At 40.3% G+C, this 288358-nt stretch overlaps 2 protein-coding genes and 1 pseudogene across 2 annotated transcripts in view; 1 reads left to right on the top strand and 2 right to left on the bottom strand.

Annotated features, from left to right (window-relative positions):
• hspb12 (heat shock protein, alpha-crystallin-related, b12) overlaps positions 1-2377 on the top strand; it is a 6493-nt gene extending 4116 nt beyond the window's left edge. Inside the window, exon 3 of the mRNA XM_030745410.1 lies at positions 2105-2377. Coding sequence (XP_030601270.1) covers positions 2105-2296 — 192 coding nt within the window. The 3' untranslated portion in view covers positions 2297-2377. The remainder of the gene's footprint in view (positions 1-2104) is intronic.
• Positions 2378-11589: 9212 nt separating this feature from the next.
• clcn2b (chloride channel, voltage-sensitive 2b) lies at positions 11590-209539 on the bottom strand. The gene is made up of 24 exons (XM_030744507.1): positions 209365-209539; positions 153804-153954; positions 117333-117464; positions 112977-113105; positions 111945-112078; positions 109865-109942; positions 99668-99746; positions 98982-99107; positions 97661-97745; positions 95092-95193; positions 91528-91612; positions 86508-86663; positions 71784-71853; positions 69303-69413; positions 65144-65357; positions 51978-52111; positions 47934-48127; positions 46171-46282; positions 43358-43428; positions 42831-42887; positions 26214-26252; positions 23000-23104; positions 15273-15359; positions 11590-12724 (listed from the first exon to the last, which is right to left on the bottom strand). Exons 1-24 carry the CDS (start codon positions 209413-209415, stop codon positions 12530-12532), a joined length of 2697 nt encoding a protein of 898 aa, XP_030600367.1. The 5' UTR covers positions 209416-209539; the 3' UTR covers positions 11590-12529.
• Positions 209540-287453: 77914 nt separating this feature from the next.
• LOC115790644 (chloride channel protein 2-like) overlaps positions 287454-288358 on the bottom strand; it is a 92934-nt pseudogene continuing 92029 nt past the window's right edge.

Raw genomic sequence — 288358 nt, forward strand, 5'->3', positions numbered from 1 at the left:
TTATTGTTACTGCAAGCGATACTGCGGCGTCTATGATTTCAAAAGGATAAGTCATTTCCACTGATTTCTTATTATATCAGAAACAAATACATCTGCATTTTGAGTCACTGATTAACTAATATTTTTAAATAAGACATTTTAAGTACCTTCTGATTTCCATGAATGACCCAGATAGTTTGTGATTTTTGTGACATGGAGTCCAACAGTTTCTCAAGACTAATCTGACAACACATTCTTTTGTACTTGTTTGGTTATATGATAATATTTTCCTCATCATATTTTAATGCAATTCAGTGTCGTCTTCTGAGGCAAAGGGATACAGCTTTAGCATTGATTTCCAATGTGAGGAACAACAAGAACCTACAAATGTCCATGTCAGACGTCAGAGAGTGGTGAAGGGCAGAGTCATATGACCTTCAACCAGAAGACAATAATAAGTTCTGCTGGGACCGTTTTGTTTGCACTTTTGGCTTTTGCTTACCTTTTCTGATACTGTTTGGTTAGGTAAATGTATTAAATTAGACTTTATATTATGTAGCTCGCTGTAGGTACTACAACTACTTGGTCATAACAAGGGACAAAAAAAATAAATAATCATGGTTTGGGTTAAAATACACTCGTTTACAATGTCAAACACACATTAAAAAGCAAACCTTCTGCAAACAACTCCACAAACATTTCCTTGATTTGCCACAGTTATAACAGCTCCTTGGTTACCAGGACACTTGGTTACCAGCTGACTCATGGCATCTATTTCAGATGCTGAGAGACTCCAATTAAACTCTACTGGATTACCCAAATGTTAAAAAAATTATACTAAAAGGTACTGTGATGGGATCAAGAGTCACTATGTAAAAAGCTGGGATAGAAACATGGTTGATCAGACAGCCCCGTCTCAGAAAGAAATTTACTTTGTGTTGTTTCCTCCCTTGAACAAGTATCAATGAGTAAATGGTTAATGTCAGCTGTTTGGTCTAAACCAATGTTAGGATTTGACAGGGGGAATTCCTTCTGGTGGTAGTATTCCCAGAGTCTGTGTTGCCATAGGTGTATAAAGTGGAACGTGTAGTGGACTCTCAGAACAGTCAAATTTAATGAACCTATATTGTTGGAACGCCAGCCCAAATTCAGAGCATCCCACTGGGAACGCTTCTGAAAATCCCAGTGGTCACCATTACATTGCTAGGAGCATTGCGGTGATAAGCGATATGGAATGTAGGTTAAATTCAGTGAAACTCATCTCAGTAAGTACTTCCACTTATGTCAACTGAATAAGGATAACAGGCTACAACACTTTTTGCCATCTTTAAAATGATGTTAGTTTTGATTTGGTGCTCTCTTTGTGGTATAGGATGTAAAAATGGGAACAACTTTTCTGCTGAAAAGCTTCATTCAGTTACAATATTTCTATCCCAGATCATGAGGGATCATAAGGAGAAAAATTTTGGAAAAAACTGAATTAATCAATAAAACAATATGTTTTATGAGAAAAAAAAGCATCTTCTCATAAGCTAAAAGTGACTGATCTGTTGTACAGTAAATTTATCTGGAATGCTGTCATATCCATCATGTCAGACTCTGGACATGCCCTGTTGAGCAGCAGACAAGCTGCAGCTTGTTGCCTGTTTGGCTTTCTTGCTCTCCGCCTCCCCTCATAGTTTGACGTTAATCATGTTTAAAAGGTGAGAGAGAAGAAGAAGAAGTGGGAAGAGCCTTCACTGCAGTGCAGGAAAATCATTTTAACAGGGGTCAGCAGGTAAATTGGCAAAAATCCACAAGCGTTCAACCTGCCTTGAAGACCTGTAACAGCAAAAAAGCAGCTTCAGAGAGCAGTAGTCAGGGCTGATTTTCCTCTACCTCTGTACCCCCCCCCCCCCCCCCCCCCCCCCTCTCTCTCTCTGTCCACCAGCTGAGCTGTGCAGGACTTCTTGCCTCTGCCTCTTTCACTGTTTCTCACCCATTTCTCACCCTGGCACCTTTCTTGGCCCTGTTGCTCTTCTCACTTTGCTCTTCCTTCCACTCTGTGACCTTTCTTTCATCTGGTTAGAACCTGCCTGTCCCAACAGAATAATCCCTTCTCTGACTTTTCATCTCCGTTCTTCAGGTTTTGGACGATGGAAGCATCAGTGACACGTTCACCCATAAGTCTTTGTTCCCTGAGGATATGGACCCCTTGTCAGTGAGTGGGACCTTTAACCCTGACGGTATCCTGGTAGTGAGTGTTCGCCGGATCGCAACACTCGTTGGGCCAGAGCACCTGGGTATCCCCACCTACCACAGTGAGGCTGACCTTTGACTTGTATGCTCAAAGTGCTTCTTGTGGTATCTCAGCCACCCTGGTTTTATAATTATCTTTCATAATGTATAGTGTTGTTAGTGAGGCACATAACATATCTGAAAAATATGTGGCCAGGTTGCAGTTACATTAAATATTTATATAAATGTCTAATTAATTAATTATTATAGCACCTTGAGATGACTGTTTGTTGTGATTTGGTGCTATATAAATAACATTGAATTGAAACAGAATTGAATTATTTATAATATAAACACAGCTTGTCCTGCCTGGTACCACCACAGAGTTTTCCTGTTATAGGCATTTTGGTTTGAAATAACGTAATTTGCTCCCAGTTGATCTCAGGGTCAACCTCTCTACCAACATGATCATCCAAAAAGCTCAACACGCCACACATATATACCTCCCCAAATCCATCCATCCATCCATTCCTGGGGCTAGGTAACAGGGGCAGCAGCCTAAGCAGAGAAACCCAGACCTCCCTCTCTCCAGCTACTTCATCCAGCTTGTCCTGGATGCCCAGAACACCTGTCCAGGAGGCAGCCAGGATGATTCTTGGCCTCCTTTTGATGTGGAGGAGTAGTGGCTATACTCTGAGCCCCTCTCAAATGACCTCACTCCTCACCCTCTCTCTAAAGGAAGGGCCAGCCACCCTTGGGAGAAGCTCATTTCCATTTCCCAAAGCTCATGACCATAAGTGAAGGCAGGGGTGTCACTAAAATACTTAACATAACTGACAGCTTCGCTCTCACACGACAGACCAGTACATTCTCCGCAACAATGCAGCCGCAGCAACAACCTGTTGGTTAAGCTCCCGCTCCCCTCTTCCTTCAGTTGTGAACAAGAGACAGAGATATTTAAAATCCTCCACTTGGGACAGCAACTCGCCCTTGACTCGAGCGGGCACTCCACTCTTTTCCAGCTGAGAACCATGGCCTCAGACATGGAGGTACTTATTCCCAAATCCACCGGTTCACACTCGGCTGTGAAATGCACCAGTGCAAGCTGGAGGCCACCACCTAATGAAGCCAACAGGACCACATCATCCACAAAAAGCAGAGATGAGATTCTGAGGACACTATGGCAGAAGTCTTTAAATTCTGAACAGAATCAGAACACACACTGGAAACAAGTTTGACTTATTGCCAGTAATATGGACCATGCTCTTGCTGCCGTTGTACAGGAACTGACTGGCTTATAACAATAGACCAGACACCTCATACTTCTGCAGGACCCCCCACAGGATACCATGAGGGACATGGTCAAATGCCTTCTCCAAGTCCACAAAACACATGTAGACTGGATGGGCAAACTCCCACACACGCTTGAATATCATCTGAGCTGGTGCAGCGATCCATGACAAGGAAGAAAACCACATTATTCCTCCTGAATCTGAGGTTCGACTAATGGATGACCTCTGCTTTCCAGCACCCTGGATCCCCCTGCAGTTGGAGCACATGCTCTGGTCACCCTTCTTAAAAAAGGGAACCACCTGTTGCCTCCAAAGTTTCACAGGCTAACCAAGCTCGACAGTACTCCTTCTTCAGCTTGATGGCTCCCTTCACCTCCCGTGCCCACCATCTGGTTCGGTGATTACCCCCACAAGAGGTACCACCCACCTTGCAGCTGTAGCTCTGTGTGGTGACCTCAACAATAGAGGTGTGGACATTTGGACTCAATGTCCTCTGCCTCTCTCAGAATGCTGTTGAAGTTCTGCCAGAGGTGAGAGTTGAAGATCTCATGGACTGGGGCCTTTGCCAGGTGTTCTTAGCACACACTCACTACATGTTTAGGTGTGGCAGGTCTGTCAGGCATCCTCCTACACCACCTGATCCAACTCACCACCAGGTGGTGATCAGTTGACAGCTCAGCTCCACTCTTCACCCAAAAACCAGAACATATGCCTGCAGATCTGATGATACGATTATAAAATTGATCATTGACCTGCAAACCCAGGATGTCCTGGTGCTACGTGCACTTATGGACATTCTTATGTTCAAACATGGTGTTCGTTATGGACAAACTGTGATTTGCACAGAAGTCCAGTAACATCACACCCCTCGGGTTCAGATCAGGTAGGCCACTCCCCCCAGTCACGTCTCTCCAGGTCTCACTGTTATTGCCCATGTGAGCATTGAAGTCTCCCAGTAGGATGACAGCGTCACTGGATGGAGCACCCCACCCAGCCACTCCAAGAAGGCTCAGTAGTCTGAACTGTTGTTCAGCGCATAAACACAAATGACAGAGCCCGTGTTCCCTGGCCTGAAGGCACAGGGAAACAACCTTCTCATCCACTGGTAAACCCCCCAATGTACAGGGAGTAAGCCAAGGGGATAGATTTGTAGGAATTTGTATCTCCACATATTATGTTACTTTGCTTTCCCAACAAAAGTACCCAACACGTTTAGTTTCAGGAACCGAAAGCCCACCGAAGTCCATCATTCTCTGCCCCATGGATATTAGTCAGATAAAGCACAGCCTGTTTTCACCGTGTTATTTTTGATCACAAAAATACTTAACATAAAACACAAAGCTTGTCTTCTGTGCCTCTATGTTGTTTTGTTGAAGCACAGTGAACAAACATGCTGCTAGGAGCAGTGGAAGCTGCAGGGACAGTACTTTCAGACAGAGGTTCAGACACTAGTGATCTGGCTCACACATGTTTGACAGAACACTGAACTCCTCTTCTGATCAGTCCAGCTGTGTACATTTTGCATTTTTACACTTCAGCTTAGTTTCATGGGCATCACTGCAGTGTGTACTGATCTCATAATGCTTCCAAAACACATGTGACCTTCAGCTTAATGCTGAGTCTCTCTGCTCTGCATCCTATGAATACAAAGACAGAGCACTCTGTGCTGCTGCTGCTACTCTGCTAACCTGCTGATCTTACTATGCAGTTTTATAGATATGGTTTAGTCCTCCAGAAGAATTCCTGCAGTGAAAACATGACAAATCTATAGAATTATAATTTGGTTATGTTAAGTTTCAAACTGCTTTGAGTGTCTTTGTTCTAAAAATGATGTACACTGTTAAAAACTTCATGGCTGACTTCAGTAATCCTTGTTTTTGAACAATGTAATTAATATGTTTTTCCATGTTGTGTAAATTAAGAAAAGTATTCAATTTAACTACAGCAAATATTTGTTATCTAAGTCTAGGACATGCAATAAATATGCATTTGTACAAAAATGTCTAATAGTTGTTGGGTTGTGTACAGATCAGAGAGCAAATGGGTGCTTCTGAGTGGAATTAAGCTCACTGTGTTTCTCTTCTTGACTAACAGGGTGACCGTTAGCAGTATCAGCTCTGAGAACATCTGCTTGCTCTTGCTTACCAGGATCCCTGACTCACAAACCTAACCATCACCAGTATTTCTACCTTAATAGTGGGTCTATTTCAGAATCTGTTTATCTTACCCATGATAGTTTCACTGTGGTATAGAGTACAGACAACAGACAATGAGAAGCCAGAAGAATAAGGAACTTCATTTACATGGAACTTTAAACAACAACATATTAACTTGTTCATGGTCATTTAAGGTTTACTTTTGCCTCCACTGAGTGAAATAGGTCGCTCCCACATTTGTCAGTTGTTACTCTGAAGGTAACATATAGTAGGGTCCAAAAGCAAAACCAGAAAGGTAAAAGAAGTTAAATAGTTCAGCAGATCTGAGAGAAACTGAGGGGAACTTCAGAACTTGGTGAGAAAACACATTTTCCAACACCAGTTTCATTCAATTTTAGAACTGCAAAAGCAATAAAATGCTTCTACTGTGCTTTGGATTATATTAATCTTCTTACACACAACATACAGAGTACAGCTGACTGCAAATCATATGATCAATGACATCGATCAGTCTCCAGGTGTGACAAGAATCTCCGACACTGTTGAAATGTGTGGGAACCAGACAGACCTGTTTATGGCAATTTTTCAATTTTGGGGGGGGAGGGGGGAACAAGTGCATTTGATATATGGCACGTTGCCCAAGCAATTCTTACCCAATTGATTGGTGTTTAATGAGAGGAAATATTGCATGCTTTGCTTTTTTCATCTACTGTAACTCCTTCTCAACCTTTTGGTCTCTCCATCATGGCTACAGTTGCAGTCAGTGCCTTACAAATTATTGGGAGCCACACAGGGATTAAAAAAAAATGCATAGCATGATCTCCACAAACACACACACACACGTAAGCAAGCCCAAGTCTCTCTAGAGAACTCAGTAAGAAACAGAGCTGCAGCCTACTTAACCAATGAACTCGCTGAGCTCATTAAGCTTTTAGCACTGTACTCCCCATCCATTACAGTCCAGATGCTCTTCTCTCTTTTCACACCAAAACAACAGAATGAGGAAACAATGTCTGTGTGTTTGCAAATTGTGAATGTGGAAGCACCAGAAGGAGAGGGCAGGAAAGAACAGAAGAAAAGTGCATGTTGTCTGTTCATTTTTGTGCCAACTGTTCCAACAAAGCTGGAAAAGCAAAGCTAGAAAGCTGTTAGTTCAGTTTAGAGCTGCGCTACTAGAACTGACTCACTTGTCCCAGTTTAATATCTTTGGTTATGTCATGTTTACAACTCTTTAGTAGCTGTATTGAGGAGGAAGGCTGAATCATTGGCATTTCCAGATTTTTGGGATTGTTGCTGGACAGAGCCACTTTCCTCTCCTCTATCCATCTCCCAAATCTATTAACAGGAATTAAAAGCAAATGCAATAGGTATAATAAGATTCCAGGAGACTCTAGGAGAGCTGGACAGGGCTGTAGAAGGTCTTTAACCCATCAACAGGACCGGTATCTGCTCCTTGGTTCAAGGAGGAACAGGATGAGCACTGCCAGAGCTACAAAATGACTGCCAGCAGGACACTGGAGGTCATTTTGTGACTGTCTCTGACCAAACAATCAGAAATAGACTTCATGAGGGTGGCCTGAGGGACCAACGTCTTCTAGTGGGCCCTGTGCCCCATTGTGGGGCCTATGGGTCATGTGGAGAGAGTATGCAAATATATATATATATATATATATATATATATATATATATATATATATATATATCATTCAGGAAAAAAACAATACAAAAAAACCCAACAACAATATAGATACACACTGTAAAAAGTTTCTTTCTTCCATGAGAGACAATCCCTTTGCAGTGAGGTAGATTGGTACTGATAGGATTTTGAAGCAGGAACATGGATAGACCGGGAGTGAGGTTTCTTGTAGGACCTCTCCCTTGACCGAAAGAGTTCAGAAAAAGCTCTGTGTGAAGTCTATAACTCTCAGAGCTTTAAAAAGATTTGGGACAGAGAGAACCATTTTAAACATTATAGTGGCATTGCTGTGTGCCTCCCCACTGGGAGTATTAGCCAAAGACAAAAACAACATTCCAGGTGCTTCCCAGCTGTCGCTGAGGGGAGGAAAGAGGGCAGACAGCAAAGAAGTGCAGCTGCAGAAATCCTAGGAGATGAACATTTAGAGACAGAAAGAACTCTCCAACAAAACATGTTTGTTAAAATCTCATTTATTCATAGCTGATATACAAAAACAATGTTTCATTTTTTCGGTGCGAAAAATAGGTCTGGATTTTGTTCAGCTCAGTCTGGTTTGGCCCTCCGGGGTTTGCCATAGTAGAGGCCTCCAGTATGTACAGTCCCTTAGGAGTGGATAAAAGATTACCCTCATCAGCTGATAGGGGAATGTGGTCTTATCAAAGCCTCTCACACTGAAGCAGAGGACAGAGGGGAGCATGATAAAACTGACTTTCCCCTGAGTCTGTTTTATCAGGCTGTGGTTGGGGTAGGTGGTTGTATGACAGCGGCAGCAGGGTTTAGGGTGAAGGTTTCCCAGAAGCCAAATATAGTGTCAAAAACCATTTTCCTTGGAAGACCTAAAGGTGTAAACAGTTACTTAAATATTTCAATGCAGATTCTAGTGAGATTTTATTGTGGGCTCTGGGAAACCTTTGCTTTAAACCATCATTTCTTTTCCAAAGCAAAATCTCCCTTATTCTGATGTATTTCCAGTTCACATGTTGCCTGACATTACAGCGATCACATGACCAGTGCTTTAACCAGGAATAAACATCTACAAGGTCATTTGTGAGCCATCTAGGGATAGGGTTTGGTTAACATCCACCTCATTTTATACTTTTTGCTTGTTTGAAAACACCCAAATGCAAAAGCTTGTAACAAAAAACTCTAGTGCCAAAACGTCATTTGAAATGTAGCATTTTTTTTAGCATGCGGCTAAAACCCAACAAAACCCAACCCTAGCCCTAGACAAGTCCTCAGTGACTCAGTGGATGTTAAGATTTAAACAGCTCCACATCGGCATCATGGAGCAAGAACATGGAAGATTCTGGATGTTTGTGTCAGTTTCAGGACAGCCCTAAATTCCATCATCACTTCATCTCACACAAACAAGAATCCATGTGAGTGAAGCTTGTCCTCCTATACATACATGTTTTTACACTTTTCAGATTTCTTTACAAAAATAAGGTTATCTCTCATTTATGTCATGGATTCAAACGGAGTTAAAAAGTGAGATGAACGACTGTTATTGCACAAATTGATTAACCACAAGTAGATCATCCAGCAAAAAAAAAAAAAAAAGGAGGGGGAAAAAGAAAAGTACAACTTCTACTCTGATTAACGCAGACTAATAAATATGCATGTAGCTCGGCCTGTGTCTGCCTGCTAACAAATGAGATGAAACATAGTGAAAATATCAGCAGAGACGAGGAAGGCTGCGGCGGGAGGCAGAATAATGAAAATCGATGAAAAGCGCAAACAAATGAACAGAACCAAATTAGTGGATCTCGGTCAGTCCCTCGGGCAAGCTGTAACGGGGGCTGGGCAGGGGGCAGGTTTCCATGGTGATAACTGCACACTGCTCTGAAACCTCACCCACTCCCACACTGTATTTACGTGTCTGTGTGTGTACACGACCAGAGAACCTGCACCGTGCACTCACCCGAGTGTAGATCGCTTATTCCCACTGATAAAGAAGAGGAGGCACTTTTGAAACATGTCAACAGCAGACCACATGCTGGTCCCGTCCACATTAACTTCTCATGGCTTCATGATTACATTTCTTTCACCCCCCCCCAATCTGGCAGGCGGCGTGAGCCTTCGCCCAGTTAATGTTATTTGCATTTTACAAACGTCTATAATATCACAAACGTATCAGACATCATGTTAAAATGCGCATAAAAAAGAAATCAACTTTAAAAATCAACATAATGCAACAAATATATAACAAGCCCGAATTTCCTTCCAACAAGTTATGATTGGTTGAGACATTAAATTATGATTTTATATTACAGGAATGACATTAAATATATTAATCTTTAAGTAGAAATGTGCTAAACCAAACATCCAATACTCCGGCTTAAAATCAGGCAATGAATAAAGTTTGCTGGATGAGTGGAAGATGCCATTGAAGATAACAAAATCACAGGCACATGATGGCAAACCTCTTACACTTGATCCATATTCATTTCTGTCAGACTTTTGCTTTTTTGGTGCGTTATGATCAGATAAATCTCACCCCACATGCACTCTCTCTCATGCAAAGGCATGCCGCTATGTCAGTGTGTGCATTTTAAACTCAGACGGGGCGCAGCAAGACAAGATGCCGCCCGACAAAATAAAATCCATGCAATGCATCGCACACAGAAGTGAAGGTTGGTGTGTGTGTTTGTGTGTGTGTGTCTGTCTGTGTGTATGAGTTCATTTTAAGGCATTCTGGCAAATTCAGCAGGAAGTAGTGGGTGTCATTAAAAAAAAAAAAAGAAAAAAAAAAAAAGAAGTGTTTATAAAGGATTTTTGTCAGTAGTCAAAATAAGTAATAAAAATAAGGGAAAGATGGGGGTTGGAGGCAAGGGAAACCAGATCAATGTTTTACTGTTGATGAGCAGCTGAGCCTGGAGCATTATGGCAGACATGAATTATTAAATACAAAGTACTTTACGTTATTTATCGTGTCAGAAATCTAATCCATGCTGCAGTTAAAACATCAGTGCTTCAGGTTTTCGATTTAACACGAGGAATGATCAACGTTCTCAGAACAGGTCCATAAAAGTCCAAATCCTAACCTGTTTTAAATTAGGCAGCTCACATGTCCAAAAACCATCTTCTCGGGTGTCTCCGGACAGTTTCTAGCACAGCTGCTATTTTTGGATCACATCTTGGAAGTCCTGCTCTGTCCACTTGCAATGTGCTCACTGTGATGTCACTATTGACCCCATATTAACACATTAAGCAACTTCTGCTTCAAATTGACTCGAATGCCATGTGGCTCACCAGCTATGACCGATCCGTTTTCAGTGGAAGTCCACAGTTTCCCAGCTGGAAGGCAGTGTGTAAGGGGAGGAGCGAGACTGCAAGAATACAAGTAATTTTATCCAAACATCCAGCGGGTCTGACACTGTGAATGGTGAGGGTGAGGCTAACATTCCTGAGCGTGTGAGGTTAAACATTCATAGTAATCAATCTGAACTGTGGCTTGTGCCAGCGTTCCATCTTGTGTTAGAGTACACCGAGAAAGAGTTTTCTGGCCACATAATGCAACCTTTGCTCAGCACCTGGACCACTCGTCAGATTTTCTTCCCTGTGACTTTGTTCGTATCAGAAAAAAATAAAATAAAATTGAGTTGAAGGACTGCCATTTTGGAGAGCAGTCACTTCAGCAGATCAAGTGCAAGAGGACATAAGGAGACCTCCACTAAAAATGGTGAAAATGGTCCAGTGGTTCCCGAGAAGATAACCTTGAAGGTGAGATCAGCCAAATTTAAATCAGGTAAGGCGAGGTGTACTCAGAACTTTTTGATCCAAACTCGAATGCTGATGAAGTTGGGTAGCAGCTGCAGCGATGACATTGGTAAACTAGCTGAATTTTGAATGAAGAAACCACATCTGTGAATACTCTCTCTTTAGCCGTTTTATACTGTACCTCTTAACTTCACTATATGGTTCATCATTTCCCTCAAAGCACTGGTGGTCATTCTTCCCATTGTGGACCACTGCGCTGTCTATCTGTTGGTGTGTATGTCTCTGATACAAACTTACATGGTGATCAAAGGCAGATGGCTGAGAGGGCACAGAGCAGCTGGTTAGGTAATGATGGCTTCATTCTTTCACCCATCCATTTGCTCCATGCTCTTCCTCCCTCCCTTACTTGCTTCCTGCCCTCTCCATCCGCCCCAACCCTCTCTGGAACGCTTATTAAAAGCTATATTTAGATAAGCAGAAAACCTTGACTCGCCGAGTGCATCGCTGTAACATGTAGATGTGTGTCTCTATGTGTCTGTGAAGGCTGTGGCTACAATATGAGAGGACATTATGAAAAGGGCTACAGGTGACTCTGTCACTGCCAACAGGCATGTCTGCTTGCATAGGCTGTGCTCTCAACCTGACCATTAAGACTCGTAGTGAGGAGGAAAAGAGGGGGAATGGAAAGAAGAAAACACAGAAAGCTAAGGCATCTGTCCCCTTATGAGTCTTCTACTGGACAAACTGTAGTGTAATTTATAAAGAAATGGCAAATTCCAGTCAGACCCAGACCACCTGATCAGACAGAAAATCATTCAAGCAGAAAAACAAAGACCGAAATATGACAATAAAAAAAATCCTATAGGATATAGTCGTTTTGCTACCTCCCTCTTCATGCACACTCACATTTTCTTATTTCATACACACACACTTTCAAAGGACACATGCATACATTACAGTATTCTTCCTTGTCACCACTGTTGAATTTCTCTACTTAACTGGAAGACTCATTCAAAAGATTATTTCTGCAGGTCAAACCTTTGATCCCAAATCAAAAGATACACAAGATAAACAAAGTATGCTAAAAAAAAAAAAAAAAAAAATCCCTTTAAATAATGTTTAACCCAGTCCCAGTAACCCTAATCCACATTTGCTCTGTTGTGGGTTCCCAAGGGTAAATGGAGAGCAGGGCACAGGTTTTGTTTCACTCCTGTGGAGTGTCTCCCTGGGTCAGTGCAAGGCTCCTGGAGAAAACACTCAGTGGTCTGGGAAAAACAGGAGTTGGCAAAGAAGGAAGGAGCAGGCGAGGTGAGAGATGAAGAGGAGGCTGGCCTAGCAGTAGAACTCTTTTCAGAATTAGATATTGATCCTGAGCCCTGAGGATTTTTGCATGTTTGTAGCTTTGGGAGATTAAAGACCGCATTGCTTCATCTTCCTCCTGCTCCTCTTCTTCCTCATTGACTTTCCCCTTACTGGGACTTCTCTTCGGACTCAGAGGGGGTGCTTTCGCGTGGCAGCGACATGCTCTTGTGGCGGTCCCACAGCTTGTGGAGCTCAGTGGTTTCATTCTCGCTGCTGCTCGTGCCGCTGTCTCGGAAACTGGCCAGAGGGGGGCGCACCTTCACACCTTTCACAGTCACTGAGCCCTCAATGGCTTTACGGAGCTGGATGAAGAAAGATAAGATGGTTAGAAAAGAAGGCAGTAAGTGCTTAAATCCAGGTGTGTAACGCTATAGTGAAGTTCACACCACAATTTAATGCTTTTAAGCTCCTAATCCCAATGGTCTGGACAGTAATACTACATATTATAGGTATAACCTAAAAGGTCTTTATCTGGTCAAACAAAATGACACAAAGAAAATTTTGATAAGGCAGAGCAAATGAACTTTGATTTCAGGCTGTGTTATATGCAGACCGTGCTGCTGAAAACACTAAGATGCACACATCACTTTTGTACTATCTGAAAGCCACTGGTGCCCCACCCACTCCACCAGTAGAGATAACACTAGAGGGATGATCTGCATCCTGCTCCAAGCATCACTGTTTCAATGTAAAAACTACTGCTAGCTAAAAAAAAGAGAAACAAAATGGATTCAGTTCTTCTTGATCTCACTGCTGCTTTCTACACTGTTGACTATGACATCCTAATTTAAAGGCTTCATGACTCAATTGGTTTAACAGGTCAAGTTGGTTTTATGTTTCAATTAAGAGTTTTAGATCTGCACAAATAAAAATTCAACCAGAGGTTCCTCAAGGGTCTGTCCTTGGTCCATTACTTTTTAACCTTTACATGATCCCACTTGGTACTGTCATAAAGAATCATAATATATCCTATCTCACACTGACTCTGAGAAACTGGTCCATGTGTTCACATGAAGCAGATTATTTTATTGCCAGATTATCCAAATAATCATTAGAGTGACCCTAGCTCATTCAAACTGCAGAAGCCAGAGTCCTTACAGGTACATGAAAATTTTACTACCCCACAACTGAGATCACTTTATTGGCTCCCAGTGCAATACAGAATTACCTTTAAAATACTTTTATTAGTTTACAAAGCTCTGACTTGCTCACTGTCTACAACCCAGTCAGATCTCTCAGGTCATCAGGTGCGGATCTTTTAAATGTTCCCAGAATCAGACCTAAGTGTGCTGAAGGGGCTTTCAGTTATTGTGGTCTTGTCCTTTGGAACAAACTGACCTGACAACGGTGCATACATTTAAAAACAGACTCAAAAAAACTTTTTTATTCAAACAGGCCTACATTAAATATGTGGGGTTTTTGTTTTGCTTTGTTTTTTTGTCTTGCTTTACTTTGTTTTATTAAACTTTGCTGTTTTCACTGCCCTAAGGCACTGTAAACCTTTGTAAACAGGTTTTTATGGTTTTATTTTCTGTGTTTCTATTTTAAGCACATTGAGTTTACATGTAATGAAATGTGATATATATACATACATATATATATATACACATACATATATACATACATATATATATACATACATATATATATACATACATATATATATACATATATACATATATAAATAAAATAAAATTGCCGTTTCCATTGCCATTACCTGCAAAGGTGAGATCTGCAGCTTCTTATTTCAACTTGTTGAACTGATCATCAATTAGAAGTTCAAACATGTTGTCCATGATGATATAGAACACATTAAGTTTTGAACTTGTTAAGCTGAAGTTCATAATTATTCTATAAACATAACGTACTCTAACAAGCTTCACATCAGAAATAATTAAAATAGTATTTTGCTACATTTTGGTATTTCAACTGTTTATCTGCCAATTTTATCTATTTCAGCAGTGTATCTGAAGCAGACATTTGCTGCTCTTAACTACGTTTCTGTGGTAGATCTCTTACTTGCTATTTCAACTGTTTATTTGCGACTTTAAGATATTTTTCAGCTAATCATTCTTTAAGCTAACTGCTTTGACTTGCTTTCTTGATAGCTAGAGTTTACTCCGTCTTTATGTAAAGGCACAAAGCAACCAATCTTTTGGTGGAGAGAGCAAAGCATAGAATGCAATTTACTGAAACAGGAAAACGTTTTTTTTTTTAAATAATCTGATCATATTATTTATATTATTAAATCTGTTAAACACAGTGCAGTCATGTGAAAGTTTGTTATGGTTCTCCACAGTCTCTTGAGTCTGATCTCTTGCCATCCATATGGACCAGAGGCTGTGATATAACAGTGTCTCTGTGTGACAGACAGGCAGACTGGGAGAGGATGGGCTTTATCTGCCTTGGCTGGGTTTTTATTTTATGTCGCTGGTGGAACGCAGAACAAAAAAGCCTAAATGTCAGGGACAGGCAAGCAGCACTGCACTTAGCAACAATCCTCTCTCCACTTCCTGGCCAATTCACAGAGAGTGAGGGGTTTTCAGTTGTTTGTGAGGCAGGAGAGATGGAAAGAGAGGGAGGGGGGCACAGCACAGACAGAGTGACAATAGATGGAGACAGCAATATTAAGCAGCCTTTAGTCTGTCACAGTACATAACAGGCAGCAGGAGGAGGAATCATTAATGATGACTGAACGTCTGTGTGTGTGTACAGCATGGTGACAGCACTCCTGATGATATTGACAGTGATTTTACAGTTATGAAAGCGGTGAACATGCTGTCTGTGGAAATGTTCATGTTCTAAGTTCATGAGGTATGAAACCATTAACAATTATAAAGAGACCCTTACTTCTTTGAGGGAAACCACGCCGATAAGGCGTCCGATGCTGGTGACGTAGGCGTGGTCGAGGCCCAGCAGGGAGAAGATGGTGTGGGTCTGCAGGAAAACAGTGGAGGAGGATTGTTAGTACAAACCAGAGAAAGTAGTGTGCTGGCTTCTTACCTAAAAGAGAAAATCAAGCTCCGTTTGGGAAATGCACCACTGACTTTAATTATCTAAAAATAACAATTTCATTCACACTGGATTCATTCAACTAGTCAAATTTCAGCTAAATGGGATAGTATTACTTTGGGAAATATGGGAGGGCATGAGATGCTTAAAAACGGAAGTTGTAAAAACCTGCTTACATAATACAAAATAACTGAAGGCGTATGCTGTGTATGCTGATGAAAACAACAGGAGAGAAGATTGTAGATCTACATAAATGTGTCCTACAATTACAGGAAGAGGCCAGATAATTACCACAAACTGTAGAAACAGACATTTTTCTTTTGTCTGGGTTTTTTCTGGCTCAGATTACATTATATTTTAGTCTGTTATGGTCACTGTATCAGATCACGCAGTTATGGAGTGAGAAAGTCTTGCCTTTCCATGAATGAGAGACATGACGGACTACACCTCGCTCCTTAATCAGAGGAGCTAGATAGCAGTTTCCAGGAAATGCGTGTGATACTTTACTCCATTTCCACAGTTCCACTCAGTTACATAAGCAACAACATTCCTCTTTGATTTGCCATGTTTATGGTTGTACACAACTGAGACATATAGAAAACCATCACAGAAGTTTATATATAACCTGTATAATTGTAACCTTTGTGGAGGTGTTCCAGATTCAGCATCACTTTGTCTATTGTGAGAAAGTTGAACACACCTCCCATTTTGGTTCCAGACCCCAGCTAACACCCTACATTGTCAAGGATGGGCCATAATCAGGCCAGTATTGTGTAGTCCTAACACAGTATTACTGAGGATTAAAACTGCTATAATGATTTTTTCTTAGCTATAGCGAATGGCCTACAGAAAGTTATGATCCGACTTTGCAGTTCCCCTGAGATGCTGAAAGCATTTTAACCTGCTTTTGTAAGAGATGTGTTGTTGATAAATATACCAGTAAGATGTGGCAGGCAGCTGTTTTCAATCAAATTACTCTAAAATCCATTCTGTTAATCTGGCAGCTGGACCAATTTTTCCCCCCCTTTGAAAGTTTGTGGAGGCCAATACACATCTGCAAGAAGAGGACTTCATCAGATTTACACAAACATGGCTCCACATAAATGCTCAAGTTTGCTCTAATTATGAGGTTGTTTCTGCCAATGGAAAAACATTTTTCATTTAACATTTTCGTTATTTTCTGAATTTTTAGTTATTTTCATTTGATTTAGTAAGATTCCTGAAACTTTGAATTACGGATGGCAAAAAAAGGTTTGTTTTTTATTTTCAGTGGCAGAAACAAGCTTCCATAACTGATACATAATGGATACTAACTGGTTTGGATTATCTTTTTGTATTATTTGGCTCTTAAAAAAAAAAAAAAAAAAAAAAAAAAGTGTTTCAATAGTAAGATACAAAGGTTTTCATTGTTTTCTCTTAACATCATTATTCTTACATTTCTACTTTGCATATGTTTCTATGATCCTATTTTGCTCTATTTACACTCTCTGCCCTGTTACTGTATTTGTTCAAGCAATGACTTGCTTTCCCCACGGGGATCATTAAAATTTCATTTTATCTTATCTGCAGTACTAGAGTTACAGTGGAGGAGTGTGGCCGTGTGCAGCTAAAAGCAAAGAGTGAGAGGTCAAAAAAAACTTCAGTGAGCGGATGAGAAAGGTTACAGGATTAATGCCAGCTGAACGTTTTGTACTGGACCCTTTTAGTATTTAATGGAACTTTCTCCTAAGCCAGAATGGGATTTTGGGATGTTTGAAATGGATCCCACTGTGCCAAGTAAACAGAAGCTGTGCCAAGGAGAAGATTGTTTAATGTTTTTTAGGCTGCGTCCAGCGTAATGTAACAGCTTCCTCAGGATCAGCTCAATCCCACGTCAGCCCATTCACATCTATTTAAACTGTTATTCACTGATTAAAGGGGCAGCAAATAACATTTTACAATCAATTGATCAGCAGCAAAGTAATTTGATTAGCAGCCTCCAGCATGCCAAGAGAGTCACATCTGGTGTTCATCCTCTTTAATCAGAAGTGTAACCTGCTGCACTGCTGAATGGGAATCATGAGAAATGTAGTCCTAACACAGTGAAGCACAACCGCTACAGGAGTCTAAAACTATGACTCACAACGGTCGGTTTTCAACCACCAAGCTACGCTACGGCTCAGACAGTAGAGCGTGTTGTTCATTAACTGGAATGTCTGTGGTTTCATATCCAGCTTTTCCGGTCAAAATGTACCTAAATTAACCCCAAATTGTCACCAATGCACCCGTGTGAGTGACACATAAAAAGTGCTTAAAGTGCATTGAATAAATTTGTGTGAGTAAAAGTGTAATTGGAGCTCATAGTGTAGTGCTTTGGTACTCAGTAAGAACAGAAAAGTGCAATTTAAATACCAATCTATTTATGATGAGGTAGATCTGAAACTAGTATATTAATTTTTAGTATATTAATTAAGTCATTCATTAATTAACACCACTAATTAATTAGCTGATTGGGAGACACTACACTTCCATTCAAAAATGTAAGATCACTAACAAAGCTTGTTGTCATAATTAATATTATATTTAATTGATTGCAAATGATATGATTTATTTTTTACTGGTCTATCTATGCTGGCGTACACATGTAAAATTTCAATAGCCACCACTCCAGTGTTCTAAAGTCACAGTGTAACACAGAATGCAAGTGGATCCTACATGTGAGCACGTCTAAAAACTGTGACACTGATTGAAGAATGCATTTGGCTTGAAGAATTTGTGAAATGGCTTTTTTTTGTTTAAACTCATGCACTTAAAAAAAAACCAAAAGAAGAAGCCTCATCCATGTGGGAAATTGACAAAAAAAAAATAAAAATACTTCATGCAAATGGGTTTACTACTCCCACAGAGCAGTGCAAAGTGGCTCTGACCAGAACAGAAAGAAAAGTGAGAGACCAACATGCATCTCTGAGCAAGGGGACTTCAGACTCTCTAGTTTGGGAAACAGATTCTTTGCTGATACTCTACTGGCACCACTTCACTGGTACCATTACAAACCAGTACCAGTAGGGAGTCGTCCACGTGGCTGTAGAAAACCTTTGGTGCTTTGATCAAACATACTCTCAAAGTTTGAAAATATTCCTTTGCTTCTTTAATAAACACAGAGAATGTTTCAGATGTTCTAATATGAATGAAGAGCATAAATAAACTTGCATTCAGTCACCCGATGTGCCGCTGTAACATATGACTGATGGCTGCTGAAAATGGGCCATTAAAAATCACAAATGATGTATTACAACAATGGAATTCATCACCAAATATCATTTGCAGCATTTCTGATCAACTTAATGTTTTTTTTTTTTAGATAAGAAAGTAATTTTATTCCAAATAGGACATTTTAGATCACACTGTCAATATTTGACAAGTCGATGCCAAATATTCCCTTGTTCACCTTATCCATTTTTCACCACTCTCTGGAATTTCCTAAAGTTTTGCAGAAACCCTTTTAAATGCTGACACAGACTTCCTCTTTTTTAGTTTACAGCCAAAATACAAACCTTTTCAATTATTGTTAATCTATTCAGCAGGGGGTTTCCCCAAAAACACCTTCTAAAAATGTGTGTTGACAGTAAGGACTGTGAATTCATCAGTCTGGGACATCGTTTTTGAAAGTTAAATTCGGCAGAATTTCTTAAAATGAAAACTTTCAAGTGACAATAAATGCTACAAATAGGCACCCCATAAAAATGTAGAAAGGCATCTGGCTAAGCAGAGTTACAACATGAAGGGTTTGGAACAACGACACAAACTTTGTACAGTACCATGGTCAAACAGTAATCCTAGTGAAAGATCATGCGTCCATTCAACAGCACTCAGGCTTTCCTGGAGGTTCACTGTGGATTTAGCACTTCTTTCAATAGTTCCTTACTAAAACTTTGGAGAGATGGCAGGCTTCACGAGTTATTCCCTTTCAAGAAAATACTGAAAGTGTGGGTTGCTTTGAGCTCTGTTAGCTGATACCTCAAATGAACTGACAGTGGACCAAATCCCAGACCAACGGAGACTTGAAGAACATATTGTCATGCAAATATTCCAAGAAACAGATTTGTCCATTACAAAATGGCCTGCAAACAAACATGCAACAGCAACAATAAACAGCTTGGGATAAACGAAAGCCAGAGAGAGAATAACCACACGCACGCATGCACACACACACACACACTTGTGTACAGCATCAGCAGTGGCGGTGTTTAATATGCTGAAGGAGATTGTGCGTGGTATTAGCTTTTGGCAGTGAACAGTGGAGGGAGGGGAGAGAGATAGATTGGTGCAGGATTCCTCTCTTAAATGTTTAAAGAGTATTCACACAGAGCCCAAAGGGTGAGAGAGAGAGAGAGAGAGAGAGAGAGAGGCAGCATTATGTATGGAGGACATTAGGGACGGCCACAGCTGCTGCCAAGCCACGGTTTGTGTGTATGCATGGTAGAAAGAGAGTGTTTCCATGCTAAAGTGTGGGTTTACTGGGGTGCTAATGCTAGAGTAACATGTGTAAGAGTGTGTGTGTGTGTGTGTGTGTGTGTGTGTGTGTGTGTGTGTGTGTGTGTGTGTGTGTGTGTGTGTTGCAGTATGGAAATTGATGAATTCAGGGTCCAAAGAGCTTTCTTTATGCTGAGTCACTCAGTGGGGAAGAACTTCAGTGTGTGTCAGGTGTGTTTGGTCTCTTGCCTCGTTTGAGACCTTCTACTTGTCATAGTTGAACCAAAAGTAAGTGGAAGTGCTTTTGTGTGTATTAGGAGAATGAAACTGGCCTCACATTGATCCTTAAATCACATTACGACTAATGCAGTTCTTAAAGTTTTGATGACTGAGTGCTTTTGCATATTTCATGAATCAGTGCAAAACAGACATCAATTGAAATTTTAAAGTTTTCTGAAATTATAGTCATTTTCAAAAATGTTCTACAAACTGTCTATTTTGACTTTTCCAAAAGAGTTTTATTGAAAATAAACCCCATATTTCATTAAAACACTATGAAGACAACATATCAGGTGTGAAAATGGGGAAAGATTGCAAAATTAAAAAAAATGCAAATAAAGTTGTATCTACAGTATATGTGTACGACAATTTGTGTAGATGCTTTTCGAGAACATAACAGAACACTGGACTGTTTAAAGGCAGTTTGTTCAGACAGTTGGGTCAAAGGTCTTTACGAGAGGGGAGTTCAGAAATCTCTTGATTACCTATAAATCAGAAAATACTGTGAACAGCTAGGAAAAAAATATGTTGTTTTAACTATTTATTTAGTTAACATGGACTGCCCTGTGGTCTGACTAATGAAAATTTGAAATTTAATTTATATTTTATTTGTAAACAAGGGTGTTCCAAAGAACACGTGCCACCTGCTCAAAGGTTTGTCAGGACGTATATTCATGTATATGAAAGTAAGTGATTAAGTGTTGAGCTTAACAATTTATATTTACAAACAGATTTTTACAATAAATAATTGCTGTTCAATTGGTACTGCATAGAAATATTCATATTTTATTAACATTTTTTTATAAAAAATGAAATATTAAAAGTTAATTAAGTGTTAATATTAAATGAAAATATTTTATAAGTTTATTTCATTCAATACTGATAAAGATATCTGACAGAGGAAATACAGACATGAGACAGCCGAATGATGGAAAGACTGATGACGGTGGTTAAACCTGACATGGTCCCTGGGACTTGGACTCAGGATTTTTGAGTTTTTTTGGGTTTTGGAACATATAGGGGTTCTTTAACCTTGTGCCTTGGTTGTTTATTGGTTAATTTGTTCCCTGTTGTATTCCTTTCCTATCTCTCTGTCTTGTTATCTGTGATGTTTCAGTTGTGTTCACACCTGTTTGCCTGTGGCCTCATTATCCCGTGTGTATATATTGCCTCAGCCTTCCCTTGTGCTTTGTCGCATTCTCCCTCTCGTTGTGTGGTTCCTGTGCGGAGAACATTTATCTCGGCTATTGTCGAGCCCAACTACTTTTCTGTTGATTGTTTTGCTGGAAGATTTCCGCAATAAAAACTGTTTTGAGTTCAAACGCACTTTTCGAGTCCTGCACTGGGGTCCTATCGCTCCCTGCCACACATCGGCAGCCTGACAAAATCAGTATAAGAGGAGGTAAGGCTATGGTTCTTGTGCACTGCAGTTGTACTCTTCAATACAAACCTATCCTCCATGTTTGTAGTCAACACGTTACACGTCAAACTCGTCTGAGATTTTTAGCAGATCTACAGTGTGAATTTGAATCTATCCTCCATGTTTGAAGTCAATATGTTTCACGGTTACTGAGATACTAAAAGCATAACAGACAGATGACAGAAAACTGACCCCTAAGCATCTCCCTGCCTCTCAGCAGGCAACACTAAAACCACATACACTGAAGGTTGCAGAACTGTACACATACACAACATACAGCCAAAGCCAGTTTCTTAATTCATTTCATTTGGAAATTATGCTTGTGGTATCCTTCAGGCACAAGAGGAGAGTAACCATGCTGGTTGCTATTAGCACACAGCTAAAAAGCAGCATCAATATTTATCGGAGGGTCATTAGAGTACATCTGTGAATGCTGCATTAATGCTGGACAATACATACTGGCTTTGGAACAAATTGTGCAGCCTTTCAGTAAACACCTTGCTTATTTCAGCAAGGCGATGCCAAACCACTGTCTGCAAGCATCAGAACAGCAAGAGTTTCAGGTACTAAACTAAACAGCACAGACCGATAAACACAAAAAAAACATTTAGTTCCTCATGAAATTAAAAAATACAACCAAGGAGGCTTGAAACTGTTGAGAAGCTGAAGTCCTGGAACTTCTTTGCTTTGCATAAAGCAAGAATTGATAAATAATTGATTCTTAGAAAATAAAACAACAACAAAAGGAAAATCCAAAAGGATGCAACACAGTGTCCTCACATGCCACCGCTCAACTTTTTTCAAGTTTGCTGCTAGTCTCATATTCAAAATGACCATAAAAACAGTGTTAACATTTGTTATGTGTAACTATGAAACTTTTTCCTTTAATTTGTAACAAATCAGTATCTGCAAGAAAAACGTCTGTTTGAACCAAAGTCTAGCTGTTTTAAATCGAGGTCTAAACTCTATTTGCCATTGCAGAGTGTGCAATTATTCATTTAATTTATATCTTGCACTGTACTGTTTATACATGTTTATTTAACAAGACATTATGTCATTGTCGTTAACTGCTCCAGCGAGAAATGCTTTGTTATTGAACACAACTGTTTTGAAAATCATTTATAATATCAGAAATGATGCAGTTTCAAATGAATATATACGCAGAGCAAATCCAGTGTATTATTTTATTCTTTCAAATTCTATTTATGAATCGTCTCTGCTTTCAGATCAGCCTGTGCTGTTTTAACTTTTCAGTCATATGTAAATCACTCTTTAATTCCTTGTTTTTGGAAGGATCAAATACAAACCAACTGCTATTTTCCCACAACTTAAAAATATTCGAAAAACACATTCCTAGTAGCAGGGATATTAGCTCCACACAGAGGTGGAACACAGTTGTATTTACAAATCAGACCTTATGCAGTGATGTGCGCTCCACCAGCTGGAACGGGGCGGGGTCGATCTTGCAGTTGTTGAAGTTGACCTGCTCATCAAGCTGCCTCTCCTCCCACTCTGCAATCTGCAAGTCACACAGATTTTGAGGAGCGCTGAAAGTTTGCCAACAACAGAGTAACACCTTTGCTGAATTAAATGATTTTTACAGGCCTATGCACTACTGATAAGTTACATAACAGTTAGTGATCTGCATTACAGTGAACCCTCGTTATAACGCGCTTCACCTCTCGCGGCCTCGCTGTTTCACGGATTTTTTTAGTGCAGTTTTTTATGCTTTTTTTTTTTTTTTTCGTTTTTTTTGAACAGTGTATGAACGCGCATCGTGTTCTGCGTCCTGATTGGCTGTCAATCAATCTCCTCTGTCCCTCGTCTCTGTCCAGTACAGAATGTGTTTGGCTTGAAAACAGGTTTTGATCTTTGGTTTCCTTCTATAGTACTGTATAATAATTGTAAAAAATAAAGCTGATTACTTCGCGGATTTCGCCAATCGTGGGTTATTTTTGGAACGTAACCCCCGCGATAAACGAGGGTTCACTGTATATTCAGTTCAGATGACAGAGTTTTTAATAAACAATTCACTTACTGCACCTACAGCCTGCTTTTCTCAGCCTAACACTTCTTTTTTGACCATCTATATGGAGTGACAGGCTGCACAGTAGACACTGCGAACAGATAATGTCTTTATGTGCAGTTTCAGTCACTAATCAGAAGGCAAAGCATAAAATAATCCCACCTGACAAATCACCTCCCTCTGATAGACAATCAATGGAGCAGGCACCACACTGAATGACTCTATAAATCATACAGAGACCTACAACACCAGACGAAGGCAAAGGTGAATGGTGAAAAAAGAAGGGAGACGTAGAAAGAAGCGATGACATGGCAGATGTATGAGAGGTGAACGAAAAGCTGGGGAGGGGCTGGAGAGGCAAAGTGTGAGAAATGTGTGGCTGACAGAGAGGAAATGAGAGGTGCTGTTGATGGATGAATTATGAATGATGTCATATCCAAAAATATAAGACTCCAGGGTAATCGGCCCATCTGGGGATATTGAGAAAAGCTAGAAAGCCAAGTCTGTCAGACTGTGATGTCACCAAAGTGGAAGCTGAGGTTGCAGTTAGAAGAATATAGGTTTCTAAGACCAACGAGACCAAATGCAGCTGACAGCTGAACAGATTCAGTGTTTTCTGGGTATTCAAAGCTAAAGTTATGGCAAAGAGCTCTGCTATTGTTCAAAAACAACTGTTATTCTGTTTCTTCATTAAAAACACATTGTAGTTGGCTGAGTCTTAAATCTCACACGTTACTCACTAAAGAACCAAAGAGAGGTTATTCCTCCCCTGAAAATAGTTCAGAAATGATCAACTGTTGTAGAAAATGGGACCAGTTTCGAAACACCACAGTATGGTGTTAGTTCAGGCAGGCCATGAAGTCAAGCTCAGCTACAATCAAGCTGATCTCAGAGCTAGCTGACATTAGCTGATGGCTCAGATAACGTCCTTCTACATGTCTGATTGGCTAGCTTGCAGGCATACTGAGCTGGATTAGTCTACCCATAGTTGTGCAACTGCAAGGTGCTTTGCAACCCACCTTCACCCTGTCCTCCTTTTCATATTGTTTGTGACTTGATCAATATTATATCTGTTCATTTACACCTGCTCTGTTGTCTAATGGGCCGTGCTGCTGTTCGGCTTTTTATGTATCCACATGGAAGGGTGGCGAGGTCACAGAACAGAGCCAGACCTCCAAATATAATACTACATACTACACTCTAACGTTAATACACTTAATATGTTTTTGTGACCAATTTTCGAGTACTTAAGAACTAACAGTACTGGGCGCAACAGAAAGGGCTGGAAATTTGGAAATTACTGACGGATGGATTTATAGTTTTGGTATTTTAATGGGATTTGGAATGGAATAACAATAAAATGTCTGCCTTATCCTCCAAATAAAAAGAACCCTGTATCATGACTAAAGAAGATTTACAGATGTGGACAAAATTGTTGGTACCCTTCTGTTAAAGAAAGAAAAAACTACAATGGTCACTGAAATAATAATAAATAAAATGTTACTGAAAATTAACTAATGAAAATCAGACATTGCTGTTGAATTGTGGTTCAATAGAATTATTTAAAAAACAAACAAACAAATAAACAACAAACTAATGAAACTGGCTGAAGTTTTGGGGCTGTTTGCTGCATCTGGCACAGGGGGTCTTGAATCTGTTCAGGGTACAATGGGATACAATGAAATCTCACTACTATCAAGGGATTTTGGAGCGAAATGTGCTGCCCAGTGTCCAAAAGCTTTGTCTCATTGGTCCTTCAAAAGGATAATGACCCACACAGCTAAAAACACCCAGGAACAAGAACAAAACATTGGACTATTCTGAAGTGGCCTTCTATGAACCCTGATCTAAATCTTATTGAACATCTGTGGAAGGAGCTGAAACATACAGTCTGGAGAAGTCACTCTTCAAATCTGAGAGAGCTGGAGCAGTTTGCTCATGCGGAACAGGCCAAAATACCTGTCGACAGGTGCAGAAGTCTCACTGAGAGTTACAGAAATGACTTGATTGCCTCAAAGGGTTGTGCAACAAAATATTAAGTTAAGTGTACCATCATTTTTGTCCAGCCCAGTTTCATTAGATTTTTTCATTAAAGCCATAATTCAAAAGCAATGTCCGATAGTTAATTTCTAGTACTTTTTTTAATTTATTATTACTTTTGTCATTTTCAAGTTATTTCAGTGATCTTTGTGGGATTTGCTTTCCTTTACAGAAGCATACCAAAAATTTTGTCCACATCTGTAATGATTTGTTTTTTACAACAGATTTTTGGGTTTATTTTGGAACAGTTTAATTGTCCTGTGGTCACTGGGTCACATGACTGCACTTACAATCACATTCTGTAAAAAAAAAAAAAAAAAATGTCAGTAGCATCAGCTACCTGGCTAAGATCAGCATCTTTAAAGGGGACCTACTATACAATACGGTTGTCCGATACTTCGATTCTACCAGGCCGTGAACTTCCTCTGGCTATATCCCTGCAACACTATGATATAATCAAGGACAATTCTTCTAATTTGACAAACAGCTTGTGCTCTCCTCTCATTGGTTGTACTGAGTGTGTGGGCAATATATCTGTTGTATGAATGGATTTTCTTCTTACCTCTCCAATGGTCATGTCATCTTCCACATCTCCATCATCCTGTAGATGAGACAACAGAACAACAGTCAGTACAGGGAGCAAAGATAATCAGTGCACATGAAAAAATCCAGTGTGTATGCAACAAATACACAGCCACACAAAGGTAAACAAATGGTAGATAAACAATGGCCCTCAGCGGGTTATTACCTCAATAAACATTCACTTGTACTTTTCAAGTGTACCCTCTTCACTACATCTGTGCACAGAAGGCTAAATGACACATAATCGCCCATGCATCACATCATAAGTGTTGTACTGCGCCGCTGTCTCGAGACAGATGGACAGAAGTGGGATGAGTGACTAAAGGAGCGACTACAGTACATTTAATGAGTGCGGGGGATGTGATGTATGAGATGTCAGAGCAGATGATCATTATAATGATGGATTGGCGGCGTGCTCAGAGCTCACGGCTCTGAACTGACAGGCGGATGCTGCAGATGCGGTTTGATGAGCTGGAGTCAAACTAGCAACCCTCTCCTTTGCAGAGATGAACCAAGAATACTACAGAGGTTTCAGTAAGGGAAATTTACAACCAAGTGTGAGGGTGCATTACTGCAGGGTGTGTAACCATCTGTGTGTGTAGGTGATGGGCTGTGAAATACAATTTCAAAGTGTTTAGTCATGTGCTTGAGTACAGGTATTTACTTTCACAGGACTGGATGCAGCACATATGTGTGAGAGAGATAAAGAAAGGCAGGGTGAGTGTGACCCAGGGGCTGATGGGAACTCTGAGCTCATTTATCCTCATCGCCGTGGTGGCCGACCTGTTGTAACCCTAGCAACTGTTGCCGTGGGGTAGAAAGAGATGCCCTACTGTAGCATTATGCAAGCAGAGGCCAGACGTGCCTGGAGTTTATGAGAAAAAACAAACACACAGATGCAACTACAGCACTTTAGCTCTTCTGTCTCACTGATCATTCTGCTTGTCACACAGCACAAGGGCACTCTGAATGTCACCAAGACATTGTTGTTCAATTCAATTTACATAGTGCCAAATCACAACAAACGGTTGCCTTAAGGTGCTTTATACTGTAAGGCAAAAACTATACAATAATACAGAGAAAACCGGACAATCAAAACGATTCCCTATGAGCAAGCATTTGGCAATAGTGGGAAGAAAAAAATCCCTTTTAACAGGAAGAAACCTCTGCAGGATCAGGCTCAGGGGCAGCTATCTGCCACAACCGATTGGAGGTGAGGGGAGGGAAACGGGACAAGATATGCTGTGTAGAGATTAAAATTTTCTAATGATTAATTGTAGAGTGATGCATACACAGAGTGAAAAGAGGTGAGTGAAAAAGAAATCCTCAGTGCATCATGGGAACCCCCCAGTAGCCTAGCCTTATTGCAGTATAACTAAGGAAGGGTTCAGGGTCACCTGATCCAGCCCTTATTATAAGCTTGATGAAATCATCTCTTGTTTGAGGGGTGAAATGTAAAAATCCTGGAAGATGGGAGAGGTTATTTGTTTATTTTTTGAGAATCACAAATAGGTGGGCCTGTGCATGCCAAACAGGAGCTTTTAGAAAGATTAGCTGCTCTATTAAGAGAGCAAATCTTTGCAATTTTGCAGAAGTGCATGTGTGTATGAATGAAGTGGGAGAGTAAAGTTTGTGAGTCTCCGTGATCCTGACAGTAAATTTAGAGAAAGTGCGTGGGCATATTCAAATGAGATTTGAATGGGCATGCGAGTGCGCGTGTGAGTGAGGGTGCAGAGACATGTGAGAGGCACTGAGACTGCTGACAATAGGCTGATGAAACTACATCGCCTGCAGTGCTGCAGATTTGTTCAAACAAAAATTGAAAGGGTCTTTTGTCCTTTCCCTTCCTCCTCCTACAGCAGCCAACTTTACTACCACCGGTCAGTGGAACCATCCACAACAGGAGAGTGAAGAAATGTAACTACATTTACCGAACTGTTGTACAAAAGTTACCAAAAACAGTATCAGGCCCAACACCACAAATACCTATGAGTTGTAACAGCTGAGTCTAGATTCTGCTGACATTGCTGCCATTACTAAAATCATGGTTCTGGCTCACATGGCTATTAAGTAAAACTATTCAGCTCTGATTAATTGGTGTGGCAGAGGAAATCTAACAGTAGCAATGGAGCCCAACTGCTCTATCATCAGGACAATATTATCATCCAGTATTAACCATTTGCTGATTTATCAGCATTGGCATTAAGAACAGTTGATAAATTTGAAAAAAAGAAAGAAAAAACATTAAAGATCAGTCAGGCTCTAACTAGCAATATATCAGAAAATCTTTAACCAAGCAGAAACCTTGTACAGGTGGTGATTACTCACCTATTTAAAATTTCATATTGAGGCTAAAAATATGAAGAATTTAGGGGTGCTTTCTGTGAAAGATAGCTGCAGTTTTGTCGTGTACTTTTGTAAGGTCATGTACTTCTCATCATAGCTGGGATGACAGCTGACAGCTGGGAAAGGCTCCAGCCCCCCCCCCCCCCCCAACAAAATTAAATATGTGTCTGGTGCTGTTTTGTTCTCTTGTGTTCTTGTTGTTGTCACTTAACAATGTTTACATTTTTTGGCCTAAATATGTACCAGATATTTTCTTGCTTGGTTTCAAGAAAAACAAGATGGCCAAAATGCCAAACTCAAGGCTCTGAAATTTACAAACCAGCATGAGTTCATGGTGACTATGGCCATCTTTTACATACAGCCTAAGCCATGTGTTATTATACAGTCATGTTATTACAATTTTTAATCTTTTTATACTTTTACAATTCACTTCTCAATTAGTGGCTATCAGGTAAGATTAAACTCTTGTGCAGCTCTGCTGTGGGTCTCTGGTCTTTGGACTGGGGCTTTCATTAGGGCCCTGCTGCTTTCTGTCCTCTGAATGGCTGTTCCGAGTGGCACACTGATTATAAAAGGTGCTATAAAGTTTTATTGGTTGAGTTTATACTCAATGTAGTGATGTCTGCGGTTTCTCCAACTGGACCACACTGAATAGTGCGATAGGGAAACATTGCAACTATATTTGCTTATCACTCATGTCCACACTGTTGACTTCCTTGCTGCTGATGCCCACTTAGTTTACTGCTTTCAAATTCCATTACTGCCTTATCTGTGTATCTGATTAGATTGCAAAGAGTTTAACCCAATTGTGAAGTAACATCATTAATGATTTTGTTCAAACTACAGTGGAACAATAATGATACTGTGGCATGACACAGTGACACGACCATTGGGAAGTTGTGAAAAGGGAATGAGTAAATCCTAAGGAAGATACAGCTTTTCTATTGAATAAAAACAGCACAGAATTCTCACATTGAATCTCCCTGCTATCAAACATCAAATCAGTTCACCCTCAAAACAAATTACAGCCAGCATGTCACACTCATTTTCGCTAGATAAGTTCACTCTCCCTGCAGTGTTGTCTGAAATTATTCAGGAAATGAAAACTTCATCCTGTCCCCGGAATATTCTTCCTATCAGATACCTGAAGGACAATTTTAATGGAGTCAGTGTCTTTGTAATACAAAGAACTTGCTACTGTTGAACCCATTCTGAAAGGACTAACACTTGACCCTAATGACTTTAATAATTTCTGCCCTGTTTCAAAATTTGAGAAAAGAATGTGTCCCATACTGTAATCTCTGTCCGTTTTATGTCATGACCATTTCAGGCAGACAGAGATTGTTACAACAATAAGAATGTTCATTCTGATTTGTGCACCATTATCAGCCAAACTCATGATTTCTCTTAGTCCTTTAGAGCCAACCTCGTGTTTAATGAAGTTAATCATTATGTCTTTCCAGACTCTTTGGGCCTGGGTTGGTCTGAGTTCAGTTTCTAAAACCAGGTTTTCTGTGACATCTTTGGGGACTACAATTCCTACAGCTACACACCAGTTGCCACTGTTTTAGTATCTAATAACACACTTCTTTCTTGCCACCTCAGTCAGATTGGATTGCATCAGAAATTCATAAATCGATCAAAGGATTTGTTTTAAAGTCCTTTACTAGCTTCTTGTCACAATCAGCTGGTATGAGAAAGTTCAAAACTAGTATCTTACCAAACTACTTGTTTATGTTGGATGGGTCGGTGGTTCGATTCCTGGCTACTCCAGGCTGCATGCCAGTGTATCCTTGGGCAAGATACTTAACCCCAAATTGCTCTCCGACGCAAGTGTTGGAGTGTGAATGTTAGATAATAAAAGCACTTAGTTAATCATGGAAGTGCTTGTGTGAATGGGGTAAATGTGTTGTATAAGCGCTTTGAGTGCTCAGACAGAAAAGTGCTATATAAGAACTAGTCCATTTACCATGTGAACCAAATCTACATTGCTTTGGGTTTGTTTTTGTTGCTTTAGCATTTTTGCTGTTATGGTTTTCAATTAGGCAACCTCTGCCTAATTATCTTCAGCCTTTTAGATGAACAAACTAACAGTAGCCATCTGTCTGTTATATTTGCTTAGGCGCATAAGTCACATCAAACATGTGGCGTTACTTGCTGTGGTGATCCCTTGTGAGTAAGGGAACAGCTGAAAGTACTTTTTAGTTGTGTAATTGCTATTTTTCTATACTTTTACATACTTATCATTGTTATGGACTGGCTTTCCACTCTTGTATTTAGAGTTGAATTAATATTCCATTTCAGTCCAGTCCATTTGATGAAACTCATTGTTTCCTGTCAGCAATGTGAAAATCAAATGCAAGGACATGAACATTGTACGATTAAAACCCATCAAAAATGTGAACAGCAAGTTAAAGAGGTTTTATAAGCTGAAACGTAAAAAAAATAAATAAAAAAACAAAAATACTAGCAAAACTGGAATGATTTTATTTGTTTAAAAAATACATACATGAGAAAATACATTTCTGAGAAGGAGTGGTATTCACACTGTAGAGAATGAGAAATATCCAATGACGCAATCCTAATCGACATTATTTGGTAAATATAGTGTCATTGGTATTCTATAAGGTGTGGTACTTTTTCGGTTAAAAGTAATTCAAAAATGGCCAAAATTTCTAAAGATAATTGATATTTCATATTATCCCCTTCAATTTTCCTGTGTAAATCTCAATGTAGTAGAAAGTTATGTTATAATAACTGGGCTAAATGTGAAGCTACAAACAGCTGGTGCAACCAGCGCCTAAAACCCAAACCATCAGTTACCATTTTAGCTAAGCTATATTTCAATTCAGAGTTCTGAACAATAGGGAGAAAATAACAGCACCATCTTTTATAATGAAATGTCCCCAAGTTTTGTGCAGCTGGATGCCAGAAACACTAAGATGCATGTAATTGGTCTTGGCAGTTGGAGGCTCCAGATGCCACACCAACTTAGATCATTATCTCCTTATATCACTGATAATTGTGAAATTTTGGAGTTATTTTTCATAATAATGTTGGATAAACACGTCAAACCACTTGTGAAATCCTGCTTTTTTCCCCAGCTTGGTAAAACTGCTGACATCAAATTATTCCTCTCAAATCAGTCACACTTTTCTTTGCACCCATCTATATACAGTAGTGCAAATGCAGACATTTTTGCCATTTGGTTTGCTCATCTGTCACAATTATTTTCTCAAATTGTTTTCAAAGTGTGCAGCTGGCATTATGTGCATGCATTACACAACAAAAGTAGGTTCTGACCAGTTTCCTCATGTCTGGCTGTCGCTCGCTGCCTTGTTTTCTCTCATTCTCTGAGACTGAAGCAGTGGAGTGTGAACTGTCAAATAACTAGTCAGAATTCAGTTTAGGTAGAGGACTCGTTACATGCATGCACACACAGAACAGCATTAGGGCAACAGGGAAAGAAGACACAAACACTTTAATGCAACTTGTCTTTTCTCCCAGGACTCTCTCCTGTATAAGCATAAAGAATTAAGGACAGAGACGTGACCTGTTAAAAAATAAAATAAAATAACTACCCTCCAAGCCAACATAAACAAAGCACGATAGCATTACAAAGACACAAGAGTGGGGTGGGGGGGGGCAATAATGAGAAAAACAGCGAGGAGACACTGAGAGACTAGGCAAAATCATTTCTCTGAAACAGACTACTGATGTCATTTACCCTGCATCAATATTTCACCGCCTAGATAGAAGGATGGAGGGGAGAGGGTGATGAGGGGAGGTGTGGACAGATAACAGAGATACAACAATGGGAGGAGGGTTTTGGAGAAGTTGCAGAGATGGACAAAGAGTGTGAAATGGAGGTTGGAAGATAGCCAGAAACAAAGAGTAGAAGAAGTGTGAGAGAAGAGCTGTTGGATGGGGAGAAGTAATAAGCTGATCTCTCTTCTGCCGTGGGGGTATAACTCAGAAGTAATAGGAAAGGGAACAAAAATTGGATAAAGTTGTCTGTCCATATTCCTGCTCAGTTCTGCAGAGCCTTGACAGACTCAGAGAGCAGCGCTGTGATCCACAAAGCCCTCTGCTCTGTGCATGTATACACTGCTGAATGTTAATAACTCCTGATGATGGGGAAAACAAGCCTGCAGGCTTAGTTAAATGCTCACACTCGTGTGTATGCAACAGGAGTTCATAACTAATTGTGTCACTGCAAGACAATAATGACCAATATGCTTCTAGGCCCACTTAACGCATCCAAAACCTCACTGCACTAATAATGCACCATCTGTCTCAGTATTGACCATACAACATGCAACTCATGGGTGCACTCAACAAATCATTATACTTTATTAAGTTACAACAGACAGTGACAGATGAGGACCACTGGAAGATTGACTGGTCTCCAAAGAAAATTAAAATTTTAATTTAAAAGTATAGATAGGACATAAAATTTTACATAAAATTCGATTCAGTTCAATTTTGTTTATATAGCACCAAATCACAACAAACAGGTGCCTCAAGGTGCTTTATATTGTAAGATAAGACCATATAATAATTACAGAGAAAACCCCCAAATCAAAACAATCCTTTATGAGCAGGCACTTGGTGACAGTGGGAAGGAAAAACTCCCCTTTAACAGGAAGAAACCTCCAGCAGAACCAGGCTCAGGGAGGGGCAGTCATCTGCCATGATCGGTTGGGGGTGATGGGAGAGAGACAGGACAAAAGACATGCTGTGATTAACAATAACTAATGATTAAATGCAGAGTGGTGTATAAACACAGAGTGAAAAGAGGTGAGTGAAGAAGAAACACTCTGCAAAAGTACAGACATTCTGTACTTAAGTAGAAGTACAGATACTTGTGTTAAAAATACTCTGGTAAAAGTTGAAGTACTGACTCAATATTTTTACTCAAGTAAAAGTGAAAAAGTACGGACTCTGAAATGTACTCAAAGTGAGAAAGTAAAAGTAGCTCTTTGGAAGATGCTTCTACCAGCTATTTTTGTGCCACGCTAACCAAACCTCATGCTATATTAATGTAATAATAAAACAATATTATTACATGAGAATACAAACTTTATTTCAATCTAAATTATAATTCTAATGAATGCACTCAGTTCAAACACTTATGCTGAACATGAGAGAAAAAGAAAGAGATTTAAAAGAAAAAGTTCCATTTGCTATTACCTACATTGTAGATGGGTGACCCTGCCTCATCAACTAAACAAAAAATGAGTACAGTCAGGGGTTACAGTGGGATTCAGCAGGTGGGAAGACCCTAAGATTGGTTGTAGTGGCTCAGCATGGGGAAAAGAATCACAACTCACAATAATTTCTATTGTGAGCTCCAGTAGATTTTCATTGTGTGCAGGCTGTGATCAGCTGACATGTGCTGCGGTTCTGAGGTTTACTGCCCCTTGTGGATTTACACAATTGAATTCAACAATATGTAACTCAGTATTTCTTGAGCCATCTTATCTGATTTCCATATCCTACACTGACAGTATACTGTTTCAACTGTCTTTATACTAGATACTGTCTAATATCTAGTATCTGATGATTCAAGAGCTTTTAGGTGAGAAGGATTTTAAATTCTATTCTGGATTTAACAGGAAGTCAGTGAAGAGAAGCCAATCTGGGAGAAATCTTCTCTCTCTTTCTAGTCCCTGTCAGTACTCTAGCTGCAGCATTTTGGATCAGCTCAAGGCTTTTCAGGGAGCTTTTAGGACAACCTGGCAGTAATGAATTAGAATAGTCCAGCCTAGAAGTAATAAATGCATGAATTAGTTTTTCAGCATCACTCTGAGACAGGATGTTTCTAATTTTAGAGATATTACGTAAATGCAAGAAAGCAGTCCTAATTTATTTGTTTAATATGTATATTGAAGGATATATCCTAATCAAAAATGACTTCAAGATTCCTCACAGTGTTATTGGAGTCCAAAGTAATACCAACCAAAGTAAATATCTGGTTAGAAACCATGTTTCTAAGGTTTATAGGGCTGAGGAAAATAACTTCACTTTTATCTGAATTTAGAAGCAGGAAATTAGAGGTCATCCAGGCCTTAATGTCTTTAAGACATTCCTGCAGTTTATCTAATTGGTGTGTTTCATCTGGCCTCATGGATAGATAAAGCTGGGTATTATCTGCATAGCAATGAAAATGTATGCAGTGCTTTCTAATTATACTGCCTTAGGGAAGCATGTATAATGTATATAAAATTGGTCCTAGAACAGATCCCTGTGGAACTCCTTCACACACTAAGGTTGATTATGAAGACTTCCCATTTACATGAACAAATTGGAGTCTATTAGATAAATATGATTCAAACCACTGCAGCACAGTATGGCATGCTCTAACCTCTGTAAAATATATGGTAAAATACTATGGTCAACAGTACTGAATGCTACACTGAGGTCTAATAGGACAAGCAGAGATGTGTCCACTGTCGGAATCCACAAGAAGATCATTTGTAGCCTTCACTAATATGGTTTCTGTACTGTGATTAATTCTGAAATCCAACTGAAACTCTTCAAATAAACCATTCCTCCTGGGATGATCAATTACGTGTTTTACAACTACTCTTTCAAGAATTTCTGAGATAAAAGTAAGGTTGGAGATTGGCCTATAATTAGCTAAGACAGCTGGGTCAAGTGATGTTTAATTAACAGTTTAACTACTGCCACCTTAAAAGCCTGTGGTACATAACCAATTAATACAGATCAATTGATCATATTTAAGACTGAAGGATTAATTAATGGTAGGACTTCTTTGAACATTCAATATGGGACCACTAAAAAATCCTTGCACCCAATTTTTCCCCTGAGGTTATAATAATACCCAAATTGGTTATACTTTACAATATATCTGACTTGCCAGATGGCTAAACAGTTTCACATTTAAGCCACAGATTTTTACGTCTCTTCAGAAACTGAAGTGTTACTGCTAAAACCAAGGGCCCATGTTTGGTTTCATATGTGGGTCACATTTTTGTTAACATGACCACAAAAAATACACATTATAGGTGCATCACTACAAAAGCCATAAATGGCAGAGAACACCGAACAACACCTAGGATCATTCGACCTGCTTTAATATGCATATTGGTTCCCAATGTACTTCATGAAAAATGTTTAAAATACATGTTTTTTTCTTTTTCTTTTTAGTGTGAGTGCATTAATGGAAGCGGATATTTTACATTAACAGTATATGGCATGTTTAAAATTGTCTTCAGCTCAAATAAATACAAAAAGCAACACATTATGTGTTTGAGTGCACTATATCTGCAGGGAAAACAACTAAAAAAGGGTAACACTACCAAACTGCAGTTCCTCTAGTGGCCACTTAAGACTCTACAAGTAAGTCAATCCCCAAAGACTGCCAAGTAAAAATGCCCAATGTTAAAGCAGAAATGCATGCTTAAAGCCCACTTGTGGCAGCAACCCGTCCTTAACCCGGAGTGGGCACATCACCCTTTTCTGGCTAAGGATCATGGCCTCAGACTTGGAGGTGCGAATTGTCATACCTGCTGCTTCACACGACTAGAAATTCTGTTCATAAAAATTATGAACACAATTGGTGATAAAAGGCAGCCCTGGTGGAGTCCAACACCCACTGGAAACAAGTCCAACTTATTACCAGTAGTCTATTAGTATCAGCATTTATAATAGCTGACAAATGAACATTTTAAAACTAGAAGCAGGAGAAACAACCTATAACCATGTTATAAGTGTTGATGTTGCATAGTTTCTCCAACAGATATAACTCCAGATCTAACTCACTATTGCCAACACGTGTTTGCAATGCCACAAACACAATAACCAGCTGATCTAAGCACAATCTGGGGGTCATCAAAGTGCTGTTACAATAAAGTCAGTGAACAAGTGTGTGTTGGGTGATGGGTCTGGCTTGCACAGTATGCATCTATGTGTAAGTTTGAACATCCTAGTTGAGATCGTTCTTGGGACATTATGGCCACAAGATTTTCATAAAACTTGACCTCTGACCTTTACCTTCAGGTCAAGGTCGCCGAGATTCGAAATCTTCCAAGAATTTTAGTTGCTGTATCTATGGTGTGAATTTGAACATCCTAGATAACTTTATTACTTATGGCATTAACATGATTTTCAGAAAACTTGAACTTTGACATTTACCTTCAGGTCAAGGGTGCCGAGATTTGAACTCGTCTGAGATTTACAGACACATCTATGGTGTGAATTTGAACATCCTAGGTCACATAGTTCTTGAGTTATGGCCAATGTTTAAAGGTTTTGTAAAACAGATGCCGCTAACACCAAGGCTATGACAATAACTCAACTTTTTTCTTTGAACCAGCTGAGCTAAAATAAGCTTAGGGAATTCAAGTTTAATCAAAACTCAACACCTAATATATGAGCATTACACGCCACCTGATTGGAAATCAAATAAATTATAACTGAACTATTCTGTGATTGTCATACACTGCCTGGTCAAAAAAAATTTCGTCACCTGGATTTAACTAAGCAAATAGGTACGAGCATCCTATTGGAAAATTACTGCATGGGCAATTATCTTTCAGCTGGCAACAAGTTATTTAACCCCAACTGGTGCAATGAGTGTCTTCTCATTTCTTAAACCACCATGTTGAAAGACATCGCGTGGTTGTGGAAAAGATGTCAGTCTGTTTGAGAAGGGTCAAATCATTGGCATGCATCAAGCAGAGAAAACATCTAAGGAGATTGCAGAAACTACTAAAATTGCGTTAAGAACTGTCCAACGCATTATTAAAAACTAGAAAGATTGTGGGGACCAATCGTCTTCGAGGAAGAAATGTGGCCGGAAAAAAATCCTGAATGCTCGTGATCGGCAATCACTTAAACGTTTGGTGAAATCAAATCAAAGAAAAACAACAGTAGCACTCAGGGCTATGTTTAATAGTGAAAGTCAGAGCATTTCCACACACACAGTGCGAAGGAAACTCAAGGGATTGGGACTGAACAGCTGTGTAGCCTTAAGAAAACCACTAATCAATGAGGCTAACTGGAAAAAAAGGCTTCAATTTGCTAGGGAGCATAAAAGATTGGACTCTGGAGCAAGGGAAGAAGGTCATGTGGTCTGATGAGTCCAGATTTACCCTGTTCCAGAGTGATGGGCGCATCAGGGTAAGAAGAGAGGCAGGTGAAGTGATGCACCCATCATGCCTAGTGCCTACTGTACAAGCCTGTGGGGGCAGTGCTATGATCTGGGGTTACTGCAGTTGGTCAGGTCTAGGTTCAGCAACATTATGTGCTCAAAGAATGAGGTCAGCTGACTACCTGAATATACTGAATGACCAGGTTATTCCATCAATTGATTTTTTTCTTCCCTGATGGCACGGGCATATTCCAAGATGACAATGCCAGGATTCATCAGGCTTGAATTGTGAAAGAGTGGTTCGGGGAGCATGAGACATCATTTTCACATATGGATTGGCCACCACAGAGTCCAGACCTCAACCCCATTGAGAATCTTTGAGATATGTTGGAGAAGACTTTGCGTGGTGGTCAGAATCTGCCATCATCACTGCAAGATCTTTGTGAAAAATTAATGCAACACTGGATGGAAATAAATCTTGTGACCTTGCAGAAGCTTATCGAAACAATGCCACAGTGAATGCATGCTGTAATCAAAGCTAAAGGCAGTCCAACGAAAATATTAGTGTGTGACCTTTCTTTTTGGACTTTTTTTTTGGCCAGACAGTGTATAATGGTGCTTGTTGAAACATGCCTGTTAATTTTTTGTTGCCATTTTAAATGTTGCATTTGCACAAGCAACCATAATTAATAAGGATAGACCCCCCCCCACCCACCCACACACACACACTTAATACTACACCCGTACAAACAGGGAATAATTTGTGGGGAGTCTCATAAAACCCGCTGTGTTGTTCTATCGTACTGTCTATGGCTATGATGAGGATTAATAAAAACATATAATTTCTCTGAAATAATGCAACATGCTGTGGTGAATCAATAAGGACATTCAAATTTCCCTAAAATGAGAACAGGGGTGTAGCAGTGATGACTTTAGGAAGTTTTTCTATTTTGTGACCATTAATGGAGCACCGCATAGGGACGATCAATGGAACTTTTAAACAGCCAGAATGCAGGCGTGCTGAGCAGCTCTGTAGCTGTTGCCTCAAAGACAATCACAGCATTTAATGAGCTGTTCTTCTTCTATACACATGTGAAACAGGCACATTTCTGTTTGATTAATCTGTTTCATTATTACACTCGAAGAAATGAGTTTGGTAATTCATCTCAAACTAAAGTTCCTCCTGTGTGTTACAGTTTCTGTGGTTTTTTTTGCCACCATGCAGCTCCACACAAACACTGTGGTGTCATGGTGAGAAATACAAGCCTTGGGGTTCAAATTTTACGCTATCAAATGGGAAAAAAAAACAAAAAAAAACACTCCCAGCATGCCTCCTCTGTTACTAATTTCACACTTTTTGTTAAGTTCCTCAAGGCAAGTCTGATGTCTGCTGTTACTTAAGGAACCAAAGTGTTGCATTTTGGGACCACATTTGTGGTACTTCATAGCCAAGAGAAGTTATTTCATTACAGAGCTATGTGTATTTAAAAAAATATATATATATCACACCCGATATGATGCTGAGAACCATTGGATATATTTGATGGGAAAAGTGCATAATTTAAAAGCACAGTGCTGCCAGTGGGTTTCCTTACTTATCAACAAAACTGTACACAGTGTAATTCATCACCTATACACCATGGGTATGCACATGGTCCCTGAAGCGATAGATGAAAAATGATGTGACACTATTCTGTGCTTTTCAGTGATTGAAAATGTGTACACACTTCAATAATTGTCACTGACATGTGAAACTAATGTAGCTCTTTTGATGCCTCAAGTCTAAATCATTAACAGTGCTAACAGAGTCACACTAACACAATAATGACTGAGACTCAGACGAACAGGACGGTCCTACTCCCAACTCATCATACAGATGCTTGGTCAGGACCCCTTTGTCTTACTTTTGAGTAACCTGGTAGCCCTTTAGGGTCATTCATCAACCTGCAGGGTTGCCTACTATACTGCTATAGAAGCCCCTTAATGTCTAAAATGTGACGGCCAGATCATCTCTGTCTCACGACTGAACACCACTGTAAACCAAGCATGAGGAGAAGTTTGCTTTATAACATGTGGTCAACTTTGGGAAAGAGTATTTTTAACCAAAACAAACCACGAAGTTTTGCTGCCTAAAACAAAGATCGCCAAAGAAACTTTTGGGGCTAAATCTGACTGAACAATCAGTCATTAAAAAGGTGCTCCTTTAAGTCTCATTTTGGTTCAAAAGAAAAAATAAAGACTTCACTTCAACTTAAATTCACCAATTCAGTTTTCACAGAGCAAATTTCTGTTGAGATCTAAAAGTCACTGAGGCCTAAGGAGTTAGATTTGGTTAAAAAAAAAAAAAAGTGTTTTCAAGCTGCAAACATGTATATTTAGTTTTTAAATAACACATTTAATTGAAATTTTGTGTGATCACAACCAGGCAGCCACACATCATCCATGCCACGAACACAGACTATTATTGGTTTGCAATTTCTTTTAAATTTTAAATATAAAAAACATGTTCATGCCAAGACTGGTGACCTGTCCAGCTTTATAACATAAACGTTATAAAGGTTTTTTTTATAAACGTTATAAAGGTTTTTTTTATAAACGTTATAAAGCGTAAGCGGCCATCCATCTGGGATGGATGGACGCTTATGCCATTTATATATTTTAACATGTAAATGCCGTTTCTCATGGGGCTATGTCTGACTGTGTGATTATGAGCTTATTTGTACAAGCCTCTGGGGAGTCAAAACCATCTGTTCCCACATGCTAGTGCAGCACTGTGTTGTAGTGATTTGGTCACTGTCTATTGTAAAATCTGAACTTTGAAGTTTTCATTTATATATAGAAAATCTATGATTTGACTGTTCAATATTGCAATGACCATATGACTTAAATGTTATGTAGTTTCTGTCAGCTCCTGTAAAATGTCATCTTGTGCTTGTCCGACCTCTTTGCTTTCTGCAGTGTGTATCACAGAAGAGGTGCTACAGCTCAGTGTACCAGAACTGTAGTGAATATTCAGCCTTGTTGTTTTTATTGTTCATTTGTCTTAGCTGTTATGAAAAGAAAAGAAAAAACAAAACACATTTAGGTGCTCCACCCAAGTCTTATAATGGTGGGGAAATCAAACTAAATGCTCCAGGACTCCAAATTTGCACACTGAATGGTAACGAACATAAAATGGTTTTTCTTACTCAATGCTTTTTCTTTTTTTAAATAGTGTGTTTGATATGCATGTTCATGTTGTGGCAATAATGAAAGTGTTCAAATAAAAAAGACTAACAAAAATAAAATCTCAATGCTTTTGAATACTACATTGAAACAGATATTAAAACAAAAAACATTTCAAAGCAATGTGGACGACATGCTCACCCCAAAGAAACTCTTTAGGCTGGGTGGTGGCTCCTAGTGAATGAAATCACATACGTGATGAGTGAAAAATAATGTGGCAGTTTGATGCGACAAAGGCTAGATTATGAATAAATCATTGATGCTAATTAATGAACAAATGTGAACTTATTCTGTCAGAATACATGATTAATTGACCTTAACAGTGTTTGATTTTCAGAAATTGATCTCTGCTGATGTCTGATCATTTGTCATGCAACGCTAGCTGATCTTGTATCGTGGAATCATTTTTCTCAATTCACAATCAGATGCTTGCTTCATTGATTGACATGCATTGCTGCTGCAGTAATTGGACGGCTGGGTACACATCCCAGTTTGTAGTGATATTCTCGGGTATTTCATTTGAGTTTGTGTTGGAACGCTGTCATTCAAATACCTGCTTGATGCTAATGAAGAGATACGATGCTCCCATCCTGATATTCAATGCTGCATGCACAGAGGAGTGTGCCACAACATGACTTTCCCCTCCCCCTCCCTATACTGAGTACTTAAGACATGGTGTACCAGAGCTTTTTAAATTGGTTGCAAAAGATAACATGAGATTTTGGGTCACTCCAGCAACAGGGAAGGGCCAGTTCTGGGAGGCGATCACTGATTGGACACCTCGGGTGACACAGCTGATGATAGACAGCACAACATGCGTGATTGAACAGCACTGTCCTTGCAGAATACTTGACCACAATTCCACTACATCTTAATCATAATATGATAGTAGTTGGACCATAATGTCACAGTGGAAAAGACTTTGGCCCACACTGAGAAACACATTTTGCCAAATTAACAATATTACATATATGTTTTATTGAAGTAAACAAAATATGCTCATTTCCAGTTTATTTTGGGACTCCACTAAAGAAACTTTATATGAGTCACAATTCAAAATAATCCTTTTTAATCTTAGAGTGGGCCTTGGTGCAATAGCTTAGTTCATCCACTATCTGAAACAAGTCATGCTAACTTCTTTGCCTCTTTCTTTCGACAAACGTTTTCTGCCTGCCTGCTCCTCATGAACAAGGTTTAAAGTGAAGGTAGGTGGCACTTCCATGCCCTCTCACTGATATCATACAAAGCTAAAAGTAGAAAAAAAAACTGTCTAAAACAGAGTGTTTAGAGCAGTGTGAAGCCTCAGGGATTACTTGTACATACACTGACCTCATTATTTGAAACTCTGGCCATGTTTAATATGAACATCCACCATGACAGAAAATAAGGAAAATAACAGGCTTTTAAATATATTTCAAGTTTTCATTTCAGGCTGAAATACTGTTTTATATTCACATAAAAAAAAAAGGCAGTTCTGATCATAATCTCTTTGAGGTCCCAACAATGCTAATTTTATTTCAATTATAAAAAGTACATGTGGCATCGTTGGCATTAGCACTCAGCAGTAGTGGATTTCAGTGGTCAAGTGTTCTGCACAACCTTAACTGACCATCAGACCAATGGAAACTGGTTAAGCTGAATGGATGACAGCCTTCACCAATAATATCAGCAACTAGAGGCAGTGTGAGGTCAGATGGGGTTACAGGTTGGACAAGAAAGAGGGTGTTCTACACTTTTTGGCACAATGGCACAGATGGGCTTTGGCAGAACCTGGCCCAGATCATAGTCCATTGGCATGTAGGATTAGCCCTGGGATGGAATGGTTGGGTGACAAATCAGTTGATTGACTTATGAACCGGTTGACAGATAGTTTCCAGGCATTTGGGTAGCCAGATCGATAGCTCTTACCACAACTGATATCCGGACTCGTTTGGATGGCCTTGTGATTTCAGGAGATGTTAGGCTCTCCATGTTGTTGTTTTTCTTCCAGGGCGACCAGAGACAAGCATACAATGTTAACAACAACCTCAATGTTAATCTGACTTGGCAAAATATCCTTGCAATACCACTGTGACGTGACAAAACTTCCCTGCAACGCTAAAGAAAAAATAAACTGAAAAGTTATTTCTATGAAACAAGACATTAGCAGGGTGAGGCAGGAGTGAGGAGTCTTTCTTTGAAGTTCTGCAGGATGCAAGGCTGGGACAAACTGAAAGAGGGTTTTATATTGACGCTGTCTGCGATACTGTGTGTGTGTTTGTGTGGGAGGTACTGTACTGTAGAGCGTGAAGGACTGTATGTGAGAGATAGCATAGGACTGTGTGGGTGTACAGAATGTGTGAATGACAGAATGTGAGCCACTGTGTGTGTGTGTGTGTGTGTGTGTGAGATGACGGTGCTGTTGTTGGGTGTATTCGAGGACATGACTCTCTCACCTCTAGGGCTTCTGCGTCTGGACTGGAACAGAAAAGGTTCTTCAATGCAATGCCTGAATTATCTTGAGGGCCTGAGACAGAGACAAAGAAACCAACATTAGGTACTTTTTAGTTGGAACGGTACTTTTAGGTACATTGTCACTATTGTCACTGACTACTCATTTTTGTGCTGGGGTCTTGATGCTGCTCAGCCCACTGCACCTTTTTTTTTTTGACTATAGTGGCTCTGGCTGAACTGTGAAGTGAACCAGATCAACCTCAGAATGAATCATCAGCATTTTGTTAAATAATGTGATATTTTTTATTTTTCCAGAAATAGATAAGCTGAAAATGTAGCTTCTTAATAATGATTCTTATTTTGATTAATAATGATTATGATTTTTTGCTATTTCACTTCGTGGCACCCAGCAGATTATTCAGTCATAAAAATAATATCCACAACCACTCACACTCTTTACTACTGACCAGCACAGCATGTAAAAATGTATAGTATGCTAGATTTTCCCTTTTTAATGCTCTTATTTCAAATCACCTGGGTTGTAAAATAAAGTAGAAAAAAAAAATCTATAAAAGCCTTACAAGTTTCCAGTTATAGGAAACCTCAGGTTGCAGTTTCAACAAGAATACATGGCTTCAACACAACTACACAGAGTCTGGAGCAGTCAGACAATGTAAATCCACTATGGTAAAACATAGCAACTAAGAACTGAGTCAGATTATTTGAGCATTTGAGAGACCAAAAGGATTGAAAACAACACCCAAAAATAAAAACAAACGGATTGAACAGAGTAATTGAAATGGGTGGATATAAGAAACTAAACAAAAGTGACTATTTACTCTGCCAACAAGACATGACAGCACTCAGTGACCATCCGGTTCATAAGTCAAAAAGAAAACTCAAATACTGAGAAGTCAGTGCACTTTAATAACACTGAAAGAAAACAGTGATACAACACACAAAGCTGTACTGAGCTTCTGACTGCTCTTTTTGATGTGTCTTTTAGTCTGTGCTCCTCTTTAGCTCTTCTAATCAGATATATTCTTTTTTTAACAGCTTTTTCCTAACATAAATGATTTATGACATTACTGTAGTGATGTCAGTTCATTGTGTTTTTAGTCATACTCACAGCAAGGATGGGAATGTCGAGTACTGTGCAAAAAGGTAAAACTCTTTGTTTTGTTGAAATCTATCCTGTGTTGCTCCCGATGCATTCATCTGAGCGTGAGTGTGTGTGCAAATGTTAGATAGGAAGCACTTAGATGTAAGAAAAAAGTGCTTCTATCAATGTGTGTGTGAATGGCCATGTTGTATAAAGCACTTTGAGTGCTCAAGTAGAGCAGAAAAGCACTATTTAAGAACCAGTCCATTTACGATTCCATAGGAATTAAGATGGTAAGTAGCTGCCAAGTGCTGCTAATCAAACAAACTTTATTGACTGATCATCAGCAAGTGTGACCACCTCTATTAAAGCAAACATTTTAGCAAACTGCAGGTCTGGAGGATTCAGATCTGTATTAACAATTCCGCAATCCTACCAGGAGCAAATTCACCCCAAAGTCAGATCGTGCAAAGCAAAGCAAACCAAAAAACAAGAGCTCCATCCATCTGACTCTACAAACCTCAATTAGTGTGCTAAATGTTCATGAAAGTACAATTATACAAAGACTGACCAAATATGGCTTGTTTGGGTTGGTTGCCAGGAGATAAAAGAACATGGCAGCACAGCTTAACATTACAAAGCTGGATCTGAACAAACCATAAGACTTCTGGAACAATGTGTTTTGGATAAAGGAGACCAACGTGTACGTCTGGCTATGATGCACAGCAAAAACCAAACACAGCATATCAGCATAATCACCTCATACTAACTGTCAACCACAGTGGTGGAGGGGTGAGGATGTGGGCTTATTTTGCCGCCACAGGACCCGGGCGCCCTGCGGTCACTGAGTTGACCATAAACTCCTCTGTATATCAAAGTATTCTAGAGTCAAATGTGAGGACTTCTGTCTGACAGCTAAAGCTTGACTGAAATTGGGTCATCAAACAGGACAACGATCCGAAGCACAGCAGCAAATCTATAACTGAATGGTTCAAAAAGAAAAGAATCAAGGTGTTGCAAAGATCAAGTCAAAGTGAAGACCTCAACCCAACTGTAATGCTGTGGCAAGGATGCTAAAAAAGCTGTACATAAACAAATGCTTGCAAACCTCAATGAACTGAATAGAATTTGTTAAGAAGAGTGGACCAAAATATCCCCACAACGATGTGAGAGACCGATGAAGTCATACAGAAACCATTACTTCAATTTATTGCTGCTGCAGGTGGCTCTACAAGCTACTGAATCATATGGTGTATTTAGTTTTTCACAGAACTGCATAGAGTCCTGTGAAAACTGTTTTCATGTGACCGTAGGCTGTAATATATTAAAAATGGATATAGCCACTCTTATGTTACCCATTGGCTGTTCTAAACCTTGTACAGTCTGTTAAGATGTCACACAGAATCACACTTTTTGTTTGTTTTTTTAAGTGTTATAGTGTTTTATTACTTAACAATGGCCAAAAACGAGTACACTGTGTTGACACCTAGTGGAGGGATACACAAACAGCGGCAAGAACTTTTCATCATGTAAGGAACAGACAGATAGAGGGGTATTATTAGCATTTTGGGGGTTTAGAGACAAAGAGGCCATTGCCCACACTTCTTCCAGAACTATTAAATATCCTATTGCCTTCCTTTTTGATTGCCTCATCAGTCTACTGTTTAGAAACTCTTGTTTGTGTGTGTTTGTGTACATAAGTGTAGTTCTTACCGATGGGAAGCTCGGTGGGTCGCTCCACCACAGAGGGTCTCTTCAGAGCAGGTTTGAGGGGCTTTTGAAGTATTGGACGAGTGGGACTGAAGGATGACTCCTCGGTAGAGATCTACACACACACACACACACACACACACACACACACACACACACACACACACACACACACACACACACACACACACACACACACACAGATAAGAAACAGCATTCGAAAGGTCCAATTCAATGCTCAAGAGATCACCACCTTTTTCTTCTTTTTCCACACTGAGACAAACTGATGGACTTCTGTGGGCTGACACAATGGAAACAAATCACATGGGCGCAATAGAGAAGAATACAAGGAAACACACAAAGCAAGAAAGCAAAACAGTAGAAGTTAAGAGCTAAAAGAAGAATTTGCGCATTGGCCTTGTAGAATTTCATGACTTCAATGACTTCCCCTGTTGCCATTTCCATGACCTAAAAACATTTTTGTTTGGTTATGTTAATGGATTTTTCAAGAGGAAAACAATTCTGGTTTATGTTCTGAAATAAAAAAAACCCCTCACAGATCAAATGCTTCTGTGAAGCTACTGTAGATGGAAAACAAATCCAATAATGCCCATGTGAAGTTGCCCATATGGAAATACTTTGATTGACTGTGAACTCCTGGGCATTAGAAAGGCTGGATGTAATCTTTCGACACTGTCTCTAACAATTTCTTTAAAGAGGACCCATTATGCTCATTTACAGCTTTATATCTTTAGTCTTGGAGTCTACTACAGTAGGTTTGTATGACTGACTTTTACACCTATGGGCAATATATAAGCACCAATTAACCATCTCGTACAAATACAGGCAGTAACAAAGAGGGGTAAGAATGCGTAAAGTAAAAGAAAAGAGGAGGCAGAAATGAACACTGAACAAAATGCACTGCATAGTGCCTGAGGACATTATGCTTAGCTATTTGGTGCAAATTGAAGAAAGATGTGAAAAAAGAGATAAAGCTCAAGTTTAAGTATCGCAGTGTGGTACCTGCAACCAATGTGGACATCGATCTTTAACCTGGCTGTCCATTTCCATTTCTTTCTTTGAAAAACAAAAACCCACAAATTGCTTCACACATTCGTTCGGTTCAAAACCTTACAATACTGAGAGAAGATTCCTTTGAGCAAACACTCAGCAGTGGAGAAGAGAAAATAATTCCCCTTTAACAGGAAGAAACCTCCAGGCTCATGGAAGGTAGCCTTGACCAGTTAGGGTGAAGGAAGAGGAAAAATAGTGAGCAATGAGAGAAATAAACAACCAATAAAATAATTAAATAAATAAATAAACACAGTCGGATCAAGACGTGCAGCTAAGGACCAGACACCTGATAGAGTGGAGGAAGCAGAAACTACAAAAAAGAAATTATACAGAGTTAGAGACATACAACAGAGTTACAGAGAGGAGAAGTGCTCATGGGATATCCCTCAGTAACCTGAGCCTATAGCAGCATGACTTTAGGATGGTTCAGTCACATGATCCAGCCCTAACTATAACCTTCATCAAAAATTTAAGTTTTAAACGTAATATTTCAGATATAACAGATTGTCTCCTGAACCCAGACTGGAAACAGAAAGAGACTGAAAGGTGTTATTAGGGGCCTGATAGCTGGGAATGGCTCCCCACTAGTAAATCTAATGACTTTGTTACTCAGGTTAAAATTCATGAAGCAATTCTCTCACAAACGTGTTTCCAAAATGCAGCTATCCATCTGTCATCCAGTGACCTCTCACCTGGAAGCGAACTTCCTGGCTGGTCCGCTGGTTGCTGTTGTCATCGCTGGCTGAGTTCGACACAATGGACAGGCGTTTCTTCTCCTCAGCAGCCCGCTCCCTGATGTACTGCAGACGTCTGGCGCGGCCGAGCTGCTGTGAGAGCAGTGACTGGAGCTGGGCACGCTCGATGGAACCCAACAGGATCATTGACTCTGGGAGAGGAGACACAGGAAAGGAGGAAGAGGTAAGAAGAAGTTAAAGGGGGTGGAGGGACAGGTTTTTGGAGGTGAGAAAAGAGAAGAGAGTGTAAACTTGTTTTAGAAACAAGAGGTGAGCTAAATAAAGGAAACTCCAAACATATTGCGGCACTGCAGAGAGCTCAGCTGAGTTACATAACAAGAGCAAAATGCAGTGAATGTGTATTAAGTAGCGTGTGTGTGTGTGCGCATGTGGGTGGCAGCTTACTTGCTTTAAGTAATTGCCTTTGTGACAGTACGTACTGATTATGTATTTGCTTAAATGCCGCAGCTAATTGTTCCAGCATGATGGCATAATTGAAACAGCGCTCTGAATACCAAATCTGCACTTCAGTGAGGCGGCCGGGGTGATCAGCAAGCTGTACCCAGTCAGATTTGTCAATCAATCAATTAAACTAATGAGCACATCACCAAGGGCGCTGGAATTTGTTTTTGGTACACTTACAGCAACATCATCAGCAACATCGAACAATGACATCAGACACGGTGATTAGCACACTGGTCTCACACAGGATTTACTACTGTAATAACTGTTGTTTTTTAATATCACTTTCACACTGGTAGGTGCTTAGAACGTTACACTTTTTTCTCCCTGTTGTAACACATTAAAGGCACAGTTTTAGGTACACAAAAGCTGGCACTCAATCAAATGTTATTCGCTTTAGATATCTGATGGAAACTTCACTGTTGTATTTATATGGTTATAAAATAGCAGGGCATGGGTCATTCTGCATAGGAACTGTAAAGACTGCCTTCTTTCCTTTGTGTGTATTGGAACAACACACACACACACAAAAAAAACCAAAAACAAAAACCAAAAAAAAAAAACAGAAAAAAAAAGGCAAAATTCATATAATTCTAAAATGGGTCGGACAAAATTATTGGCACCCTCAACTTAATATTTGGTTGCACACCCTTTGGAAAAAATAACTGAAATCAATCACTTCCTATAACCATCAACAAGCTTACAAAAAAACTTGAGTGGTGGCCTAGGGGAGAAGAAGAGGGTTCATCACTGAGAGGACCCTGGTTCGAATCCTCGGGCTGGCATCACTGTGGGTCCCTGAGCAAGCCCACCCCCCCAGGTTGCTCCCCGGGCGCCCTTTGGCTGCCCCCTGCTCCATGCTGTGCTGTGTGTACTACATACTCCATGTGTGTGATGGGTTAAATGCAGAGAATGAATTTCACTGCATGTATATGTATGTGACAAATAAAGCTCTTTCTTCTTCTTCTTCTTCTTCTCAACTGGAATTTTGGACCACTCTTCATTTGCAAACTACTCCAGGTCTCTTATATTTGAAGGGTGCCTTCTCCCAACAGCAATTTTAAGACCTCTCCACAAGTGTTCAATGGGATTTAGAGCCGGACCCCTCAGAACTCTCCAGCATTCTGTTTTCATCCATTTATTTGTGCTTTTTGAAGTATGTTTGGGGTCATTGTCCTGCTTGAAGACCCATGACCTGGGACGCAAACCCAGCTTTCTGACACTGGGCCCTACTGTACATTGTGACCCAAAATCCTTTGGTAATCTTCAGATTTCATGATGCCTTGCACACAGTCAAGGAATCCAGTACCAGAGGCAGCAAAACAACCTCCAAACATCTTTGAACCTCCACCATATCTGACTGTAGGTACTGTGTTCTTTTCTCTGTAGGCCTTGTTCTGTTTTCGGTAAACAGTAGAATGATGTGCTTTACCAAAAAGCTCTATTTTGGTCTCATCGGTCCACAAGACATTGTCCCAGAAGGATTTTGGCTTACTCACGTACATTTTGGCAAACTGTAGTCTAGCTTTTGTTTATGTCTCTGTGTCAGCAGTGGGGTCCTCCTGGGTCTCCTGCCATAGTGTTTCCTTTCATTCAAATGTCAACGGATAGTTGAGCTGACACTGATGCACCTTAAGTCTGCAGGACAGCTTGAATTTCTTTGATTGGGGCTGCTTATCCACCATCTGGACTATCCTGCGTTGCAACCTTTCATCAATTTTTCTCTTCCATCCACATCCAGGGAGATTAGCTACAGTGCTGTGGGCTGTAAATTTCTTGATTATGTTGTGCATCGTGGACAAAGGAACATCAAGATCTCTGGAGATGGACTTGTAACCTTGAGATTGTTGATATTTTTCCACAGTTTTGGTTTTCAAGTCCTCCAACAGTTCTCGTCTCCTCTTTCTGTTCTCCATGTTTAGTGTGACACACACAGACACACAATGCAAAGACTGAGTCAACTTCTTTCCTTTTTATCCAGTTTTAGGTGTGATTTTTACATTTCCTGCACCTGTTACTTGCCACAGTTGAGTTTAAATGAGCATCAAATGCTTGGAACAAAGATTTTTTTACCCACAATTTTGAAAATTGTGATATGAAGTAGGCATTTCAGAGCCATTTTGCTGACAACAGCAGCCTGCTGTAGATGAATGGTGTTGTGGACAAAACAAAAAAAATATAATAAGCTTAAGATAACTGAAATTAATACAGCTAATTAAAACAGTGTTGGGTTAAAAAACATTTCTCTGTGGGTTTGTTGTCAGTCATACTACAGTTTGAGTGATATCATGTCGATTACACCCAATAATCTGAGGCACTGGGAAATTAAAAGAAATGTATATATTATTGCAGCTTTACTGTCAATTTAAGGTTAACAATTTGCCAAAATTTGACATTTTTTGGAAGACTAATTTGATTTGAAATGAAGCCAATTTACAGTTTCTTCACACAAGCACAGATGTCAGGTGGAATGGGAGCTATGTTTGAGTTTGTGTTCAGATCAGCCCTTAAGTCAATTCAAAATTGAGCATAAACTCCAAAATGCTAAATAATATACTCTTTATATTTTATATTTTATATTTTATATTTGAGTAACATAAATGGACTACAACTGTGGTTTCATATTACAACTCTATGCTGTAGAGTGATAAATAAATGAACCACTTCACTCTAATCCTGTAAAGCCTGATACATTAAGTCCAAGGCCCAATTCCAGCCCTTCACAAATGTGAATCCAGCCCACCTACCAATATGTGTGCCCAGTGCACACACAAAACAAAATAGTCAAGCACACATCAACTGCACCTGCAGGCTACCCCACCACCACCAAAAAAAAAAAAAAAACACTCACTACCCAAGAATGGCACAAGAAAGCAAAGTGGATGAAAGGCAAAGAACCTAAAGAGATTGTAACTGAGTACTTGTTTACTCAGAGAGTGCTGTGTATCCATTTATCACAAGAAAAATATACCTATATAATTTGTGTTATTTTTACAGATGTTCCAGAAAGTCTCAGAACTCAAAAGAGGCAGCTACACCAAAAGTGTTCTAAGAATCAAATCTTAAAGTGTTGGAGCTTTAAGTTTCTTTGTATCAGACGATATGGTTAAGGCTATTCAGGGGTGATTTTGCAATCAGTCAACAATTAATTAATAAAAAGTTGTGTTTAGCAGTGGTAGACAAAGTGCAGGTTCTAAATTTCAATTTGTAAACATTTATGACCCTTTAAAGTTATTTATTAGATATGCATGAATTTTTAAATGTGTGTCCATGTGCTGCAGAGATGGAAAAAACAGTCTTGTGGCTTCTTATATAGAAAATGTAATCTGCTTTATCTAATAGACAAAGGTCATGTTGGAAATGAGTGTATGTATTGTTGATATACAAACAGGTTTAATTACAAGTATAGTGAGTTACCTACTGACGTGAACACTGAAAGCTAAATGACCAAATGTGTTACTTAGACTTCACTCTTGTCTCTACAAGACTGTGTGTGTATGCATTTGTGTGTGTGTGTGTGTGTGTGTATTAGTATCTGACCAGCTGATTCCACCAGTGCCAGAGTCTTGAGTTGGCCCGTCAGCAGGACGTTATGCAGGTCTCTGTAGCAGCAGTTGAGTGTGATGTACCGCACGTCACGCACCATAATGTCCTCCACACGAATATTATACTTCCTGAAATGAGAAAAGAGGAGAGACATTTATCAAGTGGTCAAAAAGATGAGGGACTGAGTCAAGCAGGAAAAAAGTGAGAGCAAGAAGAAAGATGGATTCATGAAAGCATTAAAAAAAACATTCCTCTGAACTGACATCACTAACTTAAATTTTTAATTTTTTTAACATGCTTTGGCAATTTTTATTTTTTATTTTTCTTCCCTGATGAATGCTTGATTATTGAATGGATCTATAGCAGTGGTAGCCACTCCCCTCCACATACAACACTGACAGCACATCCTTCTTTCAGCTGACCGGTCAATCCAATAATATCTTATACTGTCGACATGTCATCAGGATGTTAGTGCTCTGTGCACAGTAGCAGCAAGTGGGTGACATTGTGGGAGCGGTTCTTGCCTCAGCATAATCTTATGCCCCAGTACACCAGTCATAAACACTCAGATTTCTCTTCCTGCTTGAGTTTGCCAAAAACCTGGAAACATGACAGCAGTCACTCAATGGTTTTCGCTGCCAGGCCCCCACAGCCGTGCCAGGACACAGGCTCCATCCAATCCTCCACTCCTTCTGTGGTGACAAGTCAATACACTGACCTCACTTGAAATACAAAGTTAAATTGATGACCATCCTCTGCAAGCTTCTCTTCAAGACACATAATGCAGAAAGTTAATCCACCATCCTCTTAGGAAAATGAATAGCAGCAACACACTTCTGCAAAAAGATTTTCTACTGATTCTCTTGAGGTGTTGTAACAAACCACTGGCCATTGTACTAAATCTTCTTTAGAAACCAGATTCAAGGTCAATTAACCCACACTGTAAACAGTGATATCTTGATCCTATTGGACAAAAACATTAAAACAGGAAAGTAGTTCTTCCAAAACTGTGCTCACAGCGGAGCAGTTGTGACAGCTACTTTTCCATGATTGGACATGTACAGTTGTGTTCAAAATAACAGCAGTCCAACATGTCTAACCAGATTAATCTTTTTGGTAGAAATCGTATTACTACATGGCAAACAATTTATCAGTAGGTGTAGTAGAGTCATAGAAAACCAACAGACCCAACATTCATGATATGCATGCTCCTGAGTCTGTGTAATTGAATAATTAATTGAAAGGGATGTGTTCAAAATAATAGCAGCGTAGAGTCCAATCAGTGAGGTCATTCATTCTGTGAAAAAACAGGCATCAATCAGGTGGCCCTTATTTAAGGATGAAGCCAACACATGTACATGCATTTCTCACTGAAAACCTGAGAAAAAATGGGCCGTTCCAGACACTGTTCAAAAGAAAAGCGTGAGATTCAACTCATTGTCACTGTGCGCACAAGGCACACAATGAAATGATCATTCCAGATCACTCATCCAGAGATGAGCATCTGCAGTCATGCAGCCAGAGACCGGCGCTACCGTTACGCAATGTGGGTTAAGTGTCTTGCCCAAGGACACAACGTAGCGCAGGGACAGGGGCTCGAACCTGCAACCTTCTGGCTGCAATGCGAGCGCCTACCCACTGCACCACGGCCACTTGAAAGCATTCTTTCAAATGCAGAAAACAATAGGCTGCTCGGCTAAAATGATCTCCAATGCTCTAAAATGGAAAGCAAAGCCAGAGAGAAATGGACGAAAACAGAAGACTACCACACAAATGGATCGAAGAATAGCCAGGATGGCAAAGACTCAGCTCCAGGGTGATCAGAGACAGTCTGATGTTACCTGTGAGTACTGTGACAATTAGAAGACACCTGTGTGAGGCTAATCTGCTGGCAAGAAGCCCCCATAAACTCCGACTGTGGAAAAAAAAAAAAAGGCATGTGCTAAGAGGTTACAGTTTGCCAAAGAACACACTGACTGACCTGTAGAGAAATGTAGAAACATTTTGTGGACTGATGAAATTAAGATTGCTCTTTTTTGGTCCAAGGGTCCCAGACAGTGTTTCAGATGACCCCCAGCACTGAATTCAAGCCACAGTACACAGTGAAGCATGGTGGTGCAAGCATCGTGATATTTGAATGTTTCTCTTACTATGGTGTCGGGTATATTGTATACCAGGGATCATGGATCAGTTTGCATATATCACAATCCTTGAAGATGTCATGTTGCCTTATGCTGAAGAGGAAATGCCCTTGAAATGGGTGTTTCAACAAGACAACGTCCCCAACCACACCAGTAAGCGAGCAGCATCTTGGTTCCAGACCAACAAAATTAAAGTTATGGAGTGGTCAGGCCAAACCCCGGACCTTAATCCAATAGAAAACTTGTGGGCAAAAAAAAAAAAAAAAAAAAAAAAAAACTTATTGAGGCAAAAACAAGAAATGCAGAGGAATTGTGGAAAGTTGTCAAATCATCCTGGGCTGGAATACCTGTTCACAAGTGCCAGAAGTTGGTTGACTCCATGCAACACAGATGTGAAGGAGTTCTCAGAAACAGCGGTTATACAACTAAATATTAGTTTAGTGATTCACAGGAACGCTAATTCCTAAAGATTTCCTAAATTCTAATTCCTAAAGCCCAGCATTCATTTTTCTTCATTTCCTGTTAAGCAATTGGAAAAATTAAACATTTTTCTTCATGTTTTGATTTAGAATATAATGTGCAGTGTTCCCAATGCCTGGAAATAAAAACAATTTCAGGATTCCGAGCTTTACTTGTGCTTTTAAATGCACTCCTATTATTTTGAACACAACTGTAATTTCACTGAAGGTTTTACTTTTGCCTTAGTAAGTAAAGGGCATCAGTATTCTTTATTGCCAGTGGACATGAATCTTCAGGCTAAAATCTGTAATTCCAAGATATGATTCACTCAGAATCTAAATGCACACAGTGGTGGATTTATTTGTCTAGGTTTTGAGATATTTACGTCCACCAGTACACAATGGAGGTGAACTAAATCTTGTTTGTGTGGCTCACAGCACTGAAAAATGGCATTACTGGCACTAACTTTCATTTTTCATTGGAATTACTTTTGAATTTACTTTTAGAAGAAATGATCCCAAAGAAAGTAGCGAGGAACACCTAGAAAGAAATTAATATTTGAAATATAACTTTTTCAATTTTATGTACCCTCAGTGGGCACATGTCTGTTAGATTTATTCCCACCCTTTTATAAAGCTTAGCAAATAAAGCCATAATCACAAGGCTACACAAAAAGAGGATAATGAGAAAAAAATATATGCAGTTTGTAATCTCAATGAACCAACCCCTTATTACCCTGTATAATCCAACCCCGTTGGTCTTAATCTTTGTTTTCAATGACTCACAAATACATTAAGGTAACCTGTACAACTGGGGCCTGGAACTAGCAACCAACTGCCATCTACAAAACAATGTGTTACATTCATATTGCTGTGTGTATGGATGGGCTTTGTGTCTTTTTAGATTTGTGGACAGCCACAATGGCTGGATTTGTGGTCCAAATCCCAGCCAGGGCACGTGTCCAGTAAGGGTCCCCAGGCTGAGCCCCTCTATGCTACCCAGGCCTACCTAAGACTATGAGTGAGAGATCTATGATTGAAGCCATACTGGCTCGGATGTCACCCGGATTACCAAGGTCTGCGTCAGGTGTTAAGGAACCAAGACATACTGATGATATATGGGCAACTGGAAGAAGGATACAGCAGGAGTGGACACAAGATGGGAATTGGGAATTGTTGGAATGCAACTACACATGTAATCCCAGTGAAAGGAGTTACATGAAGAGGATGTGGGACCTGTGGATTCTTCAACACCCAAAATCCACACTGACATCGAAACAACTCGTAGCTCAGTGTTTCAATGATTCTTGATTGATTCTTTTGCAACAAGCAACAAGCAACAAGCAACGTAACTAGAGATTGACGAGGTACAACACAAATGCTATGGCAAGGGGAAGCCAGGACGACAGGTCAGGGGAGAGATATCATCATCCCCACACTCCGAGATTGGTTACCAAGCCCCAATAATAACGACAAGCACCCTGAATACCAGAGCAGCTGACCTGAAAGATACGATTATGTTTAAGATCGAAACCTGGACCCCTCAAAGCCGGCTATCAAGACTACATGAAGTACCCTCTGAAAGTCTACTAGAAAATGTGAATGCAGCCCTACGGACAATCCCTACTTTGACAATCGCTGAACCCAATCAGCTGATCCATACCATGGCAAGAGTACTCCTTGAGATTCTAGGCTATAAGATGAACAGCCACAAGGAGCAGTGTCCTCCATGGAAAAGAAGCAAGGAAAATAAATTAAATGTTCTCCACTGAACCATCCAAGGTATATTCTCAGTGGAAGGGGAACAATTCCAGCACCAGGCCCTGACATGATTCACACCTACTGGCTAAAAAAAGCTAACCGCACTCCATGAAAGAAAGGAATTGACAGAAATACCAAAAGGAGCAAAACAACAGCTACTGGTAGATAGAGCAGTCACTCAAGACTGTAAGACCAGACTGACCAACCTGTGCACTGCCTGGATTGATTATAAGAAAGCCTATCACTCAGTGCCTCAAGATCAACAGGACCCTAAGAGCCTTCATCAAGAACTCAATGGGAACACCAGAGGCCGACTTCAAGCCAACTTTACAAGTCACCATCAAGTGCGAAATTCACCAAGGAGATGCTCTGTCCCCACTGATCTTCTGCATAGGCCTGAACCCCCTCAGCCAGAACATTAACAAGAATGGCTATATATACCGACTATGGAATGGAGCAAATATTAACCACCTCCTCTAGATGGATGCCATCAAGCTGTACTGATTGACTGAGCCACACTGCTAATTCTACAGCAACAACAATGGAATGTCTTTTGGACTGGAGAAGTGTAGCCAGATAGTAACAAAAAGAGGGAAGATAGTCAGAACGGATGGGATTGAACTACCAAAAGGCAGCATTGCAGACATTGAGGACAGCTACAAGTACCTTGGAATCCCACGGGCAAATGGGAACCATGAAGAGGTGACTAGGAATGCTGAAACTGCCAAGTACCTGCAGAGAGTAAGGCAAGCCCTGAAAGAAACAGCTGAATTAGAAGAACAAGATCTGGGCAAGCAACACCTCTGCTCTGCCAGGTAGATACCCTGCTGGGAGAATAACCTGGCCGAAGGAGGAGATACAAGCAACTTACATCAAGACAAGAAAGCTCCTTAACGTTGAATTGAGAGTTTCACCCCAAATCCAGCACCCTGAGACTGTACACTAAGTGGACAGAAGGAAGCTGAGGACTAGTGAGTGTCAGAACCACTATCCTGGATGAAACAACAAGATCCATGAGTATATAGTGAGTACTTCAGGCAGCAAAAACCAGAGAAAGAAGAGGAGCAAGAGCAGGAATGGAATAATGGAAGGACAGGCCCCTGCACGGCATGTCCCACCAGCAGATAGAAGAGGTGGCTGATATTGAAAAATCCTACCAATGGCTGGACAAAGCTGGGCTGAAAGACAGCACAGAGGCACTAATTATGGCAGCACAGGAACAAGCTCTAAGCACAAGACCAACAGAGGGTGGGGTCTACCACACCAGGCAAGATCCCAGGTGCAAGCTGTGCAGAGATGCTCCTGAGACAATGCGGCACATAACAACAGTTTGCAAGATGCTAGCAGGCAGGACATACATGGAATACCACAGCCAAGTGGCTGGCATAGTATACAGGAACACCTGTGCCGAGTTTGGCCTGGAAGTCCTGAGGTCAAAATGGAATATGCCCCCACAGGTGGTTGAGAATGATGGAGCTCAGATCCTGTGGGACTTCAAGATACAGACAGAAAAACTGGTGACTGCTAACCAACTGGACATAGTAGTGGTGGACAAGCAGAGGAAGAAAGCTGTAGCGGTAGATGTAGCAATACCAAGTGATGGCAACATCAAGAAGAAGGAACACGAGAAGTTCGATAAATACAAGGGCTCAGACAAGCACTAGAGAGGATGTGAAAGGTGAAGGTAACAGTGGTCCCCGTGGTAATTGGGATTAATTGGGGCATTGACCCCCAAACTGGGAGAGTTTCTCCAGCAGCTACCAAGAACAACATCCAAGATCTCTGTCCAGAAGAGCGCAGTCCAGGGAACAATTAAGATACTGCGTGGGACGCTCAAACTCCCAGGACCCAAGCTTGGAGAACAAAGACCGCTTGCAAGGAGGTTGAATCATTAAAGTGTTCTATTAGTCTGCAATGGAAAGCAGAAAAAAAAAGATGAGGAAAAATGGCAGTCTTTTAATTTGATAGTGGATCTGAGGGAATAATGTAATGTATGCCTCTGAACTGGCCACAACCACAGCCAAGACTAATTTCCCTCGAGATAGCAAAGGCAGTTGATGAAATTGACTGGTTTCTTCTTAATTGAAACTTCCTCCCCTGCAAAGTCTGAGCAGTACATCTGATCACTTTGAATTAAATCAAAGTGAGCCTCAACCTATAAATTTGAGACAAGATAAACAGACTTAGGGTAAAAAGCCCAGGTTTCATAGATTATCCACACCACTCAGAGCAGAATGTTGGGGTTTGGCAGTTATGTATTAGTGGGGGCTGCAGACATTAAGGGAAAGTGTGAATGCTAATAAAAAGAGGGCCTTAATGATCTGGAGAAAATATGATCATCTGCTGTAGCTTCAATTGTTGTCAGACAAGTAGAGACCACAGGAGATGGTAGACGGTTCAACAAACGATAACTAGCCATTACCAATAAAAGCAAAGTGACAGAGTGAAATAGATGACAAACACATGGAAAGTGATGTTATGTAAAATTCTCCACACTTTATTGTAAATGCCACTCTAATGCTGAAGATGGATTCAGGAACAGAGACAGAGAAGGCATGGGAAAAGGTTTCATACATGCCACTGGGCAAGATTATAGAGAGGGAGCATGTCCACAGTGGATCACATATGTGATCTGTGTGTGTGCATCTCAGTATGCATGCTTGTGTCTCTGTTCATACAGGAATAAAGGATAAAAATAAATTAAATCTGTCAATGCCTGTGTGGGTGTACATGCCATCATACGCGTGTATTGCATGGCAGGCGTTACACAAGTGTTCCTGGATCTATACATGTGTGTGTGTGTGTGTGTCTGTGTGAGTGGGTGGATGGTTGCGTGGGTGTGAGATGGATAATTTCCAGTTAGAGTGAAAAACACATTCTGCTTGGAGCGGGCCACACTACCTACAGTGTCTCACCTACAGGTCTGCCTCCACCTCCACTTGCGTATGCTGCAGTAATGCACACGTGCACACACACACACACACACGTGCGCACACACAAACACACGCCTGCTGATGGAAAATGGTGTGTGAGAGAAAGAGTGAGGAAAGAGGCAGCAAGGAAAACAGAGTAAATGAAGGGAGAGGTAAGTAAGAGCTTTCTGTATAACAAGTCAGGTTCATGGAGGCCTATGTGTTAAGAAAGACAGATGATTTAAAGACAATTTGTGTATGAGCTCAGTGTTTACAAACCAACACTATCTATCTATGTATCTATCTATCTATCATTTACTCATATAACATAAAAAATATATAATTGGCCAGAAGTAATGAGGTGAGATGAGAAAGGTGCCACATGGGATAACTTTTTAAGACAGGCCACTCAAAAATTAGATTTAGCCTTTGCCCAAAGAGTTTGCATAAAAAGAGTCAGTTCATTTGAGAAAAGATTAGGTGGTTGACTTTACAGATGTATGTATTTTATATGCTGAACATTGCATCTGTGTAGTAACTTGTTTTAAAACAGAATGTTTAGAATAGGGATGTCAAACTCAAGTTACATTGTGGGCCACATACAGCCCACTTTGATCTTAAGTGGGCCAGACCCATTCCACTCATATAGCGCCAAATTACAGCTGTCACATCAATTTCAACTGTGTGTCTCAGTTTTTCTATATGATAAAGAAATGCTGCTGTAGAAAATGAAGGAAATCTGTCAGCATGACTCTTCAGGTCAGAAATAAATATGCAAAACTGCAGAAAAAGTTCTTTCCTGCCATTCAATTGTTTTTCTATCACTTAATTACTTTGGTGTACTATGAATACAGTAAAAGGTGTAAAACTTAAGACAATACAGCTAAAAGTCCAAAATTTATGCCTTCCTTCACATTTTTCAAAGCCATGCAGTGGGTCGGATTGGAGTCTTTGCCAGTTGATTCTGACCCCTGGGGCTAATGTTTGACATCCCTGGTTTAGAGCAAAGCCCTAATAGAACAGCTTCCTAATTTGAAATTTCCTGGTTCAAGGTGCAGCATCCTTTACAAACTAACTACCCCGTCTCTCTCTGAATAACTTGATTAAAGCTGAGCCTTGTTGTACAGTATATCTTTACCTACACGATCAGCTGATTTCCTGTTTTTTGCCTAATCAGTCTTCTTTCATGCGAAGTTCTTAAATCTCACTTATTAATATGTATTATTATCACAACTGATGAAGTTGAAAGTTTAAATAAACTGTAAAAGCCCTTTAAAGAAAGTGTGCGCACTTAATACCAGACTGCTAACAGTTGTCATGTGGCCGGTCCTCTGCATGTACCTCAGTTTGTGTTATGTGTTTGAAGCATTATATCATCAGCAATAAGAAAACGTATGAACTAAGAAACAACTACTCAGTGAAAACACAGCTCACATTGCAGATTCTTTTTCTCCCCCACATACACACTGCCAAGGCAAGATCGCAAGAGTGTGAATGAGAGGTCACAAGGTCACAGTAGATAATAAGAAGAGACAGAGGAGGAGAGAGCAGATAGCAGATAGAGTGAGAGGGGAATAGATAACGAAGAGATGGACAGCGAGGGTCAACTGAGGTGCTTGCATGTAAGTGAAGGACTCAAGTAGCACACATGAATGTAACTCTACAGGGAACAGCTTCAGAAAATAATGAACAGACAGAGGACCAAACAAAACTTTTCCTCATTTCTCCCAATTTGTGAATGTTATATCTCATCTATTATTTCCACCTAATGATTTGCCAACATCTATAACATTGATCAGCTGTAAACAATTACATGGACGGCGCTTCTGTATGGAATCACAGTGCTCTGATGACACCAAGCAGCTGGTAATCCCATTCAGCATTGTGTGGTTGGTATATATTATTTATAAATGTGAGTTCAATTAAAAGCCATGTAACTACTGAGCCAGGTACCACCAGCCACACTTGTATATTTGTGCAGCAAATTGTACTGTGTGCTATGAATGAGTTTAAACACCTAAATTAAAGGCAAACGTCAAAACCATTAAGAAACACTGCAGACTAATGTTGAAACAACTGCACTTTGAGCCATATGGATGGATATTAGGCTGAGGTTATCAGCAGAATAAAACATCTCAACACTCCATTGAATAGTTAAGAAGCATGCCACATAGAATAAAATTTACTGCTAAGCCCCCAGTTCGTCTCCATATAGACCAACCTTTGCTGCAGTGTCAATACCATGCTATCTTTATCTGCAATTCCTAACTTTATTTGACCATTTAAAGCAGGGGTAGGGAACTCCAGGCCTTGAGAGCCGGTGTCCTGCAGGTTTTAGATGTGTCCCTGATCCAGCACACCTGACTCAAATGACTGAATTACCTCCTCAGTCTGCATATAAGTTCTCCAGAGTCCTGCTAATGACTTCTATATGTGATTCAGGTGTGCTCGATGAGGGACACATCTAAAACCTGCAGGACACCGGCTCTCGAGGCCTGGAGTTCCCTACCCCTGATCTAAAGGCTAAATGCCTCCATGCAAAATCACAACTTTCATGGTTAACCAAGGAATCTTGTACATTTCGTACAATTTAATTGCACGCTATAGCTGTGGTCAGAAGTTTGTCTGTAACTGAGTGCCACTTTGCCAGCATAAAAAGGATTTGTTTGTTTGATTGTTCAGGAACAACCCAGGAACCACCAAGGCTCAAGCCTGCCATGAACTGGAAACTGCTGGAATACCAGCATCACTGTCCACAGTGAAGTCAGTTTTCTATCGCTGTGGACTGAGAGGGAGCCGACCAAGAAAGAAGCGCCGGTCCAAAACTGACACCTTCAAGCACGACTGAAATTTGCAGCTGCCCACATGGACAAGGTAAATACCTTTTGAAGAAAAGCTTTATGGTCAGTTGAGACAAAGATTGAACTATTTGGCCACAATGACAAGGTATGTTTAGAGGAGTAAAGGTGAAAATTTCAACCCTACAAACAATTAACCAACTGTCAAGCATGGCGGTGGTAGCATCATGCTCTGGGGCTGTTCTGCTCCCAGTGGATTAGAGAAAAATTGAAAATCAATTCAAACTTGTGCACTCAGTTCTTTTTTTTTTAAAGTCATTGAAGATGTATGCTGTACAATTGCTCCACTCTGGAAAAAGTTAAAACAGAAGTTCAAATAAATAATTAAAAGCCCTAAATTACCATGAAATTCATGCCCATGATAAGTGTATGTAACACTTTGACCTCAAATGTACAGGGGTTGGACAATGAAACTGAAACACCTGGTTTTAGACCACAATAATTTATTAGTATGGTGTAGGGCCTCCTTTTGCGGCCAATACAGCGTCAATTCATCTTGGGAATGACATATACAAGTCCTGCACAGTGGTCAGAGGGATTTTAAGCCATTCTTCTTGCAGGATAGTGGCCAGGTCATGACATGATGCTGGTGGAGGAAAACGTTTCCTGACTCGCTCCTCCAAAACACCCCAAAGTGGCTCAATAATATTTAGATCTGGTGACTGTGCAGGCCATGGGAGATGTTCAACTTCACTTTCATGTTCATCAAACCAATCTTTCACCATCTTGCTGTGTGTATTGGTGCATTGTCATCCTGATACAGGCACCGCCTTCAGGATACAATGTTTGAACCATTGGATGCACATGGTCCTCCAGAATGGTTCGGTAGTCCTTGGCAGTGACGCGCCCATCTAGCACAAGTATTGGGCCAAGGGAATGCCATGATATGGCAGCCCAAACCAATACTGATCTACCCCCATGCTTCACTCTGGGCATGCAACAGTCTGGGTGGTACGCTTCTTTGGGGCTTCTCCACACTGTAACTCTCCTGGATGTGGGGAAAACAGTAAAGGTGGACTCATCAGAGAACAATACATGTTTCACATTGTCCACAGCCCAAGATTTGCACTCCTTGCACCATTGAAAGCGATGTTTGGCATTGGCAACAGTGACCAAAGGTTTGGCTATAGCAGCCCGGCCGTGTATATTGACCCTGTGGCGCTCCCGACGGACAGTTCTGGTGGAAACAGGAGAGTTGAGGTGCACATTTAATTCTGCCGTGATTTGGGCAGCCGTGGTTTTATGTTTTTTGGATACAATCCGGGTTAGCACCCGAACATCCCTTTCAGACAGCTTCTTCTTGCGTCCACAGTTAATCCTGTTGGATGTGGTTCGTCCTTCTTGGTGGTATGCTGATATTACCCTGGATACCGTGGCTCTTGATACATCACAAAGACTTGCTGTCTTGGTCACAGATGCGTCAGCAAGACGTGCACCAACAATTTGTCCTCTTTTGAACTCTGGTATGTCACCCATAATGTTGTGTGCATTGCAATATTTTGAGCAAAACTGTGCTCTTACCCTGCTAATTGGACCTTCACACTCTGCTCTTACTGGTGCAATGTGCAATTAATGAAGACTGGCCACCAGGCTGGTCCAATTTAGCCATGAAACCTCCCACACTAAAATGACAGGTGTTTCAGTTTTATTGTCCAACCCCTGTACATGTCCATTACTTCATGATTCGATATTAACCCCTTAACTGGCAGCAAAAAAATCACCTGACAAAAACTACATAACACCCTCTGGTTATTATTGGCTCTGAACAACCCATTTCATAGCCTATTAACTGGCTGCGTCTGGTCCGCCGGCCGAATGAAGTGCATTTATTTGGCAGGCTAGACCCGCCCATTTTGACTGACACCTCATTCGGCCAATCATGTTAAGAAATGGGTTTCCCAGAGCCAATAATACTCAGAGGGCGTCACGTAGCTTTGTCAGGTGATTTGGTGCAGCCAGTTACATGATTGGCCGAATGACGTGTCAATAAAAATGGGAGGGTCTAGCCTGCCATATAAAAGGGACTACAAACGGCCCGTCACCGGGCCCTTGCCAGTTAAGGGGTTAATGGATAATGTTTATCTTTTTATTGAGGTAACAGCTACTAGCATGCTATCAATCTATCCATTTTCTTTTGCTTATCCTAACGATGCTTATATTAAAATGTTACCTAAAAAAGGAGATATCATTATGCTACATTCCTGTGACAGTGGTGTGCATCCAAGCTTACACTCAAATATTCATAAATAGTATTTTTATTAACATGCCAACATCAGCATGCCAAAAAGTTAAAAGCTAAATGTTGGCATGCTCACTTGCAAAAATGCTGTCTGTGGGTAGGTAAAATCAGGTGAGCCTGAGCAAAAACACTCTAGTACAGTATCACCTCTTAAGCTCAACAATTTCCATGTTACATTTTGCAATGTTTAACTCCATTTAATAATAAGCTAGGTTAATAGCATAACTGTGGTAGCTTTATATTTACCAGGTAAATATGACATTCAATTCACACTAATACTATAAAGTTAATATACTGTATGTATTTCTTTTCTTTAGATGACATACCCAACAAAAATTCAGTTAACAATTATTACCATGCTAACATTATCATTTTACTAATATAAAATCTAAATGTTGGAAAAATGCTGTCTGTGGGCTAACTTAAGTATAGCTAGCCTCTGTCTGTCCCAGACACTGAAAATCAGCCTAGTAACACTTCTACTACTGAACAATTTAACAAGTGAACACACTGGTTGTGAAGGTGTTTTTTTTCTTTTACCAGGTAGGCTACTGATCTTTACATCAAACTCATTATCAAAGTTTGATACCTGCCAAAACACCAAATTATTTCTTTTTTTGTATTATTTTTAGTTTTATTTTTTTCAGCGTGAGCTTCAACCATTTTTTTTGTCAATTATTAGCTTTTTCTTTAAGATTCTGCTTGTTTGGCATTTAAAAAAAAAAAAAAATTATAAGTAATGTCATCTGTCATGACAGTGGTGTCCTGGTGTTTGTCCAGCATGTACATACTCGTGGTGACCCCAGCCCAGCTCTGGGAGGTAGGGAAGCTTCTTGATCCTGATGATGGAGTCGTAGAGGGAGGGCTGCAGGGACTGGGCCACGGCGTTGGCCAGGATCACTGCTATCATCACCGGTAGGATGTGGGAGATCTGGCCAGTCAGCTCAAACACAATGACTGCGGTGGAGACTGTGTGGGTGACTGCTCCTGACAAGGCTGCAGCACCTTTGGGTTGGGAGAGAGGACAGCAGGGTTAGAAAAGGAACAGAAAAAAAAATGTAGAAATAATTGATTAGATGTGTGGTTTTCAGGGTGGGGTCTGGGGCCTTATACAGGGATCCTTTGGATGGCACTTAAGGGCATCATTCATCCAAAAAAAAAAAAAGAAAGTAAAAGAGACAGATGGTTCAATAGTAACACGATTTCAAAGAGCAATAAATACTATTTTACAATCCCCAGGCATATGACAAAGAAAACTGTTGACTCATGATGATTCTGACGAGCTGCTGAAATTTCTAACTTTCAAATTTCACTTTCTATTAGGAGCTAAACTCCTAAAAAGAGAAATATTATTATACAGTATAATAATAATATTTAGTTTCACAGTAGCTGAAATGACTTATTTTACTAGTATTCTTTTTAAGCCTATTGTATTTTTACATATAATTGTTTTTAATCCACTTAATGTATACCTACATTTAGGAGAGATTAGAAACTGTGGCAAATGTAGTATGAGTATTGACAAATTTAATGGTCTTTCTTTCAGTCTCAACCAGTTTCTAAAAGGTCTTTTGATGATGTTAAAAAAAACAAGAACAAAAAAGCAAAAACACTTTGAATTTTTCTAGTGCCTAGGTTCCCCTGTTATAGAAATCCATCAGCCTATAATGGCTTCATTACTGTCAGCTTAGGTTTTAAAAAGAAAAGCACCCACTGGTGCTTTCCACCCCAAAAAACTACAGGAAACAACAATTACCCCATTCCAAAAAGGAAAATGCATCATTTGAATTATTCCAAACTTATTTATAACTGTATAAAGACTCCGAGACAAGAAAACACCACACTCTCTCCTCCATACACTCTCAGCTCAAACAACCAAATTCACATTCTTCCCCTCGCAGTCTTCTCTCCTATGCCTATAAGAAAAAAAAATGCATTTTTCAACTAATTCAATACAAAAGGGAACTTTAATATTTGCAATTGTTTGTTTTTTTTTCCCCAATAGAGAGTAGTAAAAAGAGCAATACTCAAACTGCATCAAAGCAGAAAGAGCAGCATGTAGGAAAGTGAGCATTTATACCAACAGAGAAAATGGATGAGACCAATCTAAAGAATGAGATGACCACCGAGGGGAAAATTACCCCCCCCCCCCCCAAAAAAAAAAAAACCTGTAGCAAATGAAAGCATTCTCTTTTCTCTCTTTATTTGAAACAGATGGTGAGTAAGAGAGTCTACAAAGACAGGTTTCATTGTTCTTTCTCCTAACTTAATTAAGCCCATGTATGCCCCTCAGATAAATGCTATTGCTCACTCTGCCCATCCCAATATTTATTCCTTAAAGCAAGCTCCGCTGCGAGATGAAAGAGGCTCATCAGAGTGTCAGGCCTGTAAAGGGGTGACTCATCAGCTTTAGTGGAGCACAACAACAACATCAGCAGCAGCCCCAGAAAAACAGCCACCGCCAACCCATAACACTGGCATAATCAGCACGGCTGTCAACAAGTAGCAACTGTGGCAACACTGCATCTCATTAGACACAACTTCAGGAATATGTACAACCATTTCCTTAAAGAAACCCTGGGTATATCTCCCCCATCCAGTAATATGCAATCATTATCATTTGCTGGTTCTTATCACTTATTTTACCAATAAATCACCTAGAATGATACATCAGCAGACATGAGCTTTTTGCAGTTGTTTGTGTCTTCCAATGAGTAACAAGAAATAGAAATACAGATATGCCATAGAGAGGTTCTGAGTCATTAAACATAATGTTTCCATTACATTTGTTCACCAGAGAGTAAAGAGCTCAGTCATGTTTGTTTAAGGTACATTTGTTTAAAAAAAAAAAAGCATACAGGAAAAACAGAAAAAAAAGAGAAAAGAAATATTTGTTGTTAAATTTTTACATTTGTGACATTTTTAGTTGATGAAAATGATAATTTTAGCTTAACTTATACTATTTTGTGGACTAAGCTCTACTTAGTATGCACTTGCTCATTAATATCAGTGTCCAGAAAGGGTGTGCCTTGGAAATTATACACATAATTATTGGCAATAAATTACTGTAGCAGTAATAAATTATGGATGTTGGTTAAAATATTGCACATGTTCTATCATACTGATATTTGTTCCATTACTTTTAGAGTTCAGTTCCTCTCCTTGTGCTTTATTTACTTTTAGGTTAGAATAACAAAGTCATGACACTATGAGTGCACGGGGTTGCTAATGGCACAGAGTCTTGTGCTAATACAGCTCATTCAGTCAGCTCATTCTCAAACTGGACCAACTGGGGATGAACACCTTTGCTGTGCAACTGGCTGCTGGACTTCCTGATTGGGAGACCAAAAGCAGTACAGGTTGACAGCAACACATCCAACACCATCACACAGAGCACGGGGGCCCCACAAGGGTGTGTGCTGAGCTCCCTCAAGTTGTTTAAGGATGACATGACCGTGGTGGGTCTTATCAGCAATGATGATGAGACAAACTACAGGAGTGAGGTGAGCTGCGGGCCTTGTGGTGTGCAGCCACAACAATCTTTCTCTGAACATGGAGGAGACAAAGGAGATTGTTGTGGACTTCAGGAAAGTGCCATCAAAGGTGCTGCTGCTGTTAAGAGGGTGAGCAGCACCAAGCTCCTGGGTGTGCATGTCACAGAGAACCTGTCCTGGACACTCAACACCAAGAGGGCTCACCAGCACCTCTACTTTCTCCGCAAGCTGCAAAGAACCAGAGCCCCAGTCACCCATAATGTACACATTCTAAAGAAGCACTACCAAGACCGTGATGCAGCTGACATCTGTAACACCAAGACATTTATAATGCTCACCTCATCCGCAAAGCCCTCTGTATCACTGGGGACCCTACCCACCCGTCACACACCCTTATCTGCAGAGTCTCCAGGCCAGGACCAGCAGACTGAGGAACAGCTTCATCCCTGCTCTGCTTTGCAATACTCTCACTCCAAAGCCTTTCATCTGTTACGTGCCTCAATTCTCTGGTATCCCATGTATTTATTGTATATTTTTCTATTTCATTTTCAAATTTTATTCACCCAATTCTCTTATTTTTGGTATAGCTTACTTAGAACAACCTCTATATTTTTTCACACTTTTTTTATACTGTACAAACTCAGAATTAGGTTTATGTTTACAGCATTCTGGGAGTACACGGGTCTGAGAGTAGCACAGTTTCAATCCTCTACATGACTTGTACATGTGCAGTATTCTCAATAAAGAGACTTTAACTTGACTTAACTTTGACAACGAAAAACCTAAAACTGAGGAACAGTAAACCTTTGTATCTGTATGCTCTTATAACATTTAAATAACCTTTTTAGTCACATATATTGTTCTAGTAGATTATTCAGTCTGCACACAAAACAAAATATGTCTTTACCAAGCAACAACATAATGTCTGTTTCTTAACAGGACTTTTGGTTTGCACAGTAACTTGCATTTTCAACTTACAGATATTCTGGTGGGATATGAACACTGGATAGCGCCACTGTGAGCTGTGAAGAAATTTGTTATTTTTGTCAGCTGGTGTCTGAACTGTTTTGCGAGTGCCTTCTTTGTCAAGACTGGTCTGGGGATCTTATAAATTACAATTTGATTTTGTCTTGAGTGTTGGAGTCTGTTCATATTCCATGTCTCTTTTAATCAGAGTCAACTTAGAGCCTTAACTTGGAGCAGGAAACTGAGGAATTCCATTACAGGAAATACTTCTCTTCATTAATCTTTGATGGCAAGAGAAATAAAAGTGAAAGTGCTCCACAGAAAGCTAATGAGAAGAAAAACGTGTGCATGGGTTTATATTGTAAAGAATCACACAGAACACTCAATCACACAGAAATGGTAAAAGCAAACATCCTTTATTGTAGCAAATACATGTAGAGAGTAGTGAGGTGAGTGAGAGATAGCTAAACAAGATGCGTCTTTAACTTACCCACAACGGCGTAACCTCCTGGCACTATGGGGTAGATGGTACCATCTGTGTGAATGCCATCTGGGAACCAGGCTGCCATGCTTTCTCCAACCAGACGACCAAAGGCGGCCCCTGAAATACACAAAGAAACAGAGTCACAGTCAATGTGTGGTCTTTAAAAAAGGAGCAGTTCTCACTCTCGTAACTGGCTAAAGACTTTTTCAACCTAAACTGAAACTGTGCCTCATGTCTCTGGCATCCCATGTATTTATCTTATATTACTGCCAAAAGTATTCACTCACCCATCCAAATCATTAAATCCAAGTGTTCCAATCACTTCCATGGCCCAGGTGTATAAAAACAAATGCCTAGGTATGCAGACTGCTTCTTCAAACATTTGTGAAAGAATGGGTCGCTCTCAGGAGCTCAGTGAACTCCAGTGTGGTACCGTGATAGGATGCCACCTGTGCAACAAGTCCAATTGTGAAATTTTTTCCTTGCTAAATATTCCACAGTGGAAGCTATTGGGAATGAGAGCAACTCAATCACGAAGTGGTAGGCCACGTAAAATCACAGAGCGGGGTCAGTGGACACTGAGACGCATAGTGCGCAGGGGGTTGCCAACTTTCTGCAGAGTCAATTGCTACAGACCTCCAAACTTCATGTGGCCTTCAGATTCCCTCAGGAACAGTGCATGGAGAGCATCATGGAAAGGGTTTCCATGGAGGAGCAGCTGCATCCAAGCCTTACATCATCAAGCACAATGCAGAGCGTCAGATGCAGTGGTGTAGAACAAGCCACCACAGGACTCTGCCAGTAGAACGGTACTTGACAGCACTATGCCAAGTGTAAACTTTAAAGGATGGGGGATTATGGTGTAGTCTTTCAGGAGCTGGCCTTTGCCTATTATTTTCAGTGAAGGAGCTCTTCATGCGTCAGCATACCAAGACATTTTGGACAGTTTCATGCACCCAACTTTGTGGGAACAGTTTGGGGCTGGCCCCTTCCTTTTCCAACATGACTGCAGACCAGGGCACAAAACAAGGTTTCTAAAGACATGGATGAGTGAGTTTGGTGTGGAAGAACTTGACTGGCCTGCACAGAGTCCTGACTTCAGCCTGACAGAACACTTTTGGGATGAATTACAGCAGAGACTGTGAGCCAGGCCTTCTCATCCAACATCAGTGTCTGACCTTACAAATGTGTTCCTGGAAGAATGATCAAATCCTCTCTGCCATAAAGTGAAGGGAGGGATACCTGGACAGGTTGCCAGTCTGTCACAGTGCTAACAGAGAGACAGACAACCATTTGCACTCATATTCACACCTATGGGCAATTTAGAATTGCCAATTAACCTAACCCCACTAATTGCATGTCTTTGGACTGTGGGAGGAAGCCGGAGTACCCGGAGAAAACCCATGCAAACATGAGAACATGCAAACTCCACAAAGAAAGGCCTCGGCTAGATGATAGATTTGAGCCCCTTCTGTGCTGTGAGGCAACAGTGCTAACTATTCACCACTGTGTTGCTGTCACAGAAATATAAGTTTTCACTTTCTCATGTGCCTGAGTAGGCTCTCTCCTGGTACTCTGCCCCACCGCCCAAAGACCTGCATGTTAACTGGCAATTCTAAATTGGCTGCAAGTGGTGTGAGCATGGTTGTCTTTCTCTCTGTATGTCTTTCTCTGTGTTAGCACTGTGACAGGCTGGGGGTAAGGCTCCACCTCCCCACAATCTTGAATTGGATAAGTGGAAGAAAATGGATGGGTGGATGACATATGTACTTTATTAAAGTTGGAACATCCACTCGAGCTCAGTAAGCTGTGAAACAAGATTAGGGACAGATGGCTGACTAACCGAAGAGTAAAGAGGTTTTATACACTTCACTCATAATTACACTCATAATTAAGAATACTAAGAAATTAATATCTCTGGCATCAAATAGCGAAGGTAGCAAAGTTTCTTTGTTGTTCCTGGTGAAATATCAGGAGGCTATTAGGTTATAAAGACAAAGGATACCGCCTAACCCATACTCCTATAGATAAAATGACTACTACTCTATTTTTCTTTCCCTTCCCATTCTTGCTGGATGTTTAAGATTACTGCTATATTTGCATCTTTTCCTTTGGCAGGAAAATGTGATAACACATAATTGGGCTCAGTATAGCAGAGTCAATGGCAGCACTTACATTCACATTTTACACATTTTACAATGTGAATGTGCTAGTTAGACTGGTGCCTATTTTACAGTATAAGTTTAACTTCTTGGTTAAATAAAGGTGCTAATAATATCAAATAAAAGCCCAAATAAAATACAATCATATTATTTATATTTAACTCAGTAGCAAACATATCAGTATTGTCATTTATAATAAGGAACTATTAAGGTATTCTAATAATTATAATAATATATTAACTTTACTGACTTTCAAAGTATTTAAGCTTTTTTAAAACACAAACTTAGCCACTTACACAAACACACTTAGCCATTTACTTCTTACCAATGACAAATACTGGCATGAAGGCTCCAGAGGGTACTGGGATGGTGATGGCCAAAGCAGACATCCAGAACTAAGAGATAAAAAAAAAAAGCAGATAAGAAAAGAAAAGACATGAAAAGAAAGAACAGGGTGGCATTTCAATTAGCGTCAGAGTACCATCCGGTGTGCCCCTAGATGATAGCCAAGCTGAATCTTCTACCAGCAGTGAGGAGGCGACCATGCGAGGCTTATTGCTGAGGTTAGATTGAGCTGTCACTTTCACTCTTCATTTGACAAAGACCCTGAAATAAACCCTGGGTAATGAGCGGACTCTGCCGATTGGCCGACGGTGCACCAGGCGAGTGAAGAGACTGCTAATTAGGAAAGAAACAAAAACGGAAATGTCATCACTGACAATGTGTGAGCATTATCGTCAGGTTGGTGTGTGTGTGCATGTACAGGTGTACCCAAGTTCAAGAAGATGGCTGAACAGAGATGAGTTTTTAAAGGCGGTCATATTTACTTATGGACAGAAAATGCTGCAGTGATACATAGAGCAGTGCTAAGAAGATAATGATCTATGCTTACTTGACTGGACTCAAATGCTATATTAGAAATCTTATTAAAATTCCATTTAAGCTCCACACTACCAGCACAGTAGTGATCAGCTGTACAGTAAATACTGTGTCTGATCATATCCTTGATGCTGGAGGTAGACAATTTAAGTTAGTCTGCGAGGTTGTCCTTAACATAGTTTATTTGCACCAGAACAAGGAAAACATGCTTCTTTTTTTTTTTTTTTTTTTTTAACCTTTTCACTTTCTTATTGAAGAATTCCTTATGTAGTCAGATGCTTATGTGTTCCAACAGTTCACACTCAAGCCATATGGATCATTTATGGAGCAAAGCTGGGTAACTCAAGCTGCACTGCACCATCAGCACAAACATGCCTCAGTCTACTCAGAACACATACCAAACACACCTTCCCACAATTTGCGGTCTGTTAAGGCTGCAAAAATTTCACATCCCTCGATCAGTGCGAAGAGGATTGCTGTGAATTGGGGAAACCAAAATAACCACTGGCTAAGCAGATGGCACAACACAGAAGAGCTACCATGTCAGGCCAGGTCTCTGCAGTCTACACCTCCAGGCCTGTTAAATTTTGGTTAATTTTCCTTTCAAGTCAGAAACAGAGTTTAAAAGGGAGTATAAGACACACATAAGAGTTTGTTTCAACTGAACCATGTACAGAAAGTTTGGAAAATCCTGCTCTCAGTAAACTTTCAGCACAGTTCCACTTCCTGAATGATGAGGTACAACTGACAATGTTTGGGTGGCCTAAGGTTTTGGTTATCCAATCCATGAAGGTACTGACAAAAGGAAAAGGAGAGAAGGTCTAATGCTAAATTGCTTGAACGGCTCTTGAATTGAGTAATCGACAAATTGAATGTAAGTAAATAAATTAGTATTTCAAAAGTTCAAATGTTTAATTAATTTTATATCAAAAATGTAAACACTATGCAGGGCTTGTGTGCATGTGTTCAGCATCAAATCCACAGTTTTAAAATACTTGCAATTAAAGTCAAAATACCACTTCCCATTAAATACAATGAAAAGGAACAAATTTTAACATTATGGTTATGTAGCATTTTATGGTTGAAGCTGTATGAGCTGGACCCAGTTTGTACTCCTGGTTCCCTAACAAGCGACAGGCCTCTACAAAGGCTCACAAACTTGGATTAATGTTCCTTTTTTTCTTTTTTTCTTTTTTCCTTGATCTTTGACATTGTGATTTTGGACAATAATAATAATTTAAAGAAGCCATCTAAGTAGTTTAGAAGGGAATCACAGAATAGGGGAAGGGCTGGCATCTGTGACAAGAAGCTCCACACAGACACTGCTTTTTCCTAATATTATTTCATAGCACTGAAAGAGGTTTTGCATCGGCCCTGCTGAAGGCCATAAGCAGAAATGCACTGGTCAAACAATAATATTGTTCTGTATACTTCAAACAGGAGTTGTGCTTGAAGAGATTCCAGTCTTTGTAACCCACGCTGGGTTAGAGTTTTTCTGGACTTTGAGGTTTTATTTTATTATTCTATGCGATTCTTGGTTTACCTGGTGCTTATATTGTTTCTTGTATATGTTCCTTTTAAGTATATTTAATTGTGTTCACAGTTCCTAGTGCTTTAGATTAGTTCCTCCCTCAGTGTTCCTTCATTATGTGTCAAGTCCCCTGTGACAGAGAGAGAGAGACAGAGAGAGAGGCAGGCAGACAGACAGGCAGGCAGACAGGCAGGCAGACAGACAGACACTTTATTGATCCCACAAGGAAAATTATTGTGTTACAGAAGCAAGAAAATGTTACAATCGACACTAAATAAACTACAAAGTGAGAGTAGAAGTGCCACAGGCACTGAGTGGAGAACTCTACATACACAACAGTGATAAAAACAAAATAAATAAAATATAAAAATGTAGGTAAAGAAGAGTAATAGTAAGACTGAAATTGTGCAAGAGAGTAGTGCAAATTGCATTAATAAATAAATATATACAGTAGAAATCTGAAAGACAGCTGTAAGAAGATATACAGAAATGTGTGTGGGATCTTATGTCTAGACAGGTGTGTTCACCTGTCACAGAAAGAAGAGTTATTTTACAGTTTTATAGAGAATGGTAGGAATGATTTCCTGAAGTGTTCTTTATGGCAGAGAGATTGAATCAGTCTGAGGGAGAAGGGGTTCTTCTGCCACAACTACTCAAGATAGATGGGTCACTCACAATCATAGCATAGGCAAAACATCCATATCAGAAAATACACAGACAGCATTAGACTAAATAAATGAACTGAATCAATGTGCAAATTTGGGGCGATTTTTAGACTACTGCTCAGACAACATTAATCTAAAATGTCACCTTGGGATTTGGAGAATGGTGTTGGGCGTTTTGAACCAAATCTAAACTCTTCATGGATTAATAATGCAATTAAAGATTATTTTACATGATGTTACCTTTAATTAGGCCACCCCTATTAAAAGGCATGAACTCATCGATATGGAGCAGGTCATTTATTCAGCAGAGGCGCAGAGCTGGGGCTTTCACTTTCAGTGTTTGCATGCATAGAACGAGACACATGGATCAGTGTATTGTACAAGCCATTACACAAACCTCATCACTGTAATAATCTCATGGTTTCAAATAGACTTTTTAATTACACTCATTGCTCCGTCTCTCTCCCTCTCTTTTTTGCTCCCTCTGCTCCAACTAAAGTTAGCTGTAATTAAGGCTGGCTGCCATGGTGACGTAATGGATCTCCTTCTGTGACCCTAAACTGCCGCCGTTTTCGCACCCCTTACAGACACACATACGTGCGTAGGTGTTCACACACACCCATGCACACACCATAACACTGACTCAGTGAATAGAATCAGACTTAAACACAGCCAGACACACAACCAGTTAAAAACGCAAAATAAGCCTCATGGGAAAATTAGACAGCAGTGGGAATAATTCTTTAGATTTGTCTTTGTCCTTCATCGCTTCCTCTCTTGTTCTTTTCTCCTCCACCCAGACTGTGAAAACTATAATAAGAGCTAGGAAGTTTTAAAGGATCTGAGAACTCATAAGAAAAGGCTTAACTTTATTACACAGGCCCTGAACTCTCAAGAAAGGACTACAGAAGTAGTAGGAGTGGGTCATATTGTCTACTTTGAAAGCCGCACTGAGCTGAGAGAAGTGCACTGTTATATAGTTTTCACACAGCTTGCATTTAATAATGATCTGAGTCAAATTATTGTGTTACATTCCTTTAGGTTTTTTTATGGACTTGGTCTTGTATGATTTTGTGCTCATAAAAACAAACAAACATGCTTTTCATAATATGATAACACTATTAAGGTTAGGTTTCAGCACAAAACCAATTTAGTTACATTTAGGGAATATTTATCTTGTTACAATAGTGTAAGTATTAATACACCCACTGTTAATATCAAAGAATCATCATGGTCATTCTCTTGACACAGTTGGTGGGAAACCAGCCACAAGTACATCCATTATCTATTAGAGTCTGTATTGTGTTGACCTAGACATCCTCAGCCTCCTCCCAATCTGCACTTTGTCACACTGTTTTGAGGATGTGCAGCCTTTCTTGTTACAATAACAACTTAATAGCAACTCTATAAGTAAACCAGGGAAAGCCATTCTGTGTGGCATTTACATCTTCTCCCCGTGCCTCCACAGGTTCCCTACAGGTACTATGGCTTCCTCCCAAACTCCAAAGACATGCATGTTCGGCTAACTGGTGGTTCAAAATTGGACATGGATATAAGACAGATAACGGGCTCAGAAAAAAGCACCGCATGAAGGCATGGCTAACTTGTAGTCTTTTAAGAGTTTTGAGTGATCAGTAAGACCAGAAAAAAAGACCACACTGATTCATGTTTCTTAGTACATTAATCTGTGTTTTTTTTTTTTTCACCTGACTGTAAACATTTATGGGGTGGCTGTAGCTCAGTAGGTAGAGCAGGTCACCTACTGATCGGAAGGTCAGTGGTTCAATTCCTGGCTACTGCAGGCTGCATGCCAATGTATCCTTGGGCAAGATACTTAACCCCAAGTTGCTCTCTGACCGTTCCGTCGGAGTATGAATGTGAGTGAATGTTAGATAATTAAAGCACTTAGCTTAATTAATTAATCATGGAAGTGCTTGTATGAATGGATGTGCATGGGTAAATGTAAAACGTGTTGTATAAGCGCTTTGAGTGCTCATATCTGAGTAGAAAAGCGCTATATAAGAACTAGTCCATTTACCATCAGCTTGGGCCACTTGCTATTGAGCTGTGAAGGTTCTGAACAACAAAGAACAGGAAGGACAGAACATTATATGGGACTGAAATAGTACAAAGATGTTCATATTTAGATTGAACTATTTTACTGTTAGGGTATTTTAGTGTTGACTATTGAAAATTAATACTTTTATACATATAATATTTTTGGAGATAGACAGTCTCTCCCAAGGGGCACCAATTTTGTGCAAAATACAAGGTGATGTGACTTGCAAACAGGCTTCCAGCAGCTCTGCTGATGGTATGTAGATGACAGAATAATCTGAACCAGCTGCCTGTTATCACATAATGACACGGTCAAAATCACTTGAACACAGGTGATTGTGGCAGGATGCTGCTGGCACTTTCCTCCTTAGGACAGAAACATTAACCACGGCAACTGCACTAGTTGCCAGTGAGTTCTCTTTTAGGTGGCTTCGGCCTGGTTGTTGCTCTCGAGAGCACGCACAAATCGACGTGGACAGGATCCCTCCTGGCTGTAAATATGTTTTTTCATTTACTCTATATTATCCTGTGCATATTTATAATATCATACTGTAGAAAAACTTCATTGTATGCAAGTAAAAATACATTTTATACAGAAGTGATACCTCATCTATATGGACTGTCAAGTTGGCATTTCCTAGTATAGTAATGTAATGTGTGTGTGTGTGTGTGTTTTATTTCTTTATATTTTGCTAGGAAACATGCACATACGTGTGGTGCTTTATTGAAATATGAAAAACAAATGGAAATACAGTATTACAGTATATAAGGCAAAAACAAAGTGTGTGTATATATATATATATATATATATATATATATATATATATATATATATATATACACACACTCTCTCATAAGAGTGTGTGTTTAGTTTAGTTATAACCCGTCCCTGCTCTAATGCCACCTGCTAAAGGTTCTACGGCTTTTGAGCCAAAGTCTGAGAGAGATAAAGCAGATGGATAGTTTTCAATTTGAAGTAGTACGATCATCTAATTGAGAGTTGATTGTTTTAGCAGAGACACATTCACATCCGAACATATCCCTCTATCCTTTATTTGCTCTATTACTATTTATGTCCTTTTATCTATTGCTCTATCCAATTCTTTGCAGAAGCAATGACTCGCTTCCCCCTGAAGGAATCATTAATGTTTCATCTAATCTAATCTAATGTAATCTAGTAGATGTACATCTTGCAGAGGTAGTTCACGACCATGAAAATTTATGAGGATATCTAACCTCAAACTGAAAGGGGACTGTGATAAACAGTGAAAAGGAGCAAACGTAAGTCATAAAAATCAAGCTAGAATTGTTTGGGATGTTGCTTTAAACATCTGGAAATTCAAGTGGAACAAGTGAACCCCCCCCAAAAAAAAACACTTACATTAAATCTTTCTGTATTAAAATCCAATTAAAAAATTCTTAATGAACCTCGTGAATTTTGACAGCGGCTTTAATGAGTCTTATAAGTTATAAAGCTGCTTCAGGGCCATACTATTTTAGGACAAAATGCAATTAGTTAATATATGCAACGGAGATTTAATCAGTGCATAATATTAGCTTTGTGCTTACTTAACAAAAATCCTAACAGCTGCCTTTTAAAAACTGATGCACCTTTGTGATCACAACACAGTTGCGACTGGCTTTATGTGAAATGATAAATCAAATCAGCAGTCAAGTGTAATGGTTCAGAATCTCATATACAGACATAATCTATCCCCCAAAAGTCATATTTTCTGGAGGTATGCATGTTTCGCTGATCACGGTAAAAGAGAGAATATAACCACAAGTATGAATTAAATGTGATGTGGTCAAATCACACTGACATTCACAGACTGGTGCTACCGAAGATATTGAATAACGATCTTGAGGCAGCTGCTGAAATCCTTGCAACAGCTGAAGTTAGAATAAACAAACAAAAAAAAAAGCCAAACCTTTTAAAATAAGTAAAAAAACCCACTGTGCTACCCCTCAGCCTCCTGACAGTAGAAACTTTAGGTGGCACAAATTCCCTGGAAGCTCAAGTTCTAGAACGTATTATTACCAGGTCTCGGTAGATATTAATGGGGTGCATATTAGCCTGAGTGACTTGCAAATGGCTAAATAAGAACCAGGAATAAGAAATGCTAGAAATCAATAAATATAAATACAAACCACTGATAATGCTGTCACTTTCTGTAATTGGCATTATTATAAGAACTAACTTGTCTGAGAAAACACTAAAACTTTGAGACAACGTGAAAAAACATGGAGCAAGGAAACACACTGCGTGAGGGAGGATGTAACAAAGAACTAAGGAAAACTCAGGGATTAAATACACTAGGGTAATTAGGGGAAATGGAAAACACCAGGGAGCACAGCTGAAACTAATTGGGAGAAAACAAGGCAGAGGAAGTAAAACTGAACAACACACATGAGACAAGGGAAGCATAATACAAAAAACAGGAAGTAACTAACACCAAACAGACGGGGACTTGACAAGACATGAGAAACATAGGGAAGGCAGGACAAACTGAAACTCAAGGGCAAGAACACAAGAACTAGAACTCTGGCCTAAATCCAAAATAAAGTTACAAAAACACAGAAGATCATGATAGCTCTTTAACTAATGACCAAGAACAAGTCCAAGTCATTTCTGGCATAATCCTAACTTACTTAAGACACTGTTAAGTCCTTTTGGTGTTGCTGAGCTGGCCAGTGCATTCAGTCTTTTAAAGAATGTACCAAATTGTTGATTTAGCAACTGCTAAAGTTTTTGCTCTCTCTCTGATTTTTTTTTTAAATTTTTCTCAGACTAATGACAACCTTCCTCACCTGCGCTGACATCTCTTTGGGGATTATATTTAAAATTAGAATGGCAATCTATAAAATATAAATTCAACCCCTGGAATCAACTTCAAATAGAAGCAGACAGACAGATGTCTGCTTCATCTGTCATGAAATGCCAAGGGAACAGGCCTCACCTGGCCATGAAACTGCCTGTCAGCCAATTGTCCAATTACATTTGAGCCTCTGAAAATGGGGGTTTCTGTATGAAAATGGCTGTAATTCCTAAAAAGTTCAGTCACATATTGATTGATTTAAAATCCAGTGCACAATGGCTATTGCAAAAAATATGTCTTTGCTCAATAAATTATGGACTTAACTGTATAAATATACTGCATATGTCATATGCAAATGTATATAATTGCATGCAGTTGGTTATTTGGTAGTATTCAAGGAACAGTTGCAGACACTCTTCAATCAGGTTTCCTTGGAGTTACAAAAGGGGTGCTAAAGTTCCATAAGGAAGTTCTATCCTGATTGCAATACTTCATCAGCAACCTCTATTGACACTGATTTGTCTAAATTAAAATCTGATTTTTTTGGCTATTCAGAAGGCCTTGATTAGAATTAGGCTTTCTCTAAATCCAGAAAGAGTAATACCATGTTCTCTACCAGATCTCACAGGGGAAAAAAACTCAAAATTTTACTATCAGTCAAATAAGAAGGGCTCAAATTAAAGACCACCCACATTAGAAGCATCTGTGTATCTGGTTAGATGAACAAGTATCTTTTAAAACTCATGCTGAGGAGCTGAATAAGAAGTTTTAAATAATTAGGTTTCTTCATGCTGCTGCCTATATGATTAAGCCCCTGGATGCTGTGACAGCTCTTCTAGATCTAGATTTTTTTTCTTTTACAAAATTATTTTTTAAAATTATACCATGCTAGTCATCATCACTTTTAAAACTTAAAAATATGGATTACTGTACTTGTTCATGAGAACCCTTGTTCACCATGGTTATTCCAAATGAATGGATTACAGAATCAGGAAAAACTGCATTCCTCTATAACCACAGTACCTCAAGTAGTTTTCAAATATTTTGTGCCAATGGCACACTAAAGGGGAAGCTAAAATGATAAAACAATATACTGCTTTGCAGTACGCTCCACTAGCACACAATTAGCCTCTGCCACCTCATCGCACTTTCAAACAGTCACAGTGCTTCTGGTTCAGACTGAAACTTTTGTTGAGTTGTTGGGTTTCCAGGCATCGTTTAAGTTTGTGGCCCCAATGGAAATGGAATTCTACGTCATCACTTAACACACTATGCACTTGGGTAGAAGCTGTTTACATCCTTGGCTTAAAACCTGCAGCTTTCACAATGCTTTTCTTCAGTTGGTGGTTCACTTCCATTGCTGGTTAGTTGTGGTTTGTTACACACAAGAAAAAGATGACTTTTCCCTCCTTACAAATTTTGTTACTCTTCTTCCTAGTGTCAGGCTTTCACGTGTCTCACTGTGTGATATTTCCTCACATCTGGCAACTAGATGTCCTGGCTTTTGCTCTGTGTCAGCTGGGATAGGTTCAAGTCCTCTTCAAACCTAAGCTGGAACAGTGTTAGGGATATGGACGGAAGAACATGCTTTGCTTCTCTTTGACAAATCGTTTTATAGGATGAGGGGTTTTAGAGCAGGAGTGAGAAATTAATATTCCCAAGGGGCCACATGAGAAATTGAGAATGTTGTCGAGAGCTGCACCAATAACCTTTTAAAGAGATAAAATTAATACGTATCAGAACTAAGTTCAGCTTCTTGATGTGGCCCTCGACAACAGTCCCAGTTTCTCATGGCCCCCCTTGGGAAAATAAATTTTCATCTTTGTTTTAGGGTAATTTGAATAAACTGAAATGAGTCTGTGTAAAGTACTTACATACTAAATTAAAAAAGATGGATAACGTTTTGCACAGCTATATATTGCAATAATACCTTATACTCAACACAAAATCCCAAGGCACTGGGAACCACTGATCTACCTCATAGATGGAATAGACCACCTCAGGACATGCTTTCAGCTGGATGTAATGCCTGATTTTGTACTTTTTTGATTGCAATAAACTTGCAATAAACTACAGCAAACTCAAGCTTTAGTCTCGTTTGGTTCCTCCTGATTAAGTTCTATACTTATTAGAGCACTAGAAACAAATTATTGCTTCTTGTGTCAAGGTCCATTTTGATTTATTGGTATTTGACCAAATGAAGGAAAACAATAAAAACCAGGAGAACACAAGTAGGCAGACAGGAGAAGTGAAGGATAGTCAAGTCAAGGGTATTAGTTATGACGCACTATCCAGGACATTTATACTCTAATTTGTCAGTCATTTGGGAGCCCTCTGTCCTCTGAATGTGACACACACATACAAACACAGTCTGTCGCCCAGGGGCCTCATGGGACCCTCGGGGGCCCTTCTTCTATTCCCACTCCAATTACAGTCCCGCCAGCTCTCTGTCACTCTGATGCACACACACTAACAAATAACAGAGGACTAACACAGGCTGGAGGACACGTCCCTATGTTAATAAACCCATCTCTTCCTGAGAGCTGTTGATGTGCATAATTGCACACCACTAAAAATAGCATTGAACTACAAAGCATGCCAAATGAGTTTGCAGGTTTGTGTGTATGTGAGACTTCACCTTTCTCAGCACTGCACCTCACAACATGTGCAATTCACACTTTTGACTTAGGGCACTTTCTTAACTTCCTGTTTTGTACTGTACCAAACCACAAAATTAAAAAAAAAAAATATTATATATATATATATATATCAGCTTGATTTGCTGACCAGCTGTTGGAACTTCCTGACACTACACATTTTATCTGCACCTTTAGTTCCAGAAGTTCAGCTGCTGGAATCAGTTGTCCTGAAGTTTTAACATGAAAAGATGCAACAAGACAAGATGGCTGCCAAGTTGAATAAAAGAACCATTTATTACCAAGAAGGAGAGGGAGAGAGAGCAATCTCCCCTTTGAAAGTCACCAGGCTGAATCCAGGAAAACCAAAGGCTGTAATTAGTCAGAACCATTGCAGCTTGTGTGTGTGTGGGGGTGGGGGGGTGAGATTCTGTGAATGCATGTATGTATGTGTGTATGTATGTGTATGTGTGTGTGTGTGTGTGTGTGTGTGTGTGTGTGTGTGTGTGTGTGTGTGTGTGCAAGAGGGAGACTGAGTTAGTGCATGCCTGCAGACAGACGTTACACTGCCCAATGAGGGTTTGAATTAAGTTAGAAAAGTGTGTGAGCGTGTGTGTGTGTGTGTGTGTGTGTGTGTGTGTGTGTGTGTGTGTGTGTGTGTGTGTAAGAGGGAGATTGAGTTAGTGCATGCCTGCAGACAGACGTTACACTGCCCAATGAGGGTTTGAATTAAGTTAGAAAAGTATTTGTGTGTGTGTGTGTGTGTCTAACCTACTGTATATGTCACCTACAGGAAATGCTGCATATTTGGTAACTCTATACATGCACAGGAGATGCGCATGTGCACACCTACACATGGGGTGGACGTTACACTGACAGGAATGATGCTGAAAGACTTTTGATAAAGGACAGCAGGAGGATGGACTCTGACACACACACACACACACACACACACACACACACACACACACACACACACACACACACACGCACAAACATTCTCAAATGCCCTCACAAGAATGAGACAATGAATGGTGGCTTTCATCAAGAGACAATTCAGTCAAACTCTATAAAGTTATCAAAAATTGGTATTTGACTGTCCTTTGTTTAGAGATACCAGAAAAACAGCTGTGAGAGACATCCGCTATTGTTGAGAAACAATGATAGTGAGTCAGTTTCTGGCACCACTGCAGTGCAGTGCACATCATCAATCTCTGTGCTTACATAACTTTGACACCGGAGTTTTGGCAAGTGTTGGATTCCCGTTTCACTGTGTGTCTTTAACCACATTTTGTAGGACAGCAAGCTTGGCTTTAATTCTGTTTTCCCAACTTAATGGTCATTTTATGAAGGGTAGTTTGTGTTTGTCTTTTGGCAAAAATAGACACTTATAGCTCTATTTGTTTACTTCGTTAGTTCATTTTAGATTATTTTTTGGCATTGCATTTTAAAGGACCAATTTGTAAGACACAATATGAAACATAAAAATGTGGTGATTCATAGTTGAAGAATAAATAAAAGATAGGCAACGGTGGAACCACCATCCCTCTAGTGCTGCCCCCAAAATATTCCTGTCAGAAATAAATTTTTTTTTGGTTAAATGTTCATAATATCTCAAATTAATGTAACATTTTGTCCATAACAAACACCATGTTCAAACATAAGGATGTCCATAAGTGCATGTGATTGATTTTGCAATTGTATCATCAGATCTGTGGCCGAATGTTCTGGACACTCGAGTGACAAGAGGAGCTGAGCTGTCAACTGATCACTACCTGGTGGTCAGTTGGATCAGATGGTGGGTGAAGATGCTGGACAGACCTAAATGTATCGTGAGGGTGCACTGGGAATGCCTGACAGAGGCCCCAGTCCGGAAGATCTTAAACTCCCACCTCTGGCACAACTTCAACAACTTTCCGAGGGAGGCTGAGAACATTGAGTCTGAATGGACCATGTTCCGGACCTCCATTGCTGAGGCTGCTACTCAAACCTGTGGCTGCAAGATGGCTGGTGCCTGTTGTAGTGGCAATCCTCAAACCAGATGGTGTTCACTGGAAGTAAAGTGAGGCACTGAGCTGAATGAGTCCTATCGGGCTTGGATGGCCTGTGGGACTCTGGCGGCAGCAGACGGGTACCGGCAGGCCAAGTGGAATGTGGCTTGGGTGGTGGCTGAAGCAAAAACTCGGGTATGGGAGGAATTTGGTGAGGCCATGGAAAAAAGACTTTCATATGACCTCGAAGCGATTCTGGCAAAATGCCAGGGAACTCAAGAGGGGAAAGTGGTACTCTACTCACATGGTTTATAGTGCAGGAGAGGTGCTGCTGACTTCACCTGAGAATATAGTCAGACAGTGGAAGGAATACTTTAAGGACCTCCTTGCCTGACATGCCTTCTGTAGAGGAAGCAGAGTCTGGGAATGAGGGGGAAAAACTCACCCATCACTGAGGTGAGGTCACTGAGGTAGTTAAACAATTCCTTGGTGGCAGGACCCCTGGGGTGGACGAGATTCGCCCAGAGTTCCTGAAGGCTCTGGATGCTGTAGGGCTGGTTGACACACCTCTGCAATGTTGCATGGAGATCTGGGGTGGTGCCACTGGATTGACGGTCCCCATTTTTAAGAAGGGGGGACCAGAGGGTGTGCTCCAACTATTGGGAGAGCCTCAGCCATCTGGTAAGGTCTATGCCAGGGCTAACAGACAGACCCTCCTTTCCAAGGAGGGTCTGTCTGTTAGTCAAACCTCAGATTCAAAAACAAAAAAATGCAGTTTTCATCTTGGTTGCAGAATGCTCTTGGGGATATTCAAGTGTGTGGGGGAGTTTGCCCATCCAGTCTACATGGTTTGTGGAGTTGGAGAAGGCATTCAACCGCGTCCCTAGAGGTATCCTGTGGGGGGGTGATGTGAGAGTCTGGGGTATCTGGCCGGTTGTTGCGGCCCATTCAGTCCCTGTACAACCGCACAAAGAGCTTGGTCCGTATTAGTCGGACTCTTTCCTGTGGGTGTTGGACTTCACCAGGGCTGTCACTTGTCACCAATTCTGCTGATAATTTTTTATAGACTGAATTCCTAGGCATAGCCAAGTGGCAGAAGGTTTCCACCTTGGTGACCTCAGAATCTCATTTCTACTTTTTGCAGATGATGCGGTCCTCTTGGCTTCATCAGGTGGTGGCTTCCAGCTTGCAGTGGAATGGTTTGCAGTGTAAAGCAGCTGGCATGAGAACTAGTACCTCTAAATCTGAGGCCATGGTCCTCAGCCAGAAAAGGTTGGAGTGCCCACTCTGGCTCATGGATGAGTTCATGCCGCAGGTGGAGGAGTTTAGGTATCTAGAGGTCTTGTTCATGAGTGATGGGAGAAGAGAGCAGGAGACTGACAGATGGATTGGGGTTTCCCTTAAAAAGAATGCAGGTTTCAGGCACTTTTGTGTTAGCTTCACTTTTCAAAATCTGCCCACCACGCACAAGATGTCTTCTTGGATGTGCTGTAGTGCTCTCAGAGGGCAAGAGCACAGCATTTTGCAGCTTTAATGGTCATCAAATCACTGGATCAACATTTCTACAAATATTACTTCAATGGACACATGATTCACTAAACTGGAATTTTCTGAGTCTGTACGTGGAAAAGTTAATGTAGATGAAGTATCAGATCAATTGTGGAAAAGCTGTCAGAAGACAGACTGATGAATCATGACAGAGGCAGTCTGATGCTGCCATTTTTTGGGGCATTATATGACATGTACAGCCTCAGCAGGATTTTTACTACATATCCAGAATTGTTCAGGGCTTGTTTGATGAAAATGATAAAACTACAAAGGTGTTGATTTGACCTTCAAACTTCCCAGATTGAGCATCTGTTGGATGTGCTGGAAATTCAAGTTTGATCCATGAAGGTCCATCTTACAACTTCTAGAACTACAAAGATCAGAGCCACATTCCTACACAGAATTAGGAATGTATTTTTATTCTTGAAGCTGACTGCTGAATGCCCTTACCCTCAGTGTGATAAAGCATCAAAGTGACACAAAACTTTTAATGACCTCCCAGGAAAATAAGTGTAGCACAGTGAGGGGGAGATAGGCCACTTTCCAACATTTTTTTAAACATGGTCTCCCTTTGTTCTTTACCAGTGAGGAGAAGAGATGTGATCTGTTCCAATATTGGCCTATTAGCTTTGCTCCAGCGTTAAATAAAAGGGTGAAGACAGCTTGGATTTATAATGCAGTACATCCTGTTACACATTGTGTATGGATTTTACGTGCTGTTCCAGCATACACACTACAATGCAGAGGGAAACTAAAGAGACAAGGAAGGGGAGTAACCAGAAAGGAGAGACAGAGGCTAACAGGTGGAAACAAAGATTAAAAAAAAAAAAAAAAAAAGTGAGGAATTCAGTTTTCACAAAATGAAAAATTGCAACAGAAACCCCCTCAGTTTTTTTAAAAATAGTTTTCTGCCCCCTCCTACCTTCATTATGATGAAGAGGACCAGTGTGACAAAGACGTTGACTTGCGGGTGCCTCCAGGCTTGTGCATTTCCAATGTAGTCAAACTCCTCAGCGATGCCCTGTTTGGCCCATGTTCGGTTGTCCAGAAATGTCACCAAAGCTTCTTTCTGGGTCAGCTATAAACCAAATGATGCTTTAGTTAGAGTAACATAAATTTTAAAACTGAAAAGGGGGAAAAAAAAAGTCTTATTTTTATATTACAGTAACGTAATTATAACAGGCCAAGTTGGAGGCCAGTCACAGACAGTCACTGATACAACAGACACAAACAATGATTAGGAGCATAAATACAACTGGAATAAATGAAAATACACTTTATTGCTCAGTAGTCACTTTTCTGCCTTCACATGCATATGAACTTGAGTGACATCCCATTCTTAATCCATAGGGTTTAACCCTGTAACGCCAAATATGTTGTCAGGAATACAGCATACAGTACATCAAATATCCTGCTGTTTGCATAATTCTGGTAACAATTACCGTAATAACCCTATGTTGGTTGTGAAGCGCACCCAACATAGAGTTTCAAATGGTTTCTCAGCTTTCAGAAACCATTTGAATTACTCTGACAAGACAAATGGTCGTGTAATTACGGTAATTCAAAGTGTGTTTGATCAGACATCTCAGCGGTGATACGCTTGGTGTTAACCAGCTGTTTACAGCATATAAGGGCAGGACACAGGTGTATCAACGGCAATTGCCCGCTGTTAAAGGGTTAATATGATGTCCCTATAACAGCTTTGCCCCTATAACAGCTTCAACTCTTCTGCGAAAGCTTTCCACAAGGTTTAGGAGTGTTTATGGGAATCTTTGACCATTCGTCCAGAAACGCATTTTTGAGGTCAGACACTGATGTTGGCTCAGTCTCCACTCTAATTAATCCCAAGGTGTTCTGTTGGGTTGAGGTCAGGACTTTGTGCAGGGCAGTCAAGTTCTTCCACACCAAACTCACTCATCCATGTCTTTATGGTCCTTGCTTTGTGCACTGGTGCACAGTCATGTTGGAAAAGGAAGGGACCACTCCCAAACTGTTCCCACAAAGTTGGGAGCATGAAATTGTCCAAAATGTTTTGGTATGCTGAAGCATTAAGAGTTCCTTTAACTGGAATTAAGGGGCTGAACCCAACAATCCCACATCATAATCCCCCTCCACCAAACTTTACGCTTGGCACAATGCAGTCAGACAAGTACTGTTCTCCTAGCAATCGCCAAACCCAGACTCATCTATCAGATTGCCAGATGGACTACAGAGAACACGTCTCCACTGCTCTAGAGTCCAGTGGCAGCGTGCTTTACAGGACTGCATCTTATGCTTTGCATTGTGCTTAGTGATGTAAAGCTTGGCTGCAGCTGCTCGGCCATGGAAACCCATTCCATGAAGCTCTCTACACAGTGTTCTTGAGCTAATCTGAAGGCCACCTGAAATTTGGAGGTCTGTAGCAATTGACTCTGCAGAAAGTTGGCAACCTCTGTGTGCTATGTGCCTCAGTATCCACTGACCCCGCTCTATGATTTTACGTGGCCTACTACTTCATGGCTGAGTTGCTGTCATTCCCAATCACTTCCACTTTTTTATAATACCACTGACTGTTGATTGTGGAATATTTAGTAGAGAGGAAATTTCATGACTGGATTTGTTGCACAAGTTGCATCACGGTACCATGCTGGAATTCACTGAGCTTCTGATAGCGATCCACTTTTTCACAAATGTTTGTAGAAGCAGTCTGCGTGCATAGGTGCTTGGTTTTATATACCTGTGGCCATGGAAGTGATTGGAACACAGTGATTCAATGATTTGGTTTGGTGAGTGAATATTTTTGGCAATATAGTATACATTACCATGTGTTTCTCTGAGTTACATTATCACTTCTTAAATGTTTACTACTACTTTAAAGGTAGTTTGGAAAGACTTTGCACTATAATGATCTGAAGAAATGCTTTTAATGTAATGAAATGATTTTTAAAAATCCTAAATAAATTAGTATCTTACAAAGACAATATTGAATAATAATGTAAAAAGAATCTTGTAAAAGTGCAAAGTTTCTCATTAAATAAAAAGTATTAAGAAAGCCCTTGATTATAATGAGAGAGCATCTAATAATGTTATTTTGTTACTTGAGACTTGAGAAAACTGTAAAAGATGTTCTGTAGTATATAAAGGTTTTTTAACCTTAAATTGCATGAAAATTTGCTGTGTCTCTTAATTGAGTAGAAAATGTAAATGCTCGTACTAAGCACACAACACTACAGTCTGTTAGCATGGGAGATGATTTGATTAAAGTACCAACCCAATTCCGGAAAAGTTGGGATGCCATTAAAATGTAAATAGAAAGGGTAGGCAATGATTTACAAATCTCACACAACTATATTTAATTCACAGTAGAACACAGAATACATATGTTTAAACATATGTTTAAATGTTTAAAGTAAAACATTCAACTAGTTCATGATAAATATTAGCTCCTTTTGAATTTGATGGCAGCAACATGTCTCAAAAGCAGTTGGGAAGGGGGCAACAAAAGACTGGAAAAGTAAGTGTTACTAAAAAGCAACAGTTGGAGGAACATTTTGCAACTAATTAGGTTAACTGGCAACAGGTCAGTAACATGATTGGGTCTAAAAAGAGCATCTTAGAGAGGCAGAGTTTCTCAGAAGTAAAGGTGGGCCAAAGTTCACCAATCTGCAAAAAATTGTCTACAAATTGTGGAACAATTTCAGAATAATGGTCCTCAATGTAAACTTGAAAAGACTAAATACCTCATCGTCTACATCATCAAAAGATTCAGAGAATCTGGAGAAATCTCTGTGCCCAAGGGATAAGATCTTCAGGGCCTCAGGCAGCACTACATTAAAACAGGTATGATTCTGTTGTGGGCTCACAGAAATCACTGTCTGTGAACACAGTTCACCATGCCGTCCACAAATGCAGCTCTATCATGCAAACAAAAAGCCATATGTGAACATGATCCAGAAATGCCACCATCTAAAAGCTCTTTTTTTTTTATTAATTTTTTGGCCTTTTATGGCTTTATTTGATAGTTTGCAGTGGAGAGAGACTAGAAAATAGGAGGTGAGAGATGGGGGAAGACATACGATAAATGGCGACAGGTCGGGATGCAAACCTGCGACACCTGCACCGCAACGCGGCATATATGGTCGCCTGCTCAAACTCTGAGCCACCCTGGCACCTGCTAAAGCTAATTTAAAATGGACTGAAAGTGGATAACTATTCTGATGAACCAAAATTTGACATTCTTTTTGGAAAACAAGGATGCTGCGTCCTCTGGACTAAAGAGGAGCATATTAGAGCAACATATGCTCCCATCCAGATGACGTCTTTTCAGGGAAGACCTTGCATATTTCAGCAATACAATATTCAGGCATATTTCGTATACTGCATCCATTATGGTAACGCTTTCTTTTAAGGCCCGCCCTTTGGCCGTAACTATCCTGTAAGTAAATTTTAGTTATGTGGAATTCTGCCGTACTTATTTTTAATTACGCCGTAGTAAAAATAATTACGGCGGAATTAAAAATAATTACGGCAGAATTAAAACTAATTCAGCCTTAGTAAAAATAATTACGGCGGAATTAAAAATAATTACAGCGAAATTAAAAATAATTCAGCCGTAGTAAAAATAATTACGGTGGAATTAAAAATAATTACGGCGGAATTAAAAATAATTACGGCGGAATTAAAAAATAATTACGGCGGAATTAAAAATAATTACGGTGTAATTCCACATAACTAAAATTTACTGACAGGATAGTTACGGCTTAAGAGCGGGCCTTAAAAGAAAGCATTACCAATAAAATATATGACAAAGATATTTGTCATATATTTAGGAATATTGAGCAGGTAGAGTCCTGTATCAAATGGGACAATATTCCCCTCCTACAATTCCAGCAACTTTTGGGAGAGAAACATTCTGAGACATTTATGGACTGTTGTTAAAAGAAGAGGGGATGCTACACAGTAGTAAACATGGCCGTGCCCCAAACTTTTTTTTTCTTAAAGTGGTTCATTTTCTCAGTTTAAACATTTGGCACATTTTCTATGTTTAACTGTGAATAAGATATGGGTTATGAGATAAATCATTGCATCCTGTTTTTATTTACATTTTACACAACATCACAACTTTTTTAGAATTGTGTTTGTACATCTAATGATGTTACATTTCTAAGATAGCAGGCAGCAAATATTAGAACACAAATTTAACTGCAGCTGTTTAAAACTGACAGTAGACACTGGTGGGGATAATGTTGCCCACGTCCAAAAAGACCACGAATGAGGAGGTTGTGAGCAAGATTGAGAGATAAGAGATACGTAATTTTGAGTGTACACTCCAAAGAGGAATGGGCCAGTGTGGGCAGATTTAGAGCTATACAGGCCTGACTCACCCTTTCATTAGCAACTAAGATGAAGTGACTGTGTGTGTGTGTGTGTGTGTGCTGTATGTGAGTGTAGAGTCCTAGGATGCAGAGACTATTCCCTTTCTAATACTGATAATTAGACAGATGAAGTGAGTGATATTGGAAAGAAGTCACATGCACACAGTTATGAGTCATCCCAGGAGCAAAGAGAAAGTATATTCATCCAAGTCTCCAGTGTACACAGGTGACACACAAACACATCTGAACCTGTGCTGCAAGCATTAAAAAAACAACTACATCCTGACATGAATGGTAACTGAGTTGTTATATTAACAATCTAATGATCCAAGATGGCTCAGCTGCACAAAGACCACAACAACACAGTGAGACATGTAAATCATTCATAGATGGATACATTTGAATGCAGCAAAAACCACACAAAAAAATACTGTGGGTACATAACATACATATTAAAAATCATATATATCAGCACATAATGGGCTATAATGCCCCAGGCTTTCTTTCATATCCACTGTAATAGTTGTAGTGCATTGAGTATAAGTGATAAAAAATAATAAATGTGTTTTATGAGTGTGGGGAACTTACCCTTCCAGCCATAAACTGTCCAAAGCCAGGAGGAAATGTGAGTGTAGAAATGACAAAAGTGACCAGTGCTGGATACAGCAGCCGTCTAAAAGAGGGAGAAAGAAAAATTAAAGCAGCAGACAGAGTAACGGATTGAAAAACAGAAACAATCAGTGTGTTCTTTGATCATAAAAAGTCTGATGTACATTCATCAGTGCATGAAGGAATTCATGTTAACACTGTTTCAGAATGTGTAGATGACTCAATTAACACCATTTACCATGGACATTGTACAAATGTCCAACCTTGTTTAACCTCTACTTATTTTAACCTTGTTTAACCTCTACAGGACAGCATGAGGACAGGACAGCATGAGGGACAGGTTGAGAATATACTATTGTATCAAAAAAAATTTGTTGCTGTTACTGAGCAGGTCTATGTTCAGCTTCAGTGTGATGTGGATGAATAAATCTCATACATGCTTTAAAGAGGTTTACTTAAGGAAAAAAAAAAAGGAAAGTTACAAATCAAATAAATTGCTCTCATTTGTCATTATAGTCCTTTCAAATTCATACTGGTCAAAAACTGCTCTACAAATACAGTGAGTTGCCTGCGACATGCACTGAAGCTGGGTAGAAGGTATCCACCTATCGAGTTAAAGTCGGCTGCAGAGGCTTCACTTGAAAGTCGTTACAACAATTCCTGAAGACTCTCAGAATTACCGGGTCCAGGTAGAGGAAGGCTTCTATGGAACTGGCTGAGGAAGTGAAGCGGGAGCTTTTGGATTTAGCTCCAAAGAACAGACCTGAGATAGGAAAGAAAATTGTGAGGCCAACTGCAGGGGGTGGTAGGGAGACATCCCTATTGCTGCCCCACCACCTGGAGATGTTCTGGGATTAAAGGGGTGAAACATCTGAGAAGGATGGCTCCCAGTTGACGACCCTGTAGCTGGCCCGATGGCACCGGTGGAGGCGCCATCAACATAGTGCAGAGCCTTAACCACCTTTATCCCAAAGGAGAAAGGTGCTTGGAACATCACCCAGTTCAGAGGTATTGCCTAACTCAGCGTAGAAGGAAAGATCGTTTTCTCTGTTGTGGCAAGATGCATGACTATCTACCTCCTGTCCAACACAAGCTGTCAGAAGGCACGAGTGCCAGGTTTTACTGGCTGCATTGAACATTGTTCTTTGATTTGGGAGCAAATCCAGACAGCCAAGCATGCTAAGTAAGATCTGCACGTGGCCTGGCTGGATCTGACAAATGCATAGGGCTCAGTCCCATGCCAACTGATCTCCGTTGCACTTAATTTCTTCCATATTCCTTTAACTTCCATCCAGAATTTGGTATCCGACTAATTTAGCAACTTCTATGTTTGTTATTCATCTCAGGCAGCTAGATCAGGCTGGCAGGAACTCCAGAAAGCACTCTTTGAAATCATTCTGATCATTGGGAGACAAATGGTCAGAGGAGTTACAGTAGAAGCCAGTCAGGGCAGCGCCTACTTGCCCTAAGAGCCTATATGAATGACATCACGACCATCCTGCAGACATCTGCTTGCATCAGCAGGCTCCTGCGAAGGCTTGAAAAACTCTTTACCTGGAGAAGGATGGAGTTTAAACCAGCAAAGTCTCAGAGCTTGTCAATCCAGAAAGGCAGAAGGAGCAACACCTTTTTGGTAAAAGGGGAAAAGATCCCCCTGCTTGCAGACCAATCAGTATGTATGGTGGTGGTGGTGGTGGTGGTGGGGGGGCACTGGGGACCTGTCCCAGTTCAAACAGGGTGGAAGTAGAAGGCTGAACAAGCAGTCACACGCGCCATCAGTCAGCTGAAACTTCGGGAAATATTTGGGTGGTTGTAGCCAGGCAAGACTGGGCTAAGATGGGGCTGAGCTTCTAAAAGGGAGAGGAAAAAGCTGGTGGTGTTCGAAGTGACTAGACTGGAGGAGATGGCTTATAAGATCTGTGAGCCAGATCTGTGAGCCAAAAGCACCAAGGAAGGTGGACTACTTGGGACGCAGTCACCCACAGGGCCATAACATAGGCTAATATGTGGAAGATCCCACAGGCAAAACTGCGCTTGCTCATCAGATCCATGTATGACATCCTCCTAAGTCCCAGAAACTTCCATCTGTGTAATGGCACAGAAGCAAACTGCCATCTTTGCAGCATCCAGAACTCCAGCTTGCAGAACATTCTGTAAAGAAGTTCTGACCCAGTACAGATGGTGCCATGACCGGGTGCTGGCTAAGATCTTGGAAGCTTCCAACCATGAAGAGGGAACGGGAACAGAACACCAATCAGAGAGAGTGGTCCATCCTGGCACCTGGAGGGGAGTGGAAAATGATGGCTGACTTGAACTGGTAGCTCCAGTTCCCCCATGAGATCACGGTAACTTCCCTCAGGCCAGATATTGGCCTGTGGTCAACCTTTGAAAACACGGTGATCGTGGTTGAACTTACTGTGCCATGGGAAGAAGGCATGGAAGCAGCCTTCGAGAGAAGAAGGAAAAGTACATTGAGTTGGCCAGTTTGTTTAATTAAAAATAATAATTTTATAAATGAGATACACTTACTGGTCACTTTATTAGGTACACCTGTTCACCTGTTCACCTGCTCATCCAATATCTAATCAGCAAATCATGTGGCAGCAACTCAATGCATTTAGGCATGTAGATATAGTTGAGACAACCTGCTGAAGTTCAAACTGAGCATCTAAATGGGGAAGAAAGGTGATTTACTGTACTTTGAACATGCAGTGGTTGTTGGTGCCAGATGAGCTGGTCTGAGTTTTTCAAAAACTGCTGATATACTGAGATTTTTGCCACACAACTGTTTGTAAAGTTTACAGATAATGGACAAAAAAAAAAAGACAGGAGAAAATATTCAGTGAGTGGCAGTTTTCGGCTTGAAAATAGCTTATTGATGTCAGAGGTCAGGGAGTGGTCAGGCTGCTCCGAGCTGATAGGAAGGCAACATTAACTCAAATAACCAGTTGTTACAACCAAGGAATGCAGAAGAATGAGAACGTACAGCACGTTGGATCTTGAAGGAGATGGGCTACATCAGCCGAAGACCACACCAGGTGGCTCCTCTTGTCAGCTTAGAACAGGAAACTGAGGCTACAATTCACACAGGCTCACCAAAATTGGGAAACAGAAGACTGGAAAAACATTGCTTGTTCAGATGAGTCTCAATTTCTGCTGCAACATTCAATTGGTATAGTCAGAATTTAGCGTAAACAGCATGAAAGCATGGATCCATCCTGCCTTGTACCAATGGTTCAGGCTGTGCATGCTGGTATACTGCTCTGGGGGATATTTTCTTGGCACACTTTGGCCCCCCTTAGTACCAGCTAAGCATTGTTTAAATGTCACAGCCCACCTAAGTGTTGTTGCTGACTATGCCCATGCCTTAGTGACCAAAGTGTACCGATCTTCTGATACTGCTACCAAGATAACACACTGTGTTACAAAACTCAGATCATCTCATACTGGTTTCTTGAACATCAGACAATGTAGTGAAAGTTGAAAGTGCAGCAACTTTCACTGCTATGTACCATTTTTTTTTCATCAGCTGGTTATACGTACTTTTTCATTAGAAATTTGTTGATGACCTTCTGTTTCCTGATGAACTGGACAATCAGTCGGTTCAGGTAGACAAACAAAGCCCCACCAAAACCACTGGCAATACTGCAGACAGAAAAAAAAGAAGTTGGACTCTTTTTCTTCCCACCTAGCATAATGCATCAAATTGAAACAGAATGGAATAAATTTGTTCAAGTGTAAACAAACCAAAGCATCAATACATCAAGTGCAACATTTTTCTCACTTGATCCACCTCCATAGGATGTCCCCAGTGCAGTCAGTGCAATAAAAACAATGAAAATGTAATGACTTTCTAATCGACTGGAGGCGGATACTGGTAATAAGTGCAAATGTAATGCTGTAAAGTTGAGGGAAATGGGGAAACAAAGACATGGGAATGGAGGAAAAAGAGAAAGTCAACAAAACATGTGGGAGAGATATGCTGTAGACAGAAACAAAAAAGACACACATTAAGAGAAGACAGACGCTGGTATGAAAAATAAAGTGAACAGGAAGTCGCAGCCAAGAGACAGTAAGAATAAAAGAGAGAGAACACAGTGTCAGATGGGGATTTGTGGGGGAGTCAGAGACAAAGCAGAAAAAGAGGTTTATATAAGCGTGCATTTAAAAGCTCGGTGGGAGTCCTCTTTATGGTAGTGAGAGGGAAAGAAAGCAGAGAAAAGAGGCCGCAAAAGAATAGACTCAGACAGCTGTGCAGACAACCTAATGCTTATAAATTTATCTTGCTGCATTATTAATTCCATCAAATACCTTTGAATAAATAATGAACAGAATGATGAGGGAGTCTTTGCCCCTGTGGCACAGCTGAAGGAAACAGCACGTCTACCTTTGTGTGCTTTGTAGTGTACACTTAAAAAAAAACTCTCTCTCTCTCCGGTGTGCTTCAGTGTTAGAATTTGCTCATGATTAGAAAAAGGCTTAGGGTACTATACAGGACAAGAAGATGTTAAAGGTATGGCCAGGTGAGGTGGTTAGGTGGTTAGGTGGCCGACATCAAAGTCATTACTAGAGAAGGCAGAAAAAGAACAAAAAAACAGGAATTCAACATTTTATTAAAGATTAATATGAAAATTATTTTTAAAATGATTTCTATTGTATACTCAGCGGTCTAAATGCTTCAAATATTTTTTACTTGCAACTATTTGCTTTATAAATGATTGTTAAACTGCTAAATTGCTGTTGGTCAACAAATCCATTCATTCTTCATCTAGTTAATCAATTGTTAATAAATCAGAAATAGCTGCAACAAGTAGCTGATTAAAAGATTTCACTGAATTTGAAAAAAATTTGATCTCATGTTGTCATTGCATATTTTGGGGAAAACATATATTTTATGATAGTTTTTCTGTTATCTGATATTCTGTTGATTAATGGAGAAAGTAATCAGCAGACTAGTTTATAACAAAAATAACCATTTGCCTGTTGGCCTAAAAAAGTGCAGGTACGCACACATGTACCACCTATGGGCACGTATGCTGTGTTTTTACATGTACATGTTTTAGTGCACAAGAATCAGGCTGCATGCCTGCCTCCTGTTACAGTGACCCTCTCACTCCTAAAGGCTCAAACAGTAAGTAGAGTAATATGTGACTCTTCAAAGACATGCCCTTGGCAGCATGTAGCACACACCAAACTCTTTCTGGCCTAGTTGACTGAGACACTGACCGACTTTCCCTGCTTGACAGCTACTGGCAGGGGAAGATGAAAACTACACAGATGCACCGGCACACACACCGACCTGCCAGTGCACACACACACACACACACACACACACACACACTCGCAGAGTGTAAAACTGGGACTAAGCACTACGTTGCCTTCTTTGGAGACAGTACACTGTATATGCAAGCCACTGATGCAGTGGTGGGTGTTAATGCCCCCGGACCAAAAAAAAAAAGAAAAGAGCCAAAGTATGAAAAAAAAGATGAGACAGAAAGAAAAGAAAAAAAAAAAAAGAGGGATTTTCTTTTCTCCAGGAGTCAATGCACACGTTACACACAGGGATGCGCTTTCCTCTGAAAAAGAAAGGAGTATAGAGTAAGAGCACCCCCCCCATCCCTCCACCAGCTTCTTTCTAGGAGTCCATGGTCTCTTTCACAGGCATGGAAGAGCCCTCAGGCTAGGACAGGATAAAATAAGACGTCCCTTAGTGCACTGGCAACTGCTGCAAACTGAATAATCCATGTTAGGTGACTCATGCAGTCCACCCTGAGGTAACACCTTCAGAAGCTACAGTATGTGGATCTCCTGAATAATATCTGAATTTATGAGGCAATCATAATAAATGGGAATACCTATCAGAAGAACCAGATGGACTAAAACAGTGACTCGTAGTGGATGACTCTATTTAAAATTTCTTTGAACTTCAATTGTGAAAGAAACGTGTTTTCATTTTGTTACTAATATTTGTTGACAAGCAACTTTTTCTACTTCCTAAGTGGCCTTGTTTACAGTATGCACACCTTTTGAGTAATGCCAAATTGATGAGCTGAAACTGATGGTTAGTTTTTATTTTTAGTTTTTAGTTTCTAAACAAATTTCAGCATCTTACCCAATAACAGCAAAGGCAGGAAGCTCCTGTAGGTCAAAGGGAAAGTCTAGCCGGAAACGGGTTTTAAAAAGGGCCGTGATGGTCTCTGGAGACAGGGAGAGGAGAGGTTAAGAAAGAGGACAAGCCACTGTATCACTGAACAGTCATCAAAGGCAATATAAGTCAAGGTTAAAACCAGATCTAAACACATGTAGAACAATGAAAAAAGATATTACAGCTGTTGATGGATGACTGACTGATGGAAGGTGGGGAGTAAAAAGTAAAATTTTAGCTTATTGTGGAGGTGCTGCCCAAAACTCCAAACCTCACAATACCTGATTACATTAAACAGATGGTGGGAGAAAATTCCATGTAAAATGAAAACACTAACAAGGCTCTGGAAATCTCCAAGAAGGTTTAGGCATGTACGACTGAAGATTTCTCAGTTTTCTGTTTTGGTAGGAAGAAAATTCTATTTTGAGGGCAATGAGCTGGTTGCCTCCTGGTGCCAAAAGACTACACAGATGGCCCAGAACACCTGGTGAAGAATGTTCATATAAGACTTGAAAGTCCTGAACACTTCATGGGACGATGCAGAGGTTCTCGCACAAGATTGTGATCCCTGGAGATCGCTTGCTGTCCACAACATGGGAAGCACTAACACCAAGTAAGTAAGCTGAGAACATGTCATTTTGCAGGTAAACCACAGTCTTGCAGCAACTCACTACTTCTGAATTTCTGCTTCATTTCTGTGAGGTTCTGGCTGGACTCTAAATGTAAGTAGTTAGTGTCAATTTCTGTGTATGCAGACAGCAATAAATTTTTTCTACAACAGTTAATTGCTGTATTACCACAAACAGATTTCATATAATTGCAAACTTGTCCCATTAAATCCCAAACTCATATCAAACTGACTCCATCTTATTGCTGTTTTATCATTGTTTTGATGCACCAAAGTTACTTTGAAACTGATTGCGGAGTGGTTGCAGACTTGACCCCCAATTTCAAAGAAAGCATTTCAAAAGGTGACAGGATTGCAAGTTCATTGCACAGAGTTGCAATAATTTTGAACTGACTTTAAAAGTGAATGTTTTTCTAAAGTAAGTTTGACTTGGTGTGTTTAGGTGTAATAAAGTTTTCTTTGAGACAATTAACTTGGATCATACAGTATTGTGCACATATGCATTTCATTTAAAAAGAAATTGATTACTGTGATTAATATGTTTTGAGGCCTTACATAAAATGTAGAGAAACATACCCTACTACATCTTGTGCAATAAAATATTGGCCCTTAAAGTGGATTTATTTTACTGTATTACTGAGTATTATGAACATGTCCTACCTTCATCTCTGTTCCAAACAGCTAAAACTCTGAAGATGAAGGCACTGAAGGTGGCAGCAAAGAAACCTCTCCAATAGTTCCTCACCGCAAAGAATGTGGATGTTACTTCAATACTAAACAGCACACCTGAAACACACAAAACAAGGCATGAGCACTGGAACAAACACTCAAAATATGCACAAATAAGTTAAACTAACTTTTTTTGATGTGCATGTTGACTGTTACACTCATTTAACACTGAACAACAAGACTTTTTCCTTTGGCTACACACAGCTGAATTTGTTAGCCAGCATCTGGATTTAGACATGATCTCCATGTTTGGATGTTACCTCCAGCTCAGGCTTTGCTATTAAATTCATGGCAGGGTGTAAAATGACTGAACAAGCACAGGCTGAGAAAAAGCCTGCTAGAAGCTAAATAAATTATGTCACTGATACAAAGGTGGGTAGTGTGCTCTACGGCTGTTCTAATTTAGCATGAGATGATACGAAGGTATACAGAAAGAGAATACCTCCACTAAAAGATCTGTAAAAAAAAAAAAAAAAATCACTGATTGCACCATTTCAGCAACACAGTGCCCATTATGTGTTATGTTATAAATTGTAAAAATTAAACAGTTTAGATATTTAGCTTATTGCAAAGTGTGACACACTTGTGTTACTACATTATGTTTGCTGGAGAATCACCTCCTATGGGGGCAGCAAAACAGCAGCCAACTCCCACAGCACAGGCTGCTGCCAGCATCTCGATGTTCCTCGACTCATTCTGAAACCACACACAAGTGCTTACATTTCAGTCACTGACAGTCAGCCAACAACAACAACAATAAGAAAAAGAAAAGAAAACCAATTTAAGTAATAAAGTAAGGAAAATGCATTACATTTTATGATGCACCTATAATAAGATAAAGATGGGATAAGAATTTTTTTTATTTATCCCATATTTGAGAAATTCTTTTGTTATAGCAGTTGGAATAGAATAATAATAATGACAATGATGACGAAGACAACAAGCAAAATAAAACATTTCTAAAAATCAACTAAGCAAATTTTAAACGGCTATAAATAAATTGGATGCCTTTAAACAACAACAATAAAGTAAGAACACATGAAAGCAAAATTTATTGATATCAAAAAAAAGAAGAAAGAAAGAAAGAAAAATGCTGAGAGATTAAATTAGCATAATTCTTTAATGACCACTCCAACAACAATAACAATAGATTATATGATAAACTGCACTGTAACACAGCCAGCCAGATGGGAAAGTAACAATGAGAATGGAGTTTTTTTTCTTTTTGACACTTTTGTTCTTATTTACCTTCATTCCTATGAGACCGATATCCTTCAAGCAGCATGGCAGTGATAAAGGGAGGTTAGTGGAGGTTTTCACTTTGAGTCTACATAACACAATTTTTCTCTTCCAGGTTAAAACAAACTTTCACAAATCTGTCCCTCACTGTTAATTTCACAAAAAGTACATCTACATAAGTAGGTGTGCTTTAGATAAGCCTTAATATTTAGCTTCAAATACAACTTCGTCTGGGAGCCGATGCAGATATTTTTCAGTCTTTGTCTTATGTCACCTGTTGTTCTATGTAAACACAAAAATCTTTTTTAAAGTAACTGACCTTTTTTTTTCTCATGCTTTTAAACCCTTCATCACAGAGTTTATGAACATTTAGAAGAGTGAAACTATATAGTGCTTCACTATAGCTACTTTATGTAGTCATGAGCAGTGCTGGGTCTTTGCCAGGCATTACGCTTGGAGTTCTGCCCAAGAAGTTCTATTATTGTTTCATCAGAATAGAAAATCTTCTCCCTCATGCACACAGAGTCCTTTAAATGCCATTTTGCACACTAAGTCGACTGTTATATGTCGTTACTCAAAATGGTCCGTGGAGCTGCTCTACCATAAAGGCCCGACTGAAGTGATGCTTGTGCCAAGATGGTCCTCTGTCTTGCAGGTTCTCCATCTTTGCAGAGAACTTCTAAAAATCTGTTGGTGTGACCTTTGTGTTCTTGGTCCGCTCTGAATCAAAGACCCACAATGCCCTGTTTGGCCTTTACAGACTTAGTGGGCTCCAATCAACTTGAGAGACAACTAAATCAAAGCTCCACAACAAAGTCTATGTACTTTCAGGAATGGGAGACTTAATGTTTATATTTCTAATTAATGATAAAAAAATAAATAAATTATGCAGATAAAGTAAAGGGCTCAGTACATTTGTTACAAATACTACTGGGTATGAATACCACACACACTGGATTTGATAAAGTGCTGATAAAAGAGTGTGTGCGCATAAGGTTTGTTTTGGCTTTTCTTTTTCTTCTTTATTTAGCTATCTTTATTTTAATAGTGTGTTATGTATGGGCTTATGTAAGAAACCAAATATTTTAATAAACGGATAGTGTTCAGTTAATCAGACTGACAGATCAGCTGTAGTGATGAAGGAACATTCATGCTGGGAATTTTGAAGCTGAATTACCTTAATCCCTGTAACACCAGGCTCCTTTAGGTAGCACAGGAGTAAGAAACACAGGTTAAGCTAGCAAGGAACAAACGACAGCCTCTTTTTCATTACTTCTTGCTGTTTTATATTGCAAGATTCAAGAAACAGAGTCTCCAGTGTTTTAGCATTTAACTTAACATTTCATCCACTGACATCCACAGATCAACGAAAAAGCATTTTAAGTAATAAAATCTAATCAAATGGCAATGTCATTAAACACACTTCATGTGCATGGCAAGCACTAGTCCACTTTTTTCTTTTTTTTTTTTAACTTTTTCTTTTTTTTTTTAAACGTACAGCGCTCTGAAACAAAAAGCTGATTTTTACAGCCCAGAGGCTGCATTAGCATACTGTACTTCAAACATTGGAGAGGACCAGATACTGCTGCAGAGGGACTCTTCACATATCCCCACACACACTCTCAGCATTAATATGCCATAAAATGCAGCACAACACTCTAGAGCGAAGGGAGAACAGGATGGAGCAACAGAGGGTTACAGGTAGACGATTTAATGAGGCCCATGATGGGGATTTCAGAAGAGAATAATATAAAGGAAGAGAGGCAGATGGAAAATTTAACAGACAAATAAATAGTGGGATGAGAGGGAAAATGAGGAGGCAGAATTTGTTAAATCATGGTAAGTTGTCAACTAATTACTGCTGCTACATTTATACTGGCTGGATATAAAAGTCAAACCAGACCGGAACTGTTTCTGCTTTCACATGTATTGACACCCACCACAGACAAAAGCAGAGAGCTTTTTGCCACTTTTTATCTTCACCTGAAGTAATATCAGATAATGAAGTGTAATTATAAATGTTTCTTTCATTTTTATTTACATCAATTAGCATTAAAATGTCTAACTTTTGGCTGCACGATGTGTAATATGTTCTCAGAAAGAGGTGCACTTCATCCACTGTCTGAAAAAAAGAAGCCATTTCTGCTTCCCTTCCACCTTAAAGCCAGCTTTCTTTCTGAATGGCTACCCCTTATAGACAGAGGGTTTGAATACATGTGAGGATTCTGTGTTCACAGTCAGGACTGTACGCATGAGATGGCCATATAAGGAAAAACCAAAGAAAGAGCTTTGTATTTTTAACTAAAACATTTTGTATAATTTTTTCAGGCAGCTGTGAGGTTTTATGTCTAAATTTGCAATCAGCCTTAAGCAGATGGCCTTAGTTTATTCATTTACTGTATGCTTAAAATTCCTTTATGATCAAGCTTATAGTTAGGGCTGGATCAGGTGACCCTGAACCATCCCTTAGTTATGCTGCTATATGCCTACACTGCTGGGGGGTTCCCATGATGCACTGTTTCTTTTATTCACCTCTTTTACTCTGTTTATACCCCACTCAGCATTTAATCATTACTGATTATTAATCTCTGGCTCTCTTCCACAGCATGTATTTTTTCTCTCCCCTCAGCCCAACAGGGGCAGCAGATGACTGCCCCTCCCTGAGCCTGGTTCTGCTGGAGGTTTCTTCCTGTTTAAAGGGAGTTTTTCCTTCCCACTGTCACCAAGTGCTGCTCATAGGGGGTCGTTTTGACTGTTGGGTTTTCTGTGTAATTATTGTAGGGTCTTTACCTTACAGTATAAAGTGCCTTGAGGTGACTGCTGTGATTTGGCTATATAAATAAAATTCAATTGAAAAATTATTTAGTCTGTCCACTTTATTTAGAGAGTTTGAGCTTGGCCCCAAAGGTGACTTGTATATTCTGGACAAAAACTTAATTTGGAAGAACTTTGCTGGCCTGCATGACCTCAACTTTATCTAACACTACCAGGAAGAACTAGAACACAGGACAAAGCCCATAGCAGCCACTTGAATTCTGACACAGCAAAAAAAAAAAAAAAAAGAGATTTTAGACAGAGTTGCTTTAGGATTCAAGGATCCTTTCGCATCACATTTGCACGCAGTGGAACAAAATTCTGTCCTCAGGTGCCAGTGTTGCCCATGTAATATTTATGACACTTTCAGTGATGAAAGAAGAATAAATATAACTAACAATAATCTAAAGAAAATATATACATGTATGCATACATAAAAAAAAAGATGGACTACAGTATAAAAATGACAGCAGCAGTAAGTGTGTGGCAGCTGTGTGAATGTATATGGAATTGTGCAAGAGCAGCCCATCTACACAGCCCCACCAGAGTTCAACAGTCTCTCCGTCTGGTGGTCCTGCTCTTGATGCTCCTCAGCCTCCTGCCTGAGGGGAGGGGAACAAAGAGTGTGTGTGCTGTGTGTGTGTGAGGCCCTTCAGGATGCAGGTGGCCCTTTTTTCTGCATCTGGCAGTGTAAACGTCAGTGAAGGTGGAGAAGCTGACTCCAACAGTCCTCTGTGCAGCTTTCACCACCCTCTACAGATCTTTTTTCTCTGCTGCAGAGCAGCTTCTGTGCCACACAGTGATGCAGGAGCCCAGGACGCTCTCCACCACACATCTGTAGAATGGGGAGAGGACTGAGCTTCCAAGTCCAACGCGCCTCAGCCGCCTGAGGAAGTAGAGGCACTGGTGTGCCTTCCTGACCAGACTGGAAGTGTTGTTGCCCCAGGTGAGGTCGTTACTTAGGTTTACACCCAAGTACCTGTACCTGGGGACCACTTCCACTGAAGATCCTCCAACGTGCAGGGGGACAAGGTGGTGTCTGACTTTTCTGAAGTCCACAATCATCGCCTTTGTTTTTGTCACATTGATGCAGAGATTGTTCTCTCTGCACCAACCCTCCAGGTGTTCCACCTCCTGCCTGTAGCTGGACTCATCTTTGTTGGTGATGCATCCAACCACTGCTGTGTCATCCGCAACCTTCACAATAATGACTGCCTGGGTGTTTTGCTGAGCAGTCATAAGTGAGCAGGGTGAACAGAAGGGGATCTCTGGAGTGCATCTCTGGAGTTATATTCTGTGATGCACTTGATGCCCTTCCATGTGCTCCGTAGATCCTGGGAGGACAAGAGTCCCTGGATATTCTGAGCATATGTGGCTTTGGCTCTCTTTATGCCAGCAGTCAACTCTCTTCTGGCCCTCCTGAGTGTCTGTGACTCTCCAAACCTGAGGGCAGCATCCCAGGCTTTCAGCATAGAGCGAACCTCTGCATCCAGCCAGGGTTTCTGGTTTGGGTAGCACGTCACAGTCCTGGTGGTGATAACATCCACAGCACACTTGCTTATGTAACCGAGGACAGCAGATATATAGTTCTCCAGATCAACCTTTCCCTCTCAGACAGCAGCATCCTTGAAGACCTGCCAGTCTGTACATTGAAAATAATCCTGCAGTACAGAGGCAGCATCACTGGGCTACACAGTGATGGTCTTCTTTGTTGGTCTGGAGCGTCTCAGCAGGGGCCGGGACCAGCATGATGGAGATGTGGTCAAAGAGGCTGAGGTGGGGATGGACGAAGGCTTTATTTAAGTCAAATAAAATATCTTTATTGCCAATACAGTGTTTACCTTTAGCTTAAGGGCGTACTGTTGATATCAAGTAGGGATACAGGAATATAGTGAGAATATAGTCCAACTGTCCTCAGTACTCTCTTCAACTTCCCACCACTTCACCTCCCAAAAGGAGATGCTCACATCTCATAAGAAAACAAAAAGGGTAAAGAGTTTCTGTTTTTTCTCCCTCTCCCAGCTTCTTCTCCCAATGGACACACTCTCAGCATAATTTCCATCAGATTTTTTTCTCCCAAATCTCTCTTACCACAAAATCTTCATCTCAATCAAAACATGCTTTTCTGGGAACAGACAGGGAAAAGATCTGATTCATGGACAAATAAAAGTGATTAAATCTTTATAAAATTGGAATTTCAGTGGCTGTTAACCTTACATGTGATGAAAAAGAGCCATTCCTGAAGAAGAAAGAGGGAAAAAAAAGGATTTTGTTTCTGTGTGTAAAGTTTTAACTGCCCAAACAACAGAAAGATTAAAAGTTAGAAACTAATAGCACCACGTTGTGCCTATGTGCTCTGTAATATATATATATATATATATATATATATATATATATATATATATATATATATATATATATATATATATATATATATATATATATATATATATATATATATATATATATTTTAAAGGCACCAAGCTGCAGGCTTCAGCACCCCAAAAACCAACCCTGATAAAAATGAGTTCCTGCACTCCTCTTTCATTCTCATATATTCTTTTAGTTCTTCCTTCCACATTTCTCTTTGTCATTATCCATCATTTTTCAAGCCTTCTGCTCTCTCTTTATAACTTCACCCTCGAACAGCTTTAAAAATGTCAGCGCCCACTCCTTCCACTGTGTTCTTCCTGGTCTTTAAAAAATGCCTCTCTCAGCTTTTGTTTTATTTCGTTTCCTGTACTTTTTCTCTCACCTGGAGATTCTGTGAGGGCTGGCTCAAGATATTGCAAAGTTGCTTTTGTGAACAATTCTGAACAAGTGAAATTGCCCTCAGTGAATTCCATGCCTACACTGAAAGCCCCATACACACTTTGCATCAGTTTGAATCTTTGAGTGTATGGACATCTTAAATCCAAGTGTCAGCGGTTATAAAGCTAATTGCAGATGCACCATCACTAGATTGTATAAGTCACTTTGCATAGCAAATACTGTATAAGTCCATACCAAACCCATTCTCATGTATAGTGGGCATAAGACACTGAAGCAGATTATGTTCTGGATTAAAAAGGCATGCATCTATACAATACAATGAATGTTCATTTGACTGGATGCTGGTGTTTGCTCATCAAACCTAAACTCCAACCACAATCCATCGCTGCTACCCAATTTTCCATTTTCTGATTTCACATTATTGCCAAAACAGTAAATATAATTAGGCTTCAGCCTTTCTGACAAATCAGCTCAAGAGGGTATCTTTTAATGTTACAGCCTTTTAAAAAGAAAAAAACAAAACAAAAAAGATTCTCTCTTGTATTTCTGATCCTCGGCACACACACAGGGGAATACTGTGACTTTACACTCTATTTGTTTAACTTAGACTCTTAAAGCCACATATTTGTTTCAAATAACGTGCATATTTTTCACATAAAAAGGACTACGGATTTTGTACCTCATCATTTCTGCTGGAAGCACTTTATAAGGTGGTCTTTTAACTGGCCACATGAACATGACAAATGTTTTCAGCTAGAACTGTGCCCATATCCGCCTGGCCTGTTTTCAGTCATACCTGAAAAATCGTCAAACCCTACTTTAGATTTTAGTGGTCCACTAGCATTATTCAGACTGGTGACACCGATGAAGAAAAGAAAGATAAAAACTCATTTTTATATGACAAGCTGCATAATTGTAGTGTGACAGTGTGCTATTACAACAGCAGTGAGTGAAGTGAATTTAAATGACCAGGAGAGGTGCGGGTGTAGGTCTGGTTTTAGCCATACACGTGTTTGAGTGTGGAGACGGTGGATTAAAAAAAATGAAGTCAAATACATCAATCATATAAATTGTGAGAAAATTGATTATTGTGCTTTCCTTAATGGTAGTATAACAAATAAAAAAAAGCCCCAAATACTCCTGTAAATGCACTAAGCCTCAATAAAATCATTTAATTGATACAGCCCAATAGATTATAATGTTCCAATATTCCTGCACAGAATTCTGCTTTTCACTTACGTTCAACAAAAGCTTCTTTTTAGTAGATCATGGCTGATCAGCTAACCTTAGTGCCAGCCCACATCATTTGATGGCTCAGTTGACACCATTCTAAAACACTTGGCAACTCTTACATGGGGCACGCTATTTAAACTGCTTTAGTCTGACCACAGTTGCTGTAAACCCACAATACACTTTGTAACCCACCCTGTCAGCCACATCAGGAAAGAACATAAAAAATCTCAGCTCGCCCTGCGGACAGTCTTCTTCCTTCAAGCTCAGGTCCTCTACCAGAGGCCTGGGAGCTTGAGGGTCCTGCGCAGTATCTTAGCTGTTCCCAGGACTGCGCTCTTCTGGACAGAGATCTCGGATGCTGCTCCTGGAATCTGCTGGAGCCATTCTCCCAGTTTGGGGGTCACATTCTAGCTATTCTCTGAGCCCTTGGTATTTATTGACCTTCTTGTGATCTTTCTTCTTGATGTTGCTGTTACTTGGTATTGCAATGTCTATCACTATGGCTTTCTTTCTTTGTTTGTCCACCACTTCTATGTCTGGTGGTTAGCCATCACGTTTGTCTGTATCTGGAATTCCAACAGGATATTTGCTCTGTTATTCTCAACCACCCTTGGGGGCGTATCCCATTTAGACCTCTGGACTTGCAGGCCATTTTATTGCACTTCTTTATATATATTATTGCACGTCTGTACATATACTGCTCTTCTTATCATATGCTCTTTTTTTTATTACGGCTCAAGCACTTCTGATTAGATGCAATCTGCACTGTACAAATCTAATCTAATCTAATTTGCCTGTGGGATTCCAAGGTACTTGTAGCTGTCCTCAATGTCTGCAGTGTTGCCTTCTGGTAGTGCAATCCCCTCAGTTCTGACTACCTTTCCTCTCTTTGTTACTGTTTGACTACACTTCTCCAGTCCAAATGACATTCCAATGTCACTGCTGTAGATCTGTGTGGTGTGGATCAGTGAATCGATATCTCGTTCACTCTTAGCATACAGCTTGATGTTAACCACGAACAGAAGGTGGCTGATGTTTGCTCCATTCCATAGTCGGTATCCGTGGCCAGTCTTGTTAATGATCTTGCTGAGTGGATTCTGGCCTATGCAGAACAGCAGTAGGGACAGAGCATCTCCTTGGTAAATCCCACATTTGATGGTGACTTGTGCAGTTTGCTTGAAGTTGGCCTCTAGTGTTGTTCTCCACATCCCCATTGAGTTCTTGATGAAGGCTCTTAGGGTCCTGTTGATCTTGTATAGTTCTAGGCATTCCAGGATCCATGTGGGCAGCATCGAGTCATAGGCTTTCTTGTAATCAATCCAGGCGGTGCACAGGTTGGTCATTCTTACAGTCTGGAGTGATTGCTCTATCTACCAGTAGTTGGTGTTTCACTCCCCTGGCATCTCTGCCAATTCCTTTCTGGGCCCTACTCATGTACTGAGTACTCTTCTTAGCTGCTATGATGCCTGACAGGAGTTTCTATGTTGTACTGAGGCAGGTTATTGGCCGGTAGTTGAAAGGGACCAGTCCCTTCTGGGGGTCCTGAGGAATTAGGACTGTCCAACCTTCAGTCAGCCATTCTGGGTGTATCTTAGCCTTTAGAAGCCAGTTCATTTTTGAAGCTAACTGCTCATGGAGTTCTTTAGGTGGTAGGTGTGAATCATATCAGGGCCTGGTGCTGTTCAGCTCTTTATATGTGCGAGTATTTCTTGGATGTCTGCCATGGTGTTGGTTACTGGATCCTGTTCGGGGAGGTTGCTTTGGTCTGCTCTTAGATCCACTAGCCACTGAGCATTGGTGTTGGCTTGGTATTTCATGTGTTCTGTGATCTCCAGCCTTGGTCGGGGTGCTGTTCTCAAATTGTTCCCCTGCCACTGAGAGCACACCTTGGATGCTTCAGTGGAGAACATCTGGTTTATTCTCATGGCTTCTATGTCTGTGGGTATACCTATTTAGGTGGTTAGCCAAGGGTGTGAGTCTTTGCTTGGCAGTCTCTAAGGCCTCAGGTATGGACAGCCTGTTGTACTTCTTAGGCGCCCCTTCCTTCATCACACCTTTCTGCAACTGTGATAGCTGGCTAACTTCCCTTTGTGCTGCCTTGATCTAAGCCTCTAGTCATCTTTTCCATGGAGGGTACTTCTTCTTGTGGCTGTTCATCTTATACCCAAGCATCTCAAGGATCACTGCTGCCATGGTATATATCAACTGATTGGTTTCAGTGATGGTCGAAGCAGGGATTGTCCGTAGTGCTGCATTCGCATCTTCTAGTAAACTTTCAGAGGGTACTACATGTAGTCTTCATAGTCGGCTTTGAGGGGTCCAGGTTTCCATCTCAGCTATGATCTTATCTTTCAGGTCAGCTGCTCTGGTATTCAGTGTACTACTACTACTTATTATTGGGGCTTGGTTGGGTGTCGAAGAATTCATAGGTCCCACATCATATTTTTATATATATATATATATATTTTTTTTTTTTTTTTTTTTTTTTTTTTTCTTTATATGTCAGATCAACCAATGTTTACATCATCTACTGTGGCTACAAGTGACAAGTCACAGAAATTAACAGATTAAAAAGAGAAACTAATCTTAAAACTTTATGGGAATATAAAGAGCACATCTGGATTATGACATCAAGACAGTTCAGACCAAAAGTGTGAGAGTTTTCAGCTTGAAAAGCTAAAATAATAAAATTATTCAAATAAATAACAGTAGATATTTTAAATAAAATGTGAAAAAGAAAAAAGTGAAAAACTCACCTCATAGATTCCTCCAAACAGAGACATGAACTTGCTGAGGAGAGCTGCACACAAACTGGCAATGTGTACAAAGGGACCCTGACAAGAAGAAAAATGCAGACCTAAATCAGGTGCAAAAGCTACAAATTAAGGAGCACTCTAGGCTCCTGTTTGTTGTGAGTCAGTAACACAAGACAGCACAACTCTCTGAAAACACATCAGCAGTGAGAAAGTCTGAGGGAATATTAACATTCAGAATATGAGGTTCAAAGTGGAACTAACAGGATTAAAAGTGAGAGCAGCAGAAAAGTGATGCTCAATTTAAAAGGCAGTGAGAGGCCTGTGCTGAATCTAAACGCTGGATGTTGCTGCAGTGGTACGCAACCAGAAGGGCCTGCAGGGTGTTTGTGTGTGCGAGTGTCAGGAAACAATATTTTCCTGCAAGAATGTCTTTAGGCAAGGCAGTCTTCAGGGTGATAACTGTACGCACCTGAATCATTTTAGTTATGAAACACTGAAAAATAGTGACCTTCACCACATTACACACATAAACTAGTCCATAAGATATAAACAACATCTGCATAGTGAAGTGAGGGATGTAAATATTCCCAGAAAAACAGTCTTCTCCCTCCCACCTGGCGTAGAAAAGATCTCTGTACCTTCCTTCTTTCTTCCACCTGTACCTGAGCACATCAGCCATTTGTGAATAATTTGTAATTCATGACGCAGAGATGTGGGGGACCTAAATGTGAATGAGCAGCAGAAGGTTCATGTACTGCATGTGAGAATAGGGAGCGATTTGAATTAACTGCTCACTTTGTTCTAACCTGTATAGACATTCAAATCTGAAAGAGCCTAGCTGCTAGTGAGGGTTCTGTATTTTATCACAACAAAAGGTTTAATGCTGTGAATCACTGAAACTGTGCTAGTAAACAACAACAGTAGAATGTGGGTCAGTGATTGAGTTTTGCTGAGTTTTTTCTGGATTTTTTCCTGTTTCTTAAGGACATGATTTTCAGATACTGCTCATCTGCTGTAGATAATTTTTCAGGCCTACCACTTCTCCTTTTGTCCTCCACTTCTCCAGTTTCATCAATTTTTCTTTAGGACAAACTGCACACCATGCTTAGATATGTCAAGAGCACGGCTAATAGGTCTTTGGGAATCACCTTGTTGGTGTAAAAATACTATTTTATGTCAAACTGTGTTATCTTTGGCATTTTCATAGATTCAAGTAAAGAAATGGCAACAAATAACATGTTTTTTGTGACAGGCTGCTAATAAAAATGTGCCAAATATGCAATTTAATTTGTCTGTTATCTGTTATTTGTTCATCCCTTGAGTTGGGTGCTCTTTTATGCTCGATGATGGTCAATGTTTAATAGCTTAAACAAACATCATTCCTCTGAGAATGGTCAGGTGCAAGGACTGAAAAAGCAGCCAATGTGCAAAGAAAAACATTGAAAAACTTCAGAAATCTGGGAGAATTATTGCTCAAGACCACTTTAAAAGTCTGGCTCCTTGGAAGCAAAATATAAAAAAATGAGGTGGCTCAAGACTTTTGCACACTACAAGCTCTACAGAACAATAGTAAAAACCTGCAGTAACTGCAATGTCATGAAATTTTTGTAGGGACAAAACACCCAGCACCAGAGATCACTGTATTCCTACACTCCCCCGACTCAACAGGCAAAAGGTTAACCCCCCAAAATCCATTATATGCAAAGCCAGTTGATAACCATGGCTAAAGTGAATAGTAACTCTTTTTCCTCTTTGCAGAAATGTGAAAGATTAATTTTGATGCTCTAAAACCTTACCTTATTATACAACAAACATAAAACTACAGCTAAAACCTAAAGCTTACATGAAAGAAAATGATTTTCACCAACGTGTGTGGATGTAGCTTGTATTTCATTTCAGTCTTATGAGCCACGTACTTTAAAGACTGACTCACTGACTGACAAAGTTGTCAGCTTTTTCTGTGTCTCATATGTCGTCACTCTGTCTTCCCATTCAGAAGGCTCCCTGCATTAATTTGTAGTTGTGCTGATGTACTACACGTACATTTAGAGTGAGTGAAGGCAATTTCTGCACACTTTACCTCTTTGCCCAGGGGCATGCCACTGCCCAGGGCGCAGGTAAGGCCGATAACTTTAGCCACAAAAGTTTTGAAGGTGAGGTATTCTTTCAGCACCACTCCTCGCAGAATGGTCTTCATCTCAGGAATACCTGAACCTGCAAGGGACAACGGTAAACACTTATAGCTGATTGTCAACCTGAGCATCTGAGCTTTAAAAACTTGTTTTAAATCCAAAGTTATTTTTCCAGTTGTTATTCAGAATCAAAGTTGAATTTAAAATAAATAAATAAATAAATAATTTCATAAGAGTCTAATAGTCATTAAGATCAACAAGACTTTGATCCAACAAATCTGACATTACATGAAATTACAGCTTTTTGTTGTTTTGTTTTTTTAATTCTTTATAAAAATCCTCTCTTTTGAAAGCAACATCTACCTCAAACCAAGAACACAAAAATATCTCTCTCTCACCATCAACTTCCAAGACTGCAACTTGGGTGCCAATTATAGCCTGCCCATTATTATTAGATTATACTAACCTACACATATAACCATTATATCAGTATTAGCACTAATGCACTGTTATAGTAATGTCAGTGAACAAGTGTGTGCAGTTTGATGGGTGTAGTATGCATCTATGGTTTGAATTTGAACATCCTAGGTCACATCGTTCCCAAATTATGGCCAACGTTACGGTTTAAGTGGAACAGATGCCATCACTGCCGCCACCAAGGCTATCGAAATACAGTACCTCATTGTTTTCTTTGAAACAGCCAAGCTTAAAATGAGTTCAATTCCTAAAGAGTTAATGCAGTACTCATGTTAACGCCCTTAAATTAAAGCTTAAAGTCTGCACTTCAGTCACACTGACTGTTTAACTGTTGGTAAGAGGCACAATTACAAAAACTGTGTTATTACACAACCACGTTTGGTCCTGCATCATTATTTTGGGGTTACTCAATCACCACTCACTAAATTCATTAACAGCAACACAGAACAGAGAACGTGGCCCATTCTCCTGGACAGCAAACAGTTATTTTATATGTATCATACCAACAGCCTGGGGGGCGAGGATCTGGGTGAAGCCTGCAGAAAAGGTGATGAGGACAATGGGGTAGGTGACCCAGGCCACATACTGCAGAAACACATTACTGTCCAGACCACCGTACATCCATTTCTGTGCTGTGGACACACAAACCAGGGCAGATGTGTAAAGCTACCATCCAGTGAACACAGCATCACAGATACACACTGCAGGAAAGTGTATTTATTAACAAAACAGGACAAACTGATGAAAGCACACACATGTGCATGGTCAGTGCAAGCAGGAGAGTGGTTGTATAAACATTTTTAAAGACAGGAAAGATGTGTAGCTGTGTGGTTCTTCTCAGACCAGGACAGGTGGTTAGTCATGGTCTGGATCCAATTAAGAGAACTGTACAGCATAACTGGAACTGACAAGACTAGGTTAGCTTCCCCTTGAGAGTGCAAGAGAGAGACACACACACACACACACACACACACACACACACACACACACACACACACACACACACACACACACACACACACACACACACACACACACACACAGCTTGAGAAATCCATTTGAATTAGCTGTGGTCCCGTGAGGTTTATGATCAGCTCTCACAACTTTCTTCAATCGTTTTAAAGCATCCGCCTTCCTCTTCCTGGACTGTACAGTTTACTTACTGATTAATTCCTCATCCACCTCATCTCCTCCCCCTTGTTTCCCAAATCCACCTTGTTGTTTGACGATAGATGCCATAAGAGGCCTTCCATCCATCCCTCCTGCCATCCTTTGATCCACCTTGAATCCCTAGTTATTTTTCCCTTTTTTCATGTCTTCATTTTTTACCTACTTCCTCCTTACTCACACCTTCAAACACCACTTTCTGCCCTCTCTGCCTGCTATACCTCCTTGTTTCTACTCCTTTAAGAACCTTTCACACATCACATGCAGCACATCATTATCATCTGCATTAATTTCCAGTGGCTGACCCCAGGGTTCAATCCTCAGTAAAAGTTTTTTCTATTTTCAAGGTCCTGTAAGGCCAAGATCAATGAAAGCAATAGCAATTAATTACTGTTATGCAGATGTCGCAATAAAGCTCAGTAAAGAGTTGAACTACGCACAACTCATCACAAGTATAAATCTGAATGCCTTGTATTTGTCTCTGTCTAAATAAAGCAAGACTTTCAAACCATCTTACATTAAAATGTTTTTCAAACAGATTTGTGTAGAACGACACCTACAAGGTGTAGGGCGTCTAAGCATATTAATGCCTGGCTGAGAATATTTGGTGACTCATTTTAGGATTTATTTGAATTTTTTTCACCCTTTCAGGTTGATACAGTAGTGAATCCTCCGCTCACTCTTATTTTAAAAGTTCCCAGCACTTCCTGTCCTGTTTTTCCAATACTGGCAGGAATAACCAGGCCACTGTTATGGTAGTCCTTGATATAACTGCCCCTCCAAAAAGTCTCTTGTCTTGAAGTTCAACAGACTCCAACTTCACCATTTTGGATTACAGTTGCTAAGAGAAGTCCTTTTTCAGCTCTAAATATCCACTACAACCTAGATGGCCACCAACTAGACCTTGAAAGTGGAAACTGGTTCATGTCCTGCTGCATGAAGTTCATTGCGGCTGAAGAGCTGAACAAGGACTAGATTCACTAAGTCTAGTTTCCCTCATGATCAAATGGCCCACTTTTTAGTTGAAACGTGTCCCATTTCAATGTCGATCTATTACCTGTTTGTGGGCTTGCAAATGGGAAATGAGTACAAATACTTTGTTGCTGTACTTAACTAGAATCTTCAGAATTTTCACTGACCAACTTGGACTTAAGAAGTAGGATTATGATTTTTGGCTTATTCTCTACTCATTTTTGCCATGTTGGATTTAACCTGAATGGAGTTGAAGGACTTTGTGCTAAGTCACTTCTTCCCAATTTGTTTACTTTGGGCACGGCCAGAAGGGAGTTACGCTGAAGGCCTGGACGTGCCTCCTCTGCTCTAATTCTAGAACGGTATTTAAAAATCAGCATTAGCCTAGGAATGATTAGTTAGTTAAATCAAACAGATCTCATCATTAATGTTTTAATCCATATTATCTGATTGAGCTATATGCTTTGCCCCTGCTAAATTGCTTGAATAAATTATCCTATTTGCATTTAAAAACTAAATTGTGGAAATTCACTTATTAACTCATTGTCGAAGAGTAAAGGTGAAAACTGGTGTATCAGTATTATATCTCTTAATTGTTCTTATAGGTTGTTCTAGTCATTAAAAGTAACAGATCACTAGGGCCTATTTTCCTGGTCACTAAAGAAGCACTGCCTTTTTACCAAGTACCCAGATCAATAGAAGAGGGCTGCTGTTACTGGGTGTGGATGTTGATCACTCTGAACTATTAGGGTTTTTAGCTAGTTACATCAGCAAGGGATAGCGGGGTTGGCACCTAGATAGTACGCAGTAAGAGCCACGCGAGTCTCCTGGCTCCCAGCTTAGACCCAGCTTAGATAGTTTCTGTAAATACCTCATAGGGTGATACCCGTAGGTTCAGAAACTTGGACCCTTTAAATGGAGAGCCGGTCCACTCTTTGTCCAGACATTTGATAAACTGGAAATTTAAAGCTTACATGTACAGTAATGTCATCATTCTTTCTAAGAGTTTTTTAAACAGATATTGGATCTGTGCCAGATGGCTTGTTGAATAATGTTTTTGTGAAACGTCATGGAAAACAAATTAAAGTATACAAATTTTGTTATTGGAAGACTGCATAAAAAATACTAGACAGCTTACTGCAGGCTAGACTGGTTACTTTGATACTATGGTGAAGTTCACAGTAATGCACTATATTGGACTTGTGCAATGCACGCTATGGTGTTCATGGTCAGTGTTAGGTTGCATCAAGTGTAGTAGATATCAAATTAAATTTAAGGTTATAATGTTGATTAGATTCACTCATTAAAGTCCAGCTTTATACTAGCTTTACACTGTCTATGGGTGGGAAATCAACCATACTAGCTCATGTAACATCTGCCTATATCTTCTTGAATTTGACTAAATCCACACAGAGCAGCAGCACAGATCATTTGATCACAGAAACTACACACAATCCACTTGAGCTCACAACAGACATTAATTATTCTGTTCCCCATGCTACACCACTACAACCGATCTTGGGGTTCCACCACCTGCTGAATCCCACTTTAATCCCCAATTATATTAATTTTCCTGTTTAGGTGTCGAGTCAAAGTCACCCATCTACAATGTAGCCAACAGCAAATAGAGCTGCTTTTATTTTTCCTTTTTTTAAAAATATTCCCTTTGTTTTTCTCTGTGTTCTACATAGACACATGTTCAAGTTGGGTACATTTACTGAATTAGAATTTAAGTTGAAAGTTTATATTCCCTTGTATTAATATTTTATTATGATATTAATATGACACGAGGTTCATTTAACTTGGCAAAAAATATCTGGTTGAAATATCCTCGAAAGACCTTTTTGCATTTATACCTTCAGTACATTTTAGAGCAGAGCAGAGGTTGCCTCCCACTGCAACCATCCAGCTGATCCGCTGCTACATTGGTCAAAAATAAGTAGGTCCCAGCACCTGTCTCATCAAGTCATCGGGTGATTTAAAGCAATTTTTTGCATGCTAGTGCTGATTCTTATCACTTTATTCAGATTAAATATCTGCACCAAACAATTCTCTAATTATTTTCAGCCCCATCAAAGGCTTAAGTACCACTTAGAGCCATTCTCTGCCAAGCATTTAACAAATTCCAAAAAGACTTTCAATGGGATCTTTGAGATTGCTCTCCATCAAATATAAGTGAATTCAAAATCTTTCCAATCACTGGCATATCTAATGGTCTTTCTCCTGATTACATTTCGTAGGAAAAAAAAACATCACTCTCCTTATATTCTGGTATAATTCTCTCCTACATTTTTCCCTTAGGTTAGAGGAAGGCTTTATTTTTGCCAATAATTCTTTTTTTCATTTCTCAAACTAAAAAAAAATTACTTGCTAATTCCTTGTTTCGTATAAGTAAAAATTGTTATGTGCATTTTCTCTTAGTTTACCATTTTACAATTCTGAAATACACTTTGTATATATGGATAAAAGTGTAATCTGACACTAGACACACAATGTACATTTTAACTGAATTCAGCATTTTTTTCATCCATCCTACTTCACCTTCACCACCACATCCCCAGTCCACCGCCTTCCTTCTCTTCCAACTCCAACCCCAGTAAAAAACTATGCCAAACTACCACTTCCTTGAATCTGTACATTACTTACTTAATTCTGTTATTATGTAGACACTCTCCATTCCTCAACCCACAGGTAAAAACCCTAGTCCCTCCCACGCTTACCTTGTAAGCAGATGGCAATGCAGAAGTCCACTACCCAGCTGACCAGGGCCATGAGGAGTCCCAGCAGGATGAGGAAGATCCAGTCCTCCCCAACCCGCGAGATCAGGAACTTCTGACAGCGAACTGTGCAGACTACAGGGATGGCAGGAAGATGAGATAATGTTAGGACTATAGCACTCAGTGACTGGCACTAACTCTTGGATGGTGCAATCAGAATTTATTCTACATTAGCCAATAATAGCTGTGTTTCCATCCAACAGCTTCTGAAATATTGAGGAGCAGTAAGCATGCTGTCTGCCCAGAAAAACCCTGCATCCTAAATACGGTACAACACTCCAGTGATGAGTGATTCAAAAATTGCAAAAATTCATAATTTCCCCCGCATGTCTTCTCCATGATTGAAACAAATAGATCGATATATAAAGTCCACCCACTGAGTCCACCAACAAACAAGCTATAGAATTAACGGTAGGTTTGATTTTTGAGTAAAGTTTTATTTTAGTAGGCATTTAATTTCAAATATTTTCATTCCTGATTAAAACCATGTCTGACACTAAATTATTACAGGAAAAACACAGATTTTTGACAGTAGGTGCACTGTTTTTTGAATCAGTTATAGAATTTAGGACAAATTATACTTTGGAAATACCAATTAAACCAATGAAACCCATTTTCATTTTCCATATAATCGGTGCCAAGTTAGACTACACTTTCCACTAACTTTTCTATGAGTTATATATCAGTTTCTTTCTTGGACATTTTTCTTGATGAACTATGAATGTAAAAGAGGATTATTTCTTCAGTAGCTCAATTGGAAACTGGGAATCCACATTAGGTTGTTTGAAGTTAGACTGCTCATGGAGACATATGCTTCTCATAAATTCTTTAAATGACATTTTCAAGGCTGCAAAGGTTTTAGTTGTTGTGAAAATTCAATTCATGGACAGATATCTTAAATTCTAGACAAATGAAACAAAAGCAAGGTTCAGTACTCTTAGGGTTAGAGGCAAATTTATGGTCTTTGTGAACTTGCCCTTCATATACTATGTCCTTATTTATAAAGGAAGTGCATTTCTCTTGCACACATCACAAACTTCCTTGCATTAACAAAAAGGTGAGTCATTGTATCAACTATAAATAAAAAGGTGCAGGCATGCTATTGAGCATAACTTGCTTAATTTTCCATTTTTTTATCTGTAATGTAACCATTATTTACAAAATGATCATCATATTGTATTCAATAAGAGTTTTAACTCGCAGCTGAGCCCATAAACTCACCGGGAAAGTTTTTACTGAGGCCATAGATCGAGTGATCCAAAGGGGCACTTTCTCTACAAAACTAAGACCTAAAATTATGTCTTTTTAAATAAAATCCATGATCACTGGTTTGAAACTGAAAAACTATATTTTTGGATTAAAACTGGGATGGAAACTCAGCCACATATTGGAAATGTTACATGAGATGAGAATGAATCTGTTATTGTTACCATTGGCAGCTATGTACAGTTGAGGTTATGACATCACATTCATGTGTGTGTCATCAACTGTGTCATGACCTGTGTCATCAGTGTACCAAGAATGTAACTTTATACACAATGTGGCAGGAGGATGAAGACAAAGTAGGTTACACTGATTGATGTATATTAAATGCACAACAGCAAAGTCACTAAAAACAGAGGCACTAAAAAGCCAAACACAAAACACACACAAACCAGTTTGAGGCACAACTGCATCTGCTTTACTTACCTAGAAGCAACAGGAAACTGAAATTCACAGCTAATATACTGTATAATCCTTGGTGTGAGGCATGCATACACTTCTAGTAATTATGACTAATTGCTGGAACCAAACATTAGTTTGACAGTGACTCATTAGGATGTTCACGCACACACCATAATTCATAATGCCTCTTGTTGACAACACATCTCCCCTACCATCCCTCTTCCAAATCTGTCCTGTTCCCCTTTTCTTCTTTGCAGTGTTTTGGAGCTTCTCTCTGTCTCCCTGCATCCTTTTTACTCTTCAGCATTTAGAACAAATGTTCATCCAAATATTTTTACTGTTTCATGGTTGACCTTTATCACATTCTGCCTTTTTTATTTCAGCACAGTCAAGAATTCCCTTTTAAACCTGTATTTAATTTGAAACCTGACATGTTACAGTAGGTCATGTTTCCCCATCCTTCATTCTTCAATTTAAAACTGCCCTCCATTGACTGCTGATGATCTGTCAATATGGAACAAATGAAGAAGAATCACTGTTATTCCCTAGATCGCAAACATATTTTTCCTTCATCAAATCAAGGTTCAAAAATTCAATAGAACAGTCAGATCAGCCTTTACTTGCTTTGTATCTATATAGCCTACCTACTATTCTTTATTTATTTGACCTATGACAATGGTTCAAGTGAAGCAAAGAGTCATATGATACCTTATTAACTGATATTCAAACTGAACAAGCTCCAATGCAAAATGTGTATTCTTCCAAATATACTTAGTGACACAGTACAAATGAACTTGTCAGCATCCTCTGGTTGTCCAGTTGTGTAAGACCAAACATGCATATCTTTTTTGCATTTACAATATGTCCTCCAACTTATTGTCTGCTGCCAAACATGTGGACATCAACACAATAAACTTCAATTCATTGCAGAATCACCACAGTTGGTTGATGTGCATTCATTTTTAGTTTGTAGCAAAAAAAAAAAAAAAAAAAAATCAAACATGACACAAAACAATTTTAGTTTAATAGATGAATCACTATACTGCCTCATCTCCTCTGGCTTTTATAATGGTCTGATATATCTGAAGCACAGACTCCACTGATGAGAAAAGCTCATCAGCGAGCTGGTTCCACCTTTCTCTAACAGCGGCTGACAGAGCAGCTTTGTATGTCATGGACTATTTTTTTTATTTTTCAATTTCCACCATAAATTTTCTGTTAGATCTAGATCCAGACTCTTTGGTGTCTACATCACTGAACTGATTTGTATTTGTGAATACAACCTTTAAGCATCTTGGCAAGATGTATTATCATATTGAAAAATGACTTCATCATCACCAAACCTACTTTCTATTGATGGAATGTGGAAAAACATCGTCATCCAGTCATCCAGTCCATTATTGCTACTCTTTAACCCAATGTAATCTTGTTTTCACCTGTTTACGTGTTAGTGCTGGATTTTGTTTAGCTTTGCTAAAAGTAAATCCGATTTCATTCATCCTGCTTCTTACAGTTATGTCACAAAAACTGTTGCAAAGAGAGGTTGATGTTATAAGCTAATGCTAGCAAGCTTGGTTAGTAAGCTGCATCCAAACACTGTATAGCTGTAATGCATGTAAGACATGTACACTGGCCAACTGGTGCCAAATAACACATTAAAAAAACAAAAAAACAACAACAACAAAAAACTGAATTTCACTCAACTAAAACTGAAGCACAGAATTCTTGGACTGTAACCCAAAGCAAGGCAAAGTATCTGTTATATGTCAAAGTGGCTAACTTCAAGTCTTAATATTTTCCAGATAGAGGAGTTACCATGAAACACTTACCATGAAACTATTTTTAACCAGGCTGATTTTAACATGTTTCATGGCTGAAGTTGGGCATTTTAACACCAATGAAGATTTATTGGCTTTTGGCGCAGCCTCAAGTGACCACAAGAGGAACTGCAGTTTGTTTCTTTTGTTTGTTTGTTTGGTTGTTTGGTTTTGGGGGGCTTGGTTTTATTTTTGGAACTCTAGTGATGGAAGGTATTTATGTGCTTAATGATAACTGCTAGCCACAGCCTCCCATCACTCACCATTATCCCCTCATCTCTGGATTTCAATTGTGTTTTTAACACTCACTTTTGAATCCCATTTCCCCACAGATCAGCAAGAGTAGAACTATTTAAAAGCCACTAAGAACCACAACTAAAACAAAACATCGACTTTTCAAGTTGAGGTGCGAGTGACAGCTGTTTGACAGACAGGAAAGAGGGGAAGAGTCAGACAGTGAGAGAGAGGCTAGGTGGGGAATGCTGCTGGGACTGAAAGAAGAATGCAGAATACACACTTGTGTACCTTGGAGCACATCCCCCAATCCCCAAATCAACACCTTAAGGAACCATCTAACACGCACATGCAGGGAAAAGCTGTGACAAACACAGAACACACATACACAAAGACACACTTTGCTTTCCATCACTTCAGACAGTTATGTGACAATTCTGAGAAACAGGCATCTTACATGTGTATATTTAGATTTATGTGTTATCTGAGCGTGTGTGTGCGTGTGTGCGTGTGTGTGGGTGGGTGAGATGTCTGCGTCATCTCACCCACGGGCCGTCTGTGTTCTTGGACCCCTTCTGCCATCTAGACACTAGTCAATGTAAATTAGTGTGTGTGTGTGTGTGTGTGTGTGTGTGTGTGTGTGTGCGTGCGCGTGCATGAGCATTTAGCCTAAGGTGTAATCTTGTCTTTTTGGAAATGTAATTTAGTTAGCTCAGCCTGTGCTGGTATTGCTTAATAGCTTTTTCTGCAGTGTGCACACAAGCACAGATCCTGCAGACTGGTTACTGACTTTATTCTTCATGGCATGCTATAACCAGCATGCTAGTTCCCAATCACTCTCATTGCTTTCCAGCTCACCCTCTGTAACCCCAGCCCCCTTCACCCTTCCCTTCCTCCTCCTGCTGCTGCTGCTGCTGCTGCTGCTTTCTACTAATCACATTCAACCTGTGCCTTTACCTCTCATCTCCTGCTCTGCCTCTCAAGTCTTATCTTCTGCCTTCCACGCCTCCTTTCTGCACTGCCTTCTTTTTTCCCCACTTTCACCTCTCTCCCTCCTTTTCATTTTCACTTGCCCACTTGCTCACTCTGTCCTCAGCAAGAACCATAATGTCCACACACCTGCTGAGACTAATTTAAGTTGCCTTGGATACACAGTGGATCTAGTTCATTGGCCTGGCATTAAGAAATTCTATGTGTGCGCACTTGTGTTTACTTTCTTTTTAGCAATACATCATGGAGACTGTATAATATTAAATGAAAAGAAATGAATAAAGGGTCATTCCAGAAAATTCTACACTGAACTTCAATGAAGCTGGGGTACATGAAACTGCACTGTACTTTTGTGTAATACCACTTTGTACCACAACATGGTGCAATGTGTCAATATAAATGACAAATGAAAAGTGTGGGAATGTTTTGGATGTTATTTGGAATTTGGATATTTGGATTACTGTAGATAGAATTATTTTAACACAGCCACTGGTAAAACGCTGCTCCCTAGTGATTAAAAACTTATATTTCAAATTTAAGCACGATTACAAAAAAGTACTTTTAAGGCTTAAAGTTAGGTGTTGGTGACTTTTACATATTTCCATGCAATTATGTGACAAATTATTTTGCTGTGAGGTAAAGAACACCCAACAGGTTTGCGTTACAGGTTCAGTGAGTAAAACTAGTCTGTTGCTTTATATTAATTAGAAGTGCCTGTGTGTGTGCATTGCACCAATAATCTATGTACAATGCTTGCCAACCAATCTTGCTAGAAATAGCTGATTAACACTCCACCCTCTCATCTAAATATGACCTCTGACTCCAGAAAAAAAAACAAAAACAAAACAAAACATTGTAGCAGCACCCAAAATGCTAAATGCCGATGGCTCAAAATGAGGTATCCAAAAACTATATTGATCTTTCCTGTATAGTCTGTGAATCTAAATTAGCTGTTTAAATGTGAAGCGTGATGTTGGAAATCTTATAGTCTGGAGTTTGATTCACTGCCTCGGAGACAGAGCAGCCTTTAGTCACTGATTCCACTATGAATTATGCCTCATTTCAAAAAGTGCTTGAAGATAATGTGAGGCCATCTGTCTGAAAGCTGAAGTCGAACCGAATAGTGATCCTAAGTACACTAGCATTTCCACCAGAAAGAAGAAATGGAATGGCTTGGGATTTGAAACAGGAGGTACATGTATCATCATTTATTTTGCACATGATTAAGATTTTCATAGAAGACTGGTCATAAATTTCAGCACATCAATGTCAGAGACAATTACCAAAAAAAAAGCTTTGTCAGTCAGTTTTGCTAAACAAGACAATTCAGTTATTATGCTGCCAAGGGTGTAGTTATTTTGTACACTTATACTAATTGATTTTTTTTAATAAATAATGAAAAAGCTACTTTTCCTTTTAATTGTGCTGTTCAGGTACAGCACATTTATGTGTAGGCAATGGAGTCACTATAAGACATGAATCACTTGTGATACCAGCACAAATTGGCCCACCCTAACAAGCTCTTAATCAGCTGCTGTAGGAGCCCACACAACCTTGAGAAACAGTCTCATCAGGAAAGAAGTGAAACCATCTGTGTTGGTCTGAAGGGGCTTTAAATGAAGTCAAAGAGAGAGAAACATTGTGTAAGAAACAACAGCCCAAAGTATAGCCAAACGCTTCTCTCTGCAATTAAAAATGATTAGACCCCACAGTATGTCTCTGGCATCTTTTTTTTTGTTTAGTTTTTTTTTTTTAATGATTTAGCACTACAGACAGCCGAAACACTAAATTCCTTTAAATCAAGGCTAAAAAACCCACCTGTTTAGAGACACGCAAACGAGCATTTTACAGAATGAAGACTCTGACTTGGGAAGTTATTTGACCACCTGGGACTTTCAAAGATCTCCATTTTTTACATTTTCTTCATTTTATTATTTTTTGAAATACAAGATGAAATATGGGAAACTTTATTTTGTTACTTAAATGTGTTGGTATGAACGATAGGCACAGAGCAGGAAAAGGCTACATAGTGATCTACTGTATGCAGTAGCCGAACAGCCGGAGCTGTTGCTGTTATAGCTGAAGATGTTAAATCAAAACTGTACTGTATGAGCACATCTGATTGCCTGCTTTTTTTCAGATACTCCTACACGCTTGCATGAAATGTGTAACAAGTATAAATTAATCAACCCATTCTCTCAGATGATACCAAAAAAAAAATCAGAAAAACAATATATTGCTCCAACTCTGGTGTTATTATGTGGAAAATGAGGGCAGGAGGTAGGAAGAATGAGTACATGCATCTAAGATGAAAATCACTGCAAGTGCAGAATCCCTGTGACCGCTAACAGATAAAACCCAATTATTCAAATCAGGAACTCATTTGTTATGCAAGGTGACAACTATATATGGGTGGAAAGGGTAAAAGAGCCTACCATTAATGCCTCAATTCTGCACAGTCATGGCAATGAGGCCTGTTCTCGTTGTGTGTGTGTGTGTGTGTGTGTGTGTGTGTGTGTGTGTGTGTGTGTGTGTGTGTGTGTGTGTGTGTCTCATTACATTCATTATGTAGCTTCATGCATAAGGAGATATTCAATTAGAAATGCCTGGCTGTGTTTAAGACCGCTGGCATAATTAGATTAGAATTAATATAGATAGAAAAATCTGACCATTCAGCCTTTCTGCTTTTTTTTTTTATTATTTATTTTAAATTATCTTCTTTAAAGGCAGATGGGCCTGGTAGATTTGCGTGTGAGTGTGTGCACGTGTGTGCATGTGAGTGTTTAGTAAAATCTTAAAATTGTAATAAACATACCTGCTATAAAATATACATAAGGACCAAACATAAAAGTAAACTGAAGCAGAGGACAGAAGCAACTATTATCTATTTTTTTAATCTATTAATGACATCCAAATGTAGAAGAGAGTCAGTATAATTTTTAGAATTTTTTAAAATCATTTTGAGTATAAGGCTACTCTTCTTTACCCAAACAGAAAATCTGCAGTATTAGTATTGTATGTACAGTATAGATTAAAGGAATGAGGCAATCAAACCCCACTTATGTAATTCCTCCTTTGGGTTTTGCATTCCAAGATGTCTAAACTGCAGCCTAGAGATGTGCAAAGAGTGGCACCCATCTCCTGCCTCCCCATTACATCAGCTAACTTACCAGCAGGCTCTTGCATCAGATATGTGCAAGTTAAAGATAAAACAGAGTGAAGACATAACATCTGCAAAGTAAAATCATCTCTTATTAACAGCTGCTGGCAGAATGGATTGAAATATGGAATAGATGACAGAGCCAGAGGAGTTTTTTCTCCCATATTTATACAGAGAGGCCTTCGGACTTTAACAGTTACCACATTAACAGACACACTCTAATCTGTAATATTTTAGGGTATTTTAAGCATTATACTACATTTACTTGCGATTTGGACTGACTCCGGATTTCTGTTGTGGCATGCAGTGACTTCTAAGAAAAGCAAACAGAGATAAATGAATTAAACAGCTGCTGGCCTCTCACTTGCCCAGCTCGAGCTTTTGTTAATGCAACACGGACACACCCATGAAATTGTCATGTGCTACAGAGTCCAGTGGATTCACAGGCAAGCAGAGTTAATCCTGCTTCCAGAGACAATATCCAACTGCAGCTACAAGATGGCAAGAAATTTAAAGAGATAGGAGAGAAGAGGGGGACACTGAGCAGATGGGTTGATGCAGGTCAGAATTTGGGAAGTGTTTCTCATGTTTCTTTGAAACTAAAAAGTGGTAATTTCAGCTTGTGAAGCTAGTTTTAAAGCATGACCCTACTTGAAAATGTGTTGAGGATATTGTGCGATCATAGTCAACTATTCTAGTGTGTGGTGATTTCATTGATCCCCTCTTGCACCAAGAGAAAATGTCTCTCCTATTTGCAGAGGCGAGCAGGAGACAATCTAAGACTGATATTTTTGCACTTTTGTAAATGTGGCTGAATTTCTCTGAGTGTACTATATATATATATATATATATATATATATATATATATATATATATATATATATATATATATATATATATATATATATATATATATATATATATATATATCATTGTAAATATACATACTGCGCTTTGGGATTTTTTTTTTTTTTTTTTAAAGTTCTTGGTGCCAGATACCGCCAGGCATCTTTAGAGGTCTTGTAGAATTCCTTCACAGGTCAATGCTATTTTACACGATAAATGATTACGTAGTCACAATGTTTTTTTCTTATTTGCAAACTATCCATTTCTGGTTGAGTAGTTTACAGCATAGGTAGATGACGGGAGACACTCTTAGGGTTTTAATTTCCTCAAAGCTCCCAACGGCTTAACTTTGCCCGAAGTAATTCAACTGGGTTCCATGATTCCAATGAAATTAACTAATTTTGGAAATGAGCTGATTGTGCAGCTGCAGAAAATAAAGAGGAAGCACAAGGGAGAAAGGAGTGAAAGCATGAAGAAAAGAGCAAAACTAACAGGACAAATTAGCCCCTGAAGACACACAAAAAACATTGTTAGAGAAATTAAAACCAACAATGCAACTGTAAATGTTTCCTCTGGTACTATATATGCTCATTTCCGATCTCTCAGAACTACCTCCTTGTTGGTCTTCCCTCCCTTTCTCCCCATTTATCCATTCATTAATCTAGCTATCTATCCATTCCTCTTCTGCTGCTTGCTACATGTTGATGTGTTCTCTATGCTAATGAGATGTAAGAAGGAGGTGATGTTTATGTAAATGTTCTGTAACAGCCTCGGCGTCAGTCCCAGGCGAGAAGGCAAAGCATCTCGTCTCGCACTCAATCACTCTTCGAGTAACGACTGTTGTGGCACCCGTCTTATGGCTGCAGTACAATGTCTGCTTAATGAGGTGTAATGGCATATCTCCATACACAAGCATCCACACACACAAACAAAAACAGCTAAAAATCTGGAAAGCTAACATGCAAAACAGCCTCGGTAACCTTCTTTAATCACTTCCAGAGAGTTTGTGATGTATGTTTAACATTCCTTATGGGAGTAACACTAAAATTTACACGACCAGCTGGGGGATTTCTTTGCATTTAAAAGCAGGGCAGGATAAAGAAGAGGAATGTCTCGCAATAGATGTCTTTATAAATGTTTTAAAGCTGTTTTCAAGAAGCAAATGAGGCCCGTGTTTTGGATTGGAGGATTTATCCGAGTTTTAGGTCACGCACGTCACTCATTAACACACACACACACACACACACACACACACACACACACACACACACACACACACACACACACACACACACACACACACACACACACACACACACACACACACACTTTAAGACATAATTTAGGTCTTCGGGTACAGCTATGGTACACGTGCTCATTGATCTTCATCTGATTTTACCTGCACAGAAACTATAAACCATGCTTTGTGGTTTATGTCAAAGTATTGCACGAAAAAAAAAAAAGTTTACAGAGTGAATTTAACTAGTGGTCTCATTCCATGCATGTTTCTACTATAGTATGCTATCAGTTACATATACCAAAGAAGCATTTTCTTTAAAATTTTTATTAAATATGGCTACATTGAGAATGGGAACAAATTCACAAACCTATGCAAAATGTTAAGGGAAGCATTATTTTTCTTTATGTGTTTAGTTTTATCCACACTCCAGCAGAAAACCCACCGATAGGTGATGATTCTAACTTCCACACCTATGGCCAACTGAGAGTGTGTGTGGATGTTTGTCTGTACAGGGTAACCATGTGATGGACCGGTGACCTGTCCGGGGTGACCCTTTGACAGCTAGGATTGACACCCGGTTCCTAATGAGTCCAAGTTGGATAAGCAGTTAAGGAGATTTATAGATGGATGAAGTCCTCTCTGGTAGTCACCTATTTCAAATAACATTAAAAGTTACCCACGTTGATGCAACTACAGTGCTATTGATCTTTCTGTGTAGCTTATTCTGAGGAGGCCAGTAACAGGGTTTTTTTCTTTTCTTTCACTTACGCTCATATGAAACAAGAACACACACACACACACACACACACACACACACACACACACACACACACACACACACACACACACACACACACACACACACACACACACACAGTTGTGGCTGTGATACCATGGGGTAAAATCTGATGTCTAGCTATGATGATGTCACAACCGGAAGGATTCCAGGAACCTGATATATGCATTAGATTTTTTTTATTCAATAACAGTAAAATGGACATGTAAGGAAAATGTATTTTCCCCCTCTAACAGACAGTTAAGAGAGTGCTCTCCACCACTATACCATTTACAAACACTCCCAAAGAGAATATCTTTTGGTGGAAAGCGCTTCATTCCCACTAAAGCCAGTTTATGTGGGTTTACAATGCCACAGTTACCAACTGCCTGATCTGCATGTCTTTGTTACTAAATAACAGAGAAGACAGAAGAAAGAATTTGTTATGAAATAAATCACACTCAACAAGTCTGGGAATCAGGGTTATAATAGTTTTGGATTTTACATTATAGTTTAGTTTTAGTTAGTTTTTACTTTTTTTTCTCTAATTCAGTTAGTTTTAATTAGTTTTCAGAGTGGTTTTGCTCGTTTTTATTAGTTTTTATTTTTGGTTTTATGCTTAGTTTTAGTTAGTTTCAGTATTAGTTTTAGTATTTTCATACTTAATCAGGTACGCTTTAAAGATACCCTTTAAAGAAATAAATTCAGCAACCAACTGTTCACAGACAGCAGCACTACATGCTAAATGTGTGTAATATTAAGGACACACATGAACATCAACAGGGAGAAACTGCTAACAATATGAACTCCAAAACTCGATAAATTCTACAATAAACTCCCAATAAAGTTCAGCCTCAGTGCAGCAGATTAACAACAGCTACATGTGGTGTTTGACAAAAACAAACTCCTTGAAGGAGTCAAAGCTCAAATCCAGCTGCATCCTGATGTTCTCTCCACCTGATGCTGCTTCTGTTTTGGAGCTAGCTTGGTTAGATGCTCGCTGATTAGACTTGCAGGGTCTTTGCGGCCTATGTAGCCTACCTCCGACCTCATGTCCGCATTTATGCATGTATAGCTGGATTGCGTGTGTTAATTACCTTGTGGTTGTGTGCTGGGGGTTTTTTGGTCCTTGCTCTTTGTGCTCAGTTTTTAGGGTGCAAACATATTTGTCCCTGTTTTTTCACTTTCTTCATTCCTTCACGTCCATTCCCATAGTTTCAGCAGCTCCCTCCAGGAATTTGCTGACATTTGTGAGTCCTTATATTGATGCTTTGATTATTAGTCCTGATTGTTATTATCTGACTGATAAAGTAGCCGGAAACGCACAAGGACTAAACACAACGTTGTGGCTGCGTTGACCCGACGAGTAGTCACGTTTCTCTGGAGGTGCAGGCCGGGTTGCCTTGTAGGATGAGAGCGGTTTCCGTAGCTGCCTTGTGTGCGCTTCTCAGGTCTACTTTGATGTTGGTGTTTTTTTTCCTGACTAAGAAGTGTTCCGTACATCATCCACAACATCATCCACAAGACACTCGCTGCTATCTGTGCTATCATAGTAAAAAAAAAAAAAAAACACCACATGGGACTCTCTGAGGAGCAGCGCGGTGTGCGCACGCACGCACATGCGCACCCATTTGCCCGACGGCGTTCCGAGCTTAAACTCGGAGAGAGGAAAAAATGATTTCATATCAATCCACAAGACTTTTGAAAAAATAACAATATCTATAATTTCAGTTAGTTTTAGTTAGTTTTGTAAACTCACAATTCAGTTTTAGTTAGTTGTCGTTTCTTCCTTTTAATTTTAGTTTTTATTTATTTCAGTTAACGACAATGTTTTTTCAATTTCAGTTTTCGTTATTTCGTTCGTTTTCGTTAACTATAATAACCCTGCTGGGAATATGACCAACTTGGAACTAGTTGTAAAATGGCACTGAATATTAAAACCACACTGTAGAGAGCTGACAAGGAAATCCAAGGAACACACTCTCAGTTTGTTCCTGTTTAATATTGGCATCTGCATGTGAGTGGTGGCTAAATCTTATAACCCATGCCTACATGTTCCTGGTTAATTGCCTAGATTAAACCTGTCACTACTGCATCTCTTCTTTTTTTTTTTTACCTCTTTCAAAAATCCTTGAAAGAGTAGTTGTAAACAGCTAACTGATCATCTGCAGAGGAATGGTTTATTTGAAGAATTTCATTTTTCACACACTAAGGTTAATTATGGAGTTCCACAGGGTTCTGTGCTAGGACCAGTTCTATTTACATTTTACATGCTTTCCTTAGGCAGTGTTATTAGAAAACATTGCATCAATTTTTATTGTTATGCAGATGATACTCAGCTCTAGCTATCCGTGAAGCCAGATGACACACATCAATTAGTTAAACTGCAGGAATGTCTTAAAGACATAAGGGCTTGGATGACCTCTAATTTCCTGCTTCTAAATCCAGATAAAACTGAGGTTATTGTACTCGGCCCTACAAATCTTAGGCATTACCTTGGCTTCCAGTAACACTGAGGAATATTGGAATCATTTTTGACCAGGATATGTCCTTCAGTGCATATATTAAACAAATATGTAGAACTGATTTCAACTGAAGGGTCCCTGAAAAGCCTTCAGTTGATCCAAAATCCTGCAGTGAGAGTACTGACAGGGACTAGAAAGAAAGAGCACATTTCTCCCATTTATTTTCATTGGCTCCCTGTTACATTCAGAATTTAATTTAAAATCATTCTTCTCACATACAAGGTCTTGAATAATCAGGTCCCATCTTAACTTAAAAACCTCATTATCACCCCAATGGCGCACTTCACTCTCAGACTGCTGGCTTACTTGTGGTTCCTAGGGTATTTAAAAGTAGAATGGGAGACAGAGCCTTCCGTTTTCAGGCCCCTCTTCTGTGGAAACAGCTCCCAGTTTGGAATCAGAAGACAGATACCCTCTCTACTTTAAAGATTAGGCTCAAAACTTTCCTTTTTGATCAAGCTTATACTTAGGACTGGATCAGGTGACCCTGAACCCTCTGGCTTCCACAGTGTGTCTTTTGTACTGTCTCCCTCCCTTCAGCCCCAACCAGTCACAGCAGATTGCTGTCTCTCCCTGAGCCTGGTTCTGCCTGAGGTTTCTTCCTATTAAAAGGGAATGTTTCCTTCCCATTGTCGCCAAGTGCTTGCTCATAGGGGGTCGGCTAATTGTTGGGTTTTCTCCGTATTATTGTAGGGCCTTTACCTTACAATATGAATATGACCATTGTTGTGATTTGGTGCTACATAACTAAAACTGAATTGGAATTAAACTGAATTAAGCCAGAGCTTTAAACTTTTACATACAACTTTAAACTTGTTGATCAATAGTGCTTTATATCTTGAGCTGAAGACACATGCACACACACACGCTGAAAAGATCAATAACCCAGCTCTAACATCATCCTTAATGAATGCATTAAGGTCTTTGGGTGACAGATTTTTTTTCCTTCTCTGTCTCTTTCCAGGAAGTCACTTCAGTCCTGTGTCTCCTCAGAGACTCTGGAACCTACAAAGCCAGCTCTGACCTGGTGGCTTCTAAAAGGATGACTCCAAACTTTACTGTCATTGCAACCTCCACTCCTAGATCTATTAGTCTAAAAGGAATCAATAATGAGAAAAGAGGTGAAAGGCTCAGATCAACCGAGTGCAGTGACCATGACTTGTTTTATTAAAGAAACAACAGTTCATGTTAAGCTGTCTGCCACCTTAGTCATACAATACAGGTTGATTTTCATCTCTAGTGCCTGGCACACTGACGGTAGAATGACAATATAAAAAATTCTGATGAGTTCAAATGATGTTTTAACATTGCTTAAATGCACAGGCATTAAAAAAAAGAATCTAGCTTTACATGTAATTTCATTAATGAGGTTGATGTTACTATTAAAGATTAGCTGTCTTCAAGCATGACAAGGGCAGTGTCAAATCAAGAAAGTGGTGAAAACTGTCATGTATTTTAGGAGTGGACAGGCTTTCCCCACATTTTAAGCAGCAGAAACAACTGCTCTGCTCTGACACTAATAACAAGCACTTATTATTCAGGATGAAAAAGGTTCCATTTCAGTTTTTTTCCTTTTTGCCATAACAGACAAAGGTTCTCTGCTCACATTATACTGCTCAGCCCGCGCACACACATACACAAACCGAAATTTTACGGCCAGCTTTAATGGTCATTAGTTAGTTATTTATGAATGTTTGCACTAATATATATATATATATATATATATATATATATATATATATATATATATATATATATATATATATATATATATATATATATATATATATATATATATAGACACACACACTACATAAGTTTCGAATACTGAGCGTATAAATAAGTCATCCCTGTGAGCCAAAACCTCGGGCTTCAGACTGCTCTAAACACTGTTTCTGATTTTCTTCTCTCTGATTTGTATAACGTTAGTGAGAGGAGGGCATTTGTAAAAATGGGCATCTCAGGCACACAGCTCTGGCTGTGAGCGCAGAAGCCCCACTCACCTGTGTTCATACCTTCTGTTTATGACAAACAACCAATCAGAAGAAAGCTGGCATAAGGGAGAGGAATGCCAGCTAAAATGACTCATTTCAGGTGACTATAGGGGCTGCACTAAAGCCCAGTAAAAAAGATAAATAAGGCTAATTTTTGAACCACGAATCATGTCCTATTCTAATAAAGTCCAAGAATTAAAATGTAGAGATGGACATAAACATTACAGTTACAATCTGTTTTAATTTTTTTTTTTTTAGCTGCCCAAATATTACATGTTCCCCTACATGTGATTATGATTAAAATAAACTCCTATGAGTTAAGACATGAGATTACATGGTATTTAAAAGTGGCTCCAAGTGAAAAATCACTGTTTGAACTAATTACTGGATGCTTCTATTTAATGGCTCTCAGCAAAGCAACAGTCCAACACTGGTGATGGTGACAATGATGAATAAAAGCTGGCTGCGATGAGGTGACTGTGAAAGCGGCTGCATGATTTCTGCAGTGGGGACACACACTGTGGAGACACACAGAGCCAAAACAGACAGATGGTGGCAATGATGATCACAATCACAGTCCATCAGTATAAGTGTGGCTGAGTACGTTTGTGTGCATTTGCGTCGGGGAAATATGTTTCTTGCTTTGTGCGCATGTGTGTGTTTAGCTCGGTCGCACGGGGAGAGGTAAGTCATTTCATTTCCTGGATGAAAGCCGGGCGGACCAAAAGCCAAGACTCCCAGCAAAGCTTCCCTCTTTCTCTCATCTTCCTCTCTCACTCTGTGCTCATTAATTTCATCTGTCCACTCTCCAGACCTCTGCTGTCACTTTGCTCTATTTCCCTTCTTCCCACCTCTCAATCTTACATATTTTCCTTCCTCTTCCACAACTGCTTCTTCTTCAAATTATTCTTCAGTTGCTGCTCTGCAGCCGTTAATTTCTCACTCTCTCCATACAGTTTGGCCCCCTCTTCCCTCCACTCCCCACACAAACCGCCCTCTCTGCTGTTGCAGAGTCAGCACTTCCGTTCCGCAGTCCTCTGCAGACAAACGAGCGTGCTGATTTACACTTTTATACCCGCTGTAACCAAATTCACAGCAATTTTGTAGCACATGCAATACATTTGCTGTTTTTTAAGTTTACAGCAACAACATCCACACAGTAGATACATGTATGTACTGTACATGGATCATTCCTAAATATGGAAGCAGAGAAAAATCAAACACGCCATCAGACTTCTGAACAAAGTTATATTATTAATAGTTGCAGGCAACACAGTCCAAAAAGACACACACAGCTAATGAAAAGAAAAATACACCTGCAGGCTTGTCTGCATGTGTGTGTGTGTGCATGCGTGTGTGTATGTGTGTGAGACCATGCTACATTTTTCTGTTCTTAAGCAACAGAAAGAAGGGAGACATTGATCATCGTGCCTGTCTGCAGTTTACACCTAATCAGAGCCATTTATCCCCTAGCTCTCTCCCTCTCACACACACACACACACACACACACACACACACACACACACACACACACACACACACACACACACACACACACACACACACACACAACTAAACTAAGATGTTTGGAGCTCGTTATTACTTTCCATTAGGGCTTGGGGCTAGCTGTAATAAGGCCTGGCTGGAGGAGTTAGTCTTTTTTAGCACAGAAACACAGTAGTATAGGAATAATATGCACACAGATATTTTTCACGTTGGCTGTTGATTAATATGAAGCCACAAGGTTAATGTGCACGTGTGAATCTGGTCACCATTCTTCCTTTTGTTTTGTTGCCCTAAGAGACACACACGCACGCATGCACAGCTGGAATCTGCAAATACCTAGCGTGTGATTTTTTTTTTTTTTTATGAGAATGATGGCTGTATTAACACACTGCAAAGCGAAGGAGAACGCTCTCCTTTGGTACTGTTGGAGCAACACTTAATGAGCACTTATCAAAGATTAATAACTGAGTATTAATGCAGCTTTATTTGCTGTAGCAGAGTGTGAGGATTGTGGGCTAGTTGGTAGTTCAAGGGGCAGACTGCGGGATGATAGATACTGTTTTGTTCGCTTGTTTACCAGATATAAAGTCCTGAGCTGGGGCCTCCAGAACATACGGGTACCCAGACCCTAGAGGACAAACAGACCACATAGCATAGTTAAACACAAGTGTGTGTGTGTGTGTGTGTGTGTGTGTGTGTGTGTGTGTGTGTACACATACAATCTCTTCCCCCGCAAGTTTCTATTCCCTCAGTGTAAAACAAAGAAAGAAAGCCATCTCTCTTTTATCCATTTTTCTACATAACATTATTAGTTTGTGATTGATGTGGGCCCTGTGCAAACTCAGCAGCACGACAAATGAACAAGCAGCAGAGGACGCAGGCGTGATATGAGAATGCAAACCCTGAGACAGAAGGATACGTGTTGGAAGAGTGGTGATGAGATGAAGAGGAGGAGGAGAAGAGGGAGCAGGATGAGATAAAGAGGGGAAAAATATAGAAAGAAGAGGGAGAAATAAAAGGATGGTAGTTTAATAAGAAGAGTTGATAATGAATGATTTGGTGGGGCAGAGCATATACAGTAGGATTATGAGAACTGCCACTTGGTCGTATTTATGTTATAAATTGACTGTTAGTTAATCAATGTCCAAGAACAGTGATTGTCCAATTATAGCTAAGGAAGCTCAGAATGGGCTGGTCCGTCGAGCTTTGGATAGATTTACTCATGCCAGAGCATGTGTGGGGGATGGAGTAATGAACAGTTAAAGGCTGTTATTAACACTTAGCACATGACCCCAGATGATCAGTAAACCTGGGAGAATTTCTGTCATGTTAGAACCAACCTTGAACCAGCTGATGGGATAAAAAGAGAGTGACAGCTGAATTTGAATCAAGCGGTTACATTAGTAACTTTAAACACTTCTGTTCAGGAAATGTATCCAAGAACAACAAAAGGAGAATTTCTTTGAACTGAGTTGTCCTGTAGTAAACTGTACTAGAGCCTGACTGTCTGATCTGTGAGTACTGTGAGTACTTTATAAAGACTGACAAATGAAAATGCATAAAAGTAAAAAAGCAACGTGAGAAACACCCTTCAACCACATTATGAGTGTTGATGTTGCATAGTTTGTCCACCAGAGGGCACTCTGCAATTTGGGAAGCCACAAAACAACAACCAGCTTATTCGAGCAGTCGGGCAGAGTGTAAATAAATAAATAAATAAATACATAATAATAAATAATAAATAACTACACATAACAAATGTTAGCGAAAACTGAAAAAAAAAACACTGGCTGATATATTGGAATATCAGATTTTTAGATGATTCAGTATCAGTATTGGTCTTAAAAATCTTGCATCGGTCGGGCTCTAAACTCTATTAACAGATATTCTCAAAGACCTGAAGAGCTTTATTTATGATAATAATAAGATTTTTTTTAATCTCTACATATTTGTTTAAATGTGTTTAACTAAATATGTTCATACTGATGATATTGCTTTCAAGCTAAGACCAAAACCAGTCAGTACTGCACTGACTTTGGTTGCAAAGGACATCGGCAATATTTTATCTTCAGTTTAGCAAAAAGGGGAGGGGCATTTTTTTCCACTGTTATGATTTGTTCTAATCGACCGATGTCACCAGGTTGCACCTCAGACCGTCCAGGCGCTCAGTGATACTCTGGTTCACATCTGGGAGGAGATCCCAGATCCCATCCATCGTCTCATTTTGAGTTGCTGCAATGAAATTTCACCAAAACGGACAAGCCTGCCGCATAATTTTTTTCACTTTGGTTTTCAGGGAGTCTTTGAATTCAGCCCTCTGGAGATTCACAATTTTCATTTCCATCAAACGATGTGACATCCTTTCATTCCTAACACATTATCCAGTCCATATCAGTATAGATTTCCAGCATGATTTTATTTTCCCCATTGAGATCTGATGTGTTTTCAGAGTTCCTTTAAATTTTTTTGAGCAGTGCATTTTTATTTAGCAAATTTTTGGGGGATTAAATTTGATCAAAACTGAAAGTTCATGTTGAAGCCTTTCATCGGCCTGTACTGATCTGTAATATTAAGTGCCAGCGGACAGCATCCCATCAATCATGTCAGGAGAGCATCACAAACATATGATATTCTGTTTTTAAAGTAAAGGGTAGACAAAGTCACACTGATGATAGATCTGCAGAACAACAAACAACAACAGCAAAAACTCATTGGTTGCAGCATGAAAAGCCATATGCATCTCCTGCAGGTAGCCTGTCTTTCAAAAAAGATGATTAGAAGAGGAAACGTTCACCGCTCTCATCTGAGACTTCATACAAACCTGCAAAGTATGGAAAAAATGTGGATGTATCTGGATTAGCTCTGGGCTCACTGATGATTAGATAGTAATAACTCAGAACATGGGAGCTCAGATGGATGGGGAGGGAGGGAGACACCAACACAAACACACTCATACTTCACATTATACCCAGCAGAAGAGAGGGGGAGGTGATGGATTGCCTACCAAGAGGGAAGTGAAGAGAGCTGAGTGGCAAGAAAGAATGGACAAGAGGTCAGAGAAGTGGAAAGAACAGTGGAAAGAATAGCAGGAAGGAGAAGGGGGATCAGACTATGGGATCAGAAGATAATAAGATGAAAGAAGTATGAGAGAAAAAGGGAACGTAAAGTGGGAGTGGATTAGATATAGCTAAGAGGTAAAGAAGAGAGAAAAAGGAAGGGGGGCAAGGGTGTGAAAAAAGAGAAAGGATCAAGCAACATGAAAACAAAAATTAAAAAACAAAAAACAACTCCAAAAACTGCAAAGTAACAGAGAAAGTAGGACGCCGACTCCTCCGTGGCCTTTGGAGTTTAATAAGCATTGATTTTCCTGTGAGAGGAGTCGGCTCTTAAAACCACATGTTGATATCACAATCCAAACCCATAAGATTAACGATGGCATTATTAAAACTTTGGCCTGCTTGGTTACAGCTGCAGTAAAAACTGTCAGCAACACACACGGACCTTATTGATTTATACATCTGCACTCAAACTGTATCTCTGCAGACAAATTCTCATCCTACTGCACTTAATTAAGAAATAAATCTGTTTTTTACTGCATCGGCCTATTGGCTGCTTTAAAAGTGGGTATACTGCAGTTTAGACTGTAATGTAGAAAAATCAACCTTTGTCGGTGGGAACCAGTTTCTGAGGTATTAATTAATGATGTTACCAGTTTATTATGTTGGGGAGAGAATGACTCACACTCCTCTCTCTTCCTCCAGGCTGAACCCTCAGTCTCCTCACTTTCTCTCCATCTATCTTTCACCCTCACTGTCTCGCCTTTTTCAAAATCTTTCAGTAGGCAGAGGCGAACTCGAACTGGGGACCAGCATTATTCTTTAAAACAGCTCCCAGCAGATGAGGAAACTTGATGACTTTGGCAACCCAGTGAGTCCCTCAGTGGCAGTTTCACCGTTCCTCTTACTGTACCCCACTGTCAACAGAAGATAGATGTGCAGGGGAGAAGTCACGCAAAACTGTCCGCAAGGATAATGAATAATGCACCCAGTAGGCTTTTTACGGGGTACAGTGATACTTGATCCAACTGTCAACTGTCAATCCATGAGCGACTCGATACTTTTCATGGTACGCGCATTTCTACGGGGCAAAAGGTACCTAAGGTTTCACAGATGTTGTAGGAGCAGAGAAACTAGACAACAGCAGTAACATGGATCGGCAGCAACAAAAGGTTCAACAGCAGAGAGAAAGAATGAACTAACTGTGTTGAATCCCCTCACAGGCGTTTATCGTTAGCGAAGGCTACATCTGCCATCATCGTACTTAGGCTACCCTAGCAAGGCTGTTCATTAGCACATTGTGTGACATTTTCTGGTAAAAGAATTTGTCGATATACAGTCGCACACTTTTGATTGATTGAATCTTAGATTTCCAGTGATACTGGTACCAAGTACCAAATTCATGACATCCCCCTCACTTAAGGGACAGTCCCATAGTCGCACATTTCTCATAAATGGACCATCTATTGTGTCTCATGCACACCTAAAGCACACCACAGCAATCCACATCATTACTGCAGTTAGATAAATCAATTACAATTCTTCAAAAGGCATGAACAGAACAGACAGAGGTCGAGCTGAGTGGCTCGAACCAGCTAAAGTGAGGCTAGTTGGCTATAACAATCTCCCTTAATAAAATCCAACCAGGTGGATTCTAACAAACCAAACGTACACACTTTAATTTCACTGCTGAACTTGGACGTTTTACAGTTCACCTTGACATGATGGTATCCCATAATTTTTGATGATTTGTCAGGTGCATAATCATGCTAGAAAGTACACCAACACTAACTTTTATATTTATATGAATTATTCAGAAAAGATGAGTTGATCCTTGTATTAGTGTTATAGTGAACTTTGTTGGTCATAATAATGAGAAGGCTGGCTGATTAAGAAAACTTTGACCAAAGTTTTAGGAATTTAAGAATTAAATGAAAACTAATGAATTCATGTTCTTAAGAAAGGTAACCATTGTTATGAGTACGTTTTGCTTGTGTGTTTAACAGCAATGATACGCAATACAAGACCATCACAGGACACCACTTATCCTCCCTTGTGTTATTGAGCATCCCTGTTTGGCTTTGTTTCTACTAAAGCTGCGCATTGGAATTATTTAGACATCTGGCTACTTAGGACTGGCGTCTGGACGTTAAACATGACGTCACAGTGTTATTGCTCCAGCAAGCAGTGTTACGACTGCCATCTTGGCCCAACCTGCTCTCCCTGAAATGACAAAATGAATGTAAGCCAACACTGTGCCTGGAGACCATTCTCCATGCTGACACACACATTGGAGCTGGGCCACAACCTCTATAGTAAAAGCAATGGACAGTAGTCACCCCCACCCCCGCGCATACACACCCACACACAATCTGCTCAAGTGGCACTGAATCAAATATTGATCAGTGGCCCAAGTCTCCTTGGTTACTTGATATATTAAAGTGAAAGTTTCCTCTCTCACTCTCCATCACACACACACACACACACACACACACACACACACACAAGCACTTTAACAGTGTGTGTACGTCTGTCAGTTGTGTTACTTCCTGGATCTGGCAGGTAGCTGAAAAGTGATGACGTCTGAGCACCCCCACAGTGCGTCAGTGTGATACCCAACACATGTCTGTGTGTCTGTGTGTGTGTGTGTGTGTGTGTGTGTGTGTGTGTGTGTGTGTGTTTTGGTTGAGTGCATATAAATGGAGGAACAGCCCATTCACTGCATAAGCTGCTGATTTTTTAAATGCAGTGTATGCTGAAGTGAAGGGCGTCTTACTGTACATGATAATCCAGTTGCTCAGTCTCTGGTATGTTGCTTTGATGATGGAAACTTAAGTGATTGAAATGGCTACATGGTGAGAATATGAAAGATGCGGGAGACTTCAGTGGGACAGCTGCAGTTCAGGTTAAGGGTTACAAATTGTAACAAGCCCAAGCAGAGAAGCCCAGGCCTCCCTCTCCCCAGCCACCTCCTCCAGCTCATGTGGGGGGACCCCAAGGCGTTTCCAGGACAGCCGAGAGATATAATCTCTCCAACATGTCCTGGGTCTGCCCTGGGGCCTCCTCCTGGTGTGTGTAGGTCAAAATTAGAGAAAAATCTTGATAACAAGGCAGAAGGCAAGGGCCTACGATTCTGCACCTCATGGGCGAAGCCTACTCTATCACCATCAAGCCAGTCAGAAGACAGAAGAGGAAACATGGTTCCCCTTCCATGTTTTGCTTCCTCGCAGTTTCTTCATCTAATTCCTTCAGTCCACAGTTATTACTGATCCGCTCATTACCAACTGGGGTATTCATAACACTCATTTAGCAAGTTGCTTTTAACATCTTTGAAAACACGTTAGCCCATGAAGACACATTTTTGCTTGCAGGCGTATTTAAATATAGGTTGAGAGAAAGATACAAAAGGTGCTGGCAAGACCAAGAGACCCTGCATCTCACACGAGTCCCTGAATGGCAACATGGAAAGTATCACTGGTTAATCAATGCGCGTGCGTGCGTGCGTGCGTGCGTGCGTGCGTCCATCCCATGACAAATGTGTCCATTCCACCATGTGGACTTGCTATCAGGTCTTTTTCTGCTCTGCTGTTCAAATCCATCTTTTTACACCACCAACAAACGCGTGAGAGCGGAAACCCAGACAGAGGAGGAAGAGAGGACAGGGGAGAGAGGACCAAGAAGAAGGAGCTGAAAAGGAGGGAAGATGAAAGGGAAGAAGACGTGAGCATGTGAGCAACTGTTGGTCGCTAGGCGCCTGCCGGTCACCATAGCAACATGCGGTGCCATGCTGAGCTCCTGCTGACATCACACCTGTTGAAGCAAAACGTACGTGTGTGTGTGTGTGTGTGTGTGTGTGTGTGTGTGTGTCTCTTGGAGCCAATTATACTGAGGAGGACTGAGGGACAGAAACAGACAGAAGAAGAAAAGGACAGCTGTGTAGATATGATCATCTCATGGGCACAGCTGCTTACATGGGGAGTGTGTGTGTGTGTGTGTGTGTGTCTGTCTGTCTGTGTGTCAATGTGTGTGTCCCTTCTGGGATGCTGGGAGCTCATGTGGGAGTCTGTGACAGAAGGCCTAAAGACTGACTGTTCCTATAGACCGACACATGCTTACAAAAGCTTCAGGTGACCACACCACCCCCACTCGCTCTCTCTTTCCACAGCAACAAAAAGATGGAAACAACGCAATGGAGGGAACAAAAATAGATACTTTTATTACCAGACTGTTTGTTCCTGTACTGCTACAAGAAAACAGCTTCATTCCCTTTTTTCCCCCATGAGAATTAAAGCAAGAAAAAAAAAAATCAATTAACTGAGAAAACAGCAAAAACAGAGAGAAAAAGGGGAAAAAGATCTAATGGTCCTCATGCTGATTTGCTTCGGCAAGTCCCATCAGATCTCTAAGCCACATCTGTGGATAAATTAAGCTCGAATGGGATTTGAATTGGTGCATCACTGTGCGTTACCTTCTACTGCTGCACTTTGTGTGCCTGTGCATGTGTGTCTGCATGGCAGGGCAAGTTCCTCTTGTCAGCTGAATATTTTATGTCCGTTCTCATGGCTGAGCTCTTTGAACAGAATTCACTGGGTTGCGTGTGCGCGCGCGCGCACACACACACACACACACAAAGTAATGTAATCACACTGGTTGTGTAATCCTTACCCTTTAACCCTGTCTTGATGCAGGGGATTCAATTTAAAATGGTCAGTCTCACATCAGAAGCACCATCTTTATGCCATCAACCTTTAGAACAAAATAACACGCACGGCAAATTTGATTGTCTCACCTATGATTAAATTACTCTGGGGGCTACATACAGGAAATATTATAAGATTAAACTCACCCTAACTTTTAAAAAGATGTTTTTTTTTAATTGAGGAAAAATAATACTAATAATTGGATGAAGTGGGAGGGAAAAAAAAAAAAAAAAGTACAGCACAAACGTGTGTGACCAATCGATGCAGTGTGGACAGACAGGCTGAGGATAAGAAGATTCTCCCTGACATCCTCAGATTACACACACCTGAGCACAAACACACCTGCACAGAGAAAACACCACCGCAGAGAAAGAGAGGGAATGCCAGGATTACTCTCCCTCTCTAGGGTCCCTGATTCTTTTCTGCCAACACATTTCCACCTTTAGCTTCCGTGCAGCACTCTGAAGCTCAATGCTGCACCCTGCTGGCGATGCACCACAATAACAGGCTTTCCCCAAGGACTGCACTGCGTGGTTGAACAGCTAACAGTCAGTGAAAAGACCGTATGCTCACTGTTGTAATTGTTTCCCGCTTTATGGTCTGTAAATTGAAGCAACGTGTGCATAAAAACCACTTGGCATTTATGAGTGTTAATGTAAATTGTTCAAAGCCCTGATGTGCAGTAAGCCTTCACTAAATTTTGCTAAAATTATAAACTTATTTTAAACCATAGTGAGAAAAAAAAAATCTAACGATCCTACAAGAAAGACATGATAGATTAAAGCTGTGGGCCATTGAAGCCCCTTGTCATCATTTTCTAAGAACACTGTTAATGATATGTAAATTACAGTTGGAGGCCTAAGTGTGAACATACATATTTTTCCACCTTCTCCCCTTATATTTATAACTTGGAGCAATTTAAAAGTCAAAGCCCTTTAAACTGCTGAGTCTGGCCTAAATTACATATAAGTCAAAATTTTCTACAGTTTGAATTTCAGCTGTTTAAGTATGATTTTAAATGAAAGACTTACTTGTACTACTGTATTTTCACATTGTCCACCTGACCAGCAGGTCTTGGTTCTCTCTGTGCCCATCTTTGGATTTGGAGGCAGACACCCTCTCTTTTAAGATTAGGCTTCAAACTTTCCTTTTGATAAAGCTTATAGTTAGGGCTGGATCAGGTGACCATGAACCCGCCTTTGGTTATGCTGCTTTAGGTGTAGGCTGCTGGGGGGGTTCACTTGCCTCTTTTCACTCTCCATGTGTTTATGCACCGATCTGCAGTTCATTAGTTCTTGTTAATCTCTGGCTCTTTTCCTTAGTGTGTCTTTTGTCCTGTTTCCCTCCCCTCAGCCTCACCCAGTCGCGGCAGATGGCTGAGCCTGGTTCTGCCGGAGGTTTCTTCCTGTTAAAAGGAAGTTTTCCTTCCCACTGTCGCCAAGTGTTTGCGCATAGGGGGTCATCTGATTGTCGGGTGTTAGGGTGTAGGGCCTTAACTGTAGTTGTGATTTGGTGCTATATAAATAAAACTGAATTTAATCTTAATTTTTTTTTTTTTGTTCCAATCCTAAAGGTACATATGTTATATGCAACTGAGAAATATTTTTAGCAGGAGCAGCACAGAGATGTGCAGATACCAGTGTCAACTGCTCACTCACTTTGTTGGCTGTGCAAATGACTGTCCTGGTCGGGCAAATATGCACCACAAGAGATGTCGAAATAAACTAGCTTCAGTTCATTATTAACTTTCATAAATAGTGAGAAAATGTCAGTGTGTGATAAATGCACAATAAAAAAACAAAATGTGACTTGTAGAACGTGAGAAATGGAGACACGTTGGTGGAAATTATGGGTTTGATAGCTAGGAAACAGACTGTCAAACATTCAGTTTGTGGTCATCCTTTCATCATTCAGGTTGAGGTTCTGGCCTCTGTGGCAACAGCTTAATTTGAATTCCAAGTATTAACAGTGATATTTACAGAAAGCCCTGTCTTTATGCAAAGTATTTCCATGAACTCCATACAGTGAGGCCTATAAAAAAAAAGGAAAAAAAAAGAAAGAAAAATAAAAGCACAATTACATCAGAACAGTGCCTTGTATTTCCAGATAACCACTGTTAAGAACCCTAACTCCACTAATACCAGGACTTCAAGTCTGTTACCTTTAAAGTATCAATTCCAGTTAGGAAGCTGTAATAAAAAGCCATCTTGTGACAACCCTTTTAGAGCAGAGTCAGGTCTAAATGTATTTTCCAACAGTGATTCAGAACAAGTTACTCTCATTGTTTGATCTTGAACAAATGTACAGTTCTTTTCTGCAGCTTGGAAAGGGCAGTGGTGCCACTGCTGATGGTGCAAGATTGGGCTGTGCCTCATAAGGGAATGATGGATGAGCACAGCTGGTAGGGCAAAGGCAATAATGGCTTAAAAGTCACCAGTTACCAGCTAAAAATTAAATAAATAAATTGTTCAGTTCACAGGTGTCATAGTGGGTTTACGAACCTCCTCCAGGATCAGGTTCTGGGCACTGCTTTAATACTTTGTATAACATGAAAGGATATCAAATGCTTTAAGATTACAAGCTGAAACAACGGTTATGCCTTCAGAGTGTGCTGAACACATTTCACTGTGAAATGTCCTTGTAAAAAGACAAACAGAAAACTGGGGCTGTGTGTTGCTTTAACTGCTGTGTGTCACAATACAACTGTCAGTCAACTCCATATTTTTCTGCTCTTTCTTGCAGAGTCCCAGAAGTTTCATGACTCGGTGTTTGGTGGGGGTTTTGCCAATTTTCTTAAGGTGAAATAAGTTTTTAATGAACATTTGTGAGAAGAAGTGGTGACACAGGTGGTGTATTGAGGCCTAATAGAATAAACGGTCTTCACAATCTTGTTCAAAAAGAAGCCCTTAAAGCACGCACACACAGACACACACACACACACACACACACACACACACACACACACACACACACACACACGTAACAGTATCCTAAAAATTAAGACCATGCTCAGTATTTCCCATGTTTTATGCCAATTCTTGGATTATGAGTTTCAGTTACAGTATAATGCCATGTATGCAACAGTGGGTTCTTTTTTTTTTTTTGCGTTTTTGGCCACAGCGGCTTTTGTTAGCAGTAGAGAGAGACAGGAAATGGATGAAAGATACAGGGGAAGACACGCGGGCAAATTGGCGACGGGCCGGGACGCGAACCCGCGCCGCCCGCACTGCAACGCGGCATATGTATGTGGTCGCCGGCTTCACCACTAACCCACCCAGGCGCCCGCAACACTGGGTTCTAATTAGGATTTCTTCCCTCATTTATAGGCTTGGATCTTAAAAAAATAAACAAACAAACAAAAAAAAAAAAAAAACGTTTTTCATATTTTTACCCAAAAATTGACCAGCAATAAAGCTGATATTATATACATATTAACAGGCTGCAGTTCACTGAACTACCAGCAGCAACTCACTGGTAATCTATCTGCTACACTGCTGACCATAATTAAGAGACCCTACCTACCTGTCATTACATTTTGCTGAGAACAATCCCCTGAGTTGCTGGGACTTCCTGGCTATTGGGAGAGTTGTGCCCGTGTATAAATAATTTAGAAAAAAAACATCTCCACAGTGTCGACACACAGCTGAAATGATGACAGCTCCTGTGGGGCCACAGAATGCAGATGATGGGCTGGAGACTGCTCCTGGCTGCGCCACTCAGCATCATTAAACAGCAGTAAATGAAAAGTAAGATGCGTGTTTGTTTCTCTGTGGTGTGTGCGTATGTGCAAAAGATATAAATTTAAAAAAACAGCGTGAGTGAGCAATAATAAAGAGAGATTGTGCAGATCTCAGCAAAGGGATACTTTGTGTGTGTGTGTGTGTGTGTGTGTGTGTGTGTGTGCATGCGCGTGTATACATACGTGCAAGCATATGTGCCTCCTATGCCTTCCACACTAGCTGCAGCCGCAGCCATGAATGCATACAGTACCAGTCAAAAGTTTGGACATTTTCACCCATTCATACTGTATGTGCACGTGTGTGCCAGTTTTACATTCACACATGCTCTAAGCTGGTCGATTTATGTTTTATGCCTCTACCTCACTCTGTGTGTTTATATTTGCCTTTTCCATCCTGCAGAGAGAAAAGTGTGCGTGGCCGCAGGGCTATCCACACCACATCTCTCATGCTTGAAGCTGCCTGCTGGGGGACTAATCAATTCAATCGCTGGCATTTTGGTGTCCTGATCCATGTAGAGATGATGAGAGGAGGCAAAAGACTGATAGCTGACTCATCAGCTGCCAGCAAAACAACAGCAAAACTCATCACTGAGATGAGAGCAGAGGACACACACACACACACACACACACACACACACACACACACACACACACGCAGCTGATTTTAGGACAAATGTGTCCCTGATTGTGTGCAATGATCACTTTTGAACAGCAGAGGGCAGTCCATTAACACCAAACAGGCAGCAGCACTGTCAGGAAAAATGTCTCCAGCATAGTCAACAGCCTATCAGCAGTGACATAATTTAAGTTGGATAAAGCCTAACTTACCTTAGGCATCTGGGCCCATGTCCTCTAATCCAAAGCCTCTGAATGCCCACTGCAAAATGTCTAAATTTGCAACCCATCTTTTCAAGCATCCTTGCCTTCGTGCTACCGTTGTCTCCTGAAGAACTTTGATAGTGAAACACTATCCCCACTGCTGATTGTAAAGTTGCTGTCAGACTTTGCTCAGAGAACCAGAACCCTTTGAGGAACTCACTCCCCATACTTGTGTTTCCAATGGGAGGAATTGGGAAGTTTTACCCCTCCAAAAATAAATAAGTAAACAGGTCCAAGCTTGGTGGCTACTCCCTTCTGAAGGTTACAAGATATTTATGAGTCAGGCTTGCACAGCTTCACAGTGCCATTTAATCAAATACATTAATTTCTGATGTATATTTTAAAAATCTGTAAAAGCAAACATGTTGCTTGTAGTTTGTGGCCGGTGCTAATCAGGAACAGAAATTCATACATTTCCACAAGTCAAGCTGTGTCCATTGTAAGGACGGCATGTACAACATTTACCATTGTGCTTTCAGCCCTCCTACATCATTGTAGGAGACGTCCCATGATAGGAAAGGAAGGTAAGACACATAGGAAATCTGTCTTACCTTCCTTTAGGAAAACAAAATTAAAAATTTTTTGATATGTCAGTTGGAACAATTACCTTAATTATTCCCTGATTGCCAAGATTTGGGATATCACCGGACTGGCAAGCGTTGGAGTTACGGTTGTCACTGATGAGGACTTGGACCTCAAAAAGTTATATCAGCACAGTGACAGTAATTTTCCTGCAACTTTGGCACTACTGTCAAAAACAAACACAATGTGCTGAGGGAGCTTGCGATATATTAATTTTTGGGAAGCAAAAAAGCCTGGAACTTTTGGTGGGAAAAGCACAGTTTTTATGTCGTCATCACTTTGACTTTTTATTTTCATGCATGCTTATTTAAAAAAAAACAAAAAGAAAAAGAAAAGGTAAACCCCAAAAGCTACAATACAATACGTGTAAAATTATACTACCAACCGACAGTGGTCAATGTATAAACTAATATTAAAAATAAAAAAAAAACTACTGTAGGTAAAGAAGTAGATTTCGACTGGAAAGTCCCAACAAGGCTGGGAGAACTTTTTATTTGTTTGATCAGCTTTGATAGTTAACTCTCAACTTTCTGCAACTTTACGCCCAGAGACCATACAGGACATGATGTGGCTGCTCACACTGAAAATACCCGAGGTGCTTTTGTCCACTGGTTAAAGTCAGAGCAGACTGTGTCCTTAAAATGTTCATTCTACTATAGTAGAATATTATATTAATGGGTGAATGTGTCCAAACGTTTGACTGGTACTGTATAAATATTACTGCACCAATAACCAGACAGGCTCCAGCAGTTCAACCAGTCATTAAGATCTTTTTATATGTAGTTCCTGTCAAGAGTTTATGTGTAACCACCATGGACAGCAGTGCTTTAACAATAATGGGCTTTCAATGATTTCTTCAGACTACTTTTTCTGTGGCTTAGTGACTTCACAGCATGCACTTGTAAGAGTATGCTGTGCTGAAGACTTCATTTATTTGGGTTTTGTCAAATGCACAGGATCATTAAAAAATCTTTTCAAATTAGCAAGTTTCTTAATTTCCTCTTAGTGATCATGGCTGACTAAAGCTGGCAGCTTCCCTGCGCCAACAAACAATGGCTTTGTTTGACAGCAGTCATTGGACTGAAACATTAAAATAGTCCGATGTGATCAGTGCGGATCTGAGAATAATCACTGTTGATTTACTGTTGTCAGGAATGTCTCTTTGAGACATTTCTAATGAACTGCAGACTCAGTGATCATCATTTCAAACAACTATAAAAGTTTTTGGGAAATGTATCCACATAGTGAAGGTTTAAAAAAAACAAAACAAAAAAAAACACCAAACCAAATAATCACAATCAGCACAGAGGCATTTGGCTCAGACTGTCAAAACCACTAAGGCACAGGCCTGCCATAAACGTCTCAAACATCAGTCTCACTGTTTAGTGTCAGCCAAGTTTTTGCCATGGACAGATGTTGCTGTCCAAGAAAGAAGCCCCTGCTCCAAATCAGCACCTTCAGTCTTGACTAAAGTTTGTGGGTGATCATATGGACAATCATAAAGCTTTCTAAAGGAAAGTTTTATGGTTATGTGAGGTATAAATAAATTGTCTTGCCACAGTTATCAAAGTTAGGTTTGAAGGAGCAAACTCAAGAAAACTGTACTAACTGTGGAGCATGGTGGTGGTAGCATCATTTCCTGGGGCTGTTTTGCTGCCAATGACTCTAGAACATTGAACAGAGTGAATGTAACAATAAAGGACATTAAAGCTCATTGTAGAAAATCTGGCTAAAACAGGCTAACACTAAGCTTTTGGAACAGGCTTTCTAAAGTTCTGGCCTCAAACATATTGAATATATGTTTGGTTAAAAGTCAGCTATAAAAATGTGTTTAATTCAGCGGTGTGCCATGAATGCACACAGCTGATGACTATTTTAACTCAACTCTACCAATTCTTAAAAGAGTAGTCATACTCTTTTGTGCAATGCTGCAATCAGAATTGCACCAAAAACTTGATAATTTTTGAACCCACTTTAATTCAGAAAACCAAAATGTGTGCACCACATTCTTTTTGAACTCTTAAAGATAGATGTTGGAAATAATTAAATGATTTATTTTTTCTGGGGTATAAAGAAAGAAATCATTTAATCATTTAAAGAAATCGTTACAAGCTCAATATTACTCATGGGGATTTTATGTAAACTACAATTGTAGGCAATTAATCACTGACAAATTCATCCTGATTCCTCATTTTGGAATCAGAATGAATTTCTGTGATGATGCTGACAGATTTGGGCCTGAAATCCAAGTCCTTCTGTACATTGTCAGCCTGGAATTAGACAAAATAAAGCTTGACCAGGTTGTGAACTTTAAAAAAAAAAAAAAAAAAGGATTTGAACTGGTGCATCAGTCTCAGTTGCCATCTAAAATTGACAGTCTGAAGTTCAGGATTCCACATGAATGTCAAAAGCTTGCCCATTTGTGTTTATAACCAGTTTTTATCCTGCAATGCATTCTATACACAATCTTATCTAATCTTATCTGCCTGAGACGCACACATGCATACACATCAGGCAACAGTACGGAGAGAAAGGCAGGGGAATGTTCACACGAATTCAGCTGTGCACTGAAATGCTCCAAGGACTGCCTTTGTGATGACTGCCCAGCACTGCAGTTGTCTCTTCTCCATCTAACTGTCCAGTAAGATCAATGCTTCAAGCGATACATAAAGCAGAGGGTCTACTTTAGAGTCATCAAAGTGCCTTTAGCATTACATTTTCAACACAAAGGTAATAATGTCCAAACTATTTCCCTCAAGCCAGTGATGCTGAGGACGTCTCAGGCTGGTGTATTGATTGTTTTTATGTCTCTTAATGAGGCTCACACACTACAGGCGAGATTTAAAACTACACTTCTTTTCTATGACTGTCCTGAGCTGTGTGATCACCAAAAACTGTTAATTAATCTTTTTTGGGTCTTTTCCTCTTCAAAAACAATTTAGAAAAATGTCTGCTTTTGTCCAAGCCCTTGAAATGTCTAGCATAATTTAGTAAAATCTCCAGCCTGCCTCTTAAAAGCCCCTTTGACCAGGGTAAACACATAGAACAGTGCCATACTGGAACTGTGAGTGGTTTTTTTTTTCTGTTTTTGTCCATTTCCAGGGCTATCCAGAAATTGCCTTGAACAGCTGTCTAGTCAGTGGGCAAATGGCCAAACCGCTGTAAAACCTAATGTTCAATGATCTTTTCAGTACCACGGGACACTCACTTCCAAGGCAGACATTATTGACCACCAGAAATGTCACAGGTAAGTCCGCTATACCCAACAATAGAAGATATAACGGAAAAGGTCAAAAAACAAACTGCATTAAAACCTGAACAGTAAAGCCTGAAGGAAGTCTTATTCATTGGAAATAAAAATATTCAGATGAAGACCTAATCAGCAAGGATTACTGCTGCATACAAAGTACTGTGGTGAGAAATGGCCCACTGTACAGTGCTCACTGGTACAATAGGATATTAGATTGTGTGAACATTTGTGACACATACACTCCCCTCCAAAAGTATTGGAACAGTGAGGCCAATCCCATTATTATTCATTTATTTTTTTGATGTAGACTGAAAACATTTGGGTTTGACATCAAAAAATTATTTCCAGGTATTTACATCTGGATCTGATTTACATTTCAGAAGATAGCACCTTTTGTCTGAACCCACCCATTTTTCTTATGAGGAAGAGTACTGGACCATGTGACTGACAGGTGTGTCTCAGTTTCAGCTTTAGGTTTTGCCTGTGTAGACTGCATTTATAGTTAAAGGAGTAACGAACACGTAAACCAGAGATCTCTCTATGGGTGAACAACAAGCAATTGTGAAGCTGAGAAAAGATGGAAAAAAATCAATCAGAGCCATTGCACAACCAACCATGAAGAAGAAAGTCATCAGTGGTGTGCTGAGTTAACAGATATTGAACAGCTAGACCAAGGAAAGCAACAGCAGCTGATGACAGAAACATTGAAGTGCTGCAAAGAAAAACCCTAAAACAACTGTTAGTGACATCAGCAACACCATCCAGAGAGCAGGCGTGAAGGTATCACTATCTACTGTTTGCAGAAGACTTCATGAACAAAAGTACATAAGAACACACTATAAGACCAGATAGACCAGATATTGCTATAAGACCACCACCATCATCCCCCTCCCTAAGAAGAATCCCCCATCCTGCCTGAATGACTACAGGCCAGTAGCACTCACTCCAATCATTATGAAGTGCTTTGAGAGAGTGGTGCTGTCCCACATTCAGAGCAGTATACCAGACACTATAGACCCCCTGCAATACACCTACAGAGCCAACAGATCCACTTCAGATGCCATTGCCGCTGCCCTTCATGTCTCCTTCTCTCATCTGGAAAACAAGGACTCCTATGTCAGAATACTTTTTATTGACTACAGCTCCGCCTTCAACACGGTCATCCCCCACAAACTCACCCATAAGCTATCATCCCTCAAACTACATCCCACTCTCTGTGACTGGCTCTTGAACTTCCTGACTGGCAGGCCCCAGTCTGTCAGGATTGGAAACAGGTCCTCAGCCAGCATCACCACCAATATCGGTACCCCGCAGGGCTGTGTCCTCAGCCCTATTCTCTACACCCTGTTCACCTACGACTGTGTTGCCTCTCACCCCGACAACATTCTCCTGAAGTTTGCAGATGTGATAGGCCGTATCACTGGCGGAGACGAGGCAGCCCACAGGAAGTCTGGTGACGTGTGTGGACAACAACCTCATCCTCAACACAAACAAGACCAAGGAGATGATAGTGGACATGAGGAAGGAGAGGAGACCTCATCGACCACTGTTTATCCGAGACCTTGAGGTGGAGAGGGTGAGCAGCTTTAAGTACCTGGGGGTCCACATCACTGATGACCTCTCCTGGACAATGAACACCACACAGGTGCTAAAGAGGGCTCAGCAGCGGCTGTACTTTTTGAGGAGGCTGAGGAAATTTGGCATGTCAGCCAAAGTCCTCAGCAACTTCTACAGCTGCATCATCGAATCCATCCTGACCAACTGCAGGATGTGGTATGGCAGTGCTACTGTGAAGGACCGCAAACGCCTGCAGAGAGTGGTAAAGACTGCCACAAAAATCACCCGTACTGCACAACCCTCTCTGCAGAGCATCTACCATCGCACAGTCCACAGGAGAGCTGCCTCCATCATCAAAGACCCCACCCACCCCCAACATGGATTATTTAGACTTCTGCCTTCAGGCCGGAGGTATAGAAGTGTGAAATGCAGGACCACCAGACTAAAGAACTTTCTTTCCCACGGCGATTAGACTCTTAAACGGCTGAGCTGGAAACTTCCCCATAGACACCAGTGCACTTCTGTCACTGTTTACCTGTCTGCATACAGCTGCACTTGTATGTTCAGACCATTCTACATAGACTATTTAAATATAGCACATATGCACAATGTACATAATTTGTTAATTTTCAGAGAGACTTATTTATTTATTTTTATTATTTTTTTTTTTTATTGCATGTTTATTTTTATCTATTTTCTTGGTGTTCTGACATCCAGTGTGGGCAGCAGAGTAAGAATTTCATTGTACAGGGAAACAATGTTTCTTTACTGTGCATATGATAATAAAACATTGAATCTTGAATCTTGAATCTACAGAGGCTTCACCAGAAGATGCAAACCACTAATCAGCAAGAAGAATCAGAAGGCCAGGCTGGAATTTGCCAAGAAGTACAGAGACAAGCCTCAGAAATTCTGGGACAAAGTTTTATAGACTGATGAGACAAAGATTAAGCTTTACCAAAGTGAAGAAAAGGCTGAAGTCTGGAGAAAGAAAGGATCTGCTCATGATCCCAGACATACTAACTCATCTGTGAAACAGTGGAGGTCATGTCATGTCATGGCTTGGGCTTACATCGCTTCTTCTGGGACAGGTTCATTAATCTTCATTGATACCACGCATGATGGCAGCAATAGGATAAACTCAGAAGTCTAGAGAAACATTTTGTTTTACTGTCAATTTAAAGAAAGATGCAGCCAAACTGATTTGGAAATCATTATGCAGCAAGATAATGACCTAAAACACACTGCCAAACTACAAAGAAATTCATCAGGGGCAGGAAGTGAAAGGTTTTAGACTGGCCTAGTCAATCTTCAGACTTAAACCCTATAGAGCATTGGTTCCCAAAGTCAAGAGTGCTGCAGCCCACTTAAAAACCAGAAAATGACTGATACAGTTATTTCAAGCAAACAATCTGCAACTAAATATTAAGTCGTATTCATTTTAATCTATTTCATCTGTTCCAGTACTTTTGCTTACAGAAAAATGGGTGGGTTCAGACAAAAGGTGCTATCTTCTGAACTGTGTATCAGATCCAGATGTAAACACCTGGAAATAATTTTTTGATGTCAAACCCAAATGTTTACAGTCTACAACAAAAATAAAAGGATTGGCTTCACTGTTCCAATACTTTTGGAGGGGAGTATAATGAGGGCTTTCCTCTGTAGAGGAATTTTTGGTGACCACCCTGTAAGAGATTTTAGTTAAAGCCAAGAAAATCTCCAACATTGTACTTTAAAAAAAAACAAACAAAAAAAAAAAACCCAGACAATTTTCATTACATCCAGCAAAGGGTCAGAAATAAGCCAATCTCATCATTGGCCCTAATTGCAGAAACACGAATCATGACACAAGCTGCTTGTCCATCGATTTTCATGCTGGCCGTATGGTCTGAAACTTACTGCGACACTTGGCACAGCGTCCTTTGTCGTACTCTAGCAGGTCCAGTGTCCGGCTTCTCTCGGTGACCGATCGCCTCTGCCCACTCTCCCTCAGCCGAGCGGCCTCCTCTTTGGCATACACCCCGAGCTCCTGGGTGTAGCGCCCATACATCTGGAAACAAACACGGTTGTGCTTTTAGCTTTCAAAGAGCAAACATTAAACATGCCCTAAAAATGAACTGGGACCAGTTCAGTCAGGACCACATGTGCATTTATCAAAAGCCAAAAGAGGGGAAACAGAAGTAAGACTCCTCCGCACCCTCCCCCACAGAACTACATGACACTGATCAAGTTTTGATGCAGCATTAAAAGAGGTGCTGGATCACAGGTGAGTTGCAAAGTGGGTTGCCAGATATGCAGCAAATATGGGAAGGTTAGAGCAGCAACATGAGGTTTGCCAACTAGTGCAAAGAAGGGAATCAGCTGAGCCACCGGCTGCTGTGGGCTGACAGTGAGGCTAGCTGATCCATTGATCCACTGCCTAAACTGACGCTATGCTCACTTTAGCACTGCACCATATGAAGTATGACACACAGCCTGTTTCTTTATCATTGTTTTCTGGGCTTTCCTCTCATGAAAAATCTTGGACAGGATATCCAAGTCTCTGACTTCATGCCTACACAAGAAAGTCTGTGTCAACAAAGGAGGCGTTCAGGTACAGTGTTAAGCGTAGGTCATCTGCCTCTTAGAAATGCTCAAAATCCAAAAATTGAGAAAACAGATTGTGCTTCTGGTTGCTATTACACTTGCAGTGAAGATATGGTATGGAAACAACACTATAATATTTTCTGTGTAAATACAACATGAGACATACTCCATTGATATTCTGCTCTATGCTTGTGATACATTAACTGGTGTTTTGATAGTGAACTCTGCACTCAGCATCCCAGGCTACATTCTTAGGAAAAAAAAAAAAAAAGTCATTCATTTAAAATCTGCCACTGTACCATTCATGCTGCTGTTGATGTATATGGGCGTACAGAAGATCAGATATTAACTCTGGGTAAATTTAACCTGAGTTAACCTTATAAGATTGATTTCACGAAGAAAAGATAGACTTTTAACAAACTTGACCCTGCAGTCTCATAAAATGACTCCTTATGACTCAGTGTTTATTTTCCATACTGGCTCCTATCTGTGTGCTCCCTTTTATCTCTATTAGTTTTCTTCCCTGTTTTTCTCCCCTTCTTCACTGGTTTATGTAATAAATTTATGCCTCAGCAATAAACTCAATAACTGCAATCTGCAATCTGTGACCTCAGCACAGGAACCCCCTATCTCAAACGGACTCACTCCAAAAACAGCATTGCACACGCACAAGAAAAAGAAAAAAAAAAAAAAAAAAAAAAAGGAGTCAAGTCAGTAGTACACGAGACAGGAAATGTCAAGTTTTGTGCACCACCTAGATGCCAGCTCTCCCTCCCATAATGATCTTGGGTGTTGGACAGGAACAGGGGCACTGATGATTTCCTCTTGGACACCAATCTCAACGGTGCAAAGTTTTTAAAACTGCCTCAACAGGTCAAGCAAGGCCATCAAGGCTGATTTTAGCAGCATATGAGAGTTGCTGATGTGCAAAAGTTGGGTATTAGAATATCTAATCAACCTGAATGTCTTCATCAGCAAATAAGTTGATTCAAACAGAATCATTTTTTGCCATTTAGAATCCAGGTCAAACCTGTTCAGTCCTGCAAAACTGATCCAATAGAGAAAATTTTGCATGCATCGTATTCAAGCTTCCTACATTACAGCCATTACTCTTCAAAGTCCAGACCCTGTGGTGCACAGCATTCATCCACAGTAAAGGGCAAACAGGGAATGGACCATAGTGCAGCCTCATTCCTAAAGTGTTTCACTACCTACTTTCATACATGTAAGAGCCCACTTGGTCGTGAGAGGTCCCAAAATGCGTGTCGGACTATATTTGGTCATGTTCAGTAGAACCAACAATAACAATAGAGTGCCATATATATTTTTAGCTGTACCTGCAGGACTGCACTGCATTCTCATATTAAAGTGTTTTGCTTTGTTTTCACTGGCAGGTAAAATAGATGTAGTGGCAGTATTAGCTGTGCTCTTACTGGTGTTACAAGTGTAACTGGGGTTATTGTTGGTGGTGGTGGTTTAGGTACTGTAGTTGACACTAATGTGGCCTAAATTACACAAGTGATTATTTAAGCAACTGTGTTAAGGAAGCTGGGTAGCAGCCCTTTAAAACAAACAAACAAACAATGAAATTGTGAGATGGAGCAAACCGTAATAAACAAAAATTGACTAAATCTTTATAATACTTTTGATGGGGAAAAAATAAATTAATTAACCATACGGAGCAAGTCAGAAAAAAAAACAATTGTGAGTGGGGCCTTACAGATATGACTGGTGATAGTGGCAGCCAGAGGACCACTAAAGGTCACAAACACAAACAGTCTCTGTATATGTGGCGTATAGTCAGTAGAATTTATGCTGTGAGTACCACAAGTATCACGGACAAAATTCCATGACAATCCATCCACACAGTCAGACTCTAAATTAGTACCTCTCTGGAGCCGCACAGTGGCTCCAGCATCAATGTGCTACTCCAACAGTGAAGAATATCTTTCAGTTTAGAGGTATACATTAACTTAATAGTTCAGTTGCATCTGTTATGAAAGTTAATGAAATTAAACATTTGTGGAAAGTACTGCACAATTAACAGCTGCTGTTACAGGTAATAAAAACAGATCAAATGGGTGCTTGAAGACTAAAAGAGTGCCCAGAGAAATATCTGATGATATGTGTCATGATTTCACTGAATTTACTTTAAATGTGAGGTCCTACAATACTTTTTTTTTTAATTTACATTTTTTAAATTGATCACATTTTTTTAACAGTACATGTTGATTTGTCTTGCTGTACAAATTAGGCCCACTTCATATATACACACTGCTCCAAAAATGAAAGAAACACTTTTTAATCAGAGTATAGCACCAAACCAATTAAACTTCTGGGATATCGATCGGTCAGTTAAGCAGTAGAGGGGGTTGTTAATCAGTTTCAGCTGCTGTGGTGCAGTGGGTCCTGGGTTCCTCCTGGTGCACGACAATGCTGATTTTTGGTCAAGTTAGATTAGAATGCTCAAACTTTGTTTGTGTGAAATTCATAACAAAAAATCTCAAGTGCTCTGTCCAAAAACTAAACACAGTAAAGTTGCAGAAATGTGTAAAATTCCCTATGACCCTATGTGCGCATGTGCATTGAGAGTCTGAAATATAATACAGAATAGAAAATACTGTTGGCTGCCAGTGCTCCCCCCCAGCTTCCTGGCAGCAGAATCTTTAGGTGGAAGTACAGGTTCAAGAACACATAATTACACGGCTCAGTAGATCTTAATGGGGTGCATATGAGCCTCAATGACTTTATTCACCATATCAATTCAAAACCAAACGGCTAAGTAAGAACAAGGAATAAGAAATGCTAAAATGAGAATAAACCACTGGGGATACCGTCACTTTCTGTGATTAGCATTCTCGTCAGAGTTTTTTAATAGCTGCATTTATGGTATCAATTTGAAAATCCTAGGCGGCATTATTATCGGTAGGTCATAAGATTTTCAGAAAACCTGACCTTTGACCTTGAGATCAATGTGTTATAGGGTTGACAAATTTTAAAGTTGGCTGCCAGGCATTGATGACAATACCCCGCCAGCCTTTTTAGGCTGAGGGTTAAAAGAAAAAAAAAAAACCACCAACTATCAGCAGTTTTAAATTAGAATTAATAACAGGCATGGCCTTGGGGAAAAAAAAAAAAAAAGATTTATGGTACATCCCCTTCTATGGTTGACATGATCATGTTGTGTGTTAGTTTTGTTTTAATAACTGAATATCCAGATTCAATACAGAATGATTAGTTTCTGTGCATGTCAGGATAAAACAGACACAGAAAGCAGGCTCTTGGAAACCGTCCCCTATTGTTTGACAAAAAAAATTGTTTTGATAACAGACAAAAGCATGCACATCAACTCAGTCACACACACACACACCATTCTTGTTTACGCTTGTGTGAACCACAAATCCCACATACTGTAGTTGACAGGTTGGAGCAGGGTAAGGGAAGAGCAGTACAAGATTTGAAATAGCAGCTAATGTTCAATCAAAACAGCAGAGCAAAGACATAAATACAGGTCATTCAATTCACAGAAATGTTGGCTTTGAGGTACATTTGTTGTTGGCTCCGGTCACATTGCGTCTCTTGTTACAACTGTGCTGTGAAAAGGATGATTACTGCTTTTTCCCAGCACTCCAAGCACATCTTGTGCAAGTTCTGCCCATACCTTGTCTGGCATTTGTAAAGCAACAGCAATTGTGTCACTAGGGTCAATGAAATTCCAGGAGCCTCAGTCACAAGTATGAAATAATATCAATGTCAATAGTGACAGATCGGGTGTCAGCAAAACATGACTGATCTAAACACTGTTTCTTAATATCATTACAAAACCATCTTTAAAAAGAAATCAACAAGACTGGAAACAATATTACTGGAAAAAATGTCTGCTTAAGGCCTCAGGTTTCAGACAAGTTGCTTCTGAGATGGCCTGAAACACATTCCACCATTACCCCAGTACATAAACTTAGCACAAAATATAAGGAAACTTATGTTTGGTGGAAGATTTCTTTGCTGTAACAATACTTCTTGGCAGTAAATCTTATACCATTGCAAAGTCTATTTATTTCCCTTAATTGGAGCCAGATTTGTAAGGAAAATGCATTTGTGGGTTGAGCAGCAGAGTTGAGTACATGGGTTGTGCCCACGAAAAATATATCTTCTCTGCCAATGCCAAACAGCTCATTCTACTACTGACTCTTGTTTTATGTGGTTTATTGGATTGGCTGATTGAAGTCTGAATAAACAAGACATATTGGTAGGGGCCTCAGTAGCATGTGGAAGAACCATACACAACCACAACAGCCTGGCACCTCCTCCTCATGCTGGTCACCAGCTTGGTCACACTCTGCTGTGGGATGGGATCCCATTCTTCCACCAGCATTTATTCAAAGTCAGCCAATGTGGTTGTGTTGGTCACTCTGGCAGAAACAGCACACCCAAGCTGATCCCACAAGCGTTCATTGGGGTTAAGGTCAGGATTGCAAGCAGGCCATTCCATCTTCCACAGTCCAATATTCTGGAGATAGTCACTAATAAACCCCACTCTGTGGGATGAGCGTTGTCATCTTGGAGGACGGAGATGGAATAGAAAGCTTGTTCTGCTCTATAGATCTGCTGCAAGAAGGAATCTGCAACCTCAGTAACCTCTGCAGAGCAGAACAACAACTTTGGTTAACTCCCACTCAAGACAGTGGAGATGGAGTCTGCCCACTGGATGAGAGACTTAGTGGAGAGACAGCTGAGTTTATTGTTCATTATGCATTTGTCACAACGTACTTGGAAGTTAAAATTTTAAATACATGGTATAATTTAATTCATTTATGAAAGGCTGCATGTACCATCCATCATGCACACACACATGCACCCCACAACCGCCGTCAACAGAATGCAATTCTCTGGGAAACACTAGCATACCACAGAACAGCAGGACTTTCTTTTAAAGGACCAGATGAACAGAATCAAATGGCTTTGAAAGCATTTAAAAAGTTTCCTGATGAATCTGTGGTCCTAAAACATGGATCTGGTTCCAATTGAAAACCACTTCTTAATAGCAGACTTTTCTTGGTAGAAAGGATTAATAGACTGACAAGCCTGGAAATACCTCACCAGGTCCATGTTAAAGTCCAATATGGGAGGAGGATAGGAATGAACACAAACAGTGGGAGGGAAAAAAAAAGGGAAGGGAAACATTTGGGGAGCGATTTGGGGTTTCTGACATCAAATGTCAACCGCTGTTCAACCCAAGATGCCATTCTGCATGGCATTCTCAGCCACATTCATGATCGCCAACCCTAAGTTTTAATTAAGTAAGGAGACTTCAAACGCAACGGAAACTCAAAAGACCCGAAAACAAGAGGGCAGAAATAGGCCTACTCAGATGCACCCCGTGAAACTCGGATCTGACCAAAGAAAGAAAACAAACAGACCCATCCAGAACAAAGACATTATTGGTTGAAAGCCTATCATTATGCTGAGCATAGTCAGAAACGGACATTTGGCTGAGCCTGCCTGCCTGGGTTAATTGATCCCAGATGAACGGGTTGTCCTGCCCACAAGGGCAAAAGAGAGGGCACACATGACAAATAATGCCAGCACTGACATTAACAGTATTAGGTGCAGGGAAGAAGCAGAAAAGCAAACTCCTTTCAAAACAGTCATTTGTTGCGAGACCATGAAACCCACCAGAACATCTATTTAACATGGTTTTCAATGCAGTTCAAAGATTACATTACAAACCTGCAATTATTAAGTGACGAAGGGTTGGCTAGACAGAAACCATAACTGTGTCTCCAGGGTCAAGTCACCTTGTTTAATGACACTCAAAATAGGTAAGATAACAGGACAGACAGACAGACAGATGGGAGATAGAGGTGAGGAAGAAGCTGGGAACTGTTTTAATGCAGTAGCATCTTACAGAAATCTCCACATGGAAGGTTGAGGAAAAAGAAAGTGCCTCACCTGTTTTCAGATAATATTGATGATCCCTGGCAAGGTGCTTTATTTGGCAGGGACAGGGTACATTAATACACTATCCCTATCTTTTTTATATATTTTAATGTTGACTACCCAATATTTAAAATCTGAAACAAACTTTAAAAACCACGCATTTCTAAAATTAGAGATTTTTTCAGTAGACAGGGGACCACAAATTCCCTGGGGTGGTGTTAACACAACAGCTGTTAATGATGCAGGACATACCTGAAACTGTTTATGACTCCGGGAATAGAAGGACAAAAGCAAGACAGGTGAGAGATAAGACAGGAAGACATGCTTTATTGATACGCTAAGAAAAGTCTACAGAAGGGAAACAAGTCAAGGTAAAGAGGACACAGAACAGAAGGTGAAGAAGTCCTGACTGACTTGAAGAGCCAATCATTGAGGTTTGCTGCTGTCATACCTTTCCCTGTTTCATCAGCATTTATCTTCTCTGTTTCCATTTAGATTTGTGTACAGTGTAGTCAGAACTGTCCTCAGAAATTAAGATTTTTTTCCTCTGCGGCAGTGACAGCATCCGCCACATTAAACAGTGTGAACTTTGGTGGTCACAGTTAGTTAACCAGCTCCCAGCTGGTGTTATAAACTATTTAAAGTGTTTGTAGGTGCTTTTCAGCACAAAACAATAAGATGGAAACCACTAAAGTAGGCTCAGTTATCATGTAGTCAAAGCCTCATTTTGTGAAAGATGAAAATCTGTGAGAATCTGCTTCAACTCTCAGGCAACTTACAAGCATTTGGCTCTACAGGCTAAAGTGATCTAATTATGCTCATGTCTAGCTCTGTATTTTTACTCTAAGAGCCTTTTAGAGTAGCTTTGCATGATTCACAGTTGATCTTTACAACCTCCTACACAGCTTTGGTACAACCCAACCAGGCATTTCAGGCATCTCCTTTTAAACCAACTTTCTTCTTATTGGCCGTCTTTTGCAAACAGAACATGAGACAGACGTCTGGGCTCATAGCCAGATGACCATATTAAATATATCTGCCCTCACTTAGAGCTATAAGATCCAAGGGTAGGGAAACAAAAGAAAAAAAAAAACTGAACTGAACTGAACAACAGGGAGTGTATGGGAGGTGTGGTGAGTCAGCAGTTATTACTGTACTGGTAACTTGACAAAAATGCAAAGTTTAGGGGGAGTCAGAGCCCAAATCATAAAAGACAGCTGAATCTAGCTAACCTAACTTGCTGTCTCTGAACTGTATGCTGAATGGTTTGCTAGCTTTATGGCCATCTATAAACACATTTGTTTTCCTATGTGGTCAGCAGCATGTCTCAAGAGCATGTTCTGAGTCTGCAGCACTACTGTAATTGTAGAGTTTTCTCACACAATTACATTCAAAGTCCATGCGAAGCTGCAAATTCAGGCTGGGTGAAAACAATACAGATTAACTTTTGCCCATGTGAGTTGAAAATATTTTAAATTCAGTGAAAAATGTGCTTGATGCAGAAAGCCTGCAAGCTGACATTCTCCTACAGACTGAGTGACAAGCAGAAGGGCAAACTTATTGTCACAATTTGTGGTTCAGCCAAAGCTGTATGATTCAACTTTGCTTTTACATAAAGACAGGAAGAGAAAAATGAGTGACACTAAGATTTTATAGTCAACACTATGAGGATATAAGGCACATAAGATGTCAGCTTTCCAGTGTCAGTCAGATCCTTCTTTGGATCCTGTAAGTCCTCCCTATGGCTTCATCTTAGGTGGACAAACACAGCACTGCAGACAAGTTTAATACAGCAAATAAAGTGAGGTGGTGTGTGTGTGTGTGCTTGCCTTCTTTTGTGGCATTGCGTGTGGTTCAATGCCAACTACACACAAGCCAGACCCAGCATAGTGGGGACCCCAAATGAGGGAGCAAGAGTCTAAAATATACACAAACAGGAGAGGAGAACTGAACACACACACACACACACACACACACACACACACACACACACACACACACACACACACACACACACACACACACACACACACACACACACACCAAATTTCTTTTAATTCAAACAGACAACCCCAAATTACCAGACGCCCTCTTCGTTTGAGTCCAGCTCACCGCTACTCACTGCAGCTAATGTCCTCTCTGATAGTGTGTACATGTGTACCTACCATAGTGTATGTGTGCATGAAGACAACTGGGAAGGGGGGGGGGGGGGGGTACAACTAAGGAGAATGAGGGTATCAAAGCAGTGCAGTAAAAATCTTGTCAGTCTTCCTTTTAAAAACATTTATCCATAAAATAACAGGTAGAGAGGGCAGATCAACACATACACCTTTTCCTGTTGTTTTCAATGTGTGCGAGTGCAAGTGTGTCAGAACACTTCTAAAGGAAGGAAGGAAGAGGAACATTTAAAAGAATCATTGTGCAATTAATCTGAAGGAGGGACTGTGTTAGTAGACTGAAAGAAGAAAGGGTGCGCAGTGAGACCGTGTGGGACAGAAGGAGGAATTTGGTTGAAAGATTCTCCAACCTAATGAGTATAAAACTGCGTGGGGAAACACTGCACCCCTTTGAGATTTTAATGTTCACAGAACACTACTGAGCACAGCAGCACCTTTGTCTGTTTCTGAATGGCTGGCTGACTCTTTAATTTCAAAAGGTGACAGTATTTGGCAGAACTTCTCATTTTGCATCTAAACTTTGAAATGTTACATTCACTCTCAGATAGTTTCTGTCCCAGAAAAGTAAAACATACAGCACCAAAGAGGACTACAGCACTCTGAAAGACGTGTGAAACTCCTTCAAAAGGATGAAAACGAGGCCCAGTGCAAACTGTGCCAGGTAAAGCTATTCCTATTCAAAGTCTGACACCTCAAGGTGGCTACAACTAATCCACAGTATGACACGAGTCTAATAAATTTGGATTTAAAATTAAGTTTGATCTATCCAGACTTCACCATAATACCTACTGAATCATAGACCATAATTGTGTGGTGTAATCCGTTGCAATCTGTTTCTATGCTCTGTCCTATTTGGCAGCTGAAGGACACATCAACTAACTCCAACATTCTTATTCATTGGTATCTTTGGGTGCCCCTCTGAACTTTGAGGTAGGGCCACTGTTTTGGAGCAATTGGAGCCAAGATATCACAATTTTTTTTATGTTGGTCAACTTTCATCTGGGATAGCCCACAACCACAAAGTATATACCCAGCTTTAACCACAAAGCCACATAATTAACGATATTCAGTCAGTAATTCAGGGGTGCTGTGCTAGCCTCGAGTGGACTAGAGGAGAATTCAGTGCTCCGATAAGCTTATTTCTTTGTAAATTCACAGCCTTACAATTCTTTCTTCCTTCTGCCAAGAAGTTTGTGATTAATTTAGTTTTTCTGTATTTGTTTGTTTGTTAGCAGGATTACTCAGAAAGTTATTGGTGGATTTGCGTAAAAGTTTTAGTCATGGGGGCCATCAGTGACTGTCACACATGACTTGTCTGTGTAGAATTGACATTACAATGCACCAACTACTCATGTGCCCCAGGTGGCAGACTTCAAAGTAGTATAACAGTTAAGATTATGCAGGGCCCAGGAAAGCCCAGACCTCCTCTCTCCCTGGCCACCTCTTCCAGCTCATCTGGGGGCCCTTCCCCGTTCCCAAGCCAGCCATGAGATATAATCTCTCCAGCGTGTCCTGGTCTGCCCCAGGGCTTCTTCGCAGTAGGACATGTCTAGAACACCTCACCCAGGAGATGCCCCGGAGGCATCCTTGTCATGTGCCCAAACCACCTCAACTGGTTCCTTCTGACGTAGAGTAGCAGCTCTGCTCTGACTCCTTCCCCAATGACTGAGCTGATCACCTTATTGCTAAAGGAGAGCCCAGCCACAGCCGCTGGAAGGATTTGTGCTGCTTGTATCGGTGATCTCATTCCTTCAGTGACCTTTGATGTGGGTAGGGAGACAGTCTGACCAGTAAATTAACAGCTTTGCTTTCACACTTGGCTCTCTTTTCACCACAACAGACCAGTACAGGACAGGATTCGGATCACTGCAGATGTAGCTTCACTGTGTCTGTCAATCTCCTGCTCCACTCTCCCCTCACTTGGGGCAGCAACTTGTCCCAGACCCAAAGTGGGCAAACCATTGTTTTCCAGCTAAGAATCATGGCCTCACACTTTGGGGTGCTGGAGGCTACTACCTGACAAAGCCAATAGAACCACATCATCCACAAAAAGCAAAGACAAAATCCTGAGACTGCTTAAACTGTAAACCTTCTGTGACTTGGTTACACCTAGAAATTCTGTCCATGAAAATTATGAACAGAATCAGAGACAAAGGGCAGGCCTGGTGGAGTCCAACACCCACTGAGAATGAGTCTGACTTACTGCCAGCATTGTGGTCCAAGCACTTGAAACTACCCTTGAACTTAACTGTCAAATACTTTTCACTACGAAACCGGCTCCAGAGTAATCTTGTGTATAATTCATAGAGGTCTGACAAATACATAAAGTAAAATAAGCAGAATTTTACTAGTAAAAGTGAATCAAAGTGGGCAACAAAGAGACCTAAAAAGGAATACAAGGAGGAGTGTAATAAAAGGATTTACAGTAAATAAAGGTTTCCCTATCCTCCTGTGAGGGACCCTAGGGGCCTACTAGGGAGTCTTGTGCACTTGTGCCTAGCTGCCATGCCAACCCTCGAGCCTTCGCTCCCACTGACCCAGAGCTGGACAAACACATGGAAGAAAGGACTGACAGATGGACAGATGACAGAAAAATAAGAGGCAGGAAAAGCTGCAGGAGGTGTTTCAGCAAAGCACTGTGTAGTGATGGACACAATGCAAAGAAAGGTAAAAGAAAGAGCCAGGGGGAAAAAGAATAGGTTAATATATGTGTGAGTGGGCGTTAGGAAGTTTGGCAGTCTATACAGAATCCATCCTACAGTGTGAGCTGAATTTAGATTTTAACTGTGAGTTTGGGGAGGAGGGAAGAGGCAAGAAGAATGAAAGAGTGCAGCTGTGAACACTGGAGGAATGGCTAATGATTAATGATCAGGCTTTCACACATCTTACGTTAAAGCATAGAAATGCAATCTACAAAATGTGCACAATGTGGGACTTCCATATTGATTCTGTATTTAAATGATTTCTGCTCCAGTTTGTGAAATATGCTGTTTAATTATGCTCAAGAGTTTCAGTTAAATGAATACAATTATTCAGTCCAATACGCAGAAACCTCCCAGTGGGCAAATTCAGCAAGCACACACACAGTCTCTCACTTCCTCATATCAGCTGCATGTAGACAGACGAGCACTGATGTTGTGCTACTGAGACAGTATGAATCTTCCTCTCATTCTCTCTCTGTCCAGTCCTGCTTCATCCACTCGCTCCAGTAATCAGCTCCAAGTGCAGGCCAGCAGCTGCGCATTGGTATTAGCACCACGTCTTAACAACCACCACAGGAAACGCCACAAACACTGCAAAGCACTGATATTCACCTGTAGACTGTGTGTGTGTGTGTGTGTGTGTGTGTGTGTGTGTGTGTGTGTGTGTGTGTGTGTGTGTGTGTGTGTGTGTGTGTGTGTGTGTGTATTGGTGGCACTTGCACCCTCCTGTTGCCTCATTAAGAAAACCCATATTTACTTGGGCACATTCAGCACTGCTGGCAAACTGCACACCTGCTCCTTCCAAATACTTCACTTTCATCACTCGGTCGTCCCTTCCAAGGTTTAAAGCCACATGTGGTTTTTGAAGGAAGCTCTGATACCAGTTTGTTTTTCAAACTGCATTCATCCAATTTATTCAACCAGTGATGCATATATTTGCTCTAATGCTCTAATTACTTTTTTACAGTTTAAATCTTTGGTTAGGTGCTCATACAGACCCCACAGAGAATTCTCACTCTGCATTTTGTTGCCATTCAGCTGATTGCTCTGGCGTTCCTGTCTGCAATGCTCTCATTTCTGTTTAGCGCACCGCTTTCAGTGTTGGTTCCAGTTCACTGATATTCTCACCAAATAGCAGTTAGTGACTACTGTACATAACTGATATCTGTCTGAACACAATGCAGGAAGCTGGATGACACTGACGACTGCCAAAACAGCAACCTGATCACAAGTAGGGAAACACACTGATGACAGTCCACAGCTAGCTGGCTAGCAGTGGCTAATCTTCCACAGCTTGGAATTGTGGCTGAAGTGCTAAACTTTGCAGACATAAGACAAAGATGTTTATCCCTTCTAGTTGTTGCTGAAGTACGTTTGAATGGTTATGTAACCACTTCCAATTGTGGACAAACTGAACCAAATGCACAGCTACAGTCAGCCCAGCTTGAGTCCCAAGTCAGGTATCAGTTACAAAGACCCTTGTGGACAAATAAAGACCTCTAGATGAGGAACACATGTATGTCTTCAAGACAACCAGCAGAAACATGATCAACTGAAAACCACAAGAAAGCAACGCAGAAAAAAAACAGTTTTCCATCAAATCATGATAGTATACAAAGTCTCAACTATTCAAATAGTTGTTCAGTGCAAAGGTGTTTAGTTTTCAATTCCAGGATACTTTTTTCTTTCAAGTTTGAAACTACATATCATCATAGATTAAGTTGCTGACATCCCTCTCTGTCACAGCAGTGCTCATCACGCTTCAGTTAATGCTACCGTTGCCAACTATGTTCACAGCTTATTCACAGACTTTCTGATGAACAGAACCGCTTTGTTTTTGGTCCTTTTGTACCACAAAAAATCCATTTACAGAGTCCTTTCTACCTCTTTCAACAAGCTGCTCAGAATACTACAATACTACAAAAACTACAAATCATAGTGTTAAATGTTAACCACTGTCTGTGTCACAGGAAGAGACTAGATGCAATGCAGTGACCAGGAAGCATGCCATGTTAGTGAAATTCAGTGACTTGTAGAGACATTGGGCTAAATAACTTAACGGTGTGAAGTAGGTTGGTCTCAAGTTAAACTTTTCTCACCTTAGATGTGAGCGACGGATGCGACTACTAATAGAAGGGGTGGATACCGCTGATTGGCATATGAGAGGGTGGTAAATAAATGAGAGTGGTGCCATTCTGTCCTTCTTAAGATGAAGTCAGAAAATGGACAGTTTTAGAAATGCACTGCTATTCAATAACTGTGCTCAATCACAGTGGACACATTTCTAAACGTATACTACCACGATGCTGTTTACAGTATGTTTCTTTTCCTTCCAGCCCACCCCTACCTTTAGAATCCATCCCACACTGACACAAACACAAACACATAGAAGGAGTGAGATTGAGGGCACTGCAGTGAGGGCGTCATTAAAGAGGAAGCTGTGGTGAAGAGACTCCCATTAGGCAAATGGTTCTGCTGACCTGCAGGAAGCGATGGGGCGGAGGATCGACCCTCCCATTGTCATCAAAAATAAAATACATTTTCATATTGGTATCCAGTTTCTCTGGTGTACTGTGAGTTTTGGTCAGTTACCCTAGCTCCTGTTATGACTGTGCATCAATTTAGTTTAACACTACTGGAACACGTGCATGTTTTTCATTTGTGACTTACCTTTTCATTTCATTGTTTTGGCTCCTTTTATACTCATTGTAACGGCATCAGGACCAAAATCTACTCAGTGTTAAAGTGCATTACAGGGATAACACAAGCCCCTTTAAGTTTAGGTTTGCTGACAAAGTGCAATAACTTTTTAAATGTATTTTTTCCAGGAAAGGACTGGCGGGTATTCATGCAAACATGGTAACCTCAAATAATCAAATCAAGAGGGTCCTAACAGGGCAACATATCACGAGCATTTCATGTGACAGGGGTAGACACACCATGTGCCAAAACCACAGTTTTAATACTGGGTTTTGTAACTTAGCCCATAATACTACTTGGAACCAGCAAAGAAGTACCTACTGATTAGGGATTCCTCTGCAATAAGTCATGGATATGTCTTCCTTTTGCTACTCCCTGTGTTTGAATGTGACATTCCAAATCCTAAGCCAAGTAAATACGAGTATAAAAAGAAGCTAAAGTTTACATAAAGTCTTATGTGATGGCCTTTTTCTCTCATGTATTCTCCTTTTTATCCAAACAACCCGTAAAACTGTTAGCTGTCATTTCCGTTGCCATTTCATTTACTGATCATTTGTTTTTCAGTGGTGATGCATATTTTCAGTAGCAAACCTCTTTTTGAGCCACGGGCTTCCTTTGAGACTCACAAATAACTGAAACTCATAATAAAAATTCTGACAATCACTTTCCACCAGTTATTATAAGTTTACAGTCTTTGTATCTGCATTTCCTTTTATTTACAATAGGTTAAATCACATACCACAAAAAAAAAACAATTAGCTTGTGACTTTGTGGTTGTGGTTTGAGTGAAGCGTAGAAAGTGAAATGTTAAACTATAATGACAGCCATTTGTAATCGCTGTTAAAGAAAAGCACGACTTTAGAAAAGTGCCCATCTTATAGTGTTGAATTTTGAAAAACCCGAGCCAATCAAAATGTGGAACATTGTCCTATAATGTGGGACAATATGACAGGATAAAACTGCTGTCCAGTCTCACATAAGGACTGACACCTGGTCATCCTTCCCAGTAGAGGTCACTACAAGAGACATTCCTGTCAGAAGGAGTTACTCACTAGTCAAATAAACAGGAAAATAAATAATTTAAGTCCACTCATAAGTGGAAACTGAGTGCAATGTAACAAACCAGGTTAAAAGACTATCTGTAATTTTTCATTTCATTTCACTTTAAATGCCACTGAAATGTGTGGCACTGTGCAAAGTGTATAACATGGCACACACCTGATATCATGTTACTCTGCTGAGTGTTGCAGTGGTGCAGTAACACCAGCAGCTTTCTTTCCTTGCAGGTTAGCACACCCATGGACAGTATGTGATTATGCACTGCTCTTGGTTAAATGACAGTTTTCACTGACACAGCCCACATGTAACTGTTCATAGATCAGGCAACCAGTCTGCAGCCTGAGCCAATGGCAGTTAACTGCATGACAATCAGAATATACTGAATATTTCTCTGAATCAGTTGCATGTTTTTCTGTCATCCCAGCCACCTGCAGATCCAATACACACTGGTGCCAAATATTGATATTTTTATGAAAACATGTAGGCGCTGTAAACAGATTCTACAGCCAGTCTGACTCATCAGGGCCACTCTTCATGCCACCTAGGTGTTTAACAGATAAATGAGGGGTAAGTGAGCTAACCTATGTTGAAAAAGAAGGAACCTGAAGGGTAAAATGGTGGACAATTAAAGCAAGAAGGTCAGAGAGCTAGATAATTGAATTAACACATTATAATTGAATAATAACAACACACACACACACACGACAGCAATGTTTAATTTTCTCCAGTTATCACAGATATGATTCTCTTGCAATGTTCTGAGTATTGCAATTATTGCAGTTATTCTGGGCATTGTATTGTGACAGTATCTGATTCCCATGCCTAGTATTGATTAGAAACCGGTAATTGCGTGAGTATGTTACCACAATATTTGATTTTCAAATGCCAGCACTGAACCGCATATGAAATGAGACATGACAGAAAACAGACAACGGAGTCCCAGTGAGGAAAGGCGCTGAGAAAAGACATTTATACACAATGACTCCCAGTGTTTCCTTCTTTTCCATTCTGTCTCTCACGTGTGCTCAGTCAGGACGTGGGACACCACCATGGCACTGCCCTGTACCGGCTCTCTCTCTCTCACACGCACGCACACATACACACATGAGCTGAGGACACACTGTCCAGCAAACTCAGTGACATCTGACTGAGAAAACACAGCTGTGACAATAACTGGCCTGAGAAAGTGATGCACAAACGCACTGTAAGACAGACAAATCCACAGAAAAAGGCACAAAAGACAAAGGCTAGGCTTGATGCAACAAGTGGTGTGAACCCTCCAGAGATGGAGGTGGCGAGAGCGTGTGAAAACATTACACAGAGAGAAAGACAGGCTGAAATATGAGGATCATAACATAAACAAGACTCCACTGAGTGTGAGGAAGAAAAAAAAAAAAAAAAGGACATGAGAAAGTCAGATACAGACCCAGGTGAGAGGATAAACTATAAAACAACAAAGGCTCTTGAAGGCTAGAAGCTCACAACTGAAGCGTCACACACACACACACACACACACACACACACACACACACACACACACACACACACACACACACACACACACACACACACACACACACACACACACGGGACTAAGGAGGAGGGCCACCATTTAATGCCAGGCAGGCCAGTTCTGTGTCAATATCTGTAATGAAATAAAGGCTCCCTGAGACAATATTGAATCAACCTGTGTGTGGGAGACAAACTGCAGCTATCAGCATATTGCTGCACTGCACAATACCACCACCCAGCAGCCACACCCCTTTACCAATTAAATTAGAGTCCTGTCACTGCTTATGAAAAACCCAAAATGCTTACATTTAAGCTCAAAATGATGTGATTAATATGATACTTAAAGGAGTTGTACCAAAAGCCTTAATTTTCTAATTTAATATTGATATTTAGGGATGTATTTTGTGTTAAGTAAAACAAGATTATAAAGTTAGTACATGGTAGAAGAGGAAGGAGGAAGAGGTGGAGGTGGAAGAGTAGAGAAGAGGACTTTTAAGAAGAAAGCATGGGGGAGAAATAGGGAGAAGCAGGAGGAGGTGGCGGGAAGGGAGGTAAAGAAGTTGGAGGATGGGAAGTGGGAGTAGGAGGGGGGAGAAGGAAGAGGAAAGGGAGAAAGGAAGAACAGGTGGGAGAGCAGGAGGAGGAAAACAAGAAGAAGAAATTGAAATGAGGGGATAAAGACAAAGAGGAAGATATGAGGATGAGAGGATGACGAGGAAAGGGAGCAACATTAATAGAAGGAAAATGAAGGAGAAAAAACCCAACAGAGAAAAGTTATGAAATTAGAGAGGAACGATGAAAGAGAACAACAACAAGAATGGCAACAACAACCAAAAAGATCGAGGAAACACAAAGAAAAAAAAAAAAAAGGAGGAGAAACAGCAGGGACAAAGACAAGAAAAAACAAGACTACGGCAGATTGAGAAGAACGTGAAGTTTATGTTGAAGACTGGGGTGAGAACAAAAGCACAAGAAAAAAAATTAACACAGGTTAATATTCACAGGTATAAACACAGTTTAAATATTATGGAATCAATATTTGGGATAAAGAAAAACCTTTTGACAAAGCAGGAAGTGCTCACTGAATTTGAAATTCAGAGGCCAACACACACACACACACACACACACACACACACACACACACACACACACACACACACACACACACACACACACACACACACACAAACACACACAAACACGACTTTTTATACAGGATTAACTGCCTAAGCTTTATCACGCGAGAGGAGATTAGAAACAAGAAAGAAAGAAAACAAAATACTTAAAATTAGAAAATTTGATGACATTAAATGAAAAGAGAGAAAGTTTACTTGGGGGGTGGGGTGGGGGGGGCAGAAGAAGAAATCGCTGGAATAACCTGCAAATGTATTAGGCTTGTATCTGCATGAAATCATGCCATAAAATGGGCAATAAAAGCAGCTTTTGTGTACTAAAGTCAGTAAAAGACACAAAATCCACCATAATCCCCATTTCATAACACTCTACATATATTGATCTGGCATCAGTGGTGCATGGCCTTGTGAAAATTAAATAATCACTGAGCTAAAGCACTTGGACTGATGACAGTGAAACTGCTCCACAGCGGTGCCTCGGTAAATCCACTTAGCTGACCAGTTATATCATTGTATTTTGAGATGAATAGATGATATTAAAAAGAGGCGGAAAGTAGGGTAGAATCTTCTACAACACAAAATTGCATGATGCTTTAGTACTGTACACTAAAAGAAAAAACAAAAGAAAAAGAAAAAGAAAGAATTTGACTCAACACGTCAAACGTGGACAGGCCCCTGCACGGCATGTACCACCGGCAGATAGAAGAAGTATAGCTGGACAAAGTTGGACTGACAGACAGCACAGAGCCACTAATCATGGCAGCACAGGAACAAGTTCTAAGCATAAGATCAATAGAGGCTGTGGTCCACCACATCAGGCAAGATCCCAGGTGCAGGCTGTGCAGAGACAATCCAGCACATAACAGCAGGGTGCAAGATGGTAGCAGGCAAGGGCGTGTATGAAACGCCATGACATAAGAAGTCCAGAAGTCAACATAGGATATGTCCCCAAAGGTGGTTAAGATTGACTGAGCTAAGATCCTGTGGGACTTCCAGATACAAACAAACTGGTGATGGCATTTTCAAGAATACACAGCGTGACACTGAATAATAAGTGATCTATCATCCAAAACATAGTCAATCTGTATTTAAAAGTGAGCTCTCTTATATTATCACTGCAGAAGCAGTCCTGTGGTGGCGAGAGTACGTGACTGAACTGGTCCCAGATCAGAATCTGAGGTCACCAACTGTTTAGAGAGTACTCAGACCAATGCAGCTGCCTTTTGTCAAGGAGTACGAAAGCACAATAATGAGTGTTTAACACACAGAGTGATTATGTAACAGATGTTTATGGTTTCTAGAAGATATATCTGACCTCACATATCCAAAAGAAGTTTGTTCATATACTTAGCTACTAAAGCCTCTCAGTTTCATCGCTATATTGAACCCACCATTTAATCAGTACTATCCAGCATGCTTAGTGAAAGCTGCATTAAGACAGTCATTTCAATAAGTGTTGCTCTTTAATACCTGGACTTGAGCCAGAGCTGCAACAAATACTTTTTCCATTATTTATTAATCTGCTGCATTCTAAGTCCCAGTGATCAATGGACTCCAATAGTTTTATTATTTCAAAACATTCTTATCTGGATAATTATAATCTGAGACTTTCTTCCTCTTTGAGTTAATAATAAATCAATTTCATCAACTCAAACTATTTTGGTGACTAATTTAGCTCCACTTAAGTGTACACTATAATTTCTATAACTTTATAGTAGTTATTTCTGTGAGTCTCATATTAGTCTGCACTTGTAGTGTCTTGTCAAGGACATACTGGATTTGCTGTAGTACAATATGGACATTAGCTGAAATGTTATGCATAATATATAGTTGAGTTAACCATGGTAGCCATACTGTGACTAAAAGTCATTGGGTAGTCATAGGCTTAGAAGTCATATGGAAACCTGAAAGTTTAATTTTGCTGAAGTTCGCAACATGCCACAGGCTCTGTCCACACTCGCTGTGCATACAGTCAGAGGCATGAAGAGCAGAGCTGAACTGCTTGTGGGCACAGGCTGCATGATTTCATCTAAAGAGGACTTCATATTTTTAGGGCACAGTGAGATGAATGTCAGTCCGGCCTCTGCACTGCGGGACACAAGCTACCTTTACTTTTGCTGCTTTCACTAGAACACACAAACATGCAGGATAACACAAAATGCCACACTGCTAGTCCACTGAGCCGTGTGAATTACACTCAAGCCAAAACACTAACCCCCCCTACAGCTTGAATCTCTGCCCTTAATAAAAGTCTTAAGGTAGTACTTTTTTTTCCTAAAACAGAGGATTTACTGTTATCTTCTGACTAATGTGTTCTATGTGTGAACTTTGTGTATCCATGCATGGCTGAGATATACTCAAGCACTATGTTTATGAACCAAGATGTTTTTGACAGGGTTACATGGTGTGCATACATGTCCTTGACATCAGTGGGACCTGTGGGAGAATGCTATGGTGTCTGGCACTGGGATGATGACAGTAGACCCTTTGTGTACTGTGGTGTACAGGGTAGGACCTCCATGGATAGGGTTTGTTCAGGACTGGGTAGTTTGGTGTCATTGCCTTGGGCTTCTTGTTTGTTTCTAGTGGGTAATACATGTCAAAGAAACATCCAATGCTGAAAAGCTCGTTCATGCATTTATTACTTCTAAGCTGGACTATTGTAATTCATTATTATCAGGCTGTCCTAAAAGCTCCCTGAAAAGCCTTCAGATGATCCAAAATGCTGCAGTTAGAGTACTGACAGGGACTAGAAAGAGAGAGCAGATTTGTCCCATATTGGCTTCTCTTCATTGGCTCCCTGTTAAATCTAGAGTAGAGTTTAAAATTCTTCTCCTTACCTACCTACAAGGTCTTGAATAATCAGGCTCCATCTTATCTTAAATACCTCATAGTCCCATATCACCCCAATAGAGCACTTCACTCTTAGACTGCTGGCTTACTTGTGGTTCCCAGGATACGTAAGAGTAGAATGGGAGGCAGAGCCTTCAGCTTTCAGGCCCCTCTTCTGTGGAACCAGCTCCCAGCTTGGATTCGGGAGACAGACACCCTCTCTATTTTTAAGATTAGGCTTAAAACTTTCTTTTTTGATTAGGACTGTAGGTAGGGTTTGATCAGGTGACCCTTAACCCTCCTTTAGTTATGCTGTGATAGACCTAGGCTGCTGGGGGAGTTCCCATAATGCACTGTTTCTTCATCATTCACTTCTTTTCACTCTGTTTATCCACTGCACATTTAATTATTAATCTCTGGTTCTCTTCCACAGCATGTCTTTTGCCCTGGGACATTTTTCCTTCCCACTGTCACCAAGTGCTTGCTCATAGGTGGTCATTTTGATTGCTATTTGGTCATTACCTTACATTTTAAAAAGTCTGGACAATGAGCTAGCAGAAACTTCAAAAACTAAACAAAAAAACATTTATTTCATACCATTTAAGCCCAAAACCTCACGCTCACAGATTTCTTTCTTTACTATTGCAGCATTTCTTTATCATGTATAAAAACTGAGACGTACTGTTGAAATTGCACTTCTTTTTTATATTTAGATATCTCAGGGATTAAATGTATAGTTAATGCCGATCTGACTTTCTGAGTTACTGTTACAGCTTGGATCTTATTAAATGTGAAAATATCAAGACTGTTACCAATGTATTTTGCCTTCACAAGTCTAAAGCCATGAAAATGAAGGGCTTTTTAAAGCATTGTAACTGCCAGACACAACACAGGCCTTTTAATGAATTTCAATTGGAGTGGGAAGTCTGTCTTTCACCCTACATAACTATCATTTTTTTCCAAATAAGGGACTAAGTAGCTCTAAAACCTCTCATCTACTCAACCTCAACCTGCTCCTTCCTGCCCTCTGGGCTGCTATGATTAACTTCTGGCTTTAAAATGACTTGCTGTGGGAGTCTAGCTGCACTCTTGCTGTATTACACGAGTTCATAAGATATACCCATGCTTGTTGTTGCACTGATTTGTCTTGTGAAAGACTATGTGGCTGCCTCTGAAGCACATCTCTACTAGAAAAGAGAAAACTGAGGAAGTGAGAGGGAGGTTTGCACTGTAATTAATTTAAGGTTAATGATCCCCATCTGTCTAAAGCAAGCGGGTGTCATTTGTAAAAGTGTATACACACCTAACTGATTAAATCTGGGCTCTTCAACTCCAGGCCTCGAGAGCCGGTGTCCTGCAGGTTTTAGATGTGTCCCTGATCAACACACCTGAATCGAATGGCTGAATTACCTCCTCAGTATGCAGTCAAGTTCTCCAGAGTCCTGCTAATGACTTCTACATGTGATTCAGGTGTGTTAAAGCAGAGACATCTAAAACTTGCACCGGCTCTCAAGGCCTGGAGTTGAAGACCCCTGGATTAAATCAATGACCTTTGATTTAGCCAGGATCCTCCCACACACAGGTGAGTGAGTGAGTGAGTGAGTGAGTGAGTGAGTGAGTGAGTGAGTGAGTGAGTGAGTGAGTGAGAGAGAGAGAGAGAGAGAGAGAGAGAGACAGCATGGAGGGAAATATAAAGAAGCAATTAAGGGAAACTGAGATTCTACATTTGGCTTAATCTGTGTCTGAGTATATGTCGTGCTACGGTCATCGGGGGGGTTAGCATACAGACTTAGTGGAGTCATCATGCGCTAAACAGTACAAGAGGCAATCAATGAAGTTCTCAAACAGCCAGCAAAAACACCACACACACACACACACACACACACACACACACACACACACACACACACACACACACACACACACACACACAGCTTTGGCCCAGTAGAAATAGCACTGTTACCATGACTAATTAATGCCAACTCTTAACCCTTTATAAGGCCAGTGACTATTTTTGGCAATTTCCACACATTTTGTATATGACGCCCATCCCGCACCTCAGTGGGGTTAAGAAGCGTGTGGTCTTAAAGAAATGGCCTAATGTTGTATAAAGTCATGTTCTAAAAAAGTGATGTTGTAATGAATCATTTGCAGTGTTCTAAAATACACGTTCCTTTCATTATATGTGTTTTTCCATGTACACTTCTTGGAATTATTTTTACCACTTACAGGAAAGAAACCAAATATGGTAACTTCATTGACCTTGATCTTCTACATGAAAATGAAACATTTTGAAAAATGTCACAAAAGTAATTAAGTCTTGTTATGTCTATGACTGAAATTTTGAATTTTAAAGTATTTCAATGCAGCAAGCAGATATGGATTAAGAACAAAGAGGCCAACACTTAAACATACACTTTGGCAAACAAATTGCACTGGTACACATTTACTGAGATCACAGGACATGTACGTGTGTGCGCATGTGTAAGTGCATGTGCGCGTAGAACCAGTCCATTCCTGAAGCTTAATTTACTGTACCAAATCTCTGTAGAGCAGGGATGTGCAAACTATGGCCCGCGGGCCAAACATGACCCAAGTTCGGATGTTATATGGCCCGCACTTCTTGTCTATATTGGTGTTATTTTGAGCCCGCCGGCCCAAGCAATGAATACTAGTCAGCATGTAAATCCTCTTTTCAACTCATGGGAGGCAGTGCCGTGTAAAACCTGCTTTAAAAACCTCAAAAAGAAGAAGATTCAGTGATTAACCAGTCACAGCCCATGTTGTGTGACACCGTGGGTGGGGGTCATAGGGGACACACAGTGTTGCTAACTTAGCGACTTTTCAGCACCCCTAGAAACTTTTTTCCCAAAAAGCAACTAGTGAAAATTTTAACAACTTTGTAGGTTCTGTGTGCATACAGCGCCCCCTTCATACGTACGGACTTCACTTCAGCACCAAGAGACACCCCCCAACCCCCCAGACCTTGCTGCAAACAAAGAACCAACATTTCCAGAGACCCTTGTCACAGACAGAGCCCTCCACCACACACTTCCCAGCTCTACGGCAGGTCATGGTTGTCTGTACGGGTGTGCAAACAAAGCGCTATACAGCAGTTAGCACTGGTGAGTTCAACAACCATTTTTAGGATTTTGCTGCTATTCAAAAAGCCATGTTGCTGTTTGACGCTCCACCTCACCTGCAGCCGGAGCTGACAGCCGACACCAGCATCTCTCTCTCTCACCTTTTTACCGGTGTCGCGCCAAATAGTGATTCTTAGTATTTGCCCAAAAAAAAAAAAGAGAGATTTGCTGTATTTAAACTGGTGTAAATGTCTTTTTGGCCTATAATCTGTCAAACATATCTCTCGTGAATTATATCAATTCATTTTGAGTGAGAAAGAACACTCCTGTCACAGGTAGAAGCTACAAATCACATTTTGGCAAAGTGACTTTGATATATTCTTTTTTTTTTTTTTTTTTTTTTTTTTAAATCAGGGTAAAAACTCTTTTTTCAGAGAGATCTGGACAAGGGGCCAGCAGAAGTTGCAACAAATATAACATCACAGTTCTATAAGATATTTGATGTGGCCAAAAGGACCATGTTGATTATAATGTAGATACAATAACAGTCATAAAAAGGTCATTTCTTTATTTTATTTATAAAGACTTCATAAATCTTGTTGATTACAGTCTACTTAAGCAGAGACATTATACATCAAAAACACAAAAACATCATAAGTCTTTTTTTTTTTTTTTTTATCTGAAATCACTTTTTGGTGAAAGATCACTTTTTGGCACAACACTGGCAGCTGGATAAGCGCAAGTTTCCAGGGATCCGAACACTTGCAAAGAAAATGTTCAGCTTGTATTGCACATATTTGTGTGCGCAGATTTTCTTACCTGAGATCAAGACAAAGTGACTCACACCTACATGACATTTTATGCACGTCTACCACAGCTCTGGAGCCAGACCTGTGTGTACCGGTGTGCCCTTCACATTAGTGTCAGCAGCTTATCTGTTGCTCTGTTATCAGAATTACAAACTGGTATGTAACAGTTTCTGTATGTTATAAATTTCAGTTGGAAATTCAGAGCTTCTATGCTCTACATTTGGATACTTCATGTTTGTTTATTAAATAATATTTATATGCATATTTTGTTCTTTTAAATAATGTCTTCAGGGACTGTTGGCCCTCGGGGACTTTCACATTACCAAATCTGGCCCTCCTTGAAAAAAGTTTGGACACCCCTGCTGTAGAGCATAGCGGCAGGGGGTGATAATGTTGTTTGCACTTATGCTTGTGAGCTGGTGCAACTGCATCCATCAAGAGCGAAACTCAGCTGATCACGCTGGGTTTGGAACAAACAAATATTCAGTTCTTTCACTCAAATGCAGGAAAGAAAAACCTGAGAACCAATTGAGTCTACAAAAGAGTTCCAACTACTGCATTGGCATAATGACCCAGCTAAATACAATTACAGACGACTGTTTCACTGAGGCATCTTGGTGCCAATCAACACACTGCATATTAATACCAGACAGAACCATCACAGTTGTTGTGCTGCGCATCATGTGAGATGTCAGGAAGTATGTTCAGTAAGCAAAAAATAATTATATTCTGTACCTCCGTTTCAATACATGCCTAAATGTGTGAACTTCTCCATCCAATGTGTAGAGTCATGATGACTCACATGAGGACTGTTAAATTATGTTACTCTATTAATCTCATGTAAACCAAGAGAAGTAGTTCAAAGTGGCATTTCTTTTTTAAAACTGAACAAAACTGAACATATTTTTTGTTTTGCTTCTGGCTTTTGTAATTCCAGTGCCAGAGTTGATCTGAATAGATGCATGTTCTATTATCTTGCTCACATTTTGATCATGTTTGCTATGCTCAAGTCTATGTGGTTCCACAGTTTTTGACCCATCATTATTATTATTATTATTATTTTTGAAAAACACTTAAGTGGTTAGAACAATATTTTTGCATGACTATTGTAAAATACTTACAACAGACTTAAAAGGGCATTTCTGTCATTTATCTGGCTAAAAGCAGCTTTATACTTTGTCTCAGGAAAAAAAAAGAGAAGACATAATAAATGTTAGGTAAGGACACTTAAAACAGATGCCAAACACTGGCTTCTTGTTTTCCATTTCACTGCAGTGTGTCAAACCAAAAAGTGTATTCCAAGTCGAATCTATATTATAATAATGAAGGTTTTGAAGCAATACCACAGGAGGCTGATTTCTAATGAATGAACACGTCAGCTTTAAATGTCGCCTCACATTTTCATTAATTATCCGACTCCAGACAGCTTCACCAATGCAATGAGATCTGAAGTCACTTGCTCTTCTCCAGCCTGTCAGCATGTAAGATTTGTATGATCTGTCTGCAATAAGCTACAGGTAATTTGAAAGGCGAGAGGATTCCAACTTGGCCTGCATGCGTGCTAATATTAAATTCGATCTTTAACATTAGTTCAGCTTATGAGCATAGTGAGGGAAGTATGTTGCAACACTAATGAAGGAAAAACATATGACAGGGGGCTGCTTTCACTGTGCAATTGTACAGTGGTGAGATGCATACAGTTACAAAAAAATGTGGAGCTAAAACTCAAGATAAAGCAGCTGAACTGAACATCAAAATGAGTCAAATCAAAAATTAAACACAATTCCCTTTACTTTTTTGTCCATACATGTATAAAGAGACATCTGTAGTTTCATGTTGCTTAGAAGCCAGAACCCAATGAATCACTACAGATAAAAGTTAAGACATTTAATATCATGCAATAACTGTGTATTTGCCTTCCCCCCAATGGACCAATTAAGTTAGAGCTGTGAAAACAAATACTCAATATACAACAGTGAAAGGCATTCTTGGGATCTACGGTACAATAGAGTTTAAACAAAAGACCCATCACAGATCGGGATATCCACCCGCAATTAATGAAAATATATGTATAAGTCAGGATAACATTACAGTCCCATGTCATAATAGAAAACCCATTAACATCTTATTACCTTCCTTGCCTTAAACTTTTATCCAAATACTTTAAATCACCCCTGGGTTAATAAAGATATAATACATATTCCAGCAAAAATATGTTTTCAATATTAACAATACCTTAAAAAAACATCGCAGAACAGACACAAAAAAAATTTCCATGGTAAACAAATTAGAAAAAGTACATACAGCACTCTTTTACAAGGGTGCACACTACATACATGTCTTTCTATTCATATAGTCTATAACAATAAGCTTGATATAATGTATACTTACAAGGTATTCACCATGTGAATACCTTGTAAGGTATTCACAGGTATTTATACTCATGTGTAAAGGAGTTTTACTACATAATGCACCCTACTACAGAATCTGCTGGTATCAATGCATTATGCATAATATCACTATAATCATAATGCAACCATGTTGTTTACATTTGAGCAATATTGCTGAGCAGTAGGCATGGCTTTATTCTTGCTCAATGATGAGCCATAGCCTGTACTACAGGGGTCATCAACTACACTTCTCGAAACTCTGTGAGGTCCAGATGCTCTTGTAAAGTAAAATAAAAGCAATGGAAATCAAATTTATTTACCAATGGAGGCCTGGATTTGAAGTCACACACAAAATTAAAGTGGAAAAACACACTACAGGTTGATCCAACTTTGATGTAATGTCCTTAAAACAAGTCAAAATGAGGCTCAGTATTGTGTGTGGCCTCCACGTGCCTGTATGACCTCCCTACAACGCCTGGGCATGCTCCTGATGAGGTGGCGGATGGTCTCCTGAGGGATCTCCTCCCAGACCTGGACTAAAGCATCCGCCAACTCCTGGACAGTCTGTGGTGCAAAGTGACAAGGGGTCTGAGGACCTCATCTCGGTACCTAATGGCAGTCATGCTACCTCTGGCGAGCACATGGAGGGCATTTCTTTGGAGGGCCGCACACGGCCCTCCAAAGAAATGCCACCCCACACCATTACTGACCCACTGCCAAACCGGTCATGCTGAAGGATGTTGCAGGCAGCAGATCACTCTCCATGGCGTCTTCAGACTCTGTCACGTCTGTCACATGTGAACCTGCTTTCATCTGTGAAGAGCACAGGGCGCCAGTGGCAAATTTTCCAATCCTGGTGTTCTCTGGCAAAAGCCAAGCGTCCTGCACAGTGTTAAGCTGTGAGCACAACCCCCATCTGTGGACATCGGGCTCTCGTACCATCCTCATGGAGTCGGATTCTAATGGTTTATGCAGACACATGCACATTTGTGGCCTGCTGGAGGTCATTTTGCAGGGTTCTGGCAGTGCTCCTCCTGTTCCTCCTTGCACAAAGGCAGAGGTAGCGGTCCTGCTGCTGGGTTATTGCCCTCCTATGGCCTCCTCCACATCTCCTGGTGTACTGGCCTGTCTCCTGGTAGCGTCTCCAGCCTCTGGACACTACACTGACAGACACAGCAAATCTTCTTGCCACAGTTCGCATTGATGTGCCATCCTGGTTGAGCTGCACTACCTGAGCCACTTGTGTGGGTTGTAGAGTCCTTCTCATGTTACCACAAGTGTGAAAGTACCACCAACATTCAAAAGGAACCAAAACATCAGCCAGAAAGCATAGGTACTGATAAGTGGTCTGTGGTCCCCACCTGCAGAACCACTTCTTTATTGAGTGTGTCTTGCTAATTGCCAATAATTTCCACCTGTTGTCTATTCCATTTGCACAACAGCATGTGAAATTGATTGTCAGTCAGTGTTTCTTCCTAAGTGGACAGTTTGATTTCACAGAAGTTTGATTTACTTGGAGTTATATTGTGTTGTTTAAGTGTTCCCTTTATTTTTTTGAGCAGTGTATATTGACGGTTGTTATGGAGACACTGCAATTGTGTGCAGTTGTTCTCATTATAAATATAATGAGCACAGGAAACTATGACGATAACAAGATGATAACTAAATAAAAACTACCTAAAATGATTAAAACAATAACAAAATTAATTGACACTTTCGTCAACTAATGAAAACGAGACAAAAATGCTTGGCGGGGATGACTGCTTGACTGCAGTTCCAATTAGAACTGATTTAATTTTTTAACAGGGCGGGACAAGTTAGGAAAACATCCAATCAAACGCACAGTTGCACAAATTTACTCTAAACCCAGGAAGACCAAACTAGCCTGCGATTTGTCGTTACTTCCGAGGAAACTAAGTTACGTAAACAATGTCAGCAGGGAGAAAGAGAGGAGCCGATGTATAGACACATTTGTCCTTTGACGTTGTGCCAAACAAAATGATGTGTAAACCATGTGGGGCGACTATCTCGGGTAAAAACACGACAAATCTTGAACAACATATGCAAACCAGTCACGCAAAGGTCAGCATTTTAATGTCATGCAGGGTAAAGTGTTTTTCCCTGTTTAGCGTTTGTGTTTAGAGAAAATCTCCACACCGCGGTGGATTAGCCATTCCTAATCTTAGTCCTGAACACTGCCCTGTACCTTTCAGAGCGTGTCCTGCTGTGAAACACTCATTATCTCAGTAAGGTGGTGTTAATGAACAGGTGTGTGAAGCAGGTGAAACGCTAATGTTAATATTATTAATAATATTGCATAACTTTTAATAAATGTTTAATTTTGTGTCAGTGTGTATAATGACTAATTCAAGGGAACTGAAGAAAAAGCATTTATATTTTAAACCCTTTATATTTTAGTCGACTAAATCGACTGTAGATTTAGTCAAATATATTCTTACGATAATTTTGTCGACTAAAACTGGACTAAAACTGGACTAAAACTAAAATTATTCAGATGACTAAATTATGACTGAAACTAAATTACATTTTCATCAAAAGACTATGACTAAAACTAAATCAAAATTTTCTGTCAAAATTAACATTGCATGAGAGCTAAAGGATGAACGCATACAGGGGGCTGCAGGCGGGTACACACTGAGCCACCTACCCATCTGGTCCCCCGCGAGCAGACGGTGCAAGACCCTCACAGCAAAGGACGGGAGCCCTGCGTAGGCTGGGAAATACGCTCGGCAGCCAGTAACGATCCTTCCACAGGTTCACCGACAGAAATCTTGTTACGTCAAGTTTGATCTCTGACCATTTTTTCTACACAAAACAAGGTTAGACTCACCTTCAGCTGTGTTTACAATCTGATCACTATCAACAAAAGCCAGCTCCTTAGTGCAGCCAGAAAATGCTTGAATCACATGGTCCAATCTTGCAGTCTGGTTCGAGGGACATGCAGACATTTACGGGCATAGGGAAGTGGCATTTAGAGGCTTTTGGTAATTCAGACTAGTCAGAGATGGGTATTTAAAGGGTTATGATGTGACATGATTGATTGGCGTATAGTACCTGTCGCAGTACTATTTGGGGGCCAGGATGGAAAGCTGTGGTGGGCCAGATGTGGCCTGCATGCCACTAGGTGACATTACCTGCTGTACTACTTATGGCCCTGTGTCATCCCTGACCAACAATGCTCAGCCAATCAGAAGTAGGAATCACATACTAATCAATAAGGCTGCAGCCTAGAACTGATGTTACTATGAACAGACTAGCTGTTTATATAGAAATTTCCAATTCCCCAAGTTCTGTGATTTGGTCAGTTGCTAAATATGGGAAATCCCCACTTTCTCCATTTCAGTCAATAATGGTCAAGTAGGTATAGCCAATCACACAGCACAATATGATTACATGATTATGCTAAGCCAATCAGACATGAGAAAGAAGCATATATATTTCATAGTATTAGCAGCCTGAAATCCTCCAATCCTTCACTTCAGAAAAATACATCCAAAGTGTACAAAGGGTAATAAACATCCAGGAATATGAATAGTGTTGCGCATCTTTGAAGAATAAAAACAAATACGCAAAATTTCATGGCTCAACTCCTTGTGGTTTTGGAGTCTATAGACCGGAGAGCTAAAACCTCACAGACTAAGCTTTATTTTGCATAGGAGGATTAAAAAAAAAAAAAAAAAGTAGCCACTATGCAAGCATGTACTTCAGCACACAGACACTGCAGGATGAGCTATATCAGGTGACAGGAACTCTGAAACACAACCACTCGTCAAGGCTGCAGTTTCTAAGAAGCACAGGACTCTTATTATTGCCACATAACTTTAACAGTTTCTGAGAAGCACGGGGCTGTTCAAAGATTACATTTGAGTGTATGAGTTATGGTTTAGAAACAAGGCCATTCTGGGCAAGAGCAGTACAATGGATTTTTCTATATCAATATATGTGAATCAATATGATTAAAAAAAAAATTAAAAAATTATTGAGTTGTAATACACTGTCTCAATCACAAAATAGATGTATGCTAACAAGTGCATAATTAAAGAAATTTAAAATTCTTTCTCAGCTGATATTGTAAATTAAGACTGCATACAGTACAACAGAAGATATGATCCATGTCACTCTATCCTCTATATTTATTTGTGGGAATGAAGTAATTTCACTGGATTCGTGTAGACTTCTATAGGACTGAAGTCTTTCTGCAACCTCTGGTAGCCACTGAAAACAATGCAGGTTTATAGCACTTCCACACTGGCTTCACTTTTCAGACCCAGAAGCTATGTCCATCTTTTTAACGCCAGCTGCAGTTCAATCCCGTTTGCAAATTAAATTAACCATTTAAAACAGAAGTTTAGAAAATGGACAGAGGTAACATTTCAATTAGGAATTTATGAATTAGGGGAAACAAACACATTTATATATACACTATTTTGCTAAAACTATTCACTCATCCATCCAGATTATTGAATTCTTGTGTTCCCATTACTTCCATGGCCACAGGTATATAAAACCAAGCCCGTAGGCATGCAGGCTGCTTCTACAAACATTTGTAAAAGAATGGGTCTCTCTCAGGAGTTCATTGAATTCTAGCATGGTACTGTGATAGGATGCCACCTGTGCAACAAGTCCAATCGTGAAATTTCCTCCTTACTAATTATTCCACAGTAAACTGCTAGTGGTGCTATAACAACTAGATTGGGAATGACAGCAACTCAGCCACTAAGTGGTAGACCACGTAAAATCACAGAGCAGGGTCAGTGAATGCATAATGCGCAGAGGTCACCAATTTTCTACAGTTGCTACAGACCTCCAAACTTCATGTGGCCTTCAGATTAGCCCAAGAACAGTGCTTAGAGAGCTTCAGGGAATGGGTTTCAATGGCTGAGCAGCTGCATCCAAACCTTACATCACCAGGCACAATCTCAAAGTGTCAGATGCAGTGGTGTAAAGCATGCCACCACTGGACTCTAGAGTAGTGGAGACGTGTTCTCTGGAGTGACAAATCACACTTCTCTGTCTGACAATCTGATGGATAAGTCTGGGTTTGGTGGTTGCCAGGAGAACGGTATCGGTCTGACTGCATTGTGCCAAGTGTAAAGTTTGGTGGAGGGGGGATTATGGTGTGGGGGTGTTTTTCAGGAGTTGGGCTCGGCCCCTTAATTCCAGTGAAAAGAACTCTTGATGCTTCAGCATTCCAAGACATTTTGGACAATTTCACGCGCCCAACTTTGTGGGAACAGTTTGGGGATGACCCCATCCTGTTCCACCATGACCGACCCAGTGAACAAAGCAAAGACCATAAAGACACAGATGAGTGAGTTTGGTGTAGAAGACCTTGCTTGGCCTGCACACTGGCCTGAGTCCTAACCTCAACCTGACAGAACACCTTTGGGATGAATTATAGCAGAGACTGTGAGCCTTCTCATTTAGGATCCCACCTCACAAATGCATTTCTGAAAGAATGGTCAAAAACTACCATAAACACTCCTAAACCTTGTGGAAAGCCTTCCCAGAAGAGTTGAAAGTGTTATAGCTGGAAAGGGTGCATTGACATCATCTTAAACCCTATGGATTAAGATGGGATGTCACTCAAGTTCATATGTGTGTGAATGCAGATGAGTGAATACTTTTGACAATATAGTGTATAGCCTACCATGCTGCAACAACATGCAATTGGGCTGAGAGACTCTGAAACATGAGCTTTTGTAGCTGAAAACTAAGTTAGCTACAGTAAAACTGTAAAGTAACAATGTTTTAACGGCAGACCTACTGTAACAAAGTCTATCTCAGCAACACAAGATGACAACAGCATTCAAAACCTTTTACAACACTGCTATATCCTGTTTTCTCAGGCTGCGTATTATAGTATGCATGTTCATAAAAACTTTAAGCTCTGATATTTGTCTGCTGACTGCCAGGGCAATCTCTCGGTCACTGCTCAGGTTGTAACAGTGCAATATTAAGTCACTAATCTGTCAGACTATGCAGTGCCAATAATGGATGTGATACAGTGTCCCATGTCCACATTCTTATCAGCATTTGTGGGCACATGTCACACTGAACATACAAATACTGCACCATGAGCAAGGTGTTTCCAAGGTTGTCTGTCTTTAGAATGTGTGCACGTGTTGATCAAACTGTAGCACAGCCAAGTCAAACAATGCACCAGACAGCTGCTGCATCAAAAGAACACAACAAAGCAAACAAAAATATTCTGTTGTGTGTGGGAATGTGTCAGTTACATCTTTCAAATACTTGAGCCTAATATAGTACACCATAGCACTGCCCTGCAGCACTTTATGGGAGCTGAACCCATAACAGGTTTTCCTCCCTCTGCCACTTTTTTTAAATTCCTCCCTCACCAGAGGCAAGTGGAGAGGATGCAGGGTGGGGGGCTGTGAGGATGAGAACTGCCGAGGCTTGCCCCAACCTATTAGAGAGAGATCGATGTGTGTAGCTCTCAACACTGCCAGCAGGATTAGGGAGGGCAAACCAGCAAGCACACTCTTGAGTGTGGATGGGATGGATGAATGGAGGGGATAGAAACGACAGGAAGGATGTAGGAATGGGGGCTAAGCTAAAAATAACATCTATAGATCCAATTTTAAAATGAATATAGCAGCAGATCAAAGAACCCATTTAAACGTTTCATAAGCCCAGTCGCTAGTTTACAACTAACACGTCACACATACTGCAGGATCAGAGACACAAATGGTAACTACTACTGCGTTACAACAGACACATTATGCAGATATATAGCTGCTACAAAAACTTCCATCTACACAGCAGAGCATTCAGTCAGCTCTGTTTATTAAGCAGCAACCTCCAAGGTCTCAAAAATGAAGCCAATGCAGGAGCGCCAATAAACTGCAGTTCTCAGAGCAGCCAGCTGAGGCTGTCACCAAAAGAGTCATTCAGCAGACGCACATGTAAAAATTCCCAACTTAACAGCAATAAAAGCATGTTTACAACTTTGTTCGAAAACTAACTTATATTTGTTAGCTTACTCTCCTGAGCAACAAGATTCCTGTAATATGGAAATCTGCCGATGTTTTCCCTTTAATGAAAAGAGGTGATCCCTCAAATGTTAGTAACTATAGGCTGATATCTAACTTGTTTGTTTTAGCAAAAGTTCTCGAAAACCTTATTAGTGAACTTAATGAATTTGTTCTCTCCCAGTATCAGTCAGGACTTAGAAAACACAGCACAGTAAGTGCTGCGATCAAAGTGGTAAATTATGTTATCGAGGCAATGGACTGCAAAAAAAAAAAAAAAATACTGTGCTGCGCTTTTTCGTGAATTGTCGAAGGCCTTTGACACAGTTGATCATGCCATTTTGGTAAATAGGTTAAATAATATTGCTTTATCTATGAATCTATTCGCTGGTTTTCAGATTACTTGTCAGTAAGAACAGAGTATTCATTTTGCGGTTTTTTTTCCCTCCGTCTTACCAGTGTCCAAGGGAGTTCCCGAGGGCTCCATACCAGGACCACTGCTTTTAATAATTTATGAAATGAAGCATTTCATTTTCATGCAGATGACAATTATTTCTTGTTCGTCTCCTTCAGCAGTACAAACACTTGTATTCTTGCAGTCTGTCTTTGATGTCGTTCAGTCCCATTTAAACCAACTTAAACTGGTGTTAAATGCAGACAAATCCAAGTTCATATTATTCTCAAATGGCAAAGAGTTGCTGTCTAAGCTTCCTAAGAATAAAACCATCCAAGGGGCTGAAATTAAAATGGTCACATCTTAAGTAAGTAAGATCTAGCTATCATTATAGATAAGAATTTATCATTTAAACTACATCAGAAAGCTTAGTGTCGAAAGTGAAACTTAAACTTAGCTTCGTCTTTTTTTTTTTTTTAAGGAATAAATCTTGTTTCTCTCTTAGAGTGAGGAAATACTCTATATATATTAATATATTTTTTTTCTAATAAGTTTCCCTTTTAAAACAATTGAACTGTTACAATTTTTTTGAAATAATAACCCCTTTGAATTCTATTAAGATTTAAAATTAGAGTGTGGTCAGCTGTCTGTTAGGTATCATCTCCAGTATTTTAGAGTAGATGCTTGCTAGCATTAACATTGCAGTCCACCCACCTGTCAAAATATGGGCTCTGTCCAAAAAAAACAAACTATTCTCTATATAGTGGATTTTCATTTAGTTGCACTTTTTGAATGCATAGTGAGCATTCCTGTAGTCCAGGGGTCTTCAACTCCAGGCCTCGAGAGCCGGTGTCCAGCAAGTTTTAGATGTGTCTCTGCTTCAACACATATAGAAGTCATTAGCAGGACTCTGGAGAACTTGACTGTATACTGAGGAGGTAATTCAGCCATTTGATTCAGGTGTGTTGATCAGGGACACATCTTAAACCTGTAGGACACCGGCTCTCGAGGCCTGGAGTTGAAGAGCCCAGCTGTAGTCTATATAGTACATTTAATTTGTCCGGCAATGCCTTTACCAAAATGTTAAAAAAAAAAAAGAAGACAAAAACAAACTGGCATTTTCTTATTCAGCAGGCATTGAGCTGTAATGTTTTAACTGTGTGAACAGTTACGCAAAAGGTGCCAAGAAAATGACCTGAATCCTGCTTTTTCATTTTGCTGGTGAACTTCCTACCTTTACGCAGAGCAACGTTTTAAAGGGAGCAGGAAGTAGTGGATAAGTCACCACAACCACAACTCACTTCTGTCTTTAAAAGAAAACAAAAAAAACAAAGTGGCATCAGTCAAAAGACTAACGTTGAGGCTTTGAAACGCAGAGTTCTAAACCACTGGGTAATGTCACAGTGGCCAAGTAAATCTTTTATACACAGTCTGTGGTGTTCATACAAACATTCCTTCCAATTTACCACCCACACACGCACGCACACATACACATACCTATTTGAGCTTCAGTCTCACCTGCACTGAAAAGAGATTCAAGAGCAAAGACAGAGGAAAGGCAATCTGAAAAACCTCCTACACTCTCATATCTGTCCTTCCTCAAAGATTGGTAACTCACACATGAAAACACACAAAACACGGGGAAGAGTGGCGTAGGGGACCAGCTATGGGAGAATGAGCACAGCCGTAGGTGCCATACTTACAAAAAACAAACACCCACCTGCGGTAAAAATAAAATGGGGATATTTCTGCTACAGTTTGAACACAGAGAGAGATGGAGAGAGGAACAAGAAGTGCAGCGCAGAGCTGGGTGGACCAGAGGACTCATCTTCACACAAAGACCTGGGTTTGCTGCTTTCATCAGCTTGACAGTGGTTTTAGCAGCTATTATGGAGAGAAGTCCCAAAATGTGTAAGACACAATCAACAAAAGAAATAACAATATGAAAACCTTACTTTGCAAAATGATCTTTTTTTTACTTTTTTTTTTTTAAATCTCAGTCATGACAATGTGTGTGCTTTTTTTCATTGCAGATACATCATGCTGTAGATACAGTATGCTGGCAGGTGGGCAAATAAGAGATTGCTGTAAAAAGTAATTGCTGTACTTTGTTTGAAACGTATTAAACTGAACTAATCAAGGACTGTTGGCGAATATGCCTCTCAATTGTTTTGATTTAGTCTACTAATACTTTAATGCAGCTATCAGTCCTAAAAATCCCACACTGGTTGGGCACCGCAAGCCTTCAAACTCTTTACCATAACACAGGATAAGAAGGGGAGGTCACATATACTGTAAACACAATTGTCATTGCCATGTACCCTTTTGCAATGATTTTCTGCAGGATTTACTGTGATTAACTGCACTTTTCTGTTTGTGGGTGCAAAACATGCATTCATACACAGAAACAAATCAAATGTGTAATTAATGTATGTTCACAAGCATGATGAATTACCTCTCTAACTGTATAGAAAACAGAAACATCCAGTAACAGGCACAAATGGGAAAGAAGTGCAGTGAGAGAATACTTTTAAACCACTAAATGATGTCAGGTAGAAGCAGCTTCGTTGAAAAAACAGTAAATCAAGTGAATCATGTCTCCTGTTTTTCTGTAATCATTCGTCACTCTTCTTTCTGCCCCTACCTAGAACTCTATCACTCACCCTCACCTTTCTAATCAGAGCCTTTTCTTAAATGTCTTAGCCAGGTCACTCTTGGGTGGCATCAGGTGGCACCGCAGTCTGACAAACACAAAGGTCTTCAGCCTCACATAATGCACTCAAGTGTGAAACCGAGGAGAGAAAACAGTACAGGGACAAGCACTCTGCCCTACAGGTGTCATCAACACGGGTAAGTGCCCACAAGGCCCCTGAGCATCAGTGCTACTGACTGACTGCTGCTCCTCCCTGTGTTCAGTAGTTCATCTTTCCCTGAAGAACACTGTTCTTCAGGGAAACAGGACAAAATGGCTTCACTGTCAGGTGATAAGGGAAGAGAAGAGGGTGTAGCAACATTAAGGTCCTGCACAACCCATAACATCACTCACTACAAATGAATGTAAATGCCAGATAAAAGTATGGTCTTAAATTTTGATCAATATAGTAGCGGTGATCTAATGCTAAATACGCTGCTAAATAATTGAAGGAACACTTTTTAAGCATCAAGTCAATTAAACTTCTGGAATAGTGATCTGGGCACTTAAGTAGCAGAGGGGGTTGTTCATCAGTTTCAGCTGCTTTAGTGTTAATTAAATTAACAACAGGTGTTCTAGAGGGGCAACAATGAGACAACCCCCAAAAACATGAACGCTTTTAGACGTGGGGGCCGCTGACATTTTGCCCTCCTCATCTTTTCTGGCTGTTTTTTTCACTAGTTTTGCATTTGGCGATACCTGGACCCTACAGAGGTCACACAGGTAGCCCAAGTCCTCCAGGATGGCACATCAATATGTGCCATTGCCAGAAGGTTTGCTGTGTCTCCCAGCACAGTTTCAAGAGCATGGAGGAGATTCCAGGAGACAGGCAGTTATTCTAGGAGAGCTGGACAGGGCCGTTTATTTTGGTAATTTGGGACCATTTAAAACTATGCCAAATCGAAGAAGACGAAGACGAAGAAGGTTATGTAGCTGTGGATGTAACGATGACAAGATCCCCCGAAGAACACTTTTAAAACAAGAGTCATCATAATTTTATCATAATAGACATCTAAGCAATTATTCAGGTATTTGCTTGAAATGAACACTGGACATAACTGCATCTTGAGGAAGTGCAGTGACTACAAATGTGTGTATATTATGTCTCGAATTCAACAGACTACGAAGAATAAATTTTGATGCAAAACTGAGGCAACAACTAGAAACAGCAGGCTCCAGGCTGGTAACAGGCTGGCAGGAACCCTGAACTACAACATAATGTCTTGTTTTTGTGCGTTTCATCCCTCCTCTCCCTCCACATGCAGACTCCCTGAAAATCCCAACTTGGATCAAGTTAACACAAGTGAAAATTACATGTTGGATGAAACTCTGATAGTTTTGGGTTTTCTTTTGTAACTGAAAAAGAACACATATACACACATGGAGACTTAAAAACAGGTATATTCTCACAAAAATCAATAAGTGTCCATTTTCCGTGCGAGAAACTCTGATCAAGGCCTAATAATTGACATGAAAAACATGGACATCAAAACACAAAACAGTGCTGCTTCTGTGGTTGCAAAAAAAAAAAAAAGTGCCCTTTCTTCTGTTTTTTTTTTTGTTTGTTTTTTAATCTAAAAAAAACGTGATTTCAGGCAGATGGGGATTTGCTGGTAAAAGATGTCAAAGGGGAGAACATGCTGGAGGTGTCACTGTTATCCTCAGGGGGTCCACACCAATGCAGGATACCTTCTACAGGGTCAAGTTGTTTAAAGCACTCAACAGAAGCAAACAGGCTGGAGGCTTTCTAGGTTTAAGTATTTGAATAATGCTGCACAAGATAGTGTTGAATGTGAAATAAGAGGTCTGGGAGTGAATGGGAGAGGCATGAGACACGATGTGACCCCGAGGATATCTGCGCATACACACTTTTTGGATTTCATAACATATGAGAAAGCCAAATGTGTCATCAGCCTCTTGAGCTCTGATTTTGATCCTTGAGACAGACATTAGCCTGACAGACACCTTATTCTTTGTGTACTCGAGCCAGACAGGTCAGGTGGCTACATGACAACACTGCAGATATCATTGCATTGTAACATCCAATGGAAAGTTTCCCTCCCTGAATGCAACAGAATAAATCAATACCCTGTTCTGATCCAAGTTTCCTGTGGATTTTTTGATCAAATTCTGCAAAATCAATGCCTGAAGTGGGAAAAAAAGTCAATACTTTTCAGTACATGATGAGCACAGGGTTCATCCAAATGAATATTTTAACATATGAAACAGGGTAACTGCATATCCTAATAAACTAAACTATGGGTGAAAGGGATTTGATTTTGTGGGAAGTAACAGTATGTGTTTGTTACATTTCCTATGCCATTTAACCTCACACTGGATACTGCAAGCAGTTCATGGGTGGGTGGGGGGATTTTTCTTAACCTGCCAAAACAAAACCTGCACAGAAAAGACTGAACTGTATTGAATTACCAAGCTGGGCTTTAAAAATATATATATATATATACATAGAAGAAAAAGTCTATGATAGAAGAGCTGAAACAACACCAAATTTTAAATGTCACATTGTGTCAGTGCTAGACTAATAAATAATCAACTTATTGATAAGAGATAAAATTATTAACCCAAAAGTTTAAGGTATAGACTTCTCAAGAGGTTCTGTGGTGACCCTTAACAGTGGAAATCCAATTTTAAAGGACTGAAATTGGCCACATCAGGGGAACCTTTGCATATTTTGATGAGTATTTGTAGGTTTTTGACGATCAATATGGTGTTCCAAGCTGGAAAATCCCTAACCCCAGAAAAACCCCAGAAAAACCCCAGAAAAAAAAAAAAAATAGCAAAAGATTGGTCAACGGCTAACAAGGAAACAATGAGATGAAATCCTTAAACTTCACTTCTGGTTTTATGGTGAAAGGAGCCATGAATGACAGACAAGTCAATATTGTACAATTTAGGCAAAGGTAACACAAATACACCTTCCCACCCCCATCACGAACCCTCACTTTCACTGTTTACAACAGTCAGCATCAGCAGATCATATCTACTGTCAAATCACCCTTAATTCATCGAGTACAGTGGGCGACATTAAACTTATCTGGCTTTCAGGTTAAAGTTACCTGTGCTGGTGTCTCTTCCAAAGCTCATTTGAGAGATGGGAACCTCCTTCATTTTACTCATCCCAACAGAGTGACGAGTCTCCACCAAAGTGCATCATGTCAGTTTCAGGAGGTGCTGTATGCCAGGTTCATCTTTATTTATTCACATCATGTCAGAAATTTCAGCAGTTAACACATTTGCCCAACAAGCAAAAGATCCCCAGTTTGATGACCCCTTGTGAATAAGGGAGTAGCCAAAACCAGCTTGTCAAAGATTTCTGATCCTCAGCATAACAGTCCAGTATTTGGATCAATAGATTATTAAAAAATAACTCAACCTCAGCTGTCTTAGTGTTGCAGTGCCTAACATACTGATTAAGTATTGAACTGGACTGTGACATCCCCGCCTGCTTCCAAAAAGGCAGCTGAGACAAAGAAAAATGTGGTGGAAACTGAGTCATTTACAGTGCTGTCAACTATACCAAGAATCTTGTGTATTTGACATTAATAATGCTTATTTTCTGCTGATGGGTGAAAAGCATATTAGCTCCAGTATTAACCAGTTAACAATCTAGTCACACACTCGCACCGCAACTTGGACCCAGTGGGCAGCCCTTCAAACAAAGTGGAGAGTGTGTGTATTTAATGTGCATCTTTGATGCCTGCATGGAGCTGCATGTTTTCTGTAGTGTGTGAATAGCATCCCTTTCTATGCTTTGTGTGTGTGTGTGTGTGTGTGTGTGTGTGTGTGTGTGTGTGTGTGTGTGTGTGTGTGTGTGTGTGTGTTAGTGGGAAGACTAATCGTATGTTATGGTGAGAGTGCAGAGGGGCGTTCAAAGGCACGCAGTCATTCTCCCGGGGGGAAAGAATGTTGCGGAATTTGTTTGCAGAAACAGAAAAACAACAGTGAAACAACAAATGCACAAATGCTGTTAGGATGGGGTAAAGAAAAGAAAAAGAAAAAAAAAAAAGGAGGAAAAATTACACTGAGGACTAAAAGTAGAGAGTAAAGAAGTCGCAGCCACATCCAGAAGCTCTGTAAGTAGGTGCCGGAGCGAGTTGCATACCACAAAAAGGTAGAAGTTAAAGACCAGCGGCGTTACGCCCTGTTGTAATGTGATGCTAAATTAAACAGGGCCATCACAGCTCTTCTGTAAAGACACGCCAGAAAAAGTCAGTGGCGAGTCTTTCCGATAATCCACTTCACAACTTACTGCCATATCCACAGATTTGTTTCTAACAGTATGACACAGAGCTGGGTCCTGCTGGAGGAGTCACAAACACAGGTAACAGAGTCAGAAGGTGTGTCTCTGCATGCGGGTTTACCCTTGTTGATGTGCATTAGTGTGTTTACTTTAATAGCTGAGAACTCTTTGATTTAATCTTCCCAGTGTCGCATAATATTACACAATCCATCCATTTAATAAACACACATACGGTACGGTAGCGCACACGCTTGCCTTTGCTACGGCAAAGCTCAATTACAGACATGTTGTGGATGTGGTTGCTGAAATGACTTCAGGGGTGCTAAAGAGGGAAGAGAAAGCAGTGACGTGTATTGTTTACTTAGCTCTGAATTATAAAATGCACAGACATCCAACGTCATTTGTCTCAAATGTTGCTTGACTAAATCAGTGAACAGGACTGTACTTGTTTAAAAAAGAAAAAACAGTGTAACACCTGCTCTATGATCCTATCCACCTGACTTGATGGGAATGCATTTGAACTGCATCTAAGGAGAGGCTGCAACAACATACTTTAAACCTGTATGACAAGTGTGTAAACAAGAACCAGCATGGACTATACCACAAAGGCTGACAAAACCTCTGCCACAAGCAGTCTATCTTTCAAAATATTAACAAGTCAGCTTTTATTCTAAAGCCACATAGACATTGTGTATATGCATCTGATACACAGCAAAAACACTCAAGGAAAATACACTATGGAGAACAAAGTAGTCAGCAACTATTTTAATTCTTCTGCAGTTGCTGAAGTTGCAGTTGCTGCTTTATGTTGCTGTGACCTTGAACTGACCAAATGACATGCAGTAGTGACATAAACCCATCAAGAGTGAAAACATAGGAGTGAAGAAATGCTCAGCTCATCATGAGAAATCCCAGCAGTTTGAGCTGAGAGCTGACTAAGTGATGGTTCAGGATAACCTGAGCCAACCCTACTTCTAAGCTTCTCTCAGGTCCTGTGTCTGGTCTTTGCTGGATTTTTTTTTTTCCCATTTCTTAAGAGCATGATCAGATACTGAACGCCTATTTAGTGTTTAGGCCTGCCACTTCTTTTTTTTTTTTTCCTCCATTTGTCCAGTTTTCTCTAAGAGCACACTGCACATCATGTAAGTTAGAATAAATAAGTAAAATTTTATTTGTATAGCACCTATCAAGATAAACATCACAAACTGCTTCAAAAGAAACATAAAAACTAAAGTTAACCAAAAACAAGCAAAAAAAAAAAAAAGGGGGGGGGGGGGGGGGGGTTCAGCCATTTTTGAAAGAGACCACCAAGTCCAAGATCTCAAGCTCAGGGGGAGTCTGGGGGCCACTACTGCAAAAGCTTAAAGTATGCCAGGTTTTCAGTTAAAAGCTCTTTGGGAATCACCTTGTTGGTAAAAATAAATGAATACAATTTTATGCCCGTTGAAACAGACTGCTAGTAGCAAAGTGCCTGAAGATACAATTTAGAATTGGTTCAAACTGGTTGTTTGCTGCTAAATTGTTATGTGCAGACACAGCACTGAGTCATTGTTTGAGATAGGTGCCTTCTTTATGCTTCAATGGCTCATAGGCCAGTGTTAAGTGTCTCAACGAACAAAGAAACATTCTTCTGAAAACAGTCAGGCACAAGGACTGAACTGAAAATGAGGGAAAAAGCAGCCAATGTCCAAACTCTGTAAGACCTTTAGACCTTGAGAATTATTACTCAAGGCCACTTCCCAGTACATCTCTAACTTACTCACCGGTTACAACCCAGTCTGACCTCTCAGGTCATAGGGTGCAGCTCTTTTAATTGTTCCGAGAATTAGAGCTAAGTGTGCTGTGGGTGTTTTCCGTAATTGTTGTCCTGTCCTTTGGAACAAGTTGCCTGCAGACCTGAGACCAATTACACCTGTGCATATATTCAAAAACAGATTCAAAATCTTTTTATTCACCCAGGCTTGCAATTAATAGGTGTTGTTGATTTGCTTTGTTTTATTTTGCTGCTTTCAGGTATTGCAAACCTACACAGGTTTTTATCTTCTATGTTAAGCACATTGAGTTTACGTGTAATGTAATGTGTTATATAAACAAAATTGCCATTGCCTTTGCCACAATAAAAACAGTTACAAGAAAGTCTGGCTCCTTGGACTTTTATACTCAACATACTGTATTAATCTTCATGTTGACTATTGTACCTATCAAAAGAAAAAAAAAAAGCAAATAATGAAGTGAAGGTAGAGTAATTACCTCTGCCAAGGAGGTTATGTTTTTGGTACTATTTGCATGTGTGTTTTTCTGTCTGAAAACATGATAGCTTGAAAAGTTTTGAATGAATTTTGATAAAACTTTGTAGGCGTGCAGAGTGGAGGTCATTTTAACAATCCATTAAACAGTGTGGTGTGTATTGTCAACATATGGAAAGTACCATATAAAGATTTAAAATATCATGCCACATTTGACCTCTGATTTCAAGGTCAATCGATTAATCTGAGGGTGAAAGTGATAATGCTAGATAGAGCATCCGTCTCTTACTGCCATTGTTTGTATTCACAACATGTAGGCACATAGAGAATGATGATGTGGGCATTCTAAATATCAGGTTACTTTGGACCTCTGACCTCTTCTTCAGGGTCAAATAAGGTCAGGCATAAAAATGTCTTATCTTTAAAACTATGCTTAAAATTCTACTTCCTGTGTTTGTATTGGCAGCATTTAGGAAAAGATACTGGTATGTGGGGATTCTAGATATCACATTATAGTTTGCAACCAAATATGTTCACATTTGACCTTTGAGCTCACGTTTTACATTTCTTCCAAGTTGACCCCAAAATGTGTTGCATCTTTAAAGAAAGTATTGTCAAGAGAAAGAATGAGCTGCCTAGTCAGTTATTTACAAATCAAAACCTATTATTATTATTATTATTATTATTCATAATGTTTGTGTAATCAAAGCAAGCATGTGTCATGCTACCCTTATTTGATTTTAACTGCACTACAGAATTCTTAAAGTACGTTTAAAAAGAAAACAAAAAATTAATATTTACAAAATACAGTACCGTTCCCTTAAAAGTAAATACTGCCCAGAGAGTGACTTGCTTAGGATGCTGTGCATTGTTAGCAACAGTTCACCTCTTCAGCACAGCCACATGATGAATGGCACCAGGTATTATGGCTCAGTGATGGTAGAAAGAAACAGGTGGGCTGTGCACTGTGCACGAGGGTCGATGTGTTAATGTGGGCATGTCCCATCTTACTGCACACTGTCGTTTAAAGCGCTGCATGTAAGCAAAAGACCAAGTGCCTATTAGTGAGAACAGTATGTGTGGCATACCATGGCTTGTGTGTGTGTGTGTGTGTGTGTGTTAGAGTTCTGTGTTGCCTGCTGGTACAACAAAGAACTTTCCATCTTTCCTTCCAATCTATCAGTACGAAGACCGCTGTGTCTCTGCTGCCAAGAGCAGTGCTGATCAACTTCATCAGGGGCTAAACACTGCCAAGCGCCTGTTTAATTACACTCCATCGACCGCAAACTAACAGCAATTAGACATCAGGCAGCTGACTGGGGGAGAGCTACAGTAATTCTGAGATGATGATTTGATTTTGTACAGTACACTGATTTCACAGGAAACAGGAGTGCTGTGTTTGAAAGGCCTCTTAAAACACCAGTAATCAATCACTTACCTTAAAGTTGAGGCAAATAAATAGTCTTGGTTTAAGTCTACTTGATGTAGGGCTATTACAAGCACATTACAGGCTCATCAGAAACATACTACTAACTAACTACTAACCATAAAGCAGCTGACCTTGGTTTGATCCATGCTGAGCAGTAACGGCCTTAAAACAAACCTTTAGAGACTTTGTCATGTCTACATTTTTAACAACTAGGCTCTGCTGGTGCATGATTTACAATTTAATAAAGCCCTCATTTATCTTAAAATGGCCCTTTGTGAAACCCCTCAGGTTAGAAATGGCTTATTTTAGCTCTTCAAGGCCCTATTCCTAAGCCCGCTCTGTTCTGATTGGGCAGCTTTCAGAAGATGCCACTGGCTATGAAGGAAACGAAAATAAATAAAAATAAATAGAACCAAAGAGGCTGTGATTTAGAACAGCTTAAGGGAAATGCTAAGCACGAGGCAGAACGGAGGTGGGAAAAAAAAAAGAAAAGAAAAAAGAAATAACAACAACAACAACAACAACAGCAGCAGCAGCAGCATGACCTTATGGGGCTTCTTTTTTTCATGGTCCTTTCCATCTCTTTCAGTTGATGCCAAAATTCCTTACACACAGCTTCACAGAGCCACTAGCGTTAAAGTTCATTAATTCCATTAGCCAAACTTTTCATAGAACAAGTATAATTTGTTACTTCTATTTCGAATGCAAACCTCACTAGAATTTATGCAACTTGAACACTTGAAGCACTGAACCTGAAAATGGAACCCAGTACTAATCAAAATCATCTGAGTTGAGAAAAGTATTCCAGTTTGTTTGTAGTTTGTCCCCAGCACCTTCTTTCTTTAAATGAAATAAATGACCAAACCCTGGAGGGTCAACATTCAACAATATTCCCAGACTCATCATCAACACAACTGGTTGTCAAAACAACTGGTATGTAATTTTAGATACAGAGGTACAGTCTAACTGAACCATTACTCAGGGGTGCAAATAATATGACAAAACAAAGACCAAAAACAGAAAAAGGTGTCCTACAATTCAAGGTAAAACACATCAGGACTGAATATGATATGGTTTATGAGGGCTTTTTTTAACCTTTCCCCATTTATCACATGGTTATTGATTCATAAAACTCTGTAACCATCAAAGACAAGAAAAGTTACACAGTCAGAGCCTCCTAAACACACAAGACATGCTGCTGCAGTTTTAGAAACACTAGCACAGTGTAGACACATCATTTAGACAAAGTAAAGGGCTTTAAAATTAAAATTAAATACTGTTGTGACTGTTTAAAACTCTGTGACTTCTAAAGTCAGCACTGAATATAAGAAGTAACAACAGCTTTATGAGCACAAAAAGAGAAAGAAAAAAAAAAAAAAAAGGTTTCTTTTGGAATGAGTTTAAGTATTTAGATGAACAACTTTCAAAAGCCAAACATCAAACAGGGTTTTTTTTTTTTTTGGGGGGGGGGGGGGGGGGGGGGGGGTAGACCTCACAAGGTGAAGAAGTCTGGGATCTTTTTCATTACACAGAGTTGATGCATCAACAAGATTTCCTTTATCAAAAAGGTGTTTAAAGTAAAAGCAGCTCCAGACATGGAAAAAAATCTCCCAGCCAACAAACACACAGTCACACACACAGCTGATAGTGGACTGAACATCCGCTGATGTGTCAACGCTAAAAAGAATCCAGCTAAGTCGCTTTGAGATGACTGCGTGCTACGATCTGGTACCAAAGTCAGACTTATTGCTTTCTTGAACCCGCCGAGTTCAGAAAGAGGAACCAGAGTCCATTCAGTTCATGGTGATTATCGGCAAATGAGACAGTGACAGCTGAAAGGAAGAATTCTGGAACTCATTCAAAATTCATTTAGCAGTTGTGCAGGCGCTTGGTTATAGTAGAAAAATATTAAACATCATTTCCTGCATATAAATCATCTAACAATATACGATGATGGACTTTGATATTTGCTCCTTATAAAACTAGTGATTTCCTTAGACCTGATAAATACCCACTGTAAATCATTTGACCAAAATAATAAAAAAAATAACACAACTACAATTTCCAAAGTTCCATAATCATCTGTAATATAAAAGCAGTCTTACTACTGATGATCAGGTTCTAGAGTTTAGATTTTTTTTTTTAATACTAAAGTTAATTTGACAAATATCAGATTACACAATTATTTCCCTCTAAAAACAGTGTTACACCATTTTCAACCTCAGGTGCACTGTAAATGCAAACAACTTTTGAAATGCAACTCATGCATATTGTTTTATTTAATAATTTGTAGTTGATGGGGTTTTTTGTTTTGCTTGTTTTTGTTAAGTGAGAAGCACTACTGCAAAGTCAAACACGACTCATAGTACTACTGTTTAACTTTAAAACCTTAATTTAGCATTTAGCAGTGTTGTGATCATCTTTTCAGTTGTGTTGTGACTTTAGTTCTTGAGGATGTGCGATAATATTTACAGTGTCCAGTAGCCAAGAACACTGTAAAGGTTTAGCTAGTTATAGGCCAACATAGCTGAGACTCCTGTAGTGATTAATGACTCCCAGTCACATACATGTTCATTTAGAAAACAAGTGTTCCTGATTGTGGATTTCTCTCCTAATAATGTAAATAAAATGGATCTAGATGATTTATTGTGGCATTTTCTGAAATGTCCAATTCTAAATTTTGCAAAAATTTTAAGTTCATAGTTCTGTGTACTTAAAATTAATTTTACTTTGCTGTATTAAGTTCTTTTAACTTATGCTCTTTAAGTACAGCATGTTCAAACGAGTACATGTAGAGGTAGGTTAAAGTTATGATAGCAAAGTTTGACTTCCTCTGTGCATTTGTTTCCACTGTGAAACTCAGAAAGTGTTAAATAACAAAGGTCTGTGGAGGAGCTCAAAAATGGAAATGCTTGTTGCATCTTATCCTTTCAAGGAAAAAAATGCAAGTGCTGATATGGGTGCAAACAGTAAACACTGGATGTGATTGACTGTTATTGGTCAAGACAGGCTTGTAAAAATGAGACTTTGCTGTGGCAGGGTTACCTCGTTCTTTAAAAGAAGGAGTTTAATTACCCTTTACCATAATGTACTATATGAATGTAATCTTTGGCATTTTTTTTAGTAACCTTCATTTTGAGTAGGGCCTATCATTCTGCTGTTGTGACTGGGCAAGGAAAAGCAAGGAAACATCTGCTGCAGTTTCTTACAGTAAAAAGATCAATATCACAGTTTGTTTTGTTTTTTTTATTTATTTACTGTAATACATAATCCAGAAATTCATGTCAGTTCAACAACCAGCTTTCAAACGAGTATGATTAAATGTATTCCATTTGATCACTTCCCATTAAAAGACACAGCTTTAATAAGGAAAAAGTGTACCGGGTTGATGAATTGATCTATGATGATCTATGATAACCCTAAAAATACACAGTAATTTTGATACTAGAGAAAATACTGTCTATATTTAAATAAGACCCATCCAGTTCCATTCATCCATTTTCTTCCTCTTTGCAATTTTAAATACCCCTGAAAGCTGAAGTAGTCTTAGCAGGCTGACCACAGTCTCCAGGTACTGCTGCGCAGGGATTTTGCCACAGTGTCCATACTGCATTACTTCATCTCCCACATTCATGGGACAACATTAGCCCAAAAAGCAATGTTTTATTATTATTATTTTTACCCAAACAGTTATTGGAAACGTTGCAGCTCGGTATTAATTGGAGTGTCATAAATCTGCTAAAAGGAGCCATTTGTTATGAGAATATTTGAATCATCCATTCACTTCAAATACATTTTGAAAGTTGTTTTATTGTTTGTTTTTTCCTTTGGGAAACTTATTGGAACATAATTGTTTTGGTTCAAACCATTCATTTAGAAATTTTGAAGTTCAGCAATTGTGTGTTTAGACTGATTGTTGTGGATGTGTGAAGTATTTTCCAGTGTGACCGAGAACAGCATTAATAAGGTTTAGCTAGTGAGGGGCCACCATGACCGAGACTCCTGCAGCAATGACTTACATTTGGCCAGTGTGGGCAATCAGTAAAGCATTGAATAAAGCAGCATTCCAAAAATATTGTAGTGCACAGATTAGGGGAATCTGACAAGGCTGATACGTTGTCAGAGATTAAGAAAGCTGAGAAAGTGAATTCAGGGTACATGAGTGAAGGCATTCGCTTATAATCTATACTCATAAGAAGCAACAGTAAAATAATAGTATAGTGGTGGGTAGCACAAAGGAAAAAAAAGGCTCTACACAGCCTGTCACTAAGCTAAATATTTGCACTATTGTTCAACAATGGATGTTTTTTGCCGTAACTTGCACTGCACAGTCCCAAGCTAATTGCTCTACAGTAGCAGCGTCGCACATTGGTCTGTTGCTGTGCTCCACACCATGATTGTCATAATCCCTCTGTTCTCTCCTGCTGTCCTTAATTAATACTTGATTACCATTAAGTCAATTATCAAGTGACTGACAAAAATACTACAGTTACTACAGTTTTATACAAGATTCATTCCTCACTTATTCTTACCTAGGTTTTTAAAACTAACACTAAAACACAGCTTATTTTTAATAATAACCTGTATGTCAAAGAAAAGTTCTGCTTATTCTGGCTGGTAATTTTAAAAGAATAACTGTACTGCAGCAGCAAATTTAAATAACTTTTACTGGATTTCTTTAGAGTTCACAGTTCACGACAGACTAGACTGGACAAATGTAAACCTGACCTGTCCAAGCCTGCACATACACTACTACAGGCAGGCACAGTTACAAAGGTTAAGTAGTGTAGTACCATTGCAAAACTCAAGGTTTCCTAATTGCTTTTAGAGCTGTGTTCCTGACATCTCATTATGGTCAGTTTCATACCACTGTTTGCAGCACAGCGTGCTGCGCTTTGTCTTTTGTATTTGTTATCATCTTTTTTTTTTTTTTTTTTTATTGACATTACCCCGAGTGCTTCTTATCAGCTCTGTTCAGAGTTGTCGATTTGCCTTGTTTTCAGTCTCTTCTCAAATCCATATTTGTAAAGGACTCAAGAGGATTAAGAAATAATTGTGTGGCACTAATCAAGAGACACGCCTCGACACTAAAAACTGGCTCATCCTTTTAATCTAATGGCCCATCGAGCTTATCCTCTCAGTCCCTTTCTCCATCTCTGGGTGATTAATAATCAGCACAATCTGGCCTGTGTGATCAATGCATCTTAAAACAAAGAGCAAGTCAAACAAATACATCCCACCTTTGGTTTTACTTAAAATGCCTGCTCAACATTGTTCTGAAGTGTTTGCCAAATTCACTGTTATTGTGAGCAGTTTCATCACTAACAGGTTTAAGACTTTTGTGAAAATGCTTGTCCTCATGAGCCCTCCGCACCGTGAGGTAAATCTATGACGGCTGTTTGTGCAGCAAGTAAACACAGGTGGACACATCAGTTTAGCAGGGAGAAAAGAAACTAAATGCTTGATTTTTTGTGACAGAAAGAGAAAACTTGTTTGAGGCTTTTGATGCTTATCTGCAGCTAGAGCCAGTTTAGGTTATGCAAACAGCCCTTACTCCACACACTCAAAAGCAGGGGTCAAGGAGTTGTTGACCTGTCTTGTTTGAAAAAAACAAAACAAAACAAAACTTCACCCACAAGGCACAATGAAGCAGAGTGAGACCAAGTAAAGGGAAATTTCCACTATGAATGCTGGGAAGGAGGCTTCAAACAAAAAGCCTAATTACCACAGCAAGGGGAAAGACACGAGGTTACAAACAATACTGTGTCACAGCAAGACAAATGGACACAACCCACACAGCCACCCCCGCAAACACAAGGAAATATGCACTCGCAAATTATGAAGTCTCCATACTTCTTTAGCTGGCAGTTTCACTTCCTCATCATTTTCAAAAAGCCTTCAGTCATTAGAATAATGGTAGCACATTCCCACCATCGCCTGGCCATAATGTCCCTTCCCATGAAATAACCTGTGCAGTTCTGACTGAACCTCCTCCCTAGAAATGTAACTACACATCACGTCAACGCAGCCCGCAGCTATTGCGATTGGCCTGTCGATTCCTTCTAAGCATTTCTGGCTACTTTTTCACTGCAGTGTTTGAATTTATCAGTGAGAGAATAACAATCATCATCTCAATAGAGAATAATAATCATAGCATCAGTATAAGGACTTACAAATGTCAGCAAGTCCCCGGAGGAAGATCGCTGAAACTATCAGAATGAATGTGAGGGAATGAACAAAGAAGTGGAGAAACTTGAGGGGCAAATATATTTATCATTGTACCATGTTTACAAAGAGCGAGGAGCCAGGAGAGAGAAAGTCCTAGCATTTTATTTATTTTTTCTATTTTATATGCACCGCATATAAAACACCAGGACATGACCACAAGGTAATTAATGCATAAAGCAAAGATGGTGATCAACTGGCTGTCGAAGTTAGGACTCTAACAACCAACAGAACAATGCCACACATTCACATACATACTGCACACTCTAATCAATCACTTTGTGGGGAAAGTTGCCTGATTCAATGCTGCTGATGGATGGTGAAAACACTTTTTCAAAACTAGAACCTCAGGATGAGAAACTACACCTTCTGGTCAGACTTTGCCAAATTCTGAGCAGGAGTGTACCCATCAAATATTTTACAGTAGGTCAAGCTCCAAAATAGACAGACATTTTTGAAAATCTACAGGAAAAAGTATCTATAAATTTTCTTGCTTTACATTAGATTGAACTCACATTCTATCACTGGACTCTTTGCTAGTGCTGCCCTTCGCATTCATAGTTAAATACTAGTTAGTGGGTCAAGCAATTAGTAGACCACTCATTGCAATTTATGATTTGAATTTAGTTATTTAAATATACATTTTTAGGGAGCATCAGAAAACTGTTTTAGTTTCAAGACAAAGAATGCTATATGCAACACTGCTAACAGCATGCAATAAAGAAATACAAAAATCACAATAATGAACCTCTTAAATATAAGTTTTAGAGTCGAATGCACAAAGCGAGGCACCTGCAAGGAGACTGCCCATCTAAGATTAAAAACACAGCACTAAACCACTTTCACAAGTTTCAAATGATAAAATAAACTCCTGCTGATTTCATCATTTTCCTCCGATAGTAAAAATGTGTTATCTGATGCATAGATTTTTCACTGTAACTTGGACAGATTTAACCCTGTGTGAGGTCTGAGACATCAGTGATGAGAAGGAATTAGTAATGCTAAACCTAAACCTATTTTCTGGAGAAAAAAAAGGAACTTTTTTGGAACAAAAGTTTTTCATTTGTTTCAGATAGCATTATTTTTTCAGTCCCAGAGGGTTCATAAAAAAAAAAAAAATTTACTGTAATAAAAATTCTCATAATACAACATGATGGTGTCATTTGTTGCCACTCAATCCCTTTCAAGGTTGCAGCACAGACCTGTCCATTATGTTCTTTGTTCAAGGTCATTTTTGGACACTCCCTTTATGGTCACAGAAGACATTACAGTCCTTTGAATAACTATCAGCATTCCTCATGCAGAGTAAACTGATTGTTCTAATCCGCCTTTAAGAAGCTCATATATCATCTGCACTCCATATTTGGCACCAATGTGATGATTCTGTTAATTATTACCCATTTTCACAGTTTTGCAATTAAATTGCAGCAATGTCGGCATACAGCGTTTCATTTTATTTTAGGATAGCTTTGGCCATGCCATATAAAATGTCAGTATTGGCCTCTCACATCTGATAGGCTCACACCACTGTGTAAGATCTATTAAAACCTTACATTTAAGCTACAATAAAACAAAATAAAATTTAAAAATAACGCTGCCGATCTGAAATTGCCATCAAAGAAGTGCCTTTTTGTTTGTATTTACAACATCCAGGAAGAAAAAGGCTTTAACATTTGTTTCATGATTAATTCTCTTGGTCATTCAATTAATTATTTGCAGATATCAGCCTTGCATTAACATTAATTCTGAAGTTCAAAACTATTTGTTTTTGATTGGAGGTGTTATTTGCTAATAATTCAATAACAAATAATGTGTGTTGATTTATGTAACCGTATACACCAGAATTACACCATATACTATTCAAACAAGCACAAATGTGACTGCAGGTTCTTGCAGAATCAGCTTAAAATCAGCTACAAGTACAAACTGATGCATTAGTCTGATGTTCACCAACAATATGTCGAGGCTTTTTTTTTATTTTGCAAGTGCTCTGCACTCCCAGCCCTGCCAGTGTTTCTGTACAGCCAGCCTTTCAGCCTTTCCAACAGCCAAACTACACTGGCCTCTTTGAGCATCCACTGCCCACAACAAAACCCACACAACCACCATGACTGCCAATATTGCACAAAGACACCATGTTACTACAACCCACGGCGAGGGGATGGGGGGCAGAGAGAGAGCTCATTTATGTTAAAAGAGGTTATTCTCACACAGGAGCTATTTTTATTTGAATCCATTTCAAAATTTTTATTCCTTTTAGCAATCATCTGAACACAGTAGAGTGAGCAGAGATTAACAAAGAAGGTGGTCCGAATGCAATTTGTTTTCCCCCTTTCTTTCTGAGAGCTGAAGGACCAGGCACGAGACCCTGCCAGAGTGACAGAGTGTCCAGCGCTGAATCAGCAGGTCGCAAGTTGTGTAATCTCTCACACAAACACACACAGATTAACAGAGGCAGGGTGGAGAGAGCTGAGTGTGTGTGTGTGTGTGTGTGTGTGTGTGTGTGTGTGTGTGTGTGTGTGTGTGTGTGTGTGTGTGTGTGTGTGTGTGTACAGAAACTTCAAGAAAAGGAAACACAGACCCAAACAAGTGTTACAGTTGTGGCTCCTCTTAATTTAAAGCTTCAGTGCTACTGAATGGATCCAGTTGGCCTATAAGACGAGACTCTTCAAACAGCCTGTTCTTTAGGCTTGACCAAACTTTTGTCAGGAAAAGTTCAACTAGATGCGCGCACACACACACACACACACACACACACACACACACACACACACACACACACACACACACACACACACACACACACACACACACACACACACAGGAGGGGGACTCTCAGTTTAAAACCCACCCTGTAATCATTCTGAGGGGTGTGCTCAAAGTTACCAATTAAAAGACCTTAGTCCTCATGAAGAGCGGGCACCTGCAGGCCTTCATCTCTATCCATTTGAGGGTCTGTGGCATTAAAATGTATGGGAGCCCCCTGCTGTATAAATCAGGCCTAATACCAGTAATCCAAAGCTGCATGCAGACTTTCTATGAATTGCAACAACGGCCTGTTTATAATGTAACATAAAGCAAGACAAAGAAGAGGGCCTATGGTGACTTATATACTACAAACAGTCACAGCTCACACACTGGTGACCCAGATGTGGGTGTTGCTCTGGACACTTGCACAGCTGCCAGTTGCATCTCATCTTGGAGCACATTATGCATGCACATTTACACAGCAGGTTGGCTCAGCACCCAAGCTGCTAATCAACAATGAATTGATCCATTGTCTGATGACTGCACTGATCTCCTGACATGTTTACCTGAAGCAAAGGCGTTTCATTTATTTAACAAATAAAGCTGCCCAGTGAGATTCATTATACACTGGCAATCAGACATACCTTGCAAAACTAAATTTAGCTATATAGCTAAAAAAAAAAAAAAAAAAAAAAAAAACTTTTTTAAAGGACAACGAGCTATGTGTATGGGGGGGGGGGGGGGTGATGAGTTGGAAATTGCAGCAATTTTGATACAAACAATACTGCACACTGACATAATTTGTATGCCGAATTTATGAGCTCATTTACACATTAAACCCTACCCTAAAGTAACATTCTTATACGCCATTATGTCAACACGCAGGACTCTCTCACAGCGGCAGATTATTAAGGTTTTTTGTTTTTTTTTACAGTGGAGTTTGGCTGAAGTCTTAGACGTTGGTAAATAGACTGCTGCCTGCTGACGCAGCCAAATCCAGATGTTTGGACAAACACCTTTACTTCCAGAGCTACAGCAGAGCTAGAAGCCGGAGATATTCAGTGGTTGCTGTTCAACAATTTAGAAAATGTGTGCTTGGTTGCTTGTGTCAACTCACAACAATACATAACGTACAATTACGGACTTAAGGACACATTAGCCGGTCACAGCAGCTTCCGACACCGCAAACCTCGGCTATCTCACGTGAGAGCACCGGGGCTGAACTTCGTTTAAAATCTGACAACTTGTACTTAAGTCTTAGGTTTTCTGTAGCATTAACACTCCAGAAGAAATTTAGAGATTCACACAAGCACACAGTTTAATTCGGCACGTACTTACTGCACCACACTTCATTCATTACATCTCTCTTCCAGCTTTTGACCACACTCATATATTGCTCGTTATTGTTACCTAATATCAGTTTAGCGAGCAAAACAAGTACAGTTGTGGCTTCCCTCTCAACCCAAGAGAAGTGCACGTACTGTGGGACAAGTGAACAAAGTTCAGAGTGGTGACAAGCGAAGACTTACAAGAGTTTGTTCATACTGCAGCGCCCGCTGATCTGACCCGTCTCCTGCCATGGTTCAGCTCGAGTTTCAGGTCGCAAGCGAGAGGAAACCCCGACAGCGTTATCGCTCTCTGTGTGCTCACTGATTAAAGCGCTGGATTGACTTTAGTGTCTATTAAGGAGTTCACAAAGAGAACTCCAAGTAAAGAGTGTGTACTGGTTACAGTTAGTTCCTTCATTTTATAGCCTCAAGTTCTCAACAAGATACAGAGACTGAGGCGGAGCTTTTGGTTTGGTAGTTTAAGTGGGAGGTGTCAGGCAAGCCAGAAGGAACCTCTGGGTTGCTCATATTTCTTTTAATTTTACCTTTAATATTATTTGGGGGGGGGGGGGGGGGGGGGGGGGTTGTTGTTGTTGCTTGTTTTTTTAGAAAAAAAGAAAAAATGTATCTATTATGATATCTAGACTGGTATTTCTGTTGTGTATTAAATCACGGAATTCATTAAATGTCAAATAACATGACTAACTTCAAAATAAAACTTTTCTGGGCAGCTCCAAGCTTCTACTGGACCCCCCAAAACAAAAGACAATCATTTAAACGGTTTTCATAAGGAACAGTGGTACTAACAGTTGCTCCTACACACTCCTGATTTCAACACAAAGTCAGTCTGAGATTTCATGAAGCACAGCAAACAGGAAATGCACAGGTTAAAGTGTGCCCCACTGTGTCTGACAGATTGTGGCCACTTTTAATCTTTAATATATTGGGTTATAGAGTTATCAGCCCAAGTTAAAATAGAAGCAGGCTGTACTCTCATGTAATATCAAGTTGAAACCACAAGGGGATGTAGTGAGTAAGGGCAGATTGGATGCTCCACTGAGTCCAGCATTTGTACTTAATCCGTGTTACTTTTTAGCCTGTAGCTAGAAGACAGATGATGCAGTTTGAAAAATGAACATAGAAACCTTAGGTTAAATAAAAGTCCTCATTCAGAGAGCAAATCATTTCAAAAGAACATAGAAGACTGCAATGATGTTTGTAGTGGACAACTACACTGAAGTTTTCTGATAAAATGTTGGATTCTTTTGGTGAAAGTTTTCATTCAGTTTTGGTTTACCTTTAAATGTAGTGAAATAACTGTAGTGCAGATAGGTGACGTTAACTGTAAAGGCTTTTAGACACCAGATGCGTAAACTTCCTGCAAATGTTTCATGAGTTTAAAATATTTTTTGTACTCGCCTGTTCTTAATGCAGCCATTCACACTGTCTGCATCATTTCACAGGATGAATTTGCGGCATTTATTTTTTCAGATCAAGTTCAATTTTTCTGATGCAAGCAAATAAACAGATCTGACCAATATAGTGCTGCATTTAGCAACATGTGAGCTTACAGTGCAAAATGTGCGCTGATACACTGAATATACAGTGATGTGGGAACAGTAAAATCATACTGTTTTGCCTCAGACACACAGCTACACGCTGTCAGTCGGCTCTCAGAAATTATTCTCTACCTCGTCAGATGTGATCGCAACTCTGCCAATGCTCAAACTGCCCCCTGATATCCTGAAATATGCGCAAAACTCTGGGATCAAACTATAAAACTCTCCTTGCTGCTGCTTTCTTATGAGTTGGATGAACCCAGAATCTCTGTTTCTTCCTTCTCTTGTTTAGAAACATCAGGACCTCATTACATCATCATTTGATGTCGACTTCATGTTTTTCACAGTGCGTTTTATGAGGAAGAATTATTCGCAAAAATGCAACGCATCCGGTGTGTAACGGCCTTAAGACTCTTACGATATTTTGCACTAAACATCAGGAAAATGCTTATTTCAGATACAAGACACATGGCATCATACTGAATACTTTACAACAGTGTGGCTTATTGGTTGGCAATATTGACAGATCAGCTGGTATAATGATTTAGTTGAGACTAAAATACTGTGCTATCCATGTGCCTTAAATATAATTTTTTAACAAAGAAAGTTGATTTGTCCAAAACGATTAACATTTTGTTTATTTTCTCAGCGCTTGTAACTTGCTAGTACAAAAATTAACATGTAGCAAAATAAGATGGTTTATAATATAAACCATCTTATTTTGCTACATGTTAATATAAACTTTATATTATAGAAATGAAACCTTGCAAACAACATGTTGTCAACAGAATTTTAGCATGCTAGGACACTAGAACTTAAACTCTAAAGGTGTATCCACACAGGGAGCAATTCATTCGTCGTGCATCGCTTTGAAGCTGATGCTTGGTCGCTAGTGGACATTTCAGATTCCAGCTGCCTATAAGTAACCCTCTACTATATTTACTACCAGGTCATATGTCAATCACCAGTATCCTGCTCTATTATTGCCAGTAGCTTCAATTGCTTTCATCGAAGTTGACAAAAGTTTCTCAGGACCTGCTTCGCCAGTGTTTTTTTTTTTTTTTCCACCCGTAGTCACCACGTCATTTTCTGTACAGATGCATGTGAGCTCACCATTGGATTACTATTTTGAACCCTTAAGGTTGGTATTCTGGCCACTGCCACTTTGTTTGAATTGAAAACCCAGGCCTCTGCAATAGCCTTATGGCATATGGGACACCTGTTCACCTTGGTGAGCAATACCAGTGCCTGGGATATCTGATTTTCAACTGCCTCTTTAGCTGCTGGTACCATGTTAGCATTAGCCAGCTTCTCTCGACAGATGGCGCACTCAAGCTGAGAGCTGTTGAAATCCCAATTCTGGCTAAAGCTATAAGACAGGTCACTTTCACAATAGCGGCGACTAACTTTTTTTTTCTTATTGTTGTCTTTAGGTGATGTATCAGCTGCAGTACTAGGTATTTGTAGTTTTCTCCACAAAAGGAAGTGATCAGTTTTCCCCACTATTAACCAACTTGCCATCAGTCAGGGCTTTTGATGGGCCATGCCTTCATAATTAATACTCAATTTAAAAAATTGCACTTTTTGTGGCATTACTACATAGCAATTCTGACTTAAACCCATTAGGAAAATATTCTCAATTATAAATCAAGACTGCCATACAAAGTGACTTATTTTTGCAGTCAGTGGAGTCTCCCCCTGTTGGCAAGTACAGGTGCTTCCACTTGGCTTAACTTTACAGAACCAGAAATTACATTCCTCATTCATATACAGTCTATGGGCTAATAATCATGTTTGCATTGTCACTGTGAGCATGTCAGTATTTTGATTATGACATTTAATATAATACATTGCTGTACTGAAATACTGCAATCCCACTGCATTTATTTTGCACTATGATACTCCCGTATAAAAGAATCGCATCTGAAAGATTATGCCTTGAAATAAAAGACAGGAAGTCATTGACCTGAGCTGAAACCACAGACAATCAATGCACAGCAAACTCTTTCTCACTTTCTCAAACTTTTTGATGTGCAGACTCAGATGGAGGACTCTGAAAAGTTTAACAAGTTTAATATCAAACACAAAATAAGAGTCCAGGTCTGAACAATGGACCGGACAGAACAGGCTTTGACTGGGAGACAAGGAAGACATTGTGAAACCTCATGTTGCAGGGTAGTTTTAGACATACAGAGAGGGTCAACCAAAGACTCAATTTCAAAGGGACCAATATAGTTGGGAGCAAGTTTCTTGGATTTAGACCATAAAGGAATATATATGGTGGATAACCATACTTTGACCTGGACTGTAGCTTGATGCAGAGATAAGATAGCAATTGGCCAACTGTTTGTTTTGCTTCTTGGTCCTAAGAAGGGCAGGTCGATTGTACCTCCATAAACTTCAATGCTGACATAAGTAATGCTACACAGAGGGAACAGAAACCTCACCCTCCACAGCTAGAAAGAGCGGAGGCTGCTAACCCAGCAACAACTCAAATGGAGAGAGACCAGTTGAGGTAGAGGTTATGGAGACATGTACATACTCAATCCAGGATAGTTGGAAGCTCCAGGTGGACTGATTGGAAGAAGTGACACAAAGGCTGGCCTCAAGCTCCTGATTGCTTGCTTGTTGGTCTGAGGACAGAAGCCAGAAAAGAGACTACACTGTAAACCCAGATTTTGATTCCACTTAAAAATATTGAGTTCATATTACTTAAAATTGCCTAGAATGTGAACATTACTTGTTAATGCTGAGTAGACTGTACTTTTTGATGGTCTATCTTATTGTAATCATGTGTTTGAGTTCAAACAACTTAATATTGTCAAATTTTGCACCTGCTAAAAATCTAGTTTATACCAGTTTTAACAGACTGGATTAACATGCAGCTACATGGTGGCATGATGGTTAGCAGTGCTACCTCACAGGTAGAATGCCATCTAGAAGGTCTGGGTTCAATTCCGGCTTGGCCCAGACCTCTCGCTGTTTGGAATAGTAGACATTTGGTGTTTTTGTTCACAACGTTCTCTTGTATAGTTTTTTATTGTTCCATGGACAAATGTCATTTGTAAATGTTAATGTACCAGCATTCAGCAGGGCTGAGTTTTATCGTGTTTATTTACCAAATTTTAAACAGACACAGTTCAAAACTGTAAAAAATATATGTGTTACTGGGCAGCATGGTGGCGTGGTGGTTAGCACTGCTACCTCACAGCTAGTCTGGGTTCAATTCCACCTTAGCCCGGGACTCTTGCTGTGTAAAGTTTGTATGTTCTCCCTGTGTCTGTATGGGTTTCCTCCCACAATCTGAAGACATCCAGTTACTGGGGTTAGGTTAATTGGTCTCTCTAAAGTGCCCACAGGTGTGAATGGTTGTCTGTGTCAGCCCTGCAACAGGCTGGTGACCTGTATGGGGTGTACCCTGTATCTTACTGCCTTGTCAGCTGGGATGGGCTCCAGCCCCCACCACCCCCACACAACCATGAAAAGGACAGGGGGGATTGATTTATCAAAAGACATTTTATTTTTTCATGAACTATAAAAGATAAGTTTGGTCAATTAGAACATGCAATTTAGTTCAACTGGAAATGGAATAGTGCTTACTTAACAGGCTGAGTTAAATAAACTGTTTCTTTACTTAAAAAATTTAAGGTAACGAGTTAGCTTGGTTTTTTTTAAGTAGATTCAACTTATCCGGGTTTACAGTGTACGCTGACGTCTAAACATGGCACAGAACTCCTTCCAAACATGGGATGTGAATTGAGGTCCTCAGTCAGATATGATGTCATCCGGAATGCTGTGTAGCTGGAAGACGTGTTCCATGACTAACTGAGTGGTTTCAAGAGCTGAAGGAAGTTTGGGGAGAGCCACAAAATGGATAACTTTGGAGAAATTATCAAAGATGCGTAAGATTACTGTATTGCCAGAAGATGGAAGTCCAGTGACAAAATCCAAGGCACTGTGAGACCAATGTATTACCTGGAAGCAAACCTTTGACGGAAAGAAGAGATGGTTTGGTGGTCCGTTTCCAGGATCTGGTTCATCCCATTTAGCTTCCCAGACCAGTAACTCTATCTCCTAGGTCAGGGAATTGATGACACGAGACGGAGGAATGATGGTTTCTTCTTTGGCGGGAGAGTCGGAGGTGGAGAACTGATGGCAAAGGGTGCCAGGTTTGATGTTGTGGGAACCTGGTTGGTATGTTAGTGTTAGGTTGAATCTGGAATAGAATGAAACCCATCTGGCCTGTCAAGCATTTGAATGCTTGGTGATTTGGACATTCTTGTGATCCATCCAGGCAAAAAAAGGATGCTCTGCTCCCTCCAGCCAGTGCCTCCACTATTCAAGGGCAAGTTGTATTGCAAGCAGCTCATGGTCACTGACATCATACTTTCTTTCTGGAGGAGAGAAACAGCAAGAGAAAAATAAAAATAAAAGCACAAGAATGCATTTTACCTTCCCAGAACTGCTCCAAGTCCAGAGTCCGAGGTGTCCACCTCCACTATGCAGTGTTTTGAGGTGTTTGATTGTATGAGGACAGGAGCAGATGTGAAACAATCCCTGAGGGTGTTAAAAGTTTCACTGGAAATTAATTTTGGGAGAGGTTAAGTTTGTTGAATGCAGTGCTATTTTACTAAAATTTTGGATGAAATAGAAGTTAGTAAAGCCTAGGAAATGTTGAAGTTGCTTTCAGTCGGGAGAAATTGGCCAGTCCACCTCTACCTGAATCTTTACGAGGTTTTGCTTTAACCTGTTCAATTTCAATAAGAAAGCCAAGAAATTATAGTATTTTAACATGAAACTCACATTTTTCACTTTTGAAATATAGCTGGTTTTCCAGGAGTCATTGGAGCACTTGCCAGAGATGGGATTTGTGTTCTGAAAGAGACTTAAAGATCAGGACATCGTCAAGATAGACAAAGACAAAATGGTTGAGGAAATCACGGAGGGTGTCATTGATGAGTGCCTGAAAAATGCTGGTGCATTAGTGAGTTGGAATGGCATTACCAGATACTCAAAGTGTCCCACATGACTGTTCAAGGCAGTTTTCTGTTCGTCTCCCTCCTTAATCTGAACCAAGTGGTAAGAGTTGCACAGATCCAGTTTGGAGAAAACAGTGGCCCCCTATAAGAGCTTGAAAGCAGAGGATAACAGTGGCAATAGGTATTTGTTCTTTATTGTGATTTTATTTAGACCATGGAAGTCAATACAGAAGGAGGGACTTGCCTCTCTTTTCCACAAAGAAGAAACCTGCACCAAGGGTAGAAGATGGATGGATTATTCCAGCAGCGAGAGTCAGTTGTGTATTTTTCCATGGCCTCCCATTTGGGTTTGTTAAGCTATACAGTTGCCTAGTTGGAAAAGGAGTCCCAGGAAGCAAATCTATGGAGCAGTCATAGGGTCGGTATCGTGGGCGAGAGAGAGAAGGATCTTTTCTGAATCAGGTAGATAATGACAGAATGCTGGGACTGATCTGGGGTTCTGATTGAAGGGAATGACAGTCTATGTCCTTGGTAAGAGAGGCCAATTTTAGGCAATTTTGGTGGCAGCAGATACTCCAATATGAGATACTATTTTGACTCCAATCTATACAGGCATTGTGTAAACTGGGCAAGGATTGACCAAGGACCAAGGAAAAAGACTGATTTGTTCTGCAGAGAGTGTGAGAGTTTTTATGGAGAGCTTAGCAGGAACCATTAGTCTGGGTTGGGAAGAAACATCATTTATTTTGCCCACCAGTATCCCCACTGTCACTGTCAGGCTCTGTCTTTTGGCTGGAGCAGCCATGAAGCAATGTGTCCTTTCTTCCTGTCCTGCCAAATTGTTCCAGGGCAACTCTTCCAGAACAGGAAGCTTTACGGTACTGTGGACCCTGGGAAGTATAGTTTCTTGTTCTCCAGTGTTCCTGCATGTGATCATCCATCCTAATACACATGGAAATTAAAGAGTCAATTGAGGCAGGAAGATTCCACTTTTTCCCCCCACTTTTTAATTTATCATACAAGCCATGTAGAAAAGCTCCCGGGAGGGTCTTTTCCTCCCACCCTGCTTCTTACGCCAATATCTAAAAATCCACAAAAGTCTGCCACATGGAGGTTGAAGAGTCAGCAGATGGCATCAGGTTTAGACCCTTTATTAAAACACTCTTGAACTTGGAAATGAAGTCTGCATAAGAGAGATTGGGGTTAGCTTTCAAAATGGTCTGTGCCCATCTTAATGCATGCCCCTGCAGTAGCTCAACCAAAAAAAGCTATCTTTGAACTACCTGAAGCATAAGTTCTGGTTTGCTGACTGACAACTAGGAATCATTGTGTTAGAAATTCCCACTCTTCTCTAACTCACCTGAGAAAACTTCAAGTATGAGCAAGGGTCTTTCCAGAAGCTCGGGGTGTTGCAGTGGTCACACTTCAGCTGCTGATGGCTTAATGGATGTTTTGGGGGAAGGTGAGTTAGCACTAGAGATGGGAATTGATTCATTGGATCTTATCATATCTTTAAGTTCTGAGATTTGCTTAATGTTTGCACCCTGCTCTCTGGAGATATGCCTTAAAATGTGCTAGTCTTTCCCAAGCTGAACTTCTTGGAGAGAGAAAGCACGACGTACAGGGTGCGAATCTGAGCTTTGTGCCAGCTTCGCTACATCGTATTTGGATTCAGGGTGACTTAATAAGTGGTATGTTTCCTGTGGCTGTGCGCCCATGCTTTCCCATGAGGGGTGTAGACTTTATTATGGGGAATTATATAGCTAGTGGAAAGGTTTATCCTGTTCCTGAGGTCACTAAAAGTCCATTTGTTGGCTAGATCATTCTGTCAGGGCCACTCGGGCAGGTCAGACTCAAACATAGGACAAGTTTGTTATCAAACACAAAAAGATAGCAACAATTCAAATGAGGGATTCCATTAGTGAAATCCACATCTCCAAACCAGGAGGTAATGTGTGTGTGTGCGTGCGTGCGTGCCTGTGTGTGTGTGTGTGTGTGTGTGTGTGTGTGTGTGTGTGTGTGTGTGTGTGTGTGTGTGAGACACAGAGAGAGAGAGAGCGAGACCATGACATTAACAGTTCTCAAAATATTAACTGCTGGCCAGTTGAGCAAAGATAACTCTTCCTGAGATCAATAATGTCTTGATTTAATTTGTGTTCAGAAACCTGATACTGAGAAACTCAAGTGTTTGATGTTCTTTTGCAGTGATGTGAAAGAAATACTAGGAACCTATTGATGGCTGTCTGTAGGGGGTTCAACCTGAGATGAAACTCTATAAAAATACACACTTGAGCTCACTGCTTTTGGACAGAATAAGTTAATCATTAGAATAGCACTGCTTTGAGTGAATCTCATTCAAAAGTGCCAGCCTGTGTAGTTTCAGCTCGTGTCTTGTGGAGCTGCTGTTTTTAAGGTTACGCAAGGGTTTGAACTCCTGAAACTCATGACTCACAATGGAAAATGACCGGAGGTATGTGATAAGCAGAAACACTGACAATCAATAACAATCATCCATCTATTTTCTACCATTTATCCAGATCTGGGTTGAGATGGCACAAACATTTCTTAAGGGCTCTATCTTCTGTTCTATGCCCTCTATCGCTTATTGGAGTGTGATGCCTCTGGGTCTTTGGCCTCTGCCTTGTTCTCTTGTCCTGTTTGAGGGTGTCCAGAATACATACACAAACCGGTGGATGTATGAAGAAATGCAAAAAGAAAACCAACCACTTCTATGTGCAGTTAAATTTGTTTAGTCATCACCCAAAGCTTGTAATCATTTGAAAGGGTTAAAACCAAGGTCTGGATAAAATGATGGATGTAGCCCTTGGGTCAGAAAAATGGTGACTGTCGAAAAGCATAACTACAGCCTTTTAGGCAGTACTTCACACACCAATATGGTGGCTATGTCCCTTTCTTTTATATAAATCTGTTTCTGGAAGGTAGGGTAATCGATGACATAGCTATTCTGAAGCTGGAGCCTATCCTAGCTGCCATAGGGCAAGAGATAGGGTCACCAGCCTCTCACAAGAGTGTATAAATTAAAATAACTGACTGAGGAATGAGAGGAGGCAAATGGGATGCAGGTGAAAGTAAGTAACAACAGGTGAAAGAGGGAAGGTCACAATGGAGGAAGTAGAACCAAAAGACATAAGAGAAAACCAGAAGTAAAATCAAATTAAAAACAGCCATTACTAAAGCAAGGTCAAGCCAAAATTCTGCAACACAATATTTACAGTTAACTGTCAGGATTTAATGTGGAGAGAAACCAAATGTAGGCATGGCAGGCTAAATTTCCAATAAATGGTGAATCTTTAATATGAAATGGGATAAATCTTCAAACAGCAATCCAGAAATCAAACAAACAAAAATCCAAACTTTAGATACAGGAATAAATAAAACACAAACTCAGTTATGTTAACTGAAAATCCAAAACCCCCAAATGAAATTCTAGGACTATGACATTAGAGGGTTGTGGGTTAAAATTAGCTCCATACTAACCAACTGAAATATTTAAATAAATAAAAACTAAATCATAACAAATCAATTTGCCCATGTTTTCCTCAATATTTAGTCAAAAATGTATATTAGTTTAATGAAACAACAATTTGCAGTCACATTCATACATATACGTATGAATATGAGCGCTATATGGTGTTTTATTACCACCACATAGTATTCAGAATGTGCACACACATCTACCAATGGTACACCAAAGCAAACTTGTAGGGTTTAATGTTTTTGCCCAAGTACACTTCAACATGCAGACTGGAAGAACTGGAGATCAAATCACTGACTTTGAGATTACTGGACAACCTACTTTACCTACTGACCCATCCACACCCCTACTCTAGGGGGGAAGCCTCTACTTTTATTGCACAAAATGGCAAAGCCTGCTTGTGACAAAACTGCATCCACTTAAAGGTGAAGTGATAGGAGACTACTTTACTTACTACATCTGATCTTGCTGGGTGTAATATAGATATAGATCGGGGGTATTCAACTCCAGGCCTCGAGAGCCCCTGTCCTGCAGGTTTTAGATGTGTCTCTGCTTCAACACACCTGAGTCAAATATAGAAGTCATTAGCAGGACTCTGGAGAACTTGACTGCATACTGAGGAGGTAATTCAGCCATTTGATTCAGGTGTGTTGAAGCAGAGACACATCTAAAACCTGCAGGACACTGGCCGTTGGGACTTGGAGTTGAATACCCCTGGTTTAGAGCTTTGATTTCAATCTGTCACTTTATTACTGTATATTGCTGCAGTGCAATGTTTTCACATCTGCCTCTGCACATTTGTAAGTGTATATTGCACTACTGGACTCATTCATATCCCTGTATTCTTTGTTTTGTTTTGTTTTGCTTGTTTTCAGAGCACTAAGTGCCTGTACAGCTTTGTATAGTTTGTATAATTTATACCTCCATGGTTTGGATTCTATTTATTGTGTGCATTAAGCTGCTGGATGCCCCAATTTCCATCAGGATCAATAAAGTATCTATCCATCTGTCTATCTGTAGCCCGGATGGAAAAATGGGGATTAAATAAGCTTAATTCCTTTGGTCATAAAAGCAAAGTTAACAGGAGTGTAATGTACTTTGCATATAATGTGTATTGTGTAATTGAAGAGGAATAATGCTATGTAAATATAATGTTTTCTTACAAAGTTGCTGAATGTAACAGAGCTAACACTCTTAGTTCGTATTTTCTGAGTGGTCAGTGAAGGTGGTCTGTGCAGGTCTACCTGTTGTATTTGGCTGAGTGTGTGAGAGAGGAAGGAGAGGAGAAGAGAGAAAAACGGAGAACGGACGCAGCAGTGTTGGCTCGGAGCGCGCTAGCACACGATAAACTAACAGAAGAGAACTGACTAGTAAATACTATCCAGTGACTGTTAGTAGGAGGCGTTGGGAAACCGCCTGCCCGACAGCTGTGCAGCCGCAGACGACGGTGATTCAGAGCGAGGCATCAGCATCGGCGGCTAGCAGCTAACGGCTAGCAGGAGCTCGTCGTGGTGACGAGCGCCATCTTCTTTGCCCTGTCGGTGGCGAGTGGTGAGCGGAAACAGACTGCAGACGAGAACTGGTTGACTGTCGTCCGGAGGGGACGAGAGGGTGAGCTGGTTCGCAACGCGGAACTGTAAGTCAGACGTTTCTGGTGCAGCTATCGGTGAGTGAAGAGGAGTTTCGCCACTGTGCTGCAGCACGCATCAATCAGGCCTGCAACGTTTGTGTGAATGCGAGCGTGTGTGTGGGGCCCATGTATGAGTAATGTTAAGTGACTGTGTATATTTGAATGACGGAGTAGTCAGAATTAACCCTTATAAGCCTAATCCATTCGGACTGATTGGGAAAAGCAAAGGTTGAGTTCAATATTTTTACTGGTATTATAAGAATACAAGTGTTTTAGTGTTTCATTTGTGTCTTACATTTTGCATTTAAAAGTGTGGTTTTCTATCTTGTGTTCACGTTCAGTAAATGTTCAGTTTTGGAGTTAAAGAGTCATCTGAGTCAGTGTTATTTTAAATAGTGTGTGATTTAAGTTTCTTAATAGTCATCACATCATTGTCCACAAGTGAACCTTCGTGGTATCCACTTTGCATCGGACCCACACCCCACCTAGTTTGGTCAATCCTGGGGTTCCCGGTCAGAACACAATATAAAGCGGTGGGGTGCTACATAAAATGGAGGCACCGCTGGGATAAATGCTAAAATTAGTCTACCCTTGTTACTGGCTCAGACAACTCTTTAAGTAGAGATAATCTGAAATGAAAATAAGCTATAGGTAAACTCGGAGGAAACCAGTAAGCAGACTCTGTGTAATAGAAGGGAAATTGGTACACCAGAGGGATGGCACAGTTACGGCATTGGTGTAAAGGAGAGGGCATTAACCCTACCCATGCCATTCTGCTCAAAGATGTTCCCGAAGACACTGAGATTGAACGCATAGAAGGAACTCTGCAATCCATTAAAGTTCTTGGACGTGTTAAAGTCAGAGGACGCATGTACGATCCTCAGAGTCAATGTTTGACTGTACTGTGTGAATGCAGAGAGAAAGTAAATCCCAAAGCTATTCCCTTAGACATCTTGCCGGAAGGTAGTAATGCACCATGGAGAATTGTTGGATATTCAGAGGAGGAGGAAGGGTCAGCTGACCAAGTGCTCGCAGAGGACTTGCAGGTGCCATCAACAGAGTTAGGCCCTGTTCCACCACTTCAGGCCTCTACTCCGGAAGCTATCATCAGAGCTGTGGGAGACCTTCTGCAAAGCACAGCCAAGCCGGTAAGTGATAATAGCAACTACCGGAGGCTACGAACCTTCTCAGGGATTGTCCCTACTCCCCCAGGAGAGGAGCCATTGGAGAACTGGATATTGCAAGCTCGGTTGATGATAGAGGAATATGATCGGCCTGACAAAGAAAAGAAAATAAGAATAATGGAAAGTGTAAAAGGTCCTGCTCTGGAAATATTGCAGGCCGTCCGCTTTAATAACCCAGAGGCCACACCCCAAGGGTACGTGGATGTGATTGAGAACACATTTGACACACCAGAGACAGGAGAAGAACTGTACTTCTCATTCAGAATGCTATGCCAGCATCCCGGTGAAAAACTTTCTGAGTTTCTGCGAAGGATGGAAAGATCCCTGAACAAAGTAGTGAAAAAAGGAGGTCTGTCCCCGACTTCCATAGACAAAGCCCGCCTTGATCAACTCATTAAAGGAGCCACAAGGTCTGACATGATGTTATTAAGTTTGCGTTTGAGGGAGCGAAGAGATAATCCACCTACTTTCTTGCAGCTGCTGAATGAGGTGCGCATTGAAGAAGAGTATGAAGCCTCCCGCCGTAGACTTAACCCCACAAAAGCTGTGCATGTCAAAAGTGCTACTGTACCCACAGGGGCATATGTCCAGGATCTTAGAGCTGAGCTCCAAGACCTCAAACCCCAAGTCAGTGGGCTCACGGCTGCGTCAGGGGCTCCAGGTGTCCTTTCCCTTGAGTTTCCACCCACGGATGAGGCAGAGCCCAACAGCTTGGAAGAGAACAACAACATTCAAGCTTTAAAGAAAGAAGTGGTGAAACTAAGAAAGCAGATCTCAGTTATGTCTGTTAAACCCAGCAAAGAGCCTGTAGTATCACCACTCCGTAACCAGACTTCTCCCGTGCGCATGCATCAGAGAGCTACGGCACTCAGAGATCCCAGTGACTTTTTCTGTTATCGCTGTGGCGAAGATGGGCACATTTCCACCAAATGTAAATCCCCAGAGAACTACCCAAAAGTGATACAGAAACTCCTTCATGCCCAACGGAAACTGAAAGCAAGCCAGAAAGCTCCTGGTAGTGCAAAAGAACAAACTACCACAAATGTAGGGGTCAACCGGAGCGCTGTGAGTGTACACACAGCTGGTGTCCCAGAAGGACTCGTAGGGCCACCCTCCACTGCCTGTGTGAAGGTGGATGGCATAACCTGCACTGCCCTATTAGACAGCGGGTCTCAGGTAACGATAGTTTTCGACAGTTGGTATTCAAGGTACTTGCCTCATGTGCCTCTCCAACCTGTCACGGGTTTAGATATTTGGGGCCTAAGTGAGTCAGAGACCAGCTACCCCTACCGAGGCTACATCCAAATTGAGTTGGAGTTGCCTGGAAAGACCCAAGGGAACGTGGAGGCTGTCCCAGTTCTTGCTTTAGTGTGCCCAGATCCTCGTTGCTCAGATACCATACCTGTTCTAGTTGGCACCAATGTTCACAAAATTAGACCTCTGTCTTCAAGTCAGAAAGAGGGGAGCCCAAAAACTGTTCGCACCACCAAGGTGAACGTTTCGCAGTCTCAGCCCTTACCTACCATTAAGTCCGAGTTGCCTACAGATGATGACTTTCCTGTAGCCGAAGTAAAGTGGACGGGTCCTGGACCACTGGTTATTCCGGCTGGGAAAAACCATATAGCCATCTGTAAAGTCAAAGAAACACACACGATCGGAGACAGTATCCTGATCACAGAACGTGCACCTTCACATGCTCTTCCCCCAAGTGTGTTAGTGCAGCCAACGGTGTTGTTCTCCAAGACCCTTGACAAAGACAAGTTCTTGGTTCTTATGCGCAATGAGTCCCTCAAAGCCACTGCCATTCCAATGGGTACTGTGGTTGCACACTTGCATGTGGTGGATATAGTGACTGACATCCCTGGCACACACACAAGAGCTTCATCTCAGCTGGACCCATCACTGTTCGACTTTGGGGATTCCCCTATACCAGCTGAATGGAAAGAGAGGCTGAAACAGAAACTTGCAGAGAGAAGTAATGTGTTTTCAACCGACGAGTGGGACGTTGGATTGGCTAAAGGAGTGCACCATCATATACGACTAAATGACGACTCCCCCTTCAGAGAACGGTCTCGCCGTGTGGCCCCTGCTGATCTGGATGATTTGCGCCGTCACCTTCAAGGACTACTGGCTGCAGGAGTAATAAAGGAATCAAGGAGTTCCTATGCTTCACCCATCGTATTGGCACGAAAGAAAACGGGGAAGTTGCGGATGTGCGTGGACTATCGAACACTGAACCGCAGAACTATTCCTGATCAGTACACCATTCCTCGAATTGACGAGGCCTTGGACTGTTTGTCTGGAAGCAGATGGTTTTCAGTCCTGGATCTGCGCAGCGGGTATTATCAAATCCCAATGGCAGAAGACGACAAGGAAAAAACCGCTTTCATATGCCCTTTGGGATTTTACCAATTCGAAAGGATGCCCCAAGGGATAACAGGAGCCCCAGCAACCTTCCAGAGAGTAATGGAAAAAGCGGTTGGGGACATGCACATGCTTGAGGTCATAGTGTATTTGGATGATTTAATAGTGTTTGGAAAAACCTTGGAAGAACATGAACAAAGACTGTTCAAGGTCCTTGACAGACTGGAAGAGACTGGACTGAAGTTGGCAATAGACAAATGTCAGTTCTGCAGACCTCAAGTGACATATGTAGGACACATAGTGTCTGAAAATGGTATTGCCACCGACCCAAGCAAAGTGGAAGCAGTAACTCGCTGGAAGCAACCCACTGACCTTCCATCACTGCAGTCATTCTTGGGGTTTTGTGGGTACTACCGTCGCTTTATAAAAAACTACTCTATTCAAGTCAGACCACTCACCGAGCTCTGCAAAGGTTACCCACCCACTCAGAGAAAGAAGAAAACTGCTAAAGTCCCAGAAAAGACCTATTACAGTGTAAATCAACCCTTTGGAGATAGGTGGGGTCCTGCTTGCACAGAGGCTTTTCAAAAGATTAAACACTGTCTCACAAATGCACCCGTTCTGGCATTCGCCGATCCATCCAAGCCCTATGTGTTACACATAGATGCCAGCCTTCATGGTTTGGGCGCAGTACTCAATCAAGAACATCCTGAAGGTTTGCGACCTGTGGCGTTTGCTAGCCGAAAGCTCAGTTCCTCGGAAAAGAACTACCCGGTGCACCAACTTGAATTCCTGGCGTTGAAATGGGCAGTAGTGGACAAGTTTCACGATTACTTGTATGGTGCTCAGTTCACGGTGAGGACCGATAATAATCCCCTCACGTATATTCTGACCACAGCCAAGCTCAATGCCACTGGTCATCGTTGGCTGGCTGCCCTCTCAACTTACGATTTCACTTTACAGTACCGACCTGGAAGCACTAATATTGATGCTGACTCACTGTCACGCAATCCTCTGCCATCGGAGAGCCCCGAGTGGAAAGCAATGCCCCTCGACAGTGTCAAAGCCCTCTGCAAGCAAATCTCCTGCAGAAAGTCGGCAGGAGGGAACATGGGATATGCCGAGTCATTAGGGGTTTCCCCTGAGGCACTCCCAGAGTGTTTTGTTTTCCCCACTCGATTGGACCACAGTGCTTTGACCCAGATAAGTAAGGCAGAACTTATTAAAGCGCAAGATAATGATCCAGTGATTGCTCCAGTCAAGAAATCTGTGAATGGAGAATTCCTGTTTTCACCAGACAAGGAGGCCAACTCAGAAGCCGTACTGCTTCAGAGAGAAGCCAATAAGTTGGTGATCCGAGATGATCTGCTTTACAGAAAGGTGCAGAGGCAATCTGGTAATGAGGTATATCAGCTAGTGTTACCAAGGGAGCTGGTTGCCATGGTTCTGAAGTCGCTGCACGATGAGTCCGGTCATCTAGGAGTGGACAAGACTGTTAAACTCATACGGGATCGATTCTACTGGCCCAAAATGTGTGCAGAAGTAGAGCAGTACATAAGAAACTGTGGTAGATGTATCACGCGTAAAGCTCAGCCCCAAAGAGCTGCACCATTAAACCAGATTACCAGTAGCGGACCACTTGATCTGGTATGCATAGACTTTCTGTCCTTGGAACCAGATTCCCAGGGGTATGCCAACATCCTTGTAGTAACCGATCATTTTACCAGATATGCCCAAGCTTTTCCGGCCAAAGATCAACGGGCGTCCACAGTTGCCAAGATTCTCTGTGAGAAATACTTTGTGCACTATGGACTTCCGGCACGGATACATTCTGATCAAGGTCGGGATTTTGAGAGCAAACTCATCCAAGATCTTCTCAAAATGTTGGGGATTCGGAAGTCTAGGACAACGCCCTACCATCCTCAAGGAGATCCGCAACCAGAGAGATTTAACCGTACGCTGCTGTCTATGCTCGGAACCCTAGATCCGAAGCAAAAGCAGAAATGGAGTCAGAGTCTCAGTCATTTGGTGCATGCTTACAATTGCACTCAGAACGAAGCAACAGGGTACTCGCCCTACCTGCTCATGTTTGGCAGGGAGGCGCGTCTACCTGTGGACATCTGTTTTGATGCACTGGATGAGGATCAAAAGAGTTTGTCACATCACAAGTACGTGGCTAAGCTGAAAGGTGATCTGCGTCAAGCATACCACCTTGCAACACAAGCATCTGACAAGAGTCATCAGAGAAACAAGAAAGCTCATGATAAACATGTGAAAGAGCAGACTCTGGGAAAAGGAGACCGAGTACTACTGAGAAACTTGGGTGTTACCGGCAAACACAAGTTGAAAAGTAAGTGGCGACCTACACCATATGTCGTGGTGGAGAAATTTCCCAACCTACCAGTCTACAGAGTAAAACCTGAGAAGGGACTGGGGGTAGAAAAGACAGTACACCGCAACCACTTACTACCGATTGGCTATCTAGTGAGACTGCCAAACGACACTGAGCCCGAGTCATTTCAGACACCGGTCACAAGATCCCAAAGGAGACTCGCAGCGACCAAACAAACTGTAGATCAGGAATATGCCATGTTCTCATCAGAGTCTGAATGTGAATATGCAGGCCCATCACGATCATTACATATGGACTGTGAGAAACTTCTGACACGACCAGGACTGTTGTTGAGAGACCGAGGCCAAGGTCAAGCCCCAAGCGTAGTTCCTCTTGAAGTTTCATCTCCTGAACTGGAGGAGGGTGACTCAACTCCAGAAGCTCTCGACTCCCCAAATCTGCTTCACAACTCTGAGGAAGGTACAGTTACTGACTTACAGGCAGTAGCAGTGGAGAGGGAGGTGCTACTGGAAGACAGGGACCCTCCAACGGAACGCACAAAGAGAGTCAAGAAGCCAGTTGTCAGACTGAGTTATGATGAACTGGGAAGACCATCTGATCAGCCCTTAACTGTATTGAGCCAGGGAGTGCTGGTTGGAAGCGGCACGTACAGAGATTCACGATGCCACCCCTGCCAGACCCTCTGGTGTCACCCTATGGCCTTATGCCCTTCCTGCGTTAAATTGAATCTCACTAGACAGTGCATGGAGATTCAAATTAGCTAAGCTGTTGGTTTGATGGGGACATCAAAACATTCTAGAAGGGGGAGGGTGTAGCCCGGATGGAAAAATGGGGATTAAATAAGCTTAATTCCTTTGGTCATAAAAGCAAAGTTAACAGGAGTGTAATGTACTTTGCATATAATGTGTATTGTGTAATTGAAGAGGAATAATGCTATGTAAATATAATGTTTTCTTACAAAGTTGCTGAATGTAACAGAGCTAACACTCTTAGTTCGTATTTTCTGAGTGGTCAGTGAAGGTGGTCTGTGCAGGTCTACCTGTTGTATTTGGCTGAGTGTGTGAGAGAGGAAGGAGAGGAGAAGAGAGAAAAACGGAGAACGGACGCAGCAGTGTTGGCTCGGAGCGCGCTAGCACACGATAAACTAACAGAAGAGAACTGACTAGTAAATACTATCCAGTGACTGTTAGTAGGAGGCGTTGGGAAACCGCCTGCCCGACAGCTGTGCAGCCGCAGACGACGGTGATTCAGAGCGAGGCATCAGCATCGGCGGCTAGCAGCTAACGGCTAGCAGGAGCTCGTCGTGGTGACGAGCGCCATCTTCTTTGCCCTGTCGGTGGCGAGTGGTGAGCGGAAACAGACTGCAGACGAGAACTGGTTGACTGTCGTCCGGAGGGGACGAGAGGGTGAGCTGGTTCGCAACGCGGAACTGTAAGTCAGACGTTTCTGGTGCAGCTATCGGTGAGTGAAGAGGAGTTTCGCCACTGTGCTGCAGCACGCATCAATCAGGCCTGCAACGTTTGTGTGAATGCGAGCGTGTGTGTGGGGCCCATGTATGAGTAATGTTAAGTGACTGTGTATATTTGAATGACGGAGTAGTCAGAATTAACCCTTATAAGCCTAATCCATTCGGACTGATTGGGAAAAGCAAAGGTTGAGTTCAATATTTTTACTGGTATTATAAGAATACAAGTGTTTTAGTGTTTCATTTGTGTCTTACATTTTGCATTTAAAAGTGTGGTTTTCTATCTTGTGTTCACGTTCAGTAAATGTTCAGTTTTGGAGTTAAAGAGTCATCTGAGTCAGTGTTATTTTAAATAGTGTGTGATTTAAGTTTCTTAATAGTCATCACATCATTGTCCACAAGTGAACCTTCGTGGTATCCACTTTGCATCGGACCCACACCCCACCTAGTTTGGTCAATCCTGGGGTTCCCGGTCAGAACACAATATAAAGCGGTGGGGTGCTACATATCTATCTATGAAAAGACTGAGTCAACATTATCAGTGGTGCAGTGCAGAGATATGAGATGATACCGTATTTTGTTTTTAACTGATTTTTCTTTTTCATCTAGAAATGTGTCATCAAATGTAGAAAACTGAGCATTTTAACCTTGTTCCCACCTGCATAATTTAGCCAGAAATAAAGATTTTCCACGAAACACTGCAGCCTTCAATCCTCTAAAGGGCAACCCAAACTGCCTGAAAGGCAACTAAGTCATATGATTCCACATGAATTCAATGCTTAACCAGACTGTGATGAGACTGGTAAAATTCCAGTTTTTCAGTTTGCCATTTTCACTGTGACAGGAAATGTTCTTTCTAATGACATGCCACATCTGGGGTGGCTGTAACTTAGGCAGTAGAGCAGGTTACCTACTAATTGGAAGGTTGGTGGTTTGATCCCTGGCTGCTACAGTCCGCATGCCAAAGTATCCTTTGGCATGCGGACTGTAGCAGCCCCAAAGTTGCTCTTGATGCAACTTTGTTGTGTGAATGTTATGTAGAAAGTACTTCTATGAATGGGTGAATGAGACATGCTGTATAAAGCACATTGAGGGCTCATGTAAAGTATCAATGGGCAATATAAGAACCACTCCATTTTTTTTTTTTTTTTAGATAATGGATGATGGATAGATGGATCTTGTGTGAAAGTGGCGAAAATACAACACTGATTTCATCCAGATCCTCTCTTAACTGTGGATTTTTGAAACATCTTTAAAAATTGCAACACAATCACAACACTGCGAAAGCCGTACGAGACACGCTGATCATAGATGTGTGCCATTGTGCCTGTATTTAAACAATATCACATCTACCTCTACAACAGACTTTCACTCCACAGTTGAAGCGCTCTATTCAGTTATGTCTGTGTGCAATCTCTTACATGATTAAGCTTTTTTTTTTTTTACAATGAAATAAGAATCAAATTTATGACGTTTAATTAAGTCAGCATGAAGGTTGTTGGGGTGTACAAAGTGCTCCAGTTCCACTTAGAACAATGACTTCAACTTCACCAGGTGCACCGCAGCATCCCAGGAGCATCCGAGATGCAGCCAAACACTCCGATTCTGAAACACTCCTGCTGTGATTGGAAGCCAAAATAATCTGCAGAAGATGGTTTCAACATTACTTTTTACTAAACCCAGTCCCACTTTGACGCTCCACAAAGGCAGTCTACCTGCACGCAACCAAAGCCTGCTCAAATGTGATTCTCCAGCAGAACCTGAGACTACAAATGGAAACCAGAAAGCTTCTGGTTCCAAAACTTGCCCCTTGTCTACAGATCTGCTGCTTTCTGTTCTTAGGAATTAGATGAACAAAAACCTATCACCTAAGATGCAAATTTGGTGTTAAATTTGGCAAACACATAGATGTATTCATTATAAAAGCCTTCTGTCATGTCATATCAATGCTCAGACTTTTAGTCTCAGTTTGCTATCATAACACCACAAATATACCAATCAAGTACTGTATTTCTTTTTTAAAACAAGCCAGCTGGAAACATCAAAATTTGTCTCTTACATTATCTCAAGAAGTTTGCAAAGAGCTCAGATATACCATATTTTACTATATTTTCTTTGCAGTACTGCAGAAGTGTTGCGGTGGTCAGCACCTGCTTTTGAATCCACCAGCTCACTGGGGCCCTGTGTGTGGAACATAGACAGGATGCAAGGATCTAACTTCCAGGTTGGAAAAATGAAGCAAATATGGAAGTGCCTAAAAACCTGCATTCTATCTGAAAGACTTTCTGACATGACCTCTGTAAACACTTTCCTGATGATCTCAGTCACCCTCCACAATGACTAAAATTATTTAATCTGTTTTGTAAATGTTGGTCATACCATGTTTCAAAATGGAGGATTATTTGCATGTTCTCCGTGTGTCTGTGTGGGTGCTTTACGGGTCAGTTTCTGCCTATAAACTTATCACAGTTATAAACTGCTTGGAGAAACAGAAAACCTTTTCTTTTTCTTTTTTTTGCATTTTTGCTTTTAGTAGATAGGACAGTGTTGATTAGACAGAGAAGTGGCAGGAGAGCGTGAACCCCAAGAACAGAAAAATTTACAGGAACAGCAACAGTGAATGGAAAATTAAGACAGAGACATATAACAAAAAATGAAAGAATAATAGATTTTTTTTAAGTAGAACTAAACTCTTTTCATCAATAAATTGCAAAAGCTATTCATTTACATGCATTTTATAGCTCAGTTTTAATGCCCGTGTAAGTTTAGTAACCTCTAAAAAGGACACCACTTTTCTGGGTATTATTATCCCTTCAAGCTTTGTTCCCTTCTCAACCATGAGGGCCTGATGTGTGGTGAACCAATTAAAAATCCTCTCTTTTAATTCCAGTCACATGTCTCACACCAGTGGATGCTGCTGCTACTTTTTCATATGAATTATATCATTACCATTTTTTTCAGACTTTTTCATACTTCTTCGGTTCTTATTCTTATTATTCTTGTTCGTCTTATTTTTCAGTAGCACATCTGCACACACAGACTGTCACACACACTTTCTTTTAAACAATGATATTTCCCTTAAAGCTTTATTATTCCTCTCCATTTCTTTCCTCAGTCAACTTCTGAGCTTTTCTGACTTTAAAGGGCCATAATGCATCCTCCACCACTTGTTTATCTATTGTGTTTGTGTGTGTGTGAGCGTATTTTTGGAGCCAATTTCATGCAAAGCTACTCTCTGCTAAAGCATGTGATGTTGTTTGTCTCAGCCTTGACCTGTGGTTTTTTTTTTTTTTTGTCTCTGTGTGTCAATAAGCAGTAAAATCAAGCATGTAGTCTTTGAGGCTTTGAGGACCTCCTCCTCCTCGCAGCATGTGGAGAACTCACAAATATCCTGCAGCCAAATGTGATTTTTCTTGGTGTATCTAAAATGCTGCTCAATGAACTGTCAGATAATACTGCAAGAAAAAAAATTGCAACAGTGGAGTGTGATGAAGGGATTTGATGTGGTTGTAACACACTGTGACCCCTTTTGTTAGCTGTACAGCAGACAGATATACTGTTTATTTTGCATGTCTGATGAACCTCTGAGTCAGGTTAGATCATTCCACGTTATGGTCAACCTGTCCACTGAGAAAATCTTCACAAAATATGAGAGAAAGGTGCTTGTACTACATCTCTCCAATCTTAAAATTGCATTGCTTGATTTGTTGTGGAATACCAACCTGTGTGATTAAGGTTACCATTATTTTATAAAATATAAAACCCAATATTCAGTCTATTGATTGGCTAGTTAAAAGGCATTTTACTCACTGTGGGGAGAGCTGTTGCTCACATGTGGCTGTGGCTCAGGAGGTAGAGTGGGTTGTCTACCAATCAGAACGTCAGTGGTTTGAACTCCAGCTACTCCTGTCTGCAGTCAGAGCCTTTATAAAGCCAAAACAGAACTGCAAATGGTGTTTCAATGTAACAGATTTTATGTGACAGGACCCACGAGAGTCACAGAACTCCAGCTATAGTGGAGAAATTAATAATTCAGAGCATGTTCAGGCAGCAGCAGACCCACCATCTGGAAGTTCTAGAGAACAGCTAGCACCAGGAGGTCTGCTTGGTCCATTCAGCACTACATGTGGCCAGAACCAAACTGCATTTGGTGTTACTTATAATTTATAGCATTATTATCTTCTATAATAGAGGAAAGGTACTGAATGAATGATGTTTGAGTCAGTTTTTAAAGCCTATTGACTGCTGGAAACATGCTGAGCAGATGGCCAGGAGTCCACAGAATGCTCCGTTTTCAAACTTAATTTTCCAGCTTTTGATAATTCCATGCTGCTTATAACAGTTAAGCATATGTGAAGTTAAGCACTTTGCAGAAACATTTTAATGGTGTGTAGAATGGGTTAGGTTGTTGTCAGTAAAACACTTTGAATTGCATTTGATTTATTTGACAAGCGCTGTTTAAATAAAGCTTGACTGATTATCTCATTCAGTTAATTTCACATGCTAGAAGTAACAAAACAAACAAACAAACAACAACAACAACAACAAAAACAGAGCCCAAATTTAAATAAAGGTGACTATATGATCTTTTTTTCTTACAGAGACACTGATGAATATTAGGATTCTCTGTTGTGTCATGGTAAGAAACTTATGATTGTGGTGTGTTGAACATATGCATAATAATTTACACCTTGACAACTTGCATAAAATTGTGCTGATTTGGATCTCGTGGACATCTCAACCTTACTGGTCATGAATCTCTCTGCTGTGGCAGCTGTGCAATGCTGGACCTTCTCCTTACATAGCTACTTCTTTGCTAGTAGACTGGGCGGGGCAGTCTGTACATTCAACCTCATATGAGGAAAAATCAAACACAGAGGGGGCACCACTGCATTTCCCTTGTTGGTCTGGTGAACCAGTGCACCTGACTACAAACACCTTCTCCTTTTAGAGATAAAAATGCAAAAAAGCGGTCCTACATATTTATTTAATATGCACATTGAAGGACATATCCTGGTCAAAAAATGACTCCAAGATTTCTCACAGTGTTACTGGAGGGCAAGGTAATTCCAGAATAAATGTCTGGTTAGACCCCATGTTTATAAGGTTTGTAGGGCCGAGTACAATAACCTCAGTTTTATTTGAATTTAGAAGCGGGAAATTAGAGGTCATCCAGGCCTTAATGTCTTTAAGACATTCCTGCAGTTCAACTAATTGATGTGTGTCATCTGGTTTCATGGATAGATAAAGCTGAGTATCATCTGCATAAAAATGAAAACACATGCAATGCTTTCTAATAATACTGCTTAAGGGAAGGATGTATAGTGTAAATAGAATTGGTCCTAGCACAGAACCCTGTGGAACTCTATAATTAACATTAGTGTGTGAAGAAGGATTGTGTGAAATGGGGATTTCATGTAAATCCCCATTTGTATGAAAAAATTGGAGTCTATTTGAAAGATATGATTCAAACCACTGCAGCACCGTACCTTTAATACGTATGATATGTTCTAATCTCTGTAATAAAATATTATGATTAACAGTATCGAACACTGCACAGACGTCTAGCAGGACAAGCACAGGTATAAGTCCACTGTCAGAGGCCATAAAATGATCATTTGCAACCATCACTAATGTTGGTTCTGTACTGTGATGAATTCTGACATCTGGCTGAAACTCTTCAAATAATCTGTTCCTCTGCAGATGATCAGTTAGCTGTTTTACAACTACTCTTTCAAGAATCTTTGAGAGAAAAGGCAGGTTGGAGATTGGCCTCTGATTAGCTAAGACAGCTGGGTCAAGTGATGGCTTTTTAAGTAAAGTAAAGTAGATGTGCACAAAAATACATCTGTGAAATGGTTATTAATATTACCTTTTGTAATGTTTAAAATTTTATTTGTGAGGAAATTCATGAAGTTATTACTAGTTAAAGTTAAAGGAATACTAGGCTCAACAGAGCTCTGACTCTTTGTTAGCCTGGCTACAGCTTATTTTCTTCAATCAATGATGAATAGTGAGATGTCCTAGCTTTACAGAGGGCTTTTTAAAAATTTTTTTTTTAATATCAAAAAAACTCTTTTTAGGCTAAATGAAGCTCTTCTCATAAGCATCTCATTAGTGAGATGCCATTTACTCTCCAGCTTGCGAGTTATCTGCTTTAAGCTGCACATTCCCCCCAAGCCCTGTAGGAGCTGCCCCTTGGAGGGGGAAGTCTGGGCTTCTTCATTTCAGTGCCCCCATGACCCAGGCCTGGGTAAGGGGCAGAAAATGGATGGACGGATGGATGGAAAAACCTATGAAATTTGTTGCTTCAGCTGGTGACAGTACAAAAGGGACCCCCTTAAACTGCTTTTTAGTTTTAGTTCTAGTGTTTCAATTTTCCATTAACTACCATAAACCAATGTGGGACGACTAACAACAACCAACCAACACAGTAATGTCATTCTGTACTTAAACAAGACAACTTTTTTAAAATTCCGTTTTAAAGACAGTGTTAAGCATGCAATTTTTTACATTTTAGAGTGGGAATATGTTGTAAATGATGCATACATGTAGCATTTTATGTTCACTTTGAATGTCCATTAATGATATGGTCATTTGTGCTCTGTTTCTAAGGCTCAGTGTGGCTAAGTATTTATGTAAGTGCAAGAAAAGAACAAAGACAATCAATCCGTAAATTATATATTTAGAACAAGTCCAACTTGTTCAGCAGAATTCCCAGCTCTACCTATTCATAGGCAGAGTGTGTGACTCAATCCACAAAGTATGCTATAAAGTGAGTCTTATACAATATTCCCAAGCAGAAATTCTTAAAATAGTGTCCCAATCTAATCTATAGGCTGTGTTTTTCACTGTGGTTGCACTTCAGTGTAAATGTCAGTATGAGCTCTTTTTATGTATTTGGAGGGCCAAATGAAACAATTGAAACAATGTCAGTCTTCATAAGCACATCAAAGGTCCTCAAAACAGCCTTAAAATGAGGGTGAACAGCAGACGTATTTCCCAAATAATCCATTAACATTCCCCCAAACTCCCTAAAGCTTATGTAGACAGACTGGCCCTTATTCATCAAGGTATTTTGTCTCAGATCTGTCCGTGACAGATTAATGGAGTCATCAGTGAACTACAAATTAGAGGTGACTGCTTATTTTTTAAAGATGACAAATACCAATAATGTGAGTGTTGAGCTCTTTTTCTTCTCATTTTCAAAACCACATTTTTATTCTTGGACACTATTAGAGTCGCTTTGTATTACTTACAGTTCAAAATGATCCTTACTCATTCACTGTCTAAAACAAGTCTTTAAGTCAACTTTCTTCTGATTGCTGTTCCCCTTAAACAGGTACCTCACAACAACAGGTTTTAAGAGAAGGTGGGTGGGGGCTTGGTCTTTAAAATCAAAGGTGTGGTAGAGCCAGTCTAGGAAAGCCATCAAACTTCCTGCTAATCTTACTGCAAAAATCAGCTGCAGTTCAATGAATAAGAGTAAAATGCAAAATGGCCAAAATAATTATTTATGGCTGCTTCTATACAAAATCCAACCTTGTTTGTTTGTTTGCTTTTTTAGTTGGTAAAGATAGTATGATGATATGATGAATCCAAACTAAATGATACTTATGTCATTTAGTTTCCTACAGATGACACGGTGTTGCCCAGAAAATGCTAGCATTGCATCTTGATTGGTTGGTTAAGGTTTTACAAAAGGACAAACTTCCTCAATGGCATCCATTTAACTAGGCATTAGAAATGGAGGTAAACAGTCTACAACAGAAACTTCCATTTATGGATAAGAAGCAGCTGTTTGTGGTGGTTGAAGGTGACAACTATCATGCCATACAGTGGCTCGTGATGCTGCAACATTCATAATACTCTCGGAAAGGTATTTTACTACAATCAAAATTAAAATCCTGAAATTTAACTTGGTCAACTTTCCTTCCATTAAAAAAACAGGATGAAAAATGCCAGAATACAAGAAATTTTACTGTTGTGTTCAATGAACTACTCCTGGGTGCTCCATTTGTTGTCTCCTGAGACTCAAGTTAGCCCTTGAAAGCATCAACAGTATCTTTGCATTTAATATATGCTTGTGACTGTGCATATAATGATATCAATGTTATTCACTTAGTTTAGAGCTTTGAAAACCTCCGGTAGAATACCACATTCGTGTTACGATATGTGTTGGCTGAGTTAACCTAGCTTCTAAGCTATTTTCTATAACACTCTCTTAAATTGCCCTCTGAATGGAATTTTATTTTTATTTCACAGTTTTACCATACTTCAAACAACCATAAAGAGTGAACTGGAACTCTGTATCCATATGATATGTTGGAGAGGAGCTAACTAGCTGTTGATCCTGGCAAGGCGTTGGGGCAGAACAGTACAGATACAATACAGCTTGATTCATTCTGGACAATCTCACCTTATTAGAAGTTATCTGGTTGTTTTTTTATAACAACCAGATATATAACCAGATATTTTTTTATAAAAAAAAAAAAAAAAAAAAAAAAGAAGTTATCTGGTTGTGTTCCTGAAAGGGGTATATAAAGGGATATTTGCTCTCACTGGCATTATACAAAGCCAAGAGTAGGAAAAAACAACTGAAACTGAGTGTTGAGTGTGAAGCTTGAGCTTTTGGCTTAAAGGGAAAATTCACACATGCGTCTGAAACTTTGACCAGTTTTGATATGAACACTGCAGCAGTATATAGATTGAAGAAATTTAGATTTTTGAATTCACTCTAAAGGGAAGCACAGTGTAGCAAAATTATAGATATAAATTAGGCTGAAAGATTTGGCACAGGCAATTTTTAGGGCATCTGGAGTTGAAGCCCAGTAGGTTTCCAAGTAGAGTTTGAAAGAAGTTGCTGTAAACAGAACCAGAACAAAGACTAAATTGATAAATGTGGAGTTTGGCAGTGTAACAAAAGGCAGTTTGATGAATGTGGGCCACTGTCTTTCCAAGAACCTTGAAAATCAATTTTGGACTGCTTAGAGATAAAATAATCACAATGCTGTCTTTCTTCGCATCTCTCCATTAACTTTCCCCGTCATACTCTCATTGACTAATAGTCATTCTCTGCAGACCATCCCTGACCTTAATCATACAGTGGCTATACATGCCTAGCCCATTTTGGCTCAGTCACACTAGAATAAGAATGGGACAGCAATATCTTGTAATAGGAAAAATCAGTGGTTGCCAGGTGATTGCACTGAATTTTTTTGCTGCTGGAAACCAATTGCAAGTAGTTGAAACTGCCACCTGGTTGCCCAGAGGTTGAGCATGCACAAGGCAACATGTTGCGATCAATCCGAATCAGTCTGGACCAGTGAGCACAACTTATCTGTGAGGCATCTCTTTGCATCACAGATGATGGCCGCTCCCTGAGCCTGGTTCTGCTGGAGGTTTCTTCCTGTTAAAAGGGAGTTTTTTCCTTCCCATTGTCACCAAGTGCTGCTCATAGGGGGTCGTTTTGACTGTTGGGTTTTCTCTGTATTATTGTGGGGTATTTACCTTACAATATAAAGCACCTTGAGGTGACTGTTTGTTGTGATTTGGTGCTATATAAATAAAATAGAATTGAACTGAAATTGAATTGGTCACCAACCTTCAAAGCAAACATTTCAAAGGCATTGAGATTGCAAGTTCATTGCACACAGTTGCAGTAATTTTGGTTGTGCTGTGGTTTCCAACCACTGTTTTCCTTAGAGTAACTGTAACTTTATCCTGAAATCAAGCAGACTCAACATTAACCACATTTTGCACACTCACTAACTTCTTGAATACATTTAGGTTCATAAGTATTTGGACAGTGACACAGTCTTTGTAGTTTTGCCTCCATACACCACCACAGTGGATTTGGAATCAAACAATAAAGATGCGATTGAAGTTTCAGTGTTAATTCTGCAACAATAATTCAACAGACTACTCCATGCATTGCTGTTGAACATAAATAGTTAAGTCTTATATAATCATGATTTCAAAAAAGTCTGTACTAGATTCAACCTTCATCAAAAAAAAAAAAGTCTGGACCTTGTCATGCAATGCTTTCTCTTTTGAGGTGAGTCTCTGTAATGTGACTCTGTGAGAACATTAGTGTTGCTGCAGGGTGATTAATACAAGTGTAGACACAAACTCACAGTGCAGGTAACAGTCCATCATCAGAAGTATCAGACACACCGCCAAATGGTCTTATAAATGAACATCAGCCTGGGGGTATAAATGTGCACATGCAAACAAACACTCTAGAAGAACCAGTAAGCTTGTGGTGGACATTTTATTTTTTTTTTTAGCCATCGCTGCAAACTCCACAACAGTTACTTTTTGACTTCAGCTTTCTCCCTCTATAAAACAAAGCGCACAGCACCAAAAAGTTTGCAGTCATATTTTCAGCTCTGAAAAGGCTTCGAAACGGACACTGGACCCTTTTTGCTACTGTGTGTTCAACTTTTCTTTATTCTCTCCCATTCGTCATTAGCATTAGTCCTATCCAGCTGTCAAACAAACTTTCTACCTGCATACAAATGAGTTGTTTTTTTCCATCAGCTGAGCTACGCTGAATAAATCATCCTGCAAATCCCCTGGGCCAGACGGGCATGCTGTCGACTTTCACAAAACACTCTCTACCCTCCTGTCACAGGTTTGCAGGAAACGTGCAATGACATCTGGAGGGGAGAGGTAGCTGATTTTAAATGCTGTGTGTAGAATTCTGTAAACTGTTTACTTTGAGATTACATACTCTTCAGGATGAGACTTTTTTTAAACAGAAACAGCTGATTTTTTTTTTTTTTTTTAAGATCAGTTGCTGCCTGTGATGCCTAATAAAGCTTCTTAAACACAATTATATTTACACCGCATGCTTATAGCACTGTACTACTATAAAGTGAGACTCACAACTTTACAAAAGGCACATCTTTAAAAAAATATATATCTTGGTCTGCCTCCTCTCCAATGTGATCAACAGGCTGATCGATGGCAGCAGCTGTGACAAACAGCTTGAGGACGCAATCGGGATATTAAGAACCTTCAGTGTCTAATTACTGCAATTCAAGTCCAAAAAAAAAAAATCTGATATGATTTCATTATCCATCTGCTTAGTGATAAGAGAACAAAGATGCTTCTTATAACTTCACAACTTCTCTGGGAATCAACATGTCATATTTTATTCAGTACCAAGAAATACAATGGCACTTACTGTACATTTATGTGTAGACTGCTAACAGGAACTGTTAGCTGATTTGACACAGTTTTACACTAAATTAGTAGAAGGGGGTCTATAAACTAAGTATAGTCTAACTTAGTCTATTCTTAGTTTTCAAATAAAAGTAACACTCAGCTGCTGAATACACATCTTTTTTCTAAAATGCCAGTTGAGATTCAAATGGCTTTTGAGGAGCTTCCAGGCATTTAGGTTTTGATCCAGAACAGTTTTGATGTCCTGAAGCTCCCTGACAGTCATTGTAAGAGATGTAGCCTTTTGGCTGATGAAAGTAAATCTATTTACCTTTTTATTCAACACAACCTCTTCTAACATCAGTTTTGCCATTTTGAGGTGAAAACCCAATGTTACATAGTTTACATATATTTTTGAACTGCTCTATAGTCACACCATTCATCCTAGTAAGTCTCCTTATTGTAAAGAGCACAAACTTCTGTTCTTTGACACTTCCTTTTGAATTTAACAGTAACAGTTTTTTTTAAAGAAACAATGGAGAAGAAGATATTTTCTCCTCTTTCTGCTACATGATCTCTTAACATTCAACAGACAAATTTCTGCAGTTTTGAAAGTCAAATATTGTATTATTTATGTTTTATATATGATTTCAACTGCAATACATGCAGTAGTGTATATGGTTTGTCATTTATCATAAATGAGGCCTTTACAGATGTTCAAGTTACCCATTCCATGTGCACTGTCACAAAGTGCTGATACAAAGGTAGTGTCCCTCTCTTCTTTAGCCTAGAGTGTGTGTTTCTGGATCTTTTTTATTATTCATATTGTAAAGTTTTCACATGCATTCATGGATACACTAATGAACTGTGTTCCCTGGATATGTGCTCCTGAGTCCATCCATCTTATGATATTTGCAGATGACATTGTGATCTGTAGTGAGAGGAGGGAACAGGTGGAAGAGAGGCTGGAGAGATGGAGGTATGCTCTGGAGAGAAGAGGAATGAAAGTCAGTAGAACATGTGTGTGAATGAGAGGGAGACAGGTGGAAAAGAGAACATGCAAGGAGTAGAGAAAGTGAAGGTAGATGATACCTGGGGTCAACCATCCAAAGTAATGCACAGTGCAAAGAGAGGTGAAGAAGAGAGTGTGGGCTGGGTGGAGTTGATGGAGTGTCAGTGGGGTGATTTGTAACAGAAGGATAGCAGCAAGAGTGAAAGGGAAGGTTTAGAAGATGGTCGTGGGACCTGCTATGATGGTTTGGAGATAGCGGCTCTGTGAAAAAGACAGGAGGTGGAGCTGAAGATGCTTCAGTTTTTGTTGGGTATGAGCAGAATTTACAGGATTAGAAATAAGTACATCAGAGGGACAGCTCAGGTCGAGCAGTTTGGAGACAAAGATAGAGAGGCAAAGCTGAGATGCTTTAGACGTGTAGAGAAGGTGATAGAGGATATACTGGACAAAGGATATTGAATATGGAGCTGCCAGGCAGGAGGAAAAAAGGACCACAGAGAAAATTCATGGATGTAGTGAAGCAGAACATGCAGATCATTGGTGTGACAGAAGAGAGTGCTAGGAATAGGATGACCTGACCCTTAAAGGGACAAGCCGAAAAAGGAAGAAACAGGGTTATTAATTAATCTAATTTGCTGTAAGATGTTCCATCAGGCTTTTTTTTTTTTTTAAGGATTAGAAAGGTTCTCCTGTCTTTTGATTTCACTGAGAGCTGGACAGGTCCATAGAAGTAAGGGCCTTAACCAATCAGCAGGACTGGTATCTACTCCTTTGTGCAAGAAAGAACAGGATGAGTCCTACAAAATGACCTCCAGCAGGCCACTGGTGTGAATGTCTTTGACCGGACAACCACAGACTTCATGAGGGTGGCCAGAGGGACCAACGTCTTCTAGTGGGTCCTGAGCTCACTGGACCTCAGACTGTCCAGGAGCTCAGTGATGCCGTGGTCCAGATCTGGGAGGAGACCCCCCAGGACACCCTCAGTTGTCTCATTAGGAGCATGCCCCAACATTATCAGGCATGCATATAAACACCTTCTGGTTTCACTGCACACAGCAGGGTGCTTTTTCTTTTCTCAGCATCTCAGTTTGTTTAGGGAATTAATCCCACTTAAGCCATTTAATAATCAGTCAAACAGTTGAAAATCTGCGTCAGCAAAATCTTTGTCTAAGTCATTTGCAAAGACAAAGAGTGGAACAAAGACTTGAGACTGCTATGACCTGTTGCTACGTTGAATATCTTGCCCTTCTCTGCAGTAGTTTCAGTTAGTGCTGCGCTGGCCTGGAGAACAGGTGATCATAAAGCATGTGAATAAGATGAGTGTGTAAGAAAGTGCATTCAGTGTATTTTGAAGCACCTGTGTATTCTACAGCAATCTTCTACATGCTGACTGAGCTTTTATCAGCCTTTTATCTGCCGAGATTAAAAACCTTGAGATGATTCAATTATAGGAAATAAAAATTCTCTGATCTATAAGATTGTGCTTGTACATATCTAAGTGTGTGCGAGTCATCTTGCGAGGAAGAAACCTCTCAGCGTGTTCAGGTGTGACTGCTTTGTGCGTATAGCATCTGCATTGTGTGCACGTCTACCTGCAAATGCTCTGCTTATGAAAGTGCTGCTCTCCAGACAAAAAGAGCTTCATTTCTCAGCAACACCGTCACTGACATTTCTTTGCTTTACCCATAAATTCTTTCACTACCTTCAAAACTATCCCCTGAATGATGACTGTTACACCTGAGGACTCCCTGACTTACTTGCAGTCTCTGGATTGATGGCATATGTGTATATTTACCAAAAACCAACAACAGCAACAGCAGTGCTGTGCAGACACACAGTCTTACCCTACAGATTAAAACCATTCACAGTGAACAGGTTCACTTGACAACAGTGTGATTCAGGAGTCAGGAGTGTTTAAAAATTAACCATGCTCCCTAAAATGTGGCAGTTCAGGCCATTTTTTTTCTTTATCTACTGTTTTTTTTTTTTTTTTTTTTTTTTTTTTACAGCCACAGTCTCAGTTCTGAGTCACAATGGATGTGTCTTTTTGAAATTTCTCTGCAGGCACAGAAAAAGTGGGGGGTACAAGCCACTACCGATGGGACTCCAGCTCACCATCGTTCTTTCTTTCTTTCTTTTTTTTTTTATGAGCGGGTCTGAGGTGTTAATGATGAGAAGCCACAGGCCTGGAGATGCCTAAGGTGACAGAGAAAAGATTCTGACATGAAAAAAATGCCACTATAACTCTAGCCTTGTCTGACAGCATGCTTTTCCGCTTGTCTGCTTTCTCGCTTCTGGTTTTCAACGGCTGCTGTCAGAAATGTGGGTATTTCCGCTTATTTTAAATTCAATTTAAGCTAAATGTTGGTATCCTCAATGACAATTCTCATAATATTTATCCCTTCATCAATGCTGTGGTTTAAATTCTGGCATATTGACTGCAGACCTTATTACAAAATCATTATATGGAGTATTATTATTACTATAAACCTCATAACCTACAAGTAGACTGTATTGTTGTGTATTTGCATTGTGATTTCTGACACTGGAGATTTGAATTTCCTTCCAGAGTCAAACCAGGGAGCCTCGTCTTGGAGGCAAATGTGTAAATCACTACACTGTCTGATCTTCTGTTGTCCCATTTTAGTGAGCCAGTACAACTAGCCTCGGCTTCCTGTTCTTAGCTGACAGGAGTGTCACCTACTGTGGTCTTCTGCTGCTGTGGCAGATCTTCTTCAGGGTTCAGTGTGCTGTGCTTTCAGAGATGCTCTTCTGTGTACCTTGGTTGTAACAAGTAGTTACTTGAGTTACTGTTGCCTTCCTATCAGCACCGAGCAGTGTGGCCATTCTCCTCTGACCTCTGACAAGGCCTGTTTGAACAGAGAACAGCTGCACTCTGAATATTTACTCTTTTTCAGACAATTCTGTGTAGACCCTATAGATGGCTGTATATAAAAATCCCAGTATATCAGCAGTATCTGAAATACTCACCTTGACCATGTCTTGCGCCAGCTTCAAGTGGCCATTAGAGGAACTGCAATTTTTGGCACTTTGGCATGTTAGCTGCATAGCTAAAGCAAGCCAGTACAGCTAGCCACAATGTTTTTATGAACAACCCAAGCTTTTAGGCTTTTAGACTGTTTTTTTTTTCTTTCTAAATCACTGGTTAGTTACTGTATTATTGTATAAGATGACTATGAACATACTTTTAGCATAGGCTAATATTAGCAAAGGCATTTTTTAAGAATCATTGACACTCATGAGCGGGCTTCTTCCTCCCAGTCTCACTGCTGTATGTCATTACTACAACATCAGAGTTCCCTCTGCAGAAAAAAAAAAAAAAAACCCAAACAAACAAAAACTTAATTTGCTCAACAATACAACCATCCAAGTTGTGTTCCAGTGAGTGTGCAAGCAATCAAGGGAAATGATTATCCAGCTCAAATTAAGCAAGGATGCCAGTGGCACTGCACAATGCGCTCGCACAGACATGTACATGAACACACTGACACAGAAGGCTAACTTAGCTCTTTAGAGAGCAACGTAGAATTAAACCAATCTCAATTAAGCGCTCATTTCTAAAGCCCCCCCCCCCACACACACACACACACATGGATGAACTTCATTAAAACTGCCTTTCCGTTAGCAGAAGTGGTTGAAAACGAAACAGTCTGTTTGATCTCTTCACTTCACGTCTTCAAGCACTTCATTCTGCAGCACGCTCTGGCTCACTCTTTAAGGCCATCAAAGCGGAAGCAAAATGCAAAGATCAATAATAAATACTGGGAGCGATCCAACCCCCTCCTGCCCTCGACCACATTGCACCTCTCTCTCTTCCTGCCTCAACAAGTCTCACACTGTCCCTCGAGTGGTGAACTTTAAAGAAAAATCCATCACTACTTTGGGCTGCACGTGGACTGATATACTCTGTCTTTATTTGGTGGTGGACAACTCTATTAGAGTCATGATATGTTGAACTGAAAAATCCCCTCCAGGCCTGCAGTGCAGACCTGCGGCTCTTTGCCAGCTCAGCTGATCCCTCACCTAATTGTTTCACACTTAAATGTCAACTACAGCGTTAATGGAATGTGTCTAAAGAGCCCGAGAGTGACGGGAAGTAAATGTTTTACAGAAGCGTGGTGCAAGCTGCTGTACAAGAGATGATTTATTGGTTCCTAATATGGTCCCATTCAGCAACCCAAGGAGCAATTTGGTCTCAGATGAAATAGTCACACAATGAGTTTATCCCTGTAGATGTTTAAGGAATGCCCTTTGTTTGTGGAAAGGAGCACAAATTAAACCCTGATGTGTTTTATTTGGAAGCATGTTCTGTGCCAGCCCATTCTCAATACTAACTTTCTGACAGAAGGTCTTAGATACACACAAGGTGTCTTTTGGCCTAGTGTGAGGAACCAGCCATGGCAATATGGACACACTGGCAGGGCACCTTGCCATCACCACTTTTCTCCATGCAGGGTCACTGCTGAAAAGAGAAGACTTTTTAGCCAAACTCTGACCCTTTCCTAAGTTGTCTTTGGTGCCTTAACTTAACCAAACAGCAAGAAAAAAAATTAGAAATCTTAATGAAAAAAAAAAAAACAACAAGCAAAAACCAAACACAGTGCTTCCAAGCCCCTTGCAAACCTGTGATTTAAACCACCGTCACCCCTTTTTGTCGAACAGTCTCATGGCAGTTGGTGCAAAATTCATCTACTGATTTGCTGTCCTGGGCACTAATTCGGGTTTTGTTTACATGAACATGATTTATCATTAAACATATCTTATGTATAGATTTATTTGAAAATAGGCAAAGTGAAGTTTTTCCAGTTTTAAAGACAGAAACAGTCACCATTTCGAGTGGCTAAAGGAACTGGTAAGTCCCTTCATCCTCCCAAGCAGAGACCACAGCTCAAGCCCCACAGGGAGCAAGTAGTTTTTATGTTATTGGTTATTTGCAGTTCAATTGCTTTTTCATTTAAATCATAGTTTACATAAAAAAAAAAACCAAAAAACAATGGTAAGAATCAGGTCAGGTCTTTTCTCACATGTTGTGCGCAGCAGGAGCTTCTTTGCTCACTTTTTGTTCTCACTTCTGTAAATATTCAGCTTGGTTTCAGAGAGGGTGCTGGCTGAGGAAAGCATTCAGGAGGCAAAAGACACGACAAGCACTCTCTAGCTGTTGTGACATAGCTGCAACTGGAAATCATCACACATTATACACCACAGTCTAATGCAACTGTGTCAACAGCAAGTATAAATGCAGCTCAAGTAATTATTGGGTGTGGGACTTCCACATCGCCACCATCTCCTACCTACCTTTTTTATATGGGAAGTGCTGCAATTTGTGTCAATAAGCATGAACATTTTGTGCATATTAAACTCCCTTCAGAATGCATTTGTAGTTGGTTTTGATGTAGACAAATGAAAAATCAGATTCCAAGACCATGAATCCAATTTTCCATACAGTAACAAAACAGATTCTAATATAATCTAGTTAGAAATTCTGATTTTTGAGATGATATTACAAAGTCGGTGTAATGTCCAAGGATGAAAATGGAATCAATCAAAAATTCAATTTCATAAAAGGAAAGGTCCTTTCAATCACATAAGCTCACTCAAAATGCCAAAAATCAGCATTATATTTGCAAGTAGGAAGGAAAACTCTCAGCAAGTCACTGTGTTGAAATAGGATAGTGATAAGTTTCGGAATGTGGGTTTTTTTTTTTTTTTTCTATTTAATTGAAAGAGAAAAAGAAAAGCAATTTCCAGCTCCATAAAAGTTCCTTTTCTATCTCAATTTCCCATCCAGGACACTTTTAAATATACAGTCCCCTCACAGATTACAGCTCCCAGCGAGGATTTAACAACAGAAAAAGCAAAGAAACTTTTGGACTTTCAGCCTAAAATACAGTTCACCTTTCGCTGAAATCAGCCTGCATTTTGAGTAGCATTTTAAGAGTAATACATTTAGTTTCAGGGTTTCTGTTTCTGTAGACATACATGTAATCTTAAAAATGCTACAATCATGCACAACACTGTGTTGCACTACTACAAACTGTGATGCTGACCTCCTGACAGTGCGTCAACGTGCACCTTCAGAGAGCTGACAACGCAGACCGTCTGTGTAGGTCCTCTTTTTTCTCTTCCCCCTCACCCCCCAGATTGCTGTCCCTCCCTGAGCCCGATTGTGCCAGTTGTAGGGACTTTACATTACAATACAGAGTGCCTTGAGATGACTGTTGTGAACTGGTGCTATATAAATTATACAGTGAATTTAATTAAATTACAGTTCTGTATTTAAAAAGGTATCACAGGACTCATCTGCATATTTCCCAGCAGACATAGCTGGTTCTATTCAGGGCTTTTTTGCCGTACTTATAGCTCAGTTACACCATCGAGGGTCACACATGGCCCAAAGGTGGGCTTGAAATGAGTCACAGCTATCACTGTGTGGAGCAGATCTGAAACAAATGTCACAACACATCTGACATATGGTCCATTCACTGTAGACACATGGCACCAGTCACATGAGTCAGTGCCATCAGTTAAGGCTAAATGTGGACTATATAAAATGCCACTGGGGGCCACATTTGGGCCAAACTCTTATTGCTACCTGGCTTTTATCCAATAATTTATTTAGTAAAAATATATTTTAAGAACATTAACAGAACCATGGAGGATGGTGACACAAGCACCAGACTTGTCATGTAAGCAAATTATGCCCTTCTACTTCAGTTTGCATGTCATATAAACAATACCTTTAGATGATTACTTTATTCCTGTATCACATTCATTCAAAGGAATTTCTACTTTGAAACCAAAAATGACTTTTTCCTAAGTAGCTCATTGTTCAGAATAAAAAATAATGATTCTGTTGCTGGTTCCTAAAAATTAAAGAACGCACTCCAGCTTGAACATGAGACTGAGAAACACCTTTGAGGAGACACTTGGTAGGACCCTCATTTTTCTAACTTTTCTTACTGTCGCAGCATATTTGGAAAACTAACCAGATGACTGCTATACAATGAGGGGAACCTTGCAAACGATATTAAAGAATGATTAGTGGAACGTCCCAGGTGGATGATGTCTGACTGTGTGAGGACTTGAACGCGGATGCTCTGGGCCCCCCTGGTGGGACAATCCAGGCACAGCTGGTCCTCATGTAACCACATGTAGTCTCATGTATTCGGCACACTTAAGTGGCAGGACCTGCGCAGAGTTCACGCTCTCCGCAGCAGGAAGCGCTCTACTTTGATTCCACCCTGACAAAACCAAAGGCGAGTGGTCGCCTCTGGCCCGTTCAGAATTGTGCCAACCATCCGTGCGTGGGGGCATGACCAAAGACGCAAGAAATTAGGGTTTTCCTCCCCCTTTCTTGAAAGAATAAGACACATGATCACATCCCTATTAAAACAGATAATGTGTGAAACGCCGAGGCCCTCAAAGAGGCCGTCTTGTGATTTGGGAGCTCGCAGCTGATGTGGAGATAGCGTTATCTGTCTTGTGACAAGATAACGCTTTTGGCCACCGTGCCAAAAGCGGGCCCTCTGTCGGTAGGAAGGGGGGGGGGGGGGGGGGGGGGGGGGGGGGGCGAGCGTGTGGAATAGTAGGACGTAAGGAAGTTGACGCGAAACCACTGAGAGGCACAGGAAAAGCAGAAGATGCTGTAAAACACACACGCATGCATGTCCACATGCACGGACACTCCTAAGTTAAGTAGAGGCGCAGTGCGCAGCCTACTCACCATCCTTCGTCGGGGCCCTGGGTATCCCCAGTATATCCAGTAAAACCCCAGTAGGCGTCCTGAAGCGGCTCTGAGCGGCCAGTCACCTGCTGCGCTCCATCTCTTCACGCTCCAAGCGCTGAGGGCAGAGGAGGAGGAGGAGAAGGAGGGGGAGGAAGAGGAGGGTGCTCGGGAAGAAAGAGGTCGAAAATTCCCGCAAGTTCAAAGACAAAGTTTGATTCAAGGCAACAGTTTATCCTCTACCAGAACTTGACTGCTGCTCCTGCGGCAAAGATTTGTGACTGCTGCTAACTCGCCCAGTCCGAATGCCGTTTTTTCAGGCTGCCACCGGCGCCACGCTGGATGAAATCCTATTGGTTACAAAAGCCCCAACTTCCAAGACGCGTTTTAAATCCCCCAAAACACTCCCTCTCTGTGATCGTGTCAAGAGAAAATTTAATAAATAAAATCATTGGATGCTGCGACCAGTGTGTTTACCTGCCTATTGTGTGGAAATCAACAAAAACAATGAGAAGAGGCAGAGGGATGCTCCTCACACATTCAACAGCCGCTCCAGCATCGCTCCTGTGTTGCAATGCGGGTACTGCTACCGTGGCAAAAAAAAAAAGAAAAAGAAAACAGTCTGATCCCATATCTCTCACACATACACACCCCTCCTCGACTACCCGTGCAGCCCCAGATGTGCTGCTTCGAGCGCCTGGAGCTGGCTGTGACAGACAGGGATGCGGCGGTGGCGAGCGGGCGGAGGGGGGCTGGAGGCGAGCGCACTGGTGGAGGAGGCACGGGAGCTGGATGAGAGAGCGCGGGGTGGTTACCTGCGGGAGACTTGGGTGAAATTAGATGAGATGCAGACAGGGGCGGGTAATCACTAAACTGGCAGAGGAACATCTGTGTCTGCCGCGCGTCAGTGCGCCTTAACCAAAATTCCTTCACAATGATAGTTTCCCGCTCCTATTCATTTGAGTCATGAAGTAATATCATTCTTAAATTGGCATGCCGTCTCTTCTGCAAAGGTGAATAATTTAGGAAGTTATTTAGTTTGATATACGCATGGGCGTAGGTTCATTTTGGGGATTGACGAAGACAGAAAGCATAAATGCTCAGTTTCCGGTAAATTTATGTAACTGTTAATTTATATAAAGAAAAAGCCAAAAATCACTCAAATGCTGACAAGTTAACATATACTGGAGTGTAAAGTAGTGATATTCCGCTGTATTTGTTCAAATGATTAATAATTTTTCTCATTTAATGTTATCCCTACACTGAGTCAATATACAAATACTGGCTTGGACTGGATATTCATACAAAATCTAAATGTCCCGCACTGTCAGTATGAATCGAGGAGAGAAATGGTTTAAGTCTGTATCTATAAGTGCTATACCGTCTGGGGATGACATTTAGAAATGATCTAATTCAGGCTGACAGAAAATTAAAAGGGCAGACAGCATTACCTCAAGATTAATTAGTAAATCAGCAACAGCACTTTAAAGAAATGTGGCTTGCAACTTACTCTGTTTTCACACTGTTTCCTTCTGTTTCCTCCATGGTTTGAACCTGCCGGTCACAAGTACCCGGAACAGAGGCTGTGCAGCTGCTGCTGCTGACTGAGATCATAATGCTGTGCACATATGTTTGTGTATGTGTGTGGAGGGGGGAAATTACATTTTCCTGCAAAAGATTCAGTGGTTGTGTGAACTCATAAGTCATAATCATATTTTAGGAGTAAAAAAAAGATGAAAACCAGTGTAGAGAACCCTCTCTGGGGTATTGTTGCCTTGCTGAGTAATGTTGGTTTTCCAAGTAATTCCTCTGCTTTTGTCATGTTTTCAGGTGAAATCCCCCGTTACTGTGAAACCATCAGTTATGTACTTAGGTGTTGTTACAGTTTGGTAATTAGACTTAATATGCATTTGTATTTCTTTTTGAGACTCCTACCATCATTTACTCTACCAATGCTTTATTAAATAACAAAAAAAATCAAGATTTAAAGAACCTTATATTTTTAACTTTGTTGAATAGTTACATTTAGGTAATAGGTAGTAACTGTAGGAATCACTGAATGGATCTCATGCAAGAGGCTGCCAGGATACCCCTGCACTCCAACATTTGAAACCTCATTATTAACAACCAAAAACATGTCCCTGCTAATGGCAAATAACTGATATCTTCATCATGATCAAATACTTAAAAAAACAAACAAACAAACAAACAAACAAAAAACAGCTTAACCTTAATAGACAACGGTGCTGCAGGGAAAAACAACTGGCAGTCTTGTTTGGAGCATTCAGCATAAAAGCACCATGTCAGATTATTTCAACAAAACTTTTATGCCTATTAAAGGGATTCGGTCACATTAAAATGAACAAAAGAGCATGATTCTGGATCTGTGGACTTTTTTATGAGGTTGTGCTGCATCTGATGGGAACTGGGAACACTGAATGAGGAAACTGTAAAGACGCCACAAGTTGGACTAACTACTGGCTAAGTCAGAAATCACAGTATGCCGTTAATCCTTCAACTAAGTTGTTTCAGTAAAGTCATGCTGTGTGCACATCATTGCCTCAACAATCAAATGTTTTTTTTAAAAATGTGTTTATTTTTCATACACAAAACATTAGACAAAATACCCTTGCAGCTTTTTGTCTTTTCATTCAGTTAAATAACAGTCTGCTGACAAGCTTTTGTTCTTATTATAGATAACACAAAAACCCCAAAAAGCTAACCTGGAAGCAGCCAGGGTTGCCGGCGTGCCAATTCTTCAGTTCTGCTTTTCCTCTGCTGTCCTGCAGAGTAAGCTTTTCCACTTAAAGCCTTTATCTAATGGTACTGTATCTGGTCTGAGACATATCTAAAGTATGTGGCTGCATCAAAAAGCTTATGAAACCATTTTTTAAATCAGCACAGCACAGGGGTTTTATATTTCCAAATGTGACACTCTCCTATAGGCAGTATGGATGAAAGTAACACCTCAGCAGATAGGAAATGGAAAAAAAAGATGGATATGACAGTGTCCTAAAGGGGATATCATGCCCAAAAGATTCAGAGCTGCTGCAGGCTGGGCTACTTTTTTTTTTTTTTTTTTTTAAACAGAGAAAGAATTTGGAGGTTTATGAGACATTTGTGTTGTTGTATTGCAATTAAGAATGCATTTGTGTTTATAAGACAGGTAATTGCCTTTTTTGAGCCCTTGAGAATTTCCCCAGCAAATGGAAATGGTGAATGGACTGCATTTATGTAGCACTGTTCAAATCCAAGCACGTTACAGCGGAAAAGCTTCTGAGGTGGGCTTTTTAGTCTAAGAGTTAAAGGTGCTATATGCTAGATTTCTGCATTAATACTCATTCTGACATAATATAATATATACACATAAATGCATACACAGACATAATTTAAAGACCCTATTCGATTTGATTCAATTCAACTTTATTTATATAGGGCTTTATATTATAATGTAAAGACCCTGCAATAATACATAAAGGCCTGCTCTTCTGGTTACTTCCTAACCTTTTAGTTTATTTTACCCACAAAGCTCAAGAAACATCAGGATCCCTTACGATCCCGCTGTTATACTAGAACCACACCAATCAAGCCCTTGTTTTGACAGCAGCGCTCCAAAACATTCCCAGCTATGACTCACACTTGTCCTCCCTGTCCTCACACCTGCACATAAATAATAAGTAAGCAGTCTGCATGCACTGGGCTCTAATAAGAGCAACTCTCCATATGAAATCAGGTCCATAAGTATTTGGACAAAGACAATTTTGGTAATTTTGCTCTGTACACCACCACAGTGGATTTTAAACAAAACAATCAATATGTGATTGAAGTGTAGACCTTCAGATGTAATTCATCTGCATTAACTGTTTAGGAACTGCAGCCATATTTATACACAGGTCCCCATTTAAAGAGGCTCAAAAGTAATCGGACAAGCTTCCGTAATTTTAAATGTAAGGATTGTTTTTATTACTTGGATGAAAATCCTTTGCAGTCAGTAACTGCCTTAAGTCTAGGCATGGACACCACTGGCTAAAAAAAAGAAAAAAAAAAAAAAAGAAAATGGTTCTTATTTTAAAACATGTCAAACTAAAAAGTGGAGTGAAGAAGCATACAATATCATTCAAAAGTTTGGACACACTCAGTGGGTGAGTGTGTCCAAACTTTTGACTGGTGTATTTTAGCTATGATTTAGTTGGGGCTAGTTACTAGCTAGCCACAGCTGCCAAGAGAAAATATGGTGTTGGGTAGAAACCTCAAGCCTCTTTCCAAAATCAAAGACACACAGAGGAAAAATCATTTGTGGTAAATGCCGTGCGTGAATAGAAAACTTAACTCATGAACCAACAGTAATAAAAGGCTGCACAGTTAAGCTAAGAAGCCATATGTAGTAAACTAAGCAGTATCGACAACTATAGTGTGAACATCTGACAAAAAATAGTCAGTCAGCCCGATAGCTTTTTGCTGTGGTGCGTGTCAATAACCAGGCTACTCAAGCTCCAACCCATGCATGTGATGCATTAACTGTTTCAGAGCCTTTAACAATGTGATGCCAGGCTCTTTTTCCACTGCCATTCTTCAGACATAAAGCTGAGAGCATAAAGAAGTCAATAAAGTAATTTGTGACACCTCTGCAATGCCCCTTCGTGATCTCACTCAATTATCACATGGATCAGTGAGCCAGCTGCTTCGCAGTCACACAGCAGATTCATTTGTGCACTTTTGAAGCGCTGTCTTGAAAAATTTATCAGGGCAGAGGGTAAATTGGAATCTAGAATCTATAACTTCCAATTACAGCCTGATATCCCAGACTGAGGTATGTAAGGTTATGAGGTTACAATTAAGCGAACAGGAGTAAAAGACAAAATGACCAACCATAAGCTGTACAGAAGTAGCTGCTATAATCAGCAACTCTAGTATTGTTAAATCTAATTAATCATTTAAAACATGTGCCTTCTTCTAATGTACAGAGTTCCAGTTTTTTTTCCAGGCAATTCCTTTAATTTGTTTTATTTCACGGTGCCCATCTTAATGAGTGAAGTGTAATGGTCTAAATATACTGACTTTTGTATTTATACCAAAAAAGATGCAGTACTTTATATGCCAACATGCAATAATACTACAAGTATTGAACTGTCCAGACCTCTGTCATCCCAGCCACCTCCTCCTAGCTCTACTCGACATGTTTCCAAACAAGCCAAGAGACATAATGTCTTATATCCTGGGTCTGCCTCAGGGTCTCCTCCAGCTTTTCACCTAGGAGACATCCAGGAGGCATCCTAGTCAGATATCTGAACCACCTAAACTGGCACCTTTTGATCTGGGGGGGTAGCAGCTCTACTCAGAGTGCTTCCCAAGTGACAGAGCTCTCCACCCTGTCTCTAAGGGATGGCTCAGACAGGAACCTGATTATACTGTTATCTGTGATCCCATTCTTTCAGTCAGTAGCCAGAGCACGTGGCATAAGTAAGCATGGGAACACAAATTGACCAAAAAAAATCGAGAGCATCATTTTCTTACTCAGCTCTCTCTTCACCCCAACAGACCAATACAGCATCTGTAGATGCTACATCCATCACTCTGCCAATCTGCAGCTCCGTCCTTCCCTCACCTGTGTACAAGACCCTGAGATATTTGAACTCCTCCACTTGGGGGCAGCAACTCATTCCCAACCCAGCCCCTTTCTGGCTGAGAACCATTTATTTCATACAGTTAAAATGGGAGCATGTATCTTCTTTATATGAAAGATTTGGATGGAATATACCATGAAAATTTAACCGACTCTGGGCTAACACTAGTTTGCTTGCTAATATTTACAACTTGCTCGATTTAACTTAACTAAATACTTCTTTCTTTGTGGAGAAGGTCAGCTAATCATCCAAACTTCCAGGGCCCATCTACTAGGTGATTTAACTTGATGTCGTTGTAGGCAAATGTTAAGGACCAAGCGTCACTAGGTTCATGTTGCTTAGCTAACTTGCAGGTAGCTGGCTTTTGGTTGCTTGCGTTATAACTAGAAAAATGCAATTTGAATTGAAATAATATTTGTCTAGTTTACTAAATTATTTCACTAGTTACTAAATTGTCTTTTCCAATGTACAATGTTCTAGACAAAACACCCCATTATAAAAATTAATCAAAGCCGCACTGATGTTATATTAAAAGCTTTTTAATGCCAAATGGTGGTAACTTTGCCTAACCAACGATTGCCTTTTGGTTTTTTTTTTATAGTTGACAGTTGTATTTGGTTAGTGTCACTATTGTGGAGAAACCTAAAGGTTGGCTGTCACGAGTGAGATGGTGAGACTGTCTCTAAGTGTTATGTTGTTGTTTTTTTGCCTCAAAGGTAGCCTAACTGCTTGTTAATAATACAGACACTATATTTCCTTATTTGGAGGGTAGACATAGGAGGGGGTATAATAAACTCTGTGCAAAATAAAATTAACGACCATGCCTGCTATCAATAATTAGGTTTTTCTGTTCTCCTTGATAGCAAGTATTTTCCATAATAAATATACATTCAGAGTATTTTATACTATTCACCTGCCTCTACTTAAAGATCATTTCTACATGAGGAAAAACTGGTCTCATAGTTTTTATAACATACAATGCTAGCCATGAGCAATACAAAGTGGGGGCATTTAGCTGGCTAACTTTGATTAGCTTTGTCACATCCATTTCATTTTTGTTGTCATTCAACAATTTCAAATGGACAAAAGAATGTAGAGGAGAGCCATTACAGTATTAACACTTTAGAACCACTCAACTTCATCTGGGGTATCGTTACCAAAATAAACACGGGCTCTGCCATGAGTAGTGTTTTACCTGCTGTTTTGAAGAACACCAGTAATTGAGTGATTTGCTTCAGTTCATTGAGATTTGTGGGCATTCATGTCTTTAGATCCCACCACAGCATTTATGTCAGGTTCAGGTTTGGACTTTGACTGGATCATTGCAACACTGTGATTCTTTTCTTTTTCCAGCCATTCTGTTGTAGCTTTGAAGATTAACTGGTATGTTTGGGATCATTGTTGCACGACCCATTTGGGGTTAAGCTTAAAGTATTCTAGATGGCCTCTTGGTTGACTCAATAACTGCAACATGCCCAGGTCCTGTGGCTGCAAAACAACCCCAAATCATCACTCTGAGGTTGTCATTCAACAATTTCAAATAGAGAAAGTGTCAAAAATCAATTCTTTGGCCATGGAAATAGAAAAATGGATGTGATTACAAACTAGAACTATGTTCTGAGTCATGTGTTCAGAAAACAACCCATCTCTCAGAAAATAACTAAACCAAAATCTTTAGCTATCATATGTGGTCTTAAATGGTTTGTTGCTCATAATTTAATACATTTAATACGGTGCATTTCATACAGTTTCAAATCATTCGCTCAGCTAGCAGCACAGAAACCTCTTCTTCTACAGTTCAAAAACATCTGGGGCATACATTCAAATGAAAAAGAAACTAAAAACAGTGACAAATTAAATGCATCCCTAATCACCTTGAAATAACTAATCTTGCCATGAGTTTCCCATTTTTATGTCTGAAAATGTCAGCAGTTATGTTGGCAAGAAGAAGGGAAAAGACGCCTCACCGTCCAGCCTAACCTCTGTGCTCAGGCTGCAGATAACAGCTGCAGACATTGTAGGAGTAATGATAATCTGACATTACCATATCTGGCCCTGTTGTCTCTGATGAGGGCACAGCAGAGTTACAAGCTGCAATAAACCCCTGCAGGAATAATGAATGATGCCATATCCAGCTGGCAAAGGAAACATGCTGGGAGGTAGCAACCGTTATGTTCAATAACTGCTCTTGTTACTCATAAACATCATTTTCCCATCAATATGAAAAAGGGGGATTCCACAGGGATTTGTTGCCTCTGTCACAAGCTTCTCAGTCTGTTCAGTTTGAGATCAGACATAGAAATAAAAAAGGAATTTTAAATGCTCATGTCTTGTATATTGATTTGCTGCTTATTATGATAAATACAGTAAATCTACCTGACAAGGCAAGGTCAGATACATGTTTACATTACAGTGCAGCTAGAGCCACTTGTAGACTAACACATAGATTTGGGGGAACTGAACAGACTGAATGCCTCAGTCTGTTGCACCTGTAGTCCTGTTTCCTGCACGCAGTAAATGGAGAGAGCTGATCTAATCTGTAAATCCTGTCCTCTGGCTATGTATCCATCTATGCACCGTTATGAGGTGAAGGCTGCATAGAGTGGCAGAAAAACAAACAACCAGCAGAAGGAGTTTCTGCTCTCTGTACTGCTCAAAGACATACATAATAGACTAACAATATCAAAGGATATGGCATGACATAATATAGCGTACTGCGATTAATGATACTAAGCAGAGGTGCTACGTGCCACCAGGAAGGCAGCAACTACTAATGCAATGTAACTCCAGCATCACATTATTTCTTTTGTTTACTTTGACATTTACAGTTTGACATTTACTTTGACAGTTACAGTATTAACACTTTATAAAGCACTCGACTTTGTCTGGGGTATTGTTACCTGTGGCTGCAAAAAACCCCAAATCATCAACCTTCCATCATTGGTATCAGGTGTTTGTGTTGATATATGATGGGTTGGGTTCACCAAATTCACCAAATGTGGTGCTGTGCATTAAGGCCAGATATCTCCATTTTGGTTTTGTCTGTCCAAAGGACATTGTTCCACGTGTCTTGTGATTTGTTGAGATGCCGCTTTGCAAACCTAAGCTGTGCTGCCATGTTCTTTTTAGAGAGAAGAGGTTTTCTCCTGGCAGTCCTTCCAGACAAACTTGTTCAGTTTTTTTCTAATTGTACTGTCATGAACTCGACATAGCTCTTGCAATAAAGCCAACTTACTGTAGCAACTTTATCACTAAATTAAGTGAGTTTTCAGACCCCTCTGGCAACTTATTTTTCAAAAAAAAAAAACGACTAGCAATAAATCTAGCAACCTTTTCCAGTGTTGTTGGAGACTGCAGGTGAAAGCACCAATCGTCCTCAGTTATTGTCCTCAGTGAGCAGCAGGTGCTGCCGTGAGCTCCTTCCTTGTCCCAAAGCTCTGACAGGTGGTTAGTCTTACAGTAGCCTCGTGCAGCAATCCCAACTGCAGTCAGAGCAGTGAGGAGACCCACACACTCCACTACACATCCACACTGCAAATGAATCATGCATGCGCAAAGCCATTCACTGTGTCTGTCACTCTCGCTGCAGCTAGTTGTAAGTCATGCTTCCAGCGACACCATCCCGTGTAGTGTGGAGTACATGGTACAGTACTGGAGACTTATAACTGGGTTTCAGTGTCTCCAAAACATAGGGAGACCTACAAGGCCATATATGAGACTATCAACTGTGGGGAGAAACCCTAAGTAACAAAGGTGTGTGCTACATGTTGGCTCTCCATTGAGAAAGCGGTTTGATGCTTTTTTGACCAGTGCGAGGTGCTTAAACTACATTTTGCAACCACTAAGTCGTGACCACTGCTACATGTCTGAGCTTTTACACTCCATGTACAGCGACCCTCAAAACATCTTGCATCTGACTTTTTTGAAGGCAGTGCTAGTTGAGGTGCAGCTGGCCATCAAGGCTTTTGAGAGACAGCAGATAGATCCTCTTAAACTTATTGAAAGCTTGGTCGGCCTGATAAAGTTTGTGAGCAGCAAGATAATGAATCTACTGGCAAATACTGATTGATGGATACATTAGTCCCAAACTATAACTTGGTTACCTGTTTGAGGCGAAGGCAGCTGGGCTCCACCTTGCACCTGAGGAGAAGAACAACGTCCAAAAGCGGTGTGCAGCCTTCAGTGTTTCCCCTCACTAATGAGTTGAGGGTGAGACTGCTGGACAACACTGAAACACTGCAGTACATGTCAGTTTTCAATGTAGAGGAAATTCTAAAGCACAATAAGATTGGGAGAAATAGGAAAAAAAAAGCCAAGCTCATTGGGCACTCTCCTTCTGAGATAGACAAGATTGTTCAGCGGTGGTGTGTCATCCAGCTTAGTGAACGGAATGAAACAAAAAGCACAGTGGGCTCCTGGAGTGAGATTTGGAAATTCAGGAACGCAGCTGATCACAAACTGTTTCAGGAACTTCCCATGGCTGCTGCGTCTGTTTTGTCCTTGCTACTCTCATATGCTCAAGTCGAGTGATTATTCAGCCATAGCAGTGTGGTAAAAGCAAACTTAGAAATTAAAAGTACTTGCAGACCCTTAACTCCATCCTCTCTGTCTGATATGGTCTGACATTGTCTGGTGAGGCTTGCTGTGAGCACAAGCTGCCTGATGTTTTGCAGATTTTTGGGACATCGGCTGTTTACTCATTTAAGTCTGCTTCCTCAGCTGAACGTGCCATAGAAAGCCTTGAACAGAATTAAGACGACATACTCTGTGAGCCAGCGTGTGTGTTTGTGTTGATGGGGGTCTAAATAACAAACAAAAACAAAACAATGAACCTGATATAGGACCATCTTACTTTGCAATAAACAACGATATCTGAAACCTGTGCAGATAGAAAGAGCATGTAAAAAATATAAAACTAAAAACTAAGTTACAGACAATCTCATTCAACATGTTGAAAAGCCGACATGTCCTCCAATCCAAACGTAAGTGTCCTTCTGTTTCCACAGAAATATGACCTATGTGTATGTTTCCAAAATAGGTGCGCCTACCTGTGGCTTCAATGGCTTCACATGTCTTGTAGCCACATGCATGGGTACTGTTGCCATAGCTCAGGTGGTAGAACAGTAATCTGTTAATTGGAAGGTTGATGGTTCAATCCCAGGCTATTCTTGCTGGCATGCCAAAGTATCCGAGAGCAAAATTTTTAAGCGCTTGTATGAATAAGGAATGTTGCATGAAGTGCTTTGAGTGCTCAAGTACTTGAGAAAAAGCGTTATAGAAAAATAAAGAATAGTTTATTTATTGTTTGAACATTTCTGGTTGCATCTAATATCATTTAGTCTGTGTAGACTTTTCAGACACCTGAGGAAACACATTACACACACACACACACACACACACACACACACACACACACACACACACACACACACACACACACACACACACACACTTCCATCTGTGACTGCTAGAAATCACTTTATTTCATTTTAAAACAGATATTGGTAGTAAACCGTGCCTGCATAAACGACCAATATCTACGTTTTTTCAAGGAGGACAGGCTGCGAAGAGCATACAGGTGACTGTGCAGGCCAGTCAAGTTCTTCCACACTAGCCTCCCTCATCTTTGTCTTTATGATTCTTGCTTTGTGCGCTGTCGCACGGTTATGTTGGAACAGGAAGGTGCCATCCCCAAACTGTTCCAACAAAGATGGCATGGTGAAATTGTCCAAAATGTCTTTGTATGCTGAAGCATCAAGACTTCCTTTCACTGGAACTAAGGGGCCGAGCCCAACCCAACCATAATCCCCCCCTCCACCAAACTTTCTACTTGGCACAATGCAGTCAGACAAGTACTGTTCTCCTGGCAACTGCCAAACCCAGACTCGTCCATGGGATAGCCAGATGGAGAAGAGTGATTTGTCACTCCAGAGAACACATCTCCACTGCCCTAGAGTCTAGTGGTGCACCACATTAGTAAAAACATTAGTAGCTATAATTTAATTGTTAACAATAAAATAGCTATTTCCTAAAGTATAGATAACTATCAATTAACCAGTATGATCATTATAAAATGCCCCCCCCCAACCCTATTGGATTCAGTCTGTTAAATAAAAGTCAGCAATTACTTATGATATTACTTATAATTATGGAGCTCCTGTGTGGAACAGCTTTGCACAACTCTTGTATTGGTAATCATCCATGAATAAAAGATGCCACATCTGTGTTACTAATTGCAGGGAATGATTTTAAATGCATGCAAGAAGGGGTCATTTCGTTTTACAATCGCTTATTTCTTTTCCAAAAACTGAAAAAAACACACACACACACACACACACACACACACACACACACACACACACACACACACACACACACACACACACACACACACACACACACACACACAAATTAAAAAAAAAAAAAATTGTAAAAATGTATCCACAAGAGATCCGACTCTTCTGGCAAAACCAATCTTTTCAAAACGGTTTTATCTGTGCTCAAGCCCACAGCCAGCCAACATACAAACACAACCGAGCATTTCACATTTAATCAAAAATGAAAAAAGTGTTCAGTGTTTTTGCCAAATTTACCATCAAAGTGTAGTCTGTACATTTGCTAAATTTGTGCACCTTGTTGCTCTGGAAAACTCAAAAGAGTTTTACAATGCTGAGACCCGCAAAACTGACATTCTACATATGCACAACAACTCTGTATTTCTGTGATACAGTGAAATATTGGTGAAGGACACAGAGCTTAGTAATGAGAGCCTCTTATTGTTGGGATAACTCAGGAGTTAGATTTTCTCCTCTCTGTGCTGACCACACAGACTCTGTCCTGTTTTCTTTATTGTCATTCTACAAGACCAAGGTTTATCACAGTTGCTTACAAGTCAGAATCGAGTCAGAATGTTCAGTCAAAGTTAAAATTTTGCCAAAATAATTATTGATTATTGAGCTGAAGACAGTCAGCAACTGGTTCAGAGATCAGAATTCAGAGTTTCAGCAATTCAGATAAAAGAAAATGAAAAAAACCCTCTGATGTCAGTTAAAAACTACTGCAGATGAAATAACATTTCCTGAAACATTATATAATTTGACATACTTTCATGTTAATCTGTCTAGATGAAGAAAAACCTGCAAAAATCCCTCTAACGGGCTGGCTGATGTAACAGCAGGAACATCAGACTCTACGTGCAGTGCATAAATCTCACCCTGCGGCCACCCAAGAGAGGAATCTAGCAACCAATTACCTGTGAGTGGGAAATCTGAAGTTTGATCCCTCAGAATTCCAAATGTCTGCTGTCTGGCTTAAGTGTTCTTAAGTTAGAGACTGAATCTTTACCGTTTTTCCTTCCAAGGATATTTCAACAGTTCAAGCTGAAGCAAGTTCAACATGGAGCAAGGGAGCTAGAAAAAAGGGCTTGTGTGAATGAGGCTTGTAGTAGAAAGTGTTTTGAGTGCTCAGTTAGAGTTTAAAAGTGCTTTATAAGTACCAGTCATTTCCTAACACAGTGCATTACAGCTATAGATTTCTTATATACAAACTCCATGCATGAAGGTCATTTCACAAAAAGCTTTGTATTAATCTGACATTTATACAGCAAACAGACATAACCTTGCAAAATCCAAAATGCCAGAAAAGATCAACTAACTGAGAAAATATAAAGGATTTATGGAGGTAACCTCTTCAGTCATACTCAAATATAGGTTTTGTAAAGAGAGAAATATAGAGAGGACGTTTCATTGCTTCAGGCATAGTCTACACACAAAGGTGAATTTCCCAAAAAATTACAGTCAAATTCTTTTGATATGATACAAAACATTTTCCATTTTCTCCCTGAGACAGCTGGACTTGCTTGTGTGTGCAGAGGGCGCCTGAAGGTTAGAAAGTTTAGACATGAAAACAAAGAAGTTTTTTTTTTTTTTCCCCTGCAATAACTGGAGCAGGTAAACTGTTTTTTGAATTGCCTAACAGCAGCAGGACTGTTCTCAAAAGGATCTTCATAGTGTGAAAGGTTGCTGCTGCTGCTGCAGTGAAGCAGGGCCCATTTTATGGGGCTATATAAGGCTCATGTGTATATACAGCCGCCGATTAAACACTGTAAATCCACATTTTATTACTGTGATTTAAAATGTCAGTTCAGCTGTTCACAGCAGAGGGCAGCAGTGGTAAAATATTGACGAGCCCAGCTCACACTATCAAGAGTCATTTCAGTGACCTGATAGCTCATGATCTTTCTAATAAAAAGGTCCAAATAGAACTTCTCCTTTCCAACTTGTGTCAGTCATTCCAAACTCCTGCAGGCATCAAATCATCAGTACAGAAATCCACTACAGAGTCAGGATCCATGCAGAACATCATAGATTTGAAGCAGAAATTTATAAATTCCTCCACAAATAGTTATTTTAGTGTGTGTGTGTGTGTGTGTGTGTGTGTGTGTGTGTGTGTGTGTGTGTGTGTGTGTGTATATATTCTTAATCCACATGGTATCGGCCCACCCTTTGCAGCTATAACAGCTTAAACTCTTCTGGGAAAGCTTTCCATAAGGTTTAGGAGTGTGTTTATGGAAATTTTTGACAATTCTTCCAGAAATGCATTTGTGAGGTCAGACACTGAGGTTGGATGAGAAGGCCTGTGTCATGTACTGCTGTGGCAGGCAGGATGAGGACCCCAAAGCAGGACACCAAAGGCAAAAGCTTGACTTAGAATTTAAGCTTTATTAACTGGAACGTAACAAAGGACAGCAGCACAAACTTGAACTCCAAAACTAAACTTGATTTAACTACTTGGCGTGGACATAAAACATGAGCCGCACAGCAGAGGACATCAAACACAACAACCTGACAAAGAGCTAACAAGGACACAGACAATATATACACACTTGGTAATGAGGGGAGTGACAACAGGTGGGATCACAGCTGAACATAATTTTGGAAATGAGACAAGGGGAAAACTAAACACTAAATACAGGAGAGATAAGACTGTCACAATAAAACAGGAACTGCCTAAACATGGTCTACGCAGACTGACACAGAGGAAACCTGAACATGAGCAAAACAGAAACCTAGACACAACACACAGAAACACTGGGAAGTCAAACTAAACGCAAGACATGAGACAAGGGACTAAGACAAGAGAACATAGAACAGGAGGACATGGGAAAAAACACAGATAAGTATAACCAAAAACCAGGATAACCTAAAACCCTAATTCATAACTCAAAACACAACTCAACAAAACAGTGTCGTGTAACATGTCTGCCAACTGCTTCAGAACCTCAAAAAGAAGAAGATTGGCTGCTTACCCACTCACAGCCTATGATGTGTGATACCCTAGCAACTTTTTTTTTTTAATTCGAAAAAGTGACTAGTGAGAAATTTAATGACGTTTATCTGTGTCCAGCGACTTTTGGAGATTTTTTAGAGATAGCCCGTAAAGCTGAAATCCTCCACCGACGCCCTGTTCTGTGTACATACAGTGCTCCCTTCGTATGTATGAACTTCCCTTCTGCACTGAGGGGACACCCCACTGCCTGGACCCTGATGCAAACAAAGCTGCAACTTTTCCAGAGACGCTTGACACAAACCTGCAGCTGGAGATGACTGAGCGTCAGTGTGACAGCCGACACAGCATCTCTCTCTTTCGCCCTTTTACCGGTGTCGTGCCAAAAAGTGATTTTTTTTCGTATTTGACAAAACAAAAACAAAAAAAATGATTTGCTGTATTTAAACTGGTGTAAATGACTTTTGGGGCTATAATCTGTCAAACATAGCTCTCATTAACAATATCAATTTCAAATGAGAAAGAACACTCCTGTCACAGGTAGAAGCTGCAGTCATTTTGGCAAAGCAGCTTTTATATAATCTTCATTTATCAGGAAAAAAATCTCAGAGCGATATAACAGCACAGTTCTATAGAGTTGATGTGGCCAAAACACACCAGGTTGATTATAATGTCATAAAGTCATAAAGATACTTGCAAAACAGTTCATTTCTTTATTTTATTTATAAGGCCTTCATAAATCCTGTTGACTCCAGTCTACTTACCAATATAAGCAGAGACATTATACATCAAAAACACATAAAAACATCAGAAATCCCTTTTTGGCACAACATCTCATCTTCTGTGTTCAGCTGTGTTGCCTTTCCCAGCTGTCTCCACTTCCCCCTAATCACCCTGTTTGTGTTTATGATGTCACTGTCTGCCCTTGTCTTATCAGTGTCTGTTCACCTTACTGCCATGTTTCTCAGCCCGAGAGTGTTTTCTAGTTTTACATTTTTGTCAGTTTTCTGTTTCCCTTTTTGAGATTCTTGTTTCATCTTTTAGAGTTTTTGTGTTGGTCATTAAACGGCTCACGTTTAGTTTGACATGAACACTGAGCAAAGATCAAACAGTATATAATGTTTAAATGTGAATATAAAAACATAATAGAGCAAAACTACCAGCATCTATTATATATATATATATATATATATATATATATATATATATATATATATATATATATATAATGTAGTCAGTATGGTATATGTGTGACAAATGAGACCATCAGGTGGGTCCGACACCTGTTTTCACACTATAGCTCTGTTGTTAGTACATACCAAATGTGGCCACGTGTGTGATCCATCTTCAGTGTACTCTATTGTTGTGATGTCCCCTGTGTTTTCCAGACATGCTGATGTTTGGTTTTGCTGATGTGTTATTGTAGTTATATAAAAATGAAGAACTGCCACTAAGACTTGTAAATCCTAAAATCTATTTGTCTCTCCCTCTTCCTCTCACACACTCATGTTTACTTTCATTTCTCTCTGCAGTGTGAAAGATAAAGATAAATAACCTGGGTCACACCAACACAACACTCCCACCTGCTTTCATTTCAGTCTTCCTTTTTTTTTTTCTTCAAATTAGCTTCTTACACCATCCTCCTCACACCTCCTTAAGGACTGCACTCATGACACCATCACCATTATTCATACTTTAAAAAAAAAAAATCTGTTGTTAAATTACACCAGTTTTTCCGCTGAGATAGAGAGCCATTAATTCAATAAACCATACAACGTTTTGAAGGCAGAATTTTAAGACTTTACCAATTAAGCCTCTTTTTCCTTATTTTAAAATCATGTTGTGCTGACAAACTGTGTTCCAACCTACCAAAAGCTAATGTAAAGTTTAACTTTTAGATTTGACCATTTTAAAGAAAAACATTAGCTCATTTTGAATTTGATGGCAGCATCAAGTCTCATAAGTTGGGATGGTGGCAACAAAAGGCAGAAAAAGGAAATGGTACTAAAAAGGGCCATTAGAAGAAGATTTAACGACTAATTAGTTGGCAGCCAGTCAGTAACATTATCTATCTATCTATCTATCTATCTATCTATCTATCTATCTATCTATCTATCTATCTATCTATCTATCTATCTATCTATCTATCTATCTATCTATCCCACACACTTTAATCTATGACTGCTAGAAATCGCTTTATTTCATTTTAAAACAGATATTGGTAGTAAAACGTGCCTGCATAAACGACCAATATCAAGGAGGACGGGCTGCAAAGAGCATACAGGTGAGCTTGGACAATGTCTCTGGCTGAAGTCTTAGTGACTGTAAAATATACTGCTAGTCTGCCTTCACACACATATGAACTTGATTGACATCCCATTCTTAATCCATAGGGTTTACTATGACACACACAACATCTGGAACAGTTTCAGAATAATGGATATAGACTTTGAATGTCTCATCAGCCACATTACGTAACATCAAAAGATTCTGAGGATCTGGAGAAATCTCAGTGTGCAAGGGACAAGGCCAAAAATCAATACTGCATGGCCATGATCTTTGTGCCCCTAAGCAGAACTACACTAAAAACAGTCATGGAAATTAGTCCACGGGCTCAGGAATACTTCCAGAAATCACTGTGTGTGAACACAGTTCATTGTGTCATCTACAAATGCAGGTTAAAGCTCTGTCATGTAAAGAAGGAGCCCTATGTGAACATGATCCAGAAACACAGGCATCTGAGCAGGATGGCTCCTGGGCATCTCTTGGGTGAGGTGTTCCTGGGATTTCCTACTGGGAGGAGGCTCTGGAGCAGACCCATGACATGCTGGAGAAATTCTATCTTTTGGCTGGCCTGGGAATGCCTTGATGTTCCCCTGGATTAGCTGGAGAAGGTGGCTGGTGCAAGGAAGGTCTCTGTTTTATTGCTTGGGCTGCTGCCCCCTCACCCTGGCCCTGGACAATTCAATTCAATTCACACCAAATCACAACAGTCACCTCAAGGCCCTTTTATATTGTAAGGTAAAGACCCTACAATACAATCAAAACAACTCCCTGTGGAACTCCATAATTAACCTTAACGTGCAAAGAAGACTCACGATTTACATGAACAAATTGGAGGAAAACAAAAAACTGGGTTACCTGCAAGCCCCTCACTCACCCCGTTCACTGAAACACTAAAAGGAACTCACCCACCACCTTTACCCTTGCATTATGGGCTGTTATGTCTGTGAGCTCTGTAATATTAAGCCAAGATCTGGTACAAACTCTGGTATTTTACACACTACAGTAGAGCAGAGTTAATTGTCCTTTAAAGTACATGAAAATTATGGACTAAAGATCTTGAAATCAAACTGAATGCATATTTCACATTGTTAACAGCAGTGTGGTAGCAGATTTGGAGACTGTGCTCTTCTTGTTGTGTCAGCAGTTCAGCGAAGATTTAAAAAGTTTTTTTTTTTTTTTTTTAAAGTCTGTGGCCAGTGAAGCTAAACCAAAGCAAAATGAGGCTGAAACGTGGGTGCTGCTTCAGGTAGAGTTCTATTTGATCCAGCTGGATGAAAATGAACTCACCTGCTGCTGCCAGTCTAACCAGAAGGTAACAAAGAATGATGATAGGAAACTCATAAGTGTGTGTGAGGAATTGGTTTGTTCGTAAAAAATCACCAGACTGCTAACTTTGTAGGCTAACTCTGTGTCATTCAAATTTGCAAAACCTACAGTGAACTAAGGATCTACGTCACAAGCAAACTATGAAACACAACTGAAGAAATTTAACAATAACAGAACTTCAAGAATAAAAAAAACACACAAAAAAAAGGGACACAAGTCCAGGACCATGACAATGTGTTGATGGGGACTGTTAGATGTTCACTATATGATTATTGTGACCAGAAGATTGTGTTTGGATGCAGACAGCTTTCAGTTTGTGAGTAGTAACCTCAAGCAACTGTCTGTTCACAGAGGAGATTTTAAAGTTCCATCGCAGCTTTTTGTTGGTGAGGAAAAGCTGCCTGGCTGCTCAAACCTGACTGACTTTTCTTTCTGCTTTCCACCTGATGAACTGGGAGAATTGAGGCACAGTCAGCTGCACTATAGTTCAGACATTTATCACAATGTGCTGCATGAGTCATAAGTCAGCTTATAAGTCATAATTTAAAGTGTCAAACTAGCATCAGAACTATGACCACATGCAAACGCATACATTGGATAAAGGTTTCTTCTGTTCAGTTTTGCTTTCAGGCAGCGAGTCTTTAACTGGAACAAGACTTTGAAGATACTAAGGACTGATTTTTGAACACCTGGTCATTTCCACAGTTTCTGATTTTTTTTTTTTTTTTTTTTAATTTTGGCTACTTTGGAAAGAGCTCAAAAAGGACAAAAATATGTTTCTCACTGTGGTTCTCTAAAAAGAAAGAGACTCCAGCATTAAACAGGGTTGGACTGCAGCACGTGTGAGCAAAGTGAGAAAGAATTTACCTTCTACTCTTACACAAACTGCTAAAAACACCCACATCCAACTCTATGAAGAGATCAGAGGTTCACAGTGACCAGAAAACTTTTTTCAGTCTGCGACGTATAATCAGCGACTAGGAGAACAAAGGATTCTGTCTACTGTGAGGAAGACAGTCACTGATGGCCTGCACAGTGAATGACAAAAAAATGGACCTCACTAGAGATACTCCCCTCATGATGTTCCTCTTTCTGTCAGATTTATTGCAAATAACATACACAGAGTAATTTTTCAAGATAAAGTACATCCTATAGTGTCATTTTTATAAAGACTTAAAGTTACAACCTTTTTTTTTCAAAAAATGTTTGAAGGTTGTAACATTTTGACACCAGTGCACAAAATCTAAGTGGTAATCAAAAAGATCACAGCACTATTTTCAACTTTTTTCTCCACAGTGTCCAAATAACACCAAACCAAATCTTTCAAATACTCTTTCTAACTTTTCTGGAAACAGGTTTGTAAAAGGCAGCACAGTGGCAAAGTGTGGTCTTGCAGGAGGACAGGTGAAGGATCATTTAGCAGCCTCAGCCTCTTTTGGAATTTGAATGCTCTCCCTATGATATACATTATAATATTCTGGTTTCTCCCTCAGCCTCAGTGGAAACTCTAAATCCTCCATCTAACTGAATTTGAAAACTAATGAGATTAATCTTTTTAAAAAGTGCATGTGTGTGGATTTCTCCTAAACATTTGCCTAGTTGATGGTAAAGGAGTGAGCAGAACTAAATCTAATCAATCTAATCAACCACTAGATGGTGACAGTCACTGTGATAGTACACACACACACACACACACACACACACACACACACACACACACACACACACACACAGACTGACGAACATACTGGAGGTCAACAGGTGTGCAGTTAACCAGCTGTTTTTCAGTGGACACCTCTGGTGTAATAATGTGCTTGGTCCAGCAGAGTGCAGCAGCAGATTTATATGTGTGTGTGTGTGTTTAGGTGTGTGTTTAGGTGTGTGTGTGTGTGTGTGTGTGTGTGTGTAGTGCCCTCTGGCAGGGTTTCTGTTCCTGATTCAGGAGTTTGTACATATATTTGTACATATACAGTCCCAGTCAAAAGTTAGGACACACTCATCCATTGATATGAATAGGCAAGTGTATCTTACTGTATCTGTATCTGGATGTCCCACAGGATCTTCGCTTAGTTATTTCCAAACACCTTTGGGGATGTATCCCATTTTGATCTCGGCATAGATATTCTTGTACCTTCTTGCTAACATCTTGCACCCCGGTGTTATGTGCTGGAATCTCTCATGGGCATCTCTGCACAGCCTGCACCTGGGGGTCTTGTGTGGTGTGGTAGACCCCAGCCTCTATAAATCTTCTGCTTAAAGCTTGCGCCTGTGCTTAGTGCCTCTGTACTGTATTTCAGTCTAGCCATTGGTAGGATTTTTTTCTATCAGCCCTTTCTGCTGGTGATACATGCCTGTCCTTCTATGATGGTTCCTGTTGCTCTTCATTCAATTCAATTTTATATTGCCAAATCACAACAGTCACCTCTAGGCACTTTTATAAGGTAAAGACCATATTATAATTACAGACAAAACCCCAACAACCAGGCTCAGGGAGGGGCAGTCATCTGCCATTACCGGCTAGAGGTGAGGTGATGGAGACACGACAAAAGACGTGCTGTGGAAGAGAGACAGGGATTAAGGCCCCGTTTACACGAGAATGTTTTCAGTGGAAACAGTGTTGTTTTGCTGTTTTCATGTTTGAAAAGTAGCGCTTTCAGACAAAAAGGTTTCAGAAACGATCTGCGTTTACACAGAAACACAAGACGTTGAAAATGCTGCAGTTCCCATTGCCAGGCCACAAGTTGGCGGTGTGGATATAGGAGCCCCAACCATAGTGTGCATGTGCCAGTGCCCCCATTTCCACCTGTTTACACAAACATGGAGACCGGAGCATTTCGAATACGCTCCACTCTAGAGCACGTTTTCAAAAAGTGTTGTTTTCACGCCGTTCTCATGTAAACGGGAGGCCGAAACATATCAAAACTTTGCCATTTTCTTCTGAAAATGTTGTCATGTAAACAGGATCTAGTAATAACTAATGTAGCTCAGGAGGAAGAGCAGGTTATCTACTAATCCGAAGGTTGGTGGTTTGATTCCTAGCTGCTCCAGTCTGCATGCCAAAATATCCTTGGACCAGATACTGAACCCCAAGTTGCTCTCTGATTCAACAGCCAAAGTCTCCATTTCCCTTGCTGAATGTGTGTGAATGTTATAAAGCACATTAATATAGAAAACAGTGCTTGTATGAATGTGTGTGTGTGAATGGGTAAATGCTATATAAGAACTAGTTCATAAATGCAGTGTGTTGTATAAACACAGAGTGAAAGAGGTGAGTGAAGAAGAAATACTGAGTGCATCATGGGACTCGTCTCAAAGAGATTGCCTCGGCCCCAGCATGCTACAAAACTTCTCATCCTTAATAAAAATGTGTAAACCCTGCCTTCACATACAAGTACACAAGCACTCCCACTGTCACAAGTACTTACATTTCCCAAACAAAACTTTTACTTTTATTTCATGTTTTTCACCTCCTTTTAAAAAATATATTTTTTTTTTTAGAAATTCTGCACGTGACATACTTTATTAGTCCATATTATTTTTTGTTATAATCAAATTAATTGGAATAAATACACTTCATTCAGTTAGTACAGTTAGTATCATCAGCTAGTTATGTAAACAGGACCATTCATCACTCCTTTGGTATCCAGATGTCAGAATGAATGAACTTAATTCAGTCTCTTTGCATGCAATGAGTTTTAAAATCCAGCAGATGTTGCTATTGAGCGACACACCAACACAGTTTTGACACTGTGGAATGTGCCACACACTCCATGAGGTATCATCTACTGATGAGTGGTATATATATATATATATATATATATATATATATATATATATATATATATATATATATATATATATATATATATATATATATATATATATATATATATATATGCCATATACAGTACCAGTCATTCATATGAACGTGTGCAGGAGCAGAAATCAGGCTCCTGTCACACTTGTCAAAGGCTGCCACAGGGTACTTAACCGTTGACCTCCCCTACACTTCTTCCTGTTGTCCTGATGATGACTTTCCAATGACACACACACACACACACACACACACTGGAGGTCAACAGGTGCGCAGTCAGCCAGCTGTTTTTCAGTGCACACCTCTGGTGTAATAATGCACTTGGTCCAGCAGAGTGCAGCAGCAGATTTATGTGGGTATTTGTGTAGTGGAAAGAATTCTGCATCCCCTTTAGCTGTGTGTGTACTCCTGATTCAGGAGTTTGTACATGTGTACATCTGTGAAAACGTATGTATGTTCCAGTCAATCTGCACTCTGCCTGTGTGTGTCATTTTGTTGGGAGGTATGTTTGTGACAAAACATTACGGAGCACATGTGGTAATTGATATGGAAAGCAAGCAAGGGTAGGAATCAGTGATCAGTGATGTCTGTAGCCTTCATCATCATGTCATCTTCCTCTTTGTCATCTGTGGAGAACAGCAAAATCTGCTGAGTACCCATTTTATTACATATGAGGTGACCTCTCAAAAGGTGATGATAGTGTGCTTACCATCACATTCAGGACAGCAGGAGCTCTCTGTGCAGGTGATGTTGGAGCTGGTCAGTAGCGGACATTGCTTCCTCTGACACTTGGTCACACCGTGCTGTGGAAAACGATGGAGAAAAATGTTATTATAAAACCTAAACTGCTGTGCTGTATTTTTTAGCTGTAAACAACACTGAATATGCAGTCTTTGAAAATATCATATTCAAGTATCTAAAACACTTTACTAATATTAAATTAACATTTGGGCAGAGTAAAAGAATTTCCTCTTGTGTCATATTTACTTACATCACACCAGCAGTTGATGCACTTCATCTCACCAAACAGCGGCACCCAGGGATGCCAGCTGTCGCCGTTGTGGTAATAGTTCTTGCCAAATTTGCAGTATCTGGGGCTGTCGGCTTGCATCATGTCACTCTGCTCCAGGCCTGCAGTGGTCCTCTCCTCCTGTGGACATACCTTACAGCAGTCGGTGGGGTGACGTCTCACTGGGTGACTGCAGGTCAGCACCGGACACGTCACCTTCTCGCAGTGAACCTCTCCTGTAGATCCCTATGGATGAAACACAGCCACAGCAGCAGGTTAGCAGCAATTCTCAACTTCTGCAGCTGACTTATTGCTTTTTCCACATAAATAGTTTGGACATTTTCCAAGCAAGAACTGATGAGAAATGTATTTAGGCTTCAATTCTTCTAACACAAGACAAATGATCCTTTAAGAGCCTTCAGAAAGTAAAGGCAGCCAGATGTGAAGGGATTTATTGATCTATATTTACCTTGCAACTGCAGACAGCACATTTAATGTAGCCAAAGGGAGGAACAAAGGGATGCCATGTGGTTCCCGGGGCGTGCATCTTCTGGTCTCCTTCGAAGTAACAACCTGACAAAGAGAAAAGGTTACTGAGGACAGTCGATAAGGAACTCCCTGAATGACTGAAATTGAAGGAATGAAAAAATGTAGCATAGAAATAAGGACAAAAGAAAAATTAAAGGGGATCTGTTTGCATTTGTGATTTAGTGATTTACATTAAACATGGTTGTATGCACAAGTACTCCCTGTGAGCCCATAGCCTTTAAATGCTCAGATAATTCTAATCTTGGCTCAGTAATAGCAGATATCCTTAATATGATCATCTCAGGCACACAGCTCTGGCTAAAACCGCAGGAGCCCCTCCCACCTGTTGTTCTAACCAGTTTTATGAGGGACAGCTAATCAGAAAAAAAAAAAAGCTGGCTGAAAAGGAGGAAGAGAGCTAAAATGTCTTGTTTCAATCAGCAGATAAACTGAGGAGCTGTGTCAGGACCTAGTCTAAGATATATGAGGATTACTTTTAACTGCACATCATGCAGAACTACTCTAGTAGAGATTAACAAAGTGGAAATGAGTAAAAAAGGTTCCTTTCAAGAATGACAAAGAAACAGAAACTGCCTTCACTCTCTGTCTCTTACACACACACACACACACACACACACACACACACACACACACACACACACAGGAAGAGTGCAAATGTTTGAAGAAACTGCTTCATTTTCTGTTTGCATCTCTGCAGATAAATCTCTGCTTCATCTGTTAGTCCAGTTTTTAGGACATGTCATGTGTCTAACAGGCACCATAAGGTCCTCCATAAGATAAGATAAGATAAGATAGTGTTTATTCGTCACATGCACAGTTATACACAGTACAATGCACAGTGAAATGTATTTTGTACCTGCAACCATATATACACACACATATAAATAAGAAGAATAAAAATAAAAATAAGTAATTCACACTATACACTATACTCTATATACTATATACTATACACACTTTTACGTGGAATTATAGATTATAAATTATAATATTTACATTGTGCAATAATGGTCCAGTTAGGGCTCAGAGTTGAGCAGACGGATGGCTTGTGGGTAAAAACTCTTCTTCAACCTTTCAGTCTTAGCCCTCAGGCAGCGGTAACGCCGGCCTGATGGGAGCAGGGAGAAGAGAGAGTGTCCGGGGTGGCTGGGCTGTTTTAGGATCTTCATGGCCCTCAGCCTGCACTGCTTGGTGTAAATGTCCTGCAGGTTGGGGAGGGTGGTTCTGATGGTCCATTCAGCTGAACGAACCACCCTTTTTAGGGCCATGAAGTCCTGCTTAGTGCAGTTTCCCATCCAGGTGGTGATGCTCCCACGCACGATGCTCTTGATGGTGCAGGTGTAAAAGATCCTGAGCACCTTGAGTGGGAGCTTGAAGTCTCTCAGCCGCCTGAGGAGGTAGAGACGCTGTCTGGCCTTCTTCACAGTGATGTTTATGTGATGAGTCCAGGACAGGTCCTGTGAGATGGTCACTCCCAGGTATTTGAAAGTGTCCACTCTTTCCACCTCAGCACCACTGATGACAAGTGGATGGTAGTCCCTCTGCTGCTTCCTGCTGAAGTCCACGATCAGTTCCTTTGTTTTGCTGACGTTGAGCAGGAGGTGGTTCTCCTGGCACCAGTTCTCCAGGCGGGAGACCATCCAAATCTGTTTGTGTCTGTGCAGCAGCAGCAGCTTCGTCTTGCACAGGGACAGCAGCAAAGCTTCTTCTATCTGCTGCAGGTTGAAGGCTTTAGGATGTGTTCAGGGGAAGCCTGGGAAAAGCGACTCTGCATCTGTAATCACACAAGCAGCAACACTGGAATGAACTTCCATTGAACGCATCAGTTTATAGTGTTAGTGTCAGCAGCAGCCTTTAAGCTTCAAGTATGTCTAATATAGGGCTGCAACTATCAGTTCTTTTATGATTTTAGTTACACGAGGAATGGTTGCAGCCCTACTGTAATATATAAAAATAGGTAAAAATGCCTAAACTAAAAAGCTAATTTATTCCAAAGAACATAAACGTATTTTTCGCTTTTTACTTTGTGAAAACCTGTTAGTTTGAGTGAACTCCAAGCATATTTTTTCCTTGGACTTAGTCAATTAAAACACTCTAATTTTGTTACAGGCAGTTTTGTTAGGTTATTTCACCTTAAGCTTATAAGTCAGTATAATAAAACACAGTTTCTAATTATACTTAATTGGAAATTGGTTTCTTATGTCCTAATTCAAAATATTCCTTAATAAGTCTTAAAAAAAAAATCACATTTTTACCTCCACTTAAAATTCACTACAAACCAAAGATATGCTTTAAAAGTAGAATTTCTGTCTTAAGGTGAAGCCAAAATTCTGCCACAATCAATATTTTTTTTTTTTGAAGGACCAAATTTATCATGGTTCATTCTTAAAACAAAAGCTACCGCTTATGTACAAAAAATACAAAAATAAATAAGGCAGTGAAGTCATTTAGTGCAACAGTTGCTAAATGGAAAGAAATAAACACACTATTAAAAAAAAATGATGCAAACACGATTGTCCTTCCAGGAGAATCCTCACTGAAGCCATCTTTTGAAACCTCCTTAAAAAGATGCTGAATTGAAGCTCAGCTTTAAAACATGAGACTTTTAATGTAACAGCCAACACCTCAAAAACAGTTCTAACACTGACTTAATGGCTAAACTTTGATAAAATGACTTGAATGCATACAGAAAGATTTGAAGTGCTAACACAGCACTCTGTGAAAACAAAGGTCACAGGGATGCAGCTTTGTGTAAAACTTGGTTAAAGGGGAAAAAAGGAAAAATAAACATCACTACGTCCATCAACTGACTGCTGATTGCTGGAATGAAGTATTGTTGACATTTTCTCTCTATCACAGAGATGTTCTGAACACCAATAAAAGCATGTGAACACAGACAAATGAAATACTAGGGTTCTAATGGTTCTGAATTCTTTACACTTCCCTGGAGTGCATCTGAATACATGTAAGCAATAAAAAGCAGCAAACACACAAAAAGATGCCATCTCCAAATGTCTCTGTGGCTGATCCAGTGCTCAGAGCTTGACACTGAGACTACAGACTCTACGTGTCATTTTCTTTGGTTCTGTCTCCATGAAGAGTTTCTGCAGAGCCTCAAAGGTGGATTTGAGCTCTCTAGGATGGCTCAAGGTGAGAGCATAGATAAAGCCAATAGCACAGCACATGCATGTGCGATTGATGGCAACTCATTAAGGACTTTGACACCTTCAATGTGCTGTGGTGGCTGCAGAGTGTCCTCTCCACCTCTGATGACAAACACTGCCATTGGACATCTGTCAATCTCAGGTTCAGCCTCATCCCCATGACCAACCTGTTAAGACAAATATAAAGCATGATTCTGATTCAGTCACGTTCTGGTAGAAAACCGTTTCCACAGCAGTCACATATCAAAACTTTGGTCCCTGGTGGTGGGAAAATGGAATGACTTGTGAAAATAGACTTCTCCAAACAAACATTTGACCTTGCACTGCAACTTGTACTAAGAACTACTACAAGTTTGATTAAATTGCCCTCTCTTTAAATAGCTATGAAAGCTTTCAAAACAAAACAAAAAGATACGCTAATAAGGTTAAGAAATACTATAACTTAAATCTCACTTTTGTCTATCTTAACAGCTTGGTCACAGACACTTTTTGGAATGCAGTACTTTACTGTAATGTCATTTCCATGTGCACACTTGATTATGGAAGATATAATGTGCCAAATCGTCAACACTGCATTACGGATCTGTGACTGTGAATGCTAACAATCAAGTTTGGATATACACATGCACATACTAAGTGTACCTAAACCTTTGATTGGTACTACACATCAATGTTTAGCTTCAAAACTGCTTACCATATATTGCTTGATAAGTTTGTCCACATCTTCTCCAAGGTACACAAGAAGACACGTGAGCAGGCACTCCCTTTGCAGACTGACATCGAGGCTCTAGGGCAGAGAGAACACACAAATGCATAATGCAAATACAAATGGTTGACCCTTGCTGAAAACACAAAATCACAAAAAAGAATTGGGAATTAGGAATTCCAAACAATAATTCACTAATGCCATGATAAAATCAGTTCAAAGCTTTGAATAGCTGCTAGCTTGGCTCAACATTCAGCTCTCCTCTCCCTTTTCAAAGGGAGAGCTGTCGCGGTCCTGGGCCTCGCGCTTTGTGTTTTTGCTTTAAGGCTCTGTTTTCATTGTGTTTCTAGGTTTTTTCTTTGTTTGGATTCTTGGTTGGTTATTAGTTAATCATTATTATTGACTTCCTGGTTCACTTTGTTCCAGTCTGCCATGCGTCTCTGTGTTCTAGTGTCCGTTTTGTCCCTCTGTCATGTTCCTTGCCTGATGTGTTGCCAGTGTTGTGACTAGTCTGTGTCTCTGTCCTGTGCCTGCTTGTTTCCACTTTTACTTTGTCAGTCTCGTCTGTCTTATATTTTGTTTACTTCCTGGTCTTGTCTTGTTTGAATATTCCCAGCCGTGTCTCCATCCTCACGTCATCCTGTGTCTGTATTTAAGTCCTCAGTCTGAGTCAGTTCTTTGTTGCGTCGTCACCAGTATGCACTGCAGCTAAGAGAGATAAAAGCTCGACAAAAGCCCACTTCAGATAGGCCAAAAATACTCTTTAGACAATAATATTTAGACCTAATCGTACCATGTGTACCATCATATTCAAAAAATATGAATGGAAACATAACTGTTTGCGTTCACATTTTGAACAGTGTGATATCAGATGCATTTGGATACGAGTACATACCCCATCGAGAACTTTTAGTATATTCCGGGTCTTCTCTGGGACAGCTCCTCCCTTGTTTCTGATGGTCTCAGTCAGCTTGCTGTGCTGCTTGTCCAAAGAGGCCAGGAATCGTGGCTGAAGTGGGACAGCTGTGATTCTCTGAAACTCGCTCTTAATCTTTACAGAAAAAAAAACAAAAGAAAAAACAAGTTATTGCCATCCATGTTTCATTACAACTGTGTGTGATATGTAATTAGTATGCCAATAAAAAAGAAATTCTGATACTGAGAACCAAACGACATCATCTAGGCTTACAGCAGCACTCGTGTCTGTTCTTCAAACACAGTAGTAAAAGTATTGATTAATCTAGTTGTAAATATGATGACATAATTGGAAATCTTGAAACTGTGAATTGAAATAGGCGTCTCCTGTACAGAGACTGTAGTCCGCAATGCTGCAGGCTAGGATTAGTGACTTAATGACTTATGTCATAGCAGCTCTGCTTTTAAAAATGAAATCATCTAAATTGTCATATCACAAAACACAGTTTGCTGCTCCATAACGCTGAAGAACTACACTGTACCCATCTTCAAACTTGATCTTAACGTCTCTTCAAACCACATATCTTTAAGGCTTTGTGAGCCAACTGCTCTATCTTGTGGGTTCTGGTAAGAATGTGAGCAGCGGCATTTTGGACCAGTTGAAGGTGTGAAAGGGAGGCCTGATTTGCACCAACATTGAGGGCTTCATAATAGTTATAAGTTGAGTTGTAATAAAAGTGTGTATAACTCTCTCAGTTATTAAAAGATGAAGGGCTTGATCTCAGAAAGAAGCCTCAGCAGCCGACAAAGAACACTACAGATGTGATGTTTGCTTCTAAAGTGTCATTCGCAGACATGCATTCTGTCTTTAGTCTACTGATTTTCATTCCTCTTCTCTCCCGACTCTCTTCCACCTCCTCCCTGCTCTCACTACTGGTCACAATGTTGTCTGCAAACATCATAGTCCACAGAGACTCCTAACCTCATCAGGTAGAACAGTCAGCCCGTCCACCATCGTGGCAAACAAGGGCTCAGAGCTGACCGCTGATGTAACCCCATCCCTGCCTTGAACCCATCTGTGACTCCCACTGCACACCTCACCACTGTCATGGTGTCCTATACGTGTCCTGGGCCAACCTCAACTACGTCTCTGCCACTCCTGACTTCCTCATGCAGTATCACAGTTCCTCTCTTGACACCCTATCATATGCTTTTTCTAGATCCACAAAGACACAGTGCAGCTTCTTCTGATGTTCTCTATACTTAATCACCACGCAAACATCACATCTGTAGTACTTTTTCTCAGCATGAGGCCATACTACTGATCACTGATGGTCACCTCTCTTCTTAATTTATCTTCAACAACTCTTTCCCAAAGCTTCATAAGCTTTATCCCTTTGTAGTTATTGCAGCTCTGCACATCGCCCTTGTTCTTGAAAATTAGTAAAGCTCCACCTGCTGCACGTCCTTTCCAGCTTAATCTCTCTGCCTAGCCAATCAATATAAATATTTTTCTCCATTCTTAGTGTCCAACCTTGCACACTCAGTATACGTCTTTTCTTTTGCTACCTTTCCCTTTGCTGTATGCTTAGCCTCCCAGTACTCATCCCTGATTGTCCCACTTTTTCTTTGCTAACCTCTTCCTTTGAACACTTCCTCATTCCACCACCAAGTGTCCTTTCTGCTGTCCAGTGGACACCCCAAACATCTTCTTGGCAGATTCCCTCAGCACAATAGCTGTACTTTCACAGTTATCTGCTAACTATTCCCTACCACCTCCTACCACCTCCTACCACCTCCCCGAACTCTGGGCAACATTCTTCACTCTTGCTCAGAAAATGTGAAATAGGTGTGATTTAACATAAGATAAAAACTTTAATGATCCCACGACGGGGAAATTTGCGCATTACAGCAGCTCAGTATAGAGAAAAATGAAAAGGATGAGTAAATGCAGGGATTCATCCTAATCCTCATCATCTCCCTGGGTCTGTTTGTAGTACAATCTCCTGATGTTCTGTCTGTTACTAACCAGTATGGGTACTGTTTTCTTCAGGGAAGCTATTAGTGAGGTTAAGAATCTGAGTAAAGTCAGCGGGGATGCTGACTTTGTAACAGGGGAGAGTGTAGCCGGTTGGAAAATGGGTGGGAAGATGTTTTCCATTGCCATCAGTGGGTGATTATTTTCCTAGGAGTCTTCTTGGGTTTGTGTTGGCAGAAGCTAAAGGGGAGGAAAACTCCAAATACTTCCACAGGAAACAGGAAGTTCAGTTGCTCTGCTCCATCACACCAAGCAGAAGGCCACACTCAAGACTTTTGGAAGAAGCCGGTGAGTTTTAGGTAAACTGTCACATGTTGTGGAATCTGCATCTATGTCAGATATATCTGTATATGTTTTATATGGATGTGTTAACGCTTTTGAAAATGCAAAGCTTAAGTGTTTGTGCAACATCTGCAGACGTGCTGGTGTGGTTTAAGGCTGAATGACGTTGCAGGCCTGAAGGGATGAGGGCATGTGTGTCCTTGCCTTGCATGGTATTTCCCATGTTTTATATTGGTTTATTTCATGTTTTCTTTCTGAGCTTGAGTGAAAGTGATGTCTTCTGTCTTTTTGTTCCTTATGGAACTGTTGGACTGTCTCAGTTGTGCATTTGTGGATGGGGCCCAAAGCAATGCACTAGAAGTTAGTATCGTATGTATTTCCTGCTTTAATATGTATAACTCTGTGGATTTTCTTGTAGCTGATGTTTTGTTCTCTTGTTAAAACAGGATACTAAGCCACTATAGTTGTTTGTGCACTCAATTAGGGATTTGATTTAAAGATGAGTTTGTTCAGAATAAAGGACCTTTTTATATAGATTATGTTTTGTCTTCAGCTCAATTGGCCAGACACCTCATGTGTACCAGTTAAAAGCTATGCAGCTGCATAACTGGGTGATAACTGGAAGACTCCAAAATAGAGAGAATTACAGCAATCCAGTCACGTTGTAATAAGTGCATGGATTATAATTCAAAGTCCTGTTTGAAAGAATATGTTTGACCTTGGCCAGTTGTTTAAAAAAAGGTCACAGGCTTAGACTGATAGAAAAAGGCAGAGCAGGGAACATGATGGGTCAAAGGCACGGGATGATATCTACCCTCACATTAGCCACCTCCACAAAGAAATTTAAAAGGTTTTCATATATTTCTCAAATGAAGGTTCAATGCAGACAGTCTGTGGAACCTCAAGAACAGCGTCTACAGTTTTAAACACTATACAATACAATATAATACAAGAATTGCAGAACAACAGCAAGCTTAGGTTTGATTGTTGTTTATTTAATAAGACATTTAAGACATTTATTTCCACAAGAATCCCCACCCCCACAATCAGATGATTCCCTATGAGCACGCACTTGGCAACAGTGGGGAGGAAAAACTCCCTGTTCACAGGAAGAAACCTCCGGCAGAACCAGGCTCAGGGAGGGACGGCCATCTGCCGCGACCGACTGGTGGGTGAGGGGAAAGTGGAAATTAAAAAACAAAAACAAAAAGCCAAAATGATATTTTTTTGGAGCAACTTTGTATGAATTTTTCACCAAAGTACTGGGCTGGTGTAATAATTAAATGAGTTTTGGGTTTTGCAGTGTGGAAAATTTGGGCAACTTTGATGAGACCGCAGGGGATAGCAGAAGCAGGAGTGGAAGGCATCGGCATGTTCTAAATGGCCAGCTCTGATTTTTGTTTTCAGATTGAGTGTCACACTCTTCACTGTTGCTGCTCCATGAAGAATTTAGGCGTACAGCTGGGTGTTGGACACTCCAGTCTGTACTGTGTGGGCTGTTTGACTGCCAACTGGAGGGCTGCTGTCAGAGAACAAGCCTTTGTTCTTCTGTGTTCTCCGTGCCATTACACTTGTCTCTGGAGGAACTCTGTGAGGGGCCGGGGTTAAAAAAAAGAATCCTGGAGAACCTCCAAGGGTGTGATGCGTTGGTAGGCATCTAAATGCAGCATGCTTTTAATGAGCCTCAGCAACACATCCTGACCGCTTTGGTGGCCTGTTTTCATTTTCATTAATTGTTGGATATCATCCAGACACCTGAGCTTTATGAACCGTGTTTCTTGGGCTTGATATCCTGTTTCATGTTTAAATTCCTCTTCAGATTTAAACCTCCAGTGTTGGTCGCCGCAGTTTTCTCGTATGAAGAAATGATGTGTATTAAATCCACGGTTCAAGACCCAGTCAGGTGGCTGGCCCTGAGTGTGTACTATGAATCTGAAAACATCATAATCCATTTCCGCAGGGTAGAGTGGCTGTCCTATGGCTAGCTCCGCAGCTATCAGGCCCAGGGCCCACATATCAATCGCTTGATTGAATGGAGCCTGGAGCATCACCTCTGGTGCTCTGTACCAAAGGCTCTGCACACAGACATGTGGAGCCAATGTAGACACGGGCTGTGCCAGTCCAAAATCAATCAGTTTCACCTTGATGGGAGACTGAGTGCGGTCCACAAGCATGACGTTATCTGGCTTGAGGTCGGTGTGTGCTATTCCCCTGGAACTCAGGTGGAACAGGGCGTTAGCCAGCTGATACAAAATTGGCCTCAGCTCACTTACAGGAAGGCCTTGGTAGTTCCGGTCCTCCATGTAATCATAGAGGCTTTGATCAAGCAGTTCAAAATTTAAACATACACGCTTCCCTGTCCATGAAAAAGCCATTCCATTTAATAATGTTTGCAGCTGTCTGGATCCAGGCATTGCAGCTGCTCCAGGATGAATATTTCCGATTTTGCCTGTTGCAAAATTTTGGGGTGGTTTTTGTTGACTTTGATGGCGACGGCTCTGTTGGTTTTGGTATCGAGACATTTTGTAACAAAACCAAAGCAGCCCTCTCCTAGTAAAGCCTCCACTTTGTAGCATTCTCCCAGTATGGCTCCTTGAAAAACATCAAATTCACTGGGAGGAAGGATGGTGCGTTCACTGACTTGTTGGGCAGTGTTGGTTTAGGTGATTCAGCTGGCTTTTGGACACTCCACTTAATGCTCAGTGGACTTTCTGATGGCCAACTGGAAGGCTGCTGACAGAGAATGAGCCTTTGGTCTTCTGTGTTCTCCGTGATGTTACAGTGGTCTCTGGAGGAACTGTGTGAGGGGCCGGGGTCAAAGAACGGGTGCTGGAGAACCTCCAAGGGTGTGATGCGTTGGTTGGCATCTAAATGCAGCATGTGTTTAATCAGGCTCACCAACAAATCTTGACCGCTTTGGTGGCCTATTTTCATTTTCATCAATTGTTCTATGTCATCAAGACGCTTGAGCTTCACATATCGTGTTTCTTGTGATTGATATCCTGTCTCATGTTGGAATTGTTGTTCAGATTTGAATCTCCAGCGTTGATGACCGCAGTTTTCTTGTATGAAGAAATAATCTGGATCAAATCCACGATCCAAGACACAGTCTGGTGGCTGGCCCTGAGTGTCTATTATGTATCTGAAAACATCATAAACACCATCACCAGGGTACAGTGGCCGCCCTATGGCTAGCTCCGCACCTATCAAGCCCAGTGACCACATATCAATCGCTTGATTGAATGGGGCCTGGAGCATCACCTCTGGCGCCCTGTACCAAATGGTCTGCACACAGTCACCAGGAATTACTGTCGACACAGGACAAGCCAGTCCAAAATCAATCAGTTTCACCTTGATGGGAGACTGACTGTGGTCCACAACCATGACCTTATCTGGCTTGAGGTCAGCGTGTATGATTCCCATGGAACTGAGGTGGGACAGGGCGTTGGCCAGCTGATACAAAACTGGCCTCAGCTCACTTACAGGAAGGCCTTGGTACCTGCGCTCCTCCATATAATCCATCAGGCTTTGATCAAGGAGTTCATAATTTAGGCATATATTCTCCCTGTCCATGAAAAAGCCGTTCCATCTGACAATATTGCTGCTGTCTGCATCCAGGCATCGCAGCTTGTCTAGGATGAACATTTCTTTTTTTTTTCCTGCTGCAAAATTGCAGGGTGGTTCTTGTTGACTTTGATGGCAACAGCTTCGTTGGTCTGGGTATTTCGACATTTGGTTACAAAACCAAATGCGCCCTCTCCAAGGAAAGCCTCCACTCTGTGGCATTTTCCCAGCATGGTTCCCTCAAAGATGTCAAGATCACTGGATGGTTCGTACATTGACATTTTGAGCGGAGTTTGCTCAGCAAGCTGTTGAGAACTTTTTCAAAAGTCTTTTAGCTGCTGGTAGGAAAATGTTTCAAAGTCGTTTCCAAAACTGTGCTGCACTCAGGTGAGAAGCTGATACTGGAAGAAGTTTCAAATGTGGGTTCTTTAAGAAGTTCTGTCTTATGACCTAAACATCTAAACATCAAAGAATCATAACAATAAAGACTTTTCTACATTCCAAAGTATCTTGTGTGAATGGAAAGAGGGGGGGGGTGCATGCGTGCACACATGTGCGCATGCACGTATGCCCGTGTGTGTGTTCACACGATACCTGCTGCAAGTTTGTTTGTTTGTTGTTTATATTTTTGATTCTGTTCTGTAACAGTTGGAGGCTGCAGGGATTCTTCTTTGACTAAACTGCTTATTTTTTGACGTATTTATTGCTTATTTTATTAAAATATAGATTATTTATTGCTTATTTTGTAAAGAGTAAAAGTGGGTTTATATTAATATTAACTCTCCTGTGGCTGTCACAGAGCCATCATCTATCAGTGAAAGCTGATTTTCTTTACATTGGAACATTAAAGCAAAGTTGATGTTTTGGTCTGGAAATCTTCTCAAGCATTTTGTATCCAGTAAAGCAGAAATACTGAAATCCTCAATAAAAAGTGAGCTTGTTGCAGCCCATCAGTGTGATGTTTACTGAACAATGACATGAGAAGGAAATAGTCATAAACTGTGGCCAAAACTTTATTTATCTAAAACACTTTAACAACAGTTCAAGACATTCAGACATCAGTTTTAGGCAATTGTGCTCAAGATCAATATTTACAACTCAGATGAATCAAACTAAGGAAACCAGTCAGACCAGTCAGAGTTATAAAAACCCCCTCCACACACACACACACACACACACACACACACACACACACACACACACACACACAACATCCCGACAGAGGAGAGAGACAGAAAAGAGAATCTGTCTGGACTATGAAAAAACATTTAAACCCATTCTGCCAACGTCTGGGCTGTTTATGTTTTAAGAATTGATGCCGTGATTAAGCAGTTACAATCTAGGCTGATCGCAGCAGGTAGAATTTCAGAAGAATGAGCAGAGACAGGAAGCAAAAAATGATATACAAGATGTCAGACACCATTTATTTACTTCTCTCTGCACAGGTTGTCTTGCTGAACAACTTGAACTGGGAGTGACACTGACATGCAATCCTGACAGTGACTTTCTGTTTCACACAAACTCTCCTGAGTAATGAGTGGGCTTCACTGCTGGTCTATATCCATTATTCTGAAATTGTTCCAGAATTTATTTATTTATCTATCTATCTATCTATCTATCTATCTAGCTAGCTATCTATCTATCTAGCGATCTATCTATCTATCTAGCGAGGAGCTATCTATCGAGCGATCGATCTATCGAGCTATCTATCTATCTATCTATCTATCTATCTATCTATCTATCTATCTATCTATCTATCTATCTATCTATCTATCCATCCATCCATCCATCCATCCATCCATCCATCCACTTTTAAGCCCTATTGCAGCTTATGACCTGTTTGCTTTATCAGCGGGCTTTCAAGTTTGGCATAAAAAAGGAGTGCTTTGCAGATTTATATTCGGATGGATATTTTTCCAGCTTCTCTGAACTAACAAAAAAATCTGGAATTGCATCCACACATTTTTTTCACAGGTCCACATTTCTGCATTTCTGCAGGTCAGGCATTATATACAAAGTATGACATCACAATTTCCCTGTAAACCTCCAGTTAATCCTCTCGATGCACTTCTGTCAATCAACAGTATTTCCAAAGGTGTGCTGTCTAAACTTTATAATCTCATCTTCAAATTGCATTGTCCATCTTTGACTGCTATTAAAACAGTCTGGGAACGAGACCTACAACCCCCCATCTCTGACAATGTGTGGGACTCTATTTTGGATCAGGTGCATTCATCCTCAATGTGCGCTCACCACACACTTTTGCAGTTTAAAGTTGTCCACTGGGTACTCTTCTCTAAAGCTAAACTGGCATGTATCTATCCAAATGTGGACCCGACATGCGACAGGTGTAGGAGTGCACCTGCTACATTAATCCACATGTTTTGGTCTTGTCCCTCTGGCTAATTTCTGGAAGTCAGTCTTCTGTATTATATCTGAAGTTTTGCACTGTGAAATTGTGCCAAACCCCTTCTCTGCCATCTTTGGAGTTGCTCCAGAGCTGGATTCATCACATTTCAAACAAAGAATGCTCTCATTTTTATCTTTGTTTGCCAGGAGAGCTATCTTATTAAGGTGAAAGGAATGAGCTCCCCTTCTCAGTCACACTGGATAAGGGATATCATGCTGTGTAGAAAAGATAAAATTCACTGTAAAAGGTTATGAAAATAGAATTTACAAAGTTTGGTGCCCCTTCTTGACGGTTTATGAGAACTCTACTACTATTGTCTGTGAGTAGCTAAAATAGAATAGTGGGCAATGGGCAGTGAGGAGGTGAGGAACGTTTTGATAAGTCTCTCAAAACATTTCATCACCACAGAGGTGAGTACTACAGCCCTGAAGTCATTGGGGCTGCTGGGGTGTGGTTTCTTTGGGACAGGGACTATAACAGACTTTTTACAGCAGGTAGGAATCACACACTGTTTCAGAGAGAAGTTGAATATCTCTGTAAACACAGGCGCCAGCTGGTCAGTCCAGACCAGTCAGATCCAGATTAAGGACAAATACGTTGATACCGTCCCGTCCAGTCGCTTTCCTGGTGTTTACTCTTCTAAACACCCTCCTCACGTCATGCTCTGTCACAGTGAGTGACAGTTTCCTCTCCTCGGCTGGAAGCACAGCGGACTGTTGGCTTCCTGACTTGAAGCACGCAAAGAAGTTGTCAAGTTCATCAGCTAGAGAAGCATCTGCACTCACCACGGTATGTGTGGTGCTTTGTAGTCCGTAATGATGTGCAGTCCTTGCCACAGTCCCCTGGAGTCAGACTGTTGTAATTGTTGTTATAGGAGGCAGTCTTGTAGCCCTCCATGTTCCCAGAGGTGAGCCCAGAGTTGTAGGCAGCGGTGTGGGACCTCAGTGTGTTGTGGACAGATTTAAATTCTATTCTAGATTTAACAGGGAGCCAATGAAGAGAAGCCAATATGGGAGAAATCTGCTCTCTCTTTCTAGTCCCTGTCAGTACTCTAGCTGCAGCATTTTGGATCAGCTGAAGGCTTTTCAGGGGGCTTTTAGGACAGCCTGATAATAATGAATTTCAATAATCTAGAGTTCAGCCGTAGGGCCCAAGCTAATTTACAGCCATGAAAATCACATTGCTTTTCTCATGTAATACACACCATGCAGTGAACTAGTGGTAGAAAAATTTATGTGGAGATGGCAGAGTCACACCCTTCTGCCACTTGTGCCACATATTCTTGGTTCAAGACCAGCTTGTGGGACCTGAGTTGAACCCATTTTTTAGCCAAGCACTGAGTGCGTTTGTGGTGGGAAAACTGCTGAACAGTTCAAATGCTGGCACCAGCACCAGCACCGGAACCTCGTCAGTGGAAAAAGGGCCACTGTGTTCCTTTTGCTGTTAAAACACTCGCTAGAAATATAGGAACTGACAATGCAGTGCAAGCAAAATCTACACTATTGCTGCTCATCCTGCTGAAACCAGACCTTTGCCCTGCATCTCAAAATCAAGAAGAGAAGCACTGGAGCAGTGGATGTGGTGCTTCCCTTTTACAATGCAGGAGAGCATGCCATTCCCCCAGTTGTACAGACAATTGATGCTGATCACGCTGTTGTTCTACAGGATGCAGCAAATGGCTATTTGCCAAGAAATAACACTCCAGCCACACAACTATCGGTAAAGGTTCTTTGCCAGGTGATGAGCATCATCAAGTCTCTGCAGCTCAACGTTTTTTTTTTTTGACCTGGCATTGTAGGCCAAAGCTGCTGAATTCACCTGAAAACACCCAAAGACATTCGAGGACATCATTTTAAGAGTGGGGGAGTTTCATACCACCTGCATATTTATGGAAACCATTTTCTCTGAGAGCAAAGTGCTCTATTGGGGTGATACGGTACTATGAGGTCTTTAAGATAAGATAGGGCCTGATTACTCAAGACCTTGTATGTGAGGAGAAGAATCTCTAACCTTCCAGAGGTTTTCTCCATGTGGAAGGTTGGAGACACTTTCGCAACCAAAATTATAAAATAAGTCCAGGTGGTCTGTATCATATTTGGGATGCTGTTTGCAACCAGTCACTATGCTGTCATTGGAAAACTTGAGTAGACCCTAACGTGGTCTCCCAGCCATCAAGGTTTATCCCAAAAAGAACCCCTGGTGTCAGGGACAGGAACTGCTTTGATATCTACCACATGGGCACAAAAATACCTTTGTAATATAAAAGTGACAATATATTAAAAACTGAGAGACCGAGGCTCAAAAGATTTTTTATATACATTTATTATAGTTCATATTTCAAGCTTTCTTACATTGTGTTCAGGTTGAATTTTAGTTGCTACTTAATTAAAATCCTGAAAAATCAAAGTTATGATGTCTTAACACACAGTAATGTAAAATAACTGCCAGACAAAAAGCTAAGGTTATTCTGGAGAAAAAGGGGCAAAAGCAATCACTCAGCATGATTTCTGACTCTTTCACAACCAAAATTATAAAAAAAAGTCCAGGCAGTCTGTATCACACTTGGGTGATAAAGGGTTAACCAGGCATTAACATCCACCTCATTTTATACTTTTTGCCCGTTTGAAACACCCAAATGCAAAAGCTTTTAACAAAAAACTCTAGTGCCAAAACTTTATTTGAAATGTAGCATTTCAACCATGTAGCTAAAACCCAACAAAACCCAACCCTAGCCCTAGACAAGTCCTCAGTGACTCAGTGGATGTTAAGATATAAACAGCTCCACATCGGCATCATGGAGCAAGAACATGGAAGATTCTGGATGTTTGTGTCAGTTTCAGGACAGCCCTAAATTCCATCATCACTCCATCTCACACAAGCTTCCACATGAGTGAAGCTTGTCCTCCTATACATACATGTTTTTACACTTTTCAGGTTTCTTTAGTGGATCTCGGTCAGTCCCTCGGGCAAGCTGTAACGGGGGCTGGGCAGGGGACAGGTTTCCATAGTCATAACCGCACACTGCTCTATAATCTCACCCACCCCACTCCCACACTGTATTTACGTGTCTGTGTGTGTACACGACCAGAGAACCTGCACCGCGCACTCACCCGAGTGTAGATCGCTTATTCCCACTGATAAAAAAGAGGAGGCACTTGTGAAATGAACATGTCAACAGCAGACCACATGCTGGTCCCTTCCACATTAACTTCTCATGGCTTCATGATTAACCCTCCCCCAAATCAGGCAGGCGGCGTGAGCCTTCACC

Source organism: Archocentrus centrarchus, chromosome 13 (genome assembly GCF_007364275.1).
Source record: "Archocentrus centrarchus isolate MPI-CPG fArcCen1 chromosome 13, fArcCen1, whole genome shotgun sequence".
NCBI lineage: Eukaryota > Metazoa > Chordata > Actinopteri > Cichliformes > Cichlidae > Archocentrus > Archocentrus centrarchus.

What these genes read in the sequence shown, in the direction of transcription:
- clcn2b (XM_030744507.1), bottom strand. Translation starts at nt 209,415, where the DNA reads ATGGCAGGAGACGGGTCAGATCAGCGGGCGCTGCAGTATGAACAAACT. An exon ending in AGGAGGTTACGCCGTTGTGG is followed by an intron (nt 65,358 to 69,302) that starts GTAAGTTAAAGA and finishes CCCAACCCAAAG; the next exon opens with GTGCTGCAGCCTTGTCAGGA. An exon ending in GGCACTGGTGGAATCAGCTG is followed by an intron (nt 48,128 to 51,977) that starts GTCAGATACTAA and finishes CTCCTCTCCCAG; the next exon opens with AGTCAATGATCCTGTTGGGT.